Below are 261,870 nucleotides of genomic sequence, written 5' to 3' on the forward strand. Positions count from 1 at the left end.
AAACCAGCTACAATCAGCACAGACCATCTGTAATGGTCTGTAATAAATAAATTCCAGAGTGCCATTAAAACATGGTGGGCACTAATGCTGTGTGAAAAAGCTCCATTTACTGGATTTCTGCGGAAGAGCAGTGGCACACAAGCCAAACAACACAACGAACAAGGCTGCTTGTCTTGGTGCAAAGAGTATGCAAACTGGACAATTGACCAGTGGAAAACGGTACTCTGGAGCAATGAATCAAGGTTCACTTGTTTCCAGTCTCGATGCCAGTCTGTGGAGGTAGCCTTGGTGAATGTTTATTACTACAGTGTGTTGTACCCATAGTAAAATTTGGTGGGGGAGGAGTAATGGTGTGGGGTGCATTCAGTTGGTTTGAAGCGGGAACCACTGGTTGTTGTCCATAGTTCCATGAAGGTGGCTCAGCACCTTCATATTCTGAATAATCAGGTGCTGCCTACACTGTGGAGTTTTTATGCCACAAAGCTGCAGCTGTTATGGAATGGTATTAAGAGATGGGTGTTAACCTCTACCAGCTGTGGTGGATGAAATAGTGAGACCTAATTCCAATTCTTATCCATGTTATTCAATACGTGTTACAGAATCATATCCTGATTTTGAATCTATAGACGTTATGGCCGGTTGGAGTGTTAAACGACTGCCCTGGCCTGTGTAGTCTTGATCTCAACCCCATCGAAACCTTGTGGGACAAATTGGAGCGGAAATTGAGGTATAGTTCGCCCACCGTTTCCAGGTCCCTGCTTCGCGTCTTTCCAAGAATAGTCGATTCATGCTGAAGGGGAGAAAAAAATGAAGGACGTCCGAATTGGTCGCCAACACGCGAAATCACGTGCTTTATAGGTAAAATTTTCCAACTGTTATACAAGCAACATAGTTAACTACAATAATCATAAAAGAGAAGTTAATTTTCCGACCGGTAATAATAAACAACTCATCCCACTATACGGACTGATTACCCTATTATCGGAATGGATTCTTCTTTTTCTGAGATGCGCAGGAGTGTCGAGGGACCTCAAATCGGTGGGCGAACTATACAGTGCAGCATGTCCTCATTGCTGAACTCAGTGCTGCTTTGGAGGAATGGAGACAAATTCCACCTGATGTCAGGTGGAATCACCAGACATCAGAGACAAAATACCTGATATTAGGTTGACCTGCTGGTATCAATTGTAAAGTGTTCAGATAATTATTGGTGGATACTGTATTTTATTTATGGTTGTCATAACATATTCATTAGCTCCTTTATTCCATTGTTTTTTTTTTATCATTTTAACTTCATATTTCCACCAACCCTTCAACCATATCTCAATTCCGAAGAGAACCATTAAAAATCTCCAAAGATTTGCACTTTTCAGAATTTTTTTTTTTTTTTTTTTCATTAGATTTTTCATTTAAAGCAACTGTAGCCAAAGACAGTTTGTTGTAGGTGGCTCTATGTTGATAAAAGCAAATCTTCCTACGTAGCAGCATGCTTCATTTCTTGGCTTTACACTTAGGAGCTGCATTAACATGTTCAGAAATACTACAAAATAAATAATGGAATATCCGTTTGAGGTTGCTGTATAGTGTATTTCATGGGCAAATATATAGATATATTGCTTTTTTTTTTATCATGTTTCATATGACATCCAATAGGAGTGAGAAAATTGTTGGCCTCAGTCTTCCTTTAATAGACATCCTCGTTCCCATTTGATTTTATAATTAAAACATGGTTTAAAAAATGCAGTAAACCCTTATGAAAATAATATATTGGAATAGGAAACTATTGGAGGAAGTTAGAAAAATGCTGAAAAAAGTCCTTTGCCAGCAGGGGGTGATTACTAAAGAAAGGTCGAGAAGCACTGGTCTAAAAGACTGAAGATTTCATGAAAACACAATATTCTCATCTCATATTATGACAAATAATAATAATTATTATTATTTGTCACCTCCAGGGAGTCCAGACTCATCGAAGGAGGGCATCAACTCTACAACTCTGTCTCCACAACTCACAATCCACCACAACTATACCAACACCATCTATCACCGATCACCACCACCACTGGTATTTCCACAGACAATTACAAACATCCATGCCCACGGCAGGATTCGAACCCACAGCCTTCTGACTGGGGAGTGGATATGCTAACCACTTGGTCAGCCAGGCTGTGCAGCATAATGCCAGTCTGATTGTCCAAGTGTTTAGCGCCCTCCCCCCACTTTCCAAACAATAGGGTGTCGGGGTCAGATCTTGTCGCAGGCATGGACATTTTGCAATTATGCTTAAGTGGGAAACGAATTTTATTGCTCAGTGAGACTGCTGACTACTCATTGGAATGCTGAAAAAAGTTCCTTTATGGTCTTCAGCAATTTTCATGCAATTTTTAAAATTTATTTTAAAAATTGCATGAAATAAAAAATACCCTTAAGCTTACCCACTTCTAACGTACTATAGGTTTACAACCTTTTGTGAATGGGAGTATGTACAGACAAAATAAACACACAGAAAAGAAAAGTAAAAAACAATAAGTTATCTTTATTAAAACTATTTTAGTAATATGTAAAAAATACATCTGGTAATATACTTTTACAATAATGCACTACTCAAATATCTAAAATAGGGTGCAGAAAATTTAAATGGTACAAAACTGACAAGTTTTGAAAATGTGTATAATAATGTGCTACATTTAATGAATACACATATGCACACACACATATGAAAGTCAAATTCTATTAGAATCACTACAAGAAAATATATACATACAGTAGTGAATCCTTAATAAAATGTCAATAAATAAATGTATATTAATTTCAGAAACAATCACTAATCTCAAAATTAAGACAATGTTTTCATTAACTTGCTATCATTCCTCAAATTATACCTTTAATGAAATTTAGTTCATGAAAACTTACAATATTACATTATATGTATCATTTAAAGCAAGATGCAATGAAATTTTGCTGTCAAATAAAAAATCTTACTGAAGGAAAATAATAAATATCCGTTATTTCCTAGCTAGTAGCAAAAAATATTTATCCTTAACACTTTTACAAGGTTTTGATAGTATGAATTCAAGTAAATACATACAAAAATACAAATCTTTGGCAAGATGGCTTGACATTAATACCTTTGCCCTTTATTATTGCTTTTGATTCAGTTTTTTACTGGACTTGCAATTTCAAATTGCGATTCTCATCAGAGCCCAGACTAGAAATCCAAAAATAATATTTTAGGTTTTCATATTTGAAACTTACATGTCATAAGTGAAGTCATGACAAAAATTAAGAAAAGAGCATGAAAGGCTTTCTTTGCAATGAATCTTATTAATAAAAAAATTATAACATTTCAATTAAGCAAAAAATGCTTACCTCTAATTTTCAAAGTGACCGAGAATTTAAAATACAGATATATATACCAACTTCTTGCATGACAACATATGCTGTTTTTGGACATAAAATTTTAGACAAATCTGTTTAGACTAATTTTGGCACTAAAACGGCATTACAGTGAAATCAAAATTGCAATTACATACAAATAACTGAATATAACATATATTACAGTCAAGTCCTGATTACCCAATTCTGTTACTCGACATAAACTGTTTTGCCCATCTACACTAATAAACTGTACAAATTTTGATTATGATTTAATTTCTTTTTGTAAAAAACATGGTAAGTGAAAAGAGAAAAAAAAGTGGGGCATTCTCTCACAACTGAGCAAAACCTTGAATTTTTAGTACTTCTAAACTTTTTCATGCAAAGAATTACATTTGAACTTGCACATAAAATTACATTTTAACTTTCCATTTGGCAAATGGAAAAGATGCAAGTTAGAGAAATTGGTTTCAATTAGTCTCTAATTGCAGAATAAACATTAGCAAAACTATTAAGTAATGTGAATAGAAAAAAGTGATAAAGCTTTGTTGCTACAGTTTGTACAGGAAAGAGATAGAAGCATGCCTACCTAAAGCCCTATACTGGAGAAAGCTCTGATTTTCCACAAGGAATGTAATGAAGTGAACCTTACTTTGTTTATGCCCAGGAGCTGAAACTTCCTGGGTAAACAAAGAGTGACTGTTTTCACTTGTAGTAATGCTACTGGTAATATCTTGCATTTATCAGAAAGTTGAAAAACACAAGGCTTTTTTAAAAAAAAAAAACAAAACAAAAAAAACATAGCTCTTACTGCACTTTGGTTTGTTATACGCTTTATAACAGTTACTGTGTTAATAAACAAGATTTTGAATCTATAGAACCTTAGCTTGCATTTCTTTCATCCATTTGCTATTTCTGTATTATCTGACCACTTGTCGGTCCAGTTTATGTTGGATAATCAGAACTCTCTGTATTATAATAACACCCCCCCCCCCCTCCCTTCACAGAGCCAAGTCTCACTCAACTAGCAACATATCTATGATATGGAACCTAAGCATACTTCCAGCATTCACAACATATTCCACCATACAGTTACTCCATATTATTATTATTATTCATGACACCTCCAAGGAGTCCGAAGCCTCATCGTGGGAGGACACCTATTATACAACTCTCCGTCTCCACCACTACACTGAACCTCTACCACCAATCCACAAAATTGCGTGTGTTCTGAAGGGCTGATTTGTCTGTGCAGGATGAAAAACCCGAGTTTCTTGGAGAAAAAATCCGGCACCTCCATATGAGGTCAGCTACTCGCCTTCGATTGAAAAAGGTCCATATAAAGATTCCTCCCATCATAACGAGAATCGTTCCAATTGAAGGACACATCATACAATGCAACGTCGTTCTTCCAATTGCGCTACGGAGGCGCTTAATATTATTTAAAAAAAAAAAATCTGCCTTTACCACACCTTTCAGTGATAACAGGTTTGTTTATTTTTTCACCTTCTTTTGCTTTTCTGTGAATTTTGCTTCTTTGGCCCATAAGTTCCATGGCTGCTAACCAAAACCACAATTCACATGGAGAGAAGATACAAGAAAACCTCTCATTCTTCTCTATACACTAATATCTGCACCTTTTCCCAAATCATAACAAATATTGGGCAACACACAGACTGTGTAGTCTGATCAGTACCTTGTAGTGATATAAACACCTCATCTCTACCTGTTGACATTTTCCTTATCATAGAGCAGTGTGTTGTATTGTCTTAGCAGCATTTGAAATGTACCCTCTGTTAACCATCACCCCAGGTCTTGAATCTAATCCATCTCTGGGTATAGTTGCAGACCTAAAACTGAATATATATATATATGAATGTTCACTGACGAATCAAGAACTTAAGATGAAAATCAGTGACATGCAGCATACACATCATCAAATATGTTCTCATAACTATTTACATAGAGACACAGTTTGAAATGGTGGCATCAGACCTTTTGTATACAAAAGCAAATATGACAAAGGACAGATTGCTATCGTGACTTAAAACCTATTTTTGGTTTATATATTACAGGCATATACTTTTATTTTGCCTAAACCCAATCTTACAGTTACAAATGGTTTAAGCAAAGCCAAAATTGAAATGGCTCATAATAGAGATTCTAAATTTAACTCTTAGTTCACCAACAGTTAAACAGGATTCCCATATAATTTCACTGGATTCTATTTAACTAGTGATGATTGTAATTATTATTAAAAACAAACCTCCATGGAATCAATAGACTAATTTCAGGAGGAACTATTCAACCATAAATATATTTATCCCACTGAACCTTAAAACTCTCTCATACTTCACTACACTTTTATACAATTTCCAGAGATACTTCTCATACCATATATCTCTTTTTTGCCAATCCACTAAATTCTTCAATTGAGATTTCATCAAGTTCTTTCAATGACCATTCAGAGTCCTAGTATTGTCCTAATTAGTTTTCTCTAGACATTATCCTAAGTTCTCTCATCACAATGGAAACTAGGTGCCTACATATGTGCACAAATAGTTCATGTGGTCTGATGCCTAAAGTAGTAAAACCTATCCCTACTGGTCAGTGTAACTGTTATTGTAGCAGTCATTCACCATATGATCTTCATAATATTTGCAGTATATTCTCTGAATCTGGTGACTATTATTACTTCAAAATCTAATCATCCCTTTCCTACTGAAGCATTTCATCAATATGCCTCTATCTAAGCTAAGAGTATATTTAAATCTTCCTGAAAGAATCTCGCATTAGCATCATTCTTCATCTCCACATCATCAGCTAACAACTAAATAATCAACTCAGATGAAAAATGGCTTGCGTTGCAGATAAGAATAGCTAGGCCGAGTATCAAAAAGTAATATATGAAGGACTGAGTCTAAGAGAATGAAGGCAATTATGCATATAAAGGATTGTATCCTTGAACACTGTTGTTCACCTTGTATATCAGTAACATAGTAGATGGTGTGTAGGGTGATGTGTTTATTGTCTATCATGAGACAAATCTGAGAAAAGGTCAATGTCTCTAATATACATCCCCTATTCCCAGAGGAGGATACGAATAGCCAAGTAAAAGTAAATGACAAGCATTACTTTGGTGTTGCCAAATTTGAGGGTATGCATTTCATTATTATAGCATCTTTATAGTACCTCTGTATGTACAGTTGGAAAACAATGGGACATTGGATCCTTCAAATAGATGGTGAGTTAGCTAATGATCTCATGTGAAAGTAGCAGGATTTCCTGCCTGGAAACTTGGGTTTTTCATCTCACATACAGGAAAATCTGACAGAGAACACAGATTAAAAATACCTGCCATTAGCTGACAATAGATGGAAGCCTAGATATGGTAGTCTTGAACTGTATTTTGTAGAATATCCTGCAATGCTTTGGACTCCTTGAAGGTGTAAAATAACAACAAACCTCATGGAGTCAGCACTCATTGTCGAAAGAAAGGTCTCAGCTAGCAACATACTGAACCAAAAATCATTCACATTCCTGGCATTCATAACATATTTCAGAAATGCATTCTGCTCACCTACCACATCATTATTAATATTAGAATTCTTTTGCTAAATTTGGTTCATAAAATGAAACCAAAACAGAGAGACAAAAATCTAATAGGTGATTACGCATTTTGCAAAATACATCTAATAATGGATATTTATTATCCTTTCTTTTAATAATTTTCATTGCCAAGTTGAGGGTTTTCATGCTATTTTCTTCATTAATTGTGATTTACACACCAATCAAGAATTCAGTTATAAAAATACATAAGTTCTGAGCATGACTGCTGAGCAAACCCAAATGTTTGAAACAGCTGTCAAGCAAGTGAAATCCTTAATCATTAGCACTGATTAAAAGGTAAATGTATGAATGATGATTCAAACCTTTTAAGTAGAACAATAGGTTGACAACTTTTACCAAAGGCTTGCATTTTGTAAGCTGAGTTCAATCACTTTAGAAATTTTTTAAAGTCTCAAAGGCAAACATTTCAATTATATATTATTAAATGATGGATATTTATTTATCCTTTCTTTTAATAATTTTTCTTTAAATAATGAAGTCATTTTAAGTTTATTTGTATAATATATTTTATATATTCAGATTAAAATAAAATTTTAATTTGAAGTATCATACATATACTATAGAAATTTGCTTTTTAATAACTAATAATTTGAATAATCTATTGGAATTTTTATGGCAGAAATTTTAAACAAATACAAATTATTTAATTTGAATCTTATTTTAAAATCCTTAAAATCGTTAGTTTAAATAACTAAGTTTTAAAAAGTTAAATATTAGGGCTTTTTTTTTTAAAATTAAAAACTTACAAGCCATAGTAGTTTGGTAAATTTTTAGCATCAAAAGCAAAATAACATTGCAATTCAAAGTATATCATGATATATATAAATAAATTTATGAGCTCTGCTAAATATCACTTTTTAACCAATTCATACTGAAGTACACAATTCAGAATCTTATCTTTTCTAAGGCACACAATTTTGGCTTCAAACCACTACATTCTCTGTAGTAAACTAGAAATAAGATTTTATTTCTATTTCCATTCGTTTAACAGAACTGGAACACATTTTTATTAATAGTTTTACTTAAAGGAAATAGAAAAGTTATTTCAAATGACTTTTTTTTTTTTTTTGCTGTATAAGCCTGTTCCATGCTGTTTCCTTTTTCTGGACACCTTGAGCAGCAGTCCATAACAGAATTTGTGTATAGAGAAATCCCTTTTCCATTTAATTCTAAGCCTAATGCTGACGCATAGTCTTCCAAATGTTTCTATTCTAGGAGAGATGTAATCCCTATGCAACTGAATACAAACTTTAATAGACTGCCCCATATACAGTGAAACCTCGGTTGTTGAACGACTCTCATCTTGAACAAATCGGTTCCCGAACATATTTTACGAACAAAAAGCACACCGGTTTCCGAATAGAATCTCAGTTCGAACAGGCAAACCGACAACCATGTGCTCCACTGGCTGAGATTACTGCAGGAGAGCATCAGTTACACCGTACCCTCCGCTCAGTGCAGATACCTGCTTGAATTTGCAGTGCCTTTTCTTGAATTTCGTTGTGTTTTATTGTTTCTTTATAAATTATTATTAAATAAGCTACCATGGGGGCTGAAGAAGGATAGTGATAACAGAAAGCGAAAAGAAAAGTTGTTAGAACCACAATAGAGGTGAAAAAAAAATCATATCCAAACATGAAAATGACATTTGTGTCTCGGATCTTGCTATACAGTTCAGTATGGCGAAATCAACAATTTGTACAATACTCAAAAATAAAGATGTGATCAATTTTCATTTATATTTTATCTATTTGTTGTGTTTATTCTCTTTGTGTATGATTTTATGCATTTTCATTGTTTTTGTATAGATTTTATGGATGAAGTACAGTTATAAAGGTTTTAATAAGCAATCTGGGATTCGGGAACGGATTAATTCATTTTACATTAATTCTTATAGGAAAATGGTTTCAGTTTTCAAACAAATCTGTTTCTGAACAGCCTTGAGGAACAAATTATGTTCGACAACCGAGGGTCCACTGTATATGCAGTAAGGAGCATATTATGATCTTTATTACTAACCAAAATCGAACAAAATATCTGGAGTTAAAACAAGGAATTGAACACAGGTAATTCATAAAAGATTGCCTTTTATGAAAGTAGTATTGTATAGTGATGCCATTAAAATAATGGAACCAAAACTGAAATGACACTAAATTAAATCCAGTAAGAGGAATTATTATTTTATAAGTAAAAAAGATCCAATGATAGTGAGGGAAAAAGCATTATGCAACACATGTGCACACAATGAAATCAACATCACATTAGCAATTTTTTATAATTATTTACACACAATGCAGTTTGAAGTTATTCACTTTTGAATTTTACTGACAATATTTCCATCACTTTTTCAAAGACTATCATGAATGCTGGGGAAAATTTATGGTATTCCAAGAGCTTTACCTATCTACTATCTGTATAATAGTCTTCTATATAAAAAAAAATCCAATGAGTGTGTCAAAAGTTTGAGTGAGCATTGACCTCTTTTTGTCTTTGGTAAAGTACATATGATATTGTACTACTGACTAATTTTTTTTAATGTGAATCCCACCCATTAAAGGTTGTCATAAATCTATTATACTTTTAAGATTACAGATTTATCATAGTATAATCTACCATTCAGCTGACACCATCTGCAAACTGAGTTAGATAATCCCATACGATATGACTTAAAACACAATGACCTCTCCCAACAGTTCATATAATAAATTTAGTTTAATCCTTTATCCAAGTGTGAGCAAACAAAGTTTGCGCCTGAAAGTATCTTCAGGACTGGGTTAAGGTGATACAACACCAGGGCAACTCGTTGCAAAGGTGGAGCAAGCTACCAACACTCCTATCTTAGTATCTCCTATAATGCAAAACACATCTCCTTGCGGATATGTCTAATGTTATGCATTAAGGGAAGGGCCACTACCCAGACCGGTTTCGACCTTTATTGAGGTCTCTTCAGTGGGAGCCAGGCCCAAGTCGAGATATCAGGCAGAAGCATTAGCAGGTCATCTCCACCTATAGGAATTGCCAATTGGTGTGCCTACACTTGGATAAAGGATTAAACTAAATTTATTATACTCTAACCAAGTGGAAAATAACCTTTCAACAGTTCATATGTTCACTTTGTATTATTGCTTTAGATTAAGGTTTCACAGGTCTGGCATCAGTTTTATTTCAAAGAGGTGGTTCTCGTCAAAGAACCTGCAAAAACCTTATGAGAACATAAACTTGCTTCTTTGGGATCACGTCTCAAAGTTGTATTTTCCATAAGTGGACTATGTCAGTAAGTAAAATATAAGTACTGGGAAAAAAAGAGATCAAAGTTTCATTTTAGCATTAATAACTATTAAAAGAATTAAAATTATTCAAACAGTGCATTGATGAGTCCCTCGATGAGTCCTTGGACTCCCTGGAGGTGTCAAATAATAATAATAAATAATAACGTATCAAAATTTGTTGCCTTTTCAGTCACACTGCTCAGTAAAGTTTTGATAGCAATTTCCAAATATAATTTTTTGTTTATAGTTGTACTTTATAATATTAAGTCATATTAAGGATTCCACATTGGTTCCACTTCAGAAAAAAAACATGTCTGCATAGTTTGTTGCTTGCAAATTATGCAATGGAAAATTAGATCATAAGCTATGTGCTTAAACAGAGCAAATACATTTAAAATTTACTTTATATGATGGCTCAACAGTGTATAAGAGGGAAGATGAAGCATAGGCAAAGCTATTAGAGGTCCCACCAAGTTCTTGTTTGCTGGGAACTTTGTGTGAGGGGAGGAAATATTGTATTCAAATTTTAAATCCTTATCAGTTATATTAAATGTCATTTTGCACATACATCAACTCCCATTACTGAAGCAAACAAAAAGACAGGTAGTAGGTACTTGGTCTGAAGATTTTGACACTAGAGATGTAGCAAGACACCTCTCATTTTAGTTACTTTTATACATACAAAGGGTGAATATTCCTTTGTTTATTTATTGGCTATCAATGGAATTTACTGCATTTCACTTACTTATCACAATGTTTTGTGGACTCATTCATTCTTATTTGCACACAACTAATTCTAGTCACAGTTGTGCAGGTACCTGAAGCTTTATTACTAAGTGACACATTTTGCACACACACACATATTTCAGAAGAATATAAGAATATGAATAAGTGGAAGTTTTAGGTTATGGCTTAACAGCAGTGGACAAAGAATAGGGATGAGATAACAACTTGTTACTTATTATTACTACATGATGTCTCCACAGAATTCAACTCATCATAATAAGCAGCTCTACAGTAAATGATCCACCCTCCATTCCATAAATGTGTAATCTCTTATTGTTTGCCTATCTTATGAAAGAAAACTCCTGAATTCCTATGAAGCAAAAAAAGCTTACTGTCTCTGTATGAAGTGAAAAACTCAACTTCAAATTGAAGACTACATAAAGATTTATCATTTTATGGTACATTTTCTTTGAATAAAGAAAGAAATCAAAGGTTGTCTTTATACAATTAAACAGACAAATTTTTTAATTTTCAAGTATTCTTTAAAGCTTTATAAACTTGAGGAGAAAGATGTCTGATTTAGACAATACAAAAATAAGGAACATCTCTCAGATTGTTTAAGTAATTTATGAACTTTACAAGAAACTAAGTTTTTTAGATATTATTTTTCTGAAATTTTCATGTTACTCCTCTATGTAGATATCAGTACTTATAGCACATTATTAAACCATTGGCTTTTTACTGTGGTTAAATTAAGCAATGAACAATATATGTTCAAACATATATTGAAAAAGAAATGATATGAATAAAGTAATTTTTGACATACCTTTCAAGGATCCTGTTGTTTACCTTAATTTTTCGTACAGTGGTGGACTCATATGAAGGATAAATGACTGAAATTATACTAAAGATAAAAATGTGCCTTTACAGTGTGTGAGCTGTTTCAACATATGGATCGTCTTTAGAGCTCAAAGGAATAAAAGTCTATAATGAACTATAAAAGGAGTTTAAACAATCAATTAGATTAAAAATGCATGGAGCTTTTTCAGAAGGGAATAAAGTAAAATGTAAAAAATAAAAATATAGAAAATTAATGCCTTTTATTACCTTGAACTCTGAAGATGAAACAGCTCACACACTGTAAAGGCACATTTTTATCTTTAGTTTAATTTTACCACTATATCATCACTATATGTATTTCTGTTTTTAATTTCATGTTATATTTTCATTTTTACTCTATTCCCTTCTGAAAAAGCTCTATGCATTTTTAATCTAACTGATGGGTTTTTAAACTCCTTTTATAGCTCATTATTGTTTTAAGAGTTCTGTTTATATTTTTACTGATTTTATATTTCCCAATGTTGTTTTTTCTTCAAAAATTAAGGTAAACATGAGGATCCTCCAAAGGCATATCAAAAATTACTTTATTCATATAATTTCTTTAGAGACTTTTACCTCCTGGTAAAAGTCTCTAAAGGAAAGTTTGACTAAGGAAAGTCTGCCTAAGGGACAACAGGATCATTGCTTGAAGAGATTATTAATACAAAATGTTACAACATCATACAAAGTGAAACAGTGGTATGATGGTGTAGGAATCACAGTACTGTGATTTCTACACCAGCATGATTAGCAGACAAACATTAGAAGACAATAACTTTAAAGCCTACCATTCCCCATTTTAACTAAAAACAGCTACATATTTAAAAAAGGGTATAAGTACATTCTAAGTGGAATTCATCAAGAACAACTGAAAGACATTGTACAAATTTTCCAGATGTCTGAGGATCCATTTCAAATAAAAGGACTGATAGATTGGCGGACTAGGTTCAAATACAGTCTAGTATGCAAAGAAACTTCATCAGAGCTCTTCAAATGAAAATGAGTGTCCATCACATATAGATGTTCTGTTCATTGTTTCCTTTCAACTCTAACTTTGCATTTGCTACTTGATATTCAAGTCATAATTTGCAAATTTTCAAAGAAAATCTGGAAATTTGCAAGGAAAGGTCAATGCTTAAAGTGGAGAATTATAGACCACTGAGTCAAAAAAGTAATGTAAAACTTAATCAGAAATCCAGAGATCACTTGGTGAGCAAAACACAACATGGTTTCATTAAGAGGAGATCAGTTATGATATATCTGTTATTTTTTTTTTTTTTTTTTTTTTTTTTTTATGAAGTGAAGGCAAATCACAAGGAAAAAGAACCAAGATTATGGCTATGATGTGATTTTTTTTTTTTTTTTTTTTTTTTTTTTTTTTTTTTTTAAGCAAAGCCCTTGATTGATAGAGTCCTACATAAGAACCTACTGATTATAATATAACAAATATTAATGATCACATAGCAGGAAATTGGTGAAACACCAGATGACCGGAAGTAGTGTTGTTTAGAGGAGAGTCTTCAAAGGGTTAAGAAGATTAGAAGCAATGTGCATTAGAGTTTGGTGTGGAGATTCTGGTAGTTTAAAATATTCATAAATTAGTTAGATTCAAATATTAAGAGTAAAATTTCTCTCTCTAATTATATAAAGCTAAAGAGACTAGTCAATTATTCAGATGACCCAAGTTCTTTGGAGGATGATCTCAAAAGATTGGAAGAGGACAGGAAAGTGGGATTTAAAATTTACTATGGGGGAGATACATGTGATTCAGTAAGAAGATAATATTAGATGGATATGAGGTGAATGGGCAGGCTTTGAATAATTACAAGGATTTAAGTATTTCAGTTGATAGGGAATTTATGTGGGTAGCTTAAGGATCAAATCCAAATAACTGAGAGGAGACCTCTATATTGCCTTTTGGGAATGCAGAGAACCAACTGAGGCATCTGAACTAATGTCCAATCCTCACCTTCATGTGGTGTGCTCCATTAGTAGGTATCTACTAATGGAGCACACCACAAATTGTACTCTCTATTGGCTTAAAAACCACAAATGGATATGATAGTACAACATGATGAGATTTCACACTGGCTCGGGCATTTGTCTGGTTAAACAAGGCCCTGCTGTTTTTGTCTGGGAAACAGGGTGAACAGTGAAAAGTCAGGTACTGGAACAAGCTCCAATTCAACATTTAGAAGAAGAATAAACCCAAAAATCAGAACTAAAGATAGGAAATATAATGAAAAGAAAATTGAACTTGCAGAAAAATTGGAAAAGTATCACGTAGATATAATAATGGCCATGTGACCAGAATGGGAACAGAAAGACTACCATCTAAAGCCCTGAATACAACGATGGAAGGAAAGATCCAAAGGACGGTCCAGAATTAGATGGATAGACAAAATAAAAGAGGACCTGAAAACCAAATCACAACAAGCGACGCCAAACTGGACAGAATTGTTCGGACTCTCCCGGGACAGACAGAAGTGGAAAGTTTCATTCGGCCTCATCATCATCCACATAGACGATGGAAGAGAGAAGAAGATGACAAAAAAACAGGTAAGACCTTACTAAATAATAAGTATAGGATGTTATTTTCAGACAATAATGATCAAGAAAAGGAATGCAGAGATAGCATTCAATACCAACATGAAGATAAACTTTTTGATTGGAAGGCAGTTTCAAGTAGAGTTATATGGGCAAACTTCAAATGGGGAAATGGACAATGAAACTTATTTGTGCCTATGGTCCCACATAAGGGTCTTCTAAGGAAAGTGGAAGAATTTTTTGAGTTATTAGAACAGACAGCTGACATAAAGAAAATGGAAAAGTAGTCCTTGTTGGAGATCTGAACAGCAGAGTAGGAAATGAATCTCACCAGCATACAGGAACATTTTGGGAAATTTTGGAGAAAAGGACAAAGCTAATAATAATGGGTAAGTATTTACTGGACTTCTGCTCAAGACATGGACTAGTCATTACTAACACCATGTTTCAACATAAAGATACAAGCACAAGTTCACATGGAGAGAAGACACAAGAAATAAGAAAAGCCTCATTGACTACATTATTGTTGATAGTGATATCTTCAAGCTCATTCAGGATACAAGAGTGTACAGATGATTTGAAATTGAAAGTGACTGTTACTTAGTACCGAGCAGGATAAAAATGGATATCACACTGAAAAGAACACTATGTAAGAAAGTTTCTTAAAGAATTAAAGTAGCTTTTACAAGTAAATTGTAGACTCGACTATATAAACATTACTGAAGAAAAAATGAAACAAACTGAAAACAAAAACCAATCCTTCGAGTCCAGTGGCAAACTCTAAAGAAGACATTGATTAATTCAGTATGTGAAGTTGTCTACAAAGATAGAAAAATAAAAAATGGTGGACACAAGAAGTTAAAGAAGCAATCCTGGAAAAAAAAAAAAGCTTACCAAAAGTTCCTAGCAAATAAGTCAGCAGATGTCTTAAAAGAATACGGAGAGAGAGAAATGTAAACCATCTAAGATATGTGTAACACTAGCAAAACAAAAGTACCATGGGAAGACTTTGGTAAGAGTATGGAAAATAAATATCATGAAAGCAGAAAATTTCTGGAGGCCAATGAAGAAACTTAGAAATGGAGGAAAGAGTACTGTAAAAGGAATCAAAGATGATAAAGGTGACATGAAAAATGAAGATAAGGATAATCTAGATGTCTGGAGTAATTACTTTGAAAGACTTCAATGAAATAAGCAGTGACAGAACCATACTAGAAAAATTTTAAGAGGAATAGATATCAATACTTGAAGTAGAAAAAGCTATCAAAAACTTGAAATGTGGAAAGGCAGCTGGAGTAGATGATATTCAACCAGAAATACTTAAGTATGGAGATATAAACATTTTGCAGTGGTTACACTGCATAATTCAGAGGACCTGGTCAGAAGGTCAAATTCCCAATGATTAGAGCTCTCTAGTATACATCATAAAAAGCGAATAAAGCTGAATGTGAGAATTATAGAGGAATTTCTCTACTAAGTATTCCAGGTAAGATTTATGCAAGCATACTTGTAAAGAGGTTGACAAAGATTATGGAAGAGAAACTTGGAGAAGAACAAGCTTGGTTCAGGCCAAGGAGAGGTTGTCAAGATCAGATTTTCACTTTAAGATATATAGTTGAAAAATCATGGGAATATGACAAGGATCTGTACTTAAATTTTGTAGATCTGGAAAAGGCATATGACAAGGTGCCAGGAGAAAAGCTTTTCAAAATACTTAAATTGTAAGGGGTGAATGGAATATTATATAGAGCAATACGTCTACATTGTTATTATTATTTGACACCTCCAGGGACTCATCGAGGGAGGGCACCTGCTCTACAACTCTGTCTCCACTACTCAATCCACCAACTGACCACGCAACTACACCAACGCCATCTACTGCTGACCACAACCACCACTAGTATTTCCACAGACACTCACAAACATCCATGCCCAAGGCAGGATTTGAACCCGCAGCCTTTTGGCTGGATAGCAGATACGCTAACCACTTTTTACTTTTAGGGTAGAAAAATATATAACTGGCTTTGGCAATGAGCTGTAAAAACAAAAACGATGTGTAAGAACAAAGGTGGGAGATGATAAATTATGGATAAATATACATGAGCCAACCTATACGTAGGTAGCAAATTTCATAGCACATGTAATGATCTGTATATGGTGTTTAACCCACCCCTCCCCCACAACATTGAGTTATTAAGTCTGAGAGTGTGGCTGTTATGCTCATTTATCTCAGGTGCTGTGGATTTTGCTTTATAAACGTAAAATCGTGAACACATTTGGTAGTGATTACATGGACCTCCAGGTATAAATATGAATTTGGATAATTTATGGAGTTCATTCCATGAACTTGAGTCTTGGTAGCAGGCCAATAATAATAATCATAACAACAACATGGATTCAATGATAAATAGGATAATAGCCAAGAAGTTCAAAATTATCTAAATAGATAATTATAAAATATCAATGGACCAATAGAAGTAGCAGGGTACAGCATTTTTCAGCAGGATAGGAGGGAAAACGTGGTGGTGGAATACTGCCAATGATAAGTGATGACTTATCTTGACTTATCTCAGAGTGGAGGCTTTGGAAGGCAGTGACACTAATGGTTTTGAAAGCATATGACAAAGGAATATGGTATGAGGTAGAGGTGGGAAAGGAAAGACAGGATATTTAATGGGGTGTTACTACAAGCCAAAGAGTACAGAGGGTGGGGCAGCAGGAGATGTTTAGGTAGTTTCTTGGCAAGTGCAAGAAGAATGATTGTTATGGAAGATTTTAACTACAGCAATATAAGTTGGGAAAAGGAAAATACATGTAGTAATAAGGGAATGGAATTTCTAGATTTCTTGAGGGATAAATGTTTAGGCAACATGTAATAGAGGGAACAAGAGGTTCAAGAGTTTTGGATTTGGTCATAGCATCAGAAGAGCTGATAATAACTGAGATGACATCTCTCCCCAGTTGGAGAGAATGACCATGCGGTTTTGACTTGGATGATGAATAGACATGCAGGAATATCAAAGAAAAGGGAACATATGTGGAATTATAAGGTGGGTGATTATAATAGTCTTAGATATCAACTTGGGGCAGTTCCATGGAGGGTGGAATTGGAAGACCAGGTATCATTAGTGCTTGGGAAATTGTGAAGGAATATTTGTTAGCAGCAATAGCAAGCTGTATTCCATGATTGAAAAAGCGGATACAATTTAGTGTAAAGTGGATGACAAACAATATCAAACAGGAACTGCAGGTGATAAAGATTATGGAAGAGATATAAGGAGCGGAGTGGAAAGCAGATGCATGAAGAATATAAGACTCAGGCCAGGAGAATGATTAGCATGGTGAGGAAGGCAAAACTGGAATATGAGAAGAGATTGGCACTAAGATTCAAAGAAAATCCTAGGGAAATTTTTAGCTATGTGGCGAGTAGGAGAAGAAATTATTGTGGAAGAATGACATTGTGGAGATAAAAATGGGAATAAAGTGATGACTGATGAGAGCACATAGCGGAGTTATTCATTGAGCACTTTATTGGAGTATTTCATTCTGGAGAAGAAGGTTTTAATACTAGAGGGATAGGGTAGGTTCAAGGTTTAGAGAAGAGTGTGTTCCAAATACTGAGTATTCTGGATGTCAGTAAAGCTGTGGGACTGGATGGTATTTCACCACAGGTTTTGAGAGAATGTGCTAAAGAATTGACAGCTCCATTGACCTGGCTCTTCAATGAAAGTCTGGCTGCAGGAAAGGTACCCAAGGAATGGAAGGAAAGTAAGATAGTACCATTGGAAGTGTCTAATTATAGGCCAGTTTGTGTGTCATCAGTAGTTGTTAAGGTCTTGGAGAAACTGGTGAGGGACTATATACAGTGTTGGACATATGAGGGTAATGTTATCTGTGAGAATCAACATGGATTTGTTAAGGGATGCTCTTGCTTAAGTAATATGATTGCCTTTTATAATAAAGTGACAAGAGCAGTTAATGGGGGAAAGGCATACACTGCCATTTTTTTTGGTTTTGCAAAGGCATTTGACAGAGTGGCACATTATAAGCTGATATTTAAGTTGCAGCACATGGGTTTAGATGTCGGGTTAGTCAACTGGATTCAGGAATTGCTGTCTGTAACCTTTATATTAATGACATTGTCAATGGACTGCAAGAAGATATTCAGTTGTTTGCAGATGATGTGAAGCTGGGAAGGGTTATTAGTAATAGTATAGATGTGGTGGTCCTGCAAGAGGATTTGAATAAACTAGACAGATGGGCAAATGAATGGGGGTATCGGTTTAATGCAGCAAAATGTAAAGTCTTGAAGTTTGGGATACATCGATGGGAGGCTGCATACTCGATTGGAGGAGCTGTACTGGAGGAAGTAGGGGGGACAAGAGATCTGGGATTGATGATTGATAGAAAACTGAAATTCAGAGGGCATACTGCAAAGGTGGTGGAGGTAATCCAAAGGATTGCTACAATACTGAGAAGGACACTGACCTGCAGAGATAGAAGAGTTGTCATTCCATTGTATAAGACCCTAATCAAACCACAGACTATTGTTCTCAAATTTGGTCCCCAGGATTTGAAGGGGATAAATTAACTGTGGAAAGGGTGCAGAGTTGGATAACAAAGATGGTTTCGGGACTGTACAATGTTAATTACGAGGATTGGCTGAGGGAATGTGGACTGCAGAGTTTGGTGAATAGAAGGAGAGGTGATATGATTGAGACTTTTAAACTGTTGAGAGGTGGTTACAGGGTTGACACTGGGGAGTTCTTTAGCTTGATCGAAAAGGGGAAGGAATGATGACAAGGAGCCATCCCTGGAAGTTACGAAAGGAAACTGTGAGCAAGAGGGTGAGGAGTAGTTTCTTTGCATGGAGGGTGGTTGAACCATGGAATATGCATTGCCTGATAGAGTGGTGAGAGCAAGAACTGTCAATTAGTTCAAGGAGTGGTATGATAGACTTTGTGTTTCCTAGGAAGGACCCCCCCCACACACAATGAGTCTCTTGATTCCACGGAGGCCTGAATAATAATAATAATAATAATAATAAGCCAGAGGCAGAAAGTGACTAGTGAGAGAGCAACTAACATAAGAAAAAAAGCTACTTATAAATATTTTGGCCTTGTTTCAAAAACCTATAGAACAACTAGTTTAAAGTAAACTAAAGACAAGCGTAGCGACAATGTTAGAACAACATGCTTAAGAATCAAAAATCATGTATATAAATAGACAAACATAACAAATCACATGCATGCTGCTAGTACAAATGCTGATTTATTATTATACTTATTGATAACAGATTTTCTTTCTTTCATAACCCTATTATTGCAAATACTTTCTGTTATCTTAAACCTATGCCTCTTACTTATAGATATGCATATTACTTTTTAAATTTCATCTTCAGACAGAAGACTGAAATAGTGGTGTTAAAAGAGATTTATTTATTTTTATTTTTTAATGTTGACCCTCTGGTAAAGATTAAAATATAACTTCATATAAAAAATGTGTGGATGATTCACTATAAAAACTGTTAAAAAATGAAGATTAATAAAAATACATAAAATAACAATTAAACATAAAAAATAACACCAAGGAATTACTTCAGGCTCGCTGCTTAACCACTTAACACAAGAACTAAAACTAGCCATGAATCTCACCTTTCTTGTATTTTGTCTACAATTTTATAATTATCCATGTTGTGGACTCTTCTGACTCATGATTTTTGGCTATTACTGTAATTATGATTATTATTTGATACCTCCAGGGAGGGCATCTACTCTACAGCTCTCTCTCTCTCTCTCCACCACTCAATCCACCAACTACATCAACAGCATCTACCACTGACCACACCACCACTAGTTTTTCCACGGACAATCACAAACATCCATGCCCACGGCGGGATTCGAACCCACAGCCTTTTTGCTGGAGAGCAGATATGCTAACCACTCGGCCAGCCAGGCTGGCTCTCAGTTCTAATCTTTCATTAATTTTTAATATTGCTTCCAAGCTCACTACATATCATGTAATCTCTTTTCACAAGTTAATAAGCTGAGGGGAGGGGGGATTAAATTTTATTACAAAACTTTACCTCTAATATTTCTCTGATATCATACTAGCATTGTCAGAGCAAAAGGAACTAAAGATAAACAACACTAGTATGATACCAGTAGTAGTAGTGTCAGAGCAACAAGAACTAAAGGTAACCAAGTAATAATTTGAATCAGTTAAAAATCACATTTGATAACAACATTTCTGTTTGCTAAACAATAATAATAATGGAAGGATATTAAATTTTAAATGTTCATTATTAGGTAACTACTTCCCAAATTTACAAAAGATTGACTGAATCAGCTTGAGTGAGATTTGGTTGATGAAGAAATCTTCATGGGATTCTTTAAATAATATTGAAAATTTAAAAGAATTGCATGAAGACTTGTTATCTGCACTTCAATGACATGGTCACGTAATCCAAACATATCAAGATGACAGAAAGGGATGTATGTTTTTTACATACATCCCTTTCTGTCATTCACAAGTTTTTCACAAGAAATCTTTGTTCAGGAGATGAGATTCAAACTAATTTTTTTTTAAATATGAGCAACTTTTTTTAGAAATATTGTTCACATATGGACTAATCATCCAATTGTAATTTGTTGTATAAGATGACTGCTTAGACAACTATTATTTATTTGATTAATAGCAGATATTTTTATAGCCAGTTAAACAGACATCATTTTATGTCAGATCAAATTCTAGTTGGTATGTCATTAGAAAAGATAATTACTCTGTTCAGCAAGTTGAGCTTGCTTAACAGAGGACTGACAATGAATGAGACAATCCATTTTAACATGTAAGTTTGATCAATGGCATTTCTCTTATTACATTCATCAATCAACAGATTTTCTATCAATGGTATTAATACCATTAATAGAAAATCTGTTGTTCAAAATGAATCATAAAATTGTTGGCAGAATAGGAATGTCAATAGTCGTTCCTTAAACTTGATTTTTTCCTTTGTAAATGAAAAATCAACAAGTTGAAGGAACAGCTATTGTTCTACATCCTGTTAGTTTGTTGGTACTCCTACATATAAAATCACTAAATATTCATCAAAATTTATTGATGAATATTTAGTGATATTGATGAATATTTATCTACATAAAGAATACATCTGATTTTATTTCAAAAATCCGAGACATCATACTAACTCAGAATGACTTGATGGCGAGATTTGATGTAATATCATTGTTTACAACATACCTTTGCAAAAGATTTCCCTGATATAATATCCAGACTTCATAACAAATTCTGTTAAGTTTAATAATATCAGGGAAATTTTTTTTGTAAATGTATGTTGATAAACAATGATGTTACATCAAATCTTGCCATCAAGTCATTCTGGTTTAATATGTCTCTGATTTTTGAAATAAAATCAGAAGTATTCTTTATGTAGAAAGGATAAGTTCCATACACTAAAGAAATAAATTTTGATGAATATTTAGTGATTTTATAACCAACAAACTAACAAGATATAAAGGAATAACTAATTTTGTGGGCTTCATGCAATCCATAAATTCTTGATCAATCATGAAGATATTGAGTTTGGTTGCAGTTTTGTTATTAATAATAGTTATGGATTGCATAGAAGCCTATCTATGGACAGCTAGAAATTCATTTTTTGCATTATGATGGTTAATGATTTTAATTCTTATAAAGGACTTGTTCAACTTTAACTCTTAAGGCAGTGGCTATTTCAATGGAAGGTCTCTCAATATTGGTCATGAAAACTGAAATTGAATATGTTCAGGAGATGTTATAATCAATTTTTTAACTGATTCAAAGTGATACTTAATGGTTTACATTTAGTCTTATTGCTCTGACAATGCTAATGTGACATTAGAGAAAGTTTTGAAATAACATTTAATTTTTTTCCCCCACCTCAACATGTTTATATCCATTAAATTATTTGTAACAATGTTTATATGAACATAGCTGATTAAAAACCTAACCTGATTATTGACACACTGCTTTACTAATTATGTTGCACATAAGCACTGCATTTATACTATGGTTAAGTAATAATTCTTTTGATTAAGTTTTTTTTCTGTTGATTATTTGATGTGGAGTAAAAGTACATGTTATTAAAAGTAGGGATCCCTTGTACTGTCCCAAGAGACAGCTTTGGTAACACAGTTGGATATGATGGTGCCTCCTGGTTAGGAAGTCTTGGGCTTCAATCTCATTTAGGATGCGAGGAACTTTTTTTCAACTGAAGAAGAGTTAACTGGTCTTACAGTGAAATGAGTTTCTCCTCTTCACTGACCCCCCCCCCCTGCCCACACACATAAAGTTCAAAAACCCTTGTCTCACTCTTAATCCAAATTCAGCCATATTGTTGGAGAAATCGAGACTTAATAAAATGAGTATGACATGGATTAGAATGTGTGATGAATAGACAAACATGAATAACACTGATGAGAAAGTCCATAAGAAGCAATTATTGCTATTATTCAGGACCATGGATTTAATAAACTGCAAAAATATGATTAGTACAGACATTAGATTATAAGCATTTCAATTTAAAGGAATAAAATTATACAAATAAATACAGAATTTGATGTATGTATTTATGTACAGGCCCGTGTAGCTCAGTTGAAGTGGTGTTTGCTTCCACAGCACCAGGCCAGCTGAAGAAAGACCTAAGTTCATTTCTAGCTGCCGATTAGATGAACCTTTTCTAAGCCTTTCTTCGTAAATTAGTCGATCTCTGGCATGGGCAAGCACATTTTTTCTCCCAAAAATGTGGGTTTTTCATTCCATAAATTCCAGAAAATCAACCATTTCGAAACCCCTACACCATTTCAGACAATATCATATTGTGTTAGGGATAGGGACCATGAGATGGTGGCCATTCTCTGGCTTCTTTTACTGGATGCTACTTAAAATTAATGATAGTCTAGTCCAGCACTCTCTGATTGACTACCTGTGGAGATTGAACTGCCTACTCAGTCTCCAAAAGTTGAGGCTAAGTAGCAGTTCAATCTCCACAGGTAGCTTCGCCTACTTCCTATAAGGGAATAAAAAGCATTAGCAGAGTTAGTAGATAAAAATTAAGTTGGTTGGGAGAAGGAGAAAAATGCACATATAATATGAAGATATTTTCATAGGTAAGTGGCATCACGAATATCAAATTTCATATATGGGAAGAAATTTTCCTAAACCTTTTTCAGGTGTAGTAAAAATTCCAAGTTTGCCAGTGTAACTAGCCAAATAGATAGTGCCTTCTCTTTCTGACCTACAGAATGTGGATCAAATCTAAATTTCATTATGGTATGGATTAAAGGAGTAGTAGAATTTTATCACCACATACTTACAGGAGTCTAGAAGTGGCTGGAAAACTTTAGCATTCTTGAAATAACTAACCTCAGTCCACCCATAGTGTCAATACTGATTTAATATACAATAGATTTAGAGACTTCAGTTTAACCAACTCAGCAAAATTAATCTGACCTTATTTCCAAAAAAAAAAAAAAAAAGAATAAGGAAGGTGGAGAGGACTGAGATGGCAGGTGGTTAAGATAAGAAGGTGAGTGATCTGTGGAATGTTCTCTACAAGGATAGAGGATTTGTGGGTTGCAGAAGTTTGTTGAGAAGTGAAAAAGAGGAAATGTCTTATTAAAAGGATTTTAATAAGAAATGACTCCTTGTTCTTCTCCCTCTATCCAAGTGTTAAAAAGCTGGAAGCTTTTTAACACTTGGATAGAGGGAGAAGAACAAGGAGTCATTTCTGAAAATTAAGTAAGAGTAACAAATGAGTGGAATGGGTTGCCAGAGACCTCTGTAAGTGCTTTGTTGGTAAATGTATTCTAGGAGAGGTATGATGCATTGTGTGGACTTCCTGAAATGAATCTTTGTACTCTATGGAGATGTCTGTGCAATAATAACAATAATTATGGGAAGAATCTTTATACGGACTTTTTCAACTGAAGGTGAGTTAGCCGATCTCATACAGATGTAGCAGGGTTTTTCTCCCGGAAACTCGGGGTTTTCATCCTGCATACAGACAAATCGGCCCTTCGGAACATATGCAATTTTAGGACAAAAAAATGCTTGTGGTGGTTGTGGGGAGTAGATGGCACTGATGTAGTTGATTGGTAGTAGAGGTTCGGTAGTGGTGGAGACGGAGAGTTGTACGGTGGGTATCCTCCCGCAATGAGGCTTCGGACTCCTTGGAGGTGTCACGAATAATAATAATAATAATAATAATAATAACAACAGTTAAAAAAAAAGAAGTGTTTTCTTCCATTTCAGCCTTATTTTTGACACAAGATGAGATTTATCTTCTTGGAATAATTAACTTCCAACATTTCTTGACATTAATATATTACAAATGTCACCTTCTCCATCATTTTATTTGTAGTATCCATAAAAATGAGGATATTAGGAAGCAACTTGATGTTGTTAGCATCGAGGAATGCGTTAGCAGAGCTAATCTCAGGTGGTATGCTCACTTAAACAGAATGGAAGAGGAAAGATTAGAAAAACAATTTATATCTTGGTCTTACCCAGAGGTAAGACCACGATATAGATGGATTGATAGTAAAAAGTGCCTTAGAAGACAGAAATATAAGATCTGATAATGTTGGAATCTTGATAAATAACAGATGATTTGGAGGAAAATTGTTGATAGGAAGTAAGTAATGATGTAAGTTCATGTAGTACTATCATAATATCCTGTACACCCCTTCAGGGTATATGTCAGGAATTTGATGATGATGTCACATTTTCAGTACCAAAACTTAGGCTCCTTTTTATTCTCAAAATATTACATGTTGACAATACATCACAAAGGATTGGTAAAACCCAAAATGACAACATGAAACAAAGTATGAAATTATAAAAGTGAAAATCCAAACTTAACATTTATATTTTGAAATGTTATAATAACTAAAATTAATGTTACTTATCTCAAATCTTCATAAATTTAATGCTCAGTCTGTACTATTGAAATCATTAAAATCAAAAATAACCTAAAAACTTCAGAAGTCAGTCAACATGATAATTCATCATCTCCAGTTATAAAGTGGAGGGGACACAAGTGATGAACATTTGTCTTCATTAGTCAGTCTGAGGGAAGGGGAAAAAGTGACTGGCATAGCTGGTATGAATGTCACCTTCCTAACTGGAGGCCTATATGATGTGCAGTGGGCATAAATTCTCTTAGAACTGTAACTTAAAAGAATAAAGAAGTAAAGAAATACTGTATATTTACAGTATTTCTTTAATTCAAGTTTAAGTAGAAGTTTAAAAATTTTTTTTTGGTAATAGCTCATTTTGTGTTTTGAAGACTATCTATAAGTAAGATAAAAAAATTCTAATTTTCCATTTAAAATTTGAGTTTTTACTTAACTTTTTGATTTTTAAAGCACACTCTGCACATCTTTATTTAATTATGAAGAGTTCATATAAGTGACATAAGATAATGTTTCATTTAAGCTAAACAATTTTGAAATTTAAATATTAATTCTGTATTTTCATTTTTATAATTTCATACTCTTCATATTTCTTATGTCTCAGGTTACTATTTGTATTTGTACTTTTTCATGTCATCATTTTGTGTATTTCATGTATAGCTCTCACCAATCATTTGTTCTGTTGTCAGATTTCTTGCCATTTCCTTTGTTTTGTTTTCCACATTTCATTCTTATTCAGCAATTTACTATGTTCTGTTCCCCACAATTTCATTTATCTACTGATCATGACATTATTTGCTAGGAAATTCAGTTTGCTATTGTGAAGGGTTTGAGCTTTTACTGTTTTTAATAGTGTACTTAAAACAGCATTGGTTCTATAGGAATTAAACTGAGATTTTTCAGTAGTTCGTTATAGTATGCATATACTGTGGTTTGGAATGGGTCACCAATTATTGTAATTCAGTTAGGATTTAATTATTACATCATCATTTCTAATTAATGGTAGAAAAATGAACTGAAATTGAAAGTAGGATCAGATCGTTTAGCATATAGAATTTTATCATGATATACATCACATTTCAAAACAAATCTAATTTATATATAGTAGTCAATTCTGTAACAAATTAGAAACAGTCTATTTCTATACATATAACATAATATACTTTATTTCACAACTTAAAAGCAATGTATTTTTAAGGTATAGCTTATTTTACTTATTTATGCTATATATATATATATATATATATATATATATATATATATATATATATCAATGATTCAAGACTTTTGTAGATTATTCCTTAACCACATACAATATGAAAACAAGTTTTGGACCGAGTTTAAGAACATGATTTAGTATGGTTTATGTGCGTACTACACTTCCATATAACTTTCCCATTAAAAGTAAATAAAGATAACTTCACTGGGATCCCTACAAAATTCTATCTGAAAAGATATATTTCAGAACTAGATAAAACCTATATTAGAATTATTTTCAACAGATAAAAAAATTCATTCAATAAGCAATGAATAAAAACTATAATCATCTCATTGGAAAAATTATATCTTATAAAGAAGAAAGCTGATTGGCAATTTTTTCTATAACTATTTACTCCTGCAATGACTGAACTCAAAGCACTCCATTATCCAAAACTAAGTTATCTCTTTCGCGCTTTTTTTCTAACTCTGTGATATAAAGAAATTATAGATTCTTCCATACTGATTGTCTAAACACATGAACAATTACAAAAAAACATCACTATTTTAAAAATCTTATTAAAATAAAACAGGAAAATTATATATATTAAATAACAGAACATTAAATATATACAGCATATAAAAAAACTATCTGACTACATAAACAGCAAAACACTCCACTACACATGAAGTGAAACTAAGTAGAAAAAACAAACACTAACACAGGTTCATGAAATTTTAACTATTGAGCATCAAGTCCTAATAGGAAATGGCACTAGCTTGTTGTCCAAGAAGTCTCTAACAAATGAGAGAACTGTACTTGCAGTGATTTCTCCATCATCTTCAAGAACATATTTTTTACCTTCAGGAATATCAACAATTGCTAATAACGGAACTTGATCTTCAAGCTGGGAGAATTCTCGAACTGAATCACAAATGTCTGCCTAGAAATGTCAAAAATATATTAAAACTGAAAGTTGCCAGTCAAATATACATGAATAAGTCCTAATACAATGTCTTACTGAATTAAAAATATTTAATGCTTCAATGAAACAAACAAACAAACAAGATATCCACTTTTACAAATTCAAAAGGGACTGAAGTTGTAAAATTTTATATCCATTTTCCAAAAAAACATTTAATGCCTGAAACCAATTGAATAATTTCCACAAAAAAAAATGTGCTATTAAGTTACATGATTTTATGGCTGCTTAAACTTCAAGGCTAATATAATTTAATTAGCTTTTGTTTTTATATATCTTTTGTCATCTATTAACTAAACTAAATTTTTAATGATATTAACCTTCAACAATATGGTATTACCTCATACTATATTTTATTTTTCCAGTTTCAGAAAATTTCCTCACAGTCTTTCATAAGACTGCAATTATTGGTATTATTAGTAACTGCAGCCTTGACAAGTTGAGTCTGTAGTACATTATCACTGCTGATAAATAGAATATCCATGTACTGCAGAATTGTTTATATTAGTAATATTATACAGTATCATTTGTGACTATGAATGGGTGGTGCAGCATTTGGCTGGAATTCATTGAGTAAGAATTTACTTTGAAGAACATAAGAACCCAAGTCATTTTTCTCTGGAAAGACCTTTACAAAGAAAATTGTGATGCAATTACATAAACTTAATTTAAATAAGACATGCCAGACTACAGCTATAGAATAATATGTATGCCACAGTAAATAACTTTTTATTATGTAAATACTTTGTCTTATGTATCATAAGATTTCATCAATACAATTATCGAACAGTGGAAATGAACTAAAACAACAGTAGTGCAAATGCTTTTGGAATCCCTCTACACATACAGTTGTGTGTTAATGGATTGAAAAACTAATGGACTGAAATTAAAATTAACTTAAATTAAAATATAACAGATAAATTTATTTAATACAATTGGGGATAACAATTTCCTAAACTTCTGGAATAGTGAGACAGTCATTTCGATTAAGATTAAGTCTATGAAGTAAAGCTTCAGCAAATTTTCACTCTTGATCCAAAATAAATAATGAGGCTATGGTACATTGAGGACGTTTTTGCAATTTGGAGCCACACAGAATCAGAACTGTAAGCATTTCTACAAAAAAATCAACAGCCTACATCCTCGTATCAAGTTCACACTAGAAAAAGAATAATAAAATGGTATTTCCTTTCTTACTGTACACATCCAATGTAAGCAAGATGAATCTATTTCCACTCCTGTCTACCGAAAACAAACTGAAAAACTTTTTCAGCTCGTTATATCCACAATACATCAGCTCACCATCCAACTAAAAAATATGGCATCATAAAATTGTTAGTATCCAGAGCACACGAGATTTGTTCTTCAGAAGATGGCATCCAACAAGAAACGTACGTCAGCGGCGCGCAGGACTTCTACTACTACACGAAAGGCTGGCTCAGTGTTAGATTTTTCACAATGGATGCGTTGCGGAAACTGCTACATGTATGCGCCGAAAAATGTGAAGGATCTGTGGTTGGTCTGGCAAAATGAGAAGAACGAAAATGTCGACGTATGTGAGAAGTGTCGGGATAGGCTGGAGCGTTTATGAATGGAAGTTGACATCGGGACCGTAGCGGAAGAACTTCGGCGGGAGTTTATGAAAATGAAAAAATGACCTTCATCTTCTTCATGAGGAAGTGGAAGTGATCGGTAAGGAGATACTGGAAGTTAAAGCTGATTTAATGTGTTAAACAGAGAAATTAGGACTATAGAGATTACTTTAGCTGAAGTAACTAGAACAGGATTACATATGGGTGAGTCTTTGGTGAATGATTCAGTAATAAATAGTATGGGAGTGATTGGGAGTCAACAAAATAAAACCACAAGTGGCCTAGAAAAAATGAGATGTAGTGAGAGTGGGGGGGTAAGTAATAGAGAGTTGAGTAATGAAGCTGGGAGAGTCATGCTGAATAGTGTAGAGAATGAGTCCATGAGTGTGGACTTGAATGAAGTTAAGAGTGGTAAAATATATGGTGATTCTATGATTAAGGGTATGGAGAGTGGTATGCATGAGGAGTGCTTGGCTGATGGGACAATAGAAAGAGTGGCTTTAGCAATAAAGAGAGGGCATGAAGCAGACAAGATGATAGTTATGGTGGGTACGAATGACCTGAGAGGTAGTATAAATCGGGTAGGAAAAGATTTAAGAACATTATTAGATATTGTGAAGAGGAAAAGTGTCAATGGGAGGATAGTGTGTGTGCTGCCTCGTTTTGACAATTACGAGTTAAGTAGACGAGAAATGATAATGAATGATATGATTGCAAGAATGTGCAAAAAAAGAGGTCTGGAGTTTGTTGATGTTTGGAGTGTGTTTGAAGGAAAAAGGCAGTTGTATGCTAGAGATGGACTGCATCTTAACATGGAAGGACATAAGCGATTGAAGAAGTTATTGTTTTCTGAACAGGTTGAAATTATTGGGCAGGGAAACTAATATTGAAAAGGTTGAGTGTAAGAGAGAGAAACTTTAGCACTGATTGTGTATTTATTGATCCTTATAGGCAGAATAAATTGCAGAAGAGAGGGGATAAAAATCGGCATAGGGCTACGGTAGTTAGTGACTTATATATCAGTTCTAAAGCCAGTACAAGATCTAGAGGGGAATCTGCAATTTTTGTATACCAATGCTAGAAGCATTCGAAATAAGAGAGAAGAATTTTTGGCATTAGTCAGTGAAATCTCACCAAAAGTTGTAGGCAGTGAAACTTGGCTGTCAGCAGAAGATGTGGTCACTGGAATTGAATGTGATGGGTACAGTATTTTCAGGGAGGATAGAGAAGATAGAACAGGAGGAGGAGTACTGTTGATGATAGCTGATGTGTTGCAGCCAAAGAAAGTAGTATATCATGATGATAGACATGTGAATGAGAGTTCATTTGAGGCAGTCTGGCGCGAAATAGTGACCAACGCAACCAAATATACAGTTGGATGCTGCTATAGGCCAGGGAGTACGGGGGGAGATATTGAATTCATGCATCAGCAACTTAGTGCAATGAGTGAAGGCTTAGTGATTATTATGGGAGATTTTAATTATGGTGATATCAATTGGAAGGAGGAAATATCACGTAGCAAAAAGGAAATGGAGTTCATACATCTTCTACGAGATAATTACTTGAAACAGCACGTAACTGAAGGGACACATGGTGTGAGAGTGTTGGACCTGGTTATTGGTTCAGAGGTTATATGCATAAGTAAGGTGTCCTCGTTACCTCCAGTTGGTGAAAGCGATCATGTGGTATTGACTTGGGAGGTTGCAAAATCTGTGGATTTTTCTATTAAGAAGGGGTATGTACGGAACTACAGGTTAGGCAATTATAACAAGCTTCGGAGTGAGCTTGCAGCCATCCCATGGCAGAACATATTGCAAGGGAAAGATGTTAGCAGTGCTTGGGATAAAATCAGCGGGTATCTGAGGAAAGCAATATCAGATTGTGTCCCCATGGTCAGGAGGTCAAACAAGGCAGGCATTAGATGGATGAGCAGTAGTATCAAGCTTGAACTGCAAAAAAAGAAAATGTTATGGAGAATTTACAAGGAGAAAGGTGATCAGGACACCCATGAGCAGTACAAGGCTCAAGCTAGGAAGGTTACCAGCATAGTAAGAAAAGCTAAATCAGATTATGAGAAGACCTTAGCCAAAGAGATCAAGAGTAATCCCAAAGAGTTCTTCCGCTATGTGGCAAGTAAGAGGAAGAATGACTTCGGAAGGATAACCTTAGTGGGTGCTGATGGTATTGAGGTGACAAAATCAGATGTAATAGTCGAGTTACTGAGTGATCACTTTTCAAAAGTCTATCACTCAAGTGAGGATATCTCTATACCTGTAGCAATACCTAATGTGAGAATTGAAGCTAAAGAATCGGAGGTATTAAATATATTGCAAAACTTAAATGCAAACACTGAGGTAGGCTTAGATGGAATATCAGCTCGGGTGTTGCGTGAATGTGCAAATGAATTGTCAACCCCTCTTACTTGGATATTTAATTTAAGTTTGAACTCTGGTATGGTCCCTAGGGAGTGGAAGTTAGGCAAAGTGGTTCCTTTGTATAAGGGTGGCTCTAAAACTGCGATATTAAATTACAGACCAATCACCATCTCAGGAGTAGTGGTAAAAGTATTGGAGTAGTTGGTTAAAGACAAAATTCAAGAATGGGTGGATCAGGATATGATACTCTATAGAGGCCAACATGGTTTTGTTAAAGGTAGATCCTGCCTTAGCAATATATTAACTATTCATAATAGAATAACATCTGAGTTGGACAAAGGAACTGGCTACACAGTGGTACTTCTGGATTTTGCTAAGGCTTTTGACAGGATACCCCATAGAACACTGTTACGCAAATTGGAGCAGATGGGAATGGATATTAAATTGGTGATATGGATAGGAGAATGGCTCAGGGAGAGATACCATAAGGTGGTGTATGGAGGAGCCGAATCCAGAATGAGGCAGGTGACCAGTGATGTGCCTCAGGGCTCTGTGCTTGGGCCAATGTTGTTTAATTTGTATATAAATGATATAGGAAATGGCTTAAAGGGAGATATTCAGTTGTTTGCTGATAATGCAAAGTTGTGTAGTGCAATAAAAAATCAAGCTGATGTTGAAAGTTTGCAGGAGGATTTAAATAAGCTGGTAAAATGGGCAAAAGAAAATGGATGTCAGTTCAATGTGGAAAAGTGTAAAGTCATGCATTTTGGGATTAAAAGATTACCAGCTGTGTACTACATCGATGGAAAGGTACTCCAAGAGATTGATGAGGCTAGGGACTTAGGGGTAATGGTAGATAGGGAGATGAAGTTCAGAGGACACATTGCCAAGGTGTCTAAGATTGCACATAGGATTACTTGGTTGTTGAGGAACACACTGACATCCAGAGATAAAGAGGTTATTATTCCCCTTTATAAAGCATTGATACTTCCACATTTGGATTACTGTGCTCAGGTCTGGTCACCTGGATTCCTTGGAGATGAGGAGGCTGTGAAGAGGGTTCAGAGAAGAGTGACCAAGTTGGTGAGTGATATAAAAAATGCTCCCTACGTTGATAGATTGAGAGCTTGTTGATTGCAGAGATTGGTTGATAGGCGAAGAAGAGGGGATATGATAGAAACATTCAAATTACTAAAAGGTTTTTATATGATTGATGCAGGGGAAATGTTTCAGCTGTGTGATAGTGATGGAAGAACAAGAGGTCATCTCTGGAAATTAAAGAAGAGTGTGGTTAACAAAGGTGTCAGAACAAGGTTTTTTGCCTGGAGGGTGGTGAATGAGTGGAATTCATTGCCTGACTTAGTTGTGAGCTCTTCGTCTGTAAATGAATTCAAGAAGAGATATGACAGATATTGTTTTGCTAGTTTGGGTCTCCCGCGATGAGTCTACTAACTCCATGGAGATACCCGTAATAATAATAATAATAATAATAAAAAAAAAATCTCTAAAACAGGAATTAGAAATTGTCAAAGAAACAGCCTTACTAAATTGTTATAATCCAATAGTAGCCCAAAAAATAATCAACCACGCTCCTATAAATCGACTCAGACAAGAAGAAGCTTGGAGAATTCCTATACCATATAATAAAGGCATTTCTGAATACATGGCAAAAATTATGAAAAAATATCAACTCACTGCTACCTATAAACCCATCAACCAAATTCACAGCTTGCTACCGTCTCCAAAAGACAAACTCATACTAATGATGCTACCTGGTATATACGAAGTACCATGTTCGTTTAACTTGTCTTACTATGGACAAACAGGAAGATCTATAAATAAATGTATCTCTGAACATCAAGACCACATCCGTCTAATCAAACCTTACAAATCTAGCCTTGCACGACATGGTATTCAAAATGCTAACCACAGGATCCAATGCAAAATGCTAAGCTACTACGTAGATCTATATATAAACACGAATGTTTATATAAAGAACGTGCTGAAGCCTTACTTCATAGACCTACTCTTAATCGAAATGACTGTCTCACTATTCCAAAAGTTTGGAAATTGTTATTCTCAATTGTACTAAATAAATTTATCTGTTATAATAAGTTTAGTTTAATCATTTATCCAAGTGTAGACAAACAAAGTTTGCGCCTGAAAATATCTTCAGGAGTGAGGCAAGGTGGCACATCTGTTGGCAACTCATAGCAAAGGTGGACCAACTCTCATCACTCCTTGTCTTAGTATCTCCCATAATGCAAAGCACATCTCCTTGCGGACATGTATAATGCTATGCATTAAGGGAAGGGCCACTACTCAGACCGGTTTCAACCTTATTGAGGTCTTGTCAGTGGGAGGTAGACCCAGAAGTGGTGATACTAAGGTAGAAGCAATTTCATATTTACAGTCCTGAAGATATTTTCAGGTGCAAACTTTGTTTGCCTATACTTGGATAAAGGATTAAACTAAACTTATTATAGTCTAACCAAGTGCAAAATAAACTTCCAACATCTTTCTCTAAATCCAGAGTAATTTAATAATATGGTAGTATGCCCTTTGGCAACTCGTATAGGTAAATATGACCTCTCTATTGCTTCTGCCTTAGTATCACCACTTCTGGGTCTGCCTCCCACTGACGAGACCTCAATAAAGGTCGAAACCGGTCTGGGTAGTGGCCCTTCCCTTAATGCATAGCATTATACATGTCAGCAAAGAGATGTGCTTTGCAGTATGGGAGATACTAAGATAAGGAGTGATGAGAGCTTGGTCCACCATTGCTATGGGTTGCCAACAGGTGTACCACCTTGCCTCAGTCCTGAAGATATTTTCAGGCGCAAACTTTGTTTGCCTACACTTGGATAAAAGATTAAACTAAACTTATTATAGTCTAACCAAGTGCAAAATAAACTTCCAAAAAATTTATCTGTTATATTTTAATTTAGTTTTAATTTCAGCCCATTAGTTTTAATCCATTCACAATATAATATTACCTACTAGATTACAATAATACCATTTCTGCTTAAAGTTTCATTGCTTTTAAATCTTTTATATGTAAGATATTAGAGGTAAGAATAACAATTATTATATGTGGTATTTTACCAATAACTGAATACTGTTAATTGTTTATATTTCATTAAAATGAGGAAGCAATAATATAGTTGTTAATTTGAATAAAAACACTACTTTATTTAGAAGCAAATTTAAAATTTCTTACATCTCCACCATAAAAGAAGTGTAATGTTGGAATATTACTTGCTGCTTCAGTTTTTTCTCTTTTTGCTCTATATTCTTCTGCTGCTGGAAGTAAAAGACTATAAGCTAATTGTAATTCCTTTTCTTCTCCATCTGGAAAAGAAGAGAATGAAGTATAATAAAATAATGGGAACTTTTTGTATGTATGTATGCTGAAGGTGATCCAACAGCATGATTTCATGATAAAGTAATGCTATTATACAGATAATGGAAGTTTAAATTAAGTTGCACATATTATTATAAATATTTTAACTTGTAATAATTAGTGCAACTTAATATAAGTTAATTTGTCATTTTTAGGGTAATGTATTACATTTCTCATATTTTTTACCTTATAACATGCACCATTGTATTGGATGCATCACATTTTTCATGTCGAATATTTGGGGAAAAAAAAATCTTCACAGTATAAGACACAAATTATACATCAAATTTTTCATGTAAATATTAATTTTTTTATTTCAAATTTTAATACTTGTATTACCATTTATTAAATTAAAAAAAATCATAAAATCATTAAAAAATCTAGCACATAATATATATATTATATAAACAAAATAATTTTTATAAATTTCAGTAATCTTCTTTTAAAATTTTTAATTAATCTTCATCTTCACACTGAAAATTTTCAGAAGTTGATTCTTCATCAGAAAACAAGTCATCGCTGTCTTGAAATAATAAATCATCCTCTGTACCATCAAGAGAATTACTAATGCCACACTTTTCAAAAGATTTTTGGGTTTCACTTCATTCCATGAACTCTTTACCAATTCACACACTTGCAAAATTGTGGCCTTCTTTCTCCTACCTGTAGATGTTTCTTCAAAATTTGGAGACTGCATCCAATTGACTCATTTTTTCCTTATAAATCCTTTTGTTTATTGATACATCTAAAGGTTGAAGCATGGAGGTGAGCCCTCCTAGGATAACAGCTATTTTTGTGTTCATTTTGCAAAGTTCATTCTTAACAGCTTTGATTTTATGGCATCTAAACTGATCCCATACTAACAAAACAGGTTTTTGACATAAACTGCCAGGATGTCTGGACCACACCTTCTTTATCCATAACTTCATCCCTTCCTCATCTATCCATCCTTTTGGATGAATATGAATATAAACTCCTTTGGGAAGATTTTCTTTGGGCATTGCTTTTCTTTTAAAAATTTAAAAAGGTGGCAATTTTGTTCCATCCGCACAGCACAACAAAATAGTATAGTGGTTTTTTTCAGGACCAGAAGTTATAACGATATTTTTTTACCTTTGGAATCAACAGTCTTGTTCGAGGGCACATCAAAAGTCAGAGGCACTTCATCCATATTATCTATCTGTGAATTCAAATTTATCTTGTTTTTTAGCATGATGAATTTGCAAAACTCAATAATTTTATTTTCAAATACGTCTGGCATTTTTTTGTGATAATTTTGTTTTTGCATGCAAGGCATGCATAAATCATATCTCTTCATAAATCTAAAGCACTATGTTGGCAAACCTGTAAAATTGATGATATCTTTTTCGGTTGCCAATAATTTTGATCATTGAATAATCATTTTTGTAGTATGCAGCAACCCGATCTTCTTTGATCAATTATCCAAGTTTTTAATTAATTTTCAATTTCTGGCCATTTTGACGGTTTTCTGCTGGGATTGTGTTTTTTTACAATTTGCTTCTATTGATTGCTGCTCTTGTTTCTTCCAAGTTCATACCATTTTTTCTGTAGGCAGAGGCCCAAAGTGCTGCTCTGCTGTCCTATTGGAATTTTTTTTTGTGTACTCAGTCACACTATGCTTAAACACAATTGTATAACTATGTCTGTGCTTCATAGAATCGATGGGTTATAAAATAAAATTAAATATAAGAATGCACTGATTACTAGTTTAAATGCATGACAGTTAACAACCATCTATTCAAACTGATCACGCATTACCGAAAAGTGATGATGCACTGGAATAAGAAAAATATAATATGCATTCGGCTTATAGGAAGCATCCTAATTTTCAGATAAATTTTAAGTACAAAAAAAGCATCTTATAAGGCAAAAAATATGGTATATATAAATGTGTTATAGCCTGTGCATAATTTTTTTCTGGCTAAAGTGATCTAAACTTACTGAAAAATGGAGGCCAAAAGTTTAATACATAAATACACTGAAAGAAGAAAGACTTTTTAAGATAAAAAAAACAAGATTATACTACAGGAATTAAAACAAATGGAATGCAAATCTTTGGCTAGTTCTCAAATTAGTCAATCTCTGGGTCAATCTATGGTTCCACAGAAAACTCTACTAAGGTAGAAGTGGAGGAATTTTTTGAAGCTTTAGAGAAACCAACTGACAATGAAAAATTGGTCCTTGTTGAGGATCTAAATAGCAGAGTAGGAAATGATTGTCAGACACAAAAATATTTTGGGAAAATTTTGGAGAAAAGAGCAAAGCTAAAATAATGGCCAGTACCTGTTGGATTTCTACTTTGGACATGGACTGGTTATTACATAATGTTCCAACATAAAAATGTGCACAAATTCACTTGGAGAGAAAAAGCAAGGAATAAGAAAAGTCTCATTAACTATGTTATTGTTGATAGTGATATTTTCTCCCTGTACGGTGTACAGAGGATTTGAAATTGGAAGTGATCACCATATCAGAATAAAATTGAATTTCATACTGAAAAGAAAAACATGTAAGAAAGTTTTAAAACATGTAAGAAAGTTTTCAATAAAAGTTGAGCAGCTCTCAGATGTGAACTGTAAAGTAAAATACATAAAGATTATTGAAGAAAAAATGAAAGAGTTTGAGAACAGGAACCAAACCTTGGAGATTCAATGGCAAGCCTTGAAGAAAACACTGATTGATTCAGCCAGAAAGGCATGTGGTGAGGTTGTCAGTAAGGATAGCAAAATCAAGACTCCATGGCGGACACAAGAAGTTCAAGAGGCAGTGAAAGAAAGAAGAAAGCATATCAAAAGTTCCTGGCAAATAAGACAGATTATGCTCTTAGAGAATACAGAGACCAATGTAAGAAAGCAAATGTAATAGATATGGTATGAAGGTCAGCAATAAAAAGACAAAAACAATGAAAACAGGCAGAATCATTGAAAATGTCAACTGTGTTGTGAAAGGAGAAACTGTGGAACAAGTAAAACATTTCAGCTACTTATGCATGATTTTTAGTGAAGATAGTAAATTAAATATAGAAATAGACAACAGAATCAACAAAGCTGGTATGGTGGGAAGTCAATTGAATAAATTCATATGGAATAAGAGAGAAATTAGTCGGAACACTAAATTAGCTGTATACAAGATAGTTTCAAACCAGTTTTAATTTATGGATCTGAGAGCTGGGTCAGAAGTAAAACACTTGACCGAAGACTAGAGACCACAGATATGAGAGTCCTGAGAAAGATTAGAGGCATGAACAGATGGCATCAATGGCAACATTATATTAAAAATGAGGATATTAGGAAAGAACTTAACATTGCCAGCATCCAGGGATGCATTAGCAGTGCTAATCTCAGGTGGTATGGTCACTTAAACAGAATGGGCAAGGAAAGATTAGCAAAACAAGTGTTCTCTGCAAGGTTGGCAGGAAAACAACACAGAGGAAGACCAAGATAGAGGTGGATTGATACTGTACAAAGTGTCTTAGACAATAGAAATATAAGATCTGATAATGTTGAAGTCTTGACAAGTAACAGGCTGATTTGAGGAAAATTGTAGATAGGAAGTTAGTAATGATGTAAATTTTTCATGTAGTACTATCATATCCTGTACATCGCAGGAATTTGATGATGATGATGTAAGAAAGCTAAAGACTGTGTAAAACTAGCTAAACAAAAGTCATGGGACGACTTTGGTAAGAACATAGAAAATAAATACCAAGAAGGAGGCAAGTTATTCTGGAGGTTGTTGAAGAAGCTCAGAAACTGAGGAAAGAGTGCTCAAAAGTAATTAGAGATGATAAAGGTGACTTGAAAAACTGAAGAAAAAGATATCCTTGAGGTATGGAGTAATTACTTCGAAAAATTACTAAATGAAACAAGCAATGATGACAGCACAGTTGTAAAAAAAACACTGACCAGCCATGCAATCAGGAATACATATCCATATTTGAAGTAGAAAAAGCCATCAAAAGCCTGAAATGTGGGAAGACAGCAGGAGTAGATGATATTCAACCAGAAATGCTTAAGTATGGAGGAATAAAAGTCTTACAGTGGCTACGCTGCATACTTCAGAAAGCCTGGATAGAGGGACGAATTCCAGATGATTGGAGTAGAGCTCTCATAGTACCCATATATAAAAAGGGAAATAAAACTGAGTGTGAGAATTACAGAGGTATTTCTCTACCGAGTGTTCCTGGTAAAATATATGCAAGCATACTTGAGAAACGGTTGATAAGGATTGTGAAAGAGAAGCTTGGTGAAGAACAAGCTGGATTCAAGCTAAATAGAGGCTGTCAGGATCAGATTTCACTTTACAACAAATAGTTGAGAAATCATGGAAATATCACAAAGATCTGTATTTAAGTTTGGTAGATCTGGAAAAGAAATATGACTAGGTACGAAGAGAGAAGTTATTCAAAATGCTACAGTTGTATGGTGTCAGTAAGGCATTATATCAAGCAATACTTAGTCCTTATTTGAGTTGTAAGTCAGCAGTTAGAATTGAAGGAAGTACAGGAATATGGTTTAATGTTAAATCTGGTGTCAGACAAGGATGTACATTATCTCCTCTGCTATTCATTATCTATATGGATCACATTATGAATATGAAAGTGGTATTAAACCTGATATCAAAATTGGAGATGTTAAACTCAGCTCTTTGCTTTATGCAGATGATGTTATACTTCTAAATAAATCAGCTACAAATCTGCAAGATTTCCTGACTAAATTGAATAACTGTTGTAATAGATATGGTATGAAGGTCAGCAATAACAAGCCAAAGACAATGAAAACAGGCAGAAGCACTGAAAATATCAACTGCATTGTGAATAGAAGACAGGTAGTATTTTATTTGATTTGTAAGGATTTTAGCTACTGGTCAAATTAAACGTGCAAAAGTAACTTAGTTCTGTGGCAAGTGTTTTGTCATTAGAACATTAGATCTAGTGTAGTGTTTTGAGGATGCTGTACTGTTGGAATAGTTGATAATACAACTACTTATATAAGTACTTTCCATTATGTGTAGGTTTCCAATAAACAGAAATTTAATGAATCATTTGTAGGAAGGGAAGACATAGTTCTTTCTTTTCCATACTGAAATGTATTCTTACATGTTGGCTGTTGCAAGGTGCTATAAAGTGTATCTAATGCTTAGCCCATTAGATAAAATAGCAGTCATTACATTATATAGTCAGACTTAATTTGTGTGTAGTGGTTAAGTGCTTGGTTTCTTGATATTCCATACAGAAATTGCCAGGGGAAAAGGAAAGCTAACCCACTGTGGTCCCATCAAGGTTATATATATATATATATCACTATTTAGGCTTGAGCAGGATAAAATTGAATTTCATATTGAAAAGAATAACATGTGAGAAAGTTTTAAAGTGAATAAAAGTTGAGCAGCTCTCAGATGTGAACTGTAGACTAAAATACACAAAGATTATTGAAGAAAAAATGAAAGAGTTTGAGAACAGGAATCAAACCTTGAGATTCAGTGGCAAGCCTTGAAGAAAACCCTGATTGATTCAGCCAGAGAGGCATGTGGTGAAGTTGCCTGCAAGGATAGAAAAATCAGAACTCCATGGTGGACACAGGAAGTTAAAGACCCAGTGAAGGAAAAGAAGAAAGCATATCAAAAATTCCTGGCAAATAAGTCAGTTTGTGCTCTTAGAAAATACAGGGACAAATGCAAGAATGCCTAACACTGTGTAAAACTAGCTAAACAAAAGTCATGGGAGGACTTTTGCAAGAACATAGAAAATAAATATCAAGAGGGTGGTAAGATATTTTGGAGGTTGTTGAAGAAGCTTAGGAATGGAGGAAAGAGTGCTAAAAAAGGAGTTAGAGATGATAAAGATGACATGAAAACGGGAGAAAAAGATATCCTTCAAGTATGGAGTAATTACTTTGAAAAACTGCTAAATGAAACAAGCAGTGATGATAGCACAGTGATAAAAAACACTGACCAGGCATGCAGTCAGGAATACATATCCATACTTGAAGTAGAAAAAGCCATCAAAGGCTTGAAATGTGGAAAGGCAGCAGGAGTAGATGATATTCGACCAGAAATGCTCAAGTATGGTGGTATAAAAGTCTTACAGTGGCTGCACTGCATAGTTCAGAAAGCCTGGACAGAGGGACGAATTCCTGATAATTGGAGTAGAGCTCTCATAGCACCCATATATAAACAGGGAAATAAAACCGAATGTGAGAATTACAGAGGTATTTCCCTACTGAGTGTTCCTGGCAAGATCTATGCAAGTATACTTGAGAAACGGTTGAGAAGAATTGTGGAAGAAAAGCTTGGTGAAGATCAAGCTGGATTCAGGTCAAATAGAGGCTGTCGGGATCAGATCTTCACTTTACGACAAATAGTCGAGAAAGCATGGGAATATAACAAAGATCTATATTTAAGTTTTGTCGATTTGGAAAAGGCATATGACAAGATGCCAAGAGAGAAGCTATTCAATACAGTACAGTTATATGGTGTCAATGGGGGCATTACTTCAAGCAATACTTAGTCTTTATTTGAGTTGTAAGTCAGCAGTTAGAATTGAAGGAAGTACAGGAAGATGGTTTAATGTTAAATCTGGTGTGAGACAAGGATTTACATTATCCCCTCTGTTATTTATTATCTATGTGGATTACATTATCAAGGAAAGTGGTATTAAACCTGATATCAAAATTGGAGATGTTAATCTCAGCTCTTTGCTTTATGCAGATGATGTTATACTTCTAAATAAATCTGCTACAAGTCTGCAAGATTCCCTGACTAAAGTGAATAACTGTTGTAAGAGATATGGTATGAAGGTCAGCATTAAAAAGACAAAGACAATGAAAATAGGCAGAATCGATGAAAATGTTAACTGTGTTGTGAATGGAGGACCTGTGGAACAAGTAAAACATTTCAGCTACTTAAGCACGATTTTTAGTGGAGATGGTAAATTAAATATAGAAATAGACAACAGAATCAGCAAAGCCGGTATGGTGGGAAGTCAATTGAATAAATTCATATGGAATAAGAGAGAAATTAGAACACTAAATTAGCTGTATGCAGTGTTCAAACCAGTTTTAACTTATGGATCTTTGAGCTGGGTTAGAAGTAAAACATTTGATCAATGACTAGAGACCGCATATATGAGAGTCCTGAGAAAGATTATAGTCGTGAACAGATGGTATCAATGGCAATATCATATTAAAAACGAGGATATTAGGAAAGAACTTGACATTGTCAGCATGTTGGCAGCAAAACAACCCAGACTAAGACCAAGATATAGGTAGATTGATACAGTACAAAGTGTGTTAGACGATAGAAATATAAGATCTGATAATGTTGGAGTCTTGACAAGTAACAGACTGATTTGGAGGAAAATTGTAGATAGGAAGTTAGTAATGATGTAATTTTTTTTCATGTAGTACTATCATATCCTGTACACCCCTTGAGGGTACATGACAGGAATTTGATGATGATATATCCCCCCCCCCCCCCCCCAAGAGAAATCTGTTATCTGTTAACTTCTGTCTTAAAGAACATAAAAGACTGGCAGATCATGTTCTGGAGCTCCCTCACCCAGAATTGGATGCAAAAAGGTATGCTGCAAGTAAGTGACTGCAGGTATGAGAAATTATTTTTAGAATCAGCATCAGCTGTAAAACACTCCCCTAACTTCAATAAGTATATCTGCATTTATTTGTCTTAGATCTGGGAAATGTTCATTCAAAGTCCCTGTTTTGAATTAACTTAATTTTTTATTCAGCACAGAGAAATCACCTTGTAGGAGATGAATTCCTTCAGTTAAAATTTGAATTGTTTCTGCAATAGTATAATTAAGCTCTGTTTGTGTAATTTGTGCTCTGAAGTTACTGGTTTGAAATTCAGCAGAATGTTATTATTATTATTGCACAGACACCTCCATGTAGTCTCTAGACTAATCGTGGGAGACCCAAACTATCAATACGATATCTATCATATCTCTCCTTGAAACTGTTAACAGACAAAGCATTCACAACATTGTTTGAGGCAACAAATTCCATTCATTCACCATTCTCCAAGCAAACAAAATATCTAGTCCTTACACCCTTGCTAACTGCACTCTTACCCAACTTTCAAGGATAACCTCTTGTCTTCTCCCTCTAGCCAAGTGCTAAAATATTTCCTTTATATTAATAATATAAAATTACTTAATTTAAAGGTTTCTATTATTTCCCCTTTTTTGCCCATCGACCAACTTTTACAAACCACAAATCCTCAATCTCTCCTTTTCATGGGGAGAATTCCACAGATCACTCACATCTGGATCCTTTCCACCACTTCTTCCCCCCCCCCCCCCCAAGAAACACAGGCAACTAAACCTGAGTACAGTAATGTGGTTGTATTAAGGCCTTATAAAGAGGAATGATAACTCCCCTATCTCTGCTTGTTATTGTGTTTTTCAATAATCAAGTAATTCCATGAGCAACTCTGGCTACTTTAGCAATATGCCCTCTAAACTTCAACTCTCTGCCAACTATCATCCCCAGATCCCTGACTGTGTTAATTTTCTGGAGTAAGTTCCTTCAATGCGGTTATGTGACTTGTAATATCTTTTTATTTCAAAATGCATAACTTTATACTTTCCCACATTAAATTGACATCCGTTAAGTTTGGCCCATACCGTGAGTCTATTTAAATCATCTTACAATCCTCTCTACCTTGATTACCCTGTGTAAAAATCTTCCTTATATCTATCTCATCAAGTCTTTCTCACCAATTTGTGCAACTTAATCACATCACTTCCTCTCATTTTCAAAGTTCTGCAGAGCACATTGTTTGTACTCAACATTTCATTTGAGACAGTTTTAGTTACTTACCTCTGCACTCTCTAACATTTCCTTATTCCTACTTGTCAGTACTTAAATTAAAGACGCCAAGAAATTATATTCTTGGTTTATCCTTTATCCTAGTGTCAGCAAACAAAGTTTGCATGCGAAGTATTTTCACGACTAAGCTACTTGTATATAGAGGCTAATGACTTTACATTATTTGTCTTAATATCCCATATGTCAAGCGCACATATCCTTTTGAGTGTGTATAATGCTAAGCATTATGGGAAGGGCTGCTATCCATATGGGTTTCAACCATTGTTGAGGTTTCATCACTGGGAGCCAGACCCAGGAGTGATACCAAGGTTGGAGTAATGAAGAACTCATATATTTCCCATATACAAGTAGTGATAAGGTGTAATAATAATAATAAGACTTATTAGAAGTAGAGCAAAGAATATGGGAAGAAAAACAAAGAAGAAGAGGAAGAATGAAACAGGCCAGTACCATCACTGGAGGTCCCCTCCACCTCAAACAGGTGCTTCACATGGAGGAGCAGGGTTGAAGGGTAGATGCCAGTTGAATAGGATAAGTTGAAGACGCAATGAAGAATAGAAGAATGAAAGAAGAGGAAGAATGAAACGGGCCAGTACCATCACTGGAGGTCCCCTCCACCTCAAACAGGTGCTTCACATGGAGGAGCAGGGTTGAAGGGTAGATGCCAGTTGAATAGGATAAGTTGAAGACGCAACGAAGAATAGACATTAGTTCTGGGGCACAAGTTTTTAACAATAGGTGGGATACCATCAGGACCAGATGCCTTATTTGTGTTCAGGCTATTAAGGATTCTTCAGATTTCTGATTGGCAGAACACTACAGGTGACATGGAGAGCAGTTCTTGATGAATTAGAAGGAAGTTTTCCCAAGTCATGCAGGAACTGGAAGAGAAGAGTGATACCACTTAGTTGGCCTTAGATGAGGTAACTACAGCACCATTCAGATGTGAAAGTGGCAGAAACCTGGGTGGACAAAAGTTGCACCCAATGGCCTTTTATAGCTGTTGCAAGCTGCAACAGCTATAAAAGATGAATTGACATCCACATTATACTTGGAAGGAGCGCTGTTAGGAAGTGGTCAAGTGTATTGGAGTGAGCAGCTGGAGTTTTGGTCTTGATCCATTCATGGTATGCAGAGCTTTTTTCTTTTACTGCATTTCCACACTTTTTTTGAGAACCATGGCTTGGATAGTGGCTATCAATTTGGAGCGGAATAAGGGATGAAGGCCTTCATTCTTGTGAGAATGATTTCTGTTATTTGGTCAGAAGAACTGAAGCAATATTCAGACCATGAGAATGAAGAATAGAAGTCACTCAGGTGATCCCATTTGGTGCTCTTGTAGTGCCAAAGGACACGAGACTGAGAACTAGTGTATGAAGATTGTTCTGTGGCAAAAAAAAGAGACTTGTGTGAGGTTGTGACCTGAGTTACCAAATCCACATTATACTGGGAAGGAGAGCTTGTTAGGAAGAGGTCAAACATATTGGTAAATTGGAGGGAATTGTCAGATATTCTAGTAGGGAGACTGATGATCTCTAATAGTCAATGCTAATGGCAAACACCTAGGCATCCTTGCCTGTTTGATTGGTGAAACTGGAGAAGAGAAGCATATGTGAGTTGTGGATGTTGAAGTCCCCAAGGATGACCTCACTATTAGGGCATTTTGACTGTAGAAAGTTAAGCCTTAGAGATAGTTGAAGAGGTCAGGGTGGTTAACAGTTTGAAGAGCGATAGAGAGAGCATATGAAAAGGGCATGTTGGTTTGGTAAGGAAATTTTCAGCCAAAGAAAATCAAACAGGGAGGATTTGAGGTTTTGCAATCTTTGGCATGGTATGTCAGTTCTGATGAATACAGAAATGCTGCTCTTGTGGCAGAAAGAGCTGTGTAATGTGTAGTTTGGACAATTGAGGTGAATAATGATTGTTGAGGTTGCTATTTGGGTTCTGATAAGAACAGTAATTCTGGTTTAGATGATTGTAGTGGTGATGGTGAACATTGTTTATATTGCTGTTTAGGCAAGGAATGTTGGTGAAGTGGATGCAGAAACTTTATTTATTTTTTTTTTTTTTTGGTAAGAATTAATGTTGGTGGGTTGAAGGAGATACAGGAAGATGGTTTAATATTAAATTAGGTGTGCAACAAGGGTGCACATTATCCCAATTGTTATTCATTGTCTACATTAGTCACATTATGAAGGAAAGCAGTATTAAATTTGCTATCAAAATTGTAATGTGAATCCTTACTCTACTTTATGCAAATGATGTTATACTTTTGAATAAATCCAGTAGAAGTCTGAAAGATTCCCTGACTGAACTGAGTAACTTATAGTAAATTTGATATGAAAATCAGCAATAAAAAGATAAAGCAAATGAAAGTAGGCAGAAACACTGAAAGCATCAATTGAATCCTATTCAATGTGTGATGTAAAACTTTTTCAGATATTTAGGCACAATTTTTAGTGAAGATGGCAAATTAAACATGGAAATAAACAATAGAATTAGTAAAACTGGTATGGTAGGAAGCCAACTGAATAAATTTATATGGAATAAGAGAGAAATTAATCAAAATGCTAAATTAGATGAAGACAAGACAGACTTCAACCAATTTTAACTTATAGATCTGATAGCTGGGTTAGAAAACACTTGATCAAAGTCTGGAGACCACAGATATGAGAGTTCTGAGAAAGATTAGGGGAGTGAATAGATGGCATCACTAGTAGTATCATATTAAAAATGAGGATATTAGGAAGGAACTTGATATTATTAGCATTCAGGAGTGTGTTAGCAGAACTACGGAGGCTGTTCAATAAGTTATAAGACTATATTTATACAGAAAACAGATTACCTTTAATCGTCATCATTTACATGGTCTTTTTCGAAGTAACTACCGTGAGACGTGATGCATTTGTCCCAACGTTGCATCCACTTGTTAAACACATGTGAAAGTCCATTTTTTGAGAATTCTTTCAAAACCACCTCCGCAGCTTTTACACATGCTTTGTTGCTTTCGAAATGGTGGCGTCTTAGTGGTTTCTTGAGCTGAGGAAACAGCCAAAAATCGCACAGTGCGAGATCAGGACTGTATGGAGGGTGTGGTAGGATATCTATGTTGTTCTTCTGCAAAACATCTACTACACCACCAGCAATATGTGGCCTTGCATTATCGTGGTGCAATAAGAAGCCATTCTTCAGCAATGGACGCTTCCTTTTGACGTGCTGTGCCATTGTCCATAAAACATCCGCATAGTATCAGCCGTTTACAGTGTTCCCGGGTTCTACAGCGTGTTGGTAAACAATGCCTTCATAGTCAAAAAACGTTATGGTCATAACTTTACCAGCAGTTTTTAGCTTTCTTGAGGGTAGGCGAAGACGGATGCTTCCATTCACTGCTTTGTTGTTTCATTGTAGGGTCATAGTGATACAACCAAGCTTCATCTGCTGTAATAATGCATTTTAAGAAGTTGTCGCCTTCTTGTTCCAGTCTTTCTTTCCATTCTGTGCACACATCCACTCGATGCTGCATTTGCTCCGGTGTCAAGAGTTTGGGAATCCATTGGGGGCAAACATGTTTCAGTCCCAAATGTTCAGTCATGATCGAGTGTTTTATGCCAGCAAAAAACACTTGCCCTCGACATTGCTTCATCGTGGAAAGCTTCGCGTATCATGTTAAAAGTGTCTGATGCCGATTTTTGCAAATGCACACAAAATTTAATTGCATAACGCTGTTCCAAGGACGCTTCCATTTCGACGACTGGTCGCGGATCGTGGGCACACCGAAACAAGCTTGCGTTTAGTCATGTGACACTCTGGCACATCAGCCCATATATGTCATCTATCAATCTCTTTTGTTAATACAGACAGCAACATTTCTTTATTGCACAGAAATTAATATTGTAATGAGTGGTTTCACGACAGTAAAATTAGTCTTATTACTTATTGAACAGCCCTCGTAATATCAGAGGTATGGTTACTTAAACAGAACACAGAGGAAAGATTAGCAAAAACAAGTGTTCTTTGCCAGGTTTTCAGGTAAAAGACCCAGAGGGAAGGCCAAGATGTAGGTGGATGGATTGATACAGTAAAGCGTGCTTAGACAACAGAAATATATGACCTGATAATGTTGAAATACTGATAGTTAACAGATTAATTTGGAGGAAAACTGCTGATGGGAAGTTAGTAATGGTATAACCTTTTCATGTAGTACTATCATAGTATTCTGTACATCCCCTAAGGATATATATCAGGCATTTGATGATGATGATGATGATAAACACCTGGAAAGAACGCAGGGATGTTCTGCTGATTTTTGCTGCAAAGATATGTTTTGATTTACACACTATAACAAATTGCTAAATAGTCATAGAAAAGTCATATAGCATCAATGCCATGCTAAACAGAATTCACCATACCATGCACTATAACGAACTAGTTGTTTAATACCTAGTGTGACCATTATTCTTTTGGGGTTGACAGTAAGGTACTTTTTCTTACTGAAATGGTTGGCATACGAGTTAACCAAAGACATTCTACTTTTGAGAATAGCAATATCAGTATTCCTGCATGTGATGCTGCATAAGCTTTACTTTCATAACATCAAGTTAAACCTACCATTAATACAAATGCTAAATCCTTGATGTAATGAGGTTGTTTGCTGCCTCATTGGCCATCATTTCTCCTGCATGCAACTTTCAGACATTCTTGACCATTCTATGCGGCAAAGGTTGGTCGATTGGTAGAGCCTCTGCTACTAATGGCTCAGTTAAGTAAGTTTGAGCACGGTTAGTAGTTAGAAGGGGTCCAATCGTTCGATGCTGTTGGTACACTCTCCCTCGATGAGTCTTTGGACTCCCTGGAGGTGTATAATAATAATAATAATAATAATAATAATCACATTGTTACTCATCATAATAAACATGCCACATGTGCACCACTGTTAATCCACCTTTTTTGAATATTTTGTATTACTGGCACCAATAGCTTGCTTGTTACAAAACCCAGTCAACATAATATCAGTTGTAGTTCCCCCCCCCCCACACACACCAATTTTCTGATGAAGAGTACTGCAATGCACACCAAAGCAGAAGAGATTAAAATTTAATAACTTATTCAACAAATGCGCCCTAACTGTATGTTATTCCTAGTATTGTTTGAACTACTGTACTGATGTCCCAAGATACTTGGGATGAAATATTTACGAATTAAATAGTCAAGAAGAGTACTGTAATGCACACCAAAGCAGAAGAGATTAAAATTTAATAACTTATTCAACAAATGATCTCTATGGGGTATAATACTGGACATTAACTTTTAACTATTCACAGATGTCTCTGGCACAACAACAGGTTGTCATTTCAAATTAAGCTATGGCATGTATAACTGTGACTAACAGATAATTTTTATCATCCAATGTGAGATCACCCTACTTAACCCAATGCCTGGCAGAAGTGGCTTAAGCTAGAGGTGAGGCATTATGCCAGCAGGTTAGCTTTGTCATTAGTGATGGTATGGGGCACTGCACTTTCAGTTCAGAACTATGACTATAAAAAATGGTCACAGAATTATTTCTTGTATTGCTGCTGTAGAAAGGTGGGTGGTTTGTGACAGGTTAATGTTACATTTTTCTTGTTGAGAGGCTTATACGCTGGTTAAACATGATAACTAATATTTAAGGAATTGACAGCGTATACTAGAAATATAGATTAAATAAACTTTAATATATACTTTCCGATATTTCGGCGAACGTCACGTTGCCATCTTCTTGGGAACTTACTACAAGACACGTGCACACAAAGCATAGAAAACCCACCCATACAGGCAGATACATTCACCAACAATCCCACTACCCCCCCCTCACAACAATATGGAGTTATTAAAACATTATTCAACAGGGCAAAAATAATCTGTTCTAATGATCAAGCCCTAACCACTGAACTAAATCACATCCGTGACACTTTCTCAGCCAACGGCTACCCCCTCCAAAAAATACTTAACCCAGTGATCCACAACCCACCACCCCCTCCCCTTCACAAAAAAGATTACTCTAAATCCATCACTATTCCCTACATCAGAGGCACCTCGGAAAAAATCAATAAAATCCTAAAAAAACATGACTTGACCACTTGTTACAGACCACATAGAAAACTGGCATCCCTTATCCGCTCCACCAAAGACCAACCACTTCCCCTAGACCTACCTGGTGTATACCAGGTCCCTTGCAGCTGTAAACTGTCCTACTTTGGCCAAACAGGCAGGACAGCAAATATCAGAATCTCAGAACACAAGGATTACATCCGATTTCACCAGTACAGCCACTCTGGGCTTGCAGACCACGCTCTGGATACTCGCCACAGAATAAGATGGAAGAAAGCCACAGTAATACACCGCAGCAAATTCAAGTGTGAAAGACTATTCATGGAATCAGCCTCGGCCCTTAGGAACATGCCAAACCTCAACAAATTTGGATGCATGAAACTGCCCCAAATTTGGGAAACTTTTATCAGAAGAACTTCAGCCCAAAGGCCAAGAACTACCAATATAGCCTGCCAGGGGCACCATCAGGACTTTAGGAAAACGCTAGCTTCCTAGCTTCAGTCTCATTTGCTGTTATTAGTACTTGTGTGCACGTGTCTTGTAGTAAGTTCCCAAGAAGATGGCAACGTGACGTTCGCCGAAATATCGGAAAGTATATATCAAAGTTTATTTAATCTATATTTCTAGTATACGCTGTCAATTCCTTAAATATTAGTTATCATGTTAATGTTACATGTAATTGATAATCACCTTGTATAGATAAATAAAATGTCAGAGGTTGAAAAATTTACCTGTAAATAATATCACACATGGATCATCATTCAGCTTCCCAGAATGTTTTTCTGAAAGTTCATCAACAAGTTTAGGCATCCATGGAAAATCCTACAGGAGGAAGAGAAAGATAAGAGCAAAAAGTTCTGATTATCAAGTAATTTTTAATAATATACACAATTTTTACATTGTAGCTAGACTGGAAACAAAAATTTTGCCTTCTACACAAGCTAAGAGAAAAATATATTTACATATTTCAAACAAAAGTTTCAGTTCTAGCTATAAAAAAGAAACTGGTTTGCAAGTCAATTTTGCTTAGAATAGCAATGTACTTATGTGACTTTGGTCAAGACTTTCTGGTAGTCAGCAAGTTTGTTATATTCATGCTTTCTAATAGTGAGTGCTGACTGGTTCTGAGTGTACCTACTAAAGTAAGTTGTTTAAAATAATGTACACCATCAAAAAAAAAAAAAGTCAAGAGAGATTCTAGAGCTCTTTCTTCAAGAATTCTGGCCTGATGGTCATCATTATGTTTCTTGATATCTCATCGAAAACCACTGTTTTGAGAAATAAAATTAGGTCAAAATTAAGTAGCAAGACAGAGTCAGTACCCATCAGATACATAAATCATTGTAGTTTTTACCTTGTCTGGAAAAAAAAAAAAAAAAAAAAGGGTTATACTATAAATTCTACAGCCTTTCCCCTCTGAAATTATAAATTTTATGATAGTTTTTTATTTTAATTCAGTAATTGTTATGTCTTAGAATCACAGTTTCAGCAATACAAGACAGTTTGCAAGCACTGGATGCTCTCACTGAATCTATCTATCTATATATATATATCTTCAGATAAGAAGCAAAGGAATTTTCTTTTCAGAAAAGCAGAACTTCACATTACAACACCAACAGCACTTTCCTAAAGTTGAGAGTGTCTGTGTGAAAAATAATAATTTTTATCAAACAAACTGCAATTAATTATATCATTAAAAAGAAGTTTCGATTTTTTTTTATTCTATTTAATTCAAAAATTATAATATATTCTTTCCTGTAGTCTTTAACTAAAGTACTCTTATCTGGACATTTACAGAAAAAACCCAGGCATAAGTAGAATTATTTTCAACTCAAGGCATATTACTAAATCCTGTAGTTATCTTAATTCAACTCTTTAATATGGATATTCTACATGTGAACAAACAGCACAGATATATTAGGATTTATAGATATTAGCTAAAGGACAATTAGTGGAGCGTTGCAGGGAACACATCACATGCAATTAAGTCTTTTTCTTTTAGAAAACTTTAACGCTATTGCTGATTGCTACTATTCTGCTTACTTTATGAGTGAATGAGTGGTTGTTTGTTTTGCGATGTTACAGTATGCTGTTTAAAAGACTGCTTACATGGCACTGATGCACACAAGAACAAGGCATCCTTGTACAAAGAGTTTAACATGAGGGATTCCATGTGATGTAGTATGTGTGCTCAATGCACTCAGTGCTGTAGTGGAAGGAATGAGTGATAGTGAATGAAATATGAATGAGAGTCAAGAAGTGACTGAAGGTAATGAATGTGGAGGATGAGTTAGCAGTCTTTCAGAGGACAAAACTTGAGCTCAAGCAAACTTAGAAAATTTGGTGCATGCATGTGGCATGGCAGGAAGGAGAATGAAAGAAGGTGAATGGGAAAAGTATGAAAGAGCAAGATGCTAGAAGTAAGGAGAGGGTATGGAGATTCCATGATAAGATGTGCTTGAGAATGTGATGAAAGTGTGTTTCTTGGACACGAAGATCAAGGATGTTAATGAAGCTAGTAGTTTACTGAGAGGAGAGGTCAAATGGTTGATTGTTTTGGCAGTCTCAAATGATGCAGTGGGAGAAGAGATTTGCTGGAAGAAATGAAAGAGAAGAAGAGAAGATTGTGTAGGAGGAATGGTATACAGGAGTGTATAGATGTATGGAGTGAATGTGATTGACGACAGATTTTGTATATGCCTGACATACTACATTTGAATGGTTTTGGATTAGATGTTTGAAGAAAGTGTTGTTCAGTGAGAGAGAATGAAAATGCAAAAGCAGGAAATTAGAGATACTCTGTGTGCGTGTGTGTGTGTGCGTGCGTGTGGAGGATACAGCAGTCAAGCATGTGCTTACACACTCCTAAAACAAATAAGTTGAGTGCATGTATTATCAGGAAATGCTGAGTATAAGTTCCTAAGTTTCTCTGAATGGGTTGGTTGGTAATTACATTGTAAAAATAATCATATTAAAAATTCTGAATATTTTTATGTATTAATTATGCTTGTTAGTTTTGTTTTCATACACGCAGTGTCTGCACTTGTGATGTGCTCATTATGAAAATGTTATATTAGAAGTAACATGTAAAGAAGTAAAAAAAATTTTTTGATGTATTTACTAAACCGAATATTTGTGTTACTTATAAGAAAATTTGTTGTGGTTTAAAAATGTTGAATTTTGTATTTTGTGAAAGACTTTCTCTTAGCACTAATGGATACAGCGAGTCAGCCATTTTATTGCAGTGTGTAGTTTCTGACTTTTGTGGAGTGTGCATACTCCCGGAGAGGATTTGATGTGTGATTGACAGCTGACAAGGAAAGCGTTGCGTATCCAAGTAACGGTTGTAAACAAGAGAGCGTTCGGATGTTTTTAGAACACTGGCTGGTAAATATTCAAGTTGGAAGGAACTTGATTTTTTTTGTGTGTGGCAGTCGGAAGAAATTTTATAGTGTATTCCGAAAAAGGAATAGTGGAAATAATAGGTTTCAAGGAGGAATAAGTAATGAATAAAAGGGAATTTTGAAACTGTAAGTTTTTTTAAAGTGGAAAAAGTTAAGACTGTCATTTAGTATTGTGAATGAAAGAAGAACTTGTTGCTTACATTCTAAAGTGAATGTTTTTCTTAGAGAAAATATTGATAAAGAAGTTCTATAAGTATTAAGGAGGCCTGAAAGTGAATGTTTAGTAAATATATTGATTAAGAAGATTTATAGGTATTAAGGATGCATGATCTGATGAGTATTGCTACTAAAAGGAAACAAGATTTAGTCAAGAAGACTTTTATGTGTGTTACATTGATTGATGAAAAGGATCCTGAAAATGAAGTACAGAGCTGTATAACTTCTGGAAAAGAGCCTTAACAGAAAGAGAAAAAGACTATTAACATTTTTTTGTGATTGTGAAAGAAAAAGTGTTTAGTCTTAAGAGTAAGTTTATATTTTTAAATAAGGCCTTGGATCCATATAATCTGTAGTTATAGTTATGTATTATTGCTAGAAGTGTATATATATATTGTTTTAGTTTTATTAAATGTTTATTTTGTACTTAGTTTTGAGTCAATAATTAGTTGGATTCTGAAAGAGATAATTAAAGTCATTGCACCAATTGGAGTGAACTTTTGTGCAATACAATAACATATAGGGACACTCGGAGTCAAAATAAAAATAATTGTTAGTAAAAGAATTTTATATAATAAATCACCTCATAAGTATATAGTATAATTATTAACAAAGACATAGCCGGTAGACAAAATAGTTAATATACTATAGAGGGAACAAAAATAAAGAAGAATAAAAATAACAATGGCGCAGTCAACAGGATGATTGGTTATAACTAAACTATTTTAGAATCCAAAAGGCAAATCTTGACTCAAATAAAAAAAAAAAATGGCTACAGAAAATAGTAATATTAGTAGTAAAGTTCCTTCAGTTAATGATGAAGAATTTTTTAGGTTAATAAATCCAACCTTAGTAATACCTTCTTTCTCAGGTGATAGTAGTGAAAGCATAGAAACATTTTTTAGGTATGCAGAAAAAATTAAAGATTTAGGAAATTGGTCAGATTTTCACTTGTTAATTATACTTTGTAATAAATTGGTGGGAAAAGCCAAAACATTCTTAAACACATCTCCTTTACTAAGAGATACTGACAATTATGCAACCTTTAAAAGTTTGCTAATATCAGAATTTTCAAATGTAAGAGAATTAGGGCCTAACATTTGGAAGATTCAACAGTGTATCCAAGGTAATAAGGAATCTGTTTCTGAATATTATCATAGATTGTGGAGCAATTGCTCATAGATTTAATATTTCATCTGAAGAGAAATCCTCTTTAGAATGGTTGCTCTTTAATCAATTTAGGCTTGGCCTTAAGGATAATTTAAAAGAAAAAGATTATAAAGAAAACGAAAAAGCATATAAGAAAAAAGTTAGAAATCTTGAACAATGTTTTGAACTTGTTAAAGAAAAGGAAGAAAGATTTAGAGATATTTTTCATTCCTCAAGCAATAAGCAAGTAAATTCTTTTCAGTATAATCAAACTCATTCTCCTAGCATTGTGGGTACAGATAAAATGAGAGAAGAAAAGCTTCAAAAAAGTAAAGTTGCAAATAAAAGGAAAAAGTCTAAGGAAACTTCTGTGAATTTTACTAAAGATATTCCAGAATCTGATTCCAGGGTAAAATTACATGATTTGGAAAAATATGAGGAACTGAAAACATTTCTGAGTGAAGAAATAGAAAGACAACAGAGACCCATAGTACAAGGACAGGAACTTCTGTTTAAGATGATATCAGATTTAACATTATCCAAAAATCTTACAGACAATCAATCTTTTTCTTGTAAATCTGATGGCATTAACAGGAATAAAGCATCTCATAGAAGATACATTCCAAAATGTTTTAGATGCAATAAACAGGGTCATTTTGCTAAAGATTGTTATGTTAGAGATAGATCTTGTTTTCAAAATAAGAAATCAGAGAATAAAAGTAAATCTGGAATTAGTTATTATTTCAATATTATACTGGCAAGGACAGAAATGTCAAACTATTCACTAAACATGGGTAAAGCAAAAGACAGCTCTAACCATAAAAGAAAGTTTGATGTAGCATTAGCTCCTTATGCTAATGAAAGTAATCCTTTGAGAGTTTTACAAGGATTTATTGAAGATGTACCTTGTGAAATCTTACTTGACACAGGTGCACATATTTCACTCGTTTCTTATAGCTTATTTAACAAAATTAAATCTCTAATTCCAAATGATATTTCAGTTTTAAGCAATCCAATTAAATTAAAAGGAATATTTGAATCTGAAATTTCAGCTTATAAGCAAATTAATGTCTTTATTTCAATTCCTTGTTTTCCATTGAAAGTTTCTCATCCATTAATTGTTCTTCCAGAATCTTCAAATCCAAATTTACAAATAATATTTGGAATTGATTTTCTGAAACGTCATGGGTTTGTGTGTAATTTTGTTGATAATACAGTATCATTGTGTGGAATAGAATGCTGTTTGGACAGGAAATCAGGTGACAGTGGAAAATTAGAGCAGTCTCCTGAAGTTTTTCTAGATACTAATGATAATGATCAAGTATTTAATATTGAAACTCTAAAGAATAAGGATCCTAGTTCACAAATTTGGGAAAAGGATAAGATTGTCCAAGCTCAGAAGGATGATCCCATACTAAAAACTATTTATGAAGCAGTATTGAAAGGTGAGACTCAGCTAGATACATTTTTGAATCTGGAAAACTTGTATTTGGATAAAGATGGGTTACTCTTATCTAGACAAATGGAAGATGGAAAGTTGAAGGTGAAAATATTGGCACCAACTGAAATGATTCCTTGGATTATGTATACTTTCCATGATTCTGACTTAGAAGGACACCAAGGGTTTTCTAGAACTTTGGAAAGAATAAAGGATCGTTACATCTGGAAAGGTATGAAGAGTGATATACTCACGTATGTCAAGTCATGCCATAAGTGCCAAATAAGATCCCCTTTTAGAGGAAAAGCTCCTTTACAACCATTTCCAATTCCAACTAGACCATTTCAAGCTGTTGCTATTGATGTAGTAGGTCCACTACCAATTACTAAAAAAGAAAATAGGTATATTCTAGTAATCATAGACATGCTAACTAGATTTCCTGAAGCAGTATCAATGATAAAATTGAATTTCATATTGAAAAGAATAACATGTAAGAAAGTTTTAAAGCGAATAAAAGTTGAGCAGCTCTCAGATGTAAACTGTAGACTAAAATACAGAAATATTATTGGAAAGAAAATGAAAGAGTTTGAGAACAGGAATCAAACCTTGGAGATTCAGTGGCAAACTCTGAAGGAAACATTGATTGATTCTGCCAGAGAGGCATGTGGTGAGGTTGTGTGCAAAGATAAAAAAATCAGAACTCCCTGGTGGACACAGGAAGTTAAAGAGGCAGTGAAGGAAAAGAAGAAAGCATATCAAAAGTTCCTGGCAAATAAGTCAGCTTTTACTCTTACAGAATACAGAGACAAATGTAAGAAAGCTAAACAGTGTGTAAAACTAGCTAAACAAAAGTCATGGGAGGACTTTGGCAAGAATATAGAAAATAAATATCAAGAAGGTGGCAAAATATTCTGGAGGTTGTTGAAGAAGCTTAGGAATGGAGGAAAGAGTGCTGTAAAAGGAATTAGAGATGATAAAGGTGAAATGAAAACAGGAGAAAAAGATATCCTTGAAGTATGGAGTAATTACTTTGAAAAACTGCTAAATGAAACAAGCAGTGATGACAGCACAGTGGTAAAAAACACTGACCAGGCATGCAGTCAGGAATACATATCCATACTTGAAGTAGAAAAAGCCATCAAAAGCTTGAAATGTGGAAAGGCAGCAGGAGTAGATGATATTCGACCAGAAATGCTGAAGTATGGTGGTATAAGAGTCTTACAGTGGCTGCACTGCATAGTTCAGAAAGCCTGGACAGAGGGACGAATTCCCGATGATTGGAGTAGAGCTCTCATAGTACCCATATATAAAAAGGGAAATAAAACTGAATGTGAGAATTACAGAGGTATTTCCCTACTGAGTGTTCCTGCCAAGATCTATGCAAGTATACTTGAGAAACGGTTCAGAAGAATTGTGGAAGAAAAGCTTGGTGAAGAACAAGCTGGATTCAGGCCAAATAGAGGCTGTCAGGATCAGATCTTCACTTTACGACAAATAGTCGAGAAAGCATGGGAATATAACAAAGATCTGTATTTAAGTTTTGTCGATTTGGAAAAGGCATATGACAAGGTGCCAAGAGAGAAGCTATTCAATACGCTGCAGTTATATGGTGTCAATGGGGCATTATATCAAGCAATACTTAGTCTTTATTTGAGTTGTGAGTCAGCAGTTAGAATTGAAGGAAGTACAGGAAGATGGTTTAATGTTAAATCTGGTGTGAGACAAGGATGTACATTATCCCCTCTGTTATTCATTATCTATATGGATCACATTATGAAGGAATGTGGTATTAAACCTGATATCAAAATTGGAGATGTTAATGTCAGCTCTTTGCTTTATGCGGATGATGTTATACTTCTAAATAAATCCGCTACAAGTCTGCAAGATTCTCTGACTAAATTGAATAGCTGTTGTAATAGATATGGTATGAAGGTCAGCAATAAAAAGACAAAGACAATGAAAATAGGCAGAATCATTGAAAATGTCAACTGTGTTGTGAATGGAGAACCTGTGGAACAAGTAAAACATTTCAGCTACTTAGGCACAATTTTTACTGAAGATGGTAAACTAAATATAGAAATAGACAACAGAATCAGCAAAGCTGGTATCGTGGGAAGTCAATTGAATAAATTCATATGGAATAAGAAAGAAATTAGTCGGAACACTAAATTAGCTGTATACAAGACTGTGTTCAAACCAATTTTAACTTATGGATCTGAGAGCTGGGTCAGAAGTAAAACACTTGACCAAAGACTAGAGACCGCAGATATGAGAGTCCTGAGAAAGATTAGAGGCGTGAACAGATGGCATCAATGGCAATATCATATTAAAAATGAGGATATTAGGAAAGAACTTGACATTGTCAGCATCCAGGAATGCGTTAGCAGAGCTAATCTCAGATGGTATGGTCACTTAAATAGAATGGGAGAGGAAAGATTAGCAAAACAAGTGTTCTCTGCCAGGTTGGCAGGAAAACGACCCAGAGGAAGACCAAGATATAGGTGGATTGATACGGTACAAAGTGCCTTAGACGATAGAAATATAAGATCTGATAATGTTGGAGTCTTGACAAGTAACAGGCTGATTTGGAGGAAAATTGTAGATAGGAAGTTAGTAATGATGTAATTTTTTCATGTAGTACTGTCATATCCTGTACACCCCTTGAGGGTACATGGCAGGAATTTGATGATGATGATGATGTATCAATGAAAGACCAATCTGCAAAAACTATTGCAAGAAAGTTTTTGAATATGATAGTTTGTAGATATCGAACTCCTCAGACCTTACTTTCAGATCAAGGAGCAAATTTCACATCTGAACTATTGTTACAGTTATGTAAATTACTTAATGTTAAGAAGATTTTTACAACACCTTATCATCCGCAGTGTAATGGTATGTGTGAAAGACTGAATAGAAACATAAAGCAAATACTTTCAAATTTGGCAAACACTAAAATGAATGATTGGGATACACATATTTCTCAAACATTATTTGCATGTAGATCTGCTTTTCATTCTGCTATCAAGGAAAAACCATCTATTGCTTTATATGGTTTTGATCCAATTTTTCCTAATGAACTTGTTTCAGTTATTCCTAATACAGGATACAGTGATATAAATGAATATTTAGAATTAGTAGTAGATAAGTTTTCCACTACTCATAGACTAGTAGGTGAAATAAGTAAATTAAGTGCTCAGAAAACTAGACAGTATATAAATCGTTTTAGAAAGTATAAGTCTTTTGTACCAGGTGATTTAGTATTGTTAGATGATAAATCTAGTATTAAAAGAGTTGGGAAATTAGGAAGGAAAGCCTTAGGTCCATTTAGAATTTTAGACAATTTTTCTCCTGTGAATTTTAGGATTCAAGATGTCAATAATCCTAGTAAAATTTTAAATGTACACTCTGATAGATTAAAAAGGTACTTTTTGGGAAATAAAAATTTAGTTACTTTAGGTGACAATATGAATAAAATATTGAAGGATGAATGTAGTTTTCCTAATACTAATTGTGAATCTTATTCAAGGTTAAATGATAGGAAAGGGAATAGATTTAATACTCATAATTCAAATATGCAGCGAAGGAAACAATTAAAATTTGGTAAAATGAACCATAATACAAAAAAATTTAGAAATCCCAAGACACATGTTTCAGATGATGTACAATGTAGGAATAATGATAATCAAATTGACTCTAACATTGATGAAAGTACAGGCGGAATTTCATAGGTTGATAAATATAGGATTAAATAAGAAAAGGGAAGTTAAAGATACCTCAAATTTAGTTAGTAAGGATAAGGAATCCCAGAAACTTGTAGAATCTCAAAAACCTGTGGAAATGGATTCTGATAGTGATGATTCTGTAGATTTAGGACATAATTCAAGTAGTTTAAATGAAATATTTGAAAGGTATAAAAATGAAATTTGTAAGTATACTAATTTGGAAGAAGAAAATTCAGAATTATCTCTAGCATCAGATGATTCTGAAACTAGTGATTCAGAAGGTATACATAATGATCAGCAAGAATCATGTTATATTTTAAGATCTAGAAATAAATATTAAAAGTTTGTTTAGATATAGGTTAAATATTTAAAAATTTTTTTAAAAAAAAAATTTTTTTCACAGAAAAATGAAACTGATGTAAAAATAATCATATTAAAAATTCTGAATATTTTAATGTATTAATTATGCTTGTTAGTTTTGTTTTCATACACGCAGTATCTGCACTTGTGATGTGCTCGTTATGAAAATGTTATATTAGAAGTAACATGTAAAGAAGTAAAAAAAAAAATTTTGATGTACTTACTAAACTGAATATTTGTGTTACTTATAAGAAAGTTTGTTGTGGTTTAAAAATGTTGAATTTTGTGTTTTGTGAAAGACTTTCTCTTAGCGCTAATGGATACAGCGAGTCAGCCATTTTATTGCAGTGCGTAGTTTCTGACTTTTGTGGAGTGCGCATGCTCCCGGAGAGGATTTGATGTGTGATTGACAGCTGACAAGGAAAGTGTTGCGTATCCAAGTAACGGTTGTAAACAAGAGAGCGTTCGGATGTTTTTAGAACACTGGCTGGTAAATATTCAAGTTGGAAGGAACTTGATTTTTTTTGTGTGTGGCAGTCGGAAGAAATTTTATAGTGTATCCAGAAAAAGGAATAGTGGAAATAATAGGTTTCAAGGAGGAATAAGTAATGAATAAAAGGGAATCTTGAAACTGTAAGTTTTTTTAAAGTGGAAAAAGTTAAGACTGTCATTTAGTATTGTGAATGAAAGAAGAACTTGTTGCTTACATTCTAAAGTGAATGTTTTTCTTAGAGAAAATATTGATAAAGAAGTTCTATAAGTATTAAGGAGGCCTGAAAGTGAATGTTTAGTAAATATATTGATTAAGAAGATTTATAGGTATTAAGGATGCATGATCTGATGAGTATTGCTACTAAAAGGAAACAAGATTTAGTCAAGAAGACTTTTATGTGTGTTACATTGATTGATGAAAAGGATCCTGAAAATGAAGTACAGAGCTGTATAACTTCTGGAAAAGAGCCTTAACAGAAAGAGAAAAAGACTATGAACATTTTTTTGTGATTGTGAAAGAAAAAGTGTTTAGTCTTAAGAGTAAGTTTATATTTTTAAATAAGGCCTTGGATCCATATAATCTGTAGTTATAGTTATGTATTATTGCTAGAAGTGTATATATATTGTTTTAGTTTTATTAAATGTGTTTATTTTGTACTTGGTTTTGAGTCAATAATTGGTTGGATTCTGAAAGAGATAATTAAAGTCATTGCACCAATTGGAGTGAACTTTTGTGCAATACAATAACATATAGGGACACTCGGAGTCAAAATAAAAATAATTGTTAGTAAAAGAATTTTATATAATAAATCACCTCATAAGTATATGGTATAATTATTAACAAAGGCATAGCTGGTAGACAAAATAGTTAATATACTATAGAGGGAACAAAAATAAAGAAGAATAAAAATAACAACATTATGCAAGGGTAATTATGGACCAAAGGGGATGCTGAAATGCATGTACACAAAAGCCAGAAGTATCTGAAATAAAGGGAAGAAATTTTGGCATTGGTAAACTTGACTTGGCCATTGTCATCACTGAAACCTGGCTGAGATGATATAGTTGTAGAGATAAAATATAAGGGGATATTGTATTTTTAGGGAGAAAAGAGGAAATAGCACAGGAGGAAGGGTAATACTGATTACAGATAAAGAAATTTAATCAACAAAAATAGAATTTAAGGACAATTTCATAACTGAGAAGACAGTTAATTTAGGGCAATCTGATGTGAGATAGTGGCCAACAAATCACAACTATATTGTTGGATGATGCTACAGACCAGGATGGCACCATGATCAGCAGATGAGCAAAATGAGTGCAGACTGAGCAATTATTATGGGAGACAAACTATGGGGAGAAAAGTTGGATACAACTTTGGATATAAAAGTTGGGTGCATGGCAAGATGAAAATGGAATTCCATTTTCATCTTTCCATTTCTATCATGCATAGCAAGATGGAAATGAAATTCACACGGTTACTAAGAGATAATGTCAGAATGGAAATGCTGTCAGATGGCAGGAAGAGAAGATGAAAGAATTGATTGTTTTGGCATGAACTAATGACCTGAGAAGTATTGTAGTGGTGGTGAAGAGGATCCAGAAATGAGTGACTAAGATTGTGACAGGTCTGTGGAATGTTATTTATGAGGATAGATTGCAAAGCTTAGCTGAAGGAAAAAAGAGGGGACACAGCATAAATCTACATACTTAAAATTTTATGTAATTGATACAAAAGTACCTGATGAGTAGGAAGAGAGGTATGGATGCAACTAGATTTTTTGCTCAGAGAGCAGTGAATGAATGGAATGGATTGCTTAAGGCAGTTATGAGGACCCTGATATTAAATGAGTCTAAGAAAAGGCATGATAAGCATTGTGTGGATAATGGTCTTCTGCATTATCTTCTGACTCCATGGAGATATCTGTATAATAATAATATCTGTAATACAATAAATTTTAAAGTTTATTTCTCTTCACATATTTCCATTATATATTATTTAAATTTGATCTGAAAAAATGAAAGTATAAATATCAAAAAATTCAAATGAACTTAGATTTTCCTGAAACCTAAAGTTTCATGTCACTCCTAATGTCAGATGATGCAGCATTAGCAGAACTTAGTAGGTAATAAAGCTACTCCATATCTCTGACCAGAGGCTAAGTTAAGACTAATATAAATTTCAATTCACACTGATGAGTAATTTTAAAAGACATACTTAATGATATTTTTTTGGAAGGTGAGGATGACAGAATATTTGAAACCGAACTTGAGTGAGCTGAGAACATGCAGTAAGAGAATGGTGTTGATAATGATGCATAATGATTAAAGAGTAAAGAAGGAAAATGATGAGTCAAATGGCCTATATATTTTGAAAAGGAAAATTCTGAAAACTAAACATTTTTGAAAACCAGGAATTAAAGACCAAAAATGGATAAAAAAAAAAAAGTTGAAGAAAAAAAAATGTATACAGGACCAGACGCATGGCAGTAGGGATGACCATTTTGTGAGAATCATAGTCAGATTTTGTCATCCTCACTTTCCAAAAATATACAACTAGGTATGTCTTTTAAAATTACTCTGTAGTATTAATTGAAATCTATATTAGTCTTTTAACTTAGATTGGAGATAGAGGGTATCTCCATTACCTACTAGACTCTGCTAATTGTACATTATCCAAATGAACTACTACTTTTTTTTTTATCACTTTGCCCATGAGCTCCGAAGACAACACTCAGTCGAAACAGCTCACACCCCATAACTCCTCACCCTAATCTTCATTCATTATATTCTTTCTTTTTATCCCAAAATTTTTTATAGACTCGACCATCCTTGGAAATTTGGCTTTTAATTCACATATCTTTGATTTTCTGCATTTTTAGCTCCCACATATTTCTATCTCCACATTTTCTGCTCCTCCCCTTCCTTTCAGTTATATTTTACAGTTCAGTTATATAAATTTTTTTATTGTTATATGCCTGATGCTGCTCCAAAAGAAGACAACCTCAGGCATCCTACAAAGGTAAGTCCATTGCTTACATATTTTTTATTTATCTATGTCTTTAAAATATCATTAATGCCTTAAATAAATTGAATAAAAAAAAACAAAAAAACAATGACATTATACAAAGGTTACTCCTTAAGAAAATAGGCAAAACAGCCATATATATTAACTACCTGGATATTAAAGAAGAATGGAAATTTGTGACTTGGCCAGCCAACCAAATTTAAATTCTGTATAACCTTAAAATACAGACAAAATATGATGGTACAATATAATCAAATGTCCTATAATACAAAGTCAAGGCCATGTGGGGATGTCCACCTGGTTAAATAAAGATCAAGCTATTTTTGTTAAAAAAAGTTAGCTGCTGGAACAATCTTAAACTCAGCATAAAATGAAAAAAGACTATCAGTGTAAGCAGAAGTGGAGCAAGTAGTAAAATTACTGAAATACAACCTTTACATAAATGATGTTTCCAAGAAGAAAACTAAATCAAGAAAGAGTTTCATAAATAATAATTACAAGATGATATATTCAGGTATTCATGAATGACAGGCAATTTCAAGCAGAGTGATGCAGGCAAATTTCAAACTGGGGAAACTGGACAATAAGAATTAGTTGTGATTATGGTCCCAGAGAATGTTCAAAGAGGAAACAATCAGAAGAGTTTTTCTGAGTCATTAGAGAGGACTGTGAAAAAAAAAAAAAAAAAAAAAAAAGTAAAGTTGGCTCTTGTTAAAAATCTAAACAGCAGAATAAGAAAGGAATCACAGACTTATAAAAATATTCTGGAAAAACTTGGAGAAAAGAGCAAAGATAAGTCCTTACTAGATTTCTGCTCAGGACATAGACTATTCTTTATCTCTATGTTTTAAAATGAAGACGTTATCTTAATTTTGAAACATGGTATATGGAACACATTCCGCTTCATGTTCTCAACAATATGGGTATTCATGTTGATCAAATCCATTAGTTGGAGCATACTGGAGTGATTTTTTGAACATGAGCTCACTGTTTTGCTATAAAATTCATGATATTTTTGATAATTATATAAAATGAAAAAAGACTATATATTGGCTGTTGTATCCTTGTGTACGACTATATGATTGAATGTGTCATTTCTTTTTGATATATTTATATAAGGAACAATACATAAATTCGTGGTGCTGATGAAAACAAGAACAATGGCAGCCAAGACATCATTAAGCAGGCGATTCAACATAGGGGATTTTGTAAAATGTAGTGTGTGTGCTATGTATTCATTGCCAAGAGAAAATGGATTGTGCTTGGAAATTGGATTATGAGAGTGACAATGGAGGGTGTGTTGTAAATATTGTGTGTGTCAGAAATGCAAGACTTATCAGAAGCGAGAAAATGAAGTAGTGGAAGTTAATGCTGAAAGCTGTGAAAATGGAAGAGTTATAGTGAATAGAGTTCTGGGTTTAAACAACAGTGAAAGAAATGTGAAAGAGTATAAATGAGGTGACTGAAACTAGTGGTAAGATAGCAACTGTAAGATAATGAGAGATGGCGAGGATGAAGGTGCAACTAACCTGGTAGAGATAGCAAAGAGCAGCAAGGAAGTAATTCAGGATATGAAAGCAGAGTTGGTGAAGATAAGGCAAGAAACAATGCAATTGCAGAGTGAAATGAGAAGACTAACAGGTAAGTATGGAAAGGAGAGGAAGGCTAAAATAAAAGATGGTTGTGTGAAAGAGGTGTGCAATGATTCAAGAGTGATGATGTATGGGAATTCAATTATTAGAGATATGGTAAATGAGAAGGTCCATAAAGTTTTCTTTCCAGGGAGTAGATTGAGCAGAGTGATTGAAGCACTACAGATGAGGAAGAAGCAAGCAAAAGAGTTGGTAGTAGTCACAAGGAGAATGTAAGGATGGATATAAAGAGGTTGCTAAGGAGAGTAAAAGATAACAGTGTAGTAGGAAAGGTAGTGTGTTTCACAAATATGATAGTGTTGAGATGGCAAATGAGGATCATGAATGGGATGCTAACAGAGATGTGGGAAGAGAAAGGAATTCATTTTGTGAATGTGTGTGGGATGAATGGAGTTGAATAAAAGAGATGGGCTACATTTAAAAGGATTTGACATAAAGCTGGAAAAACTGTTGCTGTAAGAGAGTGATAACTGAAGTGAATAAGACCTGAGGAAGCAAGAGGTGGTAGAGATGATATGGAAGAGCAGGTAAGCAGGGTACGAGAACTTGTGAATGCAGAGATGAGTAACATGGGTGAAGAGAATGAAAGAGAAGGAACACAAGACAAATAGTGAGGTTGGGGGTGAACAGGGATACACTGTGTGAGAAAAGTTAATGATGGATACAGGCGTGGATGTATATCTACAAGAAAGAATTGGGATGACCAGGGATGTGGGGGGGGGGGGGCACAAGCAAGTCTGGAGAGAGATGTGGGTCATATCTGAGAAGTGGAGTTAGGGAGGCATGTTATAGAACCAGAAATAAGCTAGTATGTTTACAAATGCCAGAAGTATTCATAATAAAGGAAATAAAACTGTAGCACTAATAGAGTATATTTGCCAAAAATTGTTGGAATAAGTGAAACATGGTTAGATGATAATGACATTCTGATAGGAATAGAGATGGAAGGGTAAGTTTTTGTGAAGACAGACAGGGCAGAAAGGGTGTAAGAGTACTGCTATGGTAGCTGCTGAATTGTGACCATCTAAGGTGGACATGCAAGGAGCAAGTAGTGAGAATGGTTGAAGGAGTATGGCGTGAAGTGATGATTAAAACGAAATGTTTAGTACGGTGTTTCTATAGACCCTGGTAATTTGGTAAGGCAGTAAGAAGGAAATGTACAGGCTATTAAAGACTGGAATAAAGAGATGTCATCTAGAACCAAAGAGAATGAATTTCCCAAGTTTTTGAGGGGCAAATATCTTAGGCAGTATGTAACAGAGGGTACACCAGGATCGAGGGTCTTGGATTTGATCTCTTCAGAGGATGTTATTGTAAATGAAGTGTCGAATCTATCCTCCAGTTGATGAAAGCGACCATGATGTGATCACTTGGGTGGTGGCCAACCACATCAAGACTTCTCTGAGAAAGGGTTATATATGTGGAACTATAAGGCTGTTGATTATGACACTCAGAAAGTGACTTACAGCTATATCATGGAATGAGGAATTGGATGGGAAGGAAATCAATGCTGCTTGGTCCCTACTCAGGAACTTGTGGCAGAGGCAATGACTGAGTGTATTCCAAAGGTCAAGAGTTTAAATGAGGCAGGTGTAAAATGGATGACTGAAGTGAAGCATGCAATCCAGAAGAAAAAAGGTGTGGATGTAGCACAGAATGAGCGCAATAATCACTTACACGAGGAGTACAAAGAGCAAGCAAGGAAGGTGCCTCACTTGGTAAAGGTAGCAAAGGTGCAATATGTGCAGCAGTTAGAAATTAAGCCAAAAGAAATCCTATGGAATTTTTTCAATATGTGGCCAGTAGAATGAAAAATGATTATGGGAAGATGTTGGTCAGTGATAATTGTGGGATGATAATGAATGAAGAGGATACATGAGAAGTGAATTTATTATAGTATAGTGCTGTTTGCAATGTGAGAGGTGACTGTAAAACAAAATGTAAGAATTACTGAGGAATTTGTCTACTGAATGTTCTGTGAAGATTTTAAAAGCAAAATAAGAGGCTAAGAAAAATTGTAAATAAGAGAAACTTAGGGAAATAAAAACTACATTTAGGTCATATAATGGTTATTGTTAATATTACTGCACAGCAAATATCTATGGATCCTAAGGTTCACTGAAGAAGGGCCACACTGTTCAAACAATTCTTTAAACTGGTTCACTCACAAAACATTAAATGCTACATTTTTTGTCATAAGATTACAACTTTCACTTGGAGAGTCTTGAATCAACTCATTCATGACTCTCCTAGCAAAAGATGTGGTCCATATTTCCCTGCTAACCACACTGTTACACAACTTCCAACTTCCAGGGACAAAAGGACACCCTTGTTTTTTCTAATCCTGTAATAAATGAACAATCACTTCTACATCTATCCATTTTCAACTCTTTAGTAATTTACATTTCTATTTTGGTCACTCAACTCTAAATCATTTCCACTATTTCCTCACCCCTAAGAATTTCTAGTGACCAAATCCCTGCACAGTAGTCAAGATGTGGTCCTATCAAAGTTTTATACAAAACGTGATCATATCAAAGCCTTATAATGAGGGATAATAACTTATTTATCCAATTTGTCAGTGTGTTTCTTAGGATCCAAGTGAATCCTTTGAGCAATATGTCCTCTACATGTCAATTCTCTGTTTGCCATCACAACCAAATCACTAGTCTTGTTAAATTCCATCTATATATATAATGCATAGTTTCGTCTCCATTCTCAATGGCAAACCTATAGAACAAATAAAACATTTCTGCTATTTAGGCACAATTTTAGTGAAGATGGAATTAAAGAAGTAAATAAACAGAAGAAGCAAAACTGGAGTGGTGGTGGTGGTGGGAAATTGAATATATTTAATTCATATTGAATAATATATTGAATATGATGTAAGAGAGGAATCAGCAAAATCACTAAAATAATAGTACAAAAGACCATATGGAAAACTTAGTTTATAGATCTGAAAGATAGACTAGGAATAAAACATCTGATTAAAAACTAGACTACAGGTATGAGGATTCTGAGGAAAATTACAGTAAATAAAATAAATTTAGTTTAATCCTTGATCTCAGTGAGAGCAAAAAAAGTTTGCGCCTGAAAATATCTTCAGGACTGAATATAGTGTTGTACTATCTTACCTGGGTAAGTAGTACAACACCAGGCAACTCATAGCAAAGGTGGAGCAAGCTACCAACACTCCTATCCCAGTATCTCCCATAATGCAAAACACATCTCCTTGTGGATATGTATACTGTTATGCATTAAGGGACTGGCCACTACCCAGACTATTCGACCTTCATTGAGGTCTCTTCAGTGGGAGTCAGGCCCAGAGTTGGAGATACCAGGCAGAAGCAGAAGCAAGGTCATCTTTACCTATAGGAGCTGCAAAAAGGTTTACCACCTTTTTTTTTTTTATTAAATTACTCTGGATTTAGAGACAGATGTTGAAAGTACAGTAAATAAATGGGATCAATGGTAGAATCAGATTAAAAATGGCAATATAAAAAAAACGGAACTTGATGACAACAACAACAATATTTAAGAATGCAGATGTATGTAATGCATTCTTTGAGAAGAACTAATCATCATAGAAGGAGAGAGAAAAGATTATTAGCAAACAGATGCTATGTTGCTAACATAGCAAGAAATGATCCAGAGTATGTTGTTAGTATAGCAGGAAAAGGATTCCAGAGGAAGGCTAGGTGGACTGATGTAGTCAAAAGAATGAAATGAAAGATATGGCAATGTTGGAGATCTAACAAATGAATTTGAAAAATAATTAATTGGAAACTGAACTTAATTATGCACTCTATACTCTTTGTACTAACAAAATATTCTGAAAACTTTATTTTATAAGGAAAATTTAGAAAAGGATGATCATGTATAGACCAAGCCTTTTGCCTAAAATTAATAAGAGAGAAAAGAAGAGAATACAATTTAGAAACACAAATTACATTTACTGACTTTGAAAAAGTATTTGATAAAGTGAAAAGAAGCATTTTATGTAACATATTAAAAGAAAGACAAATACCAAATAATATTCTAAAAACTATCATAAGTATATATGAAAATAATCAATTATTATCATCATCATCATCAAATTCCTGCCATGTACCCTCAAGGGGTGTACAGGATATGACAGTACTACATGAAAAAATTACATCATTACTAACTTCCTATCTACAATTTTCCTCCAAATCAGCCTGTTACTTGTCAAGACTCCAACATTATCAGATCTTATATTTCTATCGTCTAAGGCACTTTGTACAGTATCAATCCACCTATATCTTGGTCTTCCTCTGGGTCGTTTTCCTGCCAACCTGGCAGAGAACACTTGTTTTGCTAATCTTTCCTCTCCCATTCTATTTAAGTGACCATACCACCTGAGATTAGCTCTGCTAACGCATTCCTGGATGCTGACAATGTCAAGTTCTTTCCTAATATCCTCATTTTTAATATGATATTGCCATTGATGCCATCTGTTCACGTCTCTAATCTTTCTCAGGACTCTCATATCTGCGGTCTCTAGTCTTTGGTCAAGTGTTTTACTTCTGACCCAGCTCTCAGATCCATAAGTTAAAACTGGTTTGAACATTGTCTTGTACAGCTAATTTAGTGTTCCGACTAATTTCTTTCTTATTCCATATGAATTTATTCAGTTGACTTCCCACCATACCAGCTTTGCTGATTCTGTTGTCTATTTCTATATTTAATTTACCAACTTCAGTAAAAATCGTGCCTAAGTAGCTGAAATGTTTTACTTGTTCCACAGGTTCTCCATTCACAACACAGTTGACATTTTCAATGATTCTGCCTATTTTCATTGTCTTTGACTTTTTATTGCTGACCTTCATACCATATCTATTACAACAGCTATTCAATTTAGTCAGAGAATCTTGCAGACTTGTAGCGGATTTATTTAGAAGTATAACATCATCCGCATAAAGCAAAGAGCTGATATTAACATCTCCAATTTTGATATCAGGTTTAATACCACATTCCTTCATAATGTGATCCACACAGATAATGAATAACAGAGGGGATAATGTACATCCTTGTCTCACACCAGATTTAACATTAAACCATCTTCCTGTACTTCCTTCAATTCTAACTGCTGACTTACAACTCAAATAAAGACTAAGTATTGCTTGATATAATGTCCCATTGACACCATATAACTGCAGCGTATTGAATAGCTTCTCTTGGCACCTTGTCATATGCCTTTTCCAGATCGACAAAACTTAAATACAGATCTTTGTTGTATTCCCATTCTTTCTCGACTATTTGTCGTAAAGTGAAGATCTGATCCCGACAGCCTCTATTTGACCTGAATCCAGCTTGTTCCTCACCAAGCTTTTCTTCCACAATTCTTCTCAACCGTTTCTCAAGTATACTTGCATAGATCTTGGCAGGAACACTCAGTAGGGAAATACCTCTGTAATTCTAACATTCAGTTTTATTTCCCTTTTTATATATGGGTACTATGAGAGCTCTACTCCAATCGTCTGGAATTCGTCCCTCTGTCCAGGCATTCTGAACTATGCAGTGCAGCCACTGTAAGACTTTTATACCACCATACTTGAGCATTTCTGGTCGAATATCATCTACTCCTGCTGCCTTTCCACATTTCAAGCCTTTGATGGCTTTTTCTACTTCAAGTATGGATATGTATTCCTGACTGCATGCCTGGTCAGTGTTTTTTTATCACTGTGCTGTCATCACTGCTTGTTTCATTTAGCAGTTTTTCAAAGTAATTACTCCATACTTCAAGGATATCTTTTTCTCCTGTTTTCATGTCACCTTTATCATCTCTAACTCCTTTTACAGCACTCTTTCCTCCATTCCTAAGCTTCTTCAACAACCTCCAGAATATTTTGCCACCTTCTTGATATTTATTTTCTATATTCTTGCCAAAGTCCTCCCATGACTTTTGTGTAGCTAGTTTTACACACTGTTTAGCTTTCTTACATTTGTCTCTGTATTCTGTAAGAGTAAAAGCTGACTTATTTGCCAGGAACTTTTGATATGCTTTCTTCTTTTCCTTCACTGCCTCTTTAACTTCCTGTGTCCACCAGGGAGTTCTGATTTTTTTATCCTTACAGACAACCTCACCACATGCCTCTCTGGCAGAATCAATCAATGTTTTCTTCAGAGTTTGCCACTGAATCTCCAAGGTTTGATTCCTGTTCTCAAAGTCTTTCATTTTCTTTTCAATAATCTTTCTGTATTTTAGTCTACAGTTCACATCTGAGAGCTGCTCAACTTTTATTCGCTTTAAAACTTTCTTACATGTTATTCTTTTCAATATGAAAATGAATTTTATCCTGTTCAAGACTAAATAGTGATCACTTCCAATTTCAAATCCTCTGTAGACTCTGGTGTCCTGCACTAGGGAGAAAACATCACTATCAACAATAACATAGTCAATGAGACTTTTCTTATTCCTAGCCTCTTCTCTCCATGTGAATTTGTGCACATTTTTATGTTGGAAAATGGTGTTAGTAATAACCAGTCTACGTCCTGAGCAGAAATCCAACAGATATTTGCCATTATTATTAGCTTTGCTCTTTTCTCCAAATTTTCCCAAATTATATTTGCATGTCTCACAATCATTTCCTACTCTGCTATTTAGATCACCAACAAGGACCAACTTTTCCTTTTTCATTGTGTCAGTTGCTTTTTCTAAAGCCTCAAAGAATTCCTCCACTTCTACCTTAGTAGAGCCTTCTGTGGGACCATAGGCACAAATAAGTCTCATTGTCCAGTTCCCCATTCTCATATTTGCCCACATTACTCTACTTGAGACTGACTGCCATTCAAGAAGATTAGCCTCGTATTTTGTGTTGAATTATATGGCTACTCCTTCTTTTCCTTGATTGTCATTGCCTGAATATAACATTTTGTATTTACTGCTCAGAAAGATCTCACCAGTTTTGGTCTTTTTTGTTTCAGTCACTGCTATTATGTCGATCTGGTACTTATCTAATTCCTCAGCTAGCTCCATTTCTTTGCCATTCAGGCTTCTTACGTTGATAGTACCGATCGTTAACTCTGGTGATGTTGAGTTGGGGTTTGTTTTCAGATTTGTTCCAGTAGCTGACTTTTCGCTGTTCGCCCTGGTTCCCTGATGAAAACAACGGGGGCCTTGTTTAACCGGGCGACGCCCCAGCTGGCATGAAATTTTGTCATGTTGTACCATCATTTTTTATTTTGGTTTAACCAATAAGAATAGAATTTGGTCGGCTAAATCCCAAATTGCCAGCCCATCCTCGTTCGTTCAGTATCAAAGTAGACACCCAACAGGGTGCACCATGAGAAGGTGAGGATTGGACATTAGGTCAGAAGCCCTGGTCGGTTCTCTGCATTCCTTTAAAGGCTATGTGGAGGTCTCCTCTCAGTTATACAGCTTTGATCCTTAAGCACCCCATAATCAAATATAAATAAGATTAAATCATGAACTATCATATAAGAGAGATATAAACCAAAGAGTCTGACAGGAATGTCCCTTTTCAGCAACTCTCTTTTTAATATTTATCTAAAATGAAATAATAAAATGGAATAAAAACTTCCATCAAGGTATTAAACTTTCTCTTACTGTGAACTTAAACACTTTCTTTTTTTCCTAATAACCAAATAATAATTACAAATTCTGAAAATAACTTACAGAAAGATATTTTAAATTTAAATGAGATAGCCAAAGATTATGGAATGATAATATCAACAAAACATCAAAAATGATGCCTTTAAAGGACAAGATCCAGTAAGAACTAAAATAGTAAGAGATAACAAGATTTTAGAACAGGTGAATTCATTTAACTACCTAGGATGATGATTACATATAAAAATGAAAAAGATATAAACCTAAAAATTGCAAAATATTTAAAAATAATAGGTGTAATTAACTCTATATTTAAATCTAACCTAGTGCAAAAACAAACCAGACTAAAAGTATACAATACATTAGCCCTACTAGTCCTATTGTATGGAAGTGAAATCTGGACAATAAAACAAAAAGACAAACAAAGATTAATAACAGCTGAAATGAAGTTTATGAGGAAAAACACTCTATTTGATCACAAAAGAAATGAAAAAATTATGAAAGAATTAAACCAGGAATCAATAAAAGAAAAAAATTAAAAAATATAAACATAAATGGATGGAACACGAAAGAATGAAAACAGAAAGATTACCAAAACAAGCCTTAAATTACAAACCATTAGGAAAAAGAAAACCAGGATGTTCTCTTAAGAGATTCAAAGATGACTTCTAAGGCTAGAAAGGCCACTCTAGGCCTAAATCCTTGACAAACATGATGATGATACTCTTTGTATGCTCCTTAAAGGCACCTATTAGGAAATGTTATTATTACATGACACCTCCTAGGAGTCCAATGATTTATTGCCGGACGGCACTCCATTCACATAACCAACTGTCTACACTATTAATCCTCTTGGTTATCTGAATTATTATTGGAATTTATAGCTAATATTCAAACATTATGCACTGATTCTGCAAGAGATGTCACCCAGAAATGAGTGTTCCATTTTGCTAATCTAGCAAAATATTATTTTCTTACACTTCTCTGGCAATAGAAGAACAGAAATAAGAGCATTTTACATAATTTATATATATTTATTTGACAAATGCTACTGGATGAAAGAGTCAAGAAACAGACACACTGATTCAAGTTTTCAACAACTTTAGAAATTTGGCTGGAAGCTGTTTTCCAGTTTGATCAACTTTAAAGTGATTGAGTATTTATGAATATTTACTTCTGAGTTTGTTTACATATTTAATTTTGTCAGATTAGCAAATGATAGTAGTTTGTTTATACACAATATATAGAACATATGATCTATTTTGCAATGCAACTTTTTTTAACATTCAACCCTTTTGAACATCTCTATACACTTGAGACTGCACTATTAAATAGCACACACTTATTGGCTCTCAATAAGTGTGTGTGTTGCTGATAGTTGGGTTTCAAGGAATATAGAGATTTAAAAGAGTTCACTACAGATGCTATACAATTTGATTAAATGAGCTGATTAGAAGTGAATTAAGGTTACTATTAAAGAGTGATCAGATCTGATAATAGATGTAGATCCATTTCAATTAAAGCTAGTTAGTTCAGTGATAATTAGTTTACCATTCACTCTTAAGAAGTAAAAGAATTTAAGATATCTTTACTGTATGTGATAATATATATTCTGTGTGTGTGTGTATGTCTGGGTGTTAAAGATACCAAGCAAATTTTATACGCTATGTTTTTTAAGCCTTTTTCCCAAGCAAGCAAACAGACAAGTAAGTCAAGTTTGCGGCTGCATGTAGTGCAACATTAGGCAACTCGTGGTAAAGGTGGAGTAAGCTCCGATCACTTTCCTTAGAATTTTTCCCTAATGCAAAGCACATTTCCTTGTGGAGATGTATGATGCTATGCATTTAGGTAATGGTCACTACCCAAACCAGTTTCGACCTTTATTGAGGTCTCGTCAGTGGGAGCCAGACCTAAAAAATGCCAAGGGTGAAGTAATACAGAGCTTATAAATTTTACCTAAACAAGTTGCCATAAGGTGCTTTGACCTCATTAAATAATATCATACATATCATAGCATCATACATCTCCACAAGGAAATGTGCTTTGCATTATTCTAAGGGGAAATTATAAGGAAAGTGATCGGAGCTTATTCCACCTTTACCACGAGTTGCACTACGTGCAGCCGCAAACTTGACTTACTTGTCTGTTTGCTTACTTGGGAAAAAGGATTAAAAAACCTGGCTTATAAAATTGCTTGGTATCTTTAACATAATATACACCCAAGGTAAAAAACTTTCCACATCTTACTCTCATCCTGAGATTTTTATTTAATGAAGTCAAAGCACCTTATGGCAACTTGTTTAGGTAAACTCTGTATTATTTCACCCTTGGCATTTTTAGGTCTGGCTCCCACTGATGGGACCTCAATAAAGGTCGAAACTGGTCTGGATAGTGACCATTACCTTAATGCATAGCATCATACATCTCCGCAAGGAAATGTGCTTTGCATTAGGGGAAAATTCTAAGGAAAGTGATCGGAGCTTACTCCACCTTTACCACAAGTTGCACTACATGTAGCCACAAACTTGACTTACTTGTCTGGCTTACCTGGGAAAAAGGATTAAAAAAACCCAGCTTATAAAATTGCTTGATATCTTTAACATAATATATACCCAAGGTAAAAAAACTTTCTACATATATATACATACAAACTTTTTTTTTTTTTGTTATGCTTAGAGTTACTTTTAGAACTTTAGTCTCCTATGTACTAATTTGGAGATGTATCTAATGAATTCTCTTTCATTAGATAATACCTTAGCTAACTAGGACATGTCGGTAAAGAGTATACAGCTTCATTATAAAAAAAAAAAAAATAATAATACAAACAGATGATTAACAACTATTCTTTTTATGTGACTCCCACCAACAAACAGTTGTAAAGATATTAAATTTGTAGTGTAAGTTGGTTAAGGATCCCCCCCCCCCCAAAAAAAAAAAATTATCCCCTTTCCATGCAACATTTCTTCCTCACTAGTCTGTTCATAATGTTGTGTGCACAGGTAATGACTGATAAATCTTACTACAAGATTTATCAGTCTTTGAAAAGAACTACTTTTCACCATACTGTAGCAATACTCTGTAAGTATGAAATGATACTGAGATACAAATCTATCTATCTTATGAACTCATTACTTTGTCTACTTGAAACTCTGCATTCATGGTTCAAATATTTAGGTATTTACAAAATGTGAGTGCAGCATGCCATATGAGGAGTAAACTGGTCACCACTATAGAATATGCGAGAAGGAATATCATAGTGATAAGCCATATATTGAAATGAAATCTCAAGTCTTTTTTGAGTCGCACTAGTGACAAAAAAAAAAAAGACTGAAAATCACTTGGGAGAGAGTGATCACATGCTCTTGAAGATCATTTAACTAGAACAACAGTTTCGTTTTAAGACTAATTTGGTGGTCTTTAGCTTTACTAAAGAATGAGGAATTGCATTAGCACCTTACGTTTAATTTGAATGGCTATATCATGCATTTCTCTCTCACAGTATAGTTTTATCATGTTTATTTGCTCCTGAAGATGACACTGATCAGTACTCAGAATTGCTAAGTTACAATATTCTCTTTAACACTGAAGTGTTTTTAAATGCAATTAACTGCATATATAATTTTCGCGAGATATAGTTGACTGTACCATTTGAAATAATTATCTCAAGAAGGTAAACACATAATGAACAATCCTTTCATTATATCACTGAAATCTACAACACTTTCTTTCTTTTCATCATATCACTGTTCATTCAAGATGAATTTTGCATTTGGATTTGTTGGCTGACTGGAATTATCAGTCTTAAAAGGTGAAAAAAACTTAAAGCTAGTATACTGCAGGACATCTGTTAATGTGTGTATGTGTGTGTGTGGGGGGGGGGATCTCATACAGAGTTATCAAGGTTTTGCCATTACATTTTAGGAGGCAAAACCTTGACAACTCTATATGAGAATGGCTAATACATCTTCAAGTGACAGACAGTTATAAAGATTCCATTATCTCCTAAACTAGATTCAAATCCAGATCATTCTAAATCAAAGGCATCTGGATATCTAACTGCCACCATACATCAAGATGTGCTGACAAGTTGCCTAATAAAATGTCTCTACTTTTTATAAGCCATTAAAAAAATAATAAATGCAAAAATCACAACCAACCCGAATACTCCATGCCCACTGATGCAAACTATACAGGGAGCACTTCTATCTTTTCTTCTTTCATTTCTGAGGACAGTTGAATTCGAAACTACTTTTCCCCCCCATAAAGTGAATCTTGATATCATGATTACTTTCATATTGATCATCCAGTTCTTATTTAAAAACACACAAACTTTTATTTTATTCATAAGGGATTCTTTTTAACTTTCTAATTCTCACACACACTTTCACATCTTAGTTACATTTTTAGATTTTATTCATTTTTTATATCTTGAGTTTTATACTTTATATATTGAATTTTATCCATCACCTTTTGTACCTTCAATTTTATTCATTAGCTTAGGTTTATTCTTGGATTTTATCTAAGATGAAAAGCCAAACGGCTATTTTTTCTGGAGAGGTTGATAAGTAAAGGGGATAAAAATCCCTTATTGTTTTTCAGCCAGTATGCGAAACTCCATGATCGAAAACTACGATCTAAACGTTTCATGCCGACGAACTGTCAGTGGATCCAAGTGGTCACTTACGCTTGGATCTGCCGACAGTTTGTCGGCATGAAACGTTTAGATTGTAGTTTTCGATCTTAGAGTTTCGCATACTGGCTGAAAAACAATAAGGGATTTTTATCCCCTTTACTTGGATTTTATCTATTATTTTTATAGTTTGGTTTTAATTCATCGGTCTTATATCTAGAGTTTTGTTCATTAATTTTTTATATCATTTTTTTTTTTAATTTAGTCATATAGCTCAGTGCCTTATGCATATTTATACATTACTCTTTTACCTCACTTTATAATGTGGTTTTTATTCATTACTGTTTCATATTTCTAGTTTTATTTATTCTTTCTGAAGTGATGTATCTTAATTTTAAAAGTACTTGTTATTACACCATTAATCTAGTTTTCACACTACTTCTATATAAATATCGTCACTTTCACTAATAATTGAAATAGATGATTTTTTTTGCTAATAGATTTTCTATCACATTTCATGACATAATTATAAATCAACCGTAGTCAAAAAATAGTTGTCTGAAGTGGTTCATAAAACAAAAAAGCTTGCTTTTCTTTCTTTCAAAGTTACATGGTAGTCAGCAGTCATTGTGTACAATTTATGAAGACAAAAACACACATTAGAGCAATAATTTATTTACAATTAAGAAACACTCATCACTTCAATCTCCACATTAAGGTCATAATCAGAAAAACATACATATGAACAAGACACAAGCTACATGACACTACACAAAAGTAAGATATATCTAACTGCTTTGTTAATCATTTAAACTAGCCTGATCTTTTGGAAAACAAAGGTGGGATGCAGAATTTATGCTTGGTGAGGATATATTGTTGGAGGTGGAAGAAATAAGAGATCTGGGGGTGATAGTAGATAAGGATCTGAAATTTAAAGGACACATAGTCAAAATTGTGAAGACAACACAAAGGCTTCTGGGAATGATACGGAGGACATTGACGTGTAGAAGTAGGGAGATTCTTGTTCCGTTGTATAAGGCTTTGATTAGACTACACATGGACTATTGTGCCCAGATTTGGTCACCTGGTTTTCAGAAGGATGAAGAGATGTTGGAAAGGGTCCAGAGGTGACTGACAGGTAGTTTCTAACCTCTGGAATGTTGAGTATGAGAAAGATTGAGAAGATGCAACTTGCAGAGTCTAGTGGACAGGAGGAAGAGGGGAAATATGATAGAGACCTACGAGTTGGTAAGGGGTTGTTAGAGGATCGATGCTGGAGAGATTCTACAAAAAATAGTGGGAGATCAGGGAGAACCAGAGGTCATCCCTGGAAACTGTATAAAGAGGGTGTGAGTAGGGGAGTGAGAGGCAGGTTTTTTTCATGCAGAGTTGTAAATGATTGGAATGCCTTGCCTGAGAGTGTGGTGTCTGCAAGGAGTTTGAATGTGTTCAAGGCACAGTATGATGAGCTGTGTGTGATAAAAGAACCACCCAGATGAGTCTTTGACTCCATGAAGGTCTTGGGGTAATAATATTAATAATAATAATCTTTGATGAAAAGCCAAACAGCTATTTTTTTCTGGCGAAGTTAATTAAATTAAGGGGTAAAAATCCCTTATTATTTTACCGCCAGTATGCGAAACTCTAAGATCGCAAACTACGGTACTACCAGGTGGTCACTTACGCTTGGATTTGCCGATAGTTCGTTGGCATGAAACTCTTAGATCGTAGTTTGCGATCTTAGAGTTTCGCATACTGGCTGTAAAATAATAAGGGATTTTTATCCCCTTAATTTAATAATAATCTCTAGTGAAGGGAAAAAATTAAAATAAAAGAAATAAATAATAAAATAAAATAAAATTATGTATAATAATATACAGATGATTAAAAAAAAAATTATCGTGGAATTACATCAAATGCATCTCTACAGTCTTGTTATTGTGTGGCATTCATGGTGGATTAGTAGTTCTAAGAATCTGGAAGACCCATCGGCAATCTATATAGCATCCCAAACATGATGGCAGAACACCAAATCAAGAAAACTTTAAGATAAGAGGACTGTAGAGATGCATTTGATGTAGTTCCACTATAATTTTTTTTATCATTTGTATATTGGTATATTTATTACAAATTTTTAACCATATAGAGAAACCAACTGGCACAATGAAAAAGGAAAAGTTGGTCCTTGTTGGGGATCTAAATAGCAGAGTAGGAAATTTTATTTAGTGTATGATGATACAACTGCCGTGAGGCTCTTTTTACGGCACCATCTCAATCCCCCATAATTTTATCTGGGGCTCGGATAAAATAGTTGGGGTCACTGAGTGACCGCTTTGCAAGAGTATATCATCCTAGTGAGGTCACTGCTTTATCTTATGTGACAGACAATAATTCGGGAACAGAGGTGGATGAACTGGAGGTTCTTAGGATATTGAAGGCAGAAGAATTTGAGGTTATTAGGATATTGCAGAATCTAAATGTAAATACAGCTGTGTTAGATGGTATATCAGTTAGTTAGATAGGTTTTGCAACACTGTGCAAAGAGAATCGGCAGTGTCTCTGAAAGACAACAAAATAATTCCCATGCATAAAAGAGGTTCTTAGACTGCAGTAGCAAATCGTACACCAATCAGTATGTTAGGTTTTGTGGTAGAAATACTGGAAAAATTGGTTAAAAAGAGAATTCAAGAATGGGTAGATAAGAATATGATACTACATGAGGGGCAGCATGGTATGGTGAAGGGTCATGCCTTAGTAATTTACTAACTTTTTACAATAGAATAACAGCTGTGCTGGATAAAGGAAATGGTTACACAATGATTTTGCAAAGGCATTTGACAGAATACCAAATGTAACTCTATTATGCAAAGAATAAATGGGGATAAATGTGATACTGGTTAAGTGGAATATGCAGGTGGCTGCTGGACAGATATCAAAAAAGTGGTATATGGAGGGGCAGTCGAGACAAAAACAGGTGACTAGTTGTATGGCGCAAGTTTCAGTGCTGGGACCATTGATGTTTAATTTGTACATAAATAATTTAGGAAGCAATTGAATACTTGCTTCTAGATTAATCAGGTTATTTGGATGATGATGTGAAATTAAGTAGAGTAATAGTTAATCAAGTCAATATGGACAGCTTTGCAGGACTGTTTAAATAGGCTGTCAGTATGGGCCAAAGACAATGGGTTTCAGTTTAATGTGGTTAAGTGGAAGTGTGAGATCAAAGTATACATTTTGAGATAAATAGATTACAAGCCATGTACCACATTGATAGCACTGTACTCCAAGGAACAGATGAAGCTAGATCTTTAGGAGTAGTGATAGACAGAGAGTTAAAGTTTAGAGGACGTATTGCTAAGGTTGTTAAGGTAGCACATAAAATTACTTAGCTATTGAAGAGCACATTAACAAATAGGGATAAGGAAGTTGTTATTCCTCTTTATAAGGCTCGCATCTGGATTACTGTGCTCAGGTCTGGTATCTTGGGGATGAGGAAGCGGTGGTGAAGATTCAGAGGTGAGTGACCAAGATGGTGAGTGGCCTGTGGAATGTTCCCTATGAGGATAGATTGAGGGTGTGTGGATTGCACACACACCTTCAATTGAAAGATCGACTGATGCGAGAAAAAGAAGAGATATGAGAGAAATATTTAAGATGCTTAAAGGATTTTATAAGATTGATGTAGGGGAAATGTTTCAGCACTCGGCTGCAGAGGCCAGAACAAGAGTTAATCCCTGGAAATTGAATAAACGTGTGGTTATTCTTTTCATACACAGTCAATGTATGGAGTTGTGAATGAGTGTAATGGGCTGCCAGAGGGAGTTGTGATTGTTTTGTCAGTTAATGAGGTTCAAGAAAAGGTATGATATATTGTGTGGATAGATTGCATCTTCGCGATTAGTCTTCGGACTCCATGGAAGTGTCTGTAATGCTACTACTAATAATAATATAATAATAATAATTTATATGACTCATTCAGTGTGAGCATAGCTCAAGTAGCATATGCAATCCTTCCATGTGCTCCTGTATCCTGCAAATCCTCCTAAAAGAATTTTCAACTGCATTAACTTGACCTTCTCTTAATTCTCTGTTCTTCCGGACAGTGCGAGAATTTCTTATGAGAGAAAAATACAATCTGATAATCTTTCCTATTTTGAATTGGAAAATTATTAACAATTTGTCACACTGTGTGGTGTGTGTTTTAGAATTGTTCTGTGAATTTGAAAACAATCTCCATTTCTATTTTTACAAAAATGGCTCTGGTACATTTTCGAAAATTTTATAAAAAAAAAAGGAAACAAAAACTTATTTAAGTTGACCTTTTACATTTCTACCGTTATTTCCACAGACGGTCCTGTTTGGAATCACATATCTACAATTATATTTCTGTCATGGTACACAAATGATAATGCTATTATTTATGTAGTTAATGTAATATAACATATATATGTTATATATAAAAATTGTTATATAACAACCCATTGTTATATATAACTATTATAATTATATAGTAGAATTATAATTAGATCATTAAGGAAGTAGTCCTTTGAAGAGATTCGAAAGATTCCTGTTTAGAAATCTTTCGAAAATACTGTACAAACAATTTCCTTCAAAGTCTTTTCATTCAAAAATACTTAGTTTTATCCCACTTCCAATCCCCAATTCAATCCTCCAATCTAAGATAGTATCAGAACAGTCTCAAATGGTCTTCCTTCATCCTATCCCGTCCATCATACTCCCATCATACTCCCTCCACCAGCCCACATTTCCAAGACACACTATTCAGCCGCTTACTGTTAGCTTATATACCCACACAATGATGAAATGATAACAATGAGAAACATCTCATCCAATAATGTGCAGTTCATCTGGTCAGCAAGAATAAAAACGTTGACCTTGCATCACGACATAAACTGTTTATATCAGAGTATTGTGACCTCATCTCATCTCCACTTTTCAAAACTTCCAAGCCTTCATATGCATCCTTCACCTTACAACTCTTCCTTAGCTTTTTTTGGCTATTAAGATGCATAGAGAGAGAGAGCGATATCATCTCAAGCCAACACGTGCAACCTTGCCAAAATTACAGGCATTAGTGAAACTTCACTAACAGCAGATGATGTAGTGACATGAATAGAATATCAAGGGTTTACTATTTTCAGGGAAGATAGGATGGTGGAGAGGTATTGCTGATGACAGCAGATGAATTGCAGCCAAAACGAATAGGAGATAGACCGGAGAGTGGCTGTTCATTTGAAGAAGTCTGGTGTGAGATCAAGGCCAGTAAGACAAAATATATAATTGGTTGTTGCTATAGGCTAGGAAGTTCCATGGATGATGTGGAATACATGCACCTGCAAATTAGTGCAATGCGTAGAGGTCAAGTGATTATTATGTGGGAATTCAACTATGGAGAGAAAAACTGGAAGAAAGGAACATCACATGGCAGGAAGGAAATGCAATTTATACATCTACTAAGAAATAATTATTTGTGGCAACATGTGAGGGAGGGAATATTGGACCTTGTCCTAGCATAAGAAGAGCTATCCATACCCAAAGTGACCATGCAGACTTGACTTGGGAGATTGTAAAACATGAGGAATATGCTGTGAATTAGCGGTTTATGTGGAACTGCAAGGCAGATGATTATGACAAGCTTATGAGGAAAGTTAAATCTGTATCATCGCATAAAGCAATGCAAGGGAAGGATGTTAGTAGTGCATGGACATAGTTAAGGGTTATCTAGAAGAAGCAGTATTAAATTGTATACGTAAGATCAGTAGGGTTAATCGTGTTGGAGATAGATGGATGAGTAATATCATTAAGAATGAGCTGCAGAAGAACGAAATACTGTGGAGGGTATATAACGTGAAAGGTGACCAGCATGCCCATGAAAAGTACAAGGGTCAGACAAGATCAGCATGGCAAGGAAGGCAAAATCAAAATCAGATTATGAGAAGAATCTATCCAAGCAGGCCAAAGGAAATCCCAAAGAGGTCTTTTATTACGTGACAATAAGAGAAAGAATGACTATGAAAGATTAACCTTAATAAGTGATGATGGTAATGAGGAGACAGAAGCAGACAAAATAGTTGAGTTACTGAGTGACCACGTTACAAGGGTATATCATTCTAGTAAGGTTACTGCTTTAACCTATGTGAGAGACACCAATGTGGGAACAGAGGTGGATGAACTGAAGGTTCTTAGAATATTACAGAATCTCAACGAAAATACAGCTGTTGGATTAAATAGGATATCAGCTATGGTTTTGTAAGAATGTGCAAGTGTTGGATCGTCCATCCTGGCTTCGAGTCCGCCATCTTGTTTTAACATTGTTCTTATTAAGGTAATAAGATAATTTTATGAACAGTGCAGTGAAGAAGAATCAGGCTAACAACAAATTGAAATCAATAAAACAAAATTTAATGCAGGGTTATATAATATATACATAAGCATACTTTGGATACAAGATAATGCAAAATTAACTCTGTTCAACAACTCATAACATTCACTCAACTCTTGGTATCAAACACTGAGTCTTTAAAATCTAATTTCTCCCTAATAACCAAAGATACTTCTAAAGTTCAATATCACTGAAATACACAGCAAATATTTTAACAATTATATTCTCTATCTATCCCTTAGTCAGAAATCACATAGTTAAGTCAAGAGGTAATTATCACTTTAAGGGGGGGGGGGGGAGTTTATTAATCTTCTAGCTCTGGCTAATTTCAGCATAAACACCACAGTTAATTTTAGGATTTAACAGGAGGAGTTAATTCTTATAACTTCACTCTAAAATGCTATAAAGTAAAACTGTTCTTACCGGAATAAATCCTTGGACATATTGAAAATTGTTGATAGTTGAAAATTGGTTCGAGGTTATATCGTAGTGAGTAGTGTTCATGCAAGCTCCTAATAAGATAAGTATTATTTTCAGTTATCGTTGATAAAATTACTTAATATTGCGTAGTTTTGTTTGCCTTGCGTATTTTAGTGCATCTGTTTGTGTGTTTTTGGTGTGTTATAACTTATAATTTGATAAAACACGTTGCAAATAAGTATGACACCTTTACAAAGGAAAATGGTGGCCAGTAATGATGGTTTGCCATCTTTATCAAAGAACGGTAGTATAAAAGAAATGAGTCAGTGTACTAGCTGTGAAATGTACGTTTTGCAGAGTGCAGTCGGAGTGTGGATAGATGATAATAAAGGATTGAATGTGTGTAGAAAATGTAGGGAGAATGAGGAATTGAAGTGTATTTCGGATCGTGAGTGTGATATTTTTGTCCAACTTCAGAATGAAGAAAATAGGGATATGACAAGAAACGGCAAGGTTGTACATGAGAATTGTGAGAGTGTGAATATAGAAAGTGTGAATGATAGTATTAATGATTTCTCAGAGAATAAAAAAGATGAGATAGATGCATTGAGTGAGATCGCATTGTTGAATGGTGCGAGATAGAAAGGACAAAACAGCAGCTACAGTGCATGAACAAAAGTCGACTGAATGAACCAACCAATAATAAAAGGTATGACAGGAAAAATAGACGTATGAATGTGAACATGAACAAAATGAAGGATAGAGTGCTGTATGGAGACTCGTTGGTACAAGGTGTGTTAGTAGAGGATTTGACAAAATCGTACCAACCTGGTGCGACCATAAAGGATGTAACTGAGTCTATTAGAGAGCAAAAGGAAAGGGTGAAAGAAATGATTGTTGTGGCAGGTACGAATGATTTGAAAGGAGATAAAATGGAAATGATAGAAGACCTGAATGAATTGTTTGAGGTAGCAAAAGAAAAGAGTGAGAGAGTTAGAATGATTAGTCTTTTGCAACGGTATGACAGTGAAATGTTTAAAAGGAGGGCCATAATTGCGAATGACTTTATGCGTGGGTTATGTATAACGAGTGGTGTGGAATTTGTGGACGTGTGGAGTGAGTTTGATGGGCGAAAGGATCTGTATAGGATGGATGGCTTGCATTTGAATGGTTACGGTGTAAGAAGACTTGAGAAAGTGTTGCTGAATCTAGTGGATGTGCCAATTCAGGGAAACTAGATTTGTTAAGGGGGGGGGGGTAGATATACAGTCCTTAGGGAGGCAGTTGAATGTAAGAATGAATATAATATGCCAGAGCAAATAAGGACAACAAATCAGAGTGGGATAGTTAATATAAGGCATCAAGGTAGGGTTGGGGCTAATGGGGGTCTTAAATTCATGTACACTAATACTAGGAGTATTAGGAACAAGAAGGAAGAGTTTTTGGCCATGGTTGACACTTCCAGACCACAGGTTATTGGTATTAGTGAGACATGGCTGACTGTAGATGATATAGCCAGTGGGATTGAATGTGATGGGTATAGTGTGTTCAGGAATGACAGAGAGAATAAAATGGGGGGAGGAGTATTGTTGATGATAGCTGATGAGCTACAGCCAAGGAGAATAGAAGTTGAATTGCAGGATAGAGAAAAGAGCACATTTGAGGCCATTTGGTGTGAGATTGTGGCTAGCAGAACTAAATATACAATTGGGTGCTGCTATAGACTGGGTGATCGAAAAGATGGTGGTGACAGTATGCACAAGCAAATAGAAGAAATGAGTGGAAGGAGGGTGATTATTATGGGAGATTTCAACTATGGTCGCATTGATTGGAGTGAGGAGAGGACACACGGGAGGAAGGAATTGGATTTTATGCGGTTATTAAGGGATAACTATTTGCGACAGCATGTAATGGAAAATACTAGTGGTCAGAGAGTGCTTGACCTAGTAATTACATCTGAGGATTTGGCTGTAACAAATATGACCATACTGCCACCAATTGGTGAGAGTGATCATAGGGTCTTGACTTGGGAGGTGGCTAAAGGTGTAGAATTTTCAATTAAGACAGGGTACATGTAAAATTATCGGGCTGGAAAGTATGACAAGCTTAGGAGTTTGATTGGTTCAGTGCCATGGCATGTACAACTGCAAGGACTAGAAGTTGATAGTGCATGGGAGGTAGTTAAGAAGTGCTTGCATGAAGCAATGGCTGACTGTATACCTAGAGTCCGAATAATAAATCAAGTAGGGGTTAAATGGATGAATAACACCATTAAGCTTCAGCTGCAAAAAAAGAAACAACTATGGAGGGAATTTAAGGAGAAAGGTGACCGGCAGGCACATGAACGGTATAAAGCGCAGGCCAGAAGGGTGACGAGTGTGGTAAGAAAAGCAAAAAAGGATTACGAAAGAACATTGGCCATGCAGGCTAAAGAGAATCCTAAACAGTTTTTTAGATATGTAGCAAGTAAAATAAAAAATGTACATGGCAGAATGATTTTAAAGAATGCCGATGGTAGGGAGGTAACTGAATCAGTTGAGATAGTTGAGTTACTGAGTAAGCACTTTGCAAGAATATATCATCCAGGTGGTGACATTGCAGAAATGAATAAACCAGTAGATTATACGGGAATTGTGGTGAATGAAGTGCAGGTGAGTAGTCTATTGCATAACCTCAATGTTAATACATCTGTGGGATTGGAGGGTATACCAGCTCGTGTTGTACGAGAAGCAGCTAAAGAATTGTCAGTACCCTTGACCATTTTGTTTAATTTGAGTCTCGGGTCTGGGTTAGTCCCGAGCGGGTGGAAAGAGGGGAAAATAGTTCCATTGCATAAAGGTGGTTCCAAGACTGCTGTTGTAAATTACCGAACGATTAGCATATCAGGAATCATTGTCAAGGTCTTAGAGAAATTAGTCAATAAAAGAATACAGGATTGGATTGATGAAAATGGGATATTGTATGGGGGACAACATGGTTTTGTGAAGGGTAGATCATGCCTCAGTAACTTGCTCACGTTTTATAACACAGTGACGGCTGAACTGGATAGGAGTAATGGGTTTACAGAGATACTACTGGACCTTGCGAAGGCCTTTGATAGGATACCACATGGAACCCTAATCAGTAAACTGGTGCAGATGGAGATAGATATAGGGTTGGTGAGATGGATAGAAGGGTGGTTGAAGGAGAGATACCAGAGAGTGGTTTATTCAGGAGTGGAGTCTAAAAGACGTCTTGTGACTAGTGGAGTGCCACAGGGCTCTGTTCTTGGACCACTCCTTTTCAATTTGTTCATCAATGATATTGGAAAGGATTTGTGAGGAAGTGTTCACTTGTTTGCTGATGATGCAAAGTTGGGTTGAGCAATTGTGAGTGCACAGGATGTCAAAATTTTACAGGATGATTTGGATAGTTTGGAGGACTGGCCTAGGAAAAATGGATGTCAATTTAATGTGGCAAAGTGTAAGGTTATGCACTTTGGGGTGAAAAGAATAGCAGCAGTATATTGCAATGGTGGAACCGTACTCCAGGAGATTGATGAGGCCAGGGATTTGAGAGTGTTGGTGGATAGGGAGTTGAAGTTTAGGGGGGCACATTGCAAAAGTGACTAAAACAGCTCACCAAATCACTTGGCTTCTCAAAAATACTTTAACATGCAGAGACAAACAAGTTGTTGTTCCTCTGTATTGAGCCTTGATAAGACCCCATCTGGACTTCTGTGCCCAGTTATGGGCACCAGGGTTTCTTCGTGATGGGGAGGAAGTGGAGAGGGTCCAGAGACGAGTGACCAAGATGACAGAAGGTCTGTGGAATGAACCTAATGAGAATAGGTTGAGGATTTGTGGGTTGCAGAAATTGGACGATAGGCGAAGGAAGGGTGATATGATTGAGACATTCAAATTACTGAAGGGTTTTTATAAGATTGATCCAGAAGATATTTTTGAAAATATGACTGGCGGTGGGAGGACTAGGGGCCATGCATGGAAGATGGGCAAGAGCGTGGTTGATAAGGGTGTTAGAGCTAGGTTTTTACTTGGAGAGTGGTGAATGAGCGGAATAAGCTTCCAGAGTCTGTTGTGGGTGCTACGACCGTGAATGAGTTCAAGGCAAGGTATCATAGATACTGTGTGAATGTTGAATAGTTGTTCTTGACATGATGTTAGGGCCTCCCTCGATGAGTCTGTCGACTCCTTGGAGTTTCCCGGAACAATAACAATAATAATAATATTATTATTATTATTCACTGAGGCACACTTAAAACTTTAGTTAACTAACACACTGGAGCAACACATTTCAAAAGTAATCTTCTTTAAATTAACTTAATCTTTAATCTCAGCACATCACAAATGCAGACGCACTTGCACTAGAAAATTCACTTATTCGTCATATACTACTTTGCAATAGAATCAATTTTCCACTAATCTTCCTTGAATTCAACATTAGCTTCAGAATTCCATATCAATATTTTGAGTTGTCAATTTACATCTCGATTCTTCGTAATCTGATTACAGCACTTAATTCTTTGTACTACAGCCTCTTACTTAACTCCGTGCTGCTATTAAATTATTTCCTCATCTCTTGTACTGTTCTCAGTGCCATTACTGTGCTGAGTGCTCCAACTGTACTCAGTCCCTAGTTCCCCAGTTCTAGTGCTGACTGACTCTCCTTGTTTACTCTTGCTTTCCGTTTATATACCTTCACTCCTTTTTCCTGCCAAAACTTGTTCTCACTTGAGACGGAGTTAAAAGTAGAAAACTTGCGCTTTCTACTTTTAACTCCGTCTCCATGACAACAATTAGAGCAGTGCATAAGCATTACATAACATTTTACCTTTACATACAGAAATAAAATAAAAGGATATTTTTAATTCAATAAATATACAATTAAATATGAATAAAACAAATTCTTCTACTATTAATATAGGAATAAATAAAATAATCTGGAAGTTATTTTTATACAGAGTCCTTTCCATTTTTAATACATATCCTAGATTAAATAATTAAATAAAAAAAACTCAAAGGTAATTATATGAATAATAGTTTATAACAAGAGATTTACATTAAATAATATCTACCAAGTATTAATAATTTTAATTTCTCTTTATTCAGAATCCAACACAAGGGAACTGGCAATGCATCTGACTAAGCTGTTTAATCGAAGTCTGAGCTCTGGTAAAGTTCCAAGGGAGTGGAAAGAGTGCAAAGAGGGTATATGATGAGGGTAAATGATTATTAGGTTATACATATGTAGCATATCTAGGTATTGTAACAGCGTTGTTATGGTTTATGTTTGCAATATTTATGTTTATATCATGAATTATCATTAGGTATTCAGTTGAGCATAATTCTTGGCATGAAAGCCAAGAATTATGCTCAAAAATTTATCACGTTTAAGTTTGATGGCCTGTAAATAGCATTTAGTATTATGAGATGCTGTCAATTGGCGGTGTTAATGATTTCGATGCAAATGTATCTGCCAGTATGCATTTCGATGCATACTGGCAGATACATTCACCAGCAATCCCCCCCCCCCCCACACAACAATATAGGGCAAAATTAATCTGCTCAGATGACAAGGCCCTAACTACTGAACTAAACCACATCCACAACACTTTCTAAGCCAATGGCTATAACCCCAAAAAATCCAAAAAATACTCAAACCAGTAAACCACAACCCCCCTCCACAATAAAGATTACACCAAATCTATCACCATCCCCTACGTCCAGGGCACCTCTGAGAAAATAACCAATATCCTCAGAAAATATGACCTTACTTCTTGTTACAGACCATATAAAAAGTTGGCATCCTTTATCCGCTCTACCAAAGACCAACCACTTCCCGTAGACCTACCTGGTGTATACCAGGTCCCTTGCAGCTGCAAATTGTCCTACTTTGGCCAAACAGGCAGAACAACAAATATCAGGATTTCAGAACACAAAGACTACATCTGGTTTCACCAGTACAGCCGCTCTGGCAGACCATGCCTTAGATACCCACCATAGAATTCATTGGAAGAAAATAAAAATAATACACCGCAGCAAGTTTAAATAGGAAAGATTATTCAAGGAATCTTCAGCAGCTCTAAAAAACGTTCCTAACCTCAACAAATTTGGGTGCATGAAACTACCCCAAATTTGGGAGACTTACATTTTGAGAACTTCAGCCCAACTGCCAAGTCTACCAAATTAGCCCACCAGAGGGCACCATTAGGACTTTAGGAACAATATTAGTTTCTTGCTTTCTTCCTCATTTGCTTTTGTTATTGCCTGCGTGCACATACCATATCTTTATGTTCCTGAAGATGGCAATGTGACATTGCCGAAATATAGAAGTTATTCATTAAAGTTACCTTTCATTAATATACTTTATATGTGTTGTTAATTCCGTAAACTAATTACCAGTTATGTATGACCAAACATATAAGCCTTGCTACTAGAATCTTGGGAAAATTTGGAGAAAAGAGCAAAGCTAATAATAATGTCTGATGGTTCACGTTCATTTTTGCTCTGTTGATGTCTTCTTTTTGATCTAATTAGGAATATTTTGTTTCACTGTGGTAGCCTATCTAAGTGTCCCGAGCTTTTGATTTGAATCGACGTTGAAGTTTGCCACTTCCTCAAGAACATATTGCTGTCTTTGATCCAAAAAATTCATATTTTTTTTTCTGTGTTTGCTTTTCTTGCTTGCTACAACAGATCCTGGTTGAATGGTGTTAAGCACTCAGACAGAAAGATTGGTGGATTGCCTTGTGACGTGTTTAAATTCTTGGCAACTGTTTTTTTTTCTGTCTGCTGGATTTTATGAGATTGCCTCTTCTGGACTTGCTTATAAGACGAACTATACGAGTAGGAAATGATTGTCAGACATACAAAAATATATTGGGAAAATTTGGAGAAAAGAACAAAGTTAATAATGGCAAATACCTGTTGGATTACTGCTTAGGACATGGACTGGTTATTACTAACACCATGTTCCAACATAAAAATGTGCACAAATTCACATGGAGAGAAGATGCAAGGAATAAGAAAAGTCTCATTGACTACATTATTGTTGATAGCGATGTTTTCTCTCTGGTGCAGGACACTAGAGTGTACATAGGATTTGAAATTGGAAGTGATCACCATTTAGTCTTAAGCAGGATAAAATTGAATTTCATACTAAAAAGAAGAACACGTAAGAAAGTTTTAAAACGAATAAAGGTTGAGCAGCTCTCAGATATGAACTGTAGACTAAAATATACAAACATTATTCAAGAAAAAATGAAAGAGTTTGAGAACAGGAATCAAACCTTGGAGATTCAGTGGCAAGCCCTGAAGAAAACATTGATTGATTCAGCCAGAGAGGCATGTGGTGAGGTTGTCTGCAAGGACAGAAAAATCAGAACTCCCTGGTGGACACAGGAAGCTAAAGAGGCAGTAAAGGAAAAGAAGAAAGCATATCAAAAGAAAGCTGGTAAATACGTCAGCTTGTGCTCTTAGAGAATACAGAGACAAATGTAAGAAAGCTAAACACTGTGTAAAACTAGCTAAACAAAAGTCATGGGAAGATTTTGGTAAGAACACAGAAAATATATATCAAGAAGGTGACAAGATATTCTGGAGATTGTTGAAGAAGCTCAGAAATGCAGGAAAGAGTGCTGTAAAAGGAATTAGAGATGATCAAGGTGATATGAAAACTGAAGAAAAAGATATCCTTGAGGTATGGAGTCATTACTTCGAAAAATTACTAAATGAAACAAGCAATGGTGACGGCACAGTTGTAAAAAAAACTGACCAGCCATGCAATCAGGAATACATATCCATACTTGAAGTAGAAAAAGACATCAAAAGCCTGAAATGTGGGAAGACAGCAGGAGTAGACGATATTCGAGCGGAAATGCTCAAGTATGGTGGTATAAAAGTCTTACAGTGGCTACACTGCATACTTCAGAAGGCCTGGATAGAGGGACGAATTCCTGATGATTGGAGTAGAGCTCTCATAGTACCCATATATAAAAAGGGAAATAAAACTGAATGTGAGAATTACAGAGGTATTTCCCTACTGAGTGTTCCTGGCAAGATCTATGCAAGTATACTCGAGAAACGGTTGAGAAGAATTGTGGAAGAAAAGCTTGGTGAAGAACAAGCTGGATTCAGGCCAAATAGAGGCTGTCAGGATCAGATTTTAACTTTACGACAGATAGTTGAGAAATCATGGGAATATAACAAAGATCTATATTTAAGTTTTGTCGATCTGGAAAAGGCATATGACAAGGTCACCAGAGAGAAGCTGTTCGAAGTGGTGCAGTTGTATGGTGTCAATGGAGCATTATATCAAGCAATGCTTAGTCTTTATTTGAGTTGTAAGTCAGCAGTTAGAACTGAAGAAAGTACAGGAAGATGGTTTAATGTTAAATCTGGTGTCAGACAAGGATGTACATTATCCCTCATCATCATCATCATCATCATCATCAAATTCCTGCCATGTACCCTCAAGGGGTGTACAGGATATGACAGTACTACATGAAAAAATTACATCATTACTAACTTCCTATCTACAATTTTCCTCCAAATCAGTCTGTTACTTGTCAAGACTCCAACATTATCAGATCTTATATTTCTATCGTCTAAGGCACTTTGTACCATATCAATCCACCTATATCTTGGTCTTCCTCTGGGTCGTTTTCCTGCCAACCTGGCAGAGAACACTTGTTTTGCTAATCTTTCCTCTCCCATTCTATTTAAGTGACCATACCATCTGAGATTAGCTCTGCTAACGCATTCCTGGATGCTGACAATGTCAAGTTCTTTCCTAATATCCTCATTTTTAATATGATATTGCCATTGATGCCATCTGTTCACGCCTCTAATCTTTCTCAGGACTCTCATATCTGCAGTCTCTAGTCTTTGGTCAAGTGTTTTTACTTCTGACCCAGCTCTCAGATCCATAAGTTAAAATTGGTTTGAACACAGTCTTGTATACACTAATTTAGTGTTCCGACTAATTTCTTTCTTATTCCATATGAATTTATTCAATTGACTTCCCACGATACCAGCTTTGCTGATTCTGTTGTCTATTTCTATATTTAGTTTACCATCTTCAGTAAAAATTGTGCCTAAGTAGCTGAAATGTTTTACTTGTTCCACAGGTTCTCCATTCACAACACAGTTGACATTTTCAATGATTCTGCCTATTTTCATTGTCTTTGTCTTTTTATTGCTGACCTTCATACCATATCTATTACAACAGCTATTCAATTTAGTCAGAGAATCTTGCAGACTTGCAGCGGATTTATTTAGAAGTATAACATCATCCGCATAAAGCAAAGAGCTGACATTAACATTTCCAATTTTGATATCAGGTTTAATACCACATTCCTTCATAATGTGATCCATATAGATAATGAATAACAGAGGGGATAATGTACATCCTTGTCTCACACCAGATTTAACATTAAACCATCTTCCTGTACTTCCTTCAATTCTAACTGCTGACTCACAACTCAAATAAAGACTAAGTATTGCTTGATATAATGCCCCATTGACACCATATAACTGCAGCGTATTGAATAGCTTCTCTCTTGGCACCTTGTCATATGCCTTTTCCAAATCGACAAAACTTAAATACAGATCTTTGTTATATTCCCATGCTTTCTCGACTATTTGTCGTAAAGTGAAGATCTGATCCTGACAGCCTCTATTTGGCCTGAATCCAGCTTGTTCTTCACCAAGCTTTTCTTCCACAATTCTTCTGAACCGTTTCTCAAGTATACTTGCATAGATCTTGCCAGGAACACTCAGTAGGGAAATACCTCTGTAATTCTCACATTCAGTTTTATTTCCTTTTTTATATATGGGTACTATGAGAGCTCTACTCCAATCATCGGGAATTCGTCCCTCTGTCCAGGCTTTCTGAACTATGCAGTGCAGCCACTGTAAGACTCTTATACCACCATACTTCAGCATTTCTGGTCGAATATCATCTACTCCTGCTGCCTTTCCACATTTCAAGCCTTTGACGGCTTTTTCTACTTCAAGTATGGATATGTATTCCTGACTGCATGCCTGGTCAGTGTTTTTTATCACTGTGCTGTCATCACTGCTTGTTTCATTTAGCAGTTTTTCAAAGTAATTACTCCATACTTCAAGGATATCTTTTTCTCCTGTTTTCATTTCACCTTTATCATCTCTAATTCCTTTTACAGCACTCTTTCCTCCATTCCTAAGCTTCTTCAACAACCTCCAGAATATTTTGCCACCTTCTTGATATTTATTTTCTATATTCTTGCCAAAGTCCTCCCATGACTTTTGTTTAGCTAGTTTTACACACTGTTTAGCTTTCTTACATTTGACTCTGTATTCTGTAAGAGTAAAAGCTGACTTATTTGCCAGGAACTTTTGATATGCTTTCTTCTTTTCCTTCACTGCCTCTTTAACTTCCTGTGTCCACCAGGGAGTTCTGATTTTTTTATCTTTGCACACAACCTCACCACATGCCTCTCTGGCAGAATCAATCAATATTTCCTTCAGAGTTTGCCACTGAATCTCCAAGGTTTGATTCCTGTTCTCAAACTCTTTCATTTTCTTTTCAATAATATTTCTGTATTTTAGTCTACAGTTTACATCTGAGAGCTGCTCAACTTTTATTCGCTTTAAAACTTTCTTACATGTTATTCTTTTCAATATGAAATTCAATTTTATCCTGCTCAAGACTAAATAGTGATCACTTCCAATTTCAAATCCTCTGTACACTCTGGTGTCCTGCACCAGGGAGAAAACATCACTATCAACAATAACATAGTCAATGAGACTTTTCTTATTCCTAGCCTCTTCTCTCCATGTGAATTTGTGCACATTTTTATGTTGGAACATGGTGTTCGTAATAACCAGTCCATGTCCTGAGCAGAAATCCAACAGATATTTGCCATTATTATTAGCTTTGCTCTTTTCTCCAAATTTTCCCAAAATATTTTTGTATGTCTCACAATCATTTCCTACTCTACTATTTAGATCCCCAACAAGGACCAACTTTTCCTTTTTCATTGTGTCAGTTGCTTTTTCTAAAGCCTCAAAAAATTCCTCCACTTCTACCTTAGTAGAACCTTCTGTGGGACCATAGGCACAAATAAGTCTCATTGTCCAGTTCCCCATTCTCATATTTGCCCACATTACTCTACTTGAGACTGACTGCCATTCAAGAAGATTAGCCTCGTATTTTGTGTTGAATACTATGGCTACTCCTTCTTTTCCTTGATTGTTATTGCCTGAATATAACATTTTGTATTTATTGCTCAGAAAGATCTCACCAGTTTTGGTCTTTTTTGTTTCAGTCACCCCTATTATGTCGATCTGGTACTTATCTAATTCCTCAGCTAGCTCCATTTCTTTGCCATTCAGGCTTCTTACGTTGAAATATAAAATAAACGCCAAAATAAAAAATGATGGTACATTATCCCTTCTGTTATTTATTATTTATGTGGATTACATCATGAAGGAAAGTGGTATTAAACCTGATATCGAAATTGGAGATGTTAATCTCAGCTCTTTGCTTTATGCAGATGATGTTATACTTCTAAATAAATCTTCTACAAGTCTGCAAGATTCCCTGACTAAAGTGAATAACTGTTGTAACAGATATGGTATGAAGGTCAGCATTAAAAAGACAAAGACAATGAAAATAGGCAAAAACATCAAAAATATCAACTGCATCGTGAATGAAGGTCCGCGTGGTTAGCCTAGTGGCTTTGCACTTCGCAACCATATGACTGGGGAAGGAGTGTCCTAGGTTCGATTCTCATCGACGACGTGAGGAGTTGAAGGATCTTCCTCAGCCATAGCCAAGTTAGCAGGTCTTGGGCATGGACAGCAGGGTTTTTTCCGCCAGTTTATCTGGCGTTTTTCATCCCGCAAGCAGGCAAACCGGCCCCATGAACACACAGGGATAGCCAGGAATATTTCGAGGCACATAGTGGTGACCTTTCTATCCTCATATTTTCGGTTACGAAATCCAAGCATGCTTGGAGGATTGTGGGCCTTAAAGGCCTGTTAAAGCCATAGAGATAGAAGAGATTGTGATGAAGAACCTATAGAACAAGTAAAACATTTCAGCTACTTAGGCACAATTTTTAGTGCAGATGGTAAATTAAATATGGAAATAGACTACAGAATCAACAAAGCTAGTATGGTAGGAAGTCAAGTGAATAAATTTATATGGAATAAGAGAGAAATTAGTCAAAACACTAAATTATCTGTGTACAAGAGAGTATTCAAGGCAATTTTAACTTATGAATCTGAGAGCTGGGTCAGAAGTAAAACACTTGATCAAAGACTAGAGACCACAGATATGAGTCCTGAAAAAGATTAGGAGCATGAACAGATGGTATCAATGGCAACATCATATTAAAAACGAGGATGTTAGGAAAGAACATGACATTGTCAGCATCCAGGAATGCGTTAGCAGAGCTAATCTCAGGTGTTATGCTCACTTAAATAGAATGGGATAGCAAAATAAGCATTCTCTTCCTCTGGTCTTCTTGGAAGACCAAGATATATGTGGATTGATACAGTAAGTATCAATCCACATATATCTTGTCGATATATATCTTAGAAGCTAGAAATATAAGATCTGATAATGTTGGAGTCTTGACAGGTAACAGATTTGATTAGGAAAATTGTCGAAATGAAGTTAATAACGATGTAATTTTTCATGTAGTACTATCATATCTTGTACACTCCTTGAGGGTATATATCAGGAATTTGATGATGATGATGTATATTATTATATTCATTATGTATAATTTTTTTATTTTATTTCAATTAATTTTTTTCTTAATCAGAGGTCAAGCTAGTGTAAATGATTAACAAAACAGTTAAACTTATCTTATTTTATTATTATTTTTTATTATGATGATTATTTATCTTAATTTCCACATCCTATATAAAAAACTGTTTTAAAACCCTAATAGCAAATCCTACCATAAATAACACAGACATATTGGTAAGCTTTGACACTCCTCATTGTTTATCGATATTCATCGATACCTTAACACTCTTAGAAAACGTTTTTCCTGCTGACATCTTAGATCTCTTTTCCTTTGCCATCAATTCTGGTTATTTTTATTGGAAGAACAAAAGTTACATGCAGATAGAGGGAACCGCCATGGGTTACCCCCCCTCACCCCCTCTTGCCAATTTTTATATGGAAGAGTTTGAAAAACGAGCCATAGACTCAGCCCCACTCAAACCTTCTATCTGGCTAAGATATGTAGATGATGTGTTCTCTATTTGGCCTCATGGCTCAGACAAATTAGACTCCTTCCTCAGTCACCTCAACAGCCTACATCCAAGAATCCAGTTTACGACGGAAAAGAACAACTGTTTGCCCTTCCTAGACACCTTAGTTACACGACTTCCTAAACAGTACACTTTCCTTCACTGTATATAGAAAACCTATGCACACAGGCAGATACATTCACAAAATCTCCCACCACCTCGCTCAACAATATGGCATTATTGAAACTCTAACCAAGAGAGCACACAATCTTTGTTCCAGTGGAACCACCCTTACAACTGAGCTTGACCACATACACAATACTTTCCTCTCCAATGGCTACAGCGATCACAGTATTAAAAAAATAATCAGTTCCTCTCCCATTCCCCGGTCTTCTCTTCAGAAAGAGTTTAGAAATGCCATCACCATGTCCTACATCCATGGCACATTGGAAAAAATAGTCAAGATTTTAAAAAAGTACAACCTACACACAGCATTTAAGTCGCACCGCAAACTTGCTATCCTTATCTGTTCTACAAAAGATCAGCTCCCTTCTCTCTCTCAGTGCCTGGAGTTTATAAAATACCCTGTTCCTGTAAGCTGGCATACTTTGGACAGACAGGCAGATCAGCAACCATCCGCCTGGAGGAACAGAAGTCATACATCTGCAACCACGCTATGGTCAGTCAGGCCTGGCTGACCATGTCTTGGATACAACCCACAGAATCTCATGGAAAAAAAACTACCATGCTCCACCACAGCAAATTCAAAAAAGAGAGACTATTTTTAGAATCAGCAGCAGCAGCTCTCAGAAATCAACCAAATCTTAATAAATATGGTTGCATTAAGCTTCCTAAGATTTGAGAAACACATCACCAGAGATCCCACCTTACATTCCAGGAACCGCCCTTAGAGGGCGCTCTACCTAGATAGGACTTTAGAGTCACCCACGTAGTCAGGCTTAGTATTGTGTGGTATTTGTGAATATGTTACATTAGTTTTTTTGTAATCCCTGAAGATGTCTCAGTGACTGAGATGAAATATAGGAAATATTAAATTCTGTTTTAATCCTTTCTGAGTGCTGTATACAATCCATTAAGCCTCCAACATGATGTCCTCACAGCACTTAAGCCTCTACACAAGAATAGTCCAAGGACTGATCCCTGAGGCATGCCTTTTTGGTCGTTTTAAATATGACAAATTCGCATCCTTCCGTATACCATTTTCTGATACCTGTATGTCAACTACCCAATTATCTAAGCTAGGGGTTCTCAACATCTTGTTCAATTTTATCACGTACCTTCCATGGAGATATGTGGTAAAATTGTTGGGGATATGTCGTGAGAGTTCAAAAGTTGCTAGACCTAATAACAAAATTGCTAAGTAGGTAACACCGATACTGATTCATTTACGATTGCAGACTTTGAAGACATCAGACAACAAATAATCATTCACTTAAGCACTCTTAAAACTCTTATAAGGCAGTATTTTCCACCCCTGATGAAACACAAGAATAGAATCAAGATCCCTTCGCATTTGATTTGCAAAGCATTCATTCCAATAAGCCACTGATTAGTTTTTGGATTGGAATGGAGAAGGAATATCCGTCTTTGTCAAAAATTGCAGTCAAATATTTGTTACCTTTCACAACAAGTTGTTTATGTGAAATTAGTTTTTTATCTTATTCATAAAAATAAATACAGGAACAGGCTGGATGATGATGACTTGTGACTCTACTTTAGCAAGATAACCCCAACCACTGATGAAGTGCAAGCATAAACAAGTGCAACCATCTCACTGATTAACCAGTAAAATGTTTATACTTTTATAAGATTTGTTAAATTGTTTATGTCACTCTTTGTGTTTATATATAATTTATGAATACAAAATTTAATATATGTGTGTGTGTGTGTGTGCTTTATTTTATTCCCACTGTTATACTATAACTATAGTTTTATCTATCTATACAAGGGTTAGGGTTACACCAGTTACATACACATTATCGGGCATTACGTGAAGCATAAAAGGCTGAGAACCACTGATGCAACAGTCTTTCATGTGGTATCCTATAAAATGCCTTAGCAAAATTCAAAAGTGCCAGAGTGTATCTATTTTCCTTATCCAACTCAGCCATAACGTTATTATAACATATGAGCAACTGCTTAGACATGACCTCCCTTTAGTAAACCTATGCTGTTTCTTTCAGAGTATAACTTGTTTGTTGAACCATTTTTGTATGCGAGTTCATATAAACTTTCTTTCCATTCTTTCCATTCCTGTGAGATCGTTCCTGAACTAAGACTCAAATTATACAAGCATATTAAGGGCCTAGGCAATTCAGCTGAGTTGCTGAACTGCCTAGGCCCTTTAGCATACATGCTAATATCCCAACTGTCCTATGGACAAATTCTTATCCAGGTTATACAACAGTCCTAGAACCACCTTCTCATACCCCCCCCCCCCTCTTTCACATACATCCAGTTTATAAATCTTGGTGAAGTGAGCACTCATTATCTGAATTATCACATCTGCTTCTGACATAAGCGGGCCATCTGCATTCGGTAAAGTTATTCTTCCACATTCCTTCTTTCTGGTACTTGCAGCATAATGATAAAATTCTTTTGGAATGCCTTTAGCCTACACCACCAATTTCTTTTCCTACTCCAATTTAGCTTACTGCAGAATACTTGTAACTTTCCTAGCCTGCACTTTATATAATTTCATAACTCCTCTCACTCTTATTCTCACAATATTTCTTCACATTATCTTCTTATGGATCTCTTACTTAATAAGGTTGAACATCCATTTCACTCCCACCCTATTTGTTCTTCAAACTCTAGAGATACAGTCAGATACTACCTCATTTAAGCAGTTTTTCAAAGACTCTTATTCACTTGATGATATTTTTCCCACTTAGTAACTCATCTCATGAGACCAAAGACAGTATTCTCCTCACCTGGTAATAATTTTCAGCTTTGTAGTTCAGCATGTAATCCATCCTAACTGGAACATCTATATAATTAGCTACTTCCTAGGTCAGTACAGCATGATCACTGTCACCAACTGGTGGCAAAACAGTTACATCCCATGAGGAAATCTAACACTCTTTGTCCTTGACTTGCTTCTTTTACATACTGCTTGAGAAAGCTCTCTTTCATAATAGCTAAATAAATTCCCCTTCGGTCTTATGAGTTTTCTCTGCTGCCCAAGCAATAACTGGATAACTTAAGACATCCATAATAATTACTCAGTACTACTCATCTGGGTAATTTAACCAGAAGTACTACTTCTTCATCTATTTTTTCATCTTCAGCAACTGAACTACCAAGTCTGTAGCAACAACCCAGCATATATTTCATACTGTTGGTCTCCACTTCACACCAGAGAGCCTCAAACTCACTATAACATGGGGCATTATTACCACCATTGCTTTCATGAGTTTCTATCCTAGGTGGACTCAAGTCATCTGATATCATTAATAGTACTCTTCCTCCTCTTCTAACTCTTCTGTCATTCCTAAAATTACTATACACTGGATTCCAGTTACTACATCTGATGGTGAGAGCCAGGTTTCACTAATGCTAACAATTTTAGGTAGCGTATTCACTAATGCTAACAATTTCAGGCCACAGTGTATTCACTAATGCAATAAACTGAACGAGTTTGTTTCTAATGCTCCTGGCATTTGTGCATAGCATAACAAGTCTTTTCATATACAGGTTTACCTCGATTAACGAAGAGGATGCGTTCCAAAAAATTATTTTGTTAAGCGAAACTTCGTTCTCAGAGGTAAAAAGACTACGGCCATAATAGGGATACATTCCTACGCAAAGAAAATGAAAGACTTTTTTTGAAAAAAGAAAAGCTTTATTTAATAAAAAATCAATATTACATACCAAAGATAAAATTACGACATTTTAAAATACGAATCTAAAGTGTTGATTGTTTATGCTTTTTTTCTCTTTCATTTAACAATTGCCTATACAGATTTATTGCATTTAACACTGATCACTTAACAATAACACTTCTTCCTAAATCAGGATCATTTTCACTGAAAAAATGTAAAACGTTTTCAATGTCATTCAAACACCTTTTTAAATCTTTGGTTGCTAACACTTTTTCATAGGAACTTCTTTAATTTCATCTTCATTTTCTTTAGCTTCGTTGCTAACAAGTTTTTCTAAATCTTCCACTGAAAAACCATCATCTTCTGCATTTAATAAATTTCATCTTACATCCTCTTCGTCGACATTTTCAAAACCTATTGATTGAGCCATCTGGATAACTTCATTATTAATCTCTTGAATGTTATTTTCTTCTTCTAGTACAACTCTGGCCATAATTTGTGCCAAACTCAATTTAAGCATTTCTGAGTGACTTCTTTCCAAGAGCTATTAATGTTTTCAATTGCGTCTTTAATAGTGTAGTTTTTCCAAAAAGTTTTAATTGACATTTTCTCTTTATCTTCTAGTTCAATTAAACTGCTTAATGTACCATGCAGATAATAAACTTTAAATGTTGCTATTACTCCCTGATCCATCGGTTGAATCAGGGAAGTTGTGTTTACTGTAAGAAAGGCAACTTTGACAGGAATGCATGTGTCTAATGCAGGGGTCGCCAAACTTCTTTGACCGTCGACCCTTTTGTTTTATCGACCCCCTCTATTTTACTATTATGTAATTATAATAGGACAAGCGAAAAAGATGCTTATGCGAGTTTTTAGATTGTTTATTTTATAGTTATAATGTTTATTGTATGCATAATATAGTATATATTATTATACTACTACTATTACTATCACTAGTATTAATATCACTGGTATTACTACCAGCCCTTCTCAATTCTTTAACATAGAGAAGTTTAGTTCGTGAATGAATAAAGATTGAATTATAATATGTATGTCGATGAATTTTAGAACATTAACGCTCACTTTTATGTTGATACGTGTAAGTATAAGTAAATAAGCAACCACGCATGTGTTGCCATCTTGCTCCCGCCGTGCCGGCCGGGCGGGAACCACGGACATCTGTTTATTGGTAAATACGTCATTTTGGCCTACTTCATTGGCCTCCGTAACAATTTTCATGACCTTGCTCCATCTTACAGGTCTTATTCATGTCACTGTTCCTACGATTCACTCTTAATTGCATTGCCATTCAGGATGGAGGTAATCCAAGTTAACCGAATTAAATATTACCCATACAACGATGTCTTATATTTTTCTATCAACCCCTAACAATGTTATATCAACCACTTTGGCGACCACTGGTCTAATGTATTAAGATCAGTAGGATGTCCCAGAGCATTGTCCAACAACAAAAGAACTTTTGCTTCAATTTTTCGTAAAAAAATGGTTAACAAACCAATCAGTAAATAATTCCTTGGTAATCCATGCTTTTCTATTAGCTTTCCATATTACAGGTAAATCTGTTTTTATGTTGCCTTTTAACGCCTCGGATTTTCTGAATGGTAAACTAATAACAATTTTAATTTAAAATCGCCAGAGGCATTTGATCCAAAGAGTAACATTAAACGGTCTTTGGCTACTTTGAACCCAGCTGTTGATTTTTCTTCAATAGAAATAAAGCTTTTCGATGGTAGCCATTTTCAGAACAAACTACTTTCGTCAACATTGAACACTAAATTTGGCGAAATTTTTCACGTTCAATTATTTCCTTTAGTTTTTCTGGAAGCTTATTCGCAGCTTCAACATCTGTACTTGCAGATGTTGAAGCTGCAAGAATGAAAAGAATGGAAAATTTTGCAGCTTCTCGTGGTTGATTTGAGAAATTTAAAAAACAGGCCAGAATTCATAGTGTAAAATTATCAGGAGAAGTTTACACTATGAATTCTGGCCTGTTTTTTAAATTTTTCAAACCAACCACGAGAAGCTGCAAAATTTTCCACAATTTCTTCAGTTTGTTTAGATTTCAGGTGATTAAACAAAAATAATGCTTTTTCTTGAATCGCCATTTGAGTTAAAGGCATATGGCATTGTAGCATATCATCTATCCACAAACTTAACATTTTCGCCATTTCTTCTAAAATCGGATTCCATAAGCAAGTTAATTTTGCTGCTGTAACATCTGTACAATTCTGAGCAGACTGTTTTATTTTTTCTGACTGACTAAGTATGGTTGTTCAAGTTAACTGTGCTAATCCTAAAGAATGTGCCACATCAGATTTTCTTTCACCTCTTTCAACATGTTGCATGATATTTAATTTAGTTTCTAAAGAAATTGCTTTTCTTTTCATTGATTCTGACATTTTAACTAAATGGGTAGAAAAACAAAATATCAATTAATATTTACAAAATTTACAATAATGCTATCAGAGAAAATATGTCATTTATTGCAATGTACCACACTGAAACATACCTTACGAAGTGTAAGCAATGACTAAATTAATGTGGAAGATGCACGAAACTGCTAAAAACAGACACACCCACAGCTTGGGAGCACGCGATGAGTCGCGTTGTTCGCCAATCGGATGATTGCTGGGCGTTGACCTAAAAATTTTAATATTTTTATGTAAAATGGGGCTTGAAATTGTGGACCTTATTATATCGAGGCTTCATTACCGAGGTAACGTTAGCCGAGGTATACCTGTACTTACATCTGCAGTCTGCTTGACTCAAAATTATGGTACACAAAAGCATTGCCACAAGGCTACACAGCAACTGTACCAAGTAATATAGATGGTTCAGATGATTCATGGTCTGCTGTGAAGTCTCCTTTGTTAAGAGGAAGAGATACAGGAAGATGCAGTATTTTATCTATCTTAAAGGCTGTAGCCATTGGCTAAGAAAAAAAAATGTTGTAGTATAGATAAATTAGTTCTGCAGAGAGAGCTGTACCACTGGAATAAATAGCTCTGAACCTATATATCATATATCAGTATTTTAATAATACCATATTGTTTGGAATGAGTGATAGCATGGCTATATATATATATATATATATATATATATATATATATATATCCCATATATATATTAATCCCACACACTAGAGCAGGGGTCGGGAACTGGCGGCTCCGGAGCCGCATGAGGCTCTTGGGTGAACAAAGTGTGGCTCTTTTATATTGAATTAAAAGATACATAATTAATACAAACAACTAAATATTGTTTTTTGACACGGCCTGTTCGTGGCGCTAGATACTATGCATGTGATGTGTTACGCATGAAATTTTATGACACGAACAACTGACAACTACGTTACATTTGAAATACCGTTAAATGTTAACCCTGCCTAAGGTAACTAGTGCCACGGCAAAAATTTGAACTAATTGATCAGCTGTCCTGTCAAACACCACAGTTTTTAGATACATACGGATTTTAACTGTCAAAATAAATATTCTGTTAGTTTATTTATTTATTGTGGTACCAAACTGGTGTTTAATTTGGTGTCAGGTAATGTTATGCGCAAATTAATTTTTATTATGTTATTATGTTGAATTTGTGTTTTTACTTGCAGGTAAATTTGTGATAATAACCCTCCTGATATGAGTTCAAGAAAAAGAAAAAGAACTGAAGAAACCAGAGGATTCAATAAAATGTGGATAGAGAAATTTGCATTTATAGAAGTAAATGGAAATCCGCAATGTTTAATTTGCCATCTACGACTTCAAAATAACAAATCAAGTAAAGTTGAACGACATTTTCGAGGAAAACATTTAGACTTCAGTAAAAAATATCCTGAGGGTGATAATAGGAAAAAAGCTATTGAAGAATTACAAAAGAAAACATTGCTTCAGCTAAGAAATTTGTCAACTTGGACGAAATCTTCTTCAAATACTACTGAAGCAAGTTTTTTGTTATCCCTTTAAATAGCAAAAGTGGAAAAACCTTTTACCAATGGTGAATTTCTAAAAAACTGCATGTATAATGTCTCTGAAATTCTATTTAAGGATATGAAAAATACATAAAAAAATTAAAGATTTACCTCTTTCGGCTAGAACTGTCAAGGAATGGATTATAACAATTTCTGCAGAAGTTTCAAATATGCAAATTATGGATATTAATTCTGCCGATTTTATATCTATTGCGGTTGATGAATCCAATGATATCTGCGATTTGGCACAATAATGCTGCGTGATGGTTAAATATATCACATCTTCCGGTATTCTAGAACTTCTTGATCTGCTAACACTTAAAGGACACACTACAGGTCAAGATATTTCAGAAACCTTCTAACAAGTTTACAGAATAAAAATATAAATATTAATAATATAATATGCATTGCGACCAATGGTGCACCTTCTATGATTGCAAAAAATAAGGGGTTTGTTAAATTATTCTCCACTCATATTCCACATGGAGTTATTTCATTTAATTGCATTTTGCATAAAGAAGCTTTAGTTGCAAATTCTTTGGGATTATTACAACTAAAAAGAGTGATGGATGTCGTTATGCCAATGATCAATTTCATCTGATCCGATTTCAGGAATTGAATCACAGACTTTTTGACACATTTTTAGAGGAACTAGCAACATAAAGATTTAGTGACATTTACATCTGTGCGATGGTTATCAAAAGGAAAAGCATTAAAAAGTTTTTTTTCAGTGCTTAAAAGAAGTAATAGTTTTCTTAACCACTGAAAATGTTAACGTAAATCATGTGGAGCTTCTCAGTAATCCTGAATGGATACAAAATTTTTGTTTTTTACTTGATATGACAGAACATTTTAATAAGCTAAATTTGAAGTTGCAAGGGAAGGGAAACACAGCCTTACAATTACTACAGGAAGTCCTTACCTTTGAACAGAAACTAAGAGTGTTTTTTGAAGATGTTACTGAAGAAAAATTTATATATTTTGAAAATCTAAAAAATTATAGATTGAATTTAAATCAAGAAAAAGTTGATCTCAAAATATTCGCTGAAATGATTACTGTAATTTTAGATTCATTTATAAGCAGATTTCAGGATTTTAAAAAATATCAGGAGATGATGAAATTTATATTACATCCGTTAAATTGCAATTTAAAATGAATAGATATTAAAGCTTTTCCCGGAATATCAATTGCAGAACTACAAATGGAGCTTCTGGAAATTCAGAATAAAAGCATCTGGCTATAAAAAATTCAGGAAATGGTAGCACAAATTGAAGAAAATGAGGAAACTATGGAAGAAACACCACAGGAAATTATATTTAAATGTTAGAATTCTTTCCCAAATAATTATTCAAATGCCTGGCGACTTGCTTTTGGGGTTTTGCCTCTTTTTGGTTCAACTTACAATTGCGAACAATTTTTCTCTTCAATAAATAACGTTAAAAATAAGTATAGGAACAAACTGACTGATGAAAGTTTGAAAGCCGAACTAATATTTATTAAAGTGCATGACATACAATCCAGATTTAAGTAAATTGGCTGAGAAGATGCAAAATCAAAGTTCATTAGTGAATTTTAAATTAAAACAATCAAATATCTATTAAAATACATGATATTGTATTTTTGTTCGGATTAATTCTTTTTGCAATTTAAATTCTGACTTTTTTTGCAAAAAAAAAAAAGGCAGAATCAGTGATTAAGCACTACAAAGAGCCTTAGCACAATATTTCTGGTTATATACAGTTCCATATTGTTCTTCTGTACAACTGTCTTTGATCAAAGAATGTCACATGACTATTCCACATAAAGTTGTAAAGAAACAAAATATACTGAGAATAACATTCCATCCACAAGTAGAGTGGGTGTAATTAGTCTCTGATAATTAGTCTCTGGGAAATTTTTGGTCGTCGCTTGGTGTCGCACGGATTAGATCGTCGGCTTGTCTAGAGCTCCTGAAAAGATCAGTATTATTTTGTGTCAACATTAGATATTTTACTAGAATTTTAAGTAGTATTGTTTGCTTTTTGTTTCTTGGTGTGTCTGTGCAATTTTTGCGTGTTTTCTATTATTTTAATTATTATTTTTAAGAAAAGATAGCGTACACATGGCACCGATGAAGAAAAAAATGGCGGCCAGGTCGCCATGCTTGTTTAAGAGTTTTGATGTAAAAGAATTTATGCAATGTGCTGTCTGTGAGATGTATGCCTTGCGAAGAGCGGTAGGAGTCTGGTTAGAATGTGATAGTGGAGTTAATATGTGTAGAAAGTGTAAAGAGAATGAGGACTTCAAGCGTGTTTCGTGTATCGAGACTGATATCGTTAACCGTAGTCAAAATGTAGAAAATGGCGGTGTACTAGAGAATTGCGTGGTAGTGCCAGATATGTGTGAGAGCGTCGCTGAAAGTGTAAATGAAGGTAGAAACACCGAAAGAATGGATGATTTGATCGATAATGAAAATGGTGACATAAATGCGAGTAGCGAAATTGCCCGTTTAAATGGCGCTATACACAGAGCCAAAAGACAACTGGAGCGTATGCAAAAATGTGTGTTGAACGTACCGACAAATAACCGGCGGAAGTCTGTGACGGCAAATAATAGAATGTTCGCAAACGTCAATAAAATGAAGGAGCGAGTGCTGTATGGGGATTCGCTATTAAGAGGCGTAATAATTGAGAGTTTAACGAAGTCGTACCAGCCGGGTGCGAACATAAAGGACGTCAGCGAATCTATTCGACTGCAAAAACAGAGGGTGAAAGAGATGATAATAGTGGCAGGAACGAATGATTTGAAAGAGGACAAAATGGAAATGATAGAGGATGTGAGGGAGTTGTTTGAGGTAGCAAAAGAGAAGAGTGAGAGAGTTAGGATGGTGAGTATCTTACCGCGGTATGACAGCGAAGTGTTTAGAAGGAGGGCCATAATTGCCAATGACTTTATGCGTGGGTTATGCATGGAGAGTGGTGTGGAATTTGTGGATGTGTGGAATGAGTTTGATGGGCGAAAGGACTTATATAAGATGGATGGGTTACATTTGAATGGAGTTGGTGTACGGAGACTTGAAAAAGTGTTGATAAATGATGTGGAAGTGGATGTACAGACTCAGGGAAACTAGATTTATTAAGAGGGGGGGGAGTAGATATGCAGACTTTAGGGGGGGCAGTTAAGTGTATGAATGAGTATATTATGCCAGGGCGAGTACGACGGACAACAAATCAGAATGGGATAGTTAGTATAAGGAATCAAAGTAGGGATGGGCCAAATGGGCTTCTGCGATTCATGTACACTAATGCCAGGAGTATTAGGAACAAGAAGGAAGAGTTTTTGGCCATGGTTGGCACTTCCAGGCCACAGGTTGTCGGTATTAGTGAAACATGGCTGACAGAAGATGATAAAGCTAGTGGGATTGAATGCGAATAACACTATTAAGCTTGAGCTGCAAAAAAAGAAACAATTGTGGAGGGAATTTAAGGAGAAGGGTGACCATCAGGTGCATGAACAGTATAAAGCTCAGGCCAGGATGGTAACAAGGGTGGTAAGAAAAGCAAAAGCAGATTACGAAAGGAAATTGGCCATGCAGGCTAAAGAGAATCCCAAACAGTTTTTTCAATATGTTGCAAGTAAAAGGAAAAATGCTCATGGTAGAATGATCTTAAAAAATGCTGAGGGTAGGGAGGTAACTGAATCAGTCGATGTTGTGGAATTACTGAGCGAGCACTTTGCAAGAGTATATCATCCAGGTGGTGACTTTGCGGAAATGGAAGATCCAACAGCTTATACTGGAATTGTGATGAATGAGGTAGAGGTAACTAGTCTATTACAGAACCTCAATGTCAATACATCTGTGGGATTGGATGGTATACCAGCTCGTGTCGTACGTGAAGCGGCCAAAGAATTGTCAGTGCCCTTGACCATTTTGTTTAATTTGAGCCTCAGGACTGGGTCAGTCCCAAGGGGGTGGAAAGAGGGGAAAATAGTTCCACTGCACAAAGGTGGTTCCAAGGCTGCTGTTGAAAATTACCGGCCAATCAGCATAACAGGAATCATTATCAAGGTCTTAGAGAAAATAGTCAAGAGGAAAATACAAGATTGGATAGAAGAAAATGGGATACTGTATCGGGGACAGCATGGTTTTGTGAAGGGTAGGTCATGCCTCAGTAACTTGCTCACGTATTATAACACAGTGACGGCTGAACTGGATAAGGGTAATGGGTTTACAGTGATTCTGCTGGACCTTGCTAAGGCCTTTGACAGGATACCACATGGAATTCTAATCAGTAAATTGCAGCATATGGGAATGGACATAGGGTTGGTGAGATGGATAGGAGGGTGGTTGACGGAGAGATATCAGAGAGTGGTTTACTCAGGAGTAGAGTCCACAAGACGGCTTGTGACTAGTGGTGTACCACAAGGATCTGTTCTTGGACCACTGCTGTTTAATTTGTTCATAAATGATATAGGAAAGGATCTGAGAGGAACAGTTCATTTGTTTGCGGATGATGCGAAGTTGGGTAGGGCAATAGTGAATGCAGATGACGTCAAAATTTTGCAGGATGATTTGGATAGATTGGAGGTCTGGGCTAGGGAGAATGGATGTCAATTTAATGTGGCAAAATGTAAGGTTATGCATTTTGGGGTGAAAAGATTGGAGGCAGTTTACTGCATTGGTGGAACCGTGCTCCAGGAAATTGATGAGGCACGAGATTTAGGAGTGTTGGTGGATAAGGAATTGAAATTTAGGGGACACATTGCAAAAGTGGCCAAATCAGCTCATCAAATCACTTGGTTGCTGAAGAATACGTTGACAAGCAGAGACAAGCAGGTTATTGTTCCTCTGTATCGAGCCTTGATAAGACCTCATCTCGACTACTGTGCTCAGATTTGGTCACCTAGGTTTCTTCTTGATGGGGAGGAGGTGGAGAGGATCCAGAGGCGAGTGACCAAGATGATAGCAGGTCTGTGGAATGAACCGTATGAGAACAGGTTGAAGATTTGTGGGTTGCAAAAATTGGTTGATAGGCGAAGGAGGGGAGATATGATTGAGACATTCAAATTACTGAAGGGTTTCTATAAAATTAATTCAGAAGATATTTTTGAGAACAGGGCTGGTTGTGGGAGGACTAGGGGACATCCATGGAAACTGGGCAAAAGTGTGGTTAGTAAAGGTGTTAGAGCTGGGTTCTTTACTTTTAGAGTAGTGAATGAGTGGAATGCGCTCCCTGAGTCTGTGGTGGATGCTGTGACAGTGAATGAGTTTAAGGCGAGGTATGATAGATACTGTATGAATGTGGAATAGTTGTGATGAAAATGATTTTGGGCCTCCCTCGATGAGTCTAATGACTCCCTGGAGTTGCCCGTGATGATAATAATAATAATAATAATAATACATCTGTTTCTCTTTAACAATAGAACAGAAACTGGAATATAGCATATAGGATACATACATTCACTGTTAAGTATAGAATTTAGATCAATATAATAGTGGAATTTTTTTTATGATGAGTATAAGTTCAACCTACACAACTAAGGCAGAATTCAATATAACAAATGTAGACATAATCGTCTTTCAAGATGGCATGGAGCTGCACTTTGAGGAAAGGAATTAGCAAAATACATTTCTTGCAAAGAATATTCAAACCTGATTACATTAACTTCTTGACAAGAAACTTACTACCATCCACAATCAAACAATATTATGCATTGGAAACGGTAATTCAGGATTACTCAGCAACATTGTCATTGAACTGAAAAGGTAAGCATCATTTAATAATGAAACTTCTAAGGCTTTACTACTAAAAGTAAATTTAATGTAACAATTTATTCCACGCATAACCTTAGCATGGCTGTACCTGTTAGTATATCATTATTGAGTATTTGCATATAAATATGTTAAAAAAATAAGAAGTAACAAGAAATAAAAAAGGATGTTTTGGTTTGAAAGTGAGGGAGAATAAAACTATATGGTTCGTTAACTGGTCTATAGACTTAAAACGAAGATTGAAATCCATGCATCCACTAACACCAAGACTATATGGCGCTCCTAAGGTACACAAAAATGGAATACCACTACGCCCGATTGTGGACGGAATCAATTCGCCAACTTATCTGTTATGTAAACACCTGGCAGGCCTCCTCAAACCTCACATCCATAATTCGGACACTTATATACGAAATTCGCAACATTTCGTTGAGAAACTGAACAACATCTCTATCTCCAATACGGATTTACTCGCCAGCCTGGATGTTACATCTCTATTCACTAACATCCCTGTGGAGGAAGTGATCAACATTTTAGGAAGTTTGCTCCCACAAGATATTACTTCTCTGTTCCGTCATTGTTTAACATCAAACTTTTTCTTATGGAATAAAACCATATATCAGCAATTGACTGGCCTTGCAATGGGTAGCCCCCTCTCACCATCTTGTGCTGATCTCTTTATGGAGGATTTTGAAAGTAAAATCTTAACTCAAACAGACCCTAAACCCACAGTATGGTGGAGATACATGGATGATATCTTTATCGTTTGGAACCACACAAAAAAGGACCTTGTTCGACTTTCTTAAGAAAATCAACTCTCTACACCACACAATCAAATTCACTCTAGAACTTGAAGAAGATAACCAATTATCATTTCTGGACACTTTAATTAAGAAGCTTCCGAATGGTGGTATCAACCTCTCAGTTTACCACAAACCTACCAATACAGGACGTTATTTACATTTCACTTCCTCACACCACATTTCTCAGAAACTTAGTATTGTACACATGTTGAAGAACCGTGCCTCTCTCCTTACAACAGATCAACAAGACCTCCAGGAAGAACTATCCCTGATATCCACCAACCTTGTCATGAATGGATTTCCTCGAACACTCGTCCACAAGATACTTTTCTCTGAACTCCGACAAAGACAACAAGATGATGTACGTTATATTTCTACCATCGTCATTCCATACTTAGGGACAGTTTCAAATAAGATTGCTAGACTTCTTAGACCACATAAAATAAGAGTGGCCTTTAAACCCACAGAAACGATTAGACAATTCTTAAGATCTCCAAAAGATAGCCATCCTTTCTCCAAATATGCTGGAGTTTATAACATACCATGCTCGTATGGGTTGAATTACATCGGCCAAACTTCAAGGAGCCTTGAAATTAGGCAAAAAGAACATATAGGTGACGTCAAATAACAGAGAAGAAAAATCGGGTTTAGCTTTTCATTTCTCAAGAACAAACCATACCATAGAGTGGGATAGAAGCAAAATTCCTTACATGGAGGAGGACTTCCACTCCCGAATTTTTAAGGAGGCCACAACAGTTGCCCGCTGCACACAAAACCTTAACAGGAACCAAGGACTAATCTTACCCGTGATCTGGAAGACCTTATCAGATCCTTCAACTCGCCAGAACTGAATTATAGTGCCAACTATAGAACGTTCCTAAATAACAACAAGTGAGATCCATGCTCTAAGACTGTATTGTACGCGCTCTGTTCTTTGTTTAATATAATTGGAATCGGTTGATTTTAGTTTGTAACAGTTTTTTACTTTTTAGTGCCTTACATCAGTTATGTACCCTGAAGATGCCAACAGACTTAGTTGGTATAACTTAGTTGTTTATTATATACACTTGATCAATATAATCCCAATAAAAGTTTTTCCACAACAACGGATATTTTACCCTTCAATTAGGGTGCAATATTTATATGGTTTTTCAAATAAAGGTGAGTCAGCTAATCTCAAATGCAACATGCATGTAGGATGAAAAAAAGGTTATACTACATACAGGCAAATCAGCCAAGAGAACACTTAATTTACAGACCAAAATAATATAGGTGGGCAGCAGATGGTGTTGTATGTAGATCAGGGCTGAATTTATACTTTTAGAGGCCCTAGGCGCAACATCATTATTATGATGCCTCAAAAGAATAAGTCTATTTCAGTTAATCAAATTCATATGCATGTTTTTTTAGTTTATTGAAAATAAAAGTCGACATTTCCATAATAACTTATTTTAATAGAATAAAAATAACACAACACTGGTGTACATATATTTGCATTTAAAAAAAGTATAAAAATAAATCAGTTCAAATTTAAATTAAAAAAAAATAATAATAGCTAAAAGGTTTTTTTTTTTTTTTCTGGCTTTGGTTTTAGCAAATATATCTATAATGTCATCATAATTAATTGAGTCCATTACATCTGATTCAATGCATAATAATGACAGGTCACTTTTTTTTTTTTTTTTTGGTGCATCTTAAATAATTTTTTATTTGTTTCATATACTGAAAATGAGTGTTCAGCACCTGCATTTGAAATAGACATCGTCAAAAATATTTTTAAAATTGTTTCCACCTTCGGAAAAGTAGACCTTAACCCATCGTTTATAAATTTGTACATATTTTTAATTGAAGAATTTTCTTCCTACAGCATTATTAAAAATTTCTTAACTTCATCAATAATTTTTTCTGAGTCAATATCAGTCCCATAAGTTTGTAAAATTTTGTTATTACTAGTCTTGTACTTGTCTTGATCTAATTCTTTCTTCAAAAATGTCAAACATATCTAATATGTCTAAATGGTTTTTTTGCTCTTTCATTAATTTCCAAATTAGCTTACATTAAAAGTATTAACAATGAAATTTTCTTTCCCATGTAATATAATCTCATCGTTAGATTGTGAAACTTCGATATACATTTTTTTCATTTTTTCATGTGATGTCTTAAAAAATCATCAAATTTACTTAAATAATGTAAACACGATAAATAATTTCCACAAGAATCATAAAAAATATAATTTGTATTGCCTCTAAATGTTAGCCCTAGTTTACACAGTAACTTATGGTAGCTATTAGTCTTTTTAAAACCTCTCTCCAATAAGCCTCCGTAGCGCAATTGGAAGAACGACAGTACATTGCGCCCTTCGATTGGAATAGGCCTAAGTTCGATTCTCGTAGCGACGGGAGGAATCTTTATCTGGTCGATTTCAATCGATGGTGAGTTAGCCGATCTCATACGGAGGTAGCAGGTTTTTTTCTCCCGGAAACTCGGGTTTTTCATCCCGCATACATACAAATCAGCCCTTCAGAACACACGCAATTTACAGACAAAAATTACTAGTTGTGGTGGTGTTGGAGGTGGGCGGTAGATGGCGTTGATTCGTAGTAGAGGTAAAGTGTAGAGACAGTTGAAGATGTCCTCCCGCGATGAGTCTTCGGACTCCTTGGAGGTATCAGGAATAATAATCATAATAATAATAATAATAATTTTCTTTAGATTGTATTTGTTTCATCAATTCAGAATCAATTTGACTATTTACAGAACTTGATTTTCTTTTGCGATATGTGCACATTGCTTGTATATGCTCAGTAGAACGCTCATGATCACATCAGCGTTCTATTATTGATCATTCTCCTTTCTCCTTTGTTCCATTTGCCCTTTTACAAGTAAAAATGCGATTAATTTACATTTTTGACATATATTCTATTGCATTCTGTGTATTCTCTCTCTCTTTTTTTTTTTTTTAATTTTCGATTTTACCAACATTCTGAGGTATATTTATTAAAATATACTCGACAAATTGTTCACTAATACTAATTGGCCACACTGCTATATCGGTAGGATAAGAGATGGAGTGCTCGCTGATAAGTACAGACTCTGATTGAAAATTTTCTTCAAATCCCTCTTGATTTGTTTCATTTACTTCTTTCTCTCCTATGTTTTCCACATTATTTTGATGTTCTTCATTTTTCACTTTCGTCTCCTTCTGATACTGATATCAATGCTTCACTTTCATTCTGAGAAATCTGAGGTACAACTTCAGTTCTATGAAATTCTTCACTTCTTCATTTTCAGAAGAATATAAGAAAGACAAAATTGCCCCCTTTTGACTATTTAGCTGTTTTTCCTTTTCTCTGAGTCATTTTCTTTTACTAGCTCTGTATTCAAACTTTCTTGGTATCATTATGGGTACTATACTATCAAAAGCAAAATAAATATTTATTAAATCCAAAATAAAATAAAAGCTAAAAAATACAAAAAATAGTATCTTGATTTTGTTAAAATAAATGAGTATCAGTCAGTAAAATAACAATAATAAATTCATCGAAAAATTTACAACTACTTTAACCATATAATTAGGTATATACACTTGCACACTCCTTTACAAATACTAGCCAAATAATGGTAACACTATCAGTTGTTACGTGTGCGTACGAAGGACACTTAATGACTTTGATTGGTTATGGCCATGCGTTAGAACCTTAGAATAGAAAACTAAGGAATAGCAATAAGCTAAAAAAAAAAAAACATTCCACAATTCTACTTTTGTTCTCACTCTTCTACAGCTGTGTGAAATATGTAGATACAGGGAACAAAATAGATACTACCCCAATAGTTTTTTGCCCCAATGGCAGTACGTTCACGTACATTAATTTTATGCAATTCAACAGTTCCTGTTAATTTTATATTCTAAGGAAAGAACAATGTATTTCAAATGGAAGCAGGAAGCCTCACAAATTTCTCAGCAGCCTCTAGTGTTCATATTATGAATTTAATATTTAAAAATAAGTATTTCATTTTACAACTACAAATAGGCCTTTTTCATATTGTTGTTTGTGAGGAGTAAGGTTTTAAAATGTGGCCCCACAGAGAGGGAGGCTCCAGCTTGAGCCTTATGATAAATGCTGCCCTGGTGTAGACAATAGCATAGTATATAGATGGAAGATTAAGAAGTTGATATTGTTGGGTTATGAGTCCTTGAACTCTTTGGAGGTGTCATATAATAATAATAAAGTATAGTAAGTAAAAGAATAATTTAAGTAATTCATGAGAAAAACTTAAATCTCATGGTGGAAGCAATAATAACTATTATTTTCTTACATTAATCAGGTACCAATTTAATTAACTAATGCTATATTCAATAACATTAAAACACTGTAATGAAATTAAATTTTTTCACAATATTAGTCATACATATGACAATATAATATATAATTTGTTTTATATAAACAAGTATTTATATTATATATATAACTTACTTGACCAATTGGATCATCATTTATTTCTGCCCGACCTTCTTTGGTGATAATTTCATTATTTTCATTCAAAAGTATAAGGGTTGGAATCCCTTTAAAAAAATAATATATATATATATATATATATATAATGTATGTAATGTACATCCTCTGTCCAAAAAGAAACCGAACTTTTGATAGAAAATAAAACACAGGCCAATTATAATTATTGAAATCATTTATTTCAATCAATATACTCTCCCTCAGCTTCGATACAGCATTTGGCACGGTCAATTAATTCGTTAAACGAGTTTTTTATATCGGATTTTGGGATACTGTTGAGGGTGGTGGTTACTGCCACTTGAACGTTTTCAATGGTGTTGTATCGCTTTCCTTTCATCAGCAAATGAAGTCGGGGGGAAAAGAAGTCACAGGGGGTGCTAAATCAGGTGAATACGGCGAGTGATCCAACACACAAACTTGGTTTTTGCTCAAAACCTATCTCACAATGTTCGAAAGATGAGATAGTGCATTATCGTCCAAAAGTGACCACTGCCTGCATCACGATATTCATGCCGTACGCAACGAATTCTCGCTATCAGTCGCTTCAAAACTTCAAGATAAAACTCACCATTGACCGTTTGGTAAGGCAGAACAAATTCTTTGTGGATTCGTTCTGCCTTACCAAATGCCATTGGAATCGTAGAAACAGATCATCATTGACTTCTCCAAGAGACTTTTTTTCGGAAGCCTCACTTCTGGTGGTCTCCACTCAGCACTCTGGAGCTTTGTTTCGGGCTCATACTCAAAAACCACGTTTCGTCACAGTAAACAATCATTTCAAGGAAGTTTGAGTCCTTACAAGCGGTTTTAATGAGGTCCTTGCAGTGTTCAATTCAATACATTTTTTGGTCATCAGTCAACTTGCGGGGAACAAATGGCAATTCAATTTATGAAGGCCCAAACTCTCGGTTAAATGTTGTGCAGTTGATTTTGGAACCCCCGATTCATCTTCAATCAATCTCGCAGACGATTTTGGATTTTCTTTGATAAAATCACGCACTTTTTGGATGTTAACTTTGCTCAGTCCAGTTTTTGGACAGCCCGGCTTTTCGTCATCCTCAAGCGTCTCACAACCACTTTGAAATCGCTTAAACCACTCATAAACTTGAGTACGGGATAAGCATTCATCACTGTATGCTTTTTGAAGCATTTGATGCGTTTCAGTAAAACTTTTACAAGTTTAACAAGTCAATCGCAGCTCTCTGTTTGAAACTCATTTTCCGACTGTTCGTCAAAACACATTGTCACTCTTGGCACTATAACTCGGCTTCTAATGAAACAAATGTCATAAAGAGTTGACCCAACACTAATGAAAGTTGGTGCTTTCGACAACAAAAATATACAACAGGTGGCGCCACTAGTTTCTCCTATTTTCGAAAAGTTCGTTTTCTTTTTGGACAGAGGGTGTATGTATATATATTACATATAACCAAGTGCAATTTATTAATATTAGCATTAGCTATTAAACCACTTTAATTAGAATATCATGCAGTCAAAACTAATTTTAAATCAAAACTTCTTACAAATTTGGAAGGAGTGCGATTTTCAAGTTAGAACACAAGTTAGATGCCACTTCCTTGGCCTTGAAGACACAAACTTAGTAAAGTTTGGTTGATAAAGTTGAAATGCATTTATTATTCCAATCGTGACAGCAATTTACTTGCAAAACCCAGCACAGCAAAGATGTTTTCTCTGAAAACATCTTTGCTGTGCTGGGTTTTGCATTATTATGTTTACACTGTATCATATAACTTTTTATATGATACAGTGATATGATAAAAATATGATTTTTGCTTTATTATTGCTTCCCACATATATAATTTAGACATACCAGTAGAAATCTACTAAACATTCATAAAATATGTAATTCCAGTCAGCTGGCACAGTTCATCTGCTGACAAGTTACCTGTTATTTTTTCAATGACTGCTACATGAAAGGAATCACAGATGATTAAGGAAACATTTCTGATTCTGAAGATATTCCAGATGTATGGAGTAATTACTTTGAAAAATTGCTAAAGGAAACAACACGTGACAGAATAATGGTAGAAAATATTCAACAGGAATGAATGAACGAGGCACATTGCCACCAAAAGCCTAAAATGTGGAAAGACAGCTTGGAGTAAATGATATTTGACTAGAAATACTCAAATATATCTATTCTATATATATAAAAAGATAAGCCCAAATTTGAAACTTTTTTATGTCACATTTTTTGTCTTACCAGCCCAGAACTCGGGTGAGGGGGCATAGGTGCCAGGGGGGGGGGAAAGCACCCCTAGTTTAGATATAAAAGTTTTACAGTAAACTACATAATTCAGAAGCCTGAATTTCAGATGATTGGAGAAGGTCTCTCAGAATACCCATTTAATAAAAATAAAAATAAAGTGCAAAATTTACAGAGGAATTTTCCTGCTGAGTGTTTCATGTAAGATTCGGTCATGCATACTTGAGAAGAGGCTAAGAAAAATTGTAGAATAAAAACTTGGAGAAAAACAAGGTAGTTTCAAGCCAAATAGTGGTTGTTAGGATTAGATTTCCACTTTAAGAAATACAGTTAAGAAATCATGAGATATAACAAAATGTTAAGTTTTGTAGATCATCTGTCTCAATGTATTCCAAGGGTGAGAAGGTTAAATAAGGTAGGTGTGAAACAGATGAAAAAGGGCATTATGGAGGCAGCATAAGAGAAGTGGAAACTTCTCTAACCAATTCCATGAGGACTACAAAGACCAGAAAATGTGAGTGACTTGGTCAGTGAGGGTAGCTAAAGTGAGGTATGAACAGCAGTTAGCTAATAAAGCCAAAATGAATCCTAAGGAGTTCTTTTGATATGTATCCAGAAAAAGAAAGAATGATTATGGAAGGATGACATTGATTGGAGAAAATGGTATAAAGACAACTATTGAGGAAGGTGTGGTGGAGATACTTAATGAGCACTTCATAAAGGTCTTTCAATCTTGTGAATGTGACTTCATGGAGAGATTGAGAGCAGTTGATGATGGGAAAGAGAGACTGACTGTAAGTGAGCAAAAGGTGTATGGGGAGTTGAGCAAACTAGATGTAAATAAGGCTGTGGTATACTTGATAATATATCCCCACGTATTCTGAAGAAATGTGCCAGGGAGTTGACGCCAGCCTTGACATATGTTTTTTAATACTAGTCTTGCACTGTGTCAAGTTCCTAAGGAGTGGAAGGAGGGCAAGATTGTGCCACTTCATAAAGGAGGTGATAGAACTCAAGCATCAAACTATAGGCCTATCTGTGTGTCAGGTGTTGTAGTGAAGTTGTTGGAGAAGCTTGTGAGAACTAGGATCCACAATTGGGTTGACCAAAATGATATTATCTTTGATGGATAGCATGGATTTGCTAAAGGGAGGTCATGTTTAAGTAATCTACTTATTTATTGAATGCTTCCTTAGACAGAGTAGAAAGGATACACAGTAATATATAGTCGGGTCTCTTTTTATGCGGTAGATACGTTCCACAGAAAACCGCACAAAAGAGGCCTAACTTACGTTGAAAAATTAGGGATACGTTCCATAATTTTTTAAAACTGCATAAAACCGAAGCAATGAATTAAAATAAACCTAAAATCGCATAAAAAAGTTTAGGAAATTCAGGAAAATAAGAATGCCTAAGTTTGTTTTAAAGCTTTATTCATTTAATTTTATTGAAAAGTAACAATTTTTTTTTTTTTTTACATTTTGTCATCAGAATTATCATCACTATTAGACAATATTCGGCAATGTTTGCGAACTGGTACAAAATTACTTTCATCACCAGAAGAGATAGCGCATCAGATCTGTATGGTAAAGACAATGGTTCTTCACAAACAGAATTAGCTTCATCCTCGTTCTGTGCTGATTTTTTTCTTCTGACAATGTAATCAGTGATTACACTTTGTGATGATGATTTCACTAATTTTTTATACAGCTCACGATATTCAAACATACAGTTCTTCAGCTCATGTTGGAATTTAAAGGATGTTCAGAATTTGTGTCATTAGCAAGAAAATGATTTTCCAATTTATTGCACAGTTCAAGACCTTCTTGAATTATATTTGCAGTGAAGGGGACAGATTTTTCTTCCACTTCACTATTGTATTCTGGGCCTCCGACGATATCTAAAGTTAATTGATACCCAATAATATCATTGTCGCTTAAGGCATTATCCACAAGCAATTCGTCTACACCGTTCTGGCTAAATGTATCAAAACCTCTTCCCCACCAATTTCATGTGCCAAAGTAATGATTTCATCTGATAATGTAGTTGTTTGCATGGTATTTGTGTTTGCAACACAAATAGGCCAAGCTGCTTTCCAGCAGGCATTTAAAGTTTGTGGTCTTATTTCAGCGATAGCAGATGCAACATGATTTAAGCAGTCCAAAATAGAAATTTTTTTCCAAATGTTTACTGGTAATGATTAATTTTCTAGTTTATCCAATATAAATTGAAAAGTGTGCTTAATACAATATTTTTTAAAAGTAGCAATTATGCCTTGATCTAATGGCTGAATAATGCTTGTTGTATTGGGCAGAAAAAACACTACCTGCACATTTGGGTGTTCTAAATGCAGATGACTTGGTGCATTGTTAATAATTAATAAAACTTTAAAATCGAGAGCTTTTTGCTTCATATATGTTTCCACTTCTGGTACAAAGCAATTATTGAACCATTCAGTAAATACAGCAGTTGTTACATTAGCCATCCAATGTACCGGCATCTGTTTTAGATCTTTGCCTTTTAGAGCACGTGGTCTTAGAAATCGATTTACTAGGAGGGGTTTCAACATTTGATCATTTCAACATTGTTACTTTGATGCATTGCTACAAAGTAACAAAGTTACTCGATCTTTGCTTGTTTTAAAGTTTGACTAGGCATTTTCTTCCAAAACAATCCTGTTTCGTCAGCGTTAAACACTTGATCAGGACAACATCCACCATCTTCAATAATTTTGGCTAACTTCTCCTGAAAAATTTTGGCTGCTTCTTCATCTGCTGCTGCAACCTCACCTGTAATCTTCACATTATGAAGTGCATTTCTTTTTGAAAACCTGGATAATCATCCTTTGCTAGCCGAAAATTCTTTATCAGCCTGGGAACCAGAAGTAGACAGCTCCAATTGCTTTATCTGTTTCATAAAACCGAAGAGCTTTTTGTTTTAATTAAATAACCACTTATAGGAATTCTTCTTTGAGTTAATTCTTCAATCCAAATTACGAGCGCTCATTCCGTGTTTTCTAATAAAGCATTTCTTGAGTACGATGATAATTTGGCACTTAGTTTTGCACCAGAAACGACAGATTTTCTTATTGCGACTTCATTCTTTTTAATTGCTCTTATAGTAGATTTTAACTTATGGGGTAAAACTTGACACTGTTATCATGCAAGATTATATGAGCAGAGCTAATCTTAGATGGTATCGTCAGTTTAACAGAAAGGAAAAAGAAAGGTTAACAAAACAGGTACTTGATGTTAGGAAAAGAAACTCAGAAGAAGACCAAGATCTAGGTGGACTGATACAGTTAGTAGTGCCTTAGAATAACAAAATACAAGAAACGACAATACTGAGTCCTAACAGATAATAGCATGATTCGGGGGGGAAAAAACTGTCAACAGTACTCTCACAGAATCCTGTACAAACCCTGAGGGTGCAAATCCAAAATTTGATGATGTCACCATGAAATAATTTTCTTGTTTGTTGTAAAAACAATAATACTTAGATAACAATAACTAAAAACAAATATAGATAAATACAGCAAGATTTCAACAATAGGTATAGCGCTAAGAAATATCAAAAAAAGTTCTGGATTTTTCCATAAGTTATATGCTAGTGTAACTAGCCACTAGCATATTTCTAATATCCATCTTAGTTATAATAAAGGCACAGCCATTAAGAATGTATATATATTTTTCTTTTGGAAGTTCATCAGGTGACAGGATGTTGGCAACATCTAAATAAATGTTTTTGGTAATAATGAAAGACAAACTGACTAAATTGTAAATTAAGCACTTGTTCAGGAGCAATTATAGTTATTATTAATAAGCCATGAATTCAGCAGTCTCATTCAACTAGCAATACATCTATCATACTGATAATTACACTTATTCATTCCAAGTAAAAAATCTACTAATTTTCTTCTTCACAACCTCTAGGAATGGCCTCTCACCATTCTCTTTGTAATTTCTTCAATATTAATCCTAAACCACTTAAATGTGTCTATTGTATCATCTATTTTCTACCTATCCAGTACACTGAATTTCCATTTCCTCAATCTCTCTCTTTCCATTATCCATATTCCAGAATCCTGATATTGTTTTAGTCACTCCAATCTGGACCCATTCCAGTTTCACCACTACAAAACCAGGTCTACATAACAGTTCAGGTGTAGTCTGATCAACTATTTTCCTATATCTTGTTTCATGATCATGGCAAAAATATGCAGCACAGTCATTACAATTGCAATGTGTCCAGTGAACTCGATATTTCTATTGTCATCCATGGATATTAAATCGCATTTATCTCCTGGAGCACAGTTCTATCAATACAATAAAACACTATGCTCTCCAAACTGCACCTGCCTTGCATGTATCATCAAGCTTTCCTTTCATGTTAAGCAAATAGCAAAGTAACATGGCATATAGATACCTGATACTTATGAGGAGAGTGGTAATCCTATCTGTATTGCGTGGTAATTGCTGTAAACTGAGTGTTTTTCTGGCCAGTTTGCATATTTTGCAGGATGAAATCTGAGAGGAAAAAACTCTGTCATCTTTCATGTATTCAAATTAAAATGGGGTTTTCATGTTAATATATTAACATCAAACACTACTGATCTGTCGAATAACTTTTTAAATCTTCATGAATTGTAATAACATTACTCATAACAATGCCCAACTCTGCATCATCAACAAGCAACTGAATATCCTTGTGATTTCACATGAAATATCATCAGCAAAAAAGATGAATAGCAAGGCTCAAAAAAAGGAATCTTGAGGCCATGGGTTGCCTTTTTTTTCTAGAACACTGCCCTATCTTATGCATAACTTGTTGGTATTGCACAGTTAGTCTAATCTCCTAGTGATCTGACTACTCTATTATTTACAACCATCTCTTCTACAGCTTCGTGTGAGAGGCTTAAGTGCTGTGAGGACATCATGTTGGAGGCTTAATGGATTTTTTACAACACTCAAAAAGAATTAAAATAGAATTTAATACTTCCTATATTTCGTCCTAGTCACTAGGACATCTACGGAGATTACAAAAGCAATTAATGTAACATGCACACACAAATCTTACAATACTAAGCCCAACCACGTGGGTGACACTAAAGTCCTATCTAGGTGGAGCGCCCTCTTAGGGCGGTAGTAGGTGGCCTGGAATATAAGGTGGGAACTCTGGTGATGAGTGTTTCCCAAATCTTCGGAAGCTTAATGCAACCGTATTTATTGAGATTTGGTTGGTTTTTGAGAGCTGTTGCTGCTTCTAAGAAAAGTCTCTCTTTCTTGAATTTGCTGTGGTGGAGCATGGTGGTTTTCTTCCATGATACTCTGTGGGTGGTGTCCAAAACATGGTCAGCCAAGCCTGAATGGCCATAGTTGTGTTTACAGATGTAAGACTTGTGTTCCTCCAGGCGGATGGATGCTGATCTGCCTGTCTGTCCAAAGTATGCCAGCTTACAGGAACAGGGTACTTTGTAAACTCCAGGCAGCGAGAGAGAGAGGAGGGAGCTGATCTTTCGTAGAACGGATAAGGGTAGCAAGTTTGCGGTAGGGCTTTTATGCTGTGTGTAGGTTGTATTTTTTTAGTATCTTGGCTATTTTTTCAGATGTGCCATGGATGTAGGGTATGGCGATTGCATTTTTAACTTTTTGTTGACGAGAAGGACAGGGAATGGGGGAGGAACTGATTATTTTTTTGATACTGAGTTCGCTGTAGCCATTGGAGAGGAAAGTGTTGTGTATGTGGTTAAGCTCAGTAGTAAGGGCAGTTCCACTGGAACAAAGATTGTAGGCTCTCTTGGTAAGAGTTTTGATGATGCCATATTGTTGTGAGGGGTAGTGGTGGGAGAGTTTGTGAATGTATCTGCCTGTGTGTGTGGGTTTTCTGTATACGGCGAAGCCAAGTGTATCATTAGACAGGCATGTGACTAAGGTGTCTAGGAAGGGTAAACAATTGTTCTTTTCCTTTTCCATAGTAAACTGGATTCTTGGATGTAGGCTATTGAGATGACTGAGGAAGGAGTCTAGCGTGTCTGGGCCATGAGGCCAAATAGAGAACACAACATCTACATATCTTAGCCAGATAGAAGGTTTGAGTGGGGATGAGTCTATGGCTCGTTTTTCGAAATCTTCCATATAGAAATTGGCAAGGGGGGGGGGTGAGAAGGGGGAACCCATGGCGGTTCCCTCTATCTGCTTGTAGATTTTGTTCTTCCAAGAGAAATACCCAGAGTTAATGGCAAAGGAAAAGAGATCTAAGATGTCAGAGGGAAAAACGTTTTCTAAGAGAGATAATGACCTTGTTACACACCTGACTTAACATTGACCCATCTCTCTGCATCTCCTTCAATTTTAACTGCTAATTTACAACTCAAATAGAAAATATTTATTGCTTGATATAATGTCCCATTTACACCATATAACTGGAGCATTTTGAACAGCTTTCCTCTTGACACCTTGTCATATGTCTTTTCCAGATCTACAAAACTTAAACACAGATCCTTATTATATTCATATGATTTCTCAACTATTTGTCTTAAGGTGAAAATCTGATCCTGACAACTTCTGGGCTGAACCCAGGTTGTTCTTTCCTTCCACAATTTTTCTTAACCATTTCTCAAGAATACTTGCATAAATCTTATCAGGAACACTCAATAGAGAAATTTCTCTATAATTCTCACATTCAGCTTTATTTCCTTTTTTTATAGATGGGCTATGAGTGCTCTACTCCAATCATCTGGAATTCGACCCTCTGACCAGGCCTTCTGAATTATGCAATGTGGCCACTGTAAGACTTTTATACCTCCATATTTTAGCATTTCTGGTCGAATAACATTTACTCCAACTGCCTTTCTGCATTTCAGGTTTGTGATAGTTTTTTCTACTTCAAGTACAGATATATGTTCCAGCATTCTTGTCTATTGTTTTATACCACCACGCTTACTGCTTGTTTTATTTAGCAATCTTTCAAAGTAATTACTCCATACATCAAAAATATCTTTATCCTCAGTTTTCATGTCCGTTTATTATATCTAATTCCTTTTACAGTACTCTTTCCACCATTTCAAAGCTTTTTCAATAGCCTCCAGAATATTTTACCATCTTCCTGATATTTATTTTAAATGTTCTTACTAAAGTCTTCCCATGACTTTTGTTTACCTAATTTTACACAATGCTTTGCTTTCTTACATTTTTCTCTGTATTCCCTAAGAGCACAAGGTAACTTACTTGCCTGAAATTTTAATATGCTCTCTTCTTTTCCTTGATTATTGCTTTAACTTTCTGAGTCCACCATGGAGTTTTGATTTTTCTATCCTTGCAGATTACGTCACCACATGCCCCTCTGAATGAATTAATCAAATTTTCTTTAGAGTTTGCCACCCAATCTGCAATGTTTTGTTCTTGTTTTCAAATTCTTTGAGTTTTTCTTGAATAATATTTACATATTTGAGTCTACTGTTCACATCTGACAGCTGTTCAACTTTGATTTGTTTCAAAACTTTCTTACACATCCTTCTTTTCAATATGAAGTTTATGGTGATCACTTTATATTTCAAATCCTCTCACTGTCAACAATAACATACTTGAGACTTTCTTATTCCTTGCATCTTCTCTCCATGTGAATTAATGCACATAACTAGTCCATGTCCTGAGCAAAAATCTAGCAGGTACTTACCATTATTATTAGCTTTGCTCTTTTCTCCAAATTTTCCCAAAACATTCTTATATGTCTAGTAATCATTTCCTACTTTTGCTGTTTAGATCTCCAACAACGACCAACTTTTCCTTTTTTTTGCTGTGTCAGCTGCCTTCTCTAATGCCCTGAAAAATCTCCACTTCTGTCTTACTAGAACCTTCTGTGAAACCATAAGCACAAATAAGTCTCATTGTCCAGTTGCCCATTCTGATATTAGCTAATATCACTCTACTTGATATTGTCAACTTGCATCCCAATATAAAATTCACTATTGAGCTAGAACAGCACAAAAATTTACCTTTCCTTGATATCCTTGTTGAAGTAAACGAAGAGGAAAAAAGTTGTCCTTTTTTGCATACAGAAAACCCACCACAACAGGAATATTTTTAAATGCTGCTTCACACCACCATCCATTGCAAAAAACAGGCATGATTAAAACTTTGCGAGACAGGACATACAATATATCTAGCACACCGATTAAAAAAAATGAAGAATTACACTACCTGGCACATAACCTCACACTTAAGGTTTTGAACTCAAGATGATCAAAAAAATTCTTAATACAGCTCCTGCAACTCCCTTACTTAAACAAGATTTCAAGAATGCAATCACGCTGCTGTACATCAAAAATGTCACAGACAAAGTGGCTATGTTGCTCTGCAAGTACAACATAAAAGGGAACACAAATCAGGTTTAGTATTCCACACAGCCACTACTGGCCATCATGTACTCTGGCAACAGAAAAAAATGTCATATATTGATAATAACTGTTTCACAAGAAAATTTAAAGCAGCACAAATGCTTAGGATCCCTACACAGTGCAATAAAAATCAAGGCTTGATTTTACATCAAGTGTGGTCTGCCTTCATCAAAAATCTAACTACCATGGACCTAGGATATAGTACACATTAACCACAGAACGTGACAACAACTAGCAATATTCCAACACGCATACCGTAACGAATATATCATTTGTAATCTGGTTTATCAATTTATTTAACAGTTGTGAAGTTATAAAAACCATCTAATATGTGTAATTAATTGTTAATAAGCTTTTGTTGTGTAAAACTTTTATGTACCATTACCCTGATTCTCGTAGACAAGCTTATACGTTGGTTATGCATTTCTAAATCACTTAGGGAATTGAAACAACGTAGATCTGAATATAAATTAAATTATACTTTAATTAATATTTCCGATATTTCGAATATGTCACATTGCCATTTTCAAAAGGAACTTACAAAAAGGCAGTTGCACACAGGCACTAACAATACAGTAACTGAGAATGAAGATATGAAGCTATCGTTCTCCTAGAAGTCCTGATGGTGCCCTCTGGCGAGCTAAGTAGGCGTTCTTGGCCGTTGGGCTGAAGGTCTGCTGATGCATGCCTCCCAAATTTGGGACAGTCGCATACAACCAAATTTGTTGAGGTTCGGAGAGTTTCTTAGGGCAGAGGCTGATTCCATAAATAATCTTTCGTATTTATATTTGCTCCGGTGTATTACTGTAGCTTTCTTCTACCGTATTCTGTGGCGAGTATCCAGAGCATGGTCTGCAAGACCAGAATGGCTATACTTGTAAAACCGGATGTAGTCCTTGTGTTCAGAAATTCTGATATTCGCTGTCCTGCCTGTTGGGCCAAAGTACGACAGTTTACAACTGCAAGGGACCTGGTATACACCAGGTAGGTCTAGGGGAAGTGGGTGGTCTTTGGTAGAGCAGATAAGGGATGCCAATTTTCTGTAAGGCCTGTAACAGGAGGTGAGGTCATGTTTTTTTAGAATTTTGGTAATTTTTTTTTTCTGAGGTGCCTCGGATGTAGGGAATGGTGATGGATTTAGAGTAATCTTTTTTGTGGAGGGGGGGGAGGGAGGAGGGGGGGGCTGTTGTTTGTAGGTTTTAATATTTTTTGGATTTTTTTGGGGGGGGTAGCCATTGGCTGAGAAAGTGTTGAGGATGTGATTTAGTTCAGTGTTAAGGGCTATGTCGTTAGAACAGATTAGTTTAGCCCTGTTGTATAGTGTTTTTACCACTCCATATTGTTGTGAGGGGGGGGGGGGGATTGTTGGTGGATGTATCTGCCTAAACAAGATTTGTGTGCAACTCTGCCTTTTTGTAAGTTCCTTTTGAAAATGGCAATGTGACATTGCCGAAATATCGGAAATATTAATTAAAGTATAATTTAATTTATATTCGGATCTACGTTGTTTCAATTCCCTAAGTGATTTAGAAATACCATTACCCTGATGTATAAGTCTTACAATGCATGAAACTTGTAGGGTTTTTTAATTGTTTATTTTTTAATAAACACTTTATATTACTATGTGGTCTCAATATCAAAAACTACCTACAGAGAATTAGCCTGTTATTGAAGTATGAAAATGATGACAAGAGGAAGTTTCTTGATTGTAAACAATATGACAAATAGCATGTGTAGAGAGGGTATTTCACCAGAGCGAGAGGAGCAATGAAAAATGGAATTACAGCAAGAGGACATAGAAAGAGGTGGAGAGAGAAAGAGTAAACCAGGGCAACTCATTGTAAAGGTGGGTAAAGCTCTGATCACTATTCTTAGTATTTTCCATAATGTAAAGCACATCTCACTAAGAGATGTATACTGCAATACATTATGGGTGGGGTCACTACCCAGACCGGTTTTCAACCTTTTTTTAGGTCTCCTCAGTGAGTAGCTAGACCCTAAATACCAAGGTTTTAGTAATACAGAGCCTTATCAACTTTACCTATACAAGTTGCTACAAGGTGTTTTTATTTTGAATAAGAATCTCTGGAGGAGATATAGATTTAAATAAGTTTTTTTTTTTACCTTGGGAATAATGTATATTAGGGTTACCAAGTAATTTTATAAACTTGGTTATAAAAGAATAGTGATCAGAGCTTTACCCACCTTTACAATGAGTTGTCCTAGTGTTGCACCACCTTTAGACTTGGACTACGTTCAGGCGCAAACTTAACTGTTTACTTACTTGGGATTAGGAGTAAAATAACCAAGTTTATAAAATTACTTGGTAACCTAATATGAGTTCGCTCTCTTAAGGTTTTTGCCTTAAGGGAGCAATTTGAGTCTACGAGGAAAGTGTTTTCCGGCACGGCCTGATGAAGGGCTTTGTCAGTGAATGCTTTTCTTTGGAATATGAGAGGTTCTGCTCGGTGGTGGGTGGAAGGCCATCACTGCGTGGAGCCAACGCTGAGATGGACGGCCTTTCGCCCACAATTGAGTGGCCTAGGGATCATCCAAATTTTTAGAGATGGCTTTACTTATTCATAAGGTTGAAACCGGTCTGGGTAGTGACCCCACCCATAATGTATTGCAGTATACATCTCTTAGTGAGATGTACTTTACATTATGGAAAATACTAAGAATAGTGATCAGAGCTTTACCCACCTTTACAATGAGTTGCCCTGGTGTTGCACCACCTTTAGACTTAAACTAAGTTCAGGCGCAAACTTAACTGTTTGCTTACTTGGGATTAGGAGTAAAATAACCAAGTTTATAAAAGTACTTGGTAACCCTAATATATATATAAATATATATATAAAATTGAGGTGCTACATATTGTTATTAAAGTGAAAATGTGATTACACATAAAATATCCATACATATCACAGTCACATTTTCAACATCAATTAGCCATGATAATTTTAAATTTCATGTGGCTTTAAATTCATTAATGTCATCATGATTGCCTTGCACCGATCTTTGTACTGTATATTTTGACTTTTTGGCAGGATTAACTAAAAACTTTTAAAAATCTTACACTACTGATCAACAACATTCAACTACTGCATTAATATTAAAACAACCAAAACATATTTTGTTAGCGAATTGGCAGTGAGTAGGAGACTTGAGTTCTCAGGCATGGCGTTTGATGGCTGTGCATGAGCTTAAAAGGAACAATGATTCAAAATTCTTCCTTAAACCTTTCCATTTTTTTTTTTTAACTGATACTCCAAAAGCACAAGATATTATTTTCGGACAATTCTACCTCATCAAATCAGAATATGCAGTATAGGGATTAAATTTCCATTCCATATACTGATAACCTGTCCATCAATATTGCCATCTCTTGTTTGAGAATCACAACATTCAAATAGCCTTCAAGCTATTTATGGCCCCCTGAGATCTCTGAAGGACAGTGTTCTCTTCTAGAAGCACCTGAGTGTGTATGTTCCTGTTGTCTAGCCTGCATAGGCCAGACAAGAGGAAGTTTTTGAATAAGGAAAAAAAGAAAATGTCAGTTATATCAAAAAAAAGAAGAAAAGTTTGGCTCACTATCTTCTTCTCTTCAAGGATTAGGAATTTGCCTGTTCCAGCTTCACTGGTCTTTCCATCTTGCCGCTGGTCTTCCTCTCTCTCTCTCTGAACCTCTTTTGGAAGCCAGTATCTTTCCATCCTAGAGATGTTCCTTCCATTTCTCTCTCTCTACATACATTCCTTGATCTTTTCATTTATGTTATAAATATTTAGTTCTTTTTCTGATGTCTTCATTTCTTATATGGTCCAATTTTGTGCATCCTTTAATTGTTTTTAAAAATTTCATCTCTGCCGCTTGTATTTTACTTTTATCTTTCTTTTCAACCGTCCACGTTTCTGAACCATATAATAGTGGGAGTAGCTTCATAAAATTTTAGTTGAGTATCTCGTTTTGATTTTTTTATTCAGTGTCCTTTTAATCGTTCCACAGATTTTCTGAAATTTCTTTATTTTTCATCTATAACTTTATCTTTAGATATGTTATTATGCGACCTAAATAATTAAACTGTGTCATCTGTTCAATTATTTTATTTTCTGTAACTATTTTTGATCTAACATGATCCCAACCTTTAAATGCCATGACTTTTGTTTTCTTTTGTAAAATTTTTAAACTGTACCATTGGCTTATTTTGTTAAATTCGTCAACAGATTTGTGAAGGTCATCTACATTGTCTTGTAATATAATCTGATCATGCACTCAGCATTGTATTGATAACAGTTCTTCTGGTTAACTGGATACCTTGTTTTATTATTGTTTTCCATATTTTAATAATCTGATCAATATATATATTGAAGAGAGTTGGAGATAAGCTACATCCCTGTCTAACACCCTGATTTATTTCAATCTGTTCTGTTAATTTATTATCTAACTATATTTTGTATCGTTATATAAACTTTGTATAGGTGCGGTTAAAGAAGTGAGCCGAGCAGGTGGAGAGGATGTTGCGAGTGGGAACACTGAATGTTGGAAGCATGACTGGAAGGGGAAGAGAGATGGCAGACATGATGAGGAAGAGGAAGTTGGACATTTTATGCGTGCAGGAGGCAAGGCGGAAGGGGGAAAAGGCAAAAAGGAAATGGGAGATGGATATAAATTGTTCTACTCTGGAGCGAATAAAGAGGGAAGAAATGGTGTCGGAATTGTGGTGTGTGGCAGTGGGTAGAAGGAACGACAGGATCATGCGAATGAAATTGGATCTTGGAGAAAAGCAAGTGGTCGTCTTATGTGTATATGCCCCGCAAGTTGGCTGTACAGCAGAGGAGAAAGATGAATTCTGGAAAGTGTTAAATGAAGAAATGAGGGAACTGGAAGAAAACGAGATAGTGATTGTTGGAGGAGACTTGAATGGACACATAGGGAGACAGAATAGAGACTGTGAAAGGGTGCATGGTGGCCATGGACTTTGCAGGTAGCATTTGATCTGACAATTGGGAACTCGTTTCTCTACAAGAGGGAAGAATATTTGATAACATTTAGAAGTGGTAACAACAGTTCACAAATTGACTACATTTTGACTAGAAGAAAACATCTTAAGGTTGTGACAAATTGTAAGGTAATTCCAACAGATCAAGTGGCACAGCAACACCGACTGCTGTGCTCAGACTTTAAAATAAGATCAAAGATAAGAACCTCTGGAAGCCATGGGATGAAAACAATTAAGTGGTTTGGCTTAAAAGAAAAGAGTGTGAGGAATTGTTTTAGGGAGAGGGTGTTAGAGAGGATTTTGGATTGACCGGAAAATGTACAAGATTGGTGAAAACATAATTCAAAAGTAATCCTGAGCTGTGCAATCGAGGTGCTTGGTGAGACATCTGGAAAGATTAGAGAGCAGAAGGAGGGTTGGTGGTGGAATAATAATGTACAAGAAGCAGTGACAGCTAAGAGGAAAGCAAAGCAGAAGTGGGATGAGTCAAGAGTGGAGGAGGACAGAGAGGTGTACAGAGAGAGAAAGCAAGAAGCAAAGAGAGTTGTTGTGCAGGCAAAAGCCATGACATATCAAGATCTGTATGATCAATTAGAAACAAAGGAAGGACAGAGAAAAATTTACCAAAGCAAAATGTAGAAATAAAGCAGCAAAGGACATCTTACATGTGAGGCAGATCAAAGACGCTGAAGGAAGAGTATTATGGAGGGATGTGGACATAAGAAACAGATGGAAAATATACTTTGAGGGACTTTTGAATGAGGAAAATGCAAGGACTCTCAGAAGAGATGGGCAGCCTTCTGAGGGGATGGTGCAGAACATCAGTAGAGTGGAAGTGACGGAGGCCATGAAGAGGATGAGGAATGGAAAATCGGTGAGCCCAGATAGAATCCCAGCAGCGGCATGGAAAGCACTGGGGGAAGAGGGAATTGACCTGCTGTGGGACCTGTTCATGAAAGTTTGCCAACAGGAAATACACCCGAGGAATGGAGGGAAAGTACTCTTGTCCCCATCCACAAGAGTAAAGGGGGATGCACAAAACTGTAAGAATTACAGAGGAATAAAGTTGATGTCCCACACAATGAAAATCCTAGAAAGGATTCTTGATGGAAGATTGAGGAAGGAGGCGGAGATTGCAAAGGCACAATTTGGCTTCATGCCTGGTAGATCAACAGCAGATGCTATCTTTGGGTTACGGCAGATGATGGAAAAGTTTCGAGAGAAGCAATGGGAACTACATCTGGTGTTTATTGATCTGGAGAAAGCATACAATAGAGTGCCAAGGCAAGAAGTCTGGAAGTGTCTGAGGGAGAAGAAGGTACCAGAGAAATATATCAGGTTGGTGCAGGAGATGTACAGAAATGTGAAGACAAGAGTTTGGACCTGTCTGGGACAGACAGAAAGTTTTCAAGTAACAGTTGGCTTGCATCAAGGGTCAGCATTAAGTCTGTTTCTATTTAATAGTGTAATGGAGGTGGTGACAGAGGAGGTGAGAGAAGATACTCCTTGGACAATGTTGTATGCAGATGACTGACATCTTGCTGTGTGCAGATTCAAGAGAAGAAGTGGCAGCTAAACTGGAAAGATGGAGGAAAGTACTGGAAGAGAGAGGTATGAGACTGAGCAGAAGTAAGACAGAGTATATGTGTTGCAAAGTGGACAGCGGCCAGGAGACAGATCTGGAGCTGGAAGGAAATGTCATCAGGAACATGAGGGACTTCAGATACTTAGGTTCAACAGTGGAAGAAGATGAAGGGGCTGAGAAGGAAGTGGGATGCAAGATACAAGCGGGTTGGAGGAAATGGAGAGAGATTGCTGGAGTGCTATGCGATAAGAGGGTGCCGATCAATCTGAAAGGCAAAATCTATAGGACAGTACTGAGGCCAGCTATGACGTATGCTGTGGAAACTGTGGCCCTGAGGAAAAATAACATCAGCAGGATGTAGGTAGCAGAGATGAGAATGCTTAGGTAGATGTGCAGTGTGACCAGAAAGGATCGTCTGAGAAATGAATATGTGAGGGGGAGCGGTGAAAGTTACAAACTTAGGAGCGAAGATACAGGAGGCAGGGTTGAGATGGTTTGGTCATGTGATGAAGATGGAGGACGAATATGTGGGAAGAAAGGTCATGCACATGGATGTGCAAGGAAGGAGGAAGTGTGGGCGACCAAAGAAGAGATGGAGAGAGCTGGTAGAAGAGGATTTGAGGATGAAGAACTTGGATGTGGTGACAGCCCAAGACATGAGGATGTGGAGGAGACTCATCATTAACAGTGACCCCACTTAAGTGCAACTGCAGAGAAGATATAAACTTTGTATAACTTGTACCAAATGTAATCGATATCCTTGTTTTTTCATTATATTGCTAGCCAGCCTGGTTGGCTTGAGTGGTTAGCGTATCTGCTCTCTAGCCAAAAGGCTGCAGGTTCAAATCCTGCCATGGGCATGGATGTTTGTGATTGTCTGTGAAAATACTGGTGGTGGTGGTGGGCGGTAAATAGCACTGGTGATGATGATGGTAGGTGCGATTCGTTGTAGTTGGTGGATTGAGTGGTGGAGACAAAGAGGTGTAGAGTAGGTGCCCTCCCCCCCCCCTCGATGAGCCTTTGGACTCCCTGGAGGTGTCATGTAATAATAATAATAATAATAAATTCCATAGTTTTGCTCGGTATATTTTATCAAAAGCTTTCTCGTGATCTATAAAGGCCATGTGAGTCTCTAAATTAAATTCTCATCTATTTTCAATAACCCAAGCACAAAAATATTATCTATACACGATCCTCCATGTCTAAAACCATTTTGTTCTTCTGAGAGTAGACTGTTTGCAATATTTCTAAGTCTTTTATTCAGGATTTTACTGTAAATTTTGTAACCTGTGTTTAATGAACTTATTCCTCTGTAATTTCCACAATAATCTCTGTCTCCTTTCTTAAATATATACAGATATAACCTTAGCCAGTGGCGCACTCAGGATTTAATCTTGGAAGGGGCCGAGCACTCAAGTTTAATCTTGGGGGAGGGAGCGAGCACTCAAGATTTAATTTTTTTGGGGGGGGGGGGGGGGAACGCAAGTTGAGTAGATGATTTGAAAATACATACTACGCATTGTATACTAGCTATGACTGAGCATCAGCAGTGATCGCCAATACACGATACCCGTGATCTCCTCTGGCCCAGCTTGGGCAAACGAAGTAGCACGCAAGCACTACTTCATTCACCTTGCGTTCACAGCGGCCAGGATTCCCAAGCTCTATAGGGTATTCCTACCTTATGTGACTGCTAATTCTAAGTAGCATAGAAATAGAAGACACGACACAACATAAATTTAAAAAAAAAATGTATTTTAATTAGGAAAGATTTTTGGAAATTTTTCTAGTGTTTTTTTCCTTTTTCCTTTTTTTTTTTTTTTTTGGGGGGGGGGGGGGGGCAGGCCCCCTTTCCCCCCTCCCTGGGTACACCAATGAGCTTAGCTTTTAACCAATCTGATGGAACCTTACAATTCCTCCAACATTTATTTATCAATAAATAAATTTATAAATTTATTTTAAGAATCTGTGATGTAAATATTCTCTGCCATATTTCCAAAGCTCTGTATTTATGCCAGCTAATCCAGTTGATTTTCTATTTTTTGATACCTTCATTGCTTCTTTTAGCTCTTCTAATTTTATTGGTTGGTTCTATATCAGTGCTGATTTTTTCATTATTATTATTTTCTGTTATCAAATTTGGATCATACCATAAATTCTTATAATGTTTTATCCACTGATTGTCTTGTATTATGTTGATTTGTGCTGTATCTCTTTGTTGTTTAATTTCCTTAATATTTTGAAGGCTATGTCTTGTCTTCTTCTATTTTATTAATAAATCTGTCCCAAGAATTTTTTTTTTTTGGTGAGCTTTCTGTGCTATGGTTTTCGCTATATTTCTTTTGTTTTTGTATATTTCTTACATTTCTTTTGTATGTTTCTGAAGGAGTGATTTGTATGCCATTTGTTCTTCTTTTATTGCATTTTCTATATGTGTTCCAGATTTTAAATGTTTTTCTTTTTAATATTTTATTTTTCTTTCCAAGTACTTCAGAGGCTGCTTTATGCATTATCTTTATTCAAGTTTTCCATTCTTCTTCTATATCTTCACTGATTTGAGCTTCTTTTAGGTAAACTGTTAATTGTGATTGATATAGCATTCTAATGCTTTCTTCTGGTAATAGATATACTCTGTATTCTTGTTCTATTTCTTGTTTTTTATTTACTTCCTTTCTCCATTTTGCTAGTATTTCTATTCTAGATACTACTAAATAATGATCTGAAAAAATTTTACTTCCTCTGTAAACATGTGCCTATACTTTACCTACACAGTATATAGTTGACTGGGATACAACCACCATGTCCTAATTTATGTTTTAACATCAGCTGCTATCTTCATTTTTTTCCATTAAAAAGTTCCAAAGAGGCCATCAGATTATAGGTGTTACAAAACTAGTCAGTTTAATTATTTTTCTAGTATACTATCAATGACTCATACAAATTTTCATACCAACATGTTCTTTCAATTTTAATGGTTACAATTAATTTAACTGATTTTCACCAGCTACTACTAAAACAAACCTTTTCTAAACTTGTTATAATATATTTAAAACAATTTATATTACTCTAGAAAACATATTATTAATTATTAATTATTATTATTAATATGTGACACCTCCAAGGAGTCCAAAGACTCATCGAGGGAGAGTGTGCCAACAGCATCGAACGATTGATCACCTTCCAACTACTAACCATGCTCAAACCTCTTTAACTTTTTGCATGAGCCATTAGTAGCAGTGGCTCTACCAACTGACCAACCTTTGCTAGCATAGAGTATGATCAGCAAGTGGGATTAAAGATTTAAATAATTTAAAAGAGGAAAAGTCAGTAGCATCCACACAGAAAAAATTTTTTTCATTATGTTGATATTTATAGCCAATCTTTAACATATAATCCCTGAACTATAAAAGTGTAATGCTGAAGGAAAATTTGTCATTAAAAAAAAACTATGGGTATCAAAATATTAAAAAGAATGGGAAGTTTTTAAATTAATATCCTTCAAGTCTTGGACACAACTATGCAGTAGCACCAAAGAAAATATTTAGTTGCAAATAATGACACAAATAGAACAAAAGTATCCAGATTGCCAATAACATTTGGCTGAAAATAATGTTTTAATGTCAACAATGCTCCAAAAGAGAAATTGCCCTTTACTGAACTAGCTGTATTTAAAAAAAAAACTATGCAAAAACACGAACACTATCATCACTGAAGTGGATAAAGGTAACACTATGGTAGTCCTTAATTGCACTGAGTATGAACAAGTATGAGAGTGGTCTGAAAAGTTCTCGGCCTCAACCATAGATGGCAGCACTATCGCAAGATTTTTTTTTTGTTGGTACATCTGTCATAAGCATCCATGTGAAATTGCAAGTCATTCTATCAAGTAGTTTGTTTTATACAGCTGTCTGAAGCAAAAGTGTTGTCTGTACCCCCTTGAAATGGATAAAGAGTATCGTAAGGTTATAAAATTCTTTGTAAAAGAAGGTTTAACGCCAAAAGAAATTCATTCAAAGTTCATAAAAATTTATGGGCACACTTCTCCTTCATTTTCAACAATTAAGAAATGGGCTGAAGAGTTTAAAAGTGGCTGTACCAGTCTTGAAGATGATCCACGTGAAGGACGCCCAAGAAGTGTAACGCCACCAGAAATCATTAATCAAGTGCACGATATAGTATTGGATACCAGCGAGTCAAAGTGCGTGAAATTGCTGAGACTACAGGCATTTCAAAAGAATGTGTAGGATATATTTTGCATGAAGAATTGCAAATGGAAAAGCTTTGCACAAGATGGGTGCCACGCTTGCTCACAGCAGATCAAAAACACACATTTTTGAGTGCGTGTTTCACTGTTCAGAGATGAAAATCTCTGAACAGTGCTTGGAGCTTTTTAACAAGAATAAAACTGATTTTGTTTGTCAATTTATTACTATAGATGAGACTTGGATTCACCAGTACACACCAGAATCCAAACAGCAGTCAAAACAGTGGAACAGAAGCTGGTTGTTCAGTGCCAAAGAAGACAAGGTCACGGCATCGGTGTTTTGGGATGCTAAAGGCATTTGTTTATTAATATCTTGAAAAGGGTAAAGCAATAAATGGGGAATATTATTTTGATCTTTTAACCAGACTAGACGAAAAAATTTGTGAGAAAGGTTTGCACAAGAAAAAAATGATCTTTCATCAGGACAATGCACCTGCCTGCAAAGGTGTTTTGGCAATGGGACAATTAAGAGACCTGAACTATGAATTGTTGGAACATCCACTCTATTCCCCAGATTTGGCTCCCTCTGACTTCTATCTCTTCCCAAAACTAAAGCTCATCCTTGTTGGTCAGCATTTTTCTTTGAACCACTACAGGGACAGGATAATGACACTGAAGCATCACTGTAATAAATGTATTAGTCTTAAGGGAGATTATATTGAAAAATAAAAATAATTTTGAAATTATAAATTTGTTTTTTCATTGTTAGGCTGAGAACTTTTCAGACCACCCTCAAATGTACTGCTGAAATAACATCAACAAATAGAAAAAGAAACTCCAAAAATAACACAACGGTGATATATAATGGCATCCTGAAACTGCTCAAGACTTTCAACTGTATAATCCAGCCTTCCCCTCCAAAGTTAAAGGAATGCCAAAAATATACGAACTGAAGATACTCTTGAGATCCATAATTGGATTCCTCTAATTATGATCTCATATTGGATTCCTCTATAAACTAGTCAAATACATGGCCCAAATGCTCTATCATTACTGGCTGCAACTCAAAACCTATTTGTCATACATAATCATTAAAGATAATAACATTATAATCAGTTTTGATCTAGCCTGCAAATGGATACCTAAAAGAAATCTTAGATTGGTTCCATTCAAACCCACAATATGGCTATAATACACTAACAACATATTTTCCATTTGGCCACATGGCTTGGAAATGTTTTTAGAAAGCTCTCTTTTAGTAGCATAAAAGAAAACAATAACTTGTCTTCCCTTCCTTGACGGTTGGGTCAAAAAAAAATGTGACAGAACTCATAGAAGGCACCCATCAGAGGAATTTAGCTTAAAATTAATTACTTTCACTTATTTTTGTGTGTGTTATTATAATTTAAATATTGTATTCCTGAAGATATCTCTGTGATAGAAGTGTGTGTTATTATAATTTAAATATTGTATTCCTGAAGATGTCTCTGTGATAGAAAAAAAATATGGCAATGATTAAACCTGCCATTTAATTATTTCTCTGTGCTAAGTATTCAATTACATTAAATTTTATCATGAGTCTACACGAAACCTACTCGCATTAATTTCGGTACATTTGTTATCTATCACATCATTAACACACCATCCCAGCAATGTGGGGTTTATCAGATTTAACATATCTTGAAAGCAAACAACTTGAGATATATTTCAACATGGCTTGATACACTGGAAACATTTTTAGTATATCATAGCAGCTTAACACTCTAGGATCTATTTCACCAGTGAAAAAGAATATAACTATCTGCCCTACCTTGACACTCTGGCCAAAATGTAACCCAGCAGATCATTTATCTTCTTCTGTCTACAAGAAGCTCATCACAACATCAACTCTCAGCAGTCTGCTCAGACCATATTAATTCTGGCAGAAAGGATTATAAAATGGTTATCTATAATGGTATTACTTAAGAAAATTAATTACATATACTATATATAATTACGGGGTGTTTAAGGGTCAAAGCTGTATAACTGAGAGGAGACCTCCACATAGCCTTTAAAGGAATGCGGAGAACCGACCAGGGCTTCTGACCTAATGTCCAATCCTCACCTTCTCGTGGTACACCCTGTTGGGTATCTACCTGGATACTGAACGAACAAGGATGGGCTGGCAATTTGGGATTTAGCCGACCAAATTATATTCTTATTGGTTAAACCAAAATAAAAAATGATGATACAACATGACAAAATTTCATGCCGGCTGGGGCATCACCCTGTTAAACAAGGTCCGCCGTTGTATTAGCCAGGGAACCAGAGTGAACAGCGAAAAGTCAGCTACTGGAACAAATCTGAAAACACACCCCAACTAAACATCACCAGAGTTAAAGATCGGTACTGTGAACATAAGAAGCCTGAATGGCAAAGAAATGGAGCTAGCTGAGGAATTAGATAAGTACCAGATCGACATAATAGGGGTGACTGAAACAAAAAAAGCCAAAAACTGGTGAATCTATCTGAGCAATAAATACAAAATGTTATATTCAGGCAATGACAATCAAGGAAAAGAAGGAGTAGCCAGAGTATTCAAAACAAAATACGAGGCTAATCTTCTTGAAAGGCAGCCTGTCTCAAGTAGAGTGATTTGGGCAAATATCAAAATAGGGAAGTGGACAATGAGACTTATTTGTGCCTATGGTCCCACAGAAGGTTCTACTAAGGTAGAAGTGAAAGAATTTTTTGAGGCTTTAGAAAAAGCAACTGACACAATGAAAAAGGAAAAGTTGGTCCTTGTTCGGGATCTGAATAGCAAAAATATTTTGGGAAAATTTGGAGAAAAGAGCAAAGCTAATAATAATGGCAAATACCTGTTGGATTTCTGCTCAGGACATGGACTGGTTATTACTAACAACATGTTCCAACATAAAAATGTGCACAAATTTACATGGAGAGAAGAGGCAAGGAATAAGAAAAGTCTCATTGACTATGTTATTGTTGATAGTGATGTTTTCTCACTGGTGCAGGACACCAGAGTGTACAGAGGATTTGAAATTGGAAGCGATCACTATTTAGTCTTGAGCAGAATAAAACTGAATTTCATATTGAAAAGATTAACATGTAAGAAAGTTTTAAAGCGAATAAAAGTTGAGCAGCTCTCAGATGTGAACTGTAGACTAAAATACACAAAGATTATTGAAGAAAAAATGAAAGAGTTTGAGAACAGGAATCAAACCTTTGAGATTCAGTGGCAAGCCTTGAAGAAAGCCCTGATTGAATCAACTGGAGAGGCATGGTGAGGTAGTCTGCAAGGCTAGAAAAACCAGGCCTCCATGGTGAACACAGGAAGGTAAAGAGGCAGTGAAGGAAAAGAAGAAATCATATCAAAGGTTCTTGGCAAATAAGTCAGTTTATGCACTTAGAGAATACAGAGACAAATGTAAGAAAGCGAAACACTGTGTAAAACATGCTAAACAAAAGTCATGGGAGGACTTTGGCAAGAACATAGAAAATAAATATCAAAAAGGTGATAAGATATTCTGGAGGTTGTTGAAGAAGCTTAGAAATGGAAGAAAGAGTGCCGTAAAAGGAATTAGAGATGATAAAGGTGACATGAAAACAGGAGAAAAAAGATCTCCTTGAAGTATGGAGTAATTACTTCGAAAAACCACTAAATGAAACAAGCAGTGATAGCATAGTGGTAAAAAACACTCAACAGGCATGCAATCAGGAATACATATCCATACTTGAAGTAGAAAAAGCCATCAAAGGCTTCAAATGTGGAAAGGCAGCAGGAGTAGATGATATTTGACCAGAAATGCTGGTCGAATATCACCAGAAATATGGTGGTATAAAAGTCTTACAGTGGCTGCACTGCATAGTTCAGAAAGCCTGGACAGAGGGACGAATTCCCGATGATTGGAGTAGAGCTCTTATAGTACCCATATATAAAAAGGGAAATAAAACTGAATGTGAGAATTACAGAGGTATTTCCCTACTGAGCGTTCCTGGCAAGATCTATGCAAGTATACTTGAGAAATGGTTGAGAAGAATTGTGGAAGAAAAGCTGGGTGAAGAACAAGCTGGATTCAGGCCAAACAGAGGCTGTCAGGATCAGATCTTTACTTTACGACAAATAGTCGAGAAAGCATGGGAATATAACAAAGATCTGTATTTAAGTTTTGTCGATTTGGAAAAGGCATATGACAAGGTGCCAAGAGAGAAGCTATTCAATACTCTGCAGTTATATGGTGTCAATGGGGCATTATATCAAGCAATACTTAGTCTTTATTTGAGTTGTAAGTCAGCAGTTAGAATTGAAGGAAGTACAGGAAGATGGTTTAATATTAAATCTGGTGTGAGACAAGGATGTACATTATCCCCTCTGTTATTCATTATCTATATGGATCACATTATGAAGGAAAGTGGTATTAAACATGATATCAAAATTGGAGATGTTAATGTCAGCTCTTTGCTTTATGCAGATGATGTTATACTTCTAAATAAACCCGCTACAAGTCTGCAAGTTTCTCTGACTAAATTGAATAGTTGTTGTAATAGATATGGTATGAAGATCAGCAATAAAAAGACAAAGACAATGAAAACAGGCAGAATCATTGAAAATGTCAACTGTGTTGTGAATGGAGAACCTGTGGAACAAGTAAAACATTTCAGCTACTTAGGCACAATTTTTAGTGAAGATGGTAAATTAAATATAGAAATAGACAACAGAATCAGCAAAGCTGGTATGGTGGGAAGTCAATTGAATAAATTCATATGGAATAAGAGAGAAATTAGTCAGAACACTAAATTAGCTGTATACAAGACAGTGTTCAAACCAGTTTTAACTTATGGATCTGAGAGCTGGGTCAGAAGTAAAACACTTGACCAAAGACTAGGGACCGCAGATATGAGAGTCCTGAGAAAGATTAGAGGCGTGAACAGATGGCATCAATGGCAATATCATATTAAAAACGAGGATATTAGGAAAGAACTTGACATTGTCAGCATCCAGGAATGCGTTAGCAGAGCTAATCTCAGGTGGTATGATCACTTAAACAGAATGGGCGAGGAAAGATTAGCAAAACAAGTTTTCTCTGCCAAGGTTGGCAGCAAAACGACCCAGAGGAAGACCAAGATATAGGTGGAGTGATACGGTACAAAGTGCCTTAGACGATAGAAATATAAGATCTGATAATGTTGGAGTCTTGACAAGTAACAGAGTGATTTGGAGGAAAACTGTAGATAGGCAGTTAGTAATGATGTAATTTTTTTTCATGTAGTACTATCATATCCTGTACACCCCCTTGAGGGTACATGGCAGGAATTTGATGATGATGATGATAGATATGGTATGAAGGCCAGCATTAAAAAGACAAAGACAATGAAAATAGGCAAAATTTTTAGTGAAGATGGTAAATTAAATATGGAAATAGACAACAGAATCAACAAAAGCTGGTATGGTAGGAAGTCAATTGAATAAATTCATATGGAATAGGAGAGAAATTAGTCGGAACACTAAAGTAGCTGTATACAAGAAAGTGTTCAAACCAGTTTTAACTTATGGATCTGAAAGCTGGATCAGAAGTAAAACACTTGACCAAAGACTAGAGATCGCAGATATGAGAGTCCCGAGAAAGATTATAGGCGTGAACAGATGGCATCAATAACAATATCATATTAAAAACGAGGAAATTAGGAAGGAATCTGATATTGTCAGCATCCAGGAATGCGTTAGCAGAGCTAATCTCAGGTGGTATGGTCACTTAAACAGAATGGGCGAGGAAAGATTAGCAAAACAAGTGTTCTCTGCCAGATTGGTAGAAAAACGACCCAGAGGAAGACCAAGATATAGATGGATTGATACGGTACAATGTGCCTTAGACGATAGAAATATAGGATCTGATAATGATAATATTGGAGTCTTGACAAGTAATAGACTGATTTGGAAGAAAATTGTAGAAAGGAAGTTAGTAATTATGTAAATTTTACATGTAGTACTATCATATCCTGTACACCCCTTGAGGGTACATGTCAGGAATTTTCTTATGATGATGATATATAATTACATATAATATATTGTTTTTGGTTCGAGGATACATAGTGGTTGTAGGAGAATTTAGTGCTCCTGTAACGTTGGTAATTTTTGTCTGTTTTTATCGTGTTTTCCCTTAGTAAATTAGTATTTTGTAGTATACTAGTGTAGAGTTTAATGTTTTATAGTTTATTTAGTATTTTATCATATATTTTTATTAAGATATTTTAATATTTAGTATACGTTTAAAATGGCGTCAAAAAAGGCGAGAACAAGAAGGTTAGCCTTGCCAACGAGGTTATTGTGCACATGGAAGAGGTTAACAAAAATGAATTAACTGCCAAAATAGTGAAGTTGAAGCAGGTCATCAGAGAGACAACACAAGAATTGGAAAAAGTTAAGAGACGTTTAAATGAGCATAGGAAGAAAAAGAAAAATGAACAGGAAATAAGCAACAACAAAGCAAGGAAACAGGTAAGTCAGGAAATAACAAAAATCAGGTGTCGGTAGTAAAAAGAAATTAGTTATTTGGTATGGTGACTGTATAATAAAACATGCTATGAATGAGAGAGTTATAACATCGAGTTTTCCTGGAGCGAAAATTAAAAATCTAACGCAAGTAATTCAAAAACAAAAAAGAAAAGTAAACGAAATCGTAGTTGTAGTAGATACGAACGATTTAACTGGCGATGAGTTCAGTATGAGAGAGGACATGAAAGGGTTGCTGGAAGAGGCGAGAGTGAAGATTAAGGAAGTGAATATCATTAGCATTTTACCTCGCTATGATAATATTATTGAATTAAAAAGAAGGGCTGTGATGGCAAACGATTCGATGCGTAGGCTATGTAGAAGGAATGGATGTGAGTTTTTGGAAGTGTAGAGTGAGTTTGAGGGAAGATTGGATTTGTATAAGAGGGATGGCCTACACCTGAATGCGTTTGGTATCAGGAGTCTGGAAAAACTAATTACTGGTATGAGACCTAACAAAGAGAATCAGGGAAACTAAATTATAAAGGGGTGTGAATGTGAGTGTAAGAGCGGCAATGGTATATAACTGTGTTAATGATGGGAATGGGCTTTGTCATGGAAATGGTGGTAAGGCAACAATGAATTTGGGTTTGTATTCGTCTGGACCCATCATATGTGTGCAAAGATGTTCACATGTGTAAGGCATTAGAGAAGAATAGAGATCTGCAAGTTGTTCAACAGTGTCAGGCAGACTGCAAACAAGAGTATACAAAAGAACATTATGATGTAGTATACAAAAGGTAGATTATGATGTCTGTACACAAATGCTAGGAGTATCAGGAACAAAGGGGTAGAGTCGTTTGTTGCCTTAGTCAATATGTTGCGACCTCAGATTGTAGGAATTAGTGAGACCTGGCTATCAGAATCAGACCTACTAACTGGCATCGAGTGTCAAGGGTACAGAATTTTTAGGAAGGATAGAGAGGAGGAGGCGTGCTGCTATGATATCGGATGAATTAAATCCAGTTAGAATTGAGACCTATGATTGTAGTATTACTAACAATACTTCATGTGGCAGGGAGTTTGAAGCCATCTGGTGTGAGGTGGAATCTAACAAGACTAATTACATAGTGGGGTGTTGTTACAGACTTTGTGGATCGGTTGCTGGTGATGAAGAAATGCATCACCAAATAGAAAAGGTGAGCGAGAAAAGCATAATCATAATGGAAGACTTTAATTATCCAAATATTGATTGGGTAGCAGTAGAATCTCATGAGAAGAATGAAAATGCATTTATTCAGCTGTTGCAGGACAAATTCCTCTAGCAGCATGTGACAGAAGGAACTCGAGGTCAAAGAATGTTAGATTTGATTATAGTGCCAGAAGATGTTTCAGTTAAAGACGTAACTATTTTGCCTCCAGTTGGTGACAGTGATCATGCGGTACTCACTTGGGAAGTGACTAAGTTTATGAATGTTCCATTCAGAAAAGGTTACATGCTCAACTACAAAGCAGGAAATTATGACCAACTGAGGAGTATACTGAGATCAGTGGAATGGGATCAGTTGCTGGATGGAAAGAATATCGACAGTGCATGGGAAGCATTTAAACAATACTTAAATGATGCGATATCAGAATGTGTCCCAAGAGTTTGAAGAATAAATAGAGTAGGAGTCAAATGGATGTGTAATCTTATTAAGCAAGAGATTCGTAAGAAAAAGACGATGTGGAAAGAATACTGTTTGCATAAGGATGATGTCCATTATGAACGTTATAAGCAGCAGACTAGAATAGTCACAACTGTTGTACAGAAAGCAAAGTCTGATTATGAAAAGAAACTGGCTTTGCGTGCTAAAGACAATCCACAAGAATTCTATCAATATGCTGCAAGTAAAAGAAAGAATGAATATGAAAGAATAACTCTTCTAAATCCAGATGGCATGAGAATTTGAACGAAACAGATGCAGAAGAGGTTGTTCAGTTAATAAGTGCCCATTTCGTTAAAGCTATCAACCTGGTGAACACAACATTGAACTCACTGTTACCTCTTCACTAGATGAAGAAACGCAGGTGTGTGAGGCCGAGGTATTAGAGCTGTTGCACAAACTGAATAAGAATTCGGCACTAGGGACTGATGGAATATCAGCACATGTGCTAAAAGAGTGTTCATTCCTTTAACCAGGATGTTTAAAATGAGTCTCAGAACAGGGAAGATTCCGCAAGAATGAAAGGAATGTATGGTAATTCCATTGCACAAGGGATGGTGCAAAGACAGATGTATCCAACTATCGACCAATTAATATCTCAGGAGTGGTGGTGAAGATTTTGGAAAAATTGGTCAGGGCTTGCATTCAGAAATGGGTTAACAGTGAATCTCTACTTTGCAATGAACAATATAGGTTTACTAAGGGAAGGTCATGTTTTAGCAACTTGCTCACATCTATAACAATGTTACCATTGAACTAGACAAGGGAAATGGATACACCATTGATACTTTTGGATTTTGCTAAGACTTTTGACAGAATACAGCATGGCAGACTGCTGCATAAATTGGAGAAAATGGGTTTGGGTTATACAATATTAGCATGGATAAGAGGATGGCTGACTGACATATCAAAAAGTGGTATACGGGGGATCTGAGTCTGCAAGGTTTAAGGTAACAAGTGGTGTACCACAAGGATCAGTGCTTGGTCCACTGTTATTCAATCTGTACATTAATGATATTGCGAAGGATTTGACAAGTGACATACAGTTATTTACTGATGATGCAAAGATAGGTAGGGTAATCAGGAATGCTGCTGATATGCAGTCTTTGCAGAATGATTTGAATAGGCTGGAATTTTGGGCATGGGTGTCAGTTCAATGTCAGTAAATGTAAAGTCATTCACTTCGGCATGATTAGATATCCAGTCATATTATATTGGTGGGATTAGGCTAGAAGAAACTGATGAGGCTAGGGATCTTGGAGTGTTACTAGATAGGAAGTTGAAGTTTAGGGGCCATGTGGCAAAGATTGCAAATACAACTCAAAAGATAATTGCAATGCTGAAACAAATGTTCACATGTAAAGATAAGGATGTTATTTTGCCTCTTTACAAGGCCCTGATAAGACCTCACTTGGACTTTTGTGTGCAGGTCTGGTCTCCTGGTTTCCATTGTGTTTCTGACATATTGGAGAGTACAAAGGAGAGTGTTAAAAATGATATCAGGATTGTGAAATACTGATTATGAAGACAGATTGAGAATTTGTAGACCGCAGACACTAACAAACAGGAGAAAGAGGGGTGATATGATCGAGACTTACAAACTTCTGAAAGGGTCATACAGGATTTCAAATGATGGAATATTTCAATTTATGGAGGGTGGGGAAAGGACGAGAGGGCTAGATTTTTCTCTCAGAGGGTAGTGCGTTATTGGAATGGATTGCCATTGGATGTTGTGAGTGCAAGCAGTGTGAATGAATTCAAGAATAAGTATGATAGCTGGTGTGTGTAGTATGTGGCCTCCCTTGATGAGTCTCTGACTCCCTGGAGGTCTCTCTTAATAATAATAATAATAATATATTAATTAATAAAAATCTCTTAATTAATACTTCAAATATTTCAGCAAAGTGAAATTGTCATCATCAGAACAAAGAACAAACTGATATATGCATGCCAGCACTACATAGGATAAGTATGACTGAAGCAAAAACAACAAAGATAAGTCTAAAGTCCTAAAATAGTGCCCTATAGTAGGCTGGGATGGGGGTTCTTGGCTGTGGACTGAAGTTCTTAGAATAAGTGCTTTCCAGATTTAAGGCAGTTTTATACAACTGCACATAAATCTAGACATATTTATTAAGGTTTGGGTAGTTCCTTAAAGCAGAAGCAGATGCCAGGAAAGTCTTTTAGTAATAAAAAAAAAAGTATTTTATATTTTAATTTGCTTCAGTGGAGTAAGGTGGCTTTTTTAAATAGAATCTTGCTGTGAGCATCCAAGGCATAATTGGCAAGCCTTGAGTAACTGTAGTAGTAGAATTGAGTAGTCTTTATGTTCAGCAATTCTGATGTTGGCTGCCCTGCCTATTTGGGCATAATAGGACAGCTTACTAATTAATAGCTTTAATGGAACATGTGTGCTAGACATATCAAAGTAAGTTTCATGGCTTACACATGTCATGTAATAAAAATCCTATAGAATTTATTCCAAAACTCCAATATATTTCATCCAACATTACATGGATATTGTCAGGGAGACAGACTGTTAACTACATTCAAAAGATTAATCAAAATAATGAGTCATAAATCATGCATACATTAGCTTGTATCTCAGTTGCAGCTGAAGTACATGATATTACACTATTCGAGTTCAAAGAAACAATTGTAGTAAGTTGCATAGATTTAAATATATATATATATACATATATATATATAATAATATAATTAAAAAAAAAACTTATGAACAATTAATAGTGATCACTTCCCAAAACTTGGATATTGGCATACAGTCAGATTGGTTCAGATGATTTCTTAAAGCTTCAAGTGTTTCAAGAAAGAGACAATCGAATTTGAACATGCTGAGGTGAAGAAGTGTTGTCCAGTTCCAAAGAACTCTGTGCCTAGTGTCAATAACATGAGAAGCAAGACTAGACTTGTCAGATTCCAAAATGTAATTATAGTCTTCAATTATGTTCTTCAATTCTAATCAAGGCAGAATGACCAGTATGTCTAAAATAGGAAAGATGACATGAGAAGTGTACTTGATAGATACCTGGTAAGGAAAGAGGTGGTGTAATGTATCCTTTGTTGATGGTAGAATGGAAGACAGCTTCCGAGCTGGTTTGAAGGAAGCATATAGATTGAATTTACTAAGAATCCTTGCTATTTGTTCTGTATGGAACCTGATTATTAGGTCAATCCCCTGTTACAAAAATTCTAAAAAGATGCACCCTTATAACCACTTACAGACCATATAAAAAATTGCCATTTATCATTTGCTCCTCTAAAGACCAAGCACAGTTCCTAGTTCTTCCAGTTGTTAATCAGGTTCAGATTGTATGCAGTTGTAAGCTATCATATTATGGCCAAACAAGGAGGACAGCCTACATCAGAATTGCCAAACACAAAGACTACATCTGGTTCAAGTCACTCAGGGCTTGCTGACCATGCCTTGGACACTCACCACAAGATTATATGGAAAAAGGTCACCTTACTCTACAGAAGCAAATTCAAATATGAAAGACTTGCTCCTCTAAAGACCTTTAGAGGAGCAAATGATAAATGGCAATTTTTTATATGGTCTGTAAGTGGTTATAAGGTTGCATCTTTTTAGAATTTTTGTAACAGGGGATTGACCTAATAGATGCTTATCAGGTTCCATACAGAACAAATAGCAAGGATTCTTAGTAAATTCAAACTGCCTCAAATCTGGAAAGCATTTATCCTGAGAACTTCAGCCCAACAGCCAAGAATAACTATACCAACCCCACTAGGAGGCAATATTTTAGGACTTTAGACTTACCTTTGTTTTTGCTTCAGTCATATGTAGTACCAGCATATCAATTTGTTCTTTGTTCCTTGATGATGGCATTTTCACTTTGCTGAAATATTGGAAGTACTGATTAAAAGCTTTTTCTAATTAATACATAGTATAAATCAATTTCTTTAAGTAATACCATTATCAGACCATAGCAGCCTATCTGATTAAATCAAGTGCATATGGGAACTTTTTGGCCAATTTACAAAATCAGCAGACCTCTCCATCTCCCAAACCCAACCTCCTTCACCCCTAAAAACACAGATCATAAAGTCTATTGCCATCCCTTACATCTGGGGGAGAAGAGGGACCTAAGCAAAAATTTCACACATTCTTAAAAGATACAGCATACAGACACTTAAATCATACCAAAAAAATTAGCTACCCTTATCTGCTCACCAAAAGATCCTCTCCATCATCTGGATTATCTTGGTATCTACAGCATTCCCTGTTCTTACACACTGTTATTCCAGACAAACTGGAAGAACAACCAGCATCTGAGTGAATGAACACAGGAACTATATTTGGCATCTACACTACAGCAATTCTGGGGTGGCAGACCACAGCACTGCATCTAATGAAGTAAACAAAGAATACTGAATACTGGATTACCACAAGGGTCATGTCCTGGCTCCCCTCCTTTTTAACTTATACATTGCAGACTTACCTACTACAGCTTCCAAGAAGTTCTGTTATGCTGATATCATTGCTCTAGCCACTAGACACACCAGCTTTACTACAATGGAAGACATACTAACAAATGACCTTGCAATTCTAGATGCATATTGATTATGCCCAAATGGAGATTATGCCCAAACCCTAGTAAAGAAGAAATTTTATGCTTCCACTTGAACAATAATCAGGCTAACAAAGAACTGATGGTCTATTTCAATCGCAAACTGCTATGCTGCAACAAATTGCCAAAATATCTGGGTGTCACTTTGGATAGAATGCTATCCTTTAAACCACATCTTATTAATATAGCATCCAAGTTAAAAACACGAAACAACTTGGGATGTCTCAGCAGCAACGTTTCACTGCACTGCTCTTGGTCTCATTTACTCTGCAGCTGAATATTGCTCACCTGTATGGCTGAACAGCGCCTATGTGTACTTGGTCGGTGCTCAAACTAACACCATCACCATGTGCCTCATTTCTGGAACTGTGAAATCAACCCCAAACTACTGGCTCCCAGTGCTAAGTTACATCCCACCTCCACATCTCCACAGATCCAACATTCTTCTACTTGAATATAGCAAAATCATGGAAATCCAAGATCTCCCAATCCATGAAGACATCCCACTCCTAGAAATAAATACGCTAAAGTGAAGGCACCTTCCAATTCTAAAAGCGAAAAATCTTGCAGAAACAAACTTTAAAATAAAGGAGAAGTGAAAAACGTCCTGGCATAATACTTCAACAGGGGAATTACATGAATTAGTGGACCCAACCCTGATGCATTCGGGTTTTGACCTAACACGGAAAACTTGGTCTACCCTTAACAGAATTCACACCAATCAAGGCAGATGTACAGACCACCTTTACAAATGGGGGCATAATTACCTCACCCAGGTGCGACTGTGGATCACTCCACCAGACAATTAGTAGAATGTGTTCATTGTGAATACCATGGAAAGTTGTCGGACTTCATCCAATGCTACACCAAGTGCAGTTGATTGCATAAGCAACCTAGACATACAGTTGTAGTTTATTCCTGAGTGTCTTCTTTATGACTGTTTTATATCATATTTAAGTATTTTGTCAATTTTATACTAAATGTTTATATATACTAAGATTATTGGACTGTAACTTTTCATGTGTGAGCCATACACTAAATAAATAACTCCATCTAATGAGAAAAAACATCCCTATTATATATTATTATTTGACACCTTCAGGGAGTCTAAGGACTCATCGAAGGAGGGCACCTGCTCTACAACTCCGTCTCCATTCAATCACCACCTGACCGCCACTACACCAACACCATCTACCGCCGACCATCACTGGTATTTCCACAGACAATCACAAACATCCATGCCCACGCATTATATAGAAACAGGTATAAATCTGAGGGGATGTTCCTGGAATCTGCCACAGAACTATAACGTTCTTCAAATTTAAATAGAAATGTGAAATAGAAATACAAATTTAAATAGAAAAGGTTGCTTCACCTTACCCTTTTATGGGAGAAAATTATCATGAGATTTTCAGTGAAATGAGCAAAATATTATCACTGAACCCACAGAGGGCAAAGTCACAACTTCAGGATCTTGCCTTTTTGTACAATTAGTCTTCCTAATGGTGTGTCTGTGCACACAGGCAGTGTATATCTTTGTGCTCAAGAAGATGCCTTGGTGAACAAGGCAAAATATCAGTCTTAACAATTTAATAACTAAATTTTATCCCTAGATACTAATTAATTATTAGCTGGTAATGAACATCTCTATTAAATTGTTATGTTCATTACCTAGATAATAATAGAGATGATAATTAACCAACTTTGTTTAGTTATTAAATATATATGACAAATATGGCAATAGTAAAGTACAGATCCAACAATGTTATTCAACAAAGTGATTGTAGGTGAGTATTGAGTGAAACTTGTCATTTATATATCATCCATCCATCCATAAGAAGGTAATAAAAGACTAAAAACTATAGAGGAATGTGTCATGTATTCAGTTAGCAGGATATTTAGTCAAATCATGAGGGACAGAATTGAATTTAAGACATTTCCAATAATATTGAAGGAAGAATCTGATTTCAAAGCAGAAAGATCTTCCACAGATAATATTTTCTTTATGACAAAAATCCCAAAAAACAGTTGCTAAGAATAAAGAGCTCGATTTAATTTTTGTAGCTGGAGAAAGCTTATGATACTGTCCCAAAGAAGATAATGTGGCAGGTATTGATGAAGGAACAGTAGAAATGGTGAAGAGGATGTAGTGGGGATCTAGGAATTCTATCAAGATTGGTTACAAACTTTCAGAGGAATAATTTATTACTACTAGTAAAGCAAGGATGATATATGTCACTAAAGTTGTTTAAGGTTTACTGGAATGCATCCTTGAAGGATTGGAACAGACAATGCTGAGAATGTGGTCTCTAGCACCTCAGCAAATGTTTTATTTCTAACCTAACTTTAAGATCGATAAGTTAAAACTGGCTGAACACTGTCTTATGTACAACTACTTTAGTCTTTTGACTATTTCTCTCTTGACTGAATTCTTCTATTGCCTGAATACAGCATCTTATAGTTATTTAAAAGAATCTCACTTGTTTTTGTCTTCCTTGTGTGGTACTTTTCTAATTCTACTATCGGTCCACTTCTTTTCTATGATGTTGACAGTTTTTCAATTGGTTAAACTATAAATTAAAAATGTTAAGAAATTATATTCTTGGTTTAATCTTTTGTCCAAGTGTAACCAAAAAATGTTTGTACATGAAGTATCTTCACAATTGGGCTACTTGTATAAGACTATTGACTTTACATCAACTGTCTTAGTATCCCGTAATGCAAAGCACACTCCCTTTCAGGGACATTATGGGAAGGGCCACTGCCCAGACTAGTTTAAACCTAATTTTAGGTTTTATCAGTGGGAGCGAGACCCAGAAGAGATACCGAAATAATGTAGGAGTCATATATTTTCCATATACAAGTAGTGAAAAGGCATATCACCTTATCATTAAAATACTCTGGATCAGATTTAGATGTTGACAGTTTTCTCACTTGGTTAAACTATAAATTAAAGATGCCAAGAAATTATATTCTTGGTTTAATCCTTTGTTCAAGTGTAAGCATACAAAATTTGCATGTGAGGTATCTTCACGACTGGGTTACATGTATATAGAGGCTAATGACATCACATCAACTGTCTCAGTATCCCATAATGTAAAACACATCTCTGGGTCTGGTTCCCACTAATCAAACCTCAACAAAGGTAAATCCAAGCCTTTCCCATAATGCTTAGCATTATACACCTCTGAAACGGAGGGGGGGGAGTGATTTGCATTAAGGGATACTAAGACAATTAATGTAAAGTCATTAGCCTCCATATACAAATAAAGATATTTCAATATGCAAACTTTGCTTACACTAGAACAAACGATTAAACCAAGAATATAATTTCTTGGCATCTTTAATTTATCTTTTCTATGATACTTCTTACAATGATGGTAACTATCTTGAATTTTCAGATGCTGAGTCTGAGTTTGTTTCAGTTGCTTACTTTGCTTGTACTGTCTGCTCTAGTTTTCTGACAAAGTATCTTGGTGGAGACCTATTAATGTGGCACTACAGGAAAATGAGCATTCATCTTTGTTAGAAGTCCAAGTCAGTTTCACATGGAAGCCTCCTCCCAGTTATCTAATTTTGATCCTTAAGCAACTCCCTAATAACTATACAATTTAACTTACTTATCCAAAGTATGCCTCCATAATCTTCCAATTAACGGCAGTATTTTAAAATATGAAAGTATGTAGTTTTTTTCTAATTTTAATTTCTTCTAGTATTTTAAACTAGTTTTGAAGATTTATTATTATTACTATTACCCCAAGACCTCATGGAGTCAAAGACTCATCTGGGAGGTCCTTTTATCAGACACACAGCTCATCATACCGTGCCTCGAACACATTCAAACTCCTTGCAGACACCACACTCTCAGGAAAGGCATTCCAATCATTTACAACTCTGTACAAAAAAAAACTGCCCCTCACTACTCACACCCTCTTTACACAGTTTCCAGGGATGACCTCTGGTTCTCCCCCAATCTCCCACTATTTTCTGTAGAACTGCTCCAGCACTGATCCTATAACAACCCCTTACCAACTTGTAGGTCTCTATCATATCTCCTCTCTTCCTCCTGTCCACCAGACTCTGCAAATTACATCTTCTCAATCTTTCCTCATATTTGACATTCCAGAGGTCAGAAACTACTTTAGTTATTCGCCTTTGACCCTTTCAAACATCTCTTCATCTTTCTGAAAACCAGGTGACCAAATCTGGGCACAATAGTCCATGTGTGGCCTAATCAAAGCCTTATACAACAGAACAAGAATCTCCCTACTTCTACACGTCCGTGTCCTCTGCATCATTCCCAAATATTTTGTACTGAAATTAACAGTACATCATCAGTATAGATAACAAACAGTTCAAAGGAATGGAATACAAAGTACATAACAGTCGGTGGATTATCAATTAAAAACTGCTGCCACGTGCTAGAAATTAATATTAATAAAATATTATTAAATAATTCTTAAAAACTATTTCTTTGATGGTTACATAAGATAAGAATCTCCCAAAAGTTTGGAAGAGAACGTGGCAGCAGTGCTAGAAATTAATATTAATCAAATATTATTAAATAATTCTTAAAAACTATTTCTTTGATGGTTATATAAGATATGAATCTCCCAAAAGTTTGGGAGAGAAAGACGATCATTTCGATTGAAATTTGGTCCATGTAAAAGGGCTTTGCAACTTTCTTTGAAAAGGCATTCATATTTAAACTTGCATCTATGGAGAAGATAAGCTTTATTCCACTGGATGTTGTGTTTAGTGTCAATACTATGTTTTATGCCAGACCTGACTTTTGAGGTTTCATGTATTCAATATAATACTGATGTTCCTTCATTCTTTTTTCCACAGAATGGCCTGTTTGTCCAAAGTATGTTAAATTACATTCACATGGTATCTGGTAAATGCCAGCTAATGATAGAAGTGCCAGTTTGTCTTTTGTAAATAGCAACGAGTGAGAAATTTTGTTGATAGGAAAATATGTGGGAATTAAATGATAAAGATGAGATGATGAGCATAAGAAAAAAATTACCTCTGACAACACTCCTATGAATAAATGGATTGTGAATATTTCTGATGCTCGTTATCTGACGCTGAAACTAGTGCATTAGCTAAAGGCCTTGACTTTACCGTAGTACCTAAATGCATCCCGTATATCGATTTTTTGCATAACAACAAACACAATCTGTCGGGACTCTCCAGCGAAGATGCTAATAAACTATGATTTGAAGTTGCTGCTTCACTTTTTAAAAGCAAATTAGCTCCATGTAATTTATCGAATGCTGAAATCCATGCGCTAATCTCATTAAGAAAAAATAGCGATATATCTATTTCAAAAGCTGATAAAGTAAAAGCAGTACTGGTAATGGATAAGGCTGACTATGAGAGAAAAGTAGACCGTCTTTTGCAAGATACCTCCACCTATCAAGAACTCAGTCATAACAATACAAAATCACATATTAAACAATTAAATAAGCTGCTTGATGAAGTTGTCAGTTGGGATCAAAATACCGTGGACAGGTTGTGCACTCATTTTGGAAGAACTCTTCGTTTATATGGCCTCCCAAAAATTCATAAAAAAAGGTTATCTAGTAAGACCCATCTTGAATTGTATTGACTCTCCCACTTATACACAATTGCAAAATTTCTGTCGCATTCATTAACTGCCCATACTGGACAATCCAGAACTTTCATCAAAAATTCTACACATTTTCTTGAACAAATCAAGGACGTTCAAATACAAGAGTCTGACTTGTGAGTCCGTTTTGATATTGTTTCCCTCTTTACCAATATTCCGTTATCTGACACCGTCAATTTACTATATGATAATTACCCTCTGGATATTGCAAAGATTTTTGAATTTGTTATACATACAGGATATTTCAGCTGAAAAAACAAGATCTATAAACAAGTTGAAGGTACTGCCATGGGTAGCCCTCTGTCTCCACCTTTGGCAAACTATTTTTCGAACCACCTGGAAGACAGCTTGTTCTCATCCATTCATCCCCAACCCTCTCTTTGGTTTTGTTACGTTGATGATGATGTCTTTGCTATTTGGCTGCATACTGAAGAGGAACTTACTACACTCCTACAACAGATCAATAGCCATTCAGTTCACCATGGAAAAAGAAAAGGCAGGTAGTTTACAATTCTTGGACATCCTTCTTACACGCACAGCCTCTGATTTTATCAACCCGTGTTTATAAAAAACCTATCTTTACTGGCAGATACATTCATCAAAAGTCTGCTCATCACACTTCTCAAAAAATTGGTGTTATCAAGTCTTTAATTAATAGAGCACATAAAGTGTGCTCCTCTCCCTCAAGCTTACAACAAGAACTTTTGACTATCAAAAAGTTAACAGAATTTAATGGTTACAACCCTAATCAAATCCAGCAGATAATTGACTCCTATGTTCCAACACCTCAGGATTCTTCAACAGACCGCAGGGTTCCAATCCCTTATATTTCTGGCATCTCAGAAATGATTGGCAGAATTTTGAAGTATCATCTCAAAATGATACTTCAAAAATGAAAAAAAAAATGAAAATTGTAATTTTTAATTTAATCACAAGAGTGTGAAGACTTAATTTTTTAATGGGTTTAATGAGTTAATCAGTTAATTTATGAGGTTAAGTTACATATTAGATATCCTGGGATATGAACCAGTGTGCAAGTTAGATTTCTAGCTCAGTTTCAGGTGTCTTCTTTTTATTTTGAATTGAAGCATTTAAATCATTTGATCACTTGGGGGGGTTAAAAATAAAGACTTTCTTCCCCCCACACATACATATACATGATATCCTAGAAAAAGTTAAAAATAAACACACTTCTTCCCCCCCACACACAAACATACATATACAAGATACCCTGTACATACACAAATATTCCTACTTGAACTTAATTTTAAATGCACTGTAAATTTATTTTCAACATATTTACCTCCAACACCATAGAGCAAAGCCAATTCTCTTCGTTTTTTCTCCTCTGAATATGGAATTGCTAGCCACGGCATAACTGAAAAATAATGCTGAAATGATTCAGCACTGCGATCGGAACTAATAAATATTATTTGAAATTTATGATCCCTTTCTCTTACTTTTCGGTAGACATCTATCAGAACTGGTGTAAATGCTTTACAAGGCGGGCACTGTAAAATGAAAAATAAATAAAAGTGAATTTGGTAATAATATTAAAAATAAAATTAAAAATATGTAAGTACACACACATACTCGCACACACACAGTGTGTCCCATAACGGCTATTCAAAAGTGAGTTATTTTGGTAAAAAAAACCTGCAAAAGAAATGCAGTTGCAATAATTTCCTATCTCAAATACAGGAATTTATTACCTAGTAAGAGCCATTGATGTTGCAGAGATACTGCCAAGTTGTAAAATAAATACTGTTTTGCAGCTAGGTTTAGTAACTTTTTTACTATTGATACGTCAAGAGTGGAGTTCAGGGTAAGTTGTTACACTGTAATAACTTACCCTAAACAGATAAAACACGATTCACAATCTTTCCTTATTGCATTTTATCCATTCTAATAACTAAGTTCTTGTATGGTCCGCAACCCAGATTTATGGGGCATCTTCTTGAGTGGCATAATGTTATTAAAAATAACAAACACGTGCTATTAAAAATTAGAATAAGCTGGTAGTAATTAATTCTAATTCTTATATTTTGGGCTGCCTAGGCCATGTGAGCAGTACTAACTTCCAACCAGCACGCTGTGAGCTTGAATCCTACCAAGGATATGAATGTTTGCAGATGAATTTCATCACCGCTAACTGGAGCCCTAAAGTAACTTGAAAAAGTTCCTTTAGGCCATCATAGTCGCAACTGGTCTGAGCAAGGTTTATGGATTATCTATTATGGGATTCACATATATTAAAAATATTTATTCATTTCATATGGTGATTCAACGGCCGTGAGCCCCTTTTATGGGGAGGTATGGCACCACCTCAATCCCCCCCTATTGTTATCTGAGCTCAGGACCAGCATAGCTGACAACTAAGACCTATGGCTGGAGGGATTGTCTTAAGTATTCCTGACTGTATCCTATCTGTGTGTGTGTTCACTGGGCTGGTTTGCCTGCTTGCAGGATGAAAAATCCCAGATAAACTGGAGAAAAACCTTGCTGTCCCAAGACCGACTAACTTGGCTATGGCTGAGGTAGATCCTTAAGCTCTTCACGTCGTCGACAGGAATCGAACCTAGGACACTCCTTCCCCAGGAATATAGTTGCGAAGCGCATAGCCACTAGGCTAACCATGTGGACATTAAAAATATTCAATTAAAACATGATATGTTTTTGCCTTTTCAGGAAACATGAAAATAGAGAAATTCAATTTCATTCTTCATCTTCCACTGCAAGTGGGTGATGGGGAGGAAAGCACCAACTGTCTTTGAAGCTGCATGGTTGATGTGAATTCAGTCACAGTGCACAACTCAGTGTTGTCATTAAAAACATAACTACAGTATCAAGAATGCACAAACGACTGGAATGAGCTAATAAACAAATGAGTTTTCTATGGAAGATGTTAATCTTGAAAATATTAATTGAAATAAGGAAATCTTAATAAAAATCAAAAGAGGAAGAAGAACGATTCTCAGATCATAGTAGTAAGCTCTACACCAAGCACTGGAGTGAGTCATTGCTTACTCTTATTAAAAGGATTACTGGAGCCAAAATTTGACCATCATTAGCAGCAGTCTTAAGTTCAGCATTACAGATCTATAACCTTTAATACAAAGGGGTATTCAACAGAATAAAGCCTGCCAAATTTGAAGAGTTGAATCCAATTAATAATAATAAAGAAACAGTACTTTGGAAAAAAAAAAAAAAAAAAAATTCCCGTCCTCCTCTGAAGGCCCCCCCCCCCCCCCCATACACCATTCAATGAATTTTAGCGAAATATGGAGCATAGTTGCTTCTTATACTCAGGAAGATCAACTGAAACATTCAAACTTAATGAGAATCGCACTAAAATGAAAGGAGAAAGGTTGAGAGAGACATTTCCTACTGTTGTACAGATACTTCTGCAGCTTCCATCAGTTAACTCTTCCAAGCTAAATATGGAACACTTTTTTTATTATGGTCACATGGCAATTTCAACCCAACTGGACAAAGTTGGGTTGAAATTCCCATGTGGGGAAAGAGAGGGATCGTGTCCTTGGCAAACATCTTTACTACAACTATTCAATACGCTATAGAGAAGCTATTCAATATGCTACAGTTATATGGTGTTGATGGAGAATTATATCAAGCAATACTTAGTCTTTATTTGAGTTGTAAGTCAGAAGTTAGAATTGAAGGAAATACAAGAAGATGGTTTAATGTTAAATCTGGTGTGAGACAAGGATGTACATTATCCCCTCTGTTATTCATTATCTATATGGATCACATTATGAAGGAAAGTGGTATTAAACATGATATCAAAATTGGAGATGTTAATATCAGCTCTTTGCTTTATGCGGATGATGTTATACTTCTAAATAAATCCGCTACAAGTCTGCAAGATTCTCTGATTAAATTGAATAACTGTTGTAATAGATACGGTATAAAGGTCAGCATTAAAAAGACAAAGACAATGAAAATAGGCAGAATCATTGAAAATGTTAACTGTGTTGTGAATGGAGAACCTGTGGAACAAGTAAAACATTTCAGCTACTTAGGCACGATATTTAGTGAAGACGGTAAATTAAATATAGAAATAGACAACAGAATCAGCAAAGCTGGTATGGTGTGAAGTCAATTGAATAAATTGATATGGAATAAGAGAGAAATTAGTCAGAACACTAAATTAACTGTATACAAATAAACTGTATACCAGAGTGTTCAAACCAATTTTAACTCATGGATCTGAGAGCTGGGTCAAAAGTAAAACACTTGACCAAAGACTAGACACCGCAGATATGAGAGTCCTGAGAATGATTAGAGGCATGAACAGATGGCATCAATGGCAATATCATATTAAAAATGAGGATATTAAGAAAGAACTTGACATTGTCAGCATCCAGGAATGTGTTAGCAGAGCTAATCTCAGGTGGTATGGTCACTTAAACAGAATGGACAAAGAAAGATTAGCAAAACAAGTGTTCTCTGCCAGGTTGGCAGCAAAACGACCCAGAGGAAGACCAAGATATGGGTGGATTGATTTGGAACAAAGTGTCTTGGACGATAGAAATATAAGATCTGATAATGTTGGAGTCTTGACAAGTAACAGACTGATTTGGAGGAAAATTGTAGATAGGAAGTTAGTAATGATGTAATTTTTTTTTCATGTAGTACTATCATATCCTGTACACTCCTTGAGGGTACATGGCAGGAATTTGATGATGATGATGATGGAATTAAAGTTTTACTTCAAAAATAAACATAGTGTTTTTAATTTATTTTCCTATGCGTCGTTTTGACGTTTTGCATTTTTTTAAAAACCTATGTAGGAATTCCCATTTCAGAAAAACTGTGTGCCATTTATAACATAATAAATCTAAAAGCATGTTTTGAATACATATGGAAACATAATTAAATTGGAAGTAAAGGATTAAAAGTGAAACATCACTGAATAAAGTTTTAATTTTTATTAAAAAAATAAATAATATGATATAATTATGTTACTACTTACTTTTAATGAGATGGTTGAGCTTCTCGGCTCTTGCAGAGTTGCTGGATATCTGGCTCAATATTGGTCAACTTCAGTCAAAGATCGCACACACACAAACAAAGATGATTGATTTGTGTGTGTTCGATCATTTTCATTTTCAGTGGAAAATGATCGCATTGGAATCCTTTTTAGTGGAAAATGATCAAGATCATTTTCCACTAAAAAGGATTCCAATGTTGGAAAAGGTGCAAATTATCTGTCTTTTACATAACTAATGTACAACACCATTTTTTTTTCTCGATTGCCTTTATTTTGTCGTAGGCATCAAGAACAGTTAAAGAATTCCCTGAAAGGAGAGATTTAGTTCATTTAATTTCGAAAAGTCTGAAATATAGGATAGTGTTGATAACCATGCTTCGTCAACAAGGAGTGATACAAAATCAGAATTACATTCATTTACAAATAAGAAAACTTCGTGCCTTAATTGAAATAACTTTGTTAGTACTTTGCCCATAGAAAGCCAGCGAATTTCAGAATGAAGCAAAAGTTGTATATATTCACTGCCCATTTCATCGCAGAGTACTGAAAATAACCTGTTATTTAACAGTTGAGCTTTAATAAAATTAACTAGCTTTACAGCATTGTATGGCACAGTTTCAAATTCTGGTGGCATTCCTTTGGAGGCTAATGCTTCCCTACGTATGAAACAATGTATCCAATTCATATCTGGAGGTACTTCCTTGACCATAGAAACGACCCCCTATGCCTGCCTGTAAGGGTGCGAGCTCCATCCAAACAGAAGTATACATGTTTCCCACTGGATCCCTTCGTATATTATGTAATTATTGAGTGTGAAATATTTCTTCTCCAGTTGTTCGGGATTGCAAAGTTCTACAAAACAGAATATCATCATGAATGTGGTCATGCGCATATCTTACGTAGCATATTAACTGCGCATCATTTGTAACATCAGTAGTCTCATCTATTTATAACATAATAAAGGTTCTTCTTAACTCTTTCAATTAACTGAGATTCTGTCACCTGCCATATCATTAATTCTGAGACCGACAGTATCATTCAAAAGAGGAATCAAATCAACATCTTTTAGTAACTTGTTGCCAAACATAGTTTTTACCACATCTTTTATAGCTGGAAGTAGCAAATTTTCCCTGACAGAATGAGGTTTCCCTCTTTTTGCTATGCGCAAACTTAAGAAATAGGATGCTTCCAGTGCCTCGCTTTTAATGGAACCCATGGCCAAAATTATATCTTTCCCGTGATTTAATGTCCCTAAGCATCGCTGAAAAAATTCAATTGGCTTATTTTTCACATCACAATGTTTAGTTTCTAAATGTCGTCGGAGTTTTGCAGGTTTCATGCACTCGTTCTACAACACTTAGTAATACAAAACACACTGAGTTTCTGTTCACTTTCATCTCTATACCAAGTAAACCTGAATTCCAAATATGAACTGTTATATTATCCATTGTATTTTTTCTTTGAACTGCTTGTTTCTTCTACTTTAATAGTATCAGATATACTCGCCATTACAACCTGTGTATCACAAGCAGGGTTAGCATCACCTATTTCATTTGCTCTTCTTATCAAAGTCCTAGTTCTAAGCCACTTTTCCATTAATAAAAAACATTTCTGAAAAATATATAAATGTATAAATAGTGGGATTAACTAACGACACACTTTGTTCAAGTATCACTTAGCACTTCTGAAAATATACTGCCGCTAAAAGTTTAGCAGCAGAATGATGAATAATAAAAGACAGGTGAAGTGAACAACAATATAGTTTTATTGCTTCCACCTTTAAACATTCTGATGCTATTTGTTGGTTTTTTTAAGTCTTCATTTGATTTCAATAATTTTTACTTACTTATTCAATTTTAATTTGTTTTGTTTGGATAATTAAAAAATATATATTTATTTAATTAATTTAAGTCTGCCTGCGGACCACCTGTCACATTGTCGCAGACCACAGATTGAGAAACACTCCTTTATACTAATGCCAGAAGTATCCGGAATAAATGAGAGGAATTGGTGGCGCTGACAGCATCAACTTGGCCAAAGATTATTGGGTTCACTGAGATGTGGTTGACAGAAGAGGATATAATAACAGGAATAGAAGTAGCAGGGTACAGCATTTTTCGGCAGGATAGGAAGGGAAAGCGCAGTGGTGGAGTACTGCTTATGATAAGTGACGACTTATGTCCTGTAAGAGTAGAGGCTTTGGAGGGCAGTGACACTAATGATTTTGAAAGCATATGGTGTGAGGTAGAGGTGGGCAAGATAGGATATTTAGTGGGGTGTTGCTACAAACCAAGGAGCACAGAGAGTGGGGACCAAGAAATCTTTAGACAACTGAGCTTGGCAAGTGCAAGAAGAATGACTGTTATGGGAGATTTTAACTACAGCGGTTTAAATTGGGGAGGGGAAGATGCATGTAGCAATAAGGAAATGGAATTTTTAGAATTCTTGAGGGACAAATGTCTTAGGCAACATGTAATAGAGGGAACAAGATGTTCAAGAGTTTTGGATTTGGTCACAACATCAGAAGAGTTGAGAATAACTGAGATGACATCTCTCCTCCCAGTTGGAGTGAGTGGCCATGTGGTTTTGACTTGGAAGATGAATAAACATGCAGGATTATCACATAGACGGGAACGTATGTGGAATTATAAGGAAGGTGATTATAATAGTCTTAGATGTCAACTTGAGGGTGTTTCATGGAGGGAGGAATTGGAAGGAAGGGATATCATTAGTACTTGGGAAAATGCGAAGGAATATTTGTTAGCAGCAATAGTAAGCTGTATTCCACGAGTGAAGAAGGGAACACAATTTGGAGTAAAATGGATGACAAACAATATCACACAGGAACTGCATGTGAAAAAGAGGCTATGGAAGAGATATAAGGAGACAGGTGAAGAGCAGATGCATCAAGAATATAAGACACAGGACAGGAGAATGGCTAGTATGGTAAGGAAGGCAAAACAGGAATATGAGAATAGATTGGCACAAAGATCCAAAGAAAATCCTAGGGAATTTTTTAGCTATATGGCCAGTAGGAGGAGAAATGACCGTAGAAGAATGACATTGTGGGATACAAATGGGAATAGAGTGACTGATGCAGAGGACATAGTGAAATTGTTCAATGAACACTTTATCGGAGTATTTCATCCTGGAGGAGTAAATTTTAATACTAGAGGGATAGGACAGGTTCGAGGTTTAGAGGTGCAGGAGGAGAGCGAGTTCCAAATACTGAGTACTCTGGATGTCAGTAAAGCTGTGGGACTGGATGGTATTTCACCTCGAGTTTTGAGAGAATGTGCTAAAGAACTGACAGATCCTTTGACCTGGCTTTTCAGTGAAGGTCTGGCTATGGGAAAGATGCCCAGAGAATGGAAGGAAGGTAAGATAGTGGCATTGCATAAGGGCGGTAGCAGACCGGAAGTCTCTAATTATAGGCCAGTTTGTGTGTCATCAGTAGTTGTTAAGATCGTGGAGAAATTAGTGAGGGACCGTATGCAGCATTGGGCAGATGAGAGTAATGTTATCTGCGAGAGTCAACATGGATTTGTGAAGGGGCACTCTTGTTTTAGTAATATGCTAGTCTTTTATGATAAAGTTACAGGAGCATTAGATGAGGGAAAGGCATATATTGACATTTTCATAGACTTAGTGAAGGCATTTGACAGGGTGCCACATGATAAGCTGATATTTAAGTTGCAGTACATGGGTTTGGATGTCAGGTTGGTCAAATGAATTCAGGATTGGCTATCAGAGAGTTGTGTACAGTGGGGCAGTTTCAAGGAAGCAGAAGGTTACAAGTGGGGTCCCACAGGACTCAGTACTGGGACCTGTATTGTTTAACCTTTATATCAATGACATTGTCAATAGACTGCATGGGATATTCAGTTGTTTGCAGATGATGTGAAGCTGGGAAAGGTTATTAGTAATAGTGCAGATATGGTAGCCCTGCAAGAGGATTTGAATAAGCTAGACAGATAGGTAAATAAATGGGGGTATCGGTTTAATGCAGAAAAATGTAAGGTCTTGAGGTTTGGGACACATCGATGGGATGCTGAATACTCTATTGGAGGAGCTATACTGGAGGAAGTAGGGGAGACAAGAGATCTGGGGTTAATGATTGATAGAAACCTGAAATTCAGAGGACATATTGCAAAGGTGGTAAAGGTAACACAGAGAATTGCCACAATAATGAGAAGGACGGTGACCTGCAGAGATAAAAGAGTTATCATTCCGTTGTATAAGACCCTGATCAGACCACACTTAGACTACTGTTCTCAGGTTTGGTCCCCAGGATTTGAAGGGGATAAATTAACTATTAACTGTGGAAAGGGTACAAAGGCAGATAACAAAAATGGTTTCAGGACTGTACAATGTTAGTTATGAGGATCAGCTGAGAGAATGTGGACTGCAGAGTTTGGTGGATAGATGAAGGAAAGGTGATATGATTGAGACTTTTAAACTGTTGAGAGGTGGTTACAGGGTTGACACTGGGGAGTTTTTTCACTTGGTTGAACAGTGAGAAGGAGTGATGACAAGAGGGCATCCCTGGAAGTTACAAAAGGAAGCTGTGAGCAAGAGGGCGAGTTGTGGTTTCTTTGCATGGAGGATGGTTGAACCGTGAAATGCTCTGCCTGATAGAGTGGTGAGAGCGAGAACGGTCAATGAGTTTAAGGAGTGGTATGTTAGACTTTGTGTTTCCTAGGAGGGACCTCCTGCAATGTGTCTTTTGACTCCATGGAGGACTGAATAATAATCATAATAATAATTACTATTACTACGGGCAACTCCAGGGAGTCATTAGACTCATCAAGGGAGGCCCAAATCATATTCATCACAACTATTCGACATTCATACAGTATCTATCATACCTCGCCTTAAACTCATTCACTGTCACAGCATCCAACACAGACTCAGGGAGCGCATTTCACTCATTCACTACTCTAAAAGTAAAGAACCCAACTCTAACACCTTTACTAACCACACTTTTGCCCAGTTTCCATGGATGTCCCCTAGTCCTCCCACAACCAGCCCTGTTTTCAAAAATATCTTCTGAATTAATTTTATAGAAACCATTCAGTAATTTGAATGTCTCAATCATATCTCCCCTCCTCCGCCTATCAACCAATTTTTGCAACCCACAAATCCTCAACCTGTTCTCATACGGCTCATTCCACAGACCTGCTACCATCTTGGTCACTCGCCTCTGGATCCTCTCCACCTCCTCCCCATCAAGAAGAAACCTAGGTGACCAAATCTGAGCACAGTAGTCGAGATGGGGTCTTATCAAGGCTCGATACAGAGGAACAATAACCTGCTTGTCTCTGCATGTCAACGTATTCTTCAGCAACCAAGTGATTTGATGAGCTGATTTGGCCACTTTTGCAATGTGTCCCCTAAATTTCAATTCCTTATCCACCAACACTCCTAAATCTCGTGCCTCATCAATTTCCTGCAGCACGGTTCCACCAATGCAGTAAACTGCCGCCAATCTTTTCACCCCAAAATGCATTAACCTTACATTTTGCCACATTAAATTGACATCCATTCTCCCTAGCCCAGACCTGCAATCTATCCAAATCATCCTGCAAAATTTTGACAGCATCTGCATTCACTATTGCCCTACCCAACTTCGCATCATCCGCAAACAAATGAGTTGTTCCTCTCAGATCCTTTCCTATATCATTTATGAACAAACTAAACAGCAGTGGTCCAAGAACAGATCCTTGTGGCACACCACTAGTCACAGGCCGTCTTGTGGACTCTACTCCTGAGTAAACCACTCTCTGATATCTCTCCGTCAACCACCCTCCTATCCATCTCACCAACCCTATGTCCATTCCCATATGCTGCAATTTACTGATTAGAATTCCATGTGGTATCCTGTCAAAGGCCTTAGCAAGGTCCAGTAGAATCACTGAAAACCCATTACCCTTATCCAGTTCAGTCGTCACTGTGTTATAATACATGAGCAAGTTACTGAGGCATGACCTACCCTTCACAAAACCATGCTGTCCACGATACAGTATCCCATTTTCTTCTATCCAATCTTGTATTTTCCTCTTGACTATTTTCTCTAAGACCTTGATAATGATTCCTGTTATGCTGATTGGCCAGTAATTTTCAACAGCAGCCTTGGAACCACCTTTGTGCAGTGGAACAATTTTCCTCTCTTTCCACCCCCTTGGGACTGACCCAGTCCTGAGGCTCAAATTAAACAAAATGGTCAAGGGCACTGACAATTCTTTGGCCGCTTCATGTAAGACACGAGCTGGTATTATTAGTATTATTATTAGTGTTCCGGGAAACTCCAAGGAGTCGACAGACTCATCGAGGGAGGCCCTAACATCATGTCTGGAACAACTATTCAACATTCACACAGCATCTATCATATCTTGCCTTGAACTCATTCACGGTCGTAGCACCCACAACAGACTCTGGCAGCTGATTCCACTCATTCACCACTCTCCAAGTAAAAAATCTAGCTCTAACACCCTTGTCAACCACGCTCTTGCCCAGCTTCCATGCATGGCCCCTAGTCCTCCCACCACCTGTCATATTTTCAAAAATATCTTCTGGATCAATCTTATAAAAACCCTTCAGTAATTTGAATGTCTCAATCATATCACCCCTCCTTCGCCTATCGTCCAATTTCTGCAACCCACAAATCTTCAACCTATTCTCATAAGGTTCATTCCACAGACCTGCTATCATCTTGGTCACTCGTTTCTAGACCTTCTCCACTTCCTCCCCATCACGAAGAAACCCTGGTGCCCATAACTGGGCACAGAAGTCCAGATGGGGTCCTATCAAGGCTCGATACAGAGGAACAACAACTTGCTTCTCTCTGCATGTTAAAGTATTTTTCATAAGCCACGTGATTTGGTGAGCTGTTTTAGTTACTTTTGCAATGTGCCCCCTAAACTTCAACTCCCTATCCACCAGCACTCCTAAATCCCTGGCCTCATCAATCTCCTGGAGTACGGTTCCACCAATGAGATATACTGCTGCTATTCTTTTCACCCCAAAGTGCATAACCTAACACTTTGCCACATTAAACTAACATCCATTTTTCCTAGCCCAGTCCTCCAAACTATCCAAATCATCCTGTAAAATTTTGACATCCTGTGCACTCACAATTGCTCTACCCAACTTTGCATCATCAGCAAACAAGTGAACACTTCCTCTCAAATCCTTTCCAATATCATTGATGAACAAATTGAAAAGCAGTGGTCCAAGAACAGAGCCCTGCGGCACTCCACTAGTCACAAGATGTCTTTTTGACTCCACTCCTGAATAAACCACTCTCTGGTATCTCTCCTTCAACCACCCTCCTATCCATCTTACCAACCCTATATCTATTCCCATCTGCTCCAGTATACTGATTAGGGTTCTATGTGGTATACTGTCAAAGGCCTTGGCAAGGTCCAGTAGTATCACTGTAAACCCATTACCCCTATCCTCATTTGCTTTGTGTTAGTTCCTGAGTGCACATACCATATCTTTATGTTCCCGAAGATGGCAATGTGACATTGCCGAAATATAGAAGTTATTCATTAAAGTTACCTTTAATTAATATACTTTATATGCGTTGTTAATTCCGTAAACTAATTACCAGTTACCCCTATCCAGTTCAGCTGTCACTGTGTTATAAAACATGAGCAAGTTACTGAGGCATGATCTACCCTTCACAAAACCATGTTGTCCCCCATACAATATCCCATTTTCATCTATCCAATCCTGTATTCTTTTCTTGACTAATTTCTCTAAGACCTTGACAATGATTCCTGATATGCTAATCGGTCGGTAATTTACAACAGCGGTCTTGGAACCACCTTTATGCAGTGGAACTATTTTCCCCTCCTTCCACCAGCTCGGGACTAACCCAGACCCGAGACTCAAATTAAACAAAATGGTCAAGGGTAATGACAATTCATTAGCTGCTTCTCGTACTACACGAGCTGGTATACCATCCAACCCCACAGATGTAGTGACATTGAGGTTATGCAATAGACTACTCACCTCCACTTCATTCACCACAATTCCCGTATAATCTACTGGTTTATTCGTTTCTGCAATGTCACCACCTGGATGATATATTCTTGCAAAGTGCTCACTCAGTAACTCAGCTATCTCAACTGATTCTGTTACCTCCCTACCATCGGCATTCTTTAAAATCATTCTGCCATGTACATTTCTCCTTTTACTTGCTACATATCTAAAAAACTGTTTAGGATTCTCTTTAGCCTGCATGGCCAATGTTCTTTCGTAATCCTTTTTTGCTTTTCTTACCACACTCGTCACCCTTCTGGCCTGTGCTTATACCGTTCATGCGCCTGCCGGTCATCTTTATCCCTAAATTCCCTCCATAGTTGTTTCTTTTTTTGAAGCTCAAGCTTAATGGTGTTATTCATCCATTTAACCCCTACTTGATTTATTATTCGGACTCTAGGTATACAGTCAGCCATTGCTTCATGCAAGCACTTCTTAACCACCTCCCATGCACTATCAACTTCTAGTCCTTGCAGTTGTACATGCCATGGCACTGAGCCAATCAAACTTCTAAGCTTGTCATACTTTCCAGCCCAATAATTCCACATGTACCCTGTCTTAATTGAAAATTCTACACCTTTAGCCACCTCCCAAGTCAAGACCCTATGATCACTCTCACCAATTGGTGGCAATGTGGTCATATTTGTTACAGCCAAATTCTCAGATGTAATTACAAGGTCAAGCACTCTCTGACCCCTAGTATTTTCCATTGCATGCTGTCGCAGATAGTTATCCCTTAATAACCGCATAAAATCCAATTCCTTCCTCCCGTGTGTCCTCTCCTCACTCCAATCAATGCGACCATAGTTGAAATCTCCTTCCACTCATTTCTTCTATTTGCTTGTGCATACTGTCACCACCATCATTTCCATCACCTGGTCTATAGCAGCACCCAATTGTATATTTAGCTCTGCTAGCCACAATCTCACACCAAATGGCCTCAAATGTTCTCTTTTCTCTATCCTGCAATTCAACTTCTATTCTCCTTTGCTGTAGCTCATCAGCTATCATCAACAATACTCCTCCCCCCATTTTATTCTCTCTGTCATTCCTGAACACACTATACCCATCACATTCAATCCCACTAGCTATATCATCTACAGTCAGCCATGTTTCACTAATACCAATAACCTGCGGTCTGGAAGTGCCAACCATGGCCAAAAACTCTTCCTTCTTGTTCCTAATACTCCTAGTATTAGTGTACATGAATTTAAGACCCCCATTAGCTCCAACCCTACCTTGATGCCTTATATTAACTATCCCACTCTGGTTTGTTGTCCTTATTTGCTCTAGCATATTATATTCATTCTTACATTCAACTGCCTCCCTAAGGACTGTATATCTACTCCCTCCCCCCCTTAACGAATCTAGTTTCCCTGAATTGGCACATCCACTACATTCAGCAACACTTTCTCAAGTCTTCTTACACCATAACCATTCAAATGCAAGCCATCCATCTTATATAGATCCTTTCGCCCATCAAACTCACTCCACACGTCCACAAATTCCACACCACTCGTCATACATAACCCACGCATAAAGTCATTCGCAATTATGGCCCTCCTTTTAAACATTTCACTGTCATACCGTTGCAAAAGACTAATCATTCTAACTCTCTCACTCTTTTCTTTTGCTACCTCAAACAATTCATTCAGGTCTTCTATCATTTCCATTTTATCTCCTTTCAAATTATTCGTACCTGCCACAACAATCATTTCTTTCACCCTTTCCTTTTGCTCTCTAATAGACTCAGTTACATCCTTTATGGTCGCACCAGGTTGGTACGATTTTGTCAAATCCTCTACTAACACACCTCGTACTAACGAGTCTCCATACAGCACTCTATCCTTCATTTTGTTCATGTTCACATTCATACGCCTATTTTTCCTGTCATACCTTTTTTTATTGGTTGGTTCATTCAGTCGACTTTAGTTCATGCATTCTAGCTGCTGTTTTGTCCTTTCTATCTCGCACCATTCAACAACGCGATCTCATTCAATGCATCTATCTCATCTTTTTTATTCTCTGAGAAATCATTAATACTATCATTCACACTTTCTATATTCACACTCTCACAATTCTCATGTACAACCTTGCCGTTTCTTGTCATATCCCTATTTTCTTCATTCTGAAGTTGGACAAAAATATCACACTCACGATCCGAAATACACTTCAATTCCTCATTCTCCCTACATTTTCTACACACATTCAATCCTTTATTATCATCAATCCACACTCTGACTGCACTCCTTAAAGCGTACATTTCACAGCTAGTACACTGACTCATTTCTTTTACCATCCAATCCCACAGATGTATTGACATTGAGGTTCTGTAATAGACTAGTTACCTCTACTTCATTCATCACAATTCCAGTATAAGCTGTTGGTTCTTCCATTTCTGCAAAGTCACCCCCTGGATGATATACTCTTGCAAAGTGCTCGCTCAGTAATTCCACAACATCGACTGATTCGGTAACCTCCCTACCCTCAGCATTTTTTAAGATCATTCTACCATGAGCATTTTTCCTTTTACTTGCAACATATTGAAAAAACTGTTTGGGATTCTCTTTTTACGAAATTTTACGAATTCTCAGATTACGAAAGGAAATTGGCCTGCATGGCCAATTTCCTTTCGTAATCTGCTTTTGCTTTTCTTACCACCCTTGTTACCATCCTGGCCTGAGTTTTATACTGTTCCTGCACCTGATGGTCACCCTTCTCCTTAAATTCCCTCCACAATTGTTTCTTTTTTTGCAGCTCAAGCTTAATAGTGTTATTCATCCATTTAACCCCTACTTGATTTATTATTCGGACTCTTGGTATACAGTCAACCATTGCCTCCTGCAAACAGTTCTTAACCACCTCCCATGCACTATCAACATCCAGCCCTTGCAGTTTTACAGGCCATGGCATTGAGCCAAGCACACACCTAAGCTTGTCATACTTACCAGCCCGGTAATTCCACATGTACCCTGTCTTAATTGTAAATTCGACTCCTTTAGCCACCTCCCAAGTCATGACCTTATGGTCACTCTCACCAATTGGTGGCAACATGGTCATGTTCGTTACAGCTACATTCTCAGTTGCAATTACTAGGTCCAGCACTCTCTGCCCCCTGGTATTTTCCAATACATGTTGCCATAGATAGTTGTCCCTTAATAACTGCATAAAATCCAATTCCTTCCTCCCATGTGCCCTCTCCTCTTTCCAGTCAATGTTACTATAATTGAAATCACCCATAATAATTACCCTCCTTCCACTCATTTCTTCTATTTGCTTATGCATACTATCCCCCACCATCCATTCCATCACCCAGTCTATAGCAGCACCCAATTGTATATTGTGTTCTACTAGATTCTATCTCACACCAAACAGCCTCAAATGTGCTTTTTTCCCCATCCTGCAGTTCAACTTCTATACTCCTTGGCTGAAGCTCATCAGCTATCATCAATAACACTCCTCCCCCCTTTTTATTCACCCTGTCACTCCTGAACACGCTATACCCGTCGCATTCAATCCCACTAGCTTTATCATCTTCTGTCAGCCATGTTTCACTAATACCAACAACCTGTGGCCTGGAAGTGCCAACCATGGCCAAAAACTCTTCCTTCTTGTTCCTAATACTCCTGGCATTAGTGTACATGAATCGCAGAAGCCCATCCCTACTTTGATGCCTTATACTAACTATCCCATTCTGATTTGTTGTCCGTCGTACTCGCCCAGGCATAATATACTCATTCATACACTTAACTGCTCCCCCCTATAGTCTGCATATCTACTCCCCCCCCTCTTAATAAATCTAGTTTCCCTGAGTCTGTACATCCACTTCCACATCATTCATCAACATTCTTTCAAGTCTCCGTACACCAACTCCATTCAAATGTAACCCATCCATCTTATATAAGTCCTTTCGCCCATCGAACTCATTCCACACATCCACAAATTCCACACCACTCTCCATGCATAACCCACACATAAAGTCATTGGCAATTATGGCCCTCCTTCTAAACACTTCGCTGTCATACCGCGGTAAGATACTCACCATCCTAACTCTCTCACTCTTCTCTTTTGCTACCTCAAACAACTCCCTCACATCCTCTATCATTTCCATTTTGTCCTCTTTCAAATCATTCGTTCCTGCCACGATTATCATCTCTTTCACCCTCTGTTTTTGCAGTCGAATAGATTCGCTGACGTCCTTTATGTTCGTACCCGGCTGGTACGACTTCGTTAAACTCTCAATTATTACGCCTCTTAATAGCGAATCCCCATACAGCACTCGCTCCTTCATTTTATTGACGTTTACGAACATTCTATTATTTGCCGTCACAGACTTCCGCCGGTTATTTGTCGATACATTCAACACACATTTTTCAATACGCTCCAGTTGTCTTTTGGCTCTGTGTATCGCGCCATTCAAACGGGCAATTTCGCTACTCGCATTTATCTCACCATTTTCATTATCGATCAAATTATCCATTCTTTCTGTGTTTCTACCTTCATTTACACTTTCAGCGATGCTCTCACACCTATCTGGCACTACCACGCAATTCTCTAGCACACCGCCATTTTCTACATTCTGACTATCGTTAACGATATCAGTCTCGACACACGAAACATGCTTGAAGTCCTCATTCTCTTTACACTTTCTACACATATTAACTCCACTATCACTTTCTAACCAGACTCCCACCGCTCTTCGCAAGGCATACATCTCACAGACAGCACAATGCATAAATTCGTTTACATCAAAACTCTTAAACAAACATGGCGACCTGGCCGCCGTTTTTTTCTTTATCGGTGCCATGTGTACGCTATCTTTTCTTAAAAATAATAATTAAAATAACAGAAAACACGCAAAAATTGCACAGACACACCAAGAAACAAAAAGCAAACAATACTACTTAAAATTCTAGTAAAATATCTAATGTTAACACAAAATAATACTAATCTTTTCAGGAGCTCTCAACAAGCCGACGATCTAATCAGTGCGACACCAGCGACCCCAATATAACACACTGTCATCAGCAAAGTTATGGAGGAGGAGAATAAGCCAAAGAATCAAGCTCTGTGGCATTAGTACTAGATTTGAGGTTAATGATCAATCGCAGCAGCTGTGGTCAAATCTTACATGTACATCATTCTTCTAAACAGTCATGGGACACTTTTTTGGGAATCGATATTCAGACATGGGACAAGAATTGGAATTAGGAACATATGTTTCCATCCCCATAAGAATTGTTTCAATGATGCATTCAGTGTAAATTTCACTTGGCATTCTTATAATGTCAGTCAACCAGCAGAGGAAGGTAGCTAAATGATGGTTGCTTGATGGGAGAAGAAATCAACACTAAGTTGTAATCTTTTCCTATAGAACAAAGAATATACATTGCATGCTGAATCAGGATAGCTGAAAAAGAAAGATGGAAATTTCAGCTGGAGTTAAATGTATTATTATTATCATCATCATCATCACACCGCCTTGGAGTCAAAAGACTTATCATCAGAGATCCTTCTGTTGCACACATCTAAGGCACAGTTGTTATAGGTGATTTAGAAATCACCATCTTTGCACTTACAATGGGCATGGATGTTTGTGATTGTCTGTGAAAAATACAGTGGTGGAGACAGAGAGCTGTAGAGTAGGTGCCCTCCCTCGATGAATCTTTGGACTCCCTGGAGGTGTCAGTAATAATAATAATAATAAAACTAACTCCACATCCTACCTCCTCAAACCTCCAGGGATGGCTTGTTCTTCTTCTATATACCCCCGCACCATTCTATAAAATGATTCTTCCATCTTAATTTAGTAATAATTCCTTACCAACTTATATGCCTTAATCATACATATATATATATATATATATATATATATATTTGAAAAAAATATAGATTTAATGACTACAAGACCGAGATAACATATAAAGATTTTAATGATAAATACTACTAGTTTCGGCATATAGCAGCCTTCTTCAGGTATTTATAAAGGAAAAGAATACTAATAAACATTGAATTATTTAAACAAACTGGAAATTACAGGTACAAATTGCCTCACATAATCGATACATAAAAAACGTATTTTTTCCAAGTTGTTCCAACTGGCGTGCCATTGTTTGTTGCAATTGTGCATGCAGGTTCACGTGAACACCAATATTGAATAACTGCAGCATGGCTATCTGGGATGTTATAACTTAAATTATTGTTTAAGTGGACCGGGTTCAGTAGGATTTCCCTTGATTCTACGATTTTCCTTTCAAACTCATCATCACAGCGAAAGATATTTTCTGATCTATTCCAGCAGACAGAGTGGCTTTGTTGGTCATCATTAGGATTATTTGAAAAAAGAACATGACTGGATAACGCAGTTGCATGAGATCTTTTGTAAGAAATGTCTCTCTTATGCTCTTCTATTCGTTGTTCAATAGATTTGTTAGTTTGACCAAAGTATGGGATATTGCAATCGCATTAAATCTATATTTTTTTCAAATGTATAACAACCGAGTAAAAGCTGATCATCACATATATATATATGTGTGTGTGTGTGTGTGTGTGTGTGTATATATATATGTAGTACTCCTCCTGCTATCCACTAAACTCTACAAATTGTATTTCCTCAATCTTCATACTCAACATTCCAGAAACCAAAAATCACCTTAGTTAATCCTGTCTAGTCCTTTCCAATATTTCTTCATTCTTTTGTAAACCAGGGGACCAAATCTGTGCACAATAATTTATATGTGACCTGATGAAGGCCTTACACATTGGAACCACAATCCCCTTAATTTTACATGAGTATCCACAACATCACTGCAGTGATCTCCTAAATTTTAGGTCCTTATCCACCATCACCCCCAGATCCCTTACCTTCTCCATCTCCTCAAAGATATCACCACGAATACTCTATATCTGCTTCCTCAATTTTAAACCTTACACTTTGCAACACTGAACCTCTACTCCTCATAGTTCTTCCCAACATGGAATCACCAGCAAACAAATGCATGTCACTATTCAAACCTTTACCAATATCATTAGCATATAAGTAAAACATCCAAAAACAGATCCATGGAGCACAATACTAGTGGCTTTCCACTTCAAGGATATTGCTCCCTGGTACATAAAACTTGCTGACACCTATTCGATAGCCAATCTCCAATCCAGTTCACTAATCTATTATCCTAATTTTAACCTTTAACCAACACTCAACACACGATTGGATAATCTATTATCCATCCCCATCTGTCCCACTTTAATTACCAGCTCATCATGTGGCAATCAAAGGCCTTTGCAAAATCTAAATATATCAGGTTGACAAAATATAACAGGTTGACTAAATACATTTTATCAACTTGTTATAAGAAGTAAATAGATTGCTAAAGGAAAGGGAGATCATGATGGACCCATCATGATCTCCCATCTCTTCAATGGACAGAAAACCCATATGTTGTCAACCAAATTTTTAATGTCTCCACTAACCTCAACATTTTAACCAATTCCAGACACACAGATTGGTCCATCATTCAGAGCCTTAGTCTCACACTTCCCTTGTGAAGTGGTGCAATTTGCCCTCTCTTCACTTTTTTGGAACTAGGAACAATGTAAGACTCATGTAAAACAAGTACATCAATGCTGTTGTTAACTGCTTGGAACACGACCTCAAAATGCATGGTTATATATCAAGCTATACAGTCTTATTAACTTCAAGTTTACTCCTGCTACTCACCATCAAGTCCCTCCTCCCACTTCTCATTAAACTTGCATGATGTCACATTCATGAGGATGAAATAGCTTTATGAATTGCTCATTTAATAGGTCAACTATCATCTGCAATGATTATAGTTCTGCCATTTCACCAAAGCCACCTGTCTACAGCGATGATTTCTTCTAATGGCCACATAATGAAAAAATTCTGGGATTTTTTTTTTTTGGCTTCATTAGCTAACTACTCTTCACACTGCACTTTTGCTACAGTTGCCAATTAAGTCATCTTCTCACCAACACTTATGTTCTTCAAACTGATTATTACCACTCATCTTAAGCAGTCTAAACATTTTATGTTTAGACTGCTTAAGATCCTTTCCACAAAAAGTTATAAACATCATAATTTTTTTTTTTTCAGACCATCGGAAGGCTAAGGTCAAAACTTTACAAATGGGAGGAGACCACAGAGAATTGACTGAGGATTGTAACTTAATGTCCAATCCTCACCTTCTCGTGCTGCACCCCTGTTAGGTATCTAACTGGATACTGAACAAGGATAATCTGGCAGTTTGGGATTTAGCTGACCAAATTGCATTCTTAGTGCTTAAACCACAATGTAAAATGATGGTACAACATGACAAAATTTCATGCTGGCTGGAGCATCGCCCAGTAAAACAAGACCCTCATTCATTTGATCAGGGAACAGTGTAAAGTCAGCTACTACTGGAACAAATGCTGGAACTCAACTCTCAATCTCTTGAATTCTGGAATTCAAGAAATTGGTACTACCAACATAAGAAGCATCAATGGAAAAGAAATGGAACTAGCAAAAGAATTGGATAAGTACCAGATTGACATAACAGGTGTGACTGAAATGAAGAAGACAAAAACAGGTGAGATGAGATCTTTTTAAGCAACAAATACAAAATATCATATTCAGGCAATAAGTCAGAGAAAGAAAGATAGATATAGTATTCAACACTAAATACAAGGATAATCTTCTTGAATTGCAGGGAGTGTTGAGTTGAGTGATGTGGGCAAATATTAGAATGAGGGAACTGGACAATGACATTTATTTGTGCCTATGGTCTCACAGAAAGTTCTACTAAGAAAGAAATGGAGGAATTTTTTGAGGCAATAAAGAAGGCAGCTGACATAATGAAAAGGAAAAATTGATCTAAGCAGCAGACTAGGAAATGATTACCAGGCATATAAAAATGTCATGGGGAATATTTGGAGAAAATAGCAAAGCTAATAATAATGGTAAGTGCCTGCTGAATTTCTGTTCAGGACATGGACTAGTTTTACTAACACTATATTCCAACATAAAATGTGCACAAATTCACATGGAGAGAAGATGCAAATCCCCACTGGTCCAGGACACAAAACACATACAGAGGATTTTAAATAAGAAATGATTGCTATTTAGTTTTCAGTAGGATAAAATTGCATTTCATATTGAAAAGAAGTGTGTAAGAAAGTTTTAAAATGAATCCAAGTTGAGCAGCTTTCAGAGGTGAATGGAAGACTCAAATAAATAAACATCATTCAAGAAAAAATAAAAGAGCTTCAAAACAAGAACCAAACCTCGGAGATTCAAACTGATTGATTTGAATCTCCACATTGATTTGAATCCACACACTGACTGGTTCAGTAAGAGAGGCATGTGGTAAGGTTGTCTGTAAGGATAGAAAAATTAGAAATCTATGGTGGACTTAGAAAGTTAGGGAGGCAGTCAAGAAAAAGAAGATAGCAGATCGAAAGTTCCTAGCAAGAAAGTCAGCTTGTGCTCTAAGAGAATACAGAGAAAAATGTAAGAAGTGAAGCACCATAAAACTAGCTAAAAAAAGGTCATAGGAAGATTTTGGTAAGAACATAGAAAATAAATATCAAGAAGATGACAAAATATTCTAGAGGCTATTGAAAAATCTTAGAAATGAAGGAAAGGGTACTGTAAAATGAATCCAAGATAATAATGGTGAAAACTGAAGATAAAGATAGTCTAAATGTCTGGAGTAATTACTCTGAAAGATTGCTAAATGAAACAAGCAGTGTCAGCAGAAAACACTCAACAGGAATGCATTTGGGAATACATATCCTTACTTGAAGTAGAAATAGCCATCAAAAACCAATCAAATATGGAGGTATAATTATAATTACGGCTATTATAGCCTGTTTATGTTTAGGAGTGTCCCTTATTTAAATACATTGGCTATCAATACTCAAGAGGGGTATATATATTTAGGGCATTATTGAGCTGAAACATACTCCCCAAATTGACAAGGCCATAATCATAGACAAACAAGACAACGAAACAATGCTAAGAATATCCAAAATTATTGCCATAAAATGCGATGAAAATTCTATCAACGTCCACCGCCCCTACCTAATTTCCAAATGTTGGACGATCCAGAACCTACAAATTAAGCCATGCCTCCGGCCATGTAGCGACAACTAATGCCCTTATTTGGCAGTTGCAACTTTGCCCTGACATAGCCCTATACTAATTTCTGACAAAGTTCCGAGGACGGTCACACGATCAAAACGGTTCCACACCCTGTTAACCCTGCCCCAGTTGCCACATAAGTATACCCTTCCTCTCCTTCCCCCCCCCCCCCACAAAAATGTGCCTCAATTCAAAATAATATATGTATACATTTATATATATATTATTAATATTAACCCGGGTTATCCAAACTTATTTCCCGCGTCAAAACACTCCCCCCCCCCCCGTTTGTAAACAACCTTCAGCGAGATCATGGAAGTGGAAGACATTGTAGAATCAAAAAAAAAAGTATGTACCAAAATTTTTCCACCTCTTTTATTCTACCTTAATTGCCTTCTATACTCACCAATAATGCCCTAAATATATATACCCCTCTTGAGTATTGACAGCCAATGTATTTAAATAAGGGACATTCCTAAACAAAAACAGGCTATAATAGCCGTAATTATAATAATAGTGTTTAAGAGAAGTAACATGGGAATTTTTCCAAGAGACTATACTTAATGGAGGTATAAGTTTACAGTAACTGCACTTCACAATTTAGAAGGCTTGGTCAGAGGGTCAAATTCCAGATAATTAGAGTAGAGCTCACATAGTACCCAGCTATAAAAAGGGAAATAAAACTGAATATGAGAAATACAGAGGTATTTCCCTACTGAGTGTTCCTGGTTAGATATGCATGCTTTTGTGAATGGAGAAAACACATGCCTTGGGATAAATTAAATAAATGTTAATTGATTATTATTTCTAAGATGATATGCATGCACACACAGAAGGAAAGCAAACAATGGACCAAGCAGCAAAACTGGATAATCCTACAGTCCTTAATGCTCGCTCTCTCTCTCTCTCTCTCTCTCTGAATACAGTAAGAAGAAGAAGAAGATTGGTTGATTGGTCTCATAACAGTCCATATTTTTCATAGTGTGAGAGCCATATTTATTTCGTTGGGGGGGGGGGGGGGGGGATTGTAGCAGAGCTGTAGCACATTCCAAAAATAACACTGGCCAACAAAAAAAAAATTTTTTTCCTGCTGATTATGATCTGACACTTGTTTTTTACTAATTTGGGTACGCTGATTTCAAATATCAAACCCACTTTTCTCTATCACATCAGGTTTTTCCTCTATGGCATTTTCTTTTTGCTAATTTGTAAGTTTTTGATAGTTTTAAGGAGGCAGTACTATTTAGAGGATCAAAAAAATCAATTTTTTAATATTATTTTCTGAAAGTATGTACTTTTAAAAATCTGTTCCTAACTTTTTATCAAGAAATTCAAAAAATTCCCGATGATATAGCCTATTATTCAAAGGCGGTGAGCAGATCAGAATCGGAGTGCTCACCACTCTCACTTGTTAGTAAACGAATAAATGCGTAAGAACCTATAATGGCACGTACTGGCGCTTTGAATGCGAGAGAGGCCGATAACTGACCTAATACATTTAGGTGATGGAAAGTAGGCGACAACTGCCTAAAACAAATGAATGCTATATGCGTCATAGCGGACAAAGAACGATTGAAATCAGTTAATTGTCAATCGATCGTGAAAGTATGACGAGCACTTATAACGTTTCAATAAAGTCTCTGGTTTTTTTTTGTCTTGTTAATTGCATGTTAGGTGGCAGTGAAGAAAATACATCATGTCTACTACTCGAAATTGTGTCAATAGTGTAGATTTCTTCTGCTACATTTGTGGCAGCTTTACTGTTCCCAGTCAAAGGACAAATATCACTGATTTCGTTAAGAAAGTGTACTTTGCATACTTTGACGTAAAAATTGCAGATCAGAACAAGTCATGGGCTTCAAGTAAAGTGTGTAAGTCATGTGTAGAAAATTTACGACAGTGGAGCAAGGAAAAACGCCAAAAATTAGCTTTTGGCATTCCAATGATTTGGCGTGAACCGAAAAATCACGTAGATTATTGCTATTTTTGTTTATTTCAGACTTCTGGTTATAATAAGAAGAATAAGAAAAAAATTGTGTATCAAAATCTCGACTCAGCAATTCGGACAGTTGCTCATTCCAGTGAAATAGCCGTGCCAATTTATAAAGGACTTCCTTTACTTTAGAACGAGCATGTTCGGGATATGCCAGATGTTCTTGAGGAGCAAGACCGGGATGTTGATTTAGACAATGAAAATTTAATTTCTAGTTCTGGACCGCAACGTTTTACTCAAGCGGAATTGAATGACTTAGTAAGAGATTTGGGCCTATCAAAGGAATCATCGGAATTGTTAGCTTCAAGATTGAATGAAAAAAAACTTACTGCAGCAAGATACAAAGATAACTTTTTATTGTAACAGGGAAAGTAATCCTGTACAATATTTTAAACACGAGTGTGGGTTTGTTTACTGTAACAATGTGTCAGGTTTACTAACTGAAATGAGTGTTGTACAATATCATCCAAATGAGTGGCGTTTATTTATTGACAGTTCAAGCAGAAGCCTCAAGTGTGTCTTACTACACAATGGGAATGTATATGGCTGAATTCCTATTGGCTATTCAGTCCACTTAAAGGAAACATATGAGGACATTAAAAAGGTTCTGAAGTTATTAAAATATACAGACTATAACTGGATCATCTGTGTGGATCTTAAAATGGTGAACTTTTTACTTGGCTTTCAAAGAGGATATACAAAGTTTCTGTGTTTTCTATGCTTCTGGGATAGTCGAGCTAGAAACCAACACTGGAGTCAGAAACATTGGCCTCTTAGAATATCCTTAAATGTTGGAGAACAGAATGTTATAAATCAACCTTTAATTGACAGAGAAAAAATCATTTTTCCACCTCTACACATCAAACTAGGTCTTATGAAGCAGTATGTTAAAGCTTTAGATTTACAAGGTGACTGTTTTCAATACATATGTGAAAAATTTCCACGACTTAGTTATGAAAATATTAAAGCCTGTGTATTTGATGGACCGCAAATTAGAACTTTAATCGGAGACCCAAATTTCATCAACTCTATGAACGAAATCAAGAATGATGCCTGGACTTCATTTACGACGGTTGCGAATAATTTTCTTGGAAACAAAAAAGCGTGCAATTACAAAAATCTGGAAATTTTCAAGCAATTACAATGCTTGAAAATTTCCAGCACCTAGGTTGCAACATGAGCATAAAACTTCATTTCCTATACAGTAATCTTGATAGATTTCCCGAGGATTTAGGCTGTAAGCAATGAACAAGGTGAAAGATTTCATCAAGACTTAAACACTATGGAAGATCAGTACCAAGGAAGATGGGATTCTCACGTGATGGCCGACTACTGTTGGAGTATTCAAAGGGATTGCCAAAACAGAACACACAGCAGAAATTGCTACAAACACAAATTTATTCCCTGAAACTCATGTGTAAGTAAAATTGTTATTTTTTTATAAATATTCTTGTAATTTTTAATGAATATTGTTAAGTAGTTATGTATCTAATCATCAGCCTCTCTCGCATTCAAAGCGCCAGTACGTGCCATTATAGGTTCTTACGCATTTATTCGTTTACTAACAAGTGAGAGCGGTGAGTGCTCCGATTCTGATCTGTGCACCGCCTTTGAATAATAGGCTACATCTTCGGAAATTTTTCGAATTTCTTGATAAAAAGTTAGGAACAGATTTTTAAAAGTACATACTTTCAGAAAATAATATTAAAAAATCGATTTTTTTGATCCTCTAAATAGTACTGCTTCCTTAAAACTATCAAAAACTTACAAATTAGCAAAAAGAAAATGCCATAGAGGAAAAACCTGATGTGATAGAGAAAAGTGGGTTTGATATTTGAAATCAGCGCACCCAAATTAGTAAAAAACAAGTCTCATATAAAAGTCAGCAAAAATTGTGTTGGACTGTGTAATCTTTCAGATTTAAATCTGACTGTATAATAAAGACATTTTTTCCATTGAATGTGATGATTATAATAAATCTCATGGTCTGCAACTCCTGAGTGGTTGTAGTGGGTGTCCTAGATGTAATTTTCATGTTCATCCCAATAGATATTGGCACTTTTTCAGTTTGACTAAGGTAGGCAATTTTGCAATAACAGAGTATCCTGAAAATGCCAGGATAATAAGCAATAAATAGTGTGTTTTGATGAGAAGATAAAGGTAGCTAATTTTTGGTAAGACTTGGAGTTTTTAATTTCCCAAAATCATATTTATTAAGATTTGGTTTTGTGGTTTGCCATGACAGAATGAAATATGCTGCTGCAATTCTAAAAAAAAAGCTATATTATGTTTGTATTTGCTACAATGAAGCACAGCATGTTTTTTATTTTTTTATTCTATGCAAAGTGTTTAGGCATGGTCAGCCAGACTTGACAATAAATGTGATAGCAGATATATTTTGTGTTGTTCAAAATGAATGCTGGCAGATCTTCCATGACCATAAGACAAGTTAAAGTTCAAAGAACATTACAGACCTGGAAATGGGGAGAGGGAGGAGATGATCTTTAGGAAAGTAAATAAGAGCAGCTAGCTTCAATCAGCATTTGAAAGCAGAACAGAGATTAGTTTTAGCCTTTTTTGTTTCCTATTTTTTTGAGGTGTCAAGGATATTCATCATCATCATCATCATACGTATCAAGGATTTAGGCCTAGCATGGCTTGTTCCGGCCTTAGAAGTCATCGTTGAATCGTTTAAGAGGACGTCCTGGTTTTCTTTTTCCTAATGGCTTGTACTTTAAGGCTTGTTTTGGTAATCTTTCTGTTTTCATTCTTTGAACGTGTTCCATCCATTTATGTTTATATTTTTTAATTTTTTCTATTACTGGTTCTTGGTTTAATTCTTTCATAATATCTTCATTTCTTTTGTGATCAAATAGGGTATACTTTGCAGTTTTTCTCATAAACTTCATTTCTGCTGTTGTTAATCTTTGTTTGTCTTTTTGTTTTATTGTCCAGATTTCGCTTCCATACATTAAGACCGGTAAGGCTAATGTATTGTATACTTTTAGCCTGGTTTGTTTTTGAACTAGGTTTGGTTTAAATATAGAGTTAAGTACACCTGTTATTTTTAAATATTTTACAATTTTTATGTTTACATCTTTTTCATTTTCATATGTAATCATACATCCTAGGTAGTTAAATGAATTCACCTGTTCTAAGATCTTGTTATCTATTACTATTTTAGTTCTTGCTGGATCTTGTCCTTTAAAGGCCATAGTTTTTGATTTTTCTGTTGATATTATCATACCATAATCTTTGGATATCTCATTTAGATTTAAAATAGCTTTCTGTAAGTTATCTTCAGAATTTGTAATTATTATTATGTGGTCGACTGCAAAGAGGAGAGTGTTTAAGTTAACTGTAGGTGAAAGTTTAATTCCTTTGGTGTAAATTTTTACTCCATTTTATTATTATTTCATTTAAGTAGATGCTAAAAAGAGTTGCTGAGAGGGGACATCCCTGTCGGACCCCTTGGTTTATCTCTCTTGTATATGATAGCTCGTGATTTAATCTTATTTGTATTTGATTGTTTTCATATATACTTGTGATAGCTTTTAGGATATTATTTGGTTATTTGTATTTCTTTTAATGTGTTAAATAATATGTTTCTTTTAACTTTGTCAAATGCTTTTTCAAAGTCAATAAATGCAATATGTGTTTCCAAATTATATTCTCTTCTTTTCTCTACTATTAATTTTAGGCAAAAGGCTGGGGTCTATACATGATCGTCCTTTTCTAAATCCATTCTGTACCTCTAGAATAAAGTTTTCGGAATATTTCATTAGTTTGTTATTTAAGACTCTTCTATATATTTTGTAACAGAAATTTAGTATACTGATACCTCTATAGTTTTTAGGGTCATCTCTATTACCTTTCTTAAAGATAGGAATCACAATTGCTTTTTTCCATTCTATTGGGGGGGGATACCAGTTGAGTAAATTTTATTTAAAAATAATAAGAGTCTTTTTTTGAATCTTGTTCCTGCGTCAAGGATATTGGAAACAGTAATAACATTACTGTAATCTATATGTATTAAGAGGAATGTAAGATGTGGGGAAAGAAAAAGTATTCTGTTAATATTTTTGGCACTGTAGCCATTGGATAGAAAGGCAAGATGAATGAAGGAAAGTTAGCTGCGAGAGTGACAGCTCTGTTAACTGGTTTTTTTTTATTTTATTTTATTTTTTTTTTATGACACTATTGTTAGATCCTAAATGAAGGAATCTTGATAAGAAATCATTCATTTAGAACCTAACATATAAAACTTGCTGGCAAAGAGAAATACCTGCACATCAGTTGTAATTAAAAGTGAAACTTCTTCACTTTATGTAAAATTTGTATTCTTTATTTTAAGTACCTTATATTTAAGCTGTGGTAATTATATTAAGATTTCATTTTAAGTATGTCTATAAAGAGAGATAATCTGATTTTTAATTTAAGCCTCACTTAAGATATGTAAAATTTACTGTGAGTCATCTAAAAAGTTGCTAAATAATAATTCCTGGAAGGCATAAAGCTACACGTGTACAGCGTAATGCTAGTGGCTATAGCTTACTCGGAAAATTACGTTGCCATGTATTCTGTGAATCCAAGTATAACAGCGTCGTAAAAGCGAAGGATGAACCCAAAGGAGTGAAAAGATAAGGGCTGTGTGCATAAAGGGGACTGAGAAAAGAGGGTGCTCTATAGAAGAATATAAGGGGTTGAGCCCGTATCGGAAAGCTCTCTCTTGTCATAATGTTTTCCTGTTTTGGTGGTTCGGAAGTTAGCAGGCAGTTTCGCGTAAAGGGGGGGGGGTGAAGTCTGCGATAAGATGTCGGACTGCAAGCGTTCTTGAAATGAAGTAGGATTCTATGCAAAGCTGAAGGTAAAAATTCCAGTCCTAGCAGAATCAAGCAGTCGCTGAAAAGTCCCATCAAGTTGTTCCTGAAATGCAAAGATTTTGAGTCCGTTTTCGGCAGAAGGAATGAAAATAGTGTAACCCCTACATTGCCGTATGGACAGCCAATAGATGAGAAGTATCCAGACATACACGTGGTGCAGAACAATGCGGGAAAAGGCTCGATGAGGTGCAATTACACTAATTTTGTGTGAAAGTTCATTAGAAGAGAGAAGATTGTTTACGAATGTGAAATTAAGAACTGCATTCTAAAGAACTCTGGACAGTCTCTATTTAGAAAGTTAACCTCCTTTGAGAGTAAGAAGAATTGTTTGGAAGAGATCTTTTTTCAATTTTGTATGTGATAAGATTAACTTGATGCGATAAGAATAATAGAATTTAGTATCTCAGTAACATTAGAACATTTGTTAGTTTTCTCTTGCGAGTAATACTACTGAAAGGTATTTAGCTTAACTTCATATCATTTGCTATCTATCCCAATATGCATTTACTGTGTTTAGCATGTTTAATTAATTTAGAAAGTGTTAACCTCTTAATTCGAGTTTTATTTAGTATTGAGCATAATTGAGTGTATGAATTTTGTATTGTGTATTAGATATTCCAATAAACATGTCATATTTACCTGAACCTGAGTCATGCCTGATTACGATTCCAACTTACCACTTATAAAAATAGAACCTATTTTGGCGGGAACTTAGAGAGTGAATATAAATATAGATTTAGGTCACGACTGCAATAATCTGAATCTATATGGCAGTTTAAATAAGATATTGTGTAAGAAAGCTAAGAATCTAGTATTGTCTCCATGAGTAAGGATCTTTTCTACTATAGGATACTGGCTGGCACAGCAAAATATAAATTCGCCAGTATCTGAAGAGGAAACAATCCTAGATATAAGAATAAGATTAAACTAAGAGAAGAAAGAATAAATAACGAAAGGTAAATATATAACAATAGAGCAGCCAGTAGGATTTTGATTGTATAAGGTTTTAGGTAAGAAAGGATAGATTTAAGTAAACAACTAATTAAGCATAAATCATATATAGAAACAAACATCCATATAACATTATATTGTTGGGAGGTGGAGACAGTGATGATGGGAAAGGTTATGACTGCATCTACCCATGTGGGAAGGTTTTCTGTAAATTGAGAAAGAAAGAGTACCATTAGGAAGACATGATTAAAGTGTCTAGAAAAGACAAAATTTGTTTCATTTTCTTTTTTTAAGTGGATTTTGAGGACAGTCTGTTGAGGTGCAAGAAGAGTCTAATATGTTTGAGCCATGTGGTGAAATGGAGAACACATCATCAATCTATCCTAGCCAAATAAGATTTTTGAGAACTACAGTATCAAGAGCAAGTTCGTTGAAATGCTGCATAAAGAAATTGACTAGGGGAGAAGAGAGATATGATTGCTGTGCCCGCTACCTGTTTACATATTACTTCCAAGTGAAATAACTGACACAGATAACAAAACTGAAGAGGTCAACAAAGTCTGAAAGTGGGGGGGGGGAGGTGGAGACATTTTTAAGCAGCATTAAGGAGTCAGTTCCTTGAGTGACATCAAAACTAATCATGATATCAGCAACACTTAAAACAAGATTTCAAGTAGGTGAAATTTTTTATATAAGATGAAGTATGCCCAGTTGGGAAGAGGAAGGGTTAAATATGATGAAACAATGAAACAGCTAATTAATTTGAAAAAAAAATAGAAAGAATATTTGAAGAAAAATAATCTCTAGAGTGTTTTGGGATAATAACAGCCAAATAGTTGATGTAGAAAAAAACAAATTAACTCCCAATTAGAAATATACATTCAGCTATGCTTTTCAGTTAAGTATTTTTAAGCTCTAGACCAAGTCTAAAGTATACAGTTGACCACATCAACTATATAATTTTTAAATAGTTTTTTCCTATATATTTTTTCTCCATTCAGTTTTAAAACACTTCTTACTATGTTCCTTGTCTCTTTCTTTTTTTTTTCTTTTTAATGTAATCATTCTGATATCCTTCTTCTGTTATTATCCTATATTCATCATCACTTCTTGTAAGTTGCCCTGATTTCTGAAATTAAATCCTTTTGGATCTTCAGCTATATGATTCACCCCCCCCAATGAGATAAAATACAGTATCCCCCCCCTTATCCGTAAAGGATACATTTCCAAAACTCTCGTGGATAGTACCGAACCCTATATATATTATGATTTTTCATATACATACATATGATAAATTTAATTTATAAATTAGGCACACTATGAGATTAACAACAATAAGTAATAATAAAGTAGAACAATTATAACAATATACTGTATAATAAAAGTTATCTGAATGTGAATGGAATCTTAGTAACCTCAGTATACATGTTATTTATTTATTTATTATTTTTATGAAGTCGAGAACTTTCACCTTTTCACTTAAAAAAGGAAGCACTTTAAGGCTTCTCTTTGGCATATCCAGATTGCTAGCATCACCATTCTTGCACTTTGGGGCCATTATTCAGTAAAATAACTCGATATGATAACCAAGACGTAGTCCCCCCCCCATCTGCAGATTGGGAGGGGACTACAGTAATTTCTTCTGACATTCCATCTTCCTCTGTGTTCAAACAGTCCACTGTCTTCCCAACCATCATTTAAAAGAAGTCACAACTAATCTCCATGCACCTGCCTAATAAATCAATATCTTTTGTTTTTACTTTTTTTTTCTTTTTATATAAGTTTTTATAGACCTAAAACAACACTGGGAAAACAATGACAAAGTGTGTCTTAAATTAAAAGAAAAGGAGTACTTTAAAATGAGTACCTTCAAAGCTTGCTTCCATTCACAAATCATCACTAAATATATTTCTGCAGATCATATAAAGATTCACACAAAACATTCTTTGCATCCTTCATGGGATTTGAACCAAGGTCTTCTTTCAACCAAAAGAGCACAGTCATCTGAGTTCACCACATAAATATTCTTCGGTTTCAAGAAAGGTTTATATGTAAAGAATTTTTTACCCATATTAAAAGTTTTAACTAAATAAAGATGAATAATTATCCAAAACTTATTAACTGAATTGTTTAAAAATGGGTCTTACCCAGTGTGCTGAAAAATACAAGCCTTTCAAACACCCAGACAAAGCTTCGAATTCATAATGAGCTCCTTCATTGCTAATAAATTTTATTTCTTTTAATACATCTATAGGATTCCGTGGTCTCCAAGGAAAATTACATCCTTTTGGATCTTCAGCTATATGATCTCTCCCATGAGGCGTAATAACTTCTCCTGATATTCCATCAATAAGTACAAAACTAGGAATGCTATGTATTTTAAATCTTCTTGTTAGACGTACCTGAACATAAAAAAAGAAAAACCATGGTCATTTTTGTGTGTGTAAATGGATTAAGTAAATCCTAACTGTATTCCAAGTTTTATAACATGGAGTTCTAAATAGCTGGCTTCAACTACTTCACATAATAGTTAAAATTCCAAAAATGTTCAAGTTCATATCACAAATTATTAATAACTTATCTCTTTTTAAGAAATTGTATTTCACATTAAGAAGTGAATACCAAATTTGACCAAAACATTTAAGTATGAAAAAAAAATTTATATTTAATATGACCATATTATATTATGAACATCTACAAATTTTCAATGCAAGATATTGAAAGTTTTTCTGCTTGGTTACAATGTGTATTATAAATTGTACATGTTTTCGGTCATAAAATGTTACAAAATATAAGACTATTGTTTAATTGACCATATATTTAAAACGTACTTCTGTTCGTACAAATTGCCTACCGGTTTCGCTAGTAACTGACTAGCTTTCTCAAGGCTTGCACAGTACAAAAAATGGTAAATGCAAAAAGGTTTAAGAATACAAAGAAACGTTAGTACCTGTTAGGTAGCTAAGGTAACACATTCACGTGACATATCTATTCAGTATCATGAACACGGGTTACATGCAAACGCGTAATATGATTATTCGCGTACTGTAGTTCTGTTGAACTGAAGGAATTAATTAAATTTTTCCAAGTATCGTTCAGTATGGCCCCCTGATTTCTGTTTAGGTTACTGCCCGTACGTAGTACAACTGCACTGCTGCTTCTTTAAATACTCGATGTCTGTAATCCTCGTCTACGTAGGGCATGGAGCTGTTATTCCAGTCTATAGTGTGGTTCGAAGTTGAAAAGTGATGTGCCAATCCGGAGGTGATCGTTCTGTTGTGATTAACATTGCTGACATGTTCTTTCTGTCTTATTTCCAGGCTTCTCGAAGTCTGTCCAATGTAGGAAAGACCGCACGTGCAAGGAATATTATACACACCTGGATATTTATAAAATGGAACACTGTCTTTAGGAGATCTTAGAAACTGTCTTAAGTTATTTGTTGGTTTAAATACAATCCTGATGGTATGGGTCTTTAAGAATCTCATAATTTTTGTGAAAGTTGAACCTATAAAGGGGATGACTGCTGTTGAAATTTGCTGGGAGACTGTTCTTTGTTGTTGGTTATATTTGTATAGAAATTTGTTGATGATGTTTCGAGGATAACCATTTTGTGATAGTGTTGTAACTATTTGAGACAGTTCTGCTTGAACTTCTTCCTCTTCAGAGATAAATTTTCTAGCTCTATTTCTCAACATGTGGATGATGCTATGTTTCTGTGACCTATGGTGGTTTGAAAAGTAATGTAGATATCGTCCAGTGTCTGTTGGTTTTTTGTAAATTGACAGTTTGAAACTGTTACCTTGTCTTTTTACTAATAAGTCTAAAAAGTGTAGCTGTTCGTTATTTTCTACTTCTAGAGTAAATTTTATTTTATTGTGGAGTGCACTGATTCTATTAACAAACATATGTAGGTTTTCTAAGTTGTCCTTCCATATGATGAAGATATCATCCACATATCTCCACCATGTAGAAGGTTTAGGAGTAATGCTGGTGAAGATTTCATCTTCAAATTTCTCCATGAAAAGGTCTGCACATGGTGGCGACAGAGGGCTGCCCATGGCTAGGCCTTCTAATTGTTTGTAAACCTTGTTGTTAACTTTGAAAAAATTTGATTGTAGGCAATGCTTGAACATCTTTGTAATATCTGCAGGAAAGATATCTTTGATAGTGTTCATTACTTCTTCTACTGGTACATTCGTGAACAAAGACACTGAGTCTAGACTGGCCATTATGTTTGTTTGTGTTATTTTAACGTTTTGAGTTTGTCCACAAAGTGTTGAGAATTTTTTAAGTAGGACTCTGTCTAATTTTTCCCTTAAGTAAGTTCGCTAGGTGTTTAGCCAATAGGTACGTTGGGGAAGACCTGCCACCCACAATCGGACGAAGTGGCACTTCTTCTTTATGCACTTTAGGTGACCCATACAGTCTAGGAGTAATGGGATGTGAGGATTTAAGTTTTCATTTTAGTTCTACAGGCCAAGTATTCATGTTACGGATCAAGAAGTTTGTCTCATTGTGATTCTTCATGGTAGGATCTCTGTTGAGGATTTTGTACATGGAACTGTCAGATAGTAAGTCGTTTATCTTCTTAAAATAGTCTTTTGAGTTGAGTATAACGGCAGCATTCCCCTTGTCTGCTTTAGTTATTATTATTTCTTTGTTCTTCCTCAAGTTCCGAATAGCTTTCCTATCATATGGAGTGGTATTCAGTTGTGTTTGTTTTGCTGTTGCTAGGATGATAGTGCTTTTGGATCTAACATTACATTCTAAAAATGGACTTTATGTGTGGAAAAAAAGTCTCTACCCACTGCCACAAGGTGTAGCCAACAATATTAGATTCAAAAGCACTATCATATTACGCGTTTGCATGTAACGCATGTTCATGATACTGAGTAGATATGTCACGCGAATGTGTTACCTTAGCTACCTAACAGGTACTAACGGTTCTTTGTATTCTTAAACCTTTTTGCATTTACCATTTTTTGTTCTGTGCAAGCCTTGAGAAAGCTAGTCAGTTACTAGTGAAATCGGTAGGCAATTTGTACGAACAGAAGTATGTTTTAAATATATGGTCAATTAAACAATAGTCTTATATTTTGTAATGTGTATTATACTTGATGAGAAATTATATTCTTGTTTTAATCCAATACCCAAGTGAGCATAAGCATGAAGTAACTTTGCAATCTACTTGTATACAGAGGCTGCTGACTTCACATCAGTTGCCTTAGTGTCCTATAATGCAAAACTATTATGGGAGGGGCATTATCAAGACTAGTTCTGACCTTTACTAAAGTCTCATCAGTGGGAGTAAGAACCAAGAAGATACCAAGATTAAATCAATACAGAAGTCATATATTGTCCAAATACAAGTAGAAAAGGTGTATCACCTTATTATTAAATACCCTAAATGAGAGATAGTTCTAGAAGGTTTTCCTGCTTGGTTACATTCTACATTACTATTACTGTACAGGCATCTCCATGGAGTCCAAAGCCTCATTGTGGGAGACCCAAAATATCCACACATTTATTTATTTAGTGTATGGCATAAAAAAGACACATGACATCAAAATATATAAATACATATTTGTTCAGCCAATAAAAATGAAACAGGTAGTGTACATAAAAAATATCAGATAAAAAAAAGTCACTAAAATTTTAAGTCTAGTTCAGCTAGCCATTCAAGAGCTGAATTATATGCCTTAAAAAAAAAAGTCTCTCAGATCACCAGGGTAGGCTCTTATGCTGCAGTCCTCCACAATATGCCAGATGGTTTGGTTTTTGGCCCCACAGTCACATTGGGGGTGTAGGTGATCTTCCCCACTTGTGTAAACTGTCTGTGCAGATACTGTGTGCATCCTATTTAAGCTTTTCCATAGATGCCATGGAAGCTCAATCCCTTTCGGATTTTTCTTGGGAAGAATATACTTGTATAAGTCTGGTGGCGATTTTTCTTTCTAAGTTTCTAGCATTTCGAATTAACGCTGAAATTGCTATTTACTAATTCTTCAGCCAGTATTAGTAGAGGACATTGGGATTTAAGGCAATTTATACTTATATGTGGGAGGTCTTCATATATTAGGAACAGCACAGCGGATTGCTGTTTATTTTTTTATACTCTTTAACTACAGCATCTTGTCTGTGCAGGTTTGGTGGTGCAATATTGCTCAAAATTGGAAGCCAGTAGAGGGGAGTGGATTTGACATGACCTGTTATTGTCCTCATCACTGCATTTATTTGTATGTCAATTTTCTTGATATGAGGACCGTTTAGCCATGTTCAGCGAATGCTGGCAGCCAGACCTATCTTAATGATCTCCTGCTATAGACACATGAAATCACAAGTATTCACACAATATCTATCATACTTCTTGAACTCATTAATAAACAAAAGCACTCAACTGATTCTGGCAATCCATTCCATTCATTCACCATTCTCCATGCAAAAAATCTAGTCCTCACACCTTTACTAACCACACTCTTACTCAACTTCCAGGAATGACCTCTTCTTCTATCCCCTTTAGCCAAGTGGTGAAACATTTCCCCTGCATCAATCCTATAAAACTCTTTAAGTAAATTAAATGTTTCTATCATATCCCCTCTTTTCACCTATCAACCAAATTTACAACCCACAACTCCTCAATCTATCTTCAAAGGACATCTTCATAATTCCCTTCTGGATACTCTCTACCACTTTCTCATTCTCAAGGAACATTGTCATCCAGATTCATCCACATCTGCATGCAGATGTATCAAGGCCTTATAAAGAGGAATAACTTCCTTATGTCTAGTTGGTGTGTTCTACAATAGAGCTACCTTGACAACCTTAGCGATATGCCCTCTAAACTTTCAATTCATTATCTACTACCACCCCTAAAACCCTAACCTCATCTATTTCCTGGAGCACAGTTCAATTAATGAGATACACAGCTTATAATCTATTTATTTAAAAATGCATAACTTTACATTTTACCATGTTAAACAAACACCCATTATCTTTTGCCCATATTGACCTTACTTAACTATTACACTACCTAACTTTGCATCATCAGCAAAAACTGAATATTTCCTTCAAATTATTTCCTATATCACTTATGTAGAAATTACACAGTAGAGGTCCTAGCACAGAGCCTTGCAGCACACCATTAATCACCTGTTTTCTGGATTCTGCACCTCCATATATTACTTTTGGGTAGCTGTCTATCAGCCAACTTTGTATCCATATAACCAGTTTCATATCCATCCCCATTTGTTCTAATTTTTGTAACAGAGTTCCATGTGGTATTCTGTCAAATGCCTTTACAAAATCCAGCAGTATCATCAACATTCCCTTTATCCAATTCAGCTATCACTCTATTATAAAAAGTTAATAAATTACTAAGGCATGACTGGCCATTCACAAAGCCATGCTGCTCTTCATAGAGTATCATATTCTTATCCACTATTCCTATACTTTTTATCACCACTCCTGAGATAATGACTGGTCTATAATTTGATGCTGCAATCTTAGAACCATCCATATGCAAAGAAATTATCCTGCCCTCTTTTCACTCCCTTGGGGTGTAGGTGATCTTCCCCACTTGTGTAAGCTGTCTGTGCAGATACTGTGTGCATCCTATTTAAGCTTTTCCATAAATGACTTGGAAGCTCAATCCCTTTTGGATTTTGGTTGGGAAGGATATACCTGTTTAGTTTAGTCTGGTGGCAATTTTTCTTATATATAATTTGATGCTGCAATCTTAGAACCATCCATATGCAAAGAAATTATCCTGCCCTCTTTTCACTCCCTTGGGGTGTAGGTGATCTTCCCCACTTGTGTAAGCTGTCTGTGCAGATACTGTGTGCATCCTATTTAAGCTTTTCCATAAATGACTTGGAAGCTCAATCCCTTTTGGATTTTGGTTGGGAAGGATATACCTGTTTAGTTTAGTCTGGTGGCAATTTTTCTTTCCAAGTTTCTAGCCATTTCGAATTAATGTTGAAATTGCTAATTCTTCAGCCGATATTAGTGGAGGACATCGGGACATCTGCCAGCACTGAGACTTAAAGACAGAGGCAATGCCAGTTCCTTTGCACATTCTTGTAAAATACGAGCTGATATCCCATGGCTGCAATTACATTGAGATTCTTCAATATTTGAAGAACCTCCAATTCATCCACCTCTGTTCTCAAATCAGTCCCTGTCACACATCTGTTATAGCAGTAACCTCAACTGGATGATATACCCTTGTAAAGTGATCCTTCAGTAACTCAACTATTATACTTGATTAGGAGCAAGTGGGGCCTCACTCTCTATGGGGCCACATTTTAAAACCATACATTTGAACAAACATTTGAAAATTCGTGAAAAAAATCTTCTACATTGTCAGTAAAGTGAAAAAACATAAAGTTGTCTTGTTCCATTGCACTGATTTGAAGAATAAAAGACAGCAAATTTACTACTACTAAACAGATTCGTTGCAAAGGCTGGTCTGTCATTTCAGGATTGATTATTTCATTTCACACATATCGAAGGACAATAAAGGAAATCCCAAGTAACACAGTACACGTAAAGTCGAAGAATGGTCGCTCCACCACAGATAATCCATGGCTCTAAAATATCTGTTAAGGGATTAACTGCAGAGAGAGGGAATTGCATGATAAAAGGTACAATGCCTATGAAGTTTTGATCCATGGAAAATGCTGGGGTGGTCTGGCTATTTCATCCACCTCGGCCGGTAAGGAGTTAAGTATCGTTTGTATGCACGCGTAACAACTTATAGCTTAGTTACCGTTATTTGGCTAGTATTTTAAAGCAGCATACAAGTATATATACATAAATATATGACTAAAGTAGTTGTCACAATCAGTAAGAATATATTTTTCAATGAATTTATTATTCTTACTTTACTGTTACTCATTTATTTTAACAAAATCAAGATACTACTGTTTCTGTTTTTATTTTTTTTTAGCTTTTCAGGTAATTATTTATTTTATTTATTTATATGTTTATTTTGGATTTAATAAATATTTATTTCACTTTTGATAGTATAATACACATAATGATGCCAAGAAAGTTTGAATCCAGAACTAGTAAAAGACGACAACTCAGAGAAAAGAAAAATGAGCTAAAAAGTCAAAAGGGGCAATTTGGTCTTTCTTGCGTTCTTCGGAAAATGAAAGTGAAGAATTTCATTGAACTGAAGTTATACCTCAAACTTCTTGGAATGAAAGCGAAACATTGGTATCAGTATCATGAGGAGACAAAAGTGAAAATGAAGAACATCAAAATAATGTGGAAAACATAGAAAGAGAGAAAGGAGTAAATGAAACAAATCAAGAGGGTTTGGAAGAAAATTTTCAATCCGATTCTGTACTGACCAGTAAGCAAGCTATATCCTACCGATACAGCGGTGTGGAAAATTAGTATTAATGGACAATTTATCGAGCATATTTTAAAAAATATGTCTTAGAATGTCAGTAAAATCGAAAATTTAAAAAAAGAATACACAGAATGCAATAGAACATATGTCAGAAATGTAAATGAATCATATTTTTACTGTAAAAAGGCAAATGGAACAAAGGAGAAGTGGGAGTGGCTAATTTTTTCAGAAACCAGCAAAACAAGTTACTGCTTTGTTTGCAAATTGTTTTCTAAGTTAAATAATAGCTTAATGAAGGGTTTTAATGACTGGAGAAATATAACATAAACTTTACATGATCGCGGGCATTTTACTGAGCATATACGAGCGATGTGCAACATATCGCAAAAGAAAATCAAGTTCTGTAAATAGTCGAACTGATTCTGAATTGATGAAACAAATACAATCTGAAAAAAGTTATTGGAGAGAGAGAGAGAGAGGTTTTAAAAAGAATAATAGCTACCATTTAGTGACTGAGTAAGCTAGGGTTAGCTTTTTATTAGTATTATTATTATTTTACGGGTGACTCCAGGGAGTCCTTAGACTCATCGAGGGAAGCCCTAAACATCATGTCCACACAACTATATGACATTCTCACAGTATCTATCATACCTTGCCTTGAACTCACTCACCGTCCTAGCACCCACAACAGACTCTAGCAGCTGATTCCGCTCATTTACCACTCTAAAAGTAAAGAACCCAGTTCTAATACCCCTGCTAACCACACTCTTGCCCAGCTTCCATAGGTGTCCCCTAGTTCTCCCACCACCAGTCCTGATCTCAAAAATATCCTCTGAGTTAATCCTATAGAAACCCTTTAGCAATTTGAATGTCTCAATCATATCTCCACTTTTCCACCTATCAACTAATTTCTGCAACCCACAAATCTTCAACCTGTTCTCATATGGTTAATTCCATAGACCTGCTATCATCTTGGTCACTTGCCTCTGGATCCTCTCCACCTCCTCCCCATCAAGAAGGAACCTAGGTGACCACATCTGGGCACAGTAGTCGAGATGAGGTCTTATTAAGGCTCGGTACAGAGGTACAATAACTTGCTTGTCTCTGCTCGTCAAGGTATTTTTCAACAACCAAGTGAGTTGATGAGCTGATTTAGCTACTTTTGCAATGTGACCCCCTAAACTTCATCTCCCTATCCACCAACACTCCCAAGTCCCTGGCCTCATCAATCTCCTGGAGTACAGTTCCACAAATGTGATATACTGCTGCTAATCCTTTCACCCCAAAATGCATAACCTTACACTTTGTCACATTAAATTGACATCCATTCTCCTTAGCCCAGAACTCCAATCTATCCAAGTCGTCCTGCAAGATTTTGACATCTTCTGCATTCACTATTGCCCTACACAACTTTGCATCATCAGCAAACAAATGAATTATTCCTCTTAGATCCTTCCCTATATCGTTAATGAACAAATTAAACAGCAGTGGTCCAAGAACAGAACCCTGCGGCACACCACTAGTCACAGGCTGCCTTTTGGACTCTACTCCTGAATAAACTACTCTCTGATATCTCTCCATCAACCACCCACCTATCCATCTCACCAATCCTATATCCATTCCCATATGTTGTAGTTTACGGATTAGAATTCCATGTGGTATCCTGTCAAATGCCTTTGTCAGGTCCAGCAGTATCACTGTAAACCCATTACACTTATCCATTTCAGCCATCACTGTGTTATAAAACTTGAGCAAGTTACTGAGGCATGATCTATCCTTCACGAAGCCATGCTGTCTCCCATACAGTATCTCATTTTCATCAATCCATTCCTGTATTTTTCGCTTGACTACTTTCTCCTAGACCTTGACAACGACTCCTGATATGCTGATCGGTCGGTAATTTGCAACTGTAGTCTTGGATCCTCCTTTCTGAAGTGGAACTATTTTCCCCTCTTTCCACACCTTCGGGACTAAACCAGACCCGAGACTCAGATTAAACAACATCGTCAAGGGTGAAAAACCCTTGACCATGTTGAACTACCTTTTAATGGTGAAAAACAGAGCCACAACTATTTGCTCTAACCAGCAAGCCCTGAAACAAGAACTAAAAATCATTAGTGATACATTCATAAATAATGGCTATAACAAAAATACTGTTAATAAAATACTCTATAAAACTACAACAAAAACAAATCTAGATTACAGTAAAACCATAGCCATCCCATACATTAAAGGGTTATCAGAAAAAATCAACAGAATCCTACAACATTATAACCTCAATGCCACCTTTAAACCACCCACTAAACTTAAAACCATATTCAACTCCTCTAAGGATCCTCTCCTCCCATTAGCACACCCTGGAGTCTATTGCATCCGCTGCACCTGTAACTTACTGTACATTGGTGAAACAGGACGGACAATCCCTATACACAAGAAAGAACATATTAGACACATTAAATATAACCATTATGGTGAAGCAGGCCTCTCAGACCAGGCACTCAACACCTTACACCAAATCAACTGGAAAAGCACCTGCTCCTTACACCGCACAAAAACCTGGTACGAAAGGAAATTTAAGGAATCCCGCGAAATCCTGATAAATCACCCAAATATCAACAACAAAGATGGCATGAAAATTCCAAGGATCTGGATGGCACACATTCAGCCTACCTAATATGAAAGATCCAGCATAAGTCAGGATTCTAGCCAATCCTTAGCCAGTATTAGAAACCATTCCATACCAACTGGCTGGAATGATATTAATATATGTATATAGTAGACAACACTAATAATAGGACTCTAGCGTTGATGTATAATTTTTTATTTTTTATTTTATTTTATTTTTTATTTTTTATTTTTTTTTTGTATTTTTATTTTTTTATTTTTTCACCAGAGGTCAGGCCAACAATTGTTGTAGCAGTTAGTCAGTGTCTTTAACAAACCAGTTTGATTGTAGTATAGCTTGTTTCCTGTGTATAGTTGTATGCTCCAGAAGATGACCTTGACATAAAGGTCGAAACGTCAATGTAGATTTTAGTTATATTAAACTAAAGTTTTTATTCAAACACGGTAGTTCTCTCCATAATTTTCAAAAATGCAATACAAATTATATTTTTTCTGATTTTTGCAGAAATTATTTATCGTGTTTACATCATTTAAGTGAATTTGTGTTTTTAAAACATCACATGAAAATATACGCCAACTATGGTTCTGGCTGATCAAATTATCTTTCTTACCACACTTGTTGTGAATTCATAACATTAATAGCTAATAAAACAAGAGAAATATTAATATCAGAAACAGGGCCGGCTCTACCAACAGTGCAACACGTACATTTGCATGGGACAACAAGTTTTTTTTTTTTGGGGGGGGGGGCAGCAAAATTGGCCTAAACTATACAAAAAATAAATTATAAAAAAAAGTCACTTATTCCTTCTCTGTTGAAACTAGACTGCAGGATGGCGTTGGTTAATTTTTACATAATAAAAATTCATTGTACTATATAATTCTTTAAAAATCATAAACATTTAAAATAATGTAGTATTATGTTGCATTTAATATCGCACTGTCAGTGTTAATATCAGACAACGTGACACTAGCAGAACACCTCCTATCTTGCATTTATTTCAGATTCCATTGTTGGCTGTGAGATGACTTTGACCTGAGGTTGAATCTCATTTAACCAAAGAGACCAAACGATCATTATGAGATAACTGGTTTGGAGTAAACCAATTAAAGAAATAGAATCAAAATATATAAATACAGTTGTGCAGTGATTGTTAATCACTGCACAACTTTTTTTGATGCAGTTATTAGAATTTGGCTTTTAAAATAATTTAACATTCCAATATGTCTGATAAAAGAAAAACTATCAGGTTCAGAATATCGCAAACAAAAATCGGAAAAAGAACACAATATTCAGAAACAATGCGGGGCTTTGCATAATCATCTAAAAACTGAAACAGCTAATGTAGTACAAGAGAAAATAAGCGAAAGGACCAAAACCAAAAATTCTGAGCTCATGGCAATTGTCTGTAGAAATACTAGTAGTGGTAGATGGCATTGGTGTAGTTGCAGTTGGTGGATTGAGTGGTGGAGACAGAGAGTTGTAAAGTAGGTGCCCTCCCTTGATGAATCTTTGGACTCCCTGGAGGTGCCACATAATAATAATAATGAAGATGCACATTTTCAGAACAAAATTCCACCGTTCAAGGGTTAATTGTCTCTCTCTCTCTCTCTCTCTGTAAAAAAATATAGTTTATGATAATTTTTCATTAACTTATGAATTTTCATTAGCTAATGCTATTTAGAATTTATGATCAGACATGTTGACGCCTAGCTTAACATCATGGCTTTTAAGATGTCATTAAGAGTTTTTTAGGGGGAAGGGGTGGCAAAATATGCTATTGCACTGGGCAACTAAATTCCTAGGGTGGCTCTGATCAGAAATTAAGGAAGCTGCTTATTTTGCAATAATACTCAATTCAATGCCAAACGTTGCCCATAATGACCAACTAGCTGTTATATTTAGGTATGTTACCGCATATTCTGACATTAGAGAAACATTTATCAGGTTCATCATTATTACACAATGTTTAGAAGAGGTGTTATTAAAAAATGAGAAGAATTATCTTTGGAGATAAAAATGTGCAGAGGGCAAAGCTATGATAATGCTGCCAATATGAAAGGTGTCTGTACAGGTTTACAAGCCATGCTGAAAAAACATAGTCCCTCTACACATTATATACCATACTCTAGTCATTCCTTAAATTTAATTGACAACTATGCCACTCAATCTTGTCTGGAAGCAGCGCAATATTTTTGTTTTATTCAAAACGTATATAATTACTTTTCATCTTCAACAAGAAGATGAGGTATACTCCTTAAACATTTAGAAAAACATCTTTAACAGTTAAATCTGCAAGAACTGATGCTATATTGGCTTTGAAATGTGAATATAAACAAATTAAAAAGGCATTATTTGAACTACCTATTTCTCCTCATGTAAAACTTATTTCTAAATTAGAGAGCTCATCATTGGCTGAACATTTTGACAATTCAGACACAGATTTTAACAGTTGTTTATGATAAAATTTTACAACGAATAACTATTAGTAAATCTCTACAAGATCCCAATATGGATTTGTTGTTAGCTAATAATTTGTTACAGTCTTTAGTTAGTTTTATTTTAGATATAAAAAATAGTTTTGCTGCTTTAAATGAAGTAGAAAATTTGTTAACAGATGAGACAACATTTAAAAACGAGAAGGAAGGAGTGAAAACACGAAAAAATGTGTGACGAAGTTTCACAATCTTATGATGGGATTATATTACAATGGAAAGAAAATTTCACTGTTAATAATTTTAATATCATTTGCCATAAGATAATTTTGGAAATTAATGAAAGAGCAAAAAGTTATTTAGACATATTAGATATGTTTGACTTTTTTTTTTTTGAAGAAAGATATAGATCAAGACAAGTACAAGACTAGTATTAACAAAATTTTACAAACTTATGGGACTTGACTCAGAAAAATTTATTGATGAAGTTAAGCTTTTTTAATAATGATAAAGGAAAAATTCTTCAATTGAAAATATGTACAAATTTATAAACGATGGGTTAAGGTCTTTTTCGAACGTAGAAACAATTTTAAAAATATTTCTGATGATGCTTATTTCAAATACAAGTGCTGAATGCTCATTTTCAGTGTTGAAACGAATTATGATGACATTAGAGATATATTTGCTGAACCTAGAGCCAGAAAAAAAAACTTTTAGTTATTTTTTTTAATTTAAATTTTAACTGATTTATTTTTATACTTTTCTTAAATGCAAATATATGTATACCAATGTTGTGTTATTTTTGTTTTATTAAAATGAGTTATTATGGAAATGATTTATTTTCAATAAATAAAAAAAAATGCGTATGAATTTGCTTAACTGAAATAGACTTGTTCTTTTGAGGCCTCATAATGATGTTGAGCCTATGGACTCCAAAAGTATAAATGCAACCATGTTTATTAGGAATACTGCTGGATATTTTCTTCAGCACATGGTGAGGTTCTTTTTAAATAATATTAGATAAAACTTTCTACCCTCTAGACCAGGGGTTCCCAACCTTTTTGTTTCCTAGAGCACATTTTAAAATACCAGTAGGGTGACGGGCACTATCTATTTTTTCAAGCAAATTTTTTGAATTCTTTTGTTAAATGAATATATACAAAGTTTACATTATAATCAAATGTTTTATTACTTAAAAGTTTACATTATATAAAAATTTAAATATATATATATGTAAGTTAGTGTGATCTTTGGCATTGCATTTCATTGGCCAGTGCTTCATAATTAGGAGAATATGATGATATTCCAGTTTAAACTATTAAACTGGAATGAACAACATCGAATGCGCGTCTACTTTTATATTGTATGCGTTTAATACTCGTCATGTGTTATTAACGCATGCATCATATAGCATGCCATGAATTGTTGCATGATTATTTCAAACTATACGGCACATGGCTGAACAGCGGCGGGCACACACAAACTGGTCAACGGGCGGCATGGTGCCTGCGGGCATAGGGTTGGGAACCCCTGTTCTAGACAATAGGTTCCCAAAGTGGGAGGTACCCCCCCCAGTGGGCGCTGAAGCCTTCTAGGGGGGCTGTATTGGGATCAGAAGCATTTGGGGGCAATCTAGGGGTCGGTGGCTCTTTATAGAAGAAAATAATATATATTTAAAAATTAATTCTTTTTGTGATTTTGCGATTAGATAATCATTTAAAATTTAAATATTGAATTTTAATTCATCTTATGCCCGTCTTACACGATCAATTTTTTTATCAATTTTCTATGTCAATGAGAAAATTGAACGTGTCATACAGGATATTTTAACTTCTATTTTTTATATACTTAAAAAATTTATTAATTTTTTGCTATTGTAAAAATTGATCATGCCATACAGGCTTTAGTCTATCCACACAGCAGATGAGTCTTAACTAGTAGTATGTCGGTCAACTATTACGTAGGTAATTCACTCAATTCAGCATGTTTTGACAGGAATATGGGTGCTTGCAGTGACTTGTTCAAAGCACGAGTAAGATGGTATCGCAAACAAGTCAATGAATGCAAGTCGATTCGGGCTAGATTTCAAATCTATAAATACCAGTGGTTCAGGAATAAGTTTCATTATTTTTTGTGTTCTTTGCCAACAATCATCAGTCGAAAGTGTGATAGATAAGTGGAGTCATACAAAGTGTAAATTAAATCTCTTATTTTGTGAATATTTTTGCAAATTTTATTACTTCATTATGTCTGAATATAAGAAGAAATGTCGACAGTATAGTATTGAGTATTTGAAATATGGTTTTATTCAGTCTCAAATATTTGAAATATGGTTTTATTCAAACTGTTATAATGGGGGGCGTTACAAAATTTTTGTCTTGCAAAGTGGGCGGTGGCCCGAAAATGTTTGGCAACCTATGCTCTAGACAAAAGCCATATCCTTCTGCAATTTTTACATTTGTTTTTATTTCATTTTTTTATATTCTGATCAAATTAAATTTACCAGGTTATTGTTTCCATAATTAATTCACTATGACCATATTTGATGAGTTTGAGTAATATTCTGTCAGTAATTGGTGCTTTGTTGATTCTGAGTCAATTTATATTTTCTTTTACATCAGCTAGTAAAGGTTTCAATATATGTAGTTCCCATCGCTTGTAGTCATAATTATTAAATTAATACTGGCACAAAAACCACGTAAACAAGTAAAACTACTTAATAAATCAATCGTACAACAATACTGTGTACTACTTTAGATAGAATCAATAAACTCAAATATAAAGATATATTAATATAGAGATTTATAAATAACAAACTACCACTACTTCAGCTTATCCCACTTAAGTAGGCTTGCTGTTTTTAATAAGTTTCCTCCACATCCAGAATGTCCCATTTCTAAATAACAAACCATGTTTTCAATTCATTCAACACATGACAGACCTTGAATGCAGGAACAAGATATAATGAGCATGGGTCATTCTTACAGGCTATGAGACATCATAGCCCAATTCATCAATATGTAGATCTCTTATGCAGCCCAGAGCTGATTTAATATCAGGCCTTGGTTTTTATTACACTGAGTTGGACATCATATAATCTCACTAGCCTCTTTAAATTTGAGTACATAAGTATTAAATTCTATATATTTTAGTAATTTGCCAATTAACTTGAATGGTTTTTGTTGATGGAGTGAAAGGCTAATCCAAATTTATGCACTCATTTTTTTCTCGACATATTCTTTTTTGATGGTTTTCTCCATAATGTACCATCCATCAAATGTAACAAACACTGCAATAGATTTTATAAGTTCCTGGTCTCTTCATAGGTTGATGTGGTTATTTAGACAATCTTAACATTGCAGAGATTTTTTGCAGAGGTCTGATAAAGGCAACTTTTAAGTTATATTCTTGTAGGATTTTTGCTATTTTGTCTGTAATGTTCTTGATATAAGGTAGAAAAACTGTACCTCTGTAGTTGTCTTGGAGCTTGCGATGGTTTATTCAATATGTTTCTAATAGTTTTGATGTTGTAACCATTTTTCAACGAATGTCTGTAATGTAAATTTCCCTATTTCTTTTATTATATCACTTGATAACATAATGATGCTCTTTTAATGCTTTGATGATACCCTGTTTTTATGCAAGGTGGTAGGAACTGGCATGCAGATACAACCTGTATTCAACTTTTTTTCTATATACTTCAAAAGCATGATTACTATGATCTACAACTGAGAACATCCAAGAAGAATGGATCTATCTTTTTCAACTTTTGATGTAAATTCGATTTTTTGATTTAAACCATTAAGGAAGTTCGGTGAAGAGATTCTTCTGAGTCTGGCCAATTGATGAAAATATCATCAACATATCTCGCCTATAATTTTGTGTATGGTATTTTTCAAAAGCTGACTGTGGAGAAATTGCTGCACTCATTACTAAGCCTTCAGATTGTTCAAAATAGCAGTCTTAGAATTTCAAGAAAGTGGTCTTTAAGCAATATTTGAAAAAATTAACAGTACCAGGTGGAAAAATGTCTTCTAAAATTGAGATTGTATAAGACATTTTCCCAGCTGATTATTTTACTCATAAGTGCACTGAAGCATTATACACTCATGTTTCATTATTTATTAGTACTGTACTGCATACGGTAGCGTTGTTATAATTTGTAAACTATTATTTCACTTTGACCAAGCTGAAATATTGGCTTATTAATCTAATTAGCCAAATAAATTTACTTAGTTTATTATTATTATTATCCCAAGACCCCAATGAGTCAAATACTCATCTAGGAAGTCCTTTTGTCATACGCACAGCTAATCATACTGTGCCTTAAACACACTCAGATTCTCTGCAGACACCGCACTCTCAGGCAAGGCATTCCAATCATTCACAACTCTGCATGAAAAAAAACCTGATTCTCACTCCCCTGCTCACATCCTCCTTATACAGCTTCTAGGGATGTCCTCTGTTCTCCCCTGATCTCCCACAGGTTGCTGTAAAACCACTCCAACAGTGACCCTATAACAACTAATTACTAACTTGTAGGTCTCTATCATATCATCCCTCTTCCTCCTATCCATTAAACTCTGTAAATGCATCTTCTCAATCTTTCCTCATATTCGACATTCCAGAGATTAGAAACTAGAAACTACCTTAGTAAGTTGTCTCTGGACCATTTCCAATATCGCTTCTTCCTTTTGAAAACCAGGTTACCAAATCTGTGCCAGAAGTTCACATGTGCCCCAATCAAAGTCTTATACAATGGAACAAGAATCTCCTTACTTCTACAAGTCAGTGTTCTACACATCATTCCCAGAATTCTTTTTGTTGTCCTCATAATTTCAGATCCTTATTCACTATCATCCCAAGATCTCTTATTTCCTCCACCTCCAACAATATATCCTCACCAAGCATAAATTCTACATCTCATATATGTTTCCCAAATTTTAAAACCTTACATTTTGCAACGCTGAACTCACATTCTCATTTCCATACCATTTACTCAATTTATTAAGGTCTTCTTTGTAAGGCCACAACATCTTCTCTACTCTTCATAGTTTGTCCCAACTTTGCATTATCTACAAACAACTGAATATCCCCATCTAAACCTTCAACAATATCATTAAATTACAGGTTAAACAGCAACAGCCCTAAAACAAACCAATGACACACACCAATAGTGACTTTCTCCTCTTCTTGGATATTGCTCCCTCATATACAACTTGCTGATACTTATCAGATAGCAGTCTCTGATCCAATGCACTAATCTAATATCCAACCTCATCTGCTCTAGTTTGGCTATCAACTTATCATGGAGTAATCTATCAAAAGCAGAGGGATACACAGTAATATATTACTGTGTATCCATCACCTTATTGTAATGTAAGTAGATTACTAAAACATGACCTCCCTTTAGCAAATCCATGCTGTCCATCAAAGATAATACATTGTTGTCACGCAATTCTAGATACTAGTTCTCACCAGCTTCTCCAACAACTTAACCACAACACCTGACACACAGATAGGCCTATAATTTGATGCCTGAGTTCTATCCCCTCTCTTATGAAGCGGTACAATCTTGCCCTCCTTCCACTCCTTTGGAACTTGACCCAGTGCAAGACTCATAAAAAAAAATGTCAAGGCAGATGTCAACTCCCTGGCACATTCCTTCAGAATACATTGTGATATATTATCAAGTCCCACAGCTTTATTAACATCAAGTTTGCTCAATTCCCCATACACCTCTTGTTCACTTACAGTCAGTCTCTTGTCCCCATCATCAATCTCATCTCAATCTCTCCATGATGTCACATTCACAAAAATGAAAGATCTTTATGAACAACACATTATGTATCTCCACCATATCTTCCACAGCAGTTGTCCTTATACAATTTTCTCCAATCAATGTCATCCTTCCATAATCATTCTTTTTTCAGCGCCACCAATTCCTCTCCTTTATTCCGGATACTCCTGGCATTAGTATAAAGCATAAAAATGCCATTATTTCTATACTCAGCATTATCCCCCTCCAGACGCCACTGGGATCAGCACTACCTGATGTTGTCCCCCTTCTCCCACAAGAGGCCACCCCTGCTACCATCCACCTTGGGCATTCTAGCCTGCATTGACACACCGGCTCGTTCAGAACAGTAATCTCTCCAGATGCCTACATCCTTCCTCAATCAAATGCAAGCGGTCTCTCGCATACAATTCCTCTCTGTCCTCAAATGCTCTCAAAGCATCCACATATTCCAATCCTCTGTTCTGACACATTCTAGCTATTATGTTATTCAATATTACTGCTCTTCTGCTCAGCTCGTCACAATCATACCTAGGCAACAAGCACACTATCTTTCCTCTCTGCATCTTCTTTCGTACTACCTCAAGCAAGAATCTCATATCTCTCGCTGCCAAATTTACATTACCTCTCAAGTCATTTGTTCCTACCATCACAATCATCTCATCCACCCTTTCACCCCTCTTAATTGCCATAGCCACACTTTCTATTGTTCCTCCAGGCAAACATTCCTCATGCATCCTATCTTGCACACCGGATCATTGAGTCACCATACATTACACCTCTTACCATTCCCTCTCTCCTACTCTTTCCATTCTCTCCTCTTCTATCATTCCCATAACTCTCTCTCTCTCTCCCACTTATCCTATTCATCCTATTCTCTCCTCTTCTATCATTCCATACCTCTCTCTCATTTCCTCTCTTCCACTGTTCCCATTCTCCCCTCTTCTATCGTTCCCATAACTCTCTCTCATTCTCTCTCTTCTACTCTTCCCATACCACTCTCTCATTCCCTCTCTTCTACTGTTCCCATTCTCTCCTCTTCTGTCATTCCCTGTCCTCTAGTGTTTCTATACTCTCCTATTCTATCATTCCCAAACCCCTCTTTCATTCCCTCTCTCTTACTGCTTCTATACTCGCCTCTTCTGTCATTCCCAAAACTCTCTCTCTCATTAATATTAGAGGGATCAGGAAGGTACAAGATTTAGAGTACAAGAAGAGAGTGTGTTCAAATACCAAGTACTTTGGATGTCAATAAAGCAGTGGGGCTAGATGGAATTTTGGTTTTGACTTCTGGTTTTGAGAGAATCTGCTAAAGAACCTTGACCTGGCTTTTCCATGAAAGTCTGGGCATGGGAAAGGTACCCGAGGAGTGGAAGGAAGGTAAGATCGTGCCTGGAAGGAAGGAAAGGTAAGACTGGAAATGTCAAACTATAAACCAGTTTGTATTTCATCAGTAGTTAATAGCTTGCAGAAATCAGTGAAGGATCATTTTCAGCATTGGGTAGATGAAGGTAATTTTATCTGTGAGAATCAACGTGGATTTGTAAAGGGAGTGCTCTTGCTTTAGTAATATGATTGCCATTTATAATAAAGTGACAAGAGTGGTTGATGAGGGAAAGGCATATTCTGCTATTTTTTATTTTTATTTATTTTTATTTTACAAAGGCATTAACAGAGTACCACAACTTCTTCTTCTGCAGCTTGTTCCACTTAAGTAGGGTCACTGTTTGTAGTGAGTCTCCTCCACATTCTCCTATCTTGGGCTGTAACCACATCTAAGTTCTTCATCCTCATGTCCTCCTCCACCATCTCTTCTTTGGCCACCTGCGCTTCCTCCTCCTCTGCACATCAATCTGCATGACCATTCTTCGCACATACTCGTTCTCCCTCCTCATCACATGACCAAACCATCTCAACCTTGCCTCCTGTATCTTTGCTCCTAAGTTCGTAATTTTCACCATTCCCCTTACATAGTCATTTCTCAGACGATCCTTTCTGGTCACATCCACCTAAGCATTCTCATCTCCACTACCTCCATCCTGTTGATGTTATTTTTCCTCAGGGTCACAGTTTTCATTGCATACGTCATAGCTGGTCTCACTACTGTCCTGCAGATTTTGCCTTTAAGATTGATCAGCACCCTCTTATCGCATAGCACTTCAGCCATCTCTCTCTCTCTCTCCAGTTCCTCCATCCTGCTTGTATCCTGCATCCCACTTCCTTCTCAGCTTCTCCATCCTCTTTCACTGTTGAACCTAAGTATCTAAAGTTACTGACCTTCCTGATGACATTTCCTTCTCGTTTCAGATCTGTCTCCAGCTCCACTTTGCAGCACATATACTCTGTCTTACTTCTGCTCAGTCTCATACCTCTCTCTTCCAGTACTTTCCTCCAACTCTCCAGTTTAGCTGCCACTTCTTCTCTTGATTCTGCACACAGCACGATGTCATCCACATACAACATAGTCCAAGGTGCATCTTCTCTCACCTCCTCCGTCACTCTCTACCATCACAATATTAAACAGGAACGGACTTAATGCTGACCCTTGATGCAAGCCAACTGTCACTTGAAAACTTTCTATCTCTTCCAGGCAGGTCCGAACTCTTGTCTTCACATTTCTGTACATCTCCTACACCAGCCTGACATATTCCTCCGGTGCCTTCTTCTCCCTCAGACCTCCAGACTTCTTGCTTGGGACTCTATCATACGCTTTCTCCAGATCAATAAATACAGATGTAGATCCAGATGTAGTTCCCGTTGCTTCTCTCAAAACTTTTCCATCATCTGCCATAACTTAATTTGGCTTCATGCCTGGTCGATCGATGACGGCATCTGTCATCGATCGACCAGGCATGAAGCCAAATTGCTCCTTTGCAATCTCCACTTCCTTCCTCAGTCTTCCATCAAGAACCCTTTCTAGGATTTTCATTGTGTGTGGGACATTAGCTTTATTCCTCTGTAATTCTTACAGTCTTGTGTATCCCCTTTACCCTTGTAGATGGGGACAAGAGTACTTTCCCTTCATTCCTCAGGTATATTTTCCTGTTGACAAACTTTTAATGAACAGATCCCAAAGTAGGTTGATTCCCTCTTCCCCCAGTGCCTTCCATGCCTCCACTGGGATTCTGTCAGGGCCCACTGATTTTTCATTATTCATCTTGTTTATGGCCTCTTTCACTTCCACTCTACTAATGTTCTGCACCATCCCCTTATAAGGCTGCCCATCTTCTCTGTGAGTCCTTGCATTTTCTTCATTCAAAAGTCCTTCAAAGTATATTCTCCATCTGTTTCTTATATCCACATCCCTCCTTAATACCCTTCCTCTAGTCTTTGATCTGCCTCACATGTAAGATATCCTTTGATGCCTTATTTCCATATTTTGGCAATCGATAAATCTTTCTCTGTCCTTCCTTTGTTTCTAATTGATCATAAAGATCTTGATATGCCATGGCCTTCGCCTGTGCAACAACTCTCTTGGCTTCTCGCTTTTTCTCTCTGTCCTCTTCCACTCTTGAATTGTCACACTTTTGCTTTGCCTTCCCCTTAGCCATCACTGCTTCTTGTACATTATTATTCCATCACCAACCCTCCTTCTGCTCTCTAATCTTTCTGGATGTTTCACCAAGTACCCCAATTGCACAGCTTAGAATAACAGAGTACCATATGATAAGCTGATATTTAAGTTGCAGTACATTGGTTTATATGTCAGGTTAGTGAACTGGATTTGGGATTGACTAGCCCAGTGGTTCTTAACCTAGGCAGTAACGTCTGGGGGCCACTGTGAACGATGGGAGGGGCAATAAGCGTTATAATACTACTAATATAATAAAAGCAAAAAAATTCCACATTTAATCTAGCATCCATATTTATATTGTATGTTTATGCAACACTGTTCAGAATATTGTATGTCTGGCAATACTGTTCAAATTTATTCACTACTTATTTTTTAGAATTTTTACATTGAAAGTTAAGTAATTGGGCTACTTTTTGGTCTGCATTTTCTAAACTGAAAATAATTAATTTGGGTTATTTTTAGCAGAATCCACTACTTTTTGTAAGCTTTATCCAACTTTATCCAATATATACTTTTCCCAATGCCTATCTGACAACCCTGGTTTGCACTTCATTGATATCGTGTAGCACTATAAAATGAGTGAAAAAAGAAAGTGTCATCAATATTCAAGTGAATATTTAAAATATGGAGTTATTCCATCTATAAATAATGAGCAGTTAACAATGTGCTTAATATGTGAAAAAACTTTCTCAAACGAAGGAATGAAGCCTTCAAGAAAGATCGAGCACTTAAGAATAAAGCATCGAAATAAAACAAAACAAGTTGTGGCATACTTTCGCAAATTAAAGACAAAATTTAAAAATCGTCCTGGACTTAAAGGGTTGGTTGCAAAACAAAGTAACCAACAAGAGAAGGTACTTGCTGTGTCTTACAAGCTTTCAAAATTAATTGACAAATGTGGAAGCCACTTACTATTAGCGAAACTCTCATCTTAGCAACAGTACAGTATTAACAAGAATTGACGAAATGGCAAAGGACAATGAAAAACTTTGTGATGATTTAAAAGCCACAGAATTTTCTTTGTAACTCGATGAGACAACTTTAAGTGGCAGCGAAGCTTTGTTAATGGCCTATGTCAGGGGTCGGCAACCTGCGGCTCGCGAGCCACATGCGGCTCTTTGGATGTGAAGCTGCGGCTCTTTAGTTCCATACGCAAATATTATTTATTTTATCAAAAAAAAAAGTTTAAAAATCATTCTGAATCAATTAACGAGGATTAGGCACCGATCCTATCTCTCAGCCACCTGTACTCGCTTTTCACCGCACCCCTCCCCCGTGACACGCATCGTCACTGTCGTCAGTCCGTCGGAAGCGCTCGGAAGTTTATATGTTTGGCAATTTTCATTGATTTCGGCATAGCTGGGCATAACACCTTTACTCGTAAACTAAGTATCTAATATTTGCCAAAATTAAAAAAAAAAAACTAAAATGTGCAGACTGCGCCGTGATAAACACGTTCTGACAAGTCTGTTCGTGCCAGTCGGCGATCACCGCACATGGGAGGCGACCACAGATGCGACGAAACTATGTACTTATAGTCAATCAGTACGTGAGAGAGTGAGACAAACAGTGTTTCGTGTCTAAATTATTTATTTTATTTAGGTAGGTATTTTTAATTGGGAAATATCGTTGTAAAATGTTTTTTGATAAATTATATTTCATTATGCCCAGCTTCTCGTATCCGCTAAAACAGTACAAGATAGAATAGCTAAAATGTCTTCAAATGTAACATATTTGCAGGTGGAAGATATTCAACCTTCTTCTGCCTTATCACTTGCTATAGATGAGTCTTGCGACATAAAAGACACGGCACAAGTTGCCCTTTTTGTCAGGTATATGTCTTCCCAAGGTCCAAAAGAAGAACTTCTAGGATTGCTACCGCTCTCGGGACAAACTAGAGGGGAAGATATAGCGAATGCTGTGCAAAAATGCCTTGAAGACGATAAGATCTTGTGGCTCTTTAAAAACTTTTTAAAATTTTGTGGCTCTTTAAAAACTTTGAAATTTTGTGGCTCTTTAAAAACTTTGAAATTTTGTAAATTGTAATTTTTGACTCTTCCGACTCAAAAGGTTGCCGACCCCGGGCCTATGTGCATTATATAAATACTAATGAAGAAATTATTGAAGAGTTTCTATTTGCTGAACAACTGAAAATTGACACAAAAGCTTTTACAATTTTTAAAGTTGTTAAAGACTTTTTTAAATGCTAAAAACATTCCTCTCAGGTTAGTGAACTGGATTTGGGATTGACTAGCCCCAGTGGTTCTTAACCTGGCAGTAACGTTATTGTGTGTGCACCGAAGCAGCACCAGCTATGATTGGTTGTCACTGTGGATTTATAGCACATTTAAAAGAAGCAGTTCCAAATATCTTTACGATTCACTGCATTCTTCATAGAGAGCACTTAGCTGCAAAACATCTTAGCAGTAGACAGTGACTAAAATAAAAGCCCAGTCATTGAATACCAATATTTTTCGGAAACTTTGCTATGAAAATGATGAAGAATTTGAGTCTTTTGCTTCACACTGAAGTTAGATGAAAACTGTCTGTGGCACTTTAATGATCTCTATGATAGTGTTTTGGAATTTCTTAATTCATGTGATGAGAACATGTGTAATGTTCTAAAAAAGGAAAAAGTTGACATCACATATCTTTCTGATATTTTCACCACATTAAATGAAGTTAACATCAAGTTGCAGGGAAGCAACATGAATCTTATTAAAGCAAAGGGGATTATAAATGCTTTTATCAGCAAATTAGCAAATTACAAGAAGAGAATTGCAAGACGAGATTTTCTGCAGTTCCCACCTACAAATAATAGATGATGAATTAATATTAGATACAGATTTGGATTGTTATTGTTCCCATCTTCTGACACTGAAAAAAGACTTGATGATCAGATTCAAAGACTCTTATGAGCTTAAAATACCCGATTGGGTCATAAATCCATTTCTTTCTGATGCCAATTCTGTTTATCCAAATTTGTGAAAAGAATTTATTGACTAAAAAATTATTTTTAAGTTCAAGTATACAATTTCAATAGCATGGGTATGAAAGATTCTGGCAAAACATGCAATACATGTATCTTCAGCTTTGGCAAGAAATAAAATTACTGCTCATTGTTTTTCCTTCTTCATAACTGGTCGAGAAAGGATTCGGCGTCATGTTACAATTGTTAGCTAAGCAGCGAAATAGACTGCAAATAAGTGAAAGAGGAGACTTGAGACTTCGTTTGTCGAACATCGAACCTGATATTGAAAAATTAGCAGGATCTCATTAGGCTCAGGGTAACTATTAATGATTGGCTTATTAAATACAGTATGTTTACATCTTTTGAGTAAAAATTAATCTGTATCAAAGTCATTAATTTTTAATTAACTATCAGTTCAAATATGTTGATGGTAATTTAGGTTTGTCTAATAATATATTATAATTATCTTATTGAGTCATTAACCTATTGTAAAATTGAGCAGGAGGCACCAAGCCAGACAAATAGTTAAAAGGGGATGCCAGGCTAAAAAAGGTCAAGAAACATTGGACTAGCTGATAGTATCAGAGAGTTATGTATGGGGGAGCAGTATCAAGGAAGCAAAAGGTTACAAGTGGGATCCCACAGGACTCAGTACTGGGACCCATATTGTTTAACTTTTATATCAATGACAATGTCAATGGATTGCAATGGGATATTCATTTTTTTGCTGATGCTGTAAAGCTGGGATGGGTTAGTAATAGTGCAGATGTGGTAGCCCTGCAAGAGAATTTGAAAAACTGAACAGATGGACAAATGAATGGGCGTATCAGTTTAATTCAGCTAAAGTCTTGAAGTTTGGGATACATCAATGGGAGGGTGCATACTCTGTTGGAGGGACAGTACTGGAGGAAGTGGGAGAGACAAGGGATCTGAGGGTGGTGATTGATATAAACCTGAAATTCAGGGTACATATTGCAAAGGATGAAGGTAACCCAGAGGATTGATGCAATACTGAGAAAGATGCTAATCTGTTGAGATATAAGAGTTGTCATTCCATTGTATAAAGCCTTGATCAGACCACACATGGACTATTGTTCTCAATTTGGTCCACAGGATTTCAAGGGCTAAATTAACTGTGGAAAGAGTGCAGAGGCAGATAACAAAGATGGTATCAGGACTGTACAATGTTATGAGAGGCTGAGGGAATGTGGACTGTAGAGTTTGGTAGGTAGAAGGAGAGATGATATGAGTATGAGACTCTTAAACTGTTGAGAAGTAGTTACAGCATTGAAACTGGGAAATTCTTTCCTTTGATGGAACAGGGAGAAGGAGCAAGGACATGGGGCCATCCCTGGAAGTTACAAAAAGGAAGTTCTAAGAGGGTGAGAAGTGGTTTCTTTGTGTGGAGAGTGGTTGAACTGTGGAATACACTGCCTGATACTGGTAAGAGCACGAACAGTCAATGAGTGGTATGATAGACTGTGTGTTTTCTAGGATGGACCTCCCATGATGAGTCTTGTGACTTCATGGTGGCCTGTATAATAATAATAATAATTCTTCTTCTCTCTTCCATCATCTATGTGGATGATGATGAGGTCGAATGAACTCTTTCCGCTTCTGTCTGTCCTGGGAGAGTCCGAACAATTCTGTCCAGTTTGGTGTCGCTTGTTGTGATTTGGTTTTCAGGTCCTCTTTTATTTTGTCTATCTATCTATCTAATTCTGGGCCGTCCTTTGGATCTTTTACCTTCCATCATTGTATTCAGGTATTTAGATGGCAGTCTTTCTGTTCCCATTCTGGTCACATTGCCAAACCATCGCAGTTTTTGTCTATTATTGTTATTTCTTGTTTTAGTCGTTTCCTTATGTCTTTGTTTCTTAGTCGATCCAGCAGAGATACTCCAAGTAATCTTCTTAGCCAACCCATTTCAGTAACTAATAATTTTTTCTCTTCAGCCTTTTTGAGATTCCAGCATTCACTTCCATAGAGGAGGATTGGAAGGACCATTGTTTCATAGATTCTTACTTTTGTTACTTGTTTGATGTCTCTTGACTTCCATATTTTATTAAGTTGTCCAAAAGTTTGGGATGCTTGACTGATTCATCTATTTATATCTTTTATAATTTCACCATTTTATAATTACTCAATAACTCCTCCAATTTAGGTGAAGTTTTCTACCTGCTCCAGATTCTTACTATCAATTTCAATTTTCAGATTGGTGCTTCTTTTTCCTATTTGCATAATTTTTGTTTTGTCTATATTTATGTTTAATCCAGATTTTATACACTCCTTTATTTTATTATTATTACGGGCAACTCCAGGGAATCATTAGACTCATCGAGGGAGGCAACAAATCATATTCATCACAACTATTCGGCATTCATACAGTATCTATCATACCTCGCCTTAAACTCATTCACTGTCACAGCATCCACCACAGACTCTGGGAGAGCATTCCATTCACCACTCTAAAAGTAAAGAACCCAGCTCTAACACCTTTACTAACCACACTTTTGCCCAGTTTCCATGGATGTCCCTTAGTCCTCCCACAACCAGCCCTGTTCTCAAAAATATCTTCTGAATTCATTTTATAGAAACCCTTCAGTAATTTGAATTTCTCAATCATATCTCCCCTCCTCTGCCTATCAACCAATTTTTGCAACCCACAAATCCTCAACCTGTTCTCATAAGGTTCATTCCACAGACCTGCTATCATCTTGGTCACTTGCCTCTGGATCCTCTCCACCTCCTCCCCATCAAGAAGGAACCTAGATGACCAAATATGGCACAGTAGTCGAGATGGGGTCTTATCAAGGCTCGATACAGAGGAACAATAACCTGCTTGTCAACGTAATCTTCAGCAACCAAGTGATTTGATGAGCTGATTTGGCCACTTTTGCAATGTGCCCCTAAACTTCAACTCCTTATCCACCAACACTCCTAAATCTCGTGCCTCATCAATTTCCTGGAGTACAGTTCCACCAATGTAGTAAACTGCTGCTAATCTTTTCACCCCAAAATGTATAACCTTACATTTTGTCACATTAAATTGACATCCATTCTCCTTAGCCCAGACCACCAATCTATCCAAATCATCTTGCAAAATTTTAACGTCATCTGCATTCACTATTGCCCTACCCAACTTTGCATCATCCGCAAAAAAAAGAACTGTTCCTCTCAGATCCTTTCCTATATCATTAATGAACAAATTAACCAGCAGTGGTCCAAGCACAGATCCTTGTGGCACACCACTAGTCACAGGCCGTCTTGTGGACTCTACTCCTGAATAAACCACTATCTGATATCTGTCTGTCAACCACCCTCCTATCCATCTCACCAACCCTATATCCATCCCCATATGCTGCAATTTACTGATTAGAATTCCATGTAGTATCCTGTCAAAGGCCTTAGCAAAGTCCAGTAGAATGACTGTAAACCCATTACCCTTATCCAGTTCAGTCGTCACTGTGTTATAATACGTGAGCAAGTTACTGAAGCATGATCTACCCTTCACAAAGCCATGCTGTCCCCAATACAGTATCCCATTTTCTTCTATCCACTCTTGTATTTTCCTCTTGACTATTTTCTCCAAGACCTTGATAATGATTCCTGTTATGCTGATTGGCCAGTAATTTTCAACAGCAGCCTTGGAACCACCTTTATGCAGAGGAACTATTTTTCCCCTCTTTCCACCCCCTTGGGACTGACCCAGACCCGAGGCTCAAATTAAACAAAATGGTCAAGGGCACTGACAATTCTTTAGCCGCTTCACGTACGACATGAGCTGGTATACCATCCAATCCCACAGATGTATTGACATTGAGGTTCTGTAATGGACTAGTTACTTCTACTTCATTCATTACAATTCCAGTATAAGCTGTTGGTTCTTCCATTCCTGCAATGTCACCACCTGGATGATATACTCTTGCAAAGTGCTCGCTCAGTAATTCCACTATATCGACTGATTTGGTTACCTCCCTACCCTCAGCATTTTTTAAGATCATTCTACCATGAACATTTTTCCTTTTACTTGCAACATATTGAAAAAACTGTTTGGGATTCTCTTTAGACTGCCAATTTTCTTTCGTAATCCGCTTTTGCTTTTCCTACCACCCTTGTTACCATCCTGGCCTGAGCTTTATACTGTTCCTGCACTTGCTGGTCACCTTTCTCCTTAAATTCCCTCCACAATTTTTTCTTTTTTTGCAGCTCAAGCTTAATAGTGTTATTCAGCCATTTAACCCCTACTTGATTTATTATTCAGACTCTTGGTATACAGTCAACCATTGCCTCCTGCAAACAGTTCTTAACCACCTCCCATACACTATCAACATCCAGCCCTTGCAGATTTACATGCCATGGCACTGAGCCAAGCACACACCTAAGCTTGTCATACTTACCAGCCCGGTAATTTCACATGTACCCTGTCTTAACTGTAAATTCCACTCCTTTAGCCACCTCCCAAGTCATGACCTTATGGTCACTCTCACCAATTGGTGGCAACATGGTCATGTTCGATACAGCCACATTCTCAGTTGCAATTACTAGGTCAAGCACTCTCTGCCCCCTGGTATTTTCCACTACATGCTGCCGCAGATAGTTGTCCCTTAATAACCGCATAAAATCCAATTCCTTCCTCCCATGCCCTCTCCTCTTTCCAGTCAATGTTACCATAATTGAAATCACCCATAATAATTACCCTCCTTCCACTCATTTCTTCTATTTGCTTATGCATACTATCCCCCACCATCCACTCCATCACCCAGTCTATAGCAGCACCCAATTGTATATTGTGTTCTACTAGATTCTATCTCACACCAAACAGCCTCAAATGTGCTCTTTTCTCTATCCTGCAGTTCAACTTCTATACTCCTTGGATGCAACTCATCAGCTATCATCAATAACACTCCTCCCCCCTTTTTATTCACCCTGTCAATCCTGAACATGCTATACCCGTCGCATTCAATCCCACTAGCTTTATCATCTTCTGTCAGCCATGTTTCACTAATACCAACAACCTGTGGACTGAAAGTGCCAACCAAGGCCAAAAACTCTTCCTTCTTGTTCCTAATACTCCTGGCATTAGTGTACATGAATTGCAGAAGCCCATTTGTCCCATCCCTACTTTGATGCCTTATACTAACTATCCCATTCTGATTTGTTGTCCTTTGTACTCGCTCGGGCATAATATACTCATTTATACACTCAACTGCCTCCCTAAAGTCTGCATATCAATTCCCCCCCCCCTTAATAAATCTAGTTTCCCTGAGTCTGTACATCCACTTCCACATCATTTATCAACACTTTTTCAAGCCTCCGTACACCAACTCCATTCAAATGTAACCCATCCATCTTATATAAGTCCTTTCGCCCATCGAACTCATTCCACACATCCACAAATTCCACACCACTCTCCATGCATAACCCACAAACAAAGTCATTGGCAATTATGTCCCTCCTTCTAAACACTTCACTGTCATACTGCGGTAAAATACTCACCATCCTAACTCTCTCACTCTTCTCTTTTGCTACCTCAAGTAATTCCCTCACATCCTCTATCATTTCCATTTTGTCTTCTTTCAAATCATTTGTTCCTGCCACGATTATCATCTCTTTCACCCTCTGTTTTTTGCACTCGAATAGATTCGCTGATGTCCTTTATGTTCGCACCCGGCTGGTATGACTTCGTTAAACTCTCAACTATCACACCTCTTAATAGCGAATCCCCATACAGCACTCGGTCCTTCATTTTATTGACGTTTACGAACATTCTATTATTTGTCGTCACAGACTTTCGCCGGTTATTAGTTGGTACGTTCAGCACACATTTTTCCATACGCTCCAGTTGCCTTTTTGCTCTGTGTATCGCTCCATTTAAACGTGCAATTTCACTACTCGCATTTATCTCACCATTTTCATTATCAATCAAATCATCCATTCGTTCTGTATTTCTACCTTCATTTACACTTTCAACGACGTTCTCACACCTATCTGGCACTACCACGCAATTCTCTATCACACCACCATTTTCTACATTCTTACTGTTAACGATATCACTCTCGCCACCCGAAACACGCTTGAGATCCTCATTCTCCTTACACTTTCTGCACATATTAACTCCACTATCGCCCTCTAACCAGACTCCCACTGCTCTTCGCAAAGCATACATCTCACAGACAGCACATTGCACAAATTCGTTTACATCAAAACTCTTAAACATTTATCAGAAATTCACTGTAGATTTTCTTCTGTGCTTGCAACTAATGCAATGTTGTCTGCAAATTTTAAATTTGTCACATTTTTCCCATATATTTTGATTTCAGAGTCTTCGTTGTTTAAGGCGTTATTGGTTGCTTCTTCCAGTGTAAGATTGAACAGGTCTGGTGACAGATTGCATCCCTGTCTTACTCTGCTCTCTGTGTGGAACCAGTTGGTTAAGGTGACCTCCATTCATTCTGCACTTTCAGATTTCTCATACAGATTCTTTATTATTCTTATGGTTTTGTTGGGAATTCCAAATTCTTCCATAGTTTTCCATAGTTCTCTTCTATGGATTGAATCAAACTGACGAAAGTCAATGAAATTTATGTAGCAACTTTGGTTGTACTCTAGTGTATTTTCTATTAGATGTCTTAAGGTGAATAGTTGATCAATTGTGCTTTGCCCTGGTCTGAAACCTGCTTGTTCTTCTCCTAGTGCCAGTTCTATATATGGCTTAATTTGTTTTTGGAGTACTTTCGTAAAAACCTTACTTGAAATACTGAGGAGGCTAATGCCTCTGTAATTATTGCATTCTGTTTTATCTCCTTTTTTGTACATAGGAGTTATGACTGATTTGGTCCAATCAGTAGGCATTGCTTCATTTTTGTAGATCCTTTCAAATAATATTTTTCATGGTTCCAGAAGTTGTTCCTTTCCTACTTTTAAGAATTCTGCATCTATTTGATCAATGCCAGGTGCTTTCCTAGTTTTGAGTTTTTCTATGCTGTGTGCTATTATTTCTTTGGTAAAGATATTTGTTTCCTCTTCCACTTCAGTGGCTGGAATCGTAATATCCTGGAAGCTGTTTTTATTATATAAATCTTTGAAGTATTCTTCCCATCTGGCCATTCTTTTTGTTTTACTTTCGATTAGTTGTCCCTCTTTGTTTCTGATCATTATAATTTTTGTTGTCTGCATCTTACTAATTTGGTCTATTTGTTTATATAATCTATGAAGGTTATTTTCTTTTGATAGCTTTTTCTGCCATTTTGCATTTTTCTTCTAATCAATTATTCTTGTCTCTTTTAACTAGTTTTCTAATTTCTCTGGTTAATCTATTATATTCATTTCTGTTATAGTTCTGTTTTAGTTTCATGCTTTTCCTTTGATCGTTAACCTTTTTACTTCATTCGAGATCCAATCCTTTTTACTTTCTCTTTCTATGTAACCTATTGTTTTTTCTGCCGAATTTAATATTATTTCCTTTAATTTGCACCAATGTTCTTCGATGTTTATATTCTGTTTCGGTTGTTCCTTCAGGTTTTTATCTAGTTCCAGTTGATATTTTCTTAGAATATTGCTGTCTTGTAGTTTTTTTACATTCAGTCTCCTTTTGAATCTAGAAGTGCTTCCAGATTTTAACTTTATTCTTAGGTTTGCTAATACTAGCTTATGGTCTGATCCACAATCTGCAGTTTAGGATACTTGATTTCCATCTTTGGTTTACAATAATATAGTCTATCATATTCTTGGTTTGTCTGTCTGGTGATATCCATGTCCATTTTCTTTGGGATTTTTCGATGTTTAAAGAGAGTGTTGGTTATTGTTAGTCTATTATTTGAGCAGAAGTTTAGCAGTCTTTCGCCACGTTCATTGTTTTCTCCATACCAGAACTTACCGATTACTCTTGGTCAGGTATCCGAGCTTTGCCTACTTTTGCGTTTAAGTCCCCCATTAATTAGGAGATCTTGACTTGATGTCTGCTGTACTGCTTTTTGCAAATCTATATAGAATTCCTCAATGTCTTTTTCTGATGATGTTGAAGTTGGTGAGTATAGTTGAATAATAGTTAGTGATCCGATTGATTGTTTAAATCTTGTTTTAATTATCCTAGGTGAGATAGGATTGTAGGACAACAGAGAGTTTTGAGCCTTTGGTTTTAATATAAGTGCTACTCCTTCTTGGTATTTGTTGTCCTCTCTGCCTGAAGTTAAGATTTTGTACTGTCCATGGTGGAATTCTCCTTTTCCAGTCCATCTGGCATAGTCTAATCACTTCCCATCGGTAGTTGTCTAATTCATGCAGTAGTATTTCCAATGCTCCTTCCTGGTGAAGAGTTCTTACATTCCATGTTCCTATGCTTGGTATGTTTTTCGTGTCTATTAGGTGATGTTTTGTTCCAATAGCATATTTTTTGCCTTCACTATCTTGGTTCCCTAATAGTGGGTGTGACCCTTGTTTGACTGGGCGACGGTCGAGCTGGCATGTATCTTTAGGTTGGTTAGAGTTCATTCGGTTTCAATGGTTAAGTTTTCATCAAGTGTCAACCACTACTCCTTGACCTAAATTCAGCCGCTTTGTTTAGTAGATAGTGGAAACTACAGTTTGAAAAGAAAGAATCACCCCCTCGCCATCGAGTTGCTCTAACAGCACTGGGGGGAAAGAGAAAGAAGTAAGAGAGATTAGGGGGAAAGGAGAGTAGAAGACCAGTCTCCAGATATGATATACCAAGTGTATACTGTATGAAGTAAGATCAGATCTAGCTAGGGTATCTCGGGTTTGCCATGCCCGTACTCACCAACGTGAGCCCCTGAGAAGGAGCAAGGACAAGGGGCCAACCCTGGAAGTTACAAAAAGGAAGTTCTAAGAGGGTGAAAAGTGGTTTCTTTGTGTGGAGGGTGGTTGAATAATAATTGTAATAAATCCATGCTGACTTTCACATATATTACCCTTATCCACCTTACTCTCTATATATGTTCTTAACAATTTCTCCAATATCTTAACCATGAAAATAAATATAAATTAGTCTAAAGTTTGATGATAACACTGTATCACCAACCTTATGCAATGGTGCTATATCTCCTCTTCCACTCCCCAGGGAACTTTAATAAAGTATTTCATTCTTGTTAAGCAGATTTTATTCCAAAGGGGTAGAAATAGCTAAAAGATTGAAAGTGAGTGAAATAAATGTATTTTAGAATAATAAATACTCTGAACATCAGCAAGGATGTGGGACTGGATGAGATTTCACTATCAGACTTAAGAACTAACTGTATCACTGACCATTAAAACAAAGCAAAATCTCTATCATCATCTTACCCTACCCACCTATCTTTGCATCATCAGCAAACAGCTGTTCATATGTCAAATCCTTTCCAATGTCATTAATCTACAGATTGAATAACAATGAACCAAGGACTGATCCATAAGGCACACCACTGGTTACCTTAAATTTTGCAGATTCATCCCCTCCATATACCACTTTTTGATATCTGTCAGTCAGACATCCTCTTATCCATGCCAATAGTTTACAATCCAATCCCATATGCTCCAATTTAGCCATGCTGTATTGTGTCAAATACATATATATATATATGTGTGTGTGTGTGTTTATTATGTTATATTTTAACATTTAAAATTTTGAAGGGAAAAAAAAAAGCAATTTTCTTAATGCAGATGTTTGTTACATCCCTATTTCAAATTCTTCTACTGCACCAATTAATATGATACTCTTTAAAAGATGGCAGAAGCCATGTGAAGGAAGTTTCTGAAATTAAATACTTCGATAATCCACAAATATGAAAGCCAAAATGAAATGCATGACTCTGTGTACCACAATGATGGAAATGTACTCCAAGAAACAAATAAAGCTAGGAATTTAGGGGTGGTGGTTGACAAAGAGTTCAAGTTTAGAAAACATATTGCTAAGGTAGTGCATAAGATTACTTGGCAATTGAAGAACACACAAGTACAGATAAGGAAGTTATTGATCCACTATATAAAGCCTTGATACATCCACATCTGGATTACTGTGCTCAGGTCTAGTCTTCTGGGGAATAAGGAAGTGGTAGAGAGGATTCAGAGGCGAGTGACCAATTGTGAATTGACCAATAGAATGTTTCATTGACCATTGTGAATGGTCAATGAAACATTCTATATGAGGATAGATTGAGAATGTCTATGGACTGCAGAAGTTGGTTGATAGGCAAAAAAAGAGAGGATATGATAGAAACATTTCAGTTACTTAAAGGATTTTATAAGACTGATGCAAGGGAAATGTTTCAGCACTTAACTGGGGGAGAAGGGCAGAACATGGGGTTATCCCTGGAAATTGAATAAAAAGCGTGGTTAGTAGGAGTGTGAGAACTAGATTTCTTTTTGCTTGGAGAGTTGTGAATGAATGGAATGAGTTGCCCAAGTCAAATACAAGTGCTTCGTCTGTTATTGGGTTCAAGGAAAGGTATGAAAGATTGTATGGATAGTTTGGGTCTTACTATGAGTCTTCGAACCCCATGGAGATGGCCACGAACCCTCATACAATAAGAATAATGGCTTGTAATTTATTATTTATTAATATTATTATCATATTCTGTTATTCTCGTTTAATTTGAAAGTTACAAGAAAATGCCCTTGATACTAGAACAAAATGTTTATACTAATAAAAACTATATACTCTACATTCTAACTCTAACTAACTCACTCTAATTCATTCTAACTCTACAATCTACATTCTAACCTCTGGAATGTCGACTATGAGGAAAGATTGAGAAAATGCAACTTGCAGAGTCTGGTGGACAAGAGGAAGAGGGGAGATATGATAGAGACCTACAAGTTATTAACAGGTTGTTATAGGATCAATGCTGGAGAGGTTCTACAGAAAATAGTGGGAGATCAGGGGAGAAACAGAGATCATCCCTGGAAACTGCATAAAGAGGGTGTGAGTAGGGTAGTGAAAAGCAGGTTTTTTTCATGCAGAGTTGTGAATGATTGGAATGCCTTGTGTGGTGTCTGCAGAGAATTTGAGTGTGTTTAAAGCATGGTATGATGAACTGTGTGTGTATGATAAAAGACCTCCTAGATGAGTCTTTGACTCCATGGGGTCTTGGGTAATAATATGTACTTTAAATCCATTTTGTTATTTATTAATTATCAATGCTTACGTAGCTATATGTCCAGGAATTTATCTTGTTATATATTTTCTGGTTTTAATAAAGTTATAATACGAAAGTTATATAATAAAGCTATAATCATTAACTAAATGGACTGCAGCATTTTGACATACCTTCCTTTCATATTCCTCAAATGGCACAGCAAACCATGGCATTTCTTTAAAATGATCCAAAAAGTGACACTCATCATTGTCTGAACTGATAAACACAATTTCAAACTGATCTTTATTACCGTTATTTTTTAAATTATTATAAAATGTAATTAAGTCAGGTGTAAAGGAACGACATTCAGAAAAACCACTGAGCAGAATAATAAAGGCCTATAATTTTTCCTTCGCCAGACAGATTTTCAGATTTTATTTTCTCACCATTGTTTCTAATGAGTTCCTCTCCAAGCAATTTGACTATATTACATCCACTCATTGTGTGAACAGATAAAATACAACCGACATTCCAACGGTAATTTAATGCATTAATTACTCATCTTAAAACTACCTTCAGAAAATTTGTTTATTACTGAGCAGTATTGTGTTTAAAGAAACACAAGCTTGTCAACAAACATGAGAATTTCGCTTACATGCCACCTACTGGCACAATCAAGAATTTCGAAAATTGTCATTATCAAATTCAGTAATTTTAGAAACAATTGCTTTGGCGCCTTGGCAAAATATAAGGCTTTTTCTCTCTCTCTCTCTCTCTCTCTCTCTCTCTCTCCCTCCCTCTCTCTTGCTGCTCCGAATTCAATTTCGCAGTAATTTGCATGTTATGAAATTTTATATCCCTAGACACACATATAAGATATATTTCACGTAATATATATCTGCTATATAATCTGTAGACAGGTCCCTGCCCTTCTTTCTTTCTTTCTTTGCTTCTTCCACCCCCCCCCCCAATCTTTACTTTTCTTCATCTCTTGCAGTTTGTTTAGCATTATACTTAGTAGGCTAAAAACACAGAAGAAGTCAATAGCAAACCACTTCTGCATATATTTTGCCAAGAAAATCTTATGAACAGAGGTTTAAGTCATTGTGATATAGTGCTGGAAGTTGGGACACCGAGGTCCGAAGGCACTGAATGGCTACTAGGGAAAAACAGAGAGGAATTTGCAATGAAGTTAACAAGAATGATGAAGCTGGATCAAAGCCTTCTGGAAGTTCAACCTCTGATAATCTCAGAAGAAGATGCGTCTGTTGTACTGATTTACATAAATTAGGAACATGGAATGTAAGAATTATGTGTCAAGGAAACGGGAACTAGTGAAGAAAAAAAATGAGAATAACTCAAATAAGATGTTAGGAATCAGTAAACTGAGATGGACAAGAATAGGTCACTTTGATGATTTCATGATGTATTACTCTGAACATGAAAACCATCGAAGAAATGGAGTAGCATTCATAGTAAGAAGAGAATACGAAAAATATATTTTCGGTTACAACCCAGTGTCTGATAGAATAATTCTAATCAGAATAAAGGCATATCCAGTGAAGAAAGAGATGAAGCAAGAGAACTGTAAGAGATTAAGAAAAGTAAAATAGGAAAGACTTTTGGGGGGAGTGGAAGAAGCAAGAAGGAAAGAAAGAAAGAAAGAAGAGCAGGGCAAATTATATAACAGATATGTATTACGTGAAATTACCTCAAGGGCTCACTTTAGTGAGTACGGGCATGACAAACCCGAGGTACCTGATGCTGGACCATGCCTTACATCATGTAATATATATCTGTTATATATTATTCTGTAGACTGGTCCCTCCCCTTCTTTCTTTGCTTCTTTCTCCTCTCCTTGCTCCTTCCCCCTGATGCCATTAGAGTATTCGAGGGCTAGGGGTGAGTCTTTCCTATCTTGCTAAGTCATTTCGTCTTATGCAGCCGCCGAAGGAGGCAAGCTAGCCTCAATAGGTACCGGTCTCAAGCCCGGATAAATACAAGGGTTGATGTCAGGAAGGGCATCCGGTCGGAAAACTTCAATGCCAGCTCAAACTATGATTATGAGTCGAAGAGAAAATGATATAAGGGCTAGGGCGTACCCCTTAAGCGACGCGCAGCCACATCGCCCTACAGCTGCGAGAAATGGACGAGGGCTACCGCATCAAGGGCGGGTGCGGTTAAACAAGCGAGCCCAGCAGGTGGACAGGATGTTGCGAGTGGGAACACTGAATGTTGGCAGCATGACTGGAAGGGGAAGAGAGGTGGCAGACATGATGAGGAAGAGGAAGTTGGACATTTTATGTGTGCAGGAGACAAGGTGGAAGGGGGGAAAGGCAAAGGAATTGGAAGGCGGATATAAATTGTTCTACTCTGGAGCGAATAACGAGGGAAGAAATGGTGTAGGAATTGTAGTGTGTGGCAGAATGAAGGGTGAAGTACTGCACGTAGGTAGAAGGAATGACAGGTTCATGCGAATGAAATTGGGTCTTGGAGAAGAGCGGGTGGTCGTATTATGTGTATATGCCCTGCAAGTTGGTAGTACAGCAGAGGAAAGAGATGAGTTCTGGAACGTGTTAGATGTAGAAATGAGGGAATTAGAAGAAAATGAGATGGTGATTGTCGGAGGAGACTTGAATGGACACATAGGAAGACAGAATAGAGACTGTGAAAGGTTGCATGGTGGCCACGGAGTGTGAATGATGAACCAGGAAGGAGAGAGGGTTTTGGACTTTGCAGTAGCGTTTGATCTGGCAATTGTGAACTCGTTTTTCTACAAGAGGGAAGAACTTTTGATAACATTTAGGAGTGGTAACAACAGCTCACAAATTGACTACATTTTGACTAGAAGAAAACATCTTAAGGTTGTGACAAATTGTAAAGTAATTCAAACAGATCAAGTAGCACAACAACACCGACTGTTGTGCGCAGACTTTAAAATAAGATCGAAGATAAGAACTTCTGGATGCTGTGGGATGAAGACAATTAAGTGGTTTCGCTTAAAAGAGAAGAGTGTGAGGAATCGTTTTAGGGAGAGAGGGTTAGAGAGGATTTCGGATGGACTGGAAAGTGTACAGGATTGGTGGAAACATAATTCAAAAGAAATACTGAGCTATGCAATCGAGGTGCTTGGTGAGACATCTGGAAAGATTAGAGAGCAGAAGGAGGGCTTGTGGTGGAATAATAATGTACAAGTGGCAGTGACAGCTAAGTGGAAGGCAAAGCAAAAGTGGGATGAGTCAAGAGTGGAAGAGAACAGAGAGGTGTACAAAGAGAGAAAGCAAGAAGCCAAGAGAGTTGTGGCACAGGTGAAGGCCATGGCATATCAAGATCTGTATGATCAATTAGAAACAAAGGAAGGACAGAGAAAAATTTACCAACTAGCGAAATGTAGAAATAAAGCAGCAAAGGATATCTTACATGTGAGGCAGATCAAAGACGCTGAAGGAAGAGTATTATGGAGGGATGTGGACATAAGAAACAGATGGAAAATATACTTTGAGGGACTTTTGAATGAGGAAAATGCAAGGACTCTCAGAAGAGATGGGCAGCCTTCTGAGGGGATGGTGCAGAACATCAGTAGAGTGGAAGTGACAGAGGCCATGAAGAGGATGAGGAATGGAAAATCGGTGGGCCCGAGAGAATTCCAGTGGAGGCATGGAAGGCACTGGGGGAAGAGGGAATTGACGTGCTGTGGGACCTGTTCATGAAAGTTTACCAACAGGAAAATATACCCGAGGAATGGAGGGAAAGTACTCTTGTCCCCATCTATAAGGGTAAAGGGGATGCACAAGAGTCTAAAAATTACAGAGGAATAAAGTTGATGTCCCACACAATGAAGATCCTAGAAAGTGTTCTTGATGGAAGATTGAAGAAGGAGGTGGAGATAGCAAAGGAACAATTTGTCTTCATGCCTGGTAGATGAACAACAGATGCTATCTTTGGGTTACGGCAGATGATGGAAAAATATCGAGAGAAACAAAGGGAGCTACATCTGGTATTTATTGATCTGGAGAAAGCATACGATAGAGTGCCAAGGCAAGAAGTCTGGAGGTGTCTGAGGGAGAAGAAGGTGCCGGAGAAATATGTCAGGTTGGTGCAGGAAATGTACAGAAATGTGAAGACAAGTGTTCGGACCTATTTGGGACAGACAGAAAGTTTTCGAGTAACAGTCGGCTTGCATTAAGTCCGTTTCTGTTTAATATTGTGATGGAGGTGGTAACAGAGGAGGTGAGAGAAGATGCACCTTGGACATTGTTGTATGCAGATGACATCTTGTTGTGCATAGATTCAAGAGAAGAAGCGGGAACTAAACTGGAAAGATGGAGGAAAGTACTGGAAGAGAGAGGTATGAGACTGAGCAGAAGTAAGACAGAGTATATGTATTGCGCAGTGGGCGGCGACCAGGAGACAGATCTGGAGCTGGAAGGAAATGTCATCAGGAAGGTGAGGGACTTTAGATACTTAGGTTCAACAGTGGAAGAAGATGGAGGAGCTGAGAAGGAAGTGGGATGCAGGATACAAGCGGGTTGGAGGAACTGGAGGGAGATGGCTGGAGTGTTATGCGATAAGAGGGTGCCGATCAATCTGAAAGGCAAAATTTATAGGACAGTAGTGAGACCAGCTATGACATATGCTATAGAAACTGTGGCCCTGAGGAAAAATAACATCAGCAGGATGGAAGTAGCAGAGATGAGAATGCTTAGGTGGATGTGCGGTGTGACCAGAAAGGATCGTCTGAGAAATGACTATGTCAGTCAGGGGAACAGTGACAGTTATGAACTTAGGAGCGAAAATACAGGAGGCAAGGTTGAGATGGTTTGGTCATGTGATGAGGAGGGAGGACGAATATGTGGGAAGAAGGGTCATGCAGATGGATGTGCAAGGAAGGCGGAAGCGTGGGGGGCCAAAGAAGAGATGGAGGGAGCTGGTAGAAGAGGACTTGAAGATGAAGAACTTGAATGTGGTGACAGCCCAAGTCAGGAAGGTGTGAGGAGACTATACAAACAGTGACCCCACTTAAGTGGGAGAAGCTGCAGAAGAAGAAGAAGAAGAAGAAGAAGAAGAAGAAGATATGTATTACGTGAAATATTACATGAAATATATATTAATGTGTGTCTAGGGATATAAAATTTCATAACATGCAAATTACTGCGAAATTGAATTCGGAGCAGCAAGAGAGAGTGCGAAAGAGAGAGAGAGAGAGAAAAAATATGCCTTATATTTTGGCAAGACGCAAAAATGTATGTTTCTAAAATGTATGCACCCATTACACATTCAAGTGAAGATGAGGTAGGCAAATTTTATAGCAACCTACAACAAGTAGTATACAGTACTGATAAAAACAAACTTTCTTTTGATATTAGGTGATAGGAATGCAAAACTGCGTGAAAAAGAATAACGAAGCATCACTGTAATTTTTGGTTTAGGACTAAGGAATGAAGCAGGAGAAGGGATATTGGAGTTTTGTGTTGATAAATGTTGCTTTATTGCAAACACTTGCTTCCAAAAACACATAAGAGAAGATTGTACACATGGACTTCACCTAATTAAGAATACATGAATCATGTAGATTATATTGTTGCCAGCAGCAGGCGGAGGGGTGCTATCCAAGCATCTAAAACACTATCTGGTGCAGAGTGTGGGACAGATAATGAATTAATAACTGAAGTTAAATTGAAATTAAGGGCTAAGAAGAAAACAAAAGGGTAGTATCAGATTTGAATAAGATCCTAATTATGCATTTAAAGTAGAAGTCGGTAAAAAATTAAGATGGCTGAAGAAGATAGGAAGAGAATTTGAAGAACTGTGGGAAGAAACAAAATGCGCGCGCACACACACACACACACACACACACGCGCACACACACACACACACACACACACACACACACACACACACACACACACACACACACACACACACACACACACACACACACACACACACACACACACACACACACACACACACACACACACACTTCAAACAGAATTTGAGGAACTGTGGGAACAAACAAAATGCACACACACACACACACATGCACACACACTTCAAACAGAATTTGAGGAACTGTGGGAACAAACAAAATGCACACACACACACACACATGCACACACACTTCAAACAGAATTTGAGGAACTGTGGGAACAAACAAAATGCACACACACACACACACATACACACACACTTCAAACAGAATCTGAAGAACTGTTGGAAGAAACAAAAGGCACACACACACACACACCACTTCTGTATATATTTTGCCAAGAAAATCTTATGAACACAGGTTTAAGTCATTGTGATATAGTGCTGGAAGTTGGGATACCGAGGTCGGAAGGCACTGAATGGCTATTAGGGAAGAACAGCGAGGATTTGCAGTAAAGTTATCAAGAATGATTAAGCTTATTTGCGCAGTCCTGCAAATTAACTGTTCATTATAACCTGAAATATGTTCTAATAGAAAACTTTCCATAGAACTATCACAATCTTGGTCACACTAATTGAAGAAGTGGTACTTAATGTACCACTTCCTCAACCCTATGAAATCCAAGTAAACAGATCTGAGTGAAGTAATCCAGATGATCATATTAAAGCCTTATAAATCAGAATAACTTTGATCTCCCTATTCATCGGTTCTTCAACATTAAAGTACTAATGAGCTGATTTTGCTTCCACTTTTGCAATATGCATTGCAATTTTCTCCACCCTATTTTAAATCAATCCAATTTCTTGTCTTCGTTAATTTCCTGTAGTCCAGATCAAACAGTAACCTACACAGATTCCCACATTAAACTGACTGCCTTACCAATTACCCATTCTGTCAGTATATTTGTGTCACCTGCAGGCTAACTATATCATCTTCTTTGGTGGTCATTTCCTCTTCCAAATTTTGCGTTATGGAAAAACAATTAGATATTCCACCGTTACTCACTTTTGATATCATTGATGTGAAAATTAAACAGCACTGACCTCACTACAAATTCCTATGGTGCACCACTAAATAATCTGCCATCTCTTGGATTCGCTGTGCTCATATATTACGATTTAATATCTGTCCATGAGACAACATCTTACCCATATCATCAGTTACATATCCATTCTCATTTCCGCCGATTTATGTAACAGTGTTCCTCAGAGCTCCTGACGAAAGACTTCAAAAATCAAGCAGTATGTCGTGCACCGATCTTCTTTATCCAAATCAGTCATTACATTCTTATGAAAAGTGAGCAATGAATCAAAACCGACCTTTCATAAAAGTAAAGAATACTATGTTCTCAGATAGAGTAATATTCCTGTCAAAACATTCCTGAAATCTGAATTTTACCTTAACCAACACTTCAAGGTTACAGGTTGGTTTATAATTTACTACCTAAGACTAGGATTGAACTTTAAGTAACGAAACTTTTTTGTGTGCGTTTCCACTTCTTTCGCATAGCTCCAGAACTGGGAATCAAAATAAAATTTTTGATGAGGAATTTCCGTTCACTAGCATACATTCTTGTAATAACGAGCTGTTACCTACCTTTCATAGCTGTAATTGCATAAATGTTTTGTAATATCTTTAGAACCTCCAAATCATTTGAGATCGAATATGGCATTGCAGTATATTGTTATTATCAAAAAAAGAAAGGAAAAAAGAAAAGAAAAAAATCAGCTACACCTTTTTGTTCCTGTCTAAGGAGTAGGGGAGACCAGTTTAGCCCTATCTAACTTTTGAGATAGGGCTAAACTCTGATTGGCACTGGCAGCCAATCAGAGATAGTTGGTGAAGGTTATCATTAATTATTCAGTACGCAGTGAAGAAGGCGGCTAGCAAGTGTCGCCATCTCGTGGACCCTAACCCTAACACAATATTTTTGAAATCTGAAGATAGTGTGGGTTCGACGCAATGCCATAGCTAGAGCTTTTGCTGCCCAGGGCTGTCACTGAATTTCTCGCCCTTCTCAATACACACCAAAAATACTACAAAAAAAAAAAAAAAGCATTTTTGAAAATCTGAGGCTTAGTTATTGTCACCGCAGCTCCCTAATCGCCGTAAAGTCCCAAACGCGCAGCAGTATGACATTTTTGTTTAAATCTGGACTCTAGACCTGGGGTGGGCAACTTGTGCATGCCAAAAATCGCCAACTTTTTGATGAAAAATTTTCTCACGTGCCAACCGAAATTTTCATCATCAAAAAATCAGCTAACGCCTTTTTATTCCCGTATATATAGGGAGTAGGCGAGGCCGTTTTTAGCCCTATCTAACTTTTTGGAGACTGAGTGGGCAGTTCAATCTCCACGGGTACCCAATCAGAGGTAGCCTGCCCAAGGCTATCACTAATTAAGAGGCACACAGTGAAGAGTGACGGCTCAACAAGTGCCGCCATCTCGTGGTCCCTAACCCTAGCACTCATATTTAATGTCTGAAATATTGTGGGTTCTACGGTCGATTTTATTGAGTGTACGGGACGAAAAACCCGAGTTTCCGGAGAAAAAACCTCTTGCCCTTGCCAGAGATCGACTAACTCGGGAACCGGTCGAAAAAAGGCTTAGAAAAATTTCCTCTAGTCGCCGACTAGACTTGAAATCAAGTGTTCCTTCGTGCGGCAAAGCGCCGTGGTGTGTAAACGCCACATCCACTGAGCTACATTTGGGGAACGTATTATTATTTGGTGTCTTTTAAGTATTGAGAAGACCTTGTCAAATAATCAAAAATCAAAGAATATTGTAAGAGTGATTATTGTAAAGATTGAATGAATGTAAAAATTAGTGACGGAATTTTTACTTAAAAGTCCTTCTTCCCCATTCATAGGGTGAATATTTTTTATTTGCATTTATATATATCATATATATATATATATATATATATATACTTTCTACAGAGAGAGAGAGAGAGAGAGAAAGTTTTTTTTTACCTTGGGTATAATATATGTAAGAACATCAATCTTACTACTGCTGAGTCTCTATTTAAGTAAGCAGCAGACACTCTTGGACTCATTTTGCTTTGTTAATGAAGTGGAGGTGAGTAGTCTATTGCATAACCTCAATGTCAATACATCTGTGGGATTGGATGGTATACCAGCTCGTGTTGTACGAGAAGCAGCTAAAGAATTGTCAGTACTCTTGACCATTTTGTTTAATTTAAGTCTCGGGTCTGGGTTAGTCCCGAGCGGGTGGAAAGAGGGGAAAATAGTTCCACTGCATAAAGGTGGTTCCAAGACTGCGTTGTAAATTACCGACCGATTAGCATATCAGGAATCATTGTCAAGGGTCTTAGAGAAAATAGTCAAGAGGAAAATACAAGATTGGATAGAAGAAAATGGGATACTGTATCGGGGACAGCATGGTTTTGTGAAGGGTAGGTCATGCCTCAGTAACTTGCTCACGTATTATAACACAGTGACGGCTGAACTGGATAAGGGTAATGGGTTTACGGTGATTCTACTGGACCTTGCCAAGGCCTTTGACAGGATTCCACATGGAATTCTAACCAGTAAATTGCAGCATATGGGAATGGACATAGGGTTGGTGAGATGGATAGGAGGGTGGTTGACGGAGAGATATCAGAGAGTGGTTTACTCGGGAGTAGAGTCCACAAGACGGCCTGTGACTAGTGGTGTGCCACAAGGATCTGTGCTTGGACCACTGCTGTTTAATTTGTTCATAAATGATATAGGAAATGATCTGAGAGGAACAGTTCATTTGTTTGCGGATGATGCGAAGTTGGGTAGGGCAATAGTATATGCAGATGACGTCAAAATTTTGCAGGATTATTTGGATAGATTGGAGGTCTGGGCTAAGGAGAATGGATGTCAGTTTAATGTGGCAAAATGTAAGGTTATGCATTTTGGGGTGAAAAGATTGGCGGCAGTTTACTGCATTGGTGGAACCGTGCTGCAGGAAATTGATGAGGCACGAGATTTAGGAGTGTTGGTGGATAAGGAATTGAAATTTAGGGGACACATTGCAAAAGTGACCAAAACAGCTCATCAAATCACTTGGTTGCTGAAGAATACGTTGACAAGCAGAGACAAGCAGGTTATTGTTCCTCTCTATCGAGCCTTGATAAGACCCCATCTAGACTAATGTGCTCAGATTTGGTCACCTAGGTTTCTTCTTGATGGGGAGGAGGTGGAGAGGATCCAGAGGCGAGTGACAAAGATGATAGCAGGTCTATGTAATGAACCGTATGAGAACAGGTTGAGGATTTGTGGGTTGCAAAAATTGGTTGATAGGCGGAGGAGGGGAGATATGATTGAGACATTCAAATTACTGAAGGGTTTCTATAAAATTAATTCAGAAGATATTTTTGAGAACAGGGCTGGTTGTGGGAGGACTAGGGGACATCCATGGAAACTGGGCAAAAGTGTAGTTAGTAAAGGTGTTAGAGCTGGGTTCTTTACTTTTAGAGTAGTGAATGAGTGGAATGCGCTCCCTGAATCTGTAGTGGATGCTGTGACAGTGAATGAGTTTAAGGCGAGGTATGAATGTCAGATAGTTGTGATGAATATGATTTGGGGCCTCCCTCGATGAGTCTAATGACTCCCTGGAGTTGCCCGTAATAATAGTAATAGTAATAATAGTAATAGTCGACAAATAAAATTGTATTTCACGCGAAAACCCCCAAAAAGTGCCGCCTGGAGCGGATTCCCCCTCCTCCCCCCAGCTACGCCACTTGGCACATATGATCCTGTACCGTCATCTGTAACACAAACCAAGTGGACGGGAGAAGTCTACTCATTTGCGAAAATAGGGCACTCCCTTTCCTTGCATAAAGAGAGTATAACAGTTTAATCTTGATACAGGTTTGCCCAATGGAGCTGCTTTCTGTATACCATTTATCAATGGTAAGATTGTGTGTGTGTGTGTGTGTGTGTGTGTGTGTGTGTGTGTGTGTGTGTGTGTGTGTGTGTGTGTGTGTGTGTGTGTGTGTGTGTGTGTGTGTGTGTGTGTGTGTGTGTGTGTGTGTGTGTGTGTGTGTGTGTGTGTGTGTGTGTGTGTGTGTGTGTGTGTGTGTGTGTGTGTGTGTGTGTGTGTGTGTGTGTGTGTGTGTGTGTGTGTGTGTGTGTGTGTGTGTGTGTGTGTGTGTGTGTGTGTGTGTGTGTGTGTGTGTGTGTGTGTGTGTGTGTGTGTGTGTGTGTGTGTGTGTGTGTGTGTGTGTGTGTGTGTGTGTGTGTGTGTGTGTGTGTGTGTGTGTGTGTGTGTGTGTGTGTGTGTGTGTGTGTGTGTGTGTGTGTGTGTGTGTGTGTGTGTGTGTGTGTGTGTGTGTGTGTGTGTGTGTGTGTGTGTGTGTGTGTGTGTGTGTGTGTGTGTGTGTGTGTGTGTGTGTGTGTGTGTGTGTGTGTGTGTGTGTGTGTGTGTGTGTGTGTGTGTGTGTGTGTGTGTGTGTGTGTGTGTGTGTGTGTGTGTGTGTGTGTGTGTGTGTGTGTGTGTGTGTGTGTGTGTGTGTGTGTGTGTGTGTGTGTGTGTGTGTGTGTGTGTGTGTGTGTGTGTGTGTGTGTGTGTGTGTGTGTGTGTGTGTGTGTGTGTGTGTGTGTGTGTGTGTGTGTGTGTGTGTGTGTGTGTGTGTGTGTGTGTGTGTGTGTGTGTGTGTGTGTGTGTGTGTGTGTGTGTGTGTGTGTGTGTGTGTGTGTGTGTGTGTGTGTGTGTGTGTGTGTGTGTGTGTGTGTGTGTGTGTGTGTGTGTGTGTGTGTGTGTGTGTGTGTGTGTGTGTGTGTGTGTGTGTGTGTGTGTGTGTGTGTGTGTGTGTGTGTGTGTGTGTGTGTGTGTGTGTGTGTGTGTGTGTGTGTGTGTGTGTGTGTGTGTGTGTGTGTGTGTGTGTGTGTGTGTGTGTGTGTGTGTGTGTGTGTGTGTGTGTGTGTGTGTGTGTGTGTGTGTGTGTGTGTGTGTGTGTGTGTGTGTGTGTGTGTGTGTGTGTGTGTGTGTGTGTGTGTGTGTGTGTGTGTGTGTGTGTGTGTGTGTGTGTGTGTGTGTGTGTGTGTGTGTGTGTGTGTGTGTGTGTGTGTGTGTGTGTGTGTGTGTGTGTGTGTGTGTGTGTGTGTGTGTGTGTGTGTGTGTGTGTGTGTGTGTGTGTGTGTGTGTGTGTGTGTGTGTGTGTGTGTGTGTGTGTGTGTGTGTGTGTGTGTGTGTGTGTGTGTGTGTGTGTGTGTGTGTGTGTGTGTGTGTGTGTGTGTGTGTGTGTGTGTGTGTGTGTGTGTGTGTGTGTGTGTGTGTGTGTGTGTGTGTGTGTGTGTGTGTGTGTGTGTGTGTGTGTGTGTGTGTGTGTGTGTGTGTGTGTGTGTGTGTGTGTGTGTGTGTGTGTGTGTGTGTGTGTGTGTGTGTGTGTGTGTGTGTGTGTGTGTGTGTGTGTGTGTGTGTGTGTGTGTGTGTGTGTGTGTGTGTGTGTGTGTGTGTGTGTGTGTGTGTGTGTGTGTGTGTGTGTGTGTGTGTGTGTGTGTGTGTGTGTGTGTGTGTGTGTGTGTGTGTGTGTGTGTGTGTGTGTGTGTGTGTGTGTGTGTGTGTGTGTGTGTGTGTGTGTGTGTGTGTGTGTGTGTGTGTGTGTGTGTGTGTGTGTGTGTGTGTGTGTGTGTGTGTGTGTGTGTGTGTGTGTGTGTGTGTGTGTGTGTGTGTGTGTGTGTGTGTGTGTGTGTGTGTGTGTGTGTGTGTGTGTGTGTGTGTGTGTGTGTGTGTGTGTGTGTGTGTGTGTGTGTGTGTGTGTGTGTGTGTGTGTGTGTGTGTGTGTGTGTGTGTGTGTGTGTGTGTGTGTGTGTGTGTGTGTGTGTGTGTGTGTGTGTGTGTGTGTGTGTGTGTGTGTGTGTGTGTGTGTGTGTGTGTGTGTGTGTGTGTGTGTGTGTGTGTGTGTGTGTGTGTGTGTGTGTGTGTGTGTGTGTGTGTGTGTGTGTGTGTGTGTGTGTGTGTGTGTGTGTGTGTGTGTGTGTGTGTGTGTGTGTGTGTGTGTGTGTGTGTGTGTGTGTGTGTGTGTGTGTGTGTGTGTGTGTGTGTGTGTGTGTGTGTGTGTGTGTGTGTGTGTGTGTGTGTGTGTGTGTGTGTGTGTGTGTGTGTGTGTGTGTGTGTGTGTGTGTGTGTGTGTGTGTGTGTGTGTGTGTGTGTGTGTGTGTGTGTGTGTGTGTGTGTGTCGTGTTCTCTGCTTCTGACAATCTTTGGCAGACTGTCATGTCAGGAACATCAATCTTACTACTGCTGAGTCTCTATTTAAGTAAACAGCAGACACTCTTGGACTCATTGTGACATGGACAATCTTTGGCAGACTGTCATGTCAGGAACATCAATCTTACTACTGCTGAGTCTCTATTTAAGTAAACAGCAGACACTCTTGGACTCATTTTGCTTCTCTTTGTTTTAACTAGTAAGTGTAGTTTTATTTTTTTTTCGCTTACATTTTCCTTTTCTGTCAGGAGAAAAGATATGTACCTCCTTAAATCTGTTTAAAATTGCATGAACAGTACCCAAATGAACACCACACTCATTGGCAATTTGTCTTTGTCACGGATGTATGCTGATAAAGAGTACAGATTTTTGAACACATTCTTGGAGATGTATCCATTTTATATACTTCACAAAATGAATAAACCACTACGAATGGCAACTTATTTACACTATTAAAAACTCACAACACTATTAATAAACATTGTAGAGACAGTTAAAACAAGCAGCACTCAACCAAAATAATGAACTAAAACAAAAGGCAAAATGATTGACGAAAATTCCGTTTGTTCAGATTAATTTGTTCACTACTGTATTTTCTCATTAGAACTGGAAAATGATGGAAACTACCCATTTTTTTCAGCAAAAAAAATCAGCTAACGCCTTTCTATTCCCCTATAGGAGTAGACAAGCCCGTTTTAGCCCTATCTAACTTTCAGAGAGACTGAGTGGGCATTTCAATCTCCACTAGTACCCAATCAGGGATAGCTCCAAGGCTATCACTAATTAAGCGGCACGTAGTGAAGAAAATGGCTCAACAAGTGCCGCCATCTCGTGTTCCCTAACGCTAACACAATATATTTACTGTCTGAAATAGTGTGGGTTCTACTGTCGATTTTCTTGAGTTTACTGCCGAAAAACACTAGTTCCCAGGAGAAAAAATCAGCTTGCCGTGCCAGAGATCGACTAACTCGAGAACCGGTCATGTCGACTAGACTAGAAACCAAGTCTTCCTTCGTACAGTCTAGCGCTGTGGCGTACAAACGCCACATCCACTAAGCTACACAGGCTATTTACCCTTTATTATTATTATTATTATTATTATTACAGGCTGTTTACACTTTATTATTATTGTTGTTGTTGTTGTTATGATGTAGGCAGACGGATGCACGTACGCTGCTCCTGGTTTTATAGGTTTAAAGTGTTAGTTAACTCATATTTCTACCTTGAAAGTGCTACTATTTAATTCTACTAGTCACGCTGAAAACAGGGACGTTCAAATCACCAAAATCGGATAAGTAATATTCAAATTTTCAGTGTTGGAGGATCATAGTGTACTGCAGTCACCAGCCAACGAAGAACAAAGGACGTCCTCATTTTAAAAGTCACACTATAGTCGCTAACGGGAAGAAAGGCTAAAGGTCACTGAGACAGCGAAGTTCAAGCAAAATTAGCTGTAACAACTGCAATAAGCCATTAAGCGATGAAGGGGACGGGCCGCATTGTTCCACTGTTCAGGGATCTCATAAAACATATGGAAAGCAAAAGGAGCCGTGAAACGGACCGAATGGCGATGTTAACAATGCCGTGAGAAAATGAACACCAAACACCACGTACATCAAGGTAAGCCTCTTCCGGATCCTAAAATTACAAATAACTTTGATTCATTTAAACTCAAGGTGAAAGACTTGTTAAATACACACATGGAAAAAATTAACAAAAAATTCGGAGTATCAACATTACATACAGTTCAATAACGAGACCTCTGAATACATGTTAGGAACCATGCGAGAAATAAAAATGAAATTAACGGTAGCGATAGAAACGCAAGAAACACTCCAGCGCGAAAATCAAGAATTGCGGAAAGAAGTAAACACACCAAGTGTCAAATGGAGCACATGCTACGAAAAGAAAGAAAAAAAGAACTTCAAATTGAGGGAATAATGAAAGAAAATACAGAAGACTTAAGCAACGTGATGCAAATGATCGGCAGCAAAATTGGAATTCAAAACGCAACCACAGATATCACCTCTATTAACCGAGGCCCACAAAAAAACAAAAACAAAGAGAGACCGCCACCAATCATCGCTCGTTTTACCAACAGAAGTCTGAGAGACTCCATTCTTGCAGCAAGCAATAAAACAAGGCCGAAAACAACGATCCTAACTGATAGGAATCTCCAAACACCAATCTATATAACAGAACACTGGACTCCATTCTTCAAAAATCTTTTAGCAAGGAAGAAAAAAACAGAGAAAATCAAAAGTTCCTGAGGACAAAGAATTCCCAGATATTTAGGAGAAAGAATGAAAACACTCGAGTATACATAATTACAAGTGAATCCGACTTACACAGCCTACCAATATAAAACACTAACTTTTAACATCCTGAAGAATAAGATTAGAACTCATTTAAAAACTATATGATGGAGATCTCAAACATATGCGAACATATTCAGTCAGACAACATAAACTTCAAGGTCTTTGACTCTTTGAAGAAATGGTCAGACAACATTTCCACCAATACCAACTTCACTATCATACACACAAAGATAAGAAGTATAAAAAAACACTGGCTTACATTGATAACACAACTCAAATATTATTATTATTATTATTATTATTATTATTATTATGATTATTATTATTATTATTATTATTATTATTATTATTATTATTATTATTATTATTATTTTAACGGTGTCTCCATGGAGTCAAAAGACTCATCGCGGGAGACCCGACATTGACACACTAACCATTATTTACACAATACTTGTCATACCTCTCCTTAATTTCATTCACAGTTGAATCATTCACAACCACCTCTGGCAAAGCATTCCACCCATTCCAACGCTCCAAGTAAAAAATCTAGTCCTAACACCCTTGTTTACCACACTCTTACACAATCTCCAAGGATGGCCCCTCGTTCTCTCACTTCCTGCACTGTTCTTAAAAATATCATTAGTATCAATCCTGTAAAATCCCTTTAACAATTTAAATACCTCTATCATATCTCCTCTCCTACGTCTAACAGCTAGTTCTTGAAGCCCAGAGATCATCAATCTATCCTCATACGGAACATCCCACAGATATGAAACAATCTTTGTAACCCGCCTGTGAATCCTCTCCACCACTTCCGCATCACCAAGAAATCCTGGCGACCAGATCTGTGCACAATAGTCCAAATGCAGCCTTATCAATGCCTTATAGAGCGGAACAATAACTTCCCTATCCCTGCTTGTTAGTGTGTTCCTCAACAACCATGTAATTTGATGTGATGTTTTGGCAATCTTTGCAATATGCCTTTTAAACGTTGTCTCATCAACTACTTGCAGTTCAGTTCCGTCAATATAGTAAACAGCATGCGATGTCATCCTCCCGAAGTGAGGATGACATCGCATCATGACAGGATGACATGACATCACCTTACACTTAGCCACTTTGAACTGACAGCCATTTACCTTAGTCCATACAATCAGCCTATTTATGTCATCCTGTAAGATATTTACATCATTTGAATTGATTATCGCTCTTCCCAATTTTGCATCATCAGCAAACAAGTGGATATTTCCATTCAAGGTATTTCGAATATCATTGATGTACAAATTAAACAATAGAGTACCAAGCACTGAGCCCTGAGGTATACCGCTAGTCACTTGCCTTTTCCTGGACTTGCCTTTTCCTGGTTTACAGCTCCTCCGTAAACCACTCTTTGATATGTGTCCACCAGCCATCCTTTAATCCAAATCACCATCTTCGGATCCATACCAATTTGCTCTAATTTATGTAACAGAGTTCCATGTGGAATTCTCTCAAAAGCCTTTGCAAAGTCAAGCAGTATCACTGAGTAAGTATTTCCTTTATCCAACTCCACTGTTACTTTATTATAGAAAGTAAGCAGATTACTTAGGCAAGACCTACCCTTTACAAAACTATGCTACCCCTTATAAAGTATCATATTGCTGTCCACCCATTCCTGAATTATAATTTTTACCAATTTCTCCAAAATCTTAACCACCACTCCAGATATACTGATTGGTCTATAATTTGCGACCTCAGTCTTAGAGCCTCCATTGTGCAATGTAATATTTTCCCCTCTTTCCACTCTATTAACACTACCAGAACTGAGGCTTAAATTAAACATCCTGGTTAGAGGAGTTGCTAATTCTCTTGCACATTCTCGTAACACATGGGCTGATGTGCCATCTAACCCAATGGCAGTGTTAGCATTAAGGTTCTTTAATATATTAAGCACCTCAATTTCGTCTATATCTAGACTCTCATCAGTCAATGACACATTCGGCACTACACTATCACAACCAAAATGGTACACTTTTGCAAAATGATCACTAAGTAACTTAACTATTTGATTTGCTTCTGTAATTTCTCTACCATCAACACTTTTTAAAGTAATCTTTCCATGGATTATCTTCCTTTTACTAGCCACATAGCAAAAGAACTCTTTAGGATTTCTTTTGGATTCATCAGCTAGCTTCCTCTCATAATTAGCTTTGGCTTTCCTTACCATACAGCTTACTCTCTTTGCCTGTAGCTTGTATTGCTCATTGGAACGCTCATCGCCTTTTTCTTTATACATCCACCACAACCTTTTCTTTACCTGCAACTCTTGTTTAATAGTATTATTCATCCATTTTACTCCTACTTGATTTCTCCTTCTGTCGCTGGGAATGCAGTTTGACACAGCTTTCTTCAAATAGTCCTTGAGAATCTCCCACGCACCATCAACATCTCTCCCCTTGAAATTCTCATGCCACAGTACAGCTGAAAGCTGACTTCTCAGCTTGTCATAATCAGAAGCCTTGTAATTCCACATAACCCCCATAATAATTACTTGACCTTCACTCATCGTGCTAATTTGTCAATACATGCTATCTACATTCTCCCTTATTCCCCTTCGATTATAGCAACAACCAATTACATATTTCGCCTTGTTAATCTCTATCTCACACCAATCAGCATCGAATGAACTGCCCTTTACATACCTGTCACAGTGAGGTACTTCTATCTTTTTTGGCTTTAATGCTATGTCTATCATTAATAAAACCCTCCCCCCATTCAGTCATCTCTATCCTGTCTGAAAATACTGTACCCCTTACATTTAATCCCAATAACTATATCATTCTTAGTTAACCAAGTTTCGCTAATTCCTATAATTTTTGGCCATGTTGTACTAAGTAATGACAAAAATTCTTCATACTTATTCCTAATACTTCGAGCATTAGTATACATAAACTGCAATACTCCCTCCCATAATCTCCTGGTGTGCGAATTAGCCCACTCTGTATGCTGTTAATATTCTGCGAACAATTAATCCCAAAATCACAGCGATTAATGAATCTTAGAACTATTTACATCTGACTCTATCACCTGCCTCCCTAGCAAATTCCATTTCCCTGTTTTTGACCCTTTAGTCTATCCTTTATCAATAAATGTTTTCTAAATGCCAAGCTCCTAATCCATTTAAGTGCAAACCATCTCTCTTAAATACTCCTTCCTTTTATCAAATTCATCCCAGACATTCATAAAATGAATATTCAGTTTCATTTCTTTGCAAAACCTTTTACACAATATTGTCACCATTCCATTTACTATAATTGCTCTTCTGTTCAATTCATCACTATCAAATCGTGGTTGCCCACTCATGATCTTTCCCTACTCACTCTTTGCATTCATTGCTATCAATAAATCCTTCAAATCCTATCTTACAAAAAATCTTTCGCTACCTAGATCATTCGTCCCTATAACTGCAATAATCTCACTCTCTCTATCTTTCTGCAATTTCACAACCGCAGTTATATCCTTAATCTTTAACCCTGGATAACACGCTTTAATTCCTCTACCACCCTTCACACCCTTAATTATAGAATTCCCATACAGTACTTCTTTTTTGCTTCTTCTTAACTTGACATCGTTTACTCCCAATGATGCTTGTCTTTATCTCTGATCTTCTCTCACATTCTTTAGTATATCACTCAGCAATCTCTGTTTATCTATTTCTGCACTATTTATTCCATGCACATATTCACTTCTATCATTCTCATACCTTATAATTCTTAATCCGCCCATATTTTCTAATCCATAAAAGACATTAGAACATATTGGAATTCTAAAAGATAGACTATAAATTTGGTCCAATCAAAATTATAAAATATATTACAGTCATTTAAAAATGTCCGTTCCTTTGTTTCAGGAGAACTTGCACAACACAGTTTTCTCCACATTCTTCAATCAGATACATAGGGATATGGCTGTATAAAACATGAATGTTCCCTATGAGGCTGATGGCACCTAACTGCGAAGTTTGATGATCACTTAAACTTGGGATATTAGACACATCAGATGTATCATCATATATTACACTAAAACTTCTGTTATAATACGAGTCAATTAATACAGGTAAAACATTTGATATATTAGAAGATGTGAAATAGACTACGCAATCTTTCGTTTCTACCTTGACATCACAGATTCAAGAGGTGATACCATAGAAACACAAGATGATAAAGATGTTACGTAATCTGAATTGACATCCCTATCAACTACAGAAGAAATGGTTGACTCAGATGACATAACAAAACTCGAAAATAAAGGATTGATGTCATCCCTACCCAAGATTGTGACTAGCAGGTGAGAATTAACTGTAGCATCAGAAACTGACAATAAACTGTTATGCACACATTCACCTGAATTGATGAAAGGGCTGTCATCACTAATCAAGATTGTGACTGGCAGGTGAGAATTAACTGTAGCACCAGATACTGAATGAGACAATACACTTGTATGTACACATTCACCTGGCAATTGGCCTTCAGCAACCAGGTGAACAATGATTGGTTTCCCTGCTTCGTGACAATCATAACCTAAAGCTAACTGCTGTATGCCTTCCACAGAATCATAGTACTTATTAGCAACTTCAAAAAAAATCTTTCATTTTTAGAAACTCTGCAGATTTTAACAATAATGGAAGCATATGCCATAAAATAATAATTTCACCATGGTACATATATTGGATCATCAACCTTAAGTCGTTGAACTTCATATCATTTAATGTCACAATAGGATGACTACTTGGGTTCTCTAAGAATAAGCTGTATAGAAGAGTGATGCTCGCAGATAGTACTATTTTGTGAGCCTTAAGGGTCATTCTTTCACACGAATGTTACATCCATCAAACTTTCACTAGCAAGTAATTCATTAAAAGCAGATAATATATTAGGTGTGTGATTGTGCCCTTTCAAACAAATTGTCTGTGATCTTGTTATCATATGGAGTTCTGAACTAGGATTAAAATAAAATACTCATATTAAAATTTTTTAAAGTACCATGCATCTAACTACTTAAAACAAATTGCAGGATTTGCGAAAATGCTTCATCAAACAAATCATTACACAGACAACATTAAACAATAAAATTACCTAACAAAATTTATATACGTTGTTTGAAATAATTATCTCAGTATTATACACTTTTATTATTATTATTATTATTCCTGACACCTAAAAGGAGTCCGATGACTCATCGTGGGAGGATACCTACAACTGTCTCAACCACTACACCAAACCTCTACTATGAATCATCGCAGGAGGATACCTACAACTGTCTCAACCACTACACCAAACCTCTACTATGAATCATCTCCATCAATGCCATTTATCGCCCACCACAACTAGTATTTTTTTTGTTTGTAAATTTCGTGTTCTGAAGAGCCGATTTGTCTGTATGCGGGATGAAAAACCCAAGTTTCCGTGAGAAAAAACCTGCTACTTTCGAATGTGATCGGCTAACTCACCTTTGACTGAAATCGTCTAGATAAAGATTCCTCACGTCGCGACGAGAATCGAATAATCAATAGTTTTCATTTAACATCCAGTATATATGCTCAGAGAATGGCAGTATTAGGCTTAACAACAAGAACGCGATCACTATTGCATATTATTCTCAAAATGTTTCATCAAACACATCATTACATGAATAACCCAAAAATATCTAACACAAAGATTTAGATATGTAGCTTCAGAGAAGATTTAACAGCCATAAGATGTCACAATAGCGAGATTAGGCTTAGCTACAACGATGCATAATCATACACTCTGATACCAAATACAAACCAATTATGTCAAATGCAAAAATACTCAACACCAAATAAACACGCTTGACTTCATAGAAGCACCTAATTGAGAAATACACGGCCATAAATTATAATTTTTTCAATTTAAAGATGTGCACACTAGAAATGAGCATACACCACTGCGGCGACTACCTTTTTTTCCATGTTAAACATAGCTGCGCTAATACTGACCGAAGTTGCAATAAACGACACAGAAATTTACGCATACAACATAAATAATTATCAAACCTACAGCTTATGTAGACCAAACAAAAGCGGTGGTGGCATTGTTGCATTTATCAAAGAAAAATACAATGTGACTGAAAAACAAACTCACTTCAAACACACATGGAAACACTAATTTTGGATATCACAAATAGCCACAATAGTATCAAATACACAATAAACACAACATACAGACCATCAGATAATAATCCACTCAATTTTCTTCACGAGTTAGAAACATGGCTAAGCGGCATCGAACCCCGTACAACAGACAGGCTCATCCTAATAGGAGACATTAACATAAATACGCTTGACCACGTTTCTTCAACCACTAACACATATGTAGATATACTAAGTCAGTAGAACATAAACCCTACCATTAACTCCCCAACAAGAGAAGAAATACTCAATTACTCACTAAGAAAATCATGCATTGATCATATCGATATACGGACTCCCATCCATCCATACATACACATCATCAGTAATAAACGTCAAAATTGCCGATCACTACTTTGTCTCAACTTCGTTTTATTACAAGAAGTTTTAAAAGAGGTATGCCATGAGAAGACATATCAATACAAAATTAATAACGGAAAAAACTCACGTACAAAGATTATTTAATAGCATAATTTTCGCCTCTGTGTCACAGGTATCTTCAGTACATTAAGCTCAAATTAAATAATAACTGACAATTCCAAAAAAGCGCCACCTAAGTAGCTGGTGTAAGATAAATAAAAAGGTCAATAAATTTCAAAAAATAAAAATAAAATAAAATAAAAAAATAAAAATAAAAAAATTAATGCAATAAAAAGTTAGGAAAGATTAGCTGATTTGTAAAGTACTATCTCCAATAAAGGGGATAGACGTAAGCCGTCGGATCTGTTTAAGTTAGGAGAATGAAGTAAAGTTTCACATATTTCTTTATAAAGGCGTTCCATGAGAAACTGACTTTTGTGAAGAACTCTTGTCTTTCTCCAATGAACTATCTTTGTACGTGCGTTTTTTCCGTTATTAATTTTGTTTCGTTTTATTATGTTTCCTATCCCCCCCTCCCACCACCACAAAAGTCAAAAAATTCGATCATACTAAAGAGCCAGAATTATACCAGAATTTCCAACTAAAGATCACCGAAATATATAAAAAAGCAGCAAAACCTACACGAACGAGGTGACAAACAGACAGCAATCCATGGATAAATGATGACATACTAAATGCTATTACTGTAAAATAAAATCTATGGAAAAAACTTAAAAAGTAACCCAGTAAAACACATTTACAAACCTTATACAAAAATACAAGAAATCAACTAACAACAAAAATTCGTAGGGCAAAAAGACACTACTACTTCCAAAAATTCATGGAATATAACGTCAACATGAAGCTAACATGGCCTAGACTCAACGAATTAGTAACTCCAAAAAAAGAAATCTTCAGCACAAGATTTTATTGCAAAAAGCTTCAGTCAGGATACAAACCAAGAGTAACAACCAGACTCATTCAACCCTGCTCTCAAAAACAACATCACACAACTCAAAAAAGACAAACTACCAACGATCAACAAAAAACTATCGACATAAAGTCAACAACAAACGATGTATTTTCCACTCGTTACAAAACAGGAACTGAAAGAAGAAATCATATAACTAAAACCAAACACCACTCTAGGAATAAACAAAATAAGACTCACAGATCTTATAACAAACTTTGAACAAATAAATCCAATACTTTTGAAACTCGTGAACATAATATTCGACACAGGCATTTTTCTCATTCATTATTATCCAGCAAATAAAAACTGCAGTAATTACACCAATATACAAACACGGGAAAAGAAACGATACTCAGAACTACAAATAGCTACACTACCAGTCATCTCAGAAATTCTTGAAAAAATTACACACACTAGACTACAGAACTATTTACAGAAGTACAACATCACCTCACAAAACCAATATGGCTTTCAGAAAACAAACAGCACCATCACTTTTTAGAAGACATCGCCAACACTAAACAAAGCTCTCGACAAAAACAAGTACGCCGTCCTTATACTGCTGGACCTAACCAAAGCATTTGATACACCTGAACTTGACATACTACTCACCATACTATAATCAATAGGTTCAGGAGGAACACTGCATACATGGTTCAAGAACTAACTCTCAAACAGAACACAAGTAACAAAAATAGTTACATGTCACAGTCGGGGTATACAAATAAAACATGGTAGTATTAAGGGTGGCAATCTGAACAAGGTCAAGATCAACATAAGATAAGTAATCGTGACATCATTGTGGGCGTGACGTCATAAGATTGGAATGTTTGGAATTCCCTGGGGGCATATGTGTGTGTGTGATGTCACGTTGTTTGCTTTGTTCGCGTATGGTATTATGGGTGATGGTAGAGATAGAATTGATGTTGTGATAGGTAGTGCACTTCTGACAAGATCAAGATCAAGATAAGATAAGGAATCGTGACGTGAATGTTTTTTGTTATCAGATGGAGATAAGTGACATCATTTGTTAGTTGTAAATAAGTGGCGTTGTTGTTTTGAATGGAAAGGGGAGATATATTAGTGTATAAGGAATCGTGTCGTGATTGGTGGGACACTTCTGACCAGATCAAGATCAAGATAAGGAATCGTTACGTGAATGTTTGAATTTAATTATATGCTGATGTCACTCAAACGTACAGTTTTTTTTCTTCTATAGATGGCTGTACTAATTTTTAATACATTTTGGGGTATTTCTTTCTTCTTAAAGGGTGGGAATTCTTAGAGAAATTCGTGATGGCAGCAGTGTTTCAAGGTTTTCTGAATAATTTAATTATATATTGGTGTCCCTTAAACACACACATTTTTTCCCATAGCTCATCCGTATTTTCTTCTATATTCATATTCTAATTCAAGTTCATATTTTATTAATAATTCATCCAAATATTTTGATTTGTCTAAGATTAAGATGTTAAAGTTCAATAAATATCCGTATTTTCTTCTATATTCATATTCTAATTCAAGGTTCGTATTTTTTTCATAATTCATCCAAATATTTTGATTTGTCTAAAATTTAGACCTTAAAGATCAATAAATAAATAAATAAATAAACAAATCGTGTGCGAATTTACTGTGATTTTCAAAGTGATCTTACTTAAACATGCATACACTTTTTTTTTCTTCTATAGATGGCTGTACTAATTTTCCAATGCATTTAGTGGCATTTCTTACCTGAAAGGGTGGGAATTCTTAGATAAAGTCGTGATGGCGGCAGAGTTTCGAGCTTTTCTGAATAATTAATTATATACCGTTGTCCCTCAAACACACACTTTATTTCCATAGCTCATCCGTATTTTCTTCTATATTCATATTATAATTCAAGTTCATATTTTATTCATAAATCTTCTGAATTATTTCTGAGTTACTTCTGAGAATTATTAAAAGCACAGAAACTTTCGATATGTTTCCAAAGCATTTAAATGTACACGTTATGTTTTCACGTTTTGGGCATCCAATTTCATTTAAATCAAGAATCTCCCTATTAACCTCGTTAATGTTATTGATTTTTCTCTTCCTTTTGTGAGTAATATTTGATATTTGCATGTTGATTCCATCATCCAATTTCTTAGTTTGTCCAGAGATAGTGAAACAATTTCCCACTTCAGCTGATGGTTATATTTTATTAAGCAAGAGTTCTGTTTTTTTAACTCTTTCAGGTAATTCTTTCCAACTACAAGGTGATTTTGTCAATGCATATCTTACATTAATTCATATCGGAAATACAAATTTCTTTAGGAAATAAATTTGAACTCTTATTCCAAAAAAATTGGCAATCAATTATCCCAATGATAACTAAAATTTCGTATTTTTCACCCACTGTCGATTTTTCGTAATCGTTTTCCTTCATACTTCTTCTTCATAGATTACTTCATATGGCACCACAAATAAATAGTTATTTATTATTATTATTATTATTATTATTATTATTTCACTGATTATTACATCTGATCATATATTTTATGTCAACTTTCTGTTAAAAAATTCTAAACAATTAGAACTTTTCACAAAGAAACTTTCAAAGAATTTTGTGGCTCATTCATTATTTTTACATTACCAAACACAAAACACCACAAAACAAAACAGCAGCTGCAGTGGATGAACGATTATCTTAAGTCCAAAGTCACTTGACACTATGGTATTTTCTTATAGTACTATTTACACTTACCATGCCCTACCCAGACAATTCCTTCAAAAATGAACTTTTTGAGCAGATGACTCAACGACATGTTTTCACATGCTACTAGATATACTGTTGGTGTGTTTTTATCTTACTTTGTGTTGGAAAAGGTAAAATTTGTATATGTGTTATCTAGAGAGTACAAACATTTTTTCTATACCAAACTTTAAGAGTTTAACTCATTTTTGGGTTAATTATCTACTATATCTCTGTAAAAAAACAAATTCTAACAGTGCGGATTTTCGATTATGTGAACGAATTATTTTCAGATAACTCAAACAATGTCAATAGGTAGCATTAGACAATTTCTAAAATAATCAATACATGGATATCAATTTTTTAACAATTTTCTTCCCGTTCCTGGCATTAATTTCACAGTAGTGATTTTTTTTAAAAAAATTAAACAGAATTGCATTAAGGTATAAAGTTGTGGATTAAATAACAAGTTCTAATCAGAATAACTGAGTAAAAATTCACTGTGGGAAAACACAACAACAAAAGCATACCTTCCTCCAAAGTTATCAGTATCAGTTGGAGGTTTCATCACTAAAAGATATCTGCAAAAGATGAGCTTACTCATCTCAACTAGGCTGAGCAGACATCTTCTGGAGGAGAGAGGGCAGAATAGGGGCATGATAAAGTTAGGGGGTGGTGTGGGGAAGCATTGCAGGCCTCTGTCAGGGGTGCTGTGGGGTTATGGGATTAGGAGATGGTGTGGGGAAGCATTGAAGACCTCTGTCACCCTCTTGATGACCTTTCACTTCCATCACCTAATGCTATTTTTTCCCATCCCAACAATTTCGGGCATATAAGTGAGGGATATAGTCACATGGTCTATCATCAAAAACACTCTTTGAGGATAAAATACTTAACATAATAAGGACAAATAATATATACCCTTTGAGCCACAGAGATAAGATTTGCTCTATAATGTCTCAAAGTAAGATAATCCCACATCAACATCATATCCAACAGCATGTACAAACATATTCGTGAATCATCTGCACAAAAGTTTTTGGAAGGAACGGTCAGGTAAATAGTACCATAAGGAAAAATAAACGAGTCAAGTGTCTTTGCAGTTATGCAATTCGTTATCCCATGCAGTTATCGTATTGTGTTGTGGTGATTGGTATCCAGGAGAGTAAAGTAAAATAATGGGTGAGCCACAAAAGTCATTGAAATTTTCTTTCTTCAGGAAAATAGCTTGAGACAAAACTCTTCACTTAGTTCTAAAAGGATGGAAAGAGATTATTATTTTAGAAGACACATATATTTTGATGTATTTATCCAGGACCACTTGGGAAAAGTTACACAGGAAGTGGTCTGATATGCTCGGCTGCTTGCAAAGAAGAGTTGACTGATTTACTATTTATGGAAACTGAATTACCATCTATTCATATGATTGGGAAAATTATTGCTAATCATTTAAATTCATCAATGGTAAAATTAGACTTACAAGATTTTATCCAATTCGATGAAGATTCTTTATTTTGGGACATTTATGAACATTTTACAAAAACTATTTGTGTATATTTGCTGAGAAAAGAATACACAGAATGTTTAGGGGGAATGGTATCATTTCCAAACTGACACAATATGAAATGTATGGAAGTGTGGTTACCATGGTATCTGATTTAAAAACTCTTTTGCATGACCAGCTATTTTGATGTAATGTAACCAAGAAACAGTGAATAATAAAAATTTTATTCATTGAACTCTTTGGAAAATGTGAAGAGTCTAAACTAAATATTGTGAAATATTTTTAGGTAATTACATGTTTCGAATTTTTCTCAGTGAATATACTTGTAAATAGTATTTCAGCAAAATAAAATCTGTATTTGTAAACTTAAATGAAGAAAGTTGTGTGCTTTTCTTGTTTTGTTTTTCCACAGTGAATATTTTACTCAGTTATCCTGATTAGAACTTGATATTTAATCCAGAACTTTATACCATATTAAATGCCATAATGGCAAAGACACTTGACTCGTTTATTTTTTCTTATAGTACTGTTTACCTGACCTTGGTTTTGGCATGGTATTTTTATGGTCATATGCCCTTCCTGATGCCAACCCTCCCCATTTATCTGGGCTTGAGACCGGCACTGACAAGACTAATTTGCCCTCCCCAGTGGCTGGACATGTAGAGAGGAAGGGTGAGGAGTATGTTAGTAAACGAGTGGAGAATATGGAGTTGGAGGGAAGGAGGAAAAGAGGCAGGCCCAAGCTCAGGTGGAGGGATAAGGTGACAGAGGATCTTAGGGAGAAAGAATGGAGTCTGAAGGATGCCCTGGACCAGAAAACTTGGAAGAGGAAGGTTAAAGATCGGTGTGCCGACCCCATTTAACATGGGATAAGGCAGAGTGAAAGAAGAAGAAGACTGGTTACCTGACCCTTAACCCTGACTGTTCCTTCCAAAATGAAACTTTTGTGCAGATGATTCACGGACATGTTTGTACATGCTGTTGGATATGATGTTGATGTGAGATTATTTTACTTTGACATAGGGCAAATCTTATCTCTGTGGCTTGAAGGGTATTCTATATTATTTGTCCTTATTATGTTAAGTATTTTATCCTCAAAAAGTGTTTTTGATGTTAGACCATGTGACTATATCTCTCACTCATATGTCCGAAATTGTTGGGATGGGAAATAAATAGCATTATGTGGTGGAAGTGAAAAGGTCGTCAAGAGGGTGACAGAGGTCTTCCCTGCAATGCTCCCCCACACAACGCCTAACCCCATCACCCCCTATTCCCCCCCCCTCTCCTCCAGAAGATGTCTGCTCAGCCTAGTGGAGATGAGCGAGCTCATCTTTTGCAGATATCTTTTAGTGATGTAACCTCCAACTGATACTGATAACTTTGGAGGAATGTGTGCTTTTGTTGTTGTGTTTTTCCACAGTGAATATTTTACTCAGTTATTCTGATTAGAACTTGTTATTTAATCCACAACTTTATACCTTAATGCAATTCTGTTTAATTATTTAAAAAAAAATCACTACTGTGAAATTAATGCCAGTAATGGGGAAAACAAGTGTTGAAAACGAATATCCATGTATTGATTATTTTAGTAATTGTCTAATGCTACCTATTGACATTGTTTGAGTTATCTGAAATCAATTCGTTCACATAATCGAAAATCCGCGCTGTTAGAATTTGGTTGTTTTACAGAGATATAATAAATAATTAACCCAAAAACGTGACTTAAACTCTTAAACTTTTGGTACAGAAAACATGTTGGTACTCTCCAGATAACACATATACAAATTTTACCTTTCCCCACACAAAGTATGATAAAAACACACCAACAGTATATCCAGCAACATGTGAAAACATTTCGTTGAGTCATCTGCAGAAAAGGTTCATTTTTGAAGAAACGGTCAGGGTAGGTCATGGTAAGTGTAAATAGTACTATAAGAAAATACCATAGAGTCGAGAGACTTTGGACTTAAGGTAAACGTTCACCCACTGCAGCTGTTGTTTTGTGTTGTGGTGTATTGTGTTTGGTAATGTAAAAATAATGGATGAATTCCCACCGTTTAATAGGAAAGAAATACCCCAAAATGTATTGGAAAATTAGTACAGCCATCTATAGAAGAAAAAAAAACTGTATGTTTGAGTAACATGAGCATATAATTTAATTCAAACATTCACTTCACGATTCTTTATCTTATCTAGATCTTGATCTGGTCAGAAGTGTCCCACCAATCACGACACCATTCCTTAAACACTAATATACTTCCATTTTCATTCTAAACAACAATGTCACTTATTTACAATTAACAAATGATGTCACTTATCTCCATCTGATAACAACAAACATTCATGTCACGATTCCTAATCTTATCTTGATCTTGATCTTGTTAGAAGTTGCCCACCAATCACAACATGAATCCTTATCTCTACCATCACCCATAATACCATACGCGAACAAAACAAACAACGTGATGTCACACACACATATGCCCCGAAGGGAAATTCCAAACATTCCAATCTCATGACGTCACGTCCACAATGATATCATCTTCTTATCAACCAATGACGTCACTATTCCTTATCTTATCTTGATCTTGATCTTGTTTAGTGTGACACCCATACTTCTCACGGCGTACCTCGACATGCCATAGTATCATCCACCCTATTCAACATATACATTAACGATGTTCGTAACATATCCATAAGAAGTCATATATTTCAGTAAGAAGATGACACTGCACTACATCCGCACGGACATCAACACGGCTCTCTGCAAAGCACAACAAGACCTAAAAGAAATATCAACATATTTCCACCGAAACGCAATTCTGCACCAAAACACAGATGTTGATAATACACAACCCAAGAATCTTACTCCCCGAATCTCTATCGACACACCGTCACACATACCGCTGCATTAACAACAAGAATACCTGCCAATGTTCCAAAATCACACCTGTAATAGACGCAAATTTCCTCGGTCTCTATATATATTCCCACCTTAAATGGACAAAATATATAGTACACCCAAACACCAAACTCTGTATCATCGCAGCAAAACTCTTCCAAGTTAAAGACATTATTCCACCCAACATAAAAAAAAACACTCATATATTACGGTATCTGCGAATCCCTACTCAGATACGGAATAACAGTCTATACAAAACATCAAACAGCCACCTAACAAAATTAGAAACACTACACAGGAAAATCGTGTCAACAGTCATCTGGACACCTTACATGCAACAACCAATATCCGACAAGCACATGGCGATACACTGAATTCTGAGCATTAAAAACCTGAAACCCTACATGACATTAACAAGGAATTACTTCAACATCACCTAGCGAAACAACAGAGACACATATCGTATAACACGAACTACAACAACTCTCTACATCCCCACACCCTTCATCAACTCATATGGTTCTTTCGTCTGATCACATCAGATACCCACGCAACTCAACAACCTACCAAAAAATTTAAAACACGTAAATAACTACAGAACATTAAAAAACGAACTCTGGAAAATATACCAACAAAGTTAAGATACCATTAACACTAATATTCACGTCACATATCACTAGCATCCAATGCCTACATTTCATACATAAACAGTAGCAACAACAGAAATATTGAAGGCTGAATCCCACTCTCTTCATAAAAACTAACCCAAGCTTCGAAGAATGTGGGATAACTTGCCTTACTCATCTACAAGTAATCCTTATAAACAAATGGAGAAATTTGTTTGTATAATCACTCTTTCTCAAACTTTGAAAAAAAAAATTATCCAAAAAATTCTGTATAATCTTTATTGTTAATATTAGAAAAACATGTGTTGTAATACATTATAGAAAGGCAAAATCGTGTTATTAAAATTTATAATTGAAATCCAATGTAGAAAATGCAGCACTTAGTGCTGAACTCTGTAAAATTATAAGGTGCAATGTCACACAAGATGTTTCTTGTATGTATAAATATTTTAGCAATCAATAAAAAAAATTTAAAAAATTATTATTATTATTATTATTATTATTATTATTATTTTATTCACATAATTGATGCACAGTCAAAAGAAGATATCACATAAATGAAAATATGACTGGTGATTCAGAATAATTCAGATTCCACCCAAGAATCTAAGAATAGTCCGTCAGGTAGCATCGTAAAATATGGACTGTTCCAAGTAATGATGTTTTTTGTAGGTCTTATGGGGTCACTTCATTGATTTTAATTGCTGTAAATAGTTGGACAGCTTCTTTGAAGTTGCACCAAGTGCCCCGATAACTATTGGAATGAATTTGGCGTGTTTAAGTCACAGTCGGACAACTTCGATTGCCAGATCTCGATATTTAGTAATTTTTTTCAGTTGATTGTTGTTGATGTTGTTATCACTGGGTCCTGCAATATCGATAATCCAAGCCTGTCGATGTTCGATAATTGTGACGTGAGGTCTATTGTGTTCCAAATGCTGATCAGTTTTTATTGTAAAATCCCAGCGAATTTTTGCCGTTTCATTTTCCAATACAATCTCTATTTTATGCTGCCACCAGTGATCAGAAGTAGGAAAGCCATATTTTTTGCATACCTGCCAATAAACTATTTTGGCCACTTGATCATGGCGGCATTTATAGTCAGTTTGAGCTATTGTGCTGCAGGCATTGATTAGATGTTCTACAGTCTCATCTTTCTGATCGCACAATCTGCATTGCTGTTATTATTGATGTTCAAAAATTTTGCTTTGATTGCATTAGTTTGTAATGCCTGTTCTTGAGCTGCTAGAGTAAATCTTTCTGTTGCTTTTTAATGTATCCCTGTTGTAACCATTGCCATGTCTTGTTCACGTCCATTTTGTTCCCAGTATCTCGAAGAAATTGACCATTCAAGGGTTTATTTTTCCAGCGCACATATCGGATATTTTGTTGTTCCTTTTTGTAATCGGATTTGTTTCCTGTTCCTTTTAGAAGGCCCTCTAGTGTAATTGCGTGAAGCACTGGCTCAGAGCTATTGTCAATGTAATTTCTTAAACCAATTACTTCTTCTTTCATAGTCTGTCTCACATGCAGCAGACCCCGTCCACCTATTCTCCTCGGTAGGTACAACCGGTGAACATCACTTCATGGATGTAATGCATGATGCATAGTCATTAGTTTTCTAGTTTTGCGGTCTAGTTTGTCCAGGTCTTCTTTTGTCCACTTTATCATGCCAGCTGTGTATCGAATCACTGGTATAGCCCAAGAGTTCATTGCTCTAATTGTGTTTAACCCCATTTCGTTTTGTTTTCAGAATATTTTTAACTCTTTTGATGTATTCTGATGCTGCCTGTTGTTTAATTTTCGAGTGGAGAATATCATTGGCTTCTAATATTCCTAGGTATTTATAGTGTTCGTCAGCTGAAATTGCTTTTATATATTTCTCTTGATCAAAATTAAAATTGCTAGTGTCATTAATTTTTCCTCGTTTAATAGATAAAATTGCGCATTTATCTAAACCAAATTTCATTTTGATGTCCTGACTGAAAATACGAACTACTGTATGTTCAATAAAGCATCTATTTGCTGGGCCGATTTTCCATATAGCTTCAAGTCGTCCATATACAAAAGATGGAAAATTTAAATATTACATATAGGAATTGCATATCCAAGTTGTGTTTTCTTCAGAATCATAGACAAAGGTATCAAAGAAATGTTAAGAGCAATGGTGACAAGGAATCAACTTGGAAAATTCCACGTTTAATGCTGATATCTCCAAATCCTTCATTATTCACTATTAATGTTGTTTTCCATGATTACATTGCAGTTGCTGGAAACGAACATATGTTTTTGCTAATTCCAAATATTTTAGTGATTTTAGGATCCAGGAGTGTGTGTGAGGGAATCGAATGCTTTCTTGTAGTCTATCCATGCCATGTTTAATTTAGTTTTTCGTCTTTTTGAGTTGATGAGAATCATTTTATTAATAAGGATCTATCTTTTGTTCCTCTAGATTTTTGAAAATTGCCTTTTTGTTCAATCGGATAAATTTGATTATCTGATAAGTAGTGGTATATCGAAATTGCTGTGATTGCAGTGAACAGCTTAAGCATAGTTGATAGGCATGTTATTGGATGATAGTTACTTGGGTCTGCATCCTTATCTTTCATGAAGAGAGAAATGCGCCCAGATATCATCCAGTCTTCCACTGAGCCTGAATTGTTGCAGTCAGGCAACAATTATAATGTTCAATCAACAATCATGGCAGAACAATTATGCAACTGCATAATTGTTCTGCCATTCGATCATGTAGACTGGTTAGATGTTTTAACCAAAATCCATGTAGTTCGTCTTTGCCAGGTGCACTTTAGTTTTTTAATTTTCTAGCTTGAGCACTGACCATTTCTTTAGTGATAATGATATTTTGCATTTGTTTTTGTTTCAATTGTGATTCTATTTCATTAATCCATGAAGCATCTTTATTGTGTTCAATAGGATTATCCCAGATTGACTTCCAAAATTTGAGTGTTTCTTCTTTTACGGATGAATGATGGTTTGCATTTGTATTTCTCTGGAGAGACTGGAAGAACTGACGTTGATTCTGTCGAAATTGCGTATTTTGTACATATTGGTTTAATCTTGCTTCATGTCTTTTAATTTTCTGTGCAGTCGCTGTAATTCTTTGTTTTAGCTCTTCAGTAACTTCAACATGTGTTTTGTTGGCCAAATTATATGTGTTAATCAGATTGTTTTTGATGTTATTATTTTTCAACCGTCCTTATTTAAAACTCTTTAAGTTGCTTAGATCAGCTCGAAGCCTGTTGACCTTTCGTTCTAACCGGATTTTCCATGGTGCAGACTGTTTCACCTCTGCTTTTGCCCTTTCGGTTTGCAACCAAGCTTCACTGAAATGATATAGGCTCTGCTGTATAGGAGCTGATTTGTTTCCTTTATACTGTTGGTTGTGGTGGTTTCAATAACAGCATTTGCATCTAAGAAAAGCTGTTTTAGCTTTAGTTTATGGAGTTCATATGTACCAATATCCCTGACTTCATTTTACACTGCCCTTCTGTCAAAACATTCCGAGGTATGTTGTCAGCTTATTGTTTACTGAGTTGAATTCCAAAGTTTGGTATAGCTACCTGCTGATGATTTTCTGTTACTGGAATTGTTGGTTTATTACATAACTCTTGCAGCTCAAGTTCAGTAAATATTTTGTTACAAAAATGAAATTCGTTTGGTCCATAAGTCTTTGTTCTGTTATTGCAGATTCTGGGAATTTTTGTTTCCAAATTAAATGCATACGCTTTCTGAAACCTCGTTTTTCTGATGTTGATCTGTAAAAACTTTTCAGAATTTCTCTGTTTTCTTCTACAGTCCATTTTTTACTTTTGGTTTCTTCCAGTCGCTTTTCAGCTTCCTGCCCTGATTGCCAAGCAAGGAGAGCTGGGTCCTGTAATGCACTTGTTGCCTAATGCCCAGGATCCCCAACATCTGACGCAGTCCTTGTTGACTCGGGCGTCGACTGATCTGGTATTGATCTCTTCTTCCGTTTCACCATTAAGATGGGGGATGGAACACTGTTTGTCTGGCGCCTCAGTTGAGACCTGCCTGACAAGGTGGCCCAGCTGGCAGCTATGCAACTGCCGGAATAGCTCTCAACATCACTGAAGCACTTAAGCCCTGCCACGACAACGCCGTTTTCCTTCGGGGATTATTATTATTATTATTATTATTATTATTATTATTATTTTCGGCCTGTCTAGCTCAGTGGAAGTGGTGCTTGCACGCCACGGCGCTTGGTCGCTTGAAGTTTGACTTAAGTTCAAATCTAGTCGCTGACTGGGGGAACTTTTTTTAAGCCTTTCTTCGACCGGTTCCCGAATTCGCCGATCTCCAGCACGGGCAAGCAGGTTTTTCATCCCATAAAATCAAGAAAATCGACCGTAGTACGCACATTATTTCAGACAGTAACAGATCTTGTTAGGGTTAGGTACCAAGGGTTGGCAGCACTTGTTTGCCATCCTATTCTTCGGTGGCTGCTACAATTCAGTCTCCATAACTGAACTGCCCATTCAGTCTCCATAAACTAGATAGGGTAGAAAGGCCTTGCCTACTCCCTATAAGGAAATAAGTGTGTGTGTGTGTGGGGGAAATCGACATTCTGCTTTTGAATTTTGATGAGAACGGACGTATTATTTTTGACTGAGCCTGATTACATTGCATACAAGGTTTCTCAGTAATCTCACATTGCACAGTTTGATTCCTAATGTCTCCCCCTCTGCAGAAACATGCAAGTGGTCAAATGGCCGGCAGACCCCACCCGCAATGAGGACCAGTGGTAGATTTAAGGTTTTATAGGGAGGTAAGTTTCCAATCTGTGGCCAAGTGAGATACTGATAGTCCTTTCCCCAATTAGTAGGTCGTTACAAGACTAAATTTTGCTAGTAGAACAACTCACTCTACAGGACGTTTGCTGGCAGTCCCCTAGCCCTGCGGGATTATATATTGGTAGTAGTCCATGTGGGTCTACAGGTTACTTTGCTGGCAGGCCCCTAGTCCTGCGGGATTATTTATATTGCTGTCAAACAATTTCTGCTGGCAGGAGATCGCCACCCTGATATGGAAAACATAAAATAGCAGATCCAGATCTTTAATAAAAAGCAGTCCCTAGAGGTACTGAAACTCATAATAGGCAAGGTTGAATCTGACTGGCCGGGTTTTATAAAGCAGTACATTCGCTGTAATGATCAGAATGGAGAGGAGGAGTTAAATGAGATATCACAAGAAGAACTCATTACTGTCACCAAAATCCCCTTGTCAAAACAAATCACAAGGGGAGCATTCTAACAAAAGATGCACAACCACAGAGGACCAGATGGAGAAAGACTCACCAACGCCAGATGTCTCGAGGAACTCCGAAAATGTTCCACCTGTTATACTAAGGGACAAGGACAAATGGGTCACTGCCACATCAGCTTTTAGGGAATATAAAATTTCATATTGTTGGGCTAAAAATCAAGATGAAGAAGTCAAAATCCAGCCAGCCTCAACTACTGACTACAGACAATTTACAAAACTAATGAATAACAAAAGTCTTCCTTATCACACTTTTGCTTTACCCAGTGAATAGAATCTCAAAGTAGTTATTCGCGGGGGTAACCGAAGGTGTCACCTGTGAAGAAATTACTGCAGACCTTATGAATCAGGACATAACACCAGTAAAAGTGAGTAGGATGCTCAGGTCAGATAAACGGCCAATGCCACTGGTTCTCATAGAAATTGACAAGGCACAGAAAGAGATATATGAACTCACTGCTATCTGTGGCCTCAGAATTTCTACTGAGCCAATAAGAAAAATTTCATCAGCTAGGCAGTGTCATAGGTGCCAAACTTTTGGCCATGGCCAAAAACTTTGAATAGCAAATTTCAGGTGTTTG

The 261,870-nt window shown here is 36.1% G+C and overlaps 1 protein-coding gene across 3 annotated transcripts; it reads right to left on the reverse strand.

The window, feature by feature from the left end:
* Nucleotides 1-26,716: 26,716 nt before the first annotated feature.
* On the reverse strand, nucleotides 26,717-225,838 carry LOC150107795 (nucleoredoxin-like). 3 transcript variants are annotated; one of them, XM_090391551.1, is made up of 7 exons: nucleotides 225,466-225,838; nucleotides 189,586-189,840; nucleotides 157,711-157,918; nucleotides 116,523-116,611; nucleotides 50,632-50,722; nucleotides 34,761-34,840; nucleotides 26,717-27,534 (listed from the first exon to the last, which is right to left on the reverse strand). In XM_090391551.1, exons 1-7 carry the CDS (start codon nucleotides 225,505-225,507, stop codon nucleotides 27,343-27,345), a joined length of 957 nt encoding a protein of 318 aa, XP_090247677.1. In that variant the 5' UTR covers nucleotides 225,508-225,838; the 3' UTR covers nucleotides 26,717-27,342. The 3 variants fall into 3 exon arrangements, with proteins under 3 accessions (XP_090247677.1, XP_090247676.1, XP_090247675.1); XM_090391550.1 differs by having other exon boundaries at nucleotides 34,761-34,843; XM_090391549.1 differs by having other exon boundaries at nucleotides 34,761-34,891.
* Nucleotides 225,839-261,870: the final 36,032 nt, after the last annotated feature.

The sequence above is a fragment of the Typopeltis vanoorti genome, chromosome 4, assembly GCF_054136105.1.
Source record: "Typopeltis vanoorti isolate ZY-2024b chromosome 4, IOZ_Tvanoo_1.0, whole genome shotgun sequence".
NCBI lineage: Eukaryota > Metazoa > Arthropoda > Arachnida > Uropygi > Thelyphonidae > Typopeltis > Typopeltis vanoorti.

What these genes read in the sequence shown, in the direction of transcription:
- LOC150107795 (XM_090391549.1), bottom strand. Translation starts at nt 225,507, where the DNA reads ATGCCATGGTTTGCTGTGCCATTTGAGGAATATGAAAGGAAG. An exon ending in TGTATTTTTCAGCACACTGG is followed by an intron (nt 157,919 to 189,585) that starts GTAAGACCCATT and finishes TTCATTTTACAG; the next exon opens with TGCCCGCCTTGTAAAGCATT. An exon ending in ACTTCTTTTATGGTGGAGAT is followed by an intron (nt 27,535 to 34,760) that starts GTAAGAAATTTT and finishes TGACATTTCTAG; the next exon opens with GCAGACATTTGTGATTCAGT.